This window comes from Rattus norvegicus, chromosome 14 (genome assembly GCF_021556685.1).
Source record: "Rattus norvegicus strain SHRSP/BbbUtx chromosome 14, alternate assembly SHRSP_T2T, whole genome shotgun sequence".
Classification (NCBI taxonomy): domain Eukaryota; kingdom Metazoa; phylum Chordata; class Mammalia; order Rodentia; family Muridae; genus Rattus; species Rattus norvegicus.
Window position 1 is genome coordinate 22,245,898 of NC_141547.1, and position 288,358 is coordinate 22,534,255.

The 288,358-nt window shown below is 39.0% G+C and overlaps 3 protein-coding genes, 1 long non-coding RNA gene and 2 pseudogenes across 14 annotated transcripts; 3 read left to right on the plus strand and 3 right to left on the minus strand.

Annotated features, from left to right (window-relative positions):
- Positions 1-266: 266 nt before the first annotated feature.
- Positions 267-64,046, plus strand: Uba6 (ubiquitin-like modifier activating enzyme 6). 2 transcript variants are annotated; one of them, XM_087582953.1, is made up of 34 exons: positions 299-395; positions 1,929-1,991; positions 5,692-5,786; positions 6,384-6,412; positions 9,786-9,880; positions 10,607-10,718; positions 15,458-15,538; positions 17,001-17,123; positions 17,256-17,379; positions 19,517-19,620; positions 20,847-20,909; positions 21,686-21,762; positions 22,299-22,365; positions 24,933-25,076; positions 26,466-26,533; positions 28,170-28,248; positions 29,175-29,255; positions 31,282-31,359; positions 32,490-32,671; positions 33,926-34,031; positions 36,081-36,170; positions 36,261-36,341; positions 37,135-37,263; positions 38,675-38,726; positions 38,815-38,878; positions 39,786-39,855; positions 41,152-41,223; positions 43,330-43,447; positions 44,915-45,108; positions 46,588-46,715; positions 47,792-47,879; positions 49,005-49,099; positions 60,559-60,661; positions 60,898-64,044. In XM_087582953.1, the coding sequence occupies exons 1-34, from the start codon at positions 325-327 to the stop codon at positions 60,901-60,903; spliced, it is 3,132 nt and encodes a 1,043-aa protein (XP_087439079.1). In that variant the 5' UTR covers positions 299-324; the 3' UTR covers positions 60,904-64,044.
- A 4,638-nt stretch (positions 64,047-68,684) lies between these two features.
- Stap1 (signal transducing adaptor family member 1) lies at positions 68,685-97,448 on the minus strand. 6 transcript variants are annotated; one of them, NM_001025115.1, is made up of 9 exons: positions 97,237-97,386; positions 91,578-91,649; positions 88,452-88,565; positions 85,813-85,869; positions 83,808-83,980; positions 82,010-82,138; positions 76,739-76,808; positions 74,926-75,022; positions 68,685-69,151 (listed from the first exon to the last, which is right to left on the minus strand). In NM_001025115.1, exons 1-9 carry the CDS (start codon positions 97,354-97,356, stop codon positions 69,090-69,092), a joined length of 894 nt encoding a protein of 297 aa, NP_001020286.1. In that variant the 5' UTR covers positions 97,357-97,386; the 3' UTR covers positions 68,685-69,089. The 6 variants fall into 6 exon arrangements, with proteins under 6 accessions (NP_001020286.1, XP_087439083.1, XP_087439080.1 ...); XM_087582954.1 differs by lacking the exon at positions 68,685-69,151 and adding an exon at positions 71,722-72,353 and having other exon boundaries at positions 97,237-97,448; XM_087582955.1 differs by lacking the exon at positions 68,685-69,151 and adding an exon at positions 71,722-72,382 and having other exon boundaries at positions 97,237-97,448.
- A 6,918-nt stretch (positions 97,449-104,366) lies between these two features.
- On the plus strand, positions 104,367-164,246 carry Cenpc (centromere protein C). 4 transcript variants are annotated; one of them, NM_001004098.2, is given in 19 exon segments: positions 104,367-104,540; positions 111,634-111,677; positions 113,584-113,654; positions 123,117-123,187; positions 124,886-124,985; positions 127,646-127,922; positions 128,774-128,983; positions 132,544-133,133; positions 134,770-134,943; positions 139,226-139,493; positions 140,056-140,202; positions 141,408-141,490; positions 148,402-148,458; positions 156,191-156,295; positions 157,381-157,503; positions 158,150-158,245; positions 160,567-160,721; positions 162,726-162,816; positions 163,807-164,246. In NM_001004098.2, coding segments are annotated over 19 exon segments (2,751 nt in total). In that variant the 5' UTR covers positions 104,367-104,522; the 3' UTR covers positions 163,878-164,246.
- LOC148001281 (uncharacterized) lies at positions 148,601-153,725 on the minus strand (annotated as a pseudogene). Its single transcript, XR_015636834.1, has 2 exons — positions 153,713-153,725; positions 148,601-153,562 (listed from the first exon to the last, which is right to left on the minus strand). The product of XR_015636834.1 is annotated as an uncharacterized LOC148001281 (transcript).
- A 52,883-nt stretch (positions 164,247-217,129) lies between the features above and the next one.
- Positions 217,130-229,325, minus strand: LOC148001282 (uncharacterized). The gene is made up of 3 exons (XR_015636968.1): positions 228,878-229,325; positions 226,504-226,567; positions 217,130-217,209 (listed from the first exon to the last, which is right to left on the minus strand). It is a non-coding gene; the product is annotated as an uncharacterized LOC148001282 (long non-coding RNA).
- LOC148001283 (transcription factor Spi-C pseudogene) lies at positions 223,785-224,920 on the plus strand (annotated as a pseudogene).
- Positions 229,326-288,358: the final 59,033 nt, after the last annotated feature.

The window sequence follows — 288,358 nt, forward strand, 5'->3', positions numbered from 1 at the left end:
CTTCTGGATTTGCAAGCAACAGCACCTGGCTGCTTACGAGCCCCCCTGGGGTTTAGCTCTCTTAGCCGGAAGTGACGTGTTTTGCTTCCGCATTTGCCGTCAGCTCTCAGTCGCCTTCTCCTAGGCACTCTCCTCACCTGCAAGGAAGCGCGCACAGTTGCCCCTCCCCAACCGGAAGTCAGGTGTCCCAGGGGCTGACTGGAAACCCTGTCCTGGGCGTACTTCCCCAGCTCCTCCCCTGGTGACGTCGCCGCCCGCCCCTTGACCCTCTCGGCCCCGCCCCCTTCCCTGCCTCCCTGACTTGCTGCAGTCTCTCGGAAGGCGATGGAGCGGTCTGAGCCGTTGGCTGTGCTTTCCTGTGAAGAAGCGTCCTGCTCCTCCTGGGGAGCCTGCGGGTGAGAGGCCTGGCCGGGACAGGCTGGGCGGGAAGAAGCGGAGGAACGCGGACGAAGGCTCCGTTCTTGAGTTCCGGCGGCTCGGAGCGCGCGGAGGCCACGGGGCAGCTCGGAACCACAGGGAGCAAGGGAGCGGGCGAGCGGGCGGGCGAGCAAGCGAGCAAGCGAGAGAGCTGGCGGGCGGTGGGTGTGGCGGCGTGGGCGCTGGCCTCGCCGCTCGCGCTCAGCCGAGGAGACTCGCTCTTCGCGGTTGCCGGTCGGGTCCAGCATCCTTCCCTCAGGTCATCACTTCTGACCGGCCTGTTAGGAGAGGGTTGTGGCCCCCGTTGCTTGGCACTCTTCCTTTAGGCAGCTTCAGCGCCACGGTGCATTTTCCTCCTGCAGCCGTGCTGCTTAGAAAACTGTTTTTGAGAGCACAAGTCAGAATCAGTTGCAGTCTGGACGCCCGAGAATCCCCCTGTTTACTACGGTGATGTTGGGGCGCTGGGCGGAGCCCAAGGTTCCTATGATTATTTCCCGCTGAGGAGCTTGGAGTTTTTCTTTCCCAGCCTGCAAAATTACGGGGTTGGGGTCCTGGTATACTCTCACCAGTGTTTCCGTTCGTTCCCTGTCAGTTGTCTTACAATTAAGAAAGCCCCACTTGTATCCTGCCCAGTGTTTACATACTAAATTCCAAATATAGAAGTGATGGATTTATTATGTTCATTTAACATCCATTAGCTTTACATTGCACACTGAAGCGGATGCTTCAAGGACTGGATGGAAGTATTGTCTGCCCAGGCCAATGCTGCTAAAATCGACTTAAATATTATTGAATACAAATAACCGCCCTTTAGTTGGAGCTGACGTATTATTTCATAGATTTATTATTATTATTATTAATTACTATTTCTGAGGCTGGCTCCAAGTTTGCCAAAGATGGCTTACAACTCCCATCTTCCTCCCTCATCGCCTGAACTTCTGAGATTACAAGTGTGTGCAATCAGGCATGACTGTTTTGGAACATATTCTTGAACCAATCAGTGAGACAGCGTTTTGGAAAGTAAGTGTTGGTCATAGCCATTGAGTGGCTGAGTATAAACCAGTTCTCATTTCTAATCAGAAATTTAATCCACCAAAGTAATTGTGTGTAAAGTAGGACAGCAAGTGAAAGTGTCGTAGAAGCAAGAGGATAGGAGGTGACAAGGCTATAGATAGCTGTAGTGTATGTTGTATGGGTATGCAGATTTTATTACATGGTGCTTAGAGTGCAGTTCATGCCGGGATGCTCTAAGATCTCAACAGCAAGCGCTCTTCAAGGCAGCAATTAGTGAAATTAACTTCAACACCTTCAGAAGGTTATCCGTGGCCATAGTTCCTGGGTGTCTCGAAGGAAGATGATAACTAATAAAACATAACATTTTGTATAGAAGGACCTTTAGTAATTTGTGAATCTGGTCTGGTGCACAGTTGAATTACACGCATTATAGAGTATGAATATTTAAAAGCCATATTTGCTCTGTAATAGTTTGGGTTTATTTTTTTCTCCCCTAGTGCAAGTAAAAATTTACCTACCATGACAACAGAATCTTTGGAAATCGATGATGGATTATACAGGTAAGAACCTGAGAGACCGAAACCCACCTTTTCTAATAGAACAGAATCTCATAGACTTTTTGATGGCTGTACTTGTGCAGAACTTCATATGGATATCCTACAAGTCCTTTTAAATTAAAATTGGGATTTTCGTGGGATTTTTTCTCATGTTATATATAGTATGAAAGTTTTAATATGTGAATAACCCCCAGATTCTTGATAGGACTAAGAAGAATTTTACTCTCCAATATGAAAGTAAATGTCTTTTTTTTTTTTTTTTTCCTTTTTTTTTCGGAGCTGGGGACCAAACCCAGGGCCTTGTGCTTGCTAGGCAAGCGCTCTACCACTGAGCTAAATCCCCAACCCCGAAAGTAAATGTCTTAAGTTTAGATAATAGGTTTTATTACTTTTCTTGGTAGTATAGGGGTTTCTTTAGTTCTTCAGTCAAATTTATTTTATTTTTATTTATTTTTAGTGAATTCTGGAGAAAATCAATACAGATAATGGAGAAATACATGACAGAGTGTAGTATAAGTGAGATATGGCTTGAATAGGGAGAGTCTTCTACATGCTTGTTTAAAGGTCCCTAATTGGTGGTACTTTTAGGGAAAGGTAGAAACTTCAGGAGTTGGGGTCTAGAGAGAGGAAGGGGAGATGATGTAAAGTGGACTTCAGAAGGTTATCCGTGCCCGTAGTTCCTGTGTGTGTCTGCTGCTGGTTATGCGTTACTCTGGTACATTTGCCACCTGTATGAGACCCAGCAACCATAAATGAACTCTGAAACTGTGAGCCAAATACATATTTTTTTAAAAAGTTTTTCTATCCAGTATTTTGTCATAGGAATGACAGAAATAATTAGTTCATTGCTTTATACTGAAAGTGATCCTAAAGAAACAGAATTTCCTTAACTGTGTTTGTGGTTATTTGGTTTGTTTTAAAGTTGGTTAAGACTCTCCTCCTGATGGTGTTTATCTTAGTAACTTTGTTTTTTATTTTGCAGCTCACAGCTAAGAGTTTACCTTAGTCTCAGAATATGCTATGGACGTAGACTTTTGATACTAGTGTGATATCGGAACTGTTAAGACTGTGGAGGACGAGGCATAGTGTTATATATGGTTTGACTATGAAAAGTCCGTACACAGAGTTAAATGCTAGTTTCCCAGCCGGTAGTGCTACTTGGGGAGGTTTCCTCCTCCTACCATAGGTTCCAAGGATAAAACTCAAGTCACCAGGCTTGCGCTGAGCACTTTATCTGCTGAACCATCTCACCAGCCCTACTTTTTAGTTTTTACTTCACTGAATGTAATTACCATTAGTTTTATTCTTTTATTTAACTACATAATTATATAACCACTTGTTATATATAGTAATTATCATAATTTTATAAAACCATACGTTAGTATGCTTATTCTATTGGAAGATTCTTACATTTAGTTTTATGCATGTGAGAAATTCACACTGTGTCATTACTATGACTTAAATAGTTATCTTTGAAATTTCTTAAGATTAAAAACATGTGTTTATCCATACTTTTTATCATTTCTCATTCTCCATGCTTTTCTGTAAGTTCAGATTCTTATGTCGTACTGTTTTCTGCTTTAACTGGTTTATAATTTCTTATACAACTTTATCAGGTTTATATGTTTAAATATAGAATGAAGAAGTCTTTATTTCAATTTTTATTTAGAGAAATTTTGTTGTGAGTGTGGAATTTCAGATCACTGTGTTTTCTTCTGAAAATACCATGATTCTGATTCCCAGGGAGAAAGACAGATGGTAGGTACTCTTAATCTTTCCACCTTACATAATGTTTTACAGCTCTTAAGATTTTATCTCCTTTCTTAGGTGTGTGATACACTATCCTGGAACTCTCCTTATATCTCTTGTTCACATAGTAGTATCTGAGTTTAGTGCTCATAGAAAAAAATGGTCATTGGTCATTCATATTATTTTTTTTCTTCCCTCCTCTCCATATTCTGTTTTAGGAATTCCAGTTTCACATATATGAAAGAATGAAGTACCAAATGAAGTACCATAACTTTCTCGGGCTCTATCTGTTTTCATGTTGGGAAGTTCATTTGCTGAACTTAGGTTGTTGTGGTGAATATGTCGTTAGTTCCATCCAGTCTGTTTTGATCTTAGATTTGTAGTTCTCTGAAGGTTTTTTTGGTTAGGATTCCCTCGCCCTCTTGAGCACATGGATCATATGTATAATTGATGCAGTGTTGTTGTCCTTTAGTTCAGGTGTCTGTATTACTTCCTGAATAGGCACCTGTTGGCTATATCGAGTTCATTATGGGGTGTTTTTACCCACTTTTGTGTACCTCATGACGTTTTTATTGCTATCAGATATTGTAGACTTTTCGTTTTTGGATTCCTAAAATATCACCCCACCCCCACCCCCGGAGCTGAGGACCAAACCCAGGGCCTTGTGCTTGGTAGGCAAGCACTCTACCACTGAGCTAAATCCCCAACCCCATAAAATATTCTTTAGCTTTATTTAAGAGTACAGTTAAATTAATTGAAACGTTGTTCCTTTCCTAGCTTGCATTTAAGGTGAAAACCACAGGAATCTTCAGTTAGTTGGAGCAAAATTTTCTTCATTATATATGTAATACTCTTAATACTGAATCTAGTGTCCTTTATACTGTGAGGTATTTTGTGCTTAACTTTACTTATTTTGTGCTCACTTTAGGATTTTCCTCATATGTTTACTAACCTGTACTCAATTTAAACTGGAGAACCTGCTGCCTATTTCTGGTCCTCTGCTTTAAAAATCCTAACGTTCTCTTATTTCCTTAAATCTTTTTTAATATTTGTTTACTTCTCTCTCTCCTCTCTCTTCTCTCCCACCCCCCCGTGTGTGTGTGTGTGTGTGTGTGTGTGTGTGTGTGTGTGTGTGTGTGTGTGTGTGCGCGCGCGCGAGTGTGTGCGTGCGCGCTCGCTCAGGTCATGGCATGTGTGTGAGGTCAGAGGATAAATTGTTGGTTCTTTTCTACGCTGTGAATCTCAGAGATTGAACTCAGGTTGTCAGACTTGGTGACAGGTGTCTTTACTTGATGAACCATCTTCTGACCAAATTCTAGCTTCTTAGATTTATAGCTCTTTAAATTAGGGAGATTACCAGATTCTAGTTGCATTTCCCTCTCTTGCAACCTAGAAATTCTTTAGATCACATCTAAAATAGGCCTGGAGCATGATGGGATTACGCAATCTTTCAATGTGTAACTTAACAAGATCCAACTAAGTAGATCTTACATCTTCGATGCAAAATAGAACTCAAGAATTGCTTGGCCAGTTCTCTTTAAAAAACAAAACAAAACAAAACAAAAAACCCCAAAAACCTCAATTATCCCCTCAAATCCTGTTTGTTATCAAAATTGAGGCTAGCAAAGTTCCAGGCCTTCAGTGACCCCTGAAGCAATGGATTGAGAGGAACAGGAGGGAATGGAGCGGCTACCGTCTACCTAACATACTTCCCAAAGAGGACAGCTTCTGCTCAACTCTGCTGCGTTAGGATGTCGATTGTGCCAAGTGACATCACTTTTCAAAATGTGCTACTTAGTTAGTTAGCTGGCAGTTCAGTTGGTTAACTTAAATGCTGTACAACTTATCTAAAATAATGCTGGACAGAGTCAAGTCTTGTGGTTGTTGGTTTATGAACTTTAAGGCAAACTTTGATAAAATAATTATTTTCTTTTTCACTGTGCTTTACATATAGTCGACAGAGATATGTTCTCGGTGACACGGCAATGCAGAAGATGGCCAAGTCCTGTGTCTTCTTAAGTGGTATGGGTGGTCTTGGAGTGGAAATTGGTAAGCAGTATTTTTTTTTCTATAATCTGTGATACTTTTGCATAAGATAAAAAGAATATTACTCTTATTATCTTTAAAGGAAATTAGCTTCCAAATATTGGCAAATTCTTTTGACAAAGTATTTTGTAGCAGAGGTCTAGTCTTCCACCAAAAACAAAGCCAGTGCTTCTTTGGTGTCCTTAATAACTTAAATGGTCATTCCTTAGGTTTGTGTTTTGTTTTGTTTTGTTTAGACAGGTCTCACCTTGTGACCCTGGCTGTCTGAGATTCAATGTGTACACCACGCTGGTGTTCAATTCACAGAAATCTGTCTGTCTGCCTCCTTGGGATTAAAGGCATGTGCCACCATGCCTGGCTAAATGATGATTCCTCCTTTATTATGGCTATGTAGTATATTTATTAAAACACGGAAATGCGTAGATATCTTTTAATGTTTTGATTATGCAAAATTGTATCAATTCACTTTTTTTTTCTACCTGTATTTTCTAACTTTCTTAAGCAAGTAAGAAAAGTTATAGTTACTCAGAAGTGTGATGAAACTACATGAATCTGTTTGGTATGAATTTACAAAGCTAAGTTATTCTTTTTCCTTTACAGCAAAGAATCTTGTACTTGCAGGGATTAAGGTGAGTGTGTACCTTCAATATGAAAGGTAGTTTGTTGTGAACTGTTTTGCCTTTTGCAGATCTCAGTGACCATGTACTTTGTCTTATTTTTGATTTTACATAACTGAATCATTAGTGCTGCTGTTCTTTTTTTTAATTTATTGAAAATTTAAACATAAAGAGTCACCTAACACATTCCTTATTACCTATTATCCAGCCGAGGTTACCAACTCAGCACGCATGCATGTTTTATGTATTTGCTTCCCAGTCCTACTGACTGCAACTGCTAAGTTCTTTTCATAAGAGCTTCAGCTGTTTTATCATTCTTAAATATTTTTAGTATATATCTTTAATATAACCATAATTTAGTACCATTTTAATACCTTAAATGTATTAATTTCTTAATATTGTTATATTAGTTTTTTATTACTATAAAATCATTTACTCCAAAATTTAACAGCATCATTTGTTATGTATAGTTTGCATGGGCAAAGATTTTAGCCTGTTCTTTTGTTATGATCTCTCACACGACAGCAAACAGTATTTATAGGAGCTGTAGTCATTTTGAGTGTAGTTTCTCAAATAATTTGTTTGCAAAGCTCACATTTGGTTGTAGCCAGCTTGTTTCTTTGTGGGACTGCAGACCTTAGTTTCTTATTGGCTATGACCCAGAGGTTACTCTCAGTTTCTAGCTGTATGCCTGTCTCCATAGAACTGCTGACAGTTTGACAGCTGGCTTCATCAAGCACTGAACAAGAGAAAGACGATACTAACCCATAATCAAGAGGAGGGGTTACCCAGAAGCCTAACTATCAAGAAGTATGGGGTGTGAGTGCTGCCCTGGAAGATTGCTATCATGAACATAAAATGCTCAGTTGAGAGTTCAACTCTGTTTTCTTGAAAAATCTTTTTTAAAGTTTATTTTGTTCTAATCAGGAGCCAAGGAGAATCTGTGTACTGCATCTTTTCTTTTAATCTGTAGGTTTTCCTTCCCTGATTGTTTTTCACCTTAACAATATTTATTTATTAAAGAAAGTAGTCATTTTGGGACTTGTATAGCGGCACATGTCTAAGTCCAGCTTTTTGACAGCAAGAGTGAGAAAGACCTACAGGGTGAAGTCCTAGTCTATTAGTGTACCTAGTACGTTCCAGGACAGCCAAGGCTACATAGTGAGGCATATCTCCAAGAAAATAGAAAGAATGGGGGAAAATCATTGCATATACTTATGTCTTATATTTTCCTATAAACTGGTAGTCATATCCAGAATCAAATTGATACTTGATTCCTTTAGCAAGACTATTTCACAGGAAGTATACTATGTCCTACCAGGAGATGGTAATATCCTATTTCTCTCTTCTTCATTATTTCAGCCATTAATCATCATTGACTTGATTCACTACTTCTTTAATTATAGTTGTCATTTCCTCCTTATTCATTAATTGTAATAATATTTTAGAAAGAAAATTTTCTGTTCATTGATTACTTGATTTCACTAAAGTATGTACACTGCATGTACAAAAGACAGGATAAATACTGAATTTTTACTACCTTCCAATAGTCACCTTGAACATCCCTCAATTGAGACTAATGAACTTCGATTATGAATATTCCAGGATAAACTTGTACATTTAAATATACTGTGTGATGGCATTATTCATTATCTGTTTTACTTTTAATAGTATTTTAACAAAAAAATTGGTTCATCTTTCCTAGTAGACTCTTTTAAGTTTCTGAGGATTTTTGGCATAACACCTGTAGGCTTTGTCATTTTAAGTCTTGCTGAGGGATAAAGATAAAACATTAGGGGGTTGGGGATTTAGCTCAGTGGTAGAGCGCTTGCCTAGGAAGCGCAAGGCCCTGGGTTCGGTCCCCAGCTCCGGAAAAAAAGAACCAAAGAAAAAAGATAAAACATTAGTCATCAGGAAGCACTGAATTGTATTCAGGTTTAGCACGTTTCTAGTTCCCTTGTAGGAATGGATTACTTCTTTTATTTTTTTATTATATATTTATTTTTTATTATATATATTTTTTATTATATATATATTTTTTATTATATATTTTTATATATTCTTTTGTGGTAAGATTCATGATTTTTAATGACAGTCACTTGTCCTATATTTAACTTATATGACATGGTTTCTGACTACAATTTAAATATTACTAATGAATTATTGAAAGTTATGTCTTTTATCCTTTTCTAAAATCCCTTCCTTTTGACTGATAGCTTTTAAAAAAAATGATATTCAGTAACTCCTCCAGTTAATCATATTCAGTAACTCCTCCAGTTAATCATGCAAACTACTCAAAGTCGGTTTAGATTACTTCAGGTTGGAATCTAAATATCATTTAGTATCATTTTTTAAATTCAGTATTACTACTTTTTATGTTTATTTAATTCAAAATTAAACATAAAGTAAAAATATTTTCAGGTTAGTCTGGTTTCTGTACTCTTTCCCCCTTAGATCATTTACTTTTGTATTTAAATTAAGCAAATATATGCAAACATAAATATTCTATTCAGCTTTATGTGTGTCTCTTCCTGTGTGTCCTAAAGTGCCTTGCTTTTTTACTGAGTAACAGCCTGTCCCTAAGATTACTGCATAGTGATAAATGTTTGTTTCATTTTTTAAGTTACTTGAAGGTACAATTGTGCAGATATATCACATTAGGCAAATTTTCCCATGATGATACACATTTTGTTTCTAGTGCTTTTAATAGAATTATACTTAATAACCTTGGCTGTACGTGCTTTTGAATCTTTCTAAGAATGTCTTTTGGACAGATTCCTAAAAATAAGATTGCTCTGTTCAAGAGCAAATCATTTGTCTTATTGCCAGAGCTTATACCAGATATCTTTCCATGGAGGCTGAGCACCTCATAGTACCATCATAATGCAACATGTCGTCCAATCGTTAGACTTCGTCACTCTAGTGGGTGGGGAAGATGTTGCATATTCAGCATTTCATATTCAAGAGCAATAAAGTATATATTATTCTAGCATATTCCTTATAAATTATTCTTTTTCTATGTGGTGTGATAAAAGTTAGCTTTTTTTCTAGTTTTCCCATTACTTTTATCATCTGGAGTGTGGGATTTTAAAGTTTTTTATATAAGTTTTTCTGAATGCTTTCTTGATGTTGATTTTTATAACAAATTAATGTCATAAGATTTAAAACGTCTCACTGTGTAGTTTCTCCAAGTTATTGGAGTTCTTCAGGAGTTTATAGTCCTGTCTTCTGAATAAAGATGTAACTATATATCCTTTTCAATTCTTATACCACTAAGTTCTCTGTTACTCGTGTATACATAGTATTTCCAGTACACTGTACATAGCATTAGAGGGAGTATGCACTCTGTTATGGAGTTAACAAATATTTTTCTTATTTTTTGAAGGCACTGACAATTCATGATACAAAAAAATGCCAAGCCTGGGATCTAGGGACCAATTTCTTCTTGTGTGAAGATGATGTTGTTAATGAGAGAAACAGGTAAAGCTGTTTTGATCCATTGTCATGAGATTTTTTTTTTAACTGTGATATTTAAAAATGTTTTATGTATAGAGAATACAGTTTAGTCATAACTGTTTGCTTTGTCAAGGTAAATTTACACCACCTTACATAAATAAGTAGTGGCATTTATTCATTTCCTTTGTCAAGCTTGTGATACATGCATCCTGTTACCTAGAAATTAATTTTACATTATTAAATGCAGTTAAAACATTATTTAGCAAAATAATGGGTTTCATCATGACTTTTTTTTTACATATATACCATTATAGTTTGCCTTTACCCCCTTGCCCCACACACGACTTTCTTAGCCGCTTCTCTTTCTCTTCATGTAGATTCTCCTCCCTCCTGCCTTCATGACATATATATGTTCCATTACCTTTTTCTGTCGCCTTCCTTGCCTTTGTCTATATACTCTTACCCTCTGAGAGTCCCTTTCTAGTCTCACGGGTAAAGAAAATCTGCAGTATTACTGTGATTAAGAGACTTTGAAAGCTTAGAGATTAGAAGCAAAAGGGTATATGTGAAGATTAATTATGCTTGCTAAAGAATGTGATAGTTTGTCACAAATTGTATTAATTTAGAAAACACAAATAACTGTTTACCTACAGTTTATTTAGTTTTCATTAAAATTTCGTATTTTGGGTCCTTTATGTTGTATCTAACATTGAGACTGAAAATAGTAAATGACGGGTTATATTTTTCTAGGGCTGAAGCTGTACTTCATCGTGTTGCAGAACTAAATCCTTACGTTCAGGTCTCATCATCCTCTGCCCCTTTTGATGAAACCACAGACCTCTCTTTCTTAGAAAAATACCAGGTTAGTATTTGTATTAACTATTATTGATACATTCCAAGGACATTATATAACTAGTATAACCCAATACATTAAGGAGCCAAAAAAAAAAAAAAAAAATAGAATCTGTTAAGTGCTCCATTTGAGAAAAAGTTCTAAGAACTCGTGAATGTAAGGATATTTAGCAGTAATATGCAGTTGAAACTTAATGATTTTTAACAATATGCATTTATTTTTCCTGTTGTATCCTTTAAAAGTTAATATTGATAAACTGGTTTAATAAGCATCAGAGTTGAAAAATTAAAATGAGTAAATTACAATATAGAACACAGAAATCAGGAAAAGTGAGCAAAAAATTAAAAGAAAATTTAGCTTATATGAAAAGGTTTACTTCATGACATTGGATTTCTAGAAATAGTAAAACTCAATGTCAGGCTGGAGAGATGGCTCTGTGGGTAAATTACTTGCTATACAAGTAAAAGACCTGAGTTCATATCCCCAACACCCATGCTGATCGCCATTGCTTCCTAGATGTCCAACCTAGCTAGTTGATGAGTCTGAGGCTCAGTGAGAGACTCTCAGAAAAGTATAGTGCAGAGTGATAGAGGAAGACACCAGATGTCGCCTCCGACTTACACAAACACATTTAAGAAAGTTTACCCATGCATGCACAGCACATAACAAAATGTTAATGTGAGAAAATTTTGACTAAAAAATTTCCAGCACCTGGCGAACACAAGTCTTTAGATTAAAAAGTGCCGGAGCTAGTACTAAACCTTACATAATTTATACTCTTAATATATTATTTTGTTATGTTTCTCATATACTGACAGAAAACACTAAGGGATAACCCATAAAATTTATCCATCAGAAACACAAATTTTAACATACATAGGAACCCAAGAAAAACAATGTTGATTCCAAAAGTAGAAAAATACTTCTTAGTGTTTGATGCCAAAGAAAACTTAGCAATGATATATCTGGTAAATTAAAGCTGAGGTTATAAAAAACATCTAGTAAAATTTGAAGAAATTCAAGAGTTAAAAAGAAGTAAAAAAATTTCAACGAAAATATCTTTGAAAAAATAGTAGGAACAAAGAGCTAAACAATCAGACAAGTACAATTGACATAAAGTTTCCAACGATAGACTAAGATCAAGTGGGAGAGACTAAACTTAGAAGCAGGCCTTTTGAAATAAAAGAGGACAGAATGAAAAGATCTTTAAGGATCATTGGCACCCCAGTAAACAAACATTTCCCATTTGGGGTACCTAAGAAAAGAAAGAAAACTATTCAAAGAAGCCATACCTGCAAGCCTCTCTAATCTTCGGACCCAAAGGACTTCAAGTGGACATGACCACACAGAATTCTAACCCTGACATATTGTAGTTAGATCGTCAAAAACATTAGGCAGGTGGCAATATAGCTCAGTTTTAGAGTAATTAAATGCCATGTGCAAGGCCCAGAGTTCAGTTCCTGATCTCTTGCCTCCCTAAAAAAAAAAAAATCTGACAATCTGGTAAAAACTGTAAAGCACAAATCTTGTTTACAAGTATATATAGTCTCTCCACTAGACTTAGAGTAGATTGTTCAATAGAAACCTTAATAAGCAAGGCAAGAGGAAATATTATTCAGTTTCGGAAGATAGTAATACAGATAGCTTTATATATACCTGGATATATATAGCCTATCCTTCTGAGATGAAAAGACATTTTCAAGATAAGGCGGAGAAAATGAAATCAATTGCTACCAGACCAGCCTTCCAAGAAGATGTTCAAGGGAGTCCACACCAGAAGAAAAAGATCCATGCCTACCATTGTGAATATGTAAAATATACCCCATTTGTATAGAAGACACAGAAAAGAAAAATGAAGAGTCAAGCCATACAGAAGAACAAGTCACATTTTAAGATGCCCTCATTTAACAGCCAGCAAATTGTTCAACACAAACTTTAACAGGAGGGAATGGGATGGCAATTTTTTCATTCCCATGAAGAAAGGCAGACTCAAACACATGATACTCAAAACAAGTAGGAGAAACAGAAATTCTTACATTATCTATATTCATTTCAAGTGTAAGTGGACTATATTCCCCAGTTAGATGATACAAATTGAATCTAAAACAAGATTGAACAGTGTATCAGAAACCCACATTAATAGTGAGCACACAGACTGAAAGTGAAAAAAAATGGGCAAAAGGTATTCGAGGCCTGGGAAGATAGTTTGTGTAAGTTTGCTTTCTCTGCAAGCATGAGGGCCTGAATTCAAATCCCTAGCACTTAGATAAAAAGCAGGGCATGGCTTTGCCAGCATTGGGGTGGGAATATGACAGGTGGATTCTGAGAGCTAGCCTAGCTATCCCAGCCACCCTAGCAGAAATAGTGAATTTCTCACTCAGGAAGAGATCATAATTCAGGGCAATATAACAATCTTCTTAGAATAGGAAAGAAACCCCCAAAGTCCTTCTCTGGGTGCCAAATGTGTGTGTACACACAAAGAGATTCCATGCAACTATAAACCAAAAGTGAGCAGGAGTGGGTATTCTGACACAAGAGTAGATGTAAAAACAAAAGTGTAAAACAGCATAGTCATTCAATCAAGTCAATAATATCTGACAACAAACAAATCTAAAGGAGTAGGATCCAGAACAGTGTTAAGACTTTCAGGATCATCATTCTACAGATCTTCAGACAAAACAAACAGCAAGCTGGTTATGGTGACATATAGTCCCAGTATTTGAGAGGCTAAGAAAGGATTGCCATAGCTTAAAGACATGCTAGGTTAATCCTGAATACAAGGCCAACCAGCTCAACACAGTAATGATACCCTTTCTCAATTCTCCCCCACATAAAAATGCAACATTGAAGTACTATAGCTTATATACTGAGCGGCATGTATAGAATATACATCCTCAGCACATGAAAATTGTAGAAGTGGGGACTAGGAATATAGCTTAGTCACTAGATTCCTTATATAACATGTGCAAAACTTGAGTTTGATTGCCAGCATCAAATAAATGTGAGACACACCTGAAGTCCTGCCACTCTAAACCTGGAGGCAGGAGGATCAGAAATTTATGTCATTTTCAAGGCTACCCTGTACTGCATGAGACCCTGTCTCAAAGAAATGTGTGTCCTCTCTGACCATTATGAAATAAAATGAAAAATAACAAAATAAACTTCAAAAATCTTATTCACCCAAACTAGAAATCTATTATTAAAAAAAAAAAAAAAAAAGGCATGCTGGCAAGAATCTACCAAAAAGGAAATAAAAAAATAATAATGTGTACAATGTAGTTATCACACTTCTAGATATATAACCAACCTAGATGAAATCCGCTTACCATAAGGTACGTGCTCCTGCTCACTGAGGCACTGTTCAGCTTGACCATATATAATCAAACATAATCCCCTTCTGTCAGTGCGTGCATAAAGAAAACTTGGTTTATGAGTATGTGTGTGTCTGTCCATCTCTGTCTTTACACACAAAAGCATATGTAAGTGTGGGGAAAAGTGTAAAAGTCTGGATTTATCAGTCCATAGTAGTTGCAGACATTGATGTATATAACACAGCTTACTAATATATGAAATTTACATGATGATCTAAAATGTCCCAAGTGTTAGGGTATGGGCATTATATTACTTCTTTTTACTACCACCACTTCTGTCTTCTCCCAACCAGTACATCCAGAGGTCTTAGTAGATGCCTCCTAGAAGTGGGTAGAGGTGACTTTAAAGGGAAACATTGGGCTGAGAACCTGCTGTTTGGCCATTAGTCAGTATCGAGATGGAGATATTACTTCCTGCCTCAAGTTCTTAAAAAGGAGCAGTTGTCAGGACATTCCTGGCATTACCTAGTAAGGGTACAAAACCCACACCTTAAAGTGTTCTGTCTCGTAAATTATTACTCAACTCTGTATATAAGCACCGAGGAGAGCATAGAACTGAGAATCTTTTGGTTTTGATGTTTGATATGCAAATGGCTTTCAAGAAATTATTTGACCTCTATCAGTATAATTATATCAAATCTTGTTTTCATACCTACTTGTATCAAGGTAGTAATAGAAAATTAAGCACTGAAAATTATCGTTATCTTAAATAACATTGCGGTTTTACTAATATTATTATAAAACAAAGGTTTATTTTGTGAATATATTGAATGCATAAATTAGAGTTGTGACCAATATCCTTGAAAATTGTAATTGTCAGTCTTGAAGCTTGTCTGAAAGTTTTATTTTGTTAGCTATATTAATGATTGTAGGACAGTGACAGATAAATTTCTTTTTTTTTTTTTTATTAACTTGAGTATTTCTTATATATATTTCGAGTGTTATTCCCTTTCCCGGTATCTGGGCAAACATCCCCCTCCCCCCTCACCTTATGGGTGTTCCCCTCCCCATCCTCCCCCCATTGCCGCCCTCCCCCCAACAGTCTAGTTCACTGGGGGTGACAGATAAATTTCTAGCCCTCTATTGAGAGACTACAAAAATACTTAGGGTGTTAAGGCTTACTTCTAAGTATTAGTCCTTTAGAGTAAAGGAATTTATTTAAAATGAGCATATGCACTCTATAGTTTTATTTTGGTTTTGCCATTTTGTACTTCTATATATAGTTAATTCTAGACCAGAATTCAATATAGGATAGTAACTTTTGTGAAGGTAACTATGATTCTTTGGTAGAATTTGAATTTATAATGCTTTTTATTGAGAAGGTATATTTTATAAAAATTACTTTGTACTTTCTGATCTTTATTTTATTCTCAACAGTGTGTAGTATTGACTGAAACAAAACTGACATTACAAAAGAAAATCAACAACTTTTGCCATTCTCATTGCCCTCCAATTAAGGTAATAGTATAATTTAATAGTTATAATATTACGTGCAGTTAACTAAAGGAAGAACATTTTTCATATTCCAGCTTATAGCATTTCACTGTGTTACATACAGAGCTCTGTGTACAGTCACACTAAGATCATTTTTAAATAAACTGTTTTTAAAGACCTGTAAATAACCAGGCACAGTGCTGCGCTAAGGAGGCAGAAGCAAGGCCAGCCTGGGCTACACAGCAGGTAGATACCTCTGCATTTCAAGGCCAGCCTGGGCTACACAGCAAGTAGATACCTCTGCATTTCAAGGCCAGCCTGGGCTACACAGCAAGTAGATACCTCTGCATTTCAAGGCCAGCCTGGGCTACACAGCAAGGTCCAAGCTGGGTAGTGAGACCCTGACCAAAAAATGACAACACAGAAAAAATTTACAAATACACACACAGAGAGACACACACCAAAATTAAGAAGACCCGGGAATGAAAATCACAGAACAATCTTTCTAAATTGTAAAGCTGCATGTTGGATTTTACCCTTTTGACAATGTATTCTCCACCACCAGGAACAAAACATCCATACAGTTCAAACTGGAACAGTTAACTTTGTTTCATCTTTCATAACTCCTTCCACTCCCTGCAATTAGTGCTTTCTCATGCTCTGATATTTATTCTTTGTTCGCTTTTGTACATAGTATACTGTCCTACTGGCCCTTTTATTTGCGTATATCCATGTATTATTGGCTAGATTCTTTATATGAGGAAGAGGGTTTGAATTTTCCTTCTGAGAATATATAACCTTTCTTAATGATACACTCTTTAAGTTGATTGTTATGCAAATTATGTGACTATTTTTCTTTAGAGCTAAATAGATTGGTAATGCCTATAGAAAGAGCTTTAAGCACAGAAACATAATTTCTTTACAGAATCTGGGGATGGAGACTGCCATTATTATAAAATTTATTTTTAATAAAGCATTTCTTACTGTGTTAAAGAACCTCATGTACCTTTCTTGGCTTGGTTTGCACTTTGACGTCTGTGGCCTTTTTTCTGTAGACTACTCCCAGCTTAACGTCCTCTTCTAATTTCCACTAACTAATGCTTTTGGTGAGTGTGCACTCATTTCTGTTTCTGTAAAATAAGAACTATTCATTCCTAGGCAATTAAACTAGGATAACTGTTTTGTATGTTTTGAACTTGAAATTTATGACCAAGCCAGAATTTTTGTTATTGAAATAACAAGAGTATGTAATGGTGATACATTAAAGGTATTTTTAATTTCATTGTGTCAGAAACCCACTCACCAAATACCACATTTCTTGATTTCCCAAACTGATTAATAAGTGATTCATTCTTTACATGAATAACATTATATTTCAGGGAATATACTTAATTCTAAATGAAGTTGTCATGAACTGATGTAAGATAACTGAGGTGCTTTTTGTTTTTTTCTATTCATATAAACAAATTTATTTTTGTCTTTTCAGTTTATTAGTACAGATGTACATGGAATTTGGTCCAGGTTGTTTTGTGATTTTGGTGATGAATTTGAAGTTTCAGATACAACAGGAGAAGAACCAAAAGAAATTTTCATTTCAAACATAACGCAAGTATGATTATTTTAATAAAATTTTAGAGTATAGGAATGCTAATGTTTAATATTCATAGATGCTTATTTGTTAAAACTTGTAAAAAAAATAGAATATAAAAATTCGGTGTTAAATAGACTACTCTAATTTTAGGCTAATCCAGGTATTGTCACCTGCCTTGAAAATCATCCCCACAAGCTTGAGACAGGACAGTTCCTAACATTTCGAGAAATTAATGGAATGGCAGGCTTAAATGGATCTGTACAACAGATAACTGGTAAGTTTACATGTTTTACTATATCCTTTTAGTTATTTAGCCTCTTTATAATCATACACTATTCAGTGTTTTGAACACATCACCTCAGATTAACTTGATTCACATCTCTGAGCTTCATATCAGTGTATTCAGGTGAGGACATACTGAACAGTGGTACTGTTGCAAGGAAGAAAGTAAAGTCTAGAAATACACTGAGAACATACAAGTTGAAATTTCAGATCTTTATACAAGCAAGAAGACAGTTAGGAGCAGTTGTAAGTGAGCAAAGATTCCTGCTTGAGCAAAACTTAGTGTAAGAAGTTGTGTAGGTTTGGAGACCATATGTGAAAGTAGTTCAGGTGCGACTGAGCTGGCAGTGAAATAGTAAGTGGGGATGACTGTCAAATCTACGTTGTGTTCACTGAATTGAATATTTAAACAGGCAAGTTTGGAGTCCTCCCCCACACCCTTTGCCTTGCTTTTAGAGGACTAACAGATTATTGCTCAAGGGGATGCTAAAGTCAGCTTTGAGAGAAAACCTAGTTTTAAAGTGGGAAGATGGTCATGAGCAGATATGTCTGGCCCATTTGAGATAATTAATACACATTATTATTAATTTACATAATTTGTATTTTACCTGTAGTTGTATTAAAATATGAGCATAGTGTTACAGAATTTGCGACTTTGTGGCATGATTGTATAGTTGCAGGATAATGATGACTTACTTGTACCTTTTGAGCACTTGAAAATTATAGTCAGTGTGGTTTTCCAGTTAACATGGCCTGCAGTAAGGGTCCTTTTTCTCCACATCCTTATTAGCATCTGTCATTTTTGTTTGGTTTTTATGAGTATGTTTTAATTTGCATTTTCCTGATTGCTAAAGATACTGAACACTTTTTAAAAAATGTATTGCCGGTTTTTTTTTTCTTTAGAATACTGTTAAGTTCATTGAGCTATTTATTCTCAATATTAGCAGTTTTGAAATACAGCTAGCAGATTACTTTGCTCAACTTTATGGGCTGATTGCTCACCCTGCTGACTGTGGTTTTTGGTATGCAAAAGCTTTTTAATATGATGTTTGAATACATCTATCTTAAATAGAGGTTCAGACCTTAATGTTAAAGAATTTGTATTTGTTTGGGGAAAGTTGACTACTTGATAAGTTGGGATTATATTTGTTTGTGTTGGCAACCGTTTAGTATTACAGTGTGATCAGATCAGATGCTTAGAGCTACCTGTATAGTGAGAAGTCTCCTGACAGCAGCAAATGAAGTCCTTTACTTTAAAACCCTCATCTTAGCAAAAAGCATTACTTTTGGGTTAGAGTTGCTTAAATTTAACACTTAGTACTTGATGCTTCCTGCCTTAAGATAGTTTTATTGTATGAAAAAGTTGTTAAATAACCAAAACATGTTTATTCTAAAACAGTGTATGTATATGTATGTCTTATACAACTAATATAGATATGTCTATAAATGCGTTTAAATAGGGTTCAGATTGGGTCCCACTTTAGATTTTCTCTCCTTTCCAAAAATCAAATTAGCTTTGTGTCTGCTTTTTTTCATATAATGTATGACTATTACTATATATTTACTTACATGTTTATAAGTATTGTAATTTATTTGATGATTAGTGGAATTACTATCTAAGTAAATTTTTAATTATTAAGTACATTGACAGTGGAAAGGTTTTACATACCCTTGCTATTCCTCCTCAGTAGTCAGCCACCCATCATGGGTTTATTATGTACCAGTAGAGAGTTTCTTTATGCTGTTTTACACAGAAAAGACCTATAATTATATCCTTTTGCCATTTCATCAAATAAAATGACTTGTCTTTTTGTACTTGAATGTATTTCTCAGGCATGTATTTTATTCCTTTTACCTATTCATGTACCAATAAAATTAGTATTAACATGGTATAGAGGTTTTATAACATTTTAATATTCTATTGTAAGTACCTCTCACTTAACTTTACTCTCTGTTTTCCTCAATTAATTGTAAATCCTAAAGCTCACATTGGAAGAAATACTACCATCAGATTCCCAATCCCCTACAAAGTAAAAAGATGTTTTAGAATCTTTTATGTCTGTGGAGCCCATGTCTTTGTGATGGTATTCTTCAAATGTAAATACCTCTGTGTATTTTTTTTCTTGCAGTGATATCACCATTTTCCTTCAGCATTGGTGATACTACGGAACTGGACCCATATTTACATGGAGGCATAGCTGTGCAGGTTAAGACTCCTAAAATATTCAACTTTGTAAGTATTTTTTTCTGTGTAAAAAGGTTTTTTTATTAAAAAGAAAAGAAAGAATAACCCAACATAATAAAATGCTTAATTCATTAGCATAAAGAATAAATGTTTTTAAATTTATAACTAGTTTGAATAAAATTAAATCAACCAGAGGCAAGCTGGTACTATAAAATAACATACAGACATTGGGCTATAGTTTACACACTTCCTCAGTATGCACAGTCCTCTGTACTACAAAGGTCAGGCAAAAATAAGTTTATACAGTTTAATAACTAGAGCACCTCTTGTATGATTGTGACTGTGCCTCAAAGGAGCTATATCCTCCTAAATAATGAATTTATCATACTTTTTACTACCCAAGAAAAAGGTAAAAAAATTTTCATTTTCTGTAGCAAGAACTATTACACTTTATTATTTGTTAATTCATGTTACTGCAATTTTAATCTGCATTTTAATGATTATGTTTGAAATGTAGTATAATTCACATTGAGTATTAGTAGTGAAAGAAGAAATGCTGATGTATCGAGTGTAGACATTGCTATTATCTTAGAACGAAGGAGTCTTATTTAAATTCATAGGCTGCTTCCCAGTGTGATATGTATAACAAGTCTTTAGTTCTTAGGCTTTTCATATTTAGGCTACAGGGAGTTTTCAAGGTCTCAAGGTTTTAACTTCATTGTTTTTGTGTTTTTCATTAAAAAAAAAAAAACTACTCTTCAAGGCTTTGTTCAAATCAATTAAATGAAATCTGCTTCTGTATACTTTCTCTTTCCCCAGCCCTAAGTTTTAATTAAATAATTTTGTGCATCAACTAAGTTGATGTGTGGTGATATTTGGGGAACTGTTACTTTTCAAATTTTTCTTTTCTTTGCTTTTCTATTCGTAACTTACACTCATGCAGATTTTTAACTTGGAGAATCTATCCAAGACTTACCAGGCATAACTAGTCTCAATTACTAGATTACAGCAAGAAAAAAAAAAGGTAGCTTTTACATTAGGACAAAGTCTGGGATTATGAAGATATTTTCCACTATACCTTTGAAGTTACTGTATAGTACCAGTGGTTATTAGTATAGTAGTGAGGTGTTGCAGAGCATTCTAACCATGACCTTACAGCAGTAACTACAACAGTCCAAGCTCACCCTTTTCAGCCTTGGAGAAAGATCCCTTGCTTCCACCGCCCTAAATGTTTTGCAAAATATGCTGTGAAATAACATTTTTTTTCCTCCTAGGAACCCCTGGAGAGCCAGATAAAACATCCAAAGTGCCTTATTGCAGATTTTAGCAAACCTGAGGTAAATATTTACTTTGCAGGTTTGAAAGGGGCAGCAGAGTGGTGGATAGAATTTGGTAAATGATTCAAAACATATAATGGGTTAGCCATTGTTTCTAAAGGTTCTCTACCCTTATCTCAATATTAAAAGTTTAAATCAAAGGATTTAAAATGAGAATTCATGCCATAAAAATGTCAGAGTAAAATGAAGCCAGACTTTGGTGATTTGGTAGCTTTGATAAGTAAGTAATCTTAGTAATTGATATATAGATAGATAGGGCATCACTGTAAGATTTTTTTCTATGCAGTTCTCTAGGACATGTATGTGCAGGGGAGTTAACATAGCGTCTGAGTGTAGGTCAAAGGTTGGACTCAGGTCGTTAGGGTTTTTTTATACATGTTTTTGGAGTGGTTATGGCTTTGGATTTTGTTTTAGGTGTTTGAGACGGGGTATTTCAAGGCTGACCTTGAAATCAGAGATCACCTGCTTCTGAGTGCCACCTCCTGGGTGCTAGGTGTCACCCCACCCAGCTGTACAAATGTTTTGTTGCTGGTATACAGCTGCTATTTCTTATGAATAACTTAGTAAACTCTAGTTATTTGGAAAATGAAATAAATATCTTTATTGTCTTGAAGTCAAATCATTTAACTTTTCTAATGATATCATCATATTACACTCTTATTTTGAGGATGAAATTAAATAATAGTTGAAAAACATTTAGCCTAGTCCATAGCTCTTAACAAATGTTGGCGTTTTTTTTTTTTTTTTTTTTTTTTTTTTTTTAATGTTTCAAATAGGCACCTTTACAGATTCATGTAGCCATGCTTGCCTTGGACCAGTTTCAGGAAAACTACAGTCGTAAGCCAAATATCAGGTAGTACTTTTTGTGTTCTCTCTCTCTCTCTCTCTCTCTCTCTCTCTCTCTTGAAAACCATGTCTCAAAAATTATAGGTTAAAAAATACAATTAACCTTTAATTACCCTACTAACATTACTAGTTGCATTACCTTTTTATATTACTAGTAAATATGCGAAATTGCATAAACATGACGTTTAGGGTGATTTATTGGTGGAAGTAGAAAGATCCATTTGTAAGAATGGAATCATACTACATGGGAAATTTTCATATTTGAAGACTTTAAAATCTATAGCCTTTAAAATCAGAACCTCTTCTAATTGGTGAACTAGTAATCTGTGATAATGTTTTCTAGCCTAAGTTAGAAATTGCAAGTTTCTTACCTTGTTTGTTTAAATCTAAATCTCATATGTTGTTGTAGATGACCAGATTTTGATGTAATATAAAGGCAGCTAAGACAGTTAACTTTGAAGTTAGACGAAAACACATGATACTTATTTTTAACCTTGGTAGCAATTCAAAAAATTGAAGTTGTACTTTTGTTTTAATTTACAGGTGTCAGCAAGATTCAGATGAACTGTTGAAGCTAACAATATGTATAAGTGAAACCTTGGAAGAGAAGGTAAATATTAATAAAGTTGTGGTTGACTAGGTATCTGTTTATAATATAAATGCTCTACATACTGATATTTTCCTACATTTAGATCTTCCCTATGCTGACTGCTGATTCTGTGACGTTAATGAAGAAGCTCTTTTGCTTTGTTCTGCTTTCGTTTGTGTGTCTACAAAATTAGATGAACTCACCTTACAAGTTGTTGTGAACATTAATTAAATAGTTTTATTCATACAGTACTGATAATACAGTGTGTAGTTTAACAACTATTATTTGCTGCGTTTACTTTAAGTTTTAACATTGTATTATGTATCAAACTGCAAATATGTAGATTTTTAAATTGATAAATATTTTCATTTTTCTTGTGAGAATACCTAGAAATACATTGTAAAGTCATATAATAGATGTAAAATATGATGTTTAGTTTACAAGAAATTGGTGGTTTTTTGAGACAGGCCCTCATTAATAGCCCTCTCTGGTCTAAAACTCAGTATATGAAGACCAGCCCCAAATTCAGAGCGATCTTTCTGTCTTTTGTGTGTGTGTGTGTGTGTGTGTGTGTGTGTGTGTGTGTGATCCAACTGTCTTAACCTTTTGGGGTGCTGAGATTAAAGGTGTACATGAATATGACCAACCTTACGTGTTTTCAAAGCACCTGTACTATTTTGCATTTTTACAAGATCTGTATCAGGTTCAGTTGCAACAACCTCTTCAAAATTCTGTATTTCCTTTCCAATTGTAACCACGTTATTATTTGTAAGTGTATCACATAGATTTGAGCTGCATATCACTAAAATTACAATGAATCTGAGCCTATTTTTTACATGCCTCTATGACATTTGTACTTTTCTTTGAATAAGGTGGCTTTTCAAATCTTAGCTTATTTTTAATTAGTTTTTTTAAATTATTGGGGGTTCTATAGTTATATCTACAGTTTTTTTAAATAAGTCTTATTCAAATACATTCTTTGTAAATTCTCGTTATACTTATTGATTTTTTTTTCTCACAGTTTATGCCTCATTTTTTTCTAAAAGTTTTAGAATTTTGCAATGATTAGTTAGATCACGCCCAGGACTTATACATACTAGGTAGGCACTACCACTAAGCTATATCCACATCTATGACCTTTTTTTCTAAGGACTCGGAGTTCTTCTGTGCTCTTCTAAATGGATTATAGTTTGTCAGGGTTATAGTTTCTTTGAACTCATCAATAAAACTCTGATCCGAACTTTACTTTGTTGGACACTTACCCTTTTGCTTCTATTTGTTTGCTCATTTATGCTCATTTAGATGTGTTTTTGTGTTCTTTTGGTTCAATTTTGTTAGGTCATAGATGTCTAGAAAGTTACTCTTTTTTTCCTAGTTCCTGGTTTATTTTTTATAAGTATCCCTGTTCTCCTGCATTTCAGTGTTGCTCTCACACACCTTATTTTCATCTCTAGTTTTAGTTACTTGGATTTCCTCCTTCCTTCCTTCCTTTTGGTTATTTTGACAGTGCATTAATCTTTTCTCCTTTCACAGAATCTTAGGTTCATTATTTTAGTTTCTACTCAATTTCTGATCTGCATTACTTATAGTACCAGTTTCTGTTCTTTGAGTTCAGTTATTGGGTTGTCTTGCTGTTCATATTTCTTATATTTATGCATTATTATTTGTACACCTGTTGGGACATAACACCTTTTCCTGGCTTTGTATGATGACCTTTGTGGGAATCTTTTTATTGAACTCTTAATCCTCACTGCTGCTCAAGGAGAGGTAACCACAGTAGTGACAATAACAATTTAAAAGCAAACCAGATAGAGACTTTAAAAAAAAATGCCAAATATAAATAAGAATTTCACCTTTAGTACTAATAGACAAGAAATACTTTAGGAAGTAGGGTAAATGAGTAAAGATGTAAAAGTATTGAGCAGTAAGAACTTAAGCAATAGGAGGTGATAGAGAAAGGATAAAAAGCAGGATGGACCAGAAAATGGGGGATGCTGTTAGAGACTGTAACCATGAAGGAGAACACAGCACCAGGCTGGTTGGTGGGTCTTCCATGCCAAGGGCTTGCAGGTGGGGTTGCTTTATTTTCCTCCCTCAAGCCTGTCATTTTGCAATTTACTTGATTTTGGGGTTAAGTAACGGGGTGGTGGCATCCACCTTTAGTCCTAGTACCAGGGAGACAGATGCCTCTGATCTTAAGGCTAGCCTGCTTTACTGCATGCGTTCCAGGATAGCTAAGGATCTCTCCACAAAAAACAAAAGAACAAAAACAACAACAACAACAAAGAGGGTATTGAGTTGTTTGCTCTCTGACACCAGATACTCTAAATGGCAGTCTAGACTACAGTCACAGAAGCAAAATTGAACAGAGACTAGTAAATGAAAAAGCCGCTTAAGGTAACATGCAAGTTGATATTTTTATTATGAGATAAAGATTTTTATTTAGAAGGACATTTAGTAGTTTGTGTTGGGTTTGTTTGTTTTTTTGGAAGTTAGGTTCTAAGGATTTTAATAACTTAGTTCCTGAAGTCACAGGTACTGTGTGTGGATACTGTTAGTATCACTGATGTCTGTGGTTTGTGTTTTAGCCTGAGGTGAATGCTGACATTGTGCACTGGCTTTCATGGACTGCTCAAGGCTTTTTACCCCCACTTGCTGCTGCAGTCGGGGGTGTTGCTAGCCAAGAAGTATTAAAAGCTGTGACCGGGAAGTTTTCTCCTTTGTGTCAATGGGTTAGTTTAATTTTTTCTTTTATGTTTCCATTTTAAGTTAAGTATTCCATAAAATGAATGTGTTATTAATTATCGTGTGGTACAAATATATACCTATTTAGTATTATGTACATTATTATGTATCATATATACATTAAATAGTAACTTAAGTCTGTAATTGAACTTCAGAAACTTAATTCTTTAACTGAAACTAACAGGAATATTTTGTCTGTTGGGATATAAATAATCCAGTTACTTTCTCAGATGTATTTCCTACCATGTAATATTAAAATCACTAATTTTCTGTTCTACAGTTTTTCTCTAGTATTTTGGATTAGTTACCATTTTGGGGCTCTCTGGGCTCTTAAACTTCTTTTGTAGAAATTTTGCCATCACAAATCTTCAGGTTTCATTCCTGATACTGCCTGAAGATATGAGATACAGGGTTGGTGTACATTTGGGAGATGTGTAAGATAAAAGCGTCACAAGAATTAAAAGCTGGGGCTGGGGATTTAGCTCAGTGGTAGAGCGCTTGCCTAGCAAGCGCAAGGCCCTGGGTTCGGTCCCCAGCTCCGGAAAAAAGAAAAAAGAAAAAAAAAAGAGTTAAAAGCATTTGTATCTGTTACAAAAAGGAAAATAAAAGGCAGGAAGTCTACACACACTGCTTAAGTCCTTTCTGTTTGAGTTGATTTTGAATATACACCCATACAATGTCATTTTTCTGCTACGTTATTTAAAATAAGTTACAAGTTGACTGGTGGAAGTTGACTTGGTTATAACTATTAGCATCATATGAAATATAAATTCTGTTACAGTGTTATATTACAATGGTATTATCATCTGATTCTGTTCAGATTTAAAAGCAGTTACTTAAATATGCATAAGACTGGGTTCTTTAATTATTAATAAAATAAAGAAATTCTTTTTAGTACTAAAAATGTTGAAATTGTCTTCCTGAATCTTTTCTTTTATAATTATACATGAGGCAAAAGATGACATAAAGTATCTCCAGTTGGAAGTACAGTATAGATACCTCATGCTCAAGTTAATCATACTGTTCATAAGAGTATGTGAATCATACTGTTCACTAAAATTGAATGGGAAATCCAAAGTTTTTCTGTAGTTTTGAAGAACAGATTTTGAAGTAAAATTTCCTCTAAAAATTAAAAAAGTAAAATAAAATTATCCTTATGATGGATAAGTGATATGAATTGAATTACACACCTTTTAACAGTCCTTTGGTTCACAGTTTTAAGAATATATATTATAACCATTATTTTTCTAATATTTTACATTGAATTGTCATTTTTATCATCTCTTCCCATGATTATTAAATAACTGTAAGAGAAAAGCTCAGGGTTTTTTTAGTGACTTAAGTCTTAACTGTAATGTTTTCAATCTTCTTTTCAGTTGTATCTTGAAGCAGCAGATACCGTGGAATCCCTAGGCAATCTTGGGCATGAAGAGTTTCTCCCACGGTAAAGATGTAATTTGGATTATTTTTTCTTAGTATATCTTTAAGAAGCAGAGAGTGAGCAATTTTGTGTAAGCATTGCTCTCTTAGGTGTCTTTCCTCCAGACATTTTACTTCTTGGCTTGTTTTTTCTTTGCCTAGTGGTTAAATATTACAATAGTACCATGTCTCATTACCACTTTATATGAAGTGATACAAAATTTTGGAATATATGCATGAGAATGATTAGCATTCAAATGCCATAATATTAATAAGATTGCTATACATGTTTTTTTTTTTTTTAATAAATCACTTTCCATTTGAGGCCATAAATCTTTTTCAAAATCATTAACCACGTAACACAGGGTTCTGCCTTCAGTTTAAATGAATTAATAACTCTAAATCCCTTCCATAGATTCCTCTAAGAACTTTTTAAAAATACTATGATCTTTATAGGCTTTTTTTTCCCTCCTTCTCTGTAGTTAAGCTTTCTGAGATTTTTACTTACATGTAAAATATCAAAAAGTACAAAATGTAATAGTAGAGAAATAAATAAATTTGAATAGCATGTAGTTGGGTATAGAGTGATAACATCACATGCTGTCCTTCCTGGGAGGAATCATTCTTCTGTCTGTCCATCGACCCTTTGTAGCTCTTTCTGTATGTATCAAAGAAACATGTAAAAGAAAACTTTGATTGTCACTTAGCAATGTTCCTCGGGCACTAGTAGTAATACTGGAGTAATAATACATCTTTACATGAAAAAGTGAATGTTCTTAATCTAAGAAAATAAAAAACACGTATATGCTGAGGCTTTAAAAATCTGGTAAAACTGCATGAGGTGGGAAAAGGAGTTGAAGACTAACCTGGGCAGCATAAGCCAAACCCTGGCTCAACACTACACAGAGCAACGAAACCCAACTAAGTTAAGAAATAAACTTGAAAAAGGAAGACATAACCTAACCAGAAAATTGCAAAGAAGGAGAAAGAAATTTGTTAGTTACCCTTTGGTAACTCAGCCTACAGAACTTACTACCACAGTGTCCTAAGTTTATATACATAGATATTATATAAAATATAATGTACTTAGAGGAGTCAGCTTCATCCAAAGTTTCAGACATCGACTGATAAGCTTAGAATAGATTCCTGAACTATTACAACCTAAAGTCATCTTCATTTATGTCATTTGGATGTTGGTAGGATCTTTTCTCTTTCAAGGAAGGTAGTTCATCTCATGAATTAAGGAGAACTTTTATTTTAAAAAAATGTTTAATTAAAATATAATTACACCAGTTCTTCCTTCCTTGTTCCCCCTCCAAGCCTTCCCATGTTCCCCAGCTCCCATTCAATTATTGGCCTCTTTTTTATTATTTGTTTTGTATGTGCATAAATATATAAACACAGCATGCTGAGTTTAGTTAGTGTGACATTTGATTGATTCCAGGACTGTATACTTTGTATTAGATAACCGCCAATTCGAGGGCTCATCCCTGGTTAATTGTCCCTCTCAGCAGTCATTAGTCATAATTCTTTGTTTAGGAATAAGAAGGGCTGTAGAAAACTCTGAAGTATATTCTGTCTTGAAGTACAGTTTAAATTGTTACTAACAATAATCAGGTGTATTTGTATGTCTTGCTGTTTCCTTGGTAACTGTTCTTCAGAGGAGATAGATACGATGCCTTCCGTGCCTGCATTGGAAATACATTATGTCAGAAGCTACAGAACTTGAATATCTTCTTAGTAAGTTGTTCAGTAAGGATGGGAATAAGTCATGTACTCAAAATGTTGTTGAATGTCAAGTTAAGTTTTAAAATCAACTTGGTCTAAATGAGTAATCAATAAATCATACAGTCTCCAGAGCTTATAATATTTACTTCCTGGGCCTTTTACATAGACGTTAGCCAATTCAGGATCTGAAGTATTTATTCATTTAAAAATAAAACATGAATGTAACAGCTTCAACATTAAATCCTTTCTAGAAGTACTTTAAAATTTTTTTTAAAAAAAACTTTAAATCACTACACTAAGAAATGAGTAAATGTATTCTCTTTTAAATATCTTAGTATATTTTCAGAGAAATTTTTCATAATAGCATAAATGTTGGCTAGTCTTAAAAATACTACCAAGTTTTAGTAATCATTTTTATAAATATTTTACAGATTAGCAATTCTGAAATTTTTTTCATATAGATAGAACCTCTTATAATTTTCTGTTTTACTTAAAATTCTTAGTAGACTTGCCTTAGACATATTTCTGTCTTTCAGATAGACTGACAAATGTCTAAAAGTAGACTTTTTCATGGTACCTAGTTCTGGACTTGGGTTGTTTTCATATTTTTGTTTTTTTGTTCTGTTACTGTTTTCTTTCCTCTGTAAGAAATGAGTTCTACATTTAGCTTTTGCTAGGAATCTTCAAATGTTTTTTGTTTAAAGAAATTATGAATACCATAGATTCCTTATTTGTTTTATACTGCTTTTTTTCTTTAATTGAGACACTTAAAAGGCATTATGAAACTTGCAAAAAGTAAAATCTACCACAAGTGAAGCACAAATCATTACTTAAAAATTGTAGTTAGTGTTATAGTATTTGAAAAAATTAGAATGAAATTCTTAATTCATTAAAAATTATAGTCTTGTTGTCTGACATTTGTATTCTTTCTTCGATAGGTAGGATGTGGCGCCATAGGCTGTGAAATGTTAAAAAATTTTGCATTACTGGGTGTTGGTACAGGTAGAGAGAAAGGAATGGTAAGTTACAGGTCATTTTAGACTTAAACGTTTATATTTCTCCTGTTGCCCTTTTTGGAACTGTGTTTGACTATACTAGCCTGTTTTACCAGTAGACCATTAAACTGAGAATTAGAAGACTTTAATTTAATTGTCTCTGGTCAGTTTTTAGTCAGAGTCTCTGCTTCTTGGTTCTTTGTAATTTCCTGAAACTGAAATAAGTCCTGTCTGCCTTTTGTACTTACCATCAAGATTAAATCTGCTTTAATTTTTATTATCATAGCTTGCAAACTGACTGCATTATTCCTTTGTTGTACTACTCATTCTTAATTAAATATTAACATGAGAGATGACATTAAAAAGCTGCAGAGTACTCACATAATTTAAATGGTGAGTTTCAAACAGTAAGAATAACATATACTTTGGTATATAGTTAAAATTCTTCAGACTGAGTTAATTGCAAAATCATGTCATATTTAAAATAATTTTTATTAGTGGTATTTTACCTCTAAGATAAAAACTTTCCTTAGTGACTTCATATATTTATCTTGGTCACTAACAGTGATAATGCATAAATAACTAAAAAGTATATGGTAATCCACATTGTGGCTTATTGACATGGTTTTAAAGGGGATTCATCATTATTATAGCTATAGGTAGGTGCACATTTATATTATCCATGCTTGGCATTTCCAAATGTGCTCCACAAACTCCGAGTTTAGTAGCTTAAAAGTTACTTGGATTTTTCTTGTTTTTTTTTTTTTCTCTAAATTGCTTCTTTACTGTGAGTTTGGGGATTACCTGAATGTTTTAACTGTACAGGAAAACAGTGCGTTTAGTAGGTAAAGGTCAGGATGAGCTGAAGTGAAGAAACCTACTGACATCAGATAGCAAAATAAAGCCTGTAATGTGGGCAGGCCTCTGTCATTCTGAACTCAGAGACTTGTAACAAAGCTGTAAGTGTTCATAGATACACCCAAGATGTAAAGAGAAATCCCCAGGTACCTGGAATCAAGGGAAAAATGAAACCTTGAATTAAACACCAGATACATAAGGAAGTCACTCACTAGAAAGTAAGACTCTTAACCACCCATCTCTGCAGAGAGAGAGAGAGACAGAGAAAGAGAGACAGAGAGAGAGAACCTCTAATATAAAATTCCAAAAAAAAAAAAAAAATGTAGACCATACACAAGGAAAATTACTAAAAGAAAATGAATGTGAACACCAGTCAGCACCTGAAACTGGAACCCTTACAGAGCAGTGCCGTACCAAGACAGTCTTTTTAATTCTAGTTTAATAGCACATGCACTTTGAATTATTTTACCTGTTGGTTTTTCCTTTCTCCTTCTAGAATTAGGATCTGTACTTTTTTAAAGGGCAAGCATTTTAGGTCTATAGATAACTGTCTATGACCGCTAGTTGACTGGATAAAAATACTCAACTGCCTAGTAGTTTATAGAGTCAGCCTTGGTTGGAGCTCCTTTCAAGTTGAAACATGACAACATTCTTCTCAAATTACTTCAAATTAAGAATAAATATTGGACTAGTAAGATAGCTGACCAGGTAAAGGCACTTGCCATTAAATCTGATTCACTTTGATCCCCAACACCCACCCATGGGAGGAGACAAAGGACTTTTACGAGTTGTTGTTTGAGTTCCATACTCAAACTGTGGGCACATATTCCTCTACACATACACAATAATTAAGAAATAATAAATAACTTTTAAAAGAATAAATGTTATAAATTTAGAAGAGATAGCTCTGTGAGTAATTAATTTTGTAGGTCTAAAAGATGATAGATATTTTTAATACCCAAATAAAGAATCTTTAAAGAAAGTTTCAAATGAGCTTAAATTATTTGTGTTGTTATGCTCATGTACTAAATATTAGTTGGAATTAATAAATTTAACAATGATAGCATATTACTGGTAACCATTTGGAATTTTTTTAAATGACTATTACTAGTAAAAATGATTTGAGAGTACTGTTTGGTCATAGGGGTAAATGCAAAACAGATTCATTCGTCTTGTTCTCCTCTGATACAAGGTAACAGTTACAGATCCTGACTTGATAGAAAAATCCAACCTAAACAGACAGTTCCTGTTTCGCCCTCATCATATACAGGTTTGTCACTCTTTTCATATCATAAACATGTAATGGTTGCTGGGTAATTCTGTTCTGTGTTAGAGTCTTAAGAGAAAGAATAAAGTATTCTTTGGAAAGAATAAAATCAAGAAAATAATGATCCTTCATGGGAGCTAAAATTGGTTTTTAGATGTTGTTATTTTGAGTGGTGAAACATGAGTAGCACCACAAAAAGATGTTTCCATAAACAGGTTCTCTAATTTGAGGTTTTAACAAAGCACAAATTTTAACCCTATTTACTTTTTTTTTTTGGTATAAAACAGGTAAGGATTAGTATTTAAAATTGCTGTACAGTTTTAGCATCCCCTTTTATTGTAAAAGACTATTTAGTTGTCTCAAACCAAAATATTTAAATCAGGAAAAGAAATAGGCAGTGTACTCAAAGGCAGAGGTAAGTGGATCTCTTGAGTTCCAGGGTAGTCTGGTCTACACAGTAAGTATTAGTCATAGTTACATGGTAAAACTCTGTAGTAAAAAAACAGGTAAGAAAGAAAAAAACATGTGCTTTTAGTTTAAAATTTTCCCTTGTATTATCAACTCATTGTCGATCTTAGGAAATGAAATGTAAGCATGTTATGAACAGGTGACTACAATACCTGTCATAGTTAACCTGATATCCTCTTACATAAATACAAATGACAGGGTAATGGTCTCTGTGAAGTCAAATGTCTTACTAGAAGGATTCACTGTGTATTATCTGTAGATGAACACTAAAGACCTATTTGTTAAATTTCTTGACTTCTAACAGTTTCTGACTTTGTTTTTGTAGTAAGAAATAAAACATGTTAGCCTAATAGTGAGAAAAGACAGAAAGCTGGAAAGACCTTCATGGTATCTGAAGTAACACAAGGTTCAATGACAGATGAATGAAATGACACATGGTGGATAAACCTTTAATTAAAAAAATAAACATAGTTTTTAAGGCTTTGTAAAAATACTTGAAAGTGTCTAAGGGAATTTGCTACACAATGAAGGTTGATTAGAATGTGTTAGTATGTCAGTACTTTGCTGTCACCTCATATATTCGGAATGATTAGAATATGTAAATTCAGTCATACTTCATCTTTTCTGTTTGACATTTATTCCTTCTTTTTTATTTACTTGTTTAGAAACCTAAAAGCTATACTGCTGCTGAAGCAACTCTGAAAATAAATCCTCAATTAAAAATAGATGCACACCTGAACAAAGTCTGTCCAGCCACCGAGAGTACATACAGTGATGAATTTTACAATAAGCAAGACATCGTCATTACAGCACTAGATAATGTGGAAGCCAGGAGATATGTAGACAGGTATGTTCTTGAAATTCAAGTGCATAAAGAACTACTTTTATTTTTGGTTTTCACTTTCACATTTTGAAAATTACCAAATTACCTAATTATTTTTATGTCATTCTAGTAGAGCTACTTAAATTTAAGCATACTGGTGATTTCTCATTATACTTAGAAAAAAATTAATATTGATAAAACAGCCTAAATGGTTTTGTTTTGTTTTTATGAAATACCTACCACCTATCCACTGTTCCAGCTTTAGATGTGGCCAGTGTTCCGTCTCCTTACTACAGCTATATAAGCCTTCTTTAGGGTCTGCAGCAGCCTCTTAGGAAGAACTAAGTTGGTTTTGGGGTTCAGGAAGTTGTATTTCCCTTCCTCCAAAATTCTTGTCCCCAAATGTGTATACTGCCAATTCTCTCCTTGTAAGGTGTTCCCTCATCTTCAAGTTTCAGCCTAAATAACTTTGTTCAAACAGACATTTACTCCTAATTCCGCTTGTCTTAGTACTTTCTCATTGTGGCACTTACTTTTAATGACATACGTGTTTACCTAATGTTTGGTTCTTCACTACATTTTTCATCCAAAGACTATTTATTTTCACTGTCAATCATCTGATATCATTCAATGCGATTTATGAAATCAGTCATTGAATGAATCATTGTGTGACTGCAATGTTAAGATACCAGAGCATATATCAGAGGTTTACCAGTTGAGAAATGAGAGAGAAGCAAATCTTGAGAAGAAAAAACAAACAAGAAAAAAATTATTGCATTTCATTTTGTGTGTATATGCGTTGGAGGAGTAGTGCACAAAAAAAAAAAGTCTTAGGATACTAAAGTGTGTAAAACATGACTAATGATACTATTTAGTTAATACTGCTTGGAATAAAGACCAGTTGAGAAGATGTGGTATAACAGAACTTATAGGCAGAAAGTAATCAAATAATAAATAGAAAATGAAGAAAGAATAATGTAGTTAATAATGGAGGAAATAGAAATTTTAAAAAATGATATTTTAAAGTCCGATTAAGTAGGGAAAAACAGAAATTACTAGGTTGAAAACAAATTTTATATATGTGATAGCGCTAAGAAGAAAAACTTAGTAAAACTGTTAGCATGGGTCATGTTCTGTTGGCTACAACATGCATACAAAATGGTCAGCATGTTGAATATTAAGTAGATAACAGTAAGCTATCCTTTGCTTACTGTTACTGATCACTTTTGTGTTTTGCTTTGTTTTGTTTTTTTCTTTATATATTTTGTCTCCAAATAGCCGCTGTTTAGCAAATCTACGGCCTCTCTTAGATTCTGGAACAATGGGTACCAAAGGACACACCGAAATTATTGTACCTCAATTGACTGAATCTTATAATAGTCACGTAAGTCAGTATATTGAATAAATGTCTGTCTTTTTATATCACAATTTTTGTTTTCAAGGAAGAATTAATTAATTTGACTTAGCTTTAACAATCTTGGTTTTAGCTCTGACCAGTTGATATATATTTGTGCATCTGCATGTTTAAACATGTTGAATGTAGTTTTTAAGTGTGTGTTCAGATAGTAGGAACACTATATATGTGTAGTGGCTAGAGATCAATGTCTGGAGTCTTCCTCTGTTTTACTCTCTGAATTTTTCTGACAGGGTCTCTCACTGAGCCCTGGAAATACAGATTTGACTAAACTGACTGGCTCTCAAGTGCCAAGGATCTCTGTCTCTTTATTGCTGTAATTACATGTCATACCTCCACACCCAGCTTTTACATGGGTGCTTGAGAACACACGTAGGTCCTCAGGCTCACATAACTAACATTATACATCGCCCTTGCCCCTAAATAAAATTTTAAGGAGTTATCAAGAAAAAAGAGTTTTAAGTTTTCTAACTACCATTGAGTTGAAAATAAGCTTATAAAAGCTTAACTTTTTGACTTGAAACTTTTAACTTTTTGACCGAAAATAGAAATGTCACCAGAGACTTGGAATCCTATCAATTTTCTGATCTTTTGGTTTTATTCTGTTAGATATTAGCTGGTATATAAGAAAATGAAGAACACAAGTGTAATGACTGTGTACTCATTTTTTAATCTTTTTATTAATTATTTACTTTATATCCTGATAACAGCTTTCCCTCCCTCTTCTCCCAGTCCCTCCCCTTACCCTACCCCATTCAGTCTTCCTCCCCTCTCCTCAAAAAAGAAGAGCGCCTCCCATAGATATCAACCAGCCTTGGCAAATCAAGTTGCAGTAAGACTACTAGGTCATCTTAAATGTTTGTCCTCATTAAGAATTTATGCCCCTAGCATGCATTATTAGTAGTATTTGTGAAACCTAGTAAAAATATGAACCTGGTAATTTACCCAAAAACTACCCCTAAAAAATCATTCTTCAGTGGTTCAAGGAAGCAGTGTGTATGTATTTTAGAAAGTAAAGTATAAAATTTTTTCTCATAAATGATTTTATAATATTGCTAAAGTTGAAACTATGGGTCTAAAAATTATTTGTAGGTTTTATAATTTAAAATTAAACAGTTCAAGTAAATAATTAAGTATATGATTTTTCTAAGTATTAATGTTTCTTGATTTAAAGGGTATGTTTGGTTTAGTAAAATTTTTAAATTCTTAGTGTACACTGTTTTCCCGTTTTCTTTCGTGAAATTCACTGACTGGTACAAATAATGACAATAATATAAGAGATTAAACTGATGTTTAATTAGAGTATTAAGTAGGGGAATCATATGCATGATGCCAAGGGAAGATTTTCATAGTCAAGGATCCTCTCAGTCTGCTACATTTGCTGAACTTCCTCCTGTTCTTTTATTTCAGACTCTCATAAGACATAGCCAAACAAAAAGTTGCTTTCTCATAAATCAGCAAATTAGAGATCTCTTTCAGTAAAAAGGCATAACTTGAGTCATTTTTGACTGAGTAAACCAGTAAGCTTAGTCTTTAAACAAACCCTCTAATAGACAGGGAGGTCTTCAGTGGTTCTTCCACTAGTAAGACAACTTAATCATCCCCATCCAGTGTATACTGTCTCTAGTAAACTACTAAGAGTCCTATTCCCAAGTGTTTAATCTCATGTAGGATCTTTGGGAACACTGAGAACTTATACATTAAGAATTCCTAATCACTTCTCTAAGTTAGAAGTACTGTTAAGAAAGTTTACATGTCACCCGAATTTGTCTAGAAAAAAATTAATAATGTATTGTGATTGGCCATGTCTGCCACACCACATAAGCACACACTGACAATAATGATGAGATTTGTGTTTCTCATGTCTTTCAACAGGTTAAATGTTCAAGAAATTAAGTTTTGCTTTATTATCCAAGATGAAAGTATTACCATATGAAAGTGTATAACACGCCTTATTTTTAGACCAGTCAGACTCAAAATTTAGCCAAATATTTGGTTTTTATTTTTATTTTTCAATAGCGAGACCCCCCAGAAGAGGAAATACCATTTTGCACTCTCAAGTCCTTTCCGGCAGCTGTCGAACATACTATCCAATGGGCAAGAGACAAGGTAAAAGTTCTTAGTGAATTGGTCTTCTCTGAATTAGACAAGGTAATATTATAACTATTAAACATACCTGAAACTTTTTTCCCTTTACAGTTTGAAAGTTCCTTCTCCCATAAGCCTTCACTGTTTAACAAATTTTGGCAAGCCTATCCTTCTGCAGAAGATGTCTTACAGGTAAAAGAATGCATTTTACTTCAGAGCCAATACCTATGTTAGTATAATCTTATTTTCAAGTTACCTAAAAATAATAAAACTTTCCTGTAGCAGTAGGGAGTGCTTGAAAACTTGATCACAGTGAAACATTCTGTTGGGAATCCTAAATTTAGGTGATAAATAGCCTGTTTTGTTTTGTGTTGTTTTGTTTTAGCTTGAACTGTATATAATTGTCTTTGAGCTTCAGACTAATTAGGCTTTGTGGTTCAACCAAACAAAGGTATAATAATAGAGATAAAATAGCAACAGATAATCAGAGGGTTTGGTAAATTCTTTGGGGAAAAAATTAAGATCAGTTCAAGTGAAAATCAGGGCTGGACAGTAATCTTATTACTCTCATAATAAGGCCAACTTCAAAGACAACTGCTCTACATTTAGTCATATACAGCTAAAAAGGTCAATTTTTTTATTAACTATTACTCCTAGGTCTCTGTACACTAAGGACCTCTTTGATACAATTGCCAGCACCCACATGGCAGCTCACAACTAGCTATGACTCCAGTACCAGGAGATCTGACGCCTCACACAGAGATACATACAATATAGGCAAAACACCAATGTGCTTGAAATAAGAATAGATTGTTTTAAAAAGAAAAAACAGTCTAAAGATCCGGTTACTGTCCTTTCACATTCTTCTCATAATTTTAAGAAAAAAGAGAATAAGTGGTTATGCAGGAAAAAAAAATACTAATGGAGTGTGTTTGTGCCTATAAAATAATGTTTTTTTTTCCCCTTTGTTTTTCTCTTATTTTAGAAGATACAAAATGGACAGAGTTTAGAAGGCTGTTTTCAAGTTATTAAGCTGCTTAGCAGAAGACCTAGAATGTGGTCCCAATGTGTAGAATTAGCAAGACTAAAGTTTGAAAAATACTTCAACCATAAAGTAAGTATACATCTAAGACATTAAAAAAAAGGTCTGGGGTTGGGGATTTAGCTTAGTGGTAGAGCGCTTGAGGCCCTGGGTTCGGTCCCCAGCTCCGAAAAAAAGAAAAGGGAAAAAAAAAAGGTCTGTCCATGGCTCATTTATTTATTACTAACATCCCTGACTTAAAATATTTGTTCTTTTCCTTCAAGCCTTTTAGAAATAAATAGTAAGTTAACTGAGAGTAAAGCCTAAGCATATGACCAATTTCTCTTTAATGGTAACTAGTTAAAACATTTAGTGTGCACGTTCTGGCTTGACTTGTCAGCTGTGCACTGAGCTGGCCCTATGTGCAAAGTTAGGTTAGGGTAGCTTTTGTCTCTAGGTAATATGAACTGCATTAATTCTCTGGTCTAAGTAAGTTTGCTCAGAATAGAAACGAGAGACTGATAATGCAGGTGGGATTTTTGTTCAGAGCCTCTTAGGAGACAGCTATATCATGATCCTGTCAACATGCACTTCTTGGCATCCATTTATTGGGAAAGACACAAGAGGGTGACTGACTCTGCTCAGAGAAGCAGCAGCCTTATATAAGTTTTTGTGAGGGTGGCGTGGGATTGGAGAGATTCTGCTGCCTGATCTTGGACATTTTGTCTGCAGAGCAGGGCCTAGCCTCTCAACCCACAAAGGCTTAGAATCAGTACCTCTTTGTTTCTCTTAACTAAGTTTCTCCTGAACCATCTTCTGTGATGGTGTTTTTGTTTTTGTTTTATGTTGGTATTTTTATTTTTATTGTTAAACTCTTAATGATTTGTTTTGTAGAGGAGTGGAGCATGTTCATGGCCACAGTGCTCCTATGGAGGTCAAAAGACAAGCAGCAGCACTCATTTCCTCCACCAGCGGGTCCTAGGGGTCAATCTCCGGGTTTATGATTGGCAGCACATAGCTTTGCCCCCTGAGCACCAGCGCTGCTTTGCTTGATTTTTATTATTATAGGGAAAAAAAGGAACCATGGAAACATAAGAAAATAGTATACTGTCTGTATTCATCATTTTTACCTTTCACCTCACTTGAAGCAGTATGAGTTTACATGGTTCATATTCCCACCCTCTTCCAAGCACATCTTAAGCATATAATTTTGTTTTTATATTTGTTGTAATGATTGCTCTTAGTACAGAATAGTGTGTAAAGTATTGTAGGAAAGGCGTGAAGTGGTTGTAAAGACTAGAACGATGTGCGAGGACAGCAGGAAGCCAACTGATTCATGACTGACTCCAGGACCCCGCTGTGCGTCTCCTAGGCTTTGCTTGTTTGTTGGGATGCCTAAGCAGTGTGTACCCAGCGGGTTGCTTGGTTCTGTTAAACTTCAGGGGTTTTTCTTCAAATAACAAATAGCAGGGACTTTGTTTTTCATTCTTTATTCTTCTTTTAGGCCCTTCAGCTTCTTCACTGCTTTCCTCTTGACACACGATTGAAAGATGGCAGTGAGTATAACCATTGTAAGAGATTTGTAATATAAAATACTGGATATGACCTATATTTATTGAAAGTAATATTTTATCATTTTACTAGGTTTATTTTGGCAGTCACCAAAAAGGCCTCCTTCTCCAATAAAATTTGATTTAAATGAGCCTTTGTAAGTATATGTGTATATGTTAACTGTAAACTCCTTAGTTATGTAGTGCAGGATCTTCAGTGTTAAGTAACTTAAGTCTCTTAGTGCAAAAGTTAGCAAGTCTTTCTAGTCAGCAGAGCCAGCTGCATCTTCCTACACAAGTGTGCATCCATCTATTTATATGCTAAATAAGTCTATTGTTTATAATATCCACTCCATAAAACACAAAGTCGCCTCTACTCTTGCCTGTAAGAAAATAGAATGAAAATACATGTTCTTACAGTAAATAAAGCTAAGATGGTTTATGTGGAAATGCAGTTAATGTGACCCGCCTACATTCACACAAGTAAGGTTTTAGTGTGTCGCTGGTTTTAGACTCACACTTAGCACGTTTACTCTCATCAGACACTTAGTCTACCTTCATTAATCTGCCTTTCTACAAGTAGCACTTTGCTTAATTTTCTCAGCTCCTGCTTCCTTCAAAATTTCACTTACTATCCAAAATTGCCTTTCTAATATGACATACCCTTTTTTGTTTTTGCTGGTTCAAATCTAATGTATACTCATTCCTCATTCTTACACACACACACACACACACACACACACATTCATTCTTATGAATTAAAATTACTTTTCTCCAAGTATTCTAATAGTTCTGCACATCACAGTATTTCTGGTGAATACTTGAATATAGTGTTTTAACATGTGTTTGTGTATCAAAAGGACATTTGGTATCTCCTTATGTGTTGTTTTAGTCTAGACAAGAATTTCATTGTCTTAACTTTAAAAGGGGTAAAAATTAATTCTGCAAAACAGAATTTAAATGGAGTTCTTAAGTGTTAACATGAAGGCTGTATTTCCTACTGACTTAAATATCTTCTTAAAATTGCCATTCAAACTGCTTCAGTTTTTATTTTTATTTTAAAAGGCACCTCAGTTTTCTTCAGAATGCTGCAAAACTATATGCTACAGTATATTGCATTCCGTTTTCAGAAAAGGTAAGATACTCTCCAGGTTCTAGCAAGTGATTCAAAATCCAAGTTGATTTAGTTGGTGGTATCAAGTTTGTGTTTAGATTATAAGAATCATTCAATCTCTTGGTTATTTGTTTGAGACATAAACTCCCACATGTTTGAACAATGAGGTAGAACTTGCCTTGAGGTCCAGATCTTCTTCAGGTCAGATTATAGACAAGCACCTTCATGCTGAGCTAAAACCTTTCTTTTGGATTAAGAAAAACAAATCTTTTATTTTGTTGTGTTAAAGACCATTCTAATGGCAGAAGTTGTCTACTCATTGCAGTACTGGTAAATAGAAAACTAATTTTTCTTTATGAATTTAAATGTTGAAATAATATTTGTGAAAGCAATCATAAGTAATAAACATATTAATAACCTTTTTACCTTTTTCTCTTATCCTAGTTACTCTGAATTAGAAATCAAATGAGCCAGTTCATAGTAATTTAAAAATACTTCAAAGAGATGGATTCTCTTTACTTAATTTTTCACTTTAAATGTTAACTTTCATACATTTCCAGAAGTCTGAAGGTGTTCTCCTGCTTTGATTTTCATGCCTTAGAGTCCTGCTCATTCTGTGAGACATTGTCTTTTGAGTGACACCTAACAAGTTCCATACAGTTTTGAGAGACAGTACATGTATATAGGTTAGCTTTCTCCTTAAATGCATATTAGAGTTAAATAAATTCTGCCTTCAAGGAAACTGATTAGAGAAATATAAAAAGAAAAAGGTCTTGGTTTTTGTCGTTTTCTTTTTTAGATAGGGTTTTACTAAGTAGATATATAAACCCAACAAGAGTAGCTTCAAATTCATGCATGAGTTGTCCATTTCAGCCTCTTAACTGTTGGGATTCTAAACATATGTCCCAAATCTGGATCTGTATTTAGCATAGATATATGCCTGTTATACCTTAATCTTTCTTGGAAATAAAATATCACATAAAGATCTAGGAAAAACTAATAGTGTTCAGTCTTGTGTTGCAAGTCTTAACTAATCTCAAAAGCAGTGTGCCTCAGTTTTTCATAGGAGCTTCCTAGTAGTAAATGGAGATGTGGGCTCATTTGGGTCAGCTTGAGATATTATAAGAGTTGCTTGCCTCTTGATGTATGAATTTAATTAATTTTTCAAGTATAACATTCAGGAAAGCTAAAACTCTGGCACTGAGGAAATGAAGAGAAAATGGTATCTTTTTTTAAATTAGCAGAAAAACAAGATTTAAATTAGAGATTCAGAATTCTAAGAAATGTGTTGGTAACATAGCTTCTTTTATGAAACAGGACTTATCAGTAGATAGCCTCATGGACATTCTTTCAGAAGTTAAAATTCAGGAATTCAAGCCTTCCAACAAGGTAAGATAGAAGTCCATTCACATAGCTAGTGGTTATTAAGCTGCTGCTTATAACAAATTTCATTTTCACCCTGAAGAACAGTTCCCAGGATGAACAGTTTTTGCCGTTAGTGGTATTTTATTTCAAAGAGTGGAGATGGGCTATAGAAAGAAATGCACCAAAGCCTACATTAGCTGGCCTGCCACTTGGGTTGTTGTTTTATAGGCAAAATTATTCCTTAATTCCAGAAGCCTGTCCTTACAGTGCATTGCGCGGAAGGAAGAATAGCAGGGAATCCTGTTAGGTATTTCAAGAACACAGAAGAGGATGAGACAGATGATGTGGAACTGGATTCTCTGTATACATCAGTGTAGTACTGACAGAAGTTCTCAAGATTTGAAATTAGAAGGAGCTGTGGGAAAGACTACTAGTTTCTTAGGCGAAGTAAGTTAACAGTTTAGGATGAAGGCAGGAAGCTGAAGATAGAATGAGTATAGAGTAATTGAGAGCAGAGTAGAAAAGTCAGTAAAATGATACAGAATTGCAAGCCATCACTGAGGATTCATATAACGTTAGTGTGTGTGCTGTGTTCTACTATAGATTGCCATGACATTCAAGCATATTTAGCTTTGGTACCATTGTGGCACTTGTTTATGCTGCCAAGTAGAAGGAAAATTGATCTAATAATTATGCCCAGAAAATATCTTAAGAAAGTTTCAGAGCCCTTAGTAGGCAGTGAAAATAGGAAGAAGAAAAAAAATAAATTTTATGTGCATAAAGTATTTTTTATAGACTTACTATATGCCATTCTTTTATATACTCTAAAAGTTAACCATGAAATCACCTTCCTCAAGAAAGTGATATCTGTAGGCATCCTACATCTTTATTTTATAGAAGGGGATCTTTGTAGCTAGTTTATTTTTACATAAATTCATGAGTTTTCTGAGTAAAATATTCATGACATGTAAGCTATAAATAATAATACAATAGTAAATTAAGAACAAAGTGGTGTCACATTTGTAAGAAAAGTTTCCAACCCATATTACTCTTTGGCAAAACTAAGCTAAAGCCCAGGAAACACACTCTAGTATGTTTTCTGGCTTGCATGGCTTCTGCTGCTATGACAGTTCAGGGCTAATAGATTTCCCTAGCAGTATAACATTTTAATGTAGACTGTTTTACAACTCCTTATGATAGCTCGCACTAAAGGTTTAAGGCCAACATGCTCTTGTAGTTCTGGATTTGACAACCAGATTATTAGACATGAGAGCAGGCAGAAGTTTCTATTTTATTGATTCGTTAGTACATCATAAATGTTTGTGACGTTTAATATATCAGAACATAATTTGGTAAATTTTTAAAATAAATAGTACTTTAACAGTCATGGAGATGTTCTGTGGTTTGAAAACATCTGCTGATCCTGTGGACTGTTTACCAGGTAATTTAAAGATAAATCAGTTGTGGTTTATGCTTCATTTAATGATGCTGTAGTTGGTATATGAAGAAAGATGTGTTCTTTAGAAAAGAAGTACTCAGTAATAGGCAAGTACTTAAAGGCCATATTATACATTTTGCAAATACTCATTTTTTTCTGCATGAATCAGCTACTCAGCTATGTAATTTAAGTCTAATATAGATTTGTCAAAGTCAAACTAATGAACATCAACTTCATAGAAGTGTGGAATTTTTTTTTTTTTTTCTTTTTTTCGGAGCTGGGGACCGAACCCAGGGCCTTGCGCTTGCTAGGCAAGCGCTCTACCACTGAGCTAAATTCCCAACTCCAGAAGTGTGGAATTTTAAGATAGCTATCACATAAGCTGTTCAGTTTAAAATAAAAAAATTCAAACTCCAATAAGAAAAATAAATTGTTTTAGAAATGGTAGTGGTCTCTTTGTGACCAAGGTGGAGACCCAGGTTCTAACATAAACATGCCAGTGCATGGAAATAGATGGTAGACAAAACATCAAAATAATATGACTGAGCAAGAGAAAAATTAGGCCATAATGATCAGGAGCATTGAGCACATATTTTCTCTTATGATTCAAATAAATAAGTAAATCAGATAAGTAGTAGTCAAACTTGGATGTAACATGTAACAGTAATGAACATGTACACATATATTTAAAGGTTGTTCAAACAGATGAAACTGCAAGGAAACCAGACCATGTTCCTGTCTCCAGTGAAGATGAGAGGAATGCTGTTTTCCAACTAGAGAAGGCTCTTTCCTCTAACAAAGCCACCAAAAGTAAGAGGGACTCTTTAAAATACCACGGACAAGATAGACCTACTGTCCCAAAGAGCCATATTGATAAGTTCATGGGAATAATTTTTACTCATGATAGCTGGCCGTAAAGATTTCTGTCTTTAATTGACTAAATTCATCATTTTTCTCCTCATGTTGTTGCCTTCAAGTTGTAAAATTTAATTTTCCAAATTATATCAGCTATTATATGGTTTTATGCTTTAGATGTTGACCAGATCTAAAATCACAGGCCAATAGCTTGCTTTTGAGGAGCGGAAGTTTCAGGTTAGCTAGGCACGCTGGTCATCAGAGTCAAGGAAGGCACAGTCTTCCTAAGCCATATAGCAAGGCCCTGTCCCATAGTAAAAACCAGGTCATTCCCGATTCATCCTTTAAACAGCACTCTAGAACTAAGAATTACACGAAAGTCTTTTAGATTGTGTGTGTATGGTGGGGGGTAGATGAACAAGTGGGCATACATATGCCATGGCACACACAGAAGTCAGAGGATAAACTTGGGCACTTGAGTGTTGGTCCTACCTGCCATCTAGCTTGAGAAGGAAGCTCTTCGTTAGTTTTCTGTGGCATGTACCGCGCTAGTTGGCCTGCAGGCTTCCAAGGATCCTCCTGTTTCTGCCTCCCATCTCTCCATAGAAGCACTGGAATTGCAGATCTGCTCACTACGTCTGTCTAGCTTTTGTGTGGTAGATTCTGGGCCCTGAAAGTTGGGTGCTCATGCTAGGGAACAGGTTCTTTTACCTACGGAGGCATCTAAATGTCTCAATTGCTGACTAGGAGTACAAACTAACTTTAAAAACAAAGTTATTAAAGCTGAACTTCCCATTCTTTAAAAGCAGAGTTAGTTGTTCACCTGCTTATGTATGCTTACCATCTTTTGTTAGAGAAATCAGCATTGCTCTAAACTCTGTGAATTCATGAGTGAAGCAGTAAAATTTCAGGAAAAAAATTGTATTGTTAATAGTATTTAAAGTGTTACTGGAATTCACTAATCTAGAAGTATTCAGAAAGATTCATAAATGACTTTCTTAGTTGTCAGAGAGAACATGTTTCAGAGTAATATTTATGTGGTTAATTCTGAGTAATACCAAAGAATTACTTTTATACTTCACTTGGAAGCACATAATGTGGCAAATTGCTTTCTTATTTCTGTTTAATATTTTTCATACATTACCTTCTAGTTTAGTGGTATTAAAGTCATTGTTTTCATGTTCTTTTCTAACGTCTTGCTCTTTATATATTTTTCAATTGATTAATAACAGATTTTTATGATGAATATCTTTATTAATTGAGAAATGCTTTCAGCAGGTCTTTCAGCTTGGTAACTTGTATATTTCCTTATTAGAAATCTTGTTCTTTGAAAATTGTATACACATACTTTTTATACATTGCTTTTTACCTCATAAAACCATTACCACTAACTAGAGAACATTGTCTGGTTGCTCTGGTCAGGTGACCTTCAGATGGCAGTGCTTTCATTTGAAAAAGATGATGACAGTAATGGACACATAGATTTCATCACAGCTGCTTCCAACCTTCGAGCCAAGATGTATAACATTGAACCAGCTGACCGTTTTAAAACTAAACGCATAGCTGGTAAAATTATACCTGCTATAGCAACATCTACTGCTGCAGTTTCTGGCTTGGTAAGCTTACTCTTTTAAAAATGCTCTTCTTTCTTCCACATTCTACCAACCTTAGCTTACCATTCATATTTTAGAGACAAAGATAAAAAGTTGGATATTCTAATTTAAACTTTCAAGATGTTTCTGAAGATAGGATTTAGTTGTTCTTACAGTGGTCCCAATGACAGTTCTTTCCCTTCTGGGTTTGGGGCAGTGGAAAGAATGGACCCACCCCAATAGCCAGCTGAGGAACAGGGCCTGGAGCCCAGGGGACACTTCAGGATCCCCTGGAGTTTGAGTTCAGCACGCAGATATCCTGAGGTGCCAGAGTGAGCTATGGAATCTGAAAAGTACATGATTTTGAGCACTCAGAGAGAGGCAACTGGACAGGCTCAGAGAAGAAGATGCACAGAGCTGAGGGCAACAGAGGAGCACCCAAGCATCCTGTCACTTTTCCTTCCAATACTCCACAGGAATCTTGTTAGCCTCCATGCAAAGTAGGTATCTTAATATTGTAAGCACTTGGGAGTCATTACTGTGACCATTTACTATGTTGTACTCTCACTTCTCTAGAGTCAGTCAATTTACATCCTGTATTGATTGGATGTAAATTGCTTTACTTTTGTGCTGTGTGTCTGCTTTGAAAATAGGATGATTATGTGATGAAATAGCTTTGTTACTGTATGTATGTAGAATAGACTTAGCATATGTGAATCTATTCCATTTTAATTTAATTCCAATTAAAATGCCACATTAATGGAGAATTATAGAATGTGTAAACAGTCATTAATTTCTTGCTTTTTTAGATGTTGGTACAGGTTAATTAGTTAATTTCAATAATGCCATGTATGGGCTGGCTCAGAATTTTTCATGAAAGGATCACTTTTTTGCATGCTTTAGAATATATATTTATTTTAAAAAAGCTTTCAAAAAACCACTTACAAAGGTAAAACATAAAAAATGAATTTGGATAATAATTATTTTCTCTAACATTTTCAAATTCAGATGATAAAAATATTTGGGCACAAAATGACATCAAAACAAATTCGTATACTAAATTTTATCTACTAAGAAAATAAAATAATCTATTACAATTTTTATGGTATTTACCCAAGCTGTTTGCTTGTATTAAAACTTCATGTTATGCCAAACACATGTGTATATTTTTGTAACTTTTTTATGGTTTAAATTATATTTAGTATATAACTAAAGTATATTTACTTTAAAAAAAGAAAAACATGAAGTTCTTTTTAAAATATATTGAATGTTCCTTAAAAATATAGTAAATTACTGAAATAAAAATTATGAAAAAATAATAAAAGCATAAAATGTACTGAAAATATAGAGATCAGTTAAATTAGAAATGTATGTTGCGACAGTCATGTGGCTGTTCATACTAGTTTACACAGAAATGCTAGGACCTGGGAAAACAGCAAGACCAATTAAGTTCCTAAGTAGTTTTAGACTTTTCAAATAATCCGATCACTTTCTCTTATCTAGGTTGCCTTGGAGATGATCAAAGTAGCTGGTGGCTATCCCTTTGACGCTTACAAAAACTGTTTCCTTAATTTAGCCATTCCAATAATAGTGTTTACAGAGACATCTGAAGTAAGAAAAACTGAAATCAGGTATGTATGAAAGTCTGTTTTGCTAGTATAACAAGAAAGAAATACAGTATTCTACCCTTAAGTAGGAAACACTGTGTTTCATCTCCATTTCTTCTTCGTTAATCCTTCCTCCTATTTCAGAACCCAGTCAAACTTCATTTGATGAATCCTTTCCAAGTGGACTAGCCAAAGAATGCTCTAGCCTTGGCTTGTCACACCACTTAGCACTATACTTGGTTCCTAACTTGGATAATTTTACAGCTGGTCTTGTCTGATTATAGTCTTGTCTGACTGTGAAACATACAATCTAATTCCACACCTTTATTACAACAGAAAACAATTCCTTGAGTTTTTGTATTTGGCATTTCAGGTTGGCCACAGCCAGAAATGTGAGAAGTATCTTGTCAGAAAGAGCTAATCCATATTATCCTCATACATTACTATAGAACAACAAAATATTGTTATCCATACAGAATAAAGCGAGGTGCTATGTTTCTGACTTTTACATACATTTGCACATATGCCAAGTTGCATATAGGCCAAGATAATTATTGTAGCATGTTTTTGACAGACAATGATTCGAGCAATCTAAATGTTCAGTTATTGATGACTAGAGCATCTGCACCATGAAACCTCTACAGCTACTTAAAGGGATATATGCACGTACATACATAAACATGCACAGACACACACGGAGAAAGAAGCACCATTTACATAGCTATACACCTATATAATATGTAAGACATGAAAACAAAAAGATTATGAATGTAAGGATGGGATCAGAAAGGAATGAAGGAGAGTCATGGCCATTAGTAGAAAACAATGGTATACATGCATGAAACTGTCCTAAACTCATTACTTTGTGTGAACTAAAGAAGTATTTGTAATACAAACATGAAATGAGTCACAAAAAAAGAAATACAAAACACAGATAAAAGTGGTTACCTATATGTATTGACTATTTTAAAAATTGTAAACTTCACTGCCACAACATTAATTTCTAAACAAATAATAAATAATGGACCACAGGAAATTTTTTATTACTACAAATGGAAAGAGATTTTAATGTTTGTGTTCTTGCTATATTTCTACAACAGAAACGGAATATCATTTACAATTTGGGACAGGTGGACTGTACATGGAAAAGAAGATTTCACTCTCTCAGATTTCATAAATGCTGTTAAAGTAGGATATTTTCATTTCATTCATTTAATTAGTACCTTGAAGTCCGTGGTTTCTGTGTAATGTGCCTCCCAATTCTTGGGAACCCTAGTATGTCCTTGAAACTATAATACTAAATCCTTTATCAGGTTTACTCCTGTATGTATGTATGTGGTACAGTTTACAAATAAGACGTTATAAGAGAATAACAAGAGTATTATATTAGAACAGATACTGTAGTGACAGGATTTCTTTCAAGATTGGTAAGCTTATTTTACTGTAGATCTTAACCTGAGCTTCTGATATTTTTTCTTTCCCTCTGACCTTGAGTGCTCTCTTCTTTCCAAGGAGGCACTTTTGGATTTTCTTTGTCATGTCTGAGTTGTCAGTGTCATTGTTGCACTTGTGCCTTCTATTAAGTCAGTGGTTCTCAACCTTCCTAATGTGTCCCTTTAATACATATCCTCATGTTGCAATGACCCCCGACCATAAAATTCTTTTTGTTGCTGCTTCATAGCTGTAATTTTGCTACTGTTATGAATCGTAATGTAAATATCTGTTTCTAATGGTCTTAGGTGACCACTGTGAAACCCAAGGGGCCACGACTCACAGGTTGAGAACTGCTGTAGTTTGAAGCAGCGCTTACTTAAGACACTAGTACTTTATTACGTGAATGAGAATTCAGTTCAGGTAATAAAGACAGCTACTTAAGCAACTAATAGGTTAACTGTGTGAGTGCACTGGACCAACAACGGCTTCACTCTGGTTATGTTAGAAGACAGCTTCAGACTTTGCCACACTACCTAGAACAGCAGACAGTTCAATGTTAGTATGTTTATTCTAAGGGCTGAGCCTGCGGCTCAGTGGAAGAGCACATGGCTGACATCGTCTAGCCCTACCTGCAGCCTCCAATACTGGGGATGCACATAAGCTGTTTAGTTCTGAAGTTTTCCAGTTAATATTTTTAGGCTCTGCTTAACTGAGAAAAGTGAAACCACAGATAGTCACTATAGTTTTTAACCTGTAAAGCTGTTGGAAGGTATAAATAATATTTATATAAGCCTACCCTCTTTTCGGTAGATATAAAACATTTTTACCCATGTACTTTGGATGAGGCTTTGATTGTTTCTTTTGGGTGTTTACTTTTAGGAGAAGTATGGAATTGAGCCAACAATGGTGGTGCAGGGAGTCAAAATGCTTTATGTTCCTGTAATGCCAGGTCATGCAAAAAGGCTAAAGTTAACGTAAGTATTTAACATGTGCATAAGAATGATGGGAATCAAAATTAAGTTCTGTACACACTGGAAAGCAAAGAAGTTACTAGGATTTATATAAAAAGCATTATTCTTGCTTTATGCCATTAGTAAAGACTGAATATAGCAGGAGGAAGGCCAACAGTCCAGCTGGCAACAGAGACTCATAGGATTACACCTTTGTGAATTTGTTACAGCCCAGTCAGTGTGTAACTAAGTAACCCATGCCTTACTTGTGAACATCGAAAACTACATTTGTCACTGAGATATAAAACAAGAGCACAAAATAATTGCTTTTATTTTTTTTTTTTTACTAAAGATGCCTGTTGTGTGTCAGGCTTTATTCTAAGAATTGAGGATACAGTTGTGAACAAAGAGTCTTCCTACTTGAGGAATTAGAGAGAGGAAAACCTATGTACAATGAGGTAGTGGTAGATGCTGTCGAGAAAATAAAGAATGAAGAGAGTAGGAGAACGAGGGCCGCATTGTTATATTTAATAGTCTGCATATCCACTCTGCGCGTTAGATTCTTTACCTGCTGATGTTGCATTTTAGAGGAAGAAAACTAATCAAAGAAAGCCAAAATCTTCAGGGTTGTCTGCAAGGCCCTAGGGGACCTAGTTCTCCATATCATTATACGGGCCTTCTCTATTTCTCTCCTGCCCTCTGCATTGGTATCTGTACTTGTGGAACATGACAGACATTCTCTGGTGAGGGCTTTGCTCTAGTTATTCCTCTGCTTGTAGATTGGAGACTGGGTTCATAGTCACTTTTGGTCTTTGCACTTTCTCAAATGGCCTTTCTGAGCTCTGTGTAGCACTGTGAACTGTCTTCAGCTGCAGTTTTGTATGCCTGCCCCATTTTGCTCTCCCTTTTTAAAAATGCATTTCTTTTTTTTTTTTTTTTGAAAATTTATTTTTTTTTAAAATGCATTTCTTTATTCTTTAAAAGTTCATGATATGTAATGTAGTTTGATCATCATATACTTGGATCATCATTACCCCCTTATTCCCTTCCTCCACCCATTAAACCAGTAGTTCTCAATCTGTGTGTCACAACCTTTTTGGCAAACCTTAATCTCCAAAAATATTTGTTATTATTCATAACAGTAGCAAATTTACATCTATGAAGTTACATGGAAGTAATTTTATGATTGGGGGTCACACAACATGGGGAGGCATATAAAAGGATAACAGCATTAGGAAGGCTGAGAACCACTGCATTAAACTCTTTCATTTATCATGAAAGGATGTTGGGTTTTGTCAAAGGCTGTTTCTCTACATCTATTGAAATGACTGTGATTTCTATCCATGATTCTATTTATGTAATATATTACATTTATTGGTTTTTATATGTTCAGCTATTCCTGGATCTCTAGAATTAAACAAACTTGATCATGATGAATATCTTTTTGGTATGTTTGTGAATGCAGTTTGCTAGTACTTTAATGAGACCTTTTCATCTATGGTCATAATGGAGATTGAATGGTAACTTTCATGTGTATCTGTGTCTGTCTGTGTCTGTCTGTCTGTCTTTATCTGGTTTGGTGATAGGGAAGGACTGGCTTTGCAAAGTGACTTTGGAACCATTCCTTCCTTTTTCTATTTATTGAATAATCTGAAAGGATTGGTATTAGTCTTTAAAAGCCTGGTAGAGTTCTGCAGTTGACCAATCTGGTTCTGGACTTTGTTTTTTGTTCTTGTTTTTGTTTTTTAATTACCATTTCAATCTTGATGTTCATTATAGATCCATTTAAATTCTTTATCTCCTCTTAATTTAACTTTGATAGGTCACATGCATTTAGAAATTCATCCATTTCTTTTGGATGTCCCAACATAGTTTTTATGTCCTTATGATTTTACCTGTTACAATGTGTCACTTCCATCTCCAATTTTATTAATTTGGGTCTTCCTTTCTCTTAGTCATTTTGACTAAGAGTATGTCAACTGTGTTTATCTTTTCAGAAAACCAACTTGTTTTCATGTGCATGTGTGTCTGTACACATGGAGATGTGTGATGTGTGCAGTAGTGTTAGGGTTGCACTATGAGTGTATAATGATCAGTGAATGATGTCAGTTATCTTCCTCAGCTACTTTCCACCTTCATTAGGGAGCAAAGTCTCTCACTTCGCTTAGAGCTCACTTGTGAGCTTGGCTAAGCTGACTGACCAGCAGTTCCCGTAAACCCTATCTCCACCTCCCCATTACTGAAACTACAAAGGCTGCCACGTTTATCTTTGTATGTGGTCTAGGGGCCAAACTCACATCTTTGTGCTTGCACAGCACGCACTGCCTTCCCCAGGCTCTTCTTCCTTTTCTTTGTTTCCTAACACTTCCCATTATATAACAGCTGCAATAGATTTTGCCTGTATTGTTATTTGTCACTATATTCTCCCTCACATACAATACTAGCTTTCACAGTGTGTAAATCTTTACTAATTTTTTTCATTGTTATATCTCAAGCAGTTAGACCTGGCATAAAATAGCCATCAGTAAAAACTTGCGTATTATCTCTGCAGTGGTTTTCTTTAACACGACTCTCAGCTTTTGGTTTTCAGTTGAAGTTAATCATGTAATTATCTTAATCATCTTTACCTTAAAAAATGGTTATATGAGGTAAGCATTAATTTGTCTTATACTTGCTTTTATTACAACTCCTCATTATCATTTAGAGAACTTAGAAGCTGTATTTAGAATTCTTGTGATATCTACCACCTAGATGTAAGTGAAATGTATGGTTATGAATTTTGGTAGTAATCTTAAATTTGCTGCAAAGTAACATGTTTTGAGAGTTGGCCAGTGTGGGATCCCTAATTTAGCAGGTATTTTTTGATTACTTAATTGGCTGGACACTTTGGATCAGTGGATGAGATCAATGGATTAAGAGCATGAACTTGGCTTTATAAAGACTTGTGTTCACAGGCTTGGGTGGTTGTTTATTAATACTATTTTGTTTCCTTCAGTAGCTTTGAAACATAGATTGTCTTCCATGATTGTTCCCATAGCTATTTAGTGTTAAAGTATTAGTACACCTTAAAAAAGGTAATAGCACAGGAGAAATATTTTATAACTTTTAGTTCTTCTTTTTGTTATTATGCAAACATCCCTGATATCAAATAGTGTATTCAGAGAAACTGGTACATTGATTATTAATTCAAACTATAAGTAAAATCATCATTATAATGACACCCCACCATGGACTTTGCTAAATCAACCTTCATTTGTGGTTAGATTTCATTTGAGCATTTCAAGGAGGATTATTGTAGGCAAAAGCAAACAGCTTGTGCAAGGAAAAGAGCTATCGTGTGGGGTTAAATAGGTAACCTATTTCAGAGCCTAGCAGCCAACCTTGCATGGCCGTATCTACTAGAAATGAAGAGTCATGAAGCCATCACAGCTCCTTGACATAGTTCCAGCAAAGCTGAGCCAAATGTGTCATCACTGTCATTCTGTTTCTCACTTTTAGGCTTTGGTCTCTGTGTGTTGCATTCTTGGGGATATTTATGCTATGATTCATTTTATGTCTTCTCCTGAGACAATTATATCTCCATCCTTTTAGGAAAGTCATAAACTTACTATCCCTTCTGCTTTTAGGGAAATAATTTTATCTGGCCCAATTTGGAAGTCTTCCTTATGCCGTGGAGATCATGATACACTCAGATAAGCACAAAGCCAGGAATTTCTTTATGAGGCCTAAGCAAACTCTAACAGTGTAAACTTAGAGATAGTTGACAAACTCCACCTTGCAGTTGATTTGGTAACAGATTTAAGACCTCTTTTTACAATACAACTGGAGCTCTCCAAAATGTGGTTTAACGAGATGGGGATCATAGAGGGTTTGCCCCTGGAGGACTAGAACTCGGTAAGTAAGACAGATTGACTAAAATAACCTTTGCCTTCTATATTCTGTAGATGATGGAAGGATATACATAAAAGGAGTTAGGTTAACTCCTTTTTATTTGCTGTTCATAAAAAGACCAGTTCAGTTATTTTCTGTTTATCTATTTAAAACTGTAAATACTGCCAGCTTAAAAGCTATCATATAATAAATGTGTTTGCTTTGATGTAGACATTCTTTAAATTCTTTGAATTGGAGTTATAGGGCTAATAATGAAACCAAAATATATTCCAATTGTACTTTCTAATTATGACAGAACTTGTAACCCCAGACACAAAATGAAAAAATCACATGTTTGGAGACAAAATGATGTCATCTGTACTTCTTAGATAATCATTAGTCTGTCTTTGTTCTATAAAACCTATATAACTAAAAAAGCAACCTGAATGCTAGTCAGTCAGAGCTACAAGATTCCACTGACCACCACAGCTGATTCACTCTCCCTCATGGACTCCTTATCTATCTCCTCTCAGAGAAGAGAATCCCTGAGGCTCCCCTCCCCCTGCCACAGATCAGTAAGAGAAAGAATAGACTGAGGGCAGTTTGCATTTTAACTTTTAATGAAACCTACTTTTTTCTCTTTAGGAAGAATGCTAGAGGATCCATGATGTTTCTAAACTAGGAAGTGTAGGAAGAATCACTGCAGTACTCTTGGGAGTTTTGTATCTTTTTTTTTTTTTTTAAATTAACTTGAGTATTTCTTATTTACATTTCCAGTGTTATTCCCTTTCCCGGTTGCCAGGCAAACATCCCCCTAATCCCTCCCCCCCCTTCTTTATGGGTGTTCCCCTCCACATCCTCCACCCATTGCCACCCTTCCCCCAACAGTCTAGTTCACTGGGGGTTCAGTCTTAGCAGGACCCAGGGCTTCCCCTTCCACTGGTGCTCTTACTAGGATATTCATTGCTACCTATGAGGTCAGAGTCCAGGATCAGCCCATGTATAGTCTTTAGGTAGTGGCTTAGTCCCTGGAAGCTCTGGTTGCTTGGCATTGTTGTACATATGGGGTCTCGAGCCCCTTCAAGCTCTTCCAGTTCTTTCTCTGATTCTTCCAACGGGGGTCCTATTCTCAGTTGAGTGGTTTGCTGCTGGCATTCGCCTCTATATTTGCTGTATTCTGGCTGTGTCTCTCAGGAGCGATCTACATCCGGCTCCTGTCTGCCTGCACTTCTTTGCTTCCTCCATCTTGTCTAATTGGGTGGCTGTATATGTATGGGCCACATGTGGGGCAGGCTCTGAATGGGTGTTCCTTCTGTGTCTGTTTTGATCTTTGCCTCTCTATTCCCTGCCAAGGGTATTCTTGTTCCCCTTTTAAAGAAGGAGTGAAGCATTCACATTTTGATCATCCGTCTTGAGTTTCATGTGTTCTAGGCATCTAGGGTAATTCAAGCATTTGGGCTAATAGCCACTTATCAATGAGTGCATACCATGTGTGTTTTTCTGTGATTGGGTTACCTCACTCAGGGTGATATTTTCCAGTTCCAACCATTTGCCTACGAATTTCATAAAGTCATTGTTTTTGATAGCTGAGTAATATTCCATTGTGTAGATGTACCACATTTTCTGTATCCATTCCTCTGTTGAAGGGCATCTGGGTTCTTTCCAGCTTCTGGCTATTATAAATAAGGCTGCTATGAACATAGTGAAGCACGTGTCTTTTTTATATGTTGGGGCATCTTTTGGGTATATGCCCAAGAGAGGTATAGCGGGATCCTCAGGCAGTTCAATGTCCAATTTTCTGAGGAACCTCCAGACTGATTTCCAGAATGGTTGTACCAGTCTGCAACCCCACCAACAATGGAGGAGTGTTCCTCTTTCTCCGCATCCTCGCCAGCATTTGCTGTCACCTGAGTTTTTGATCTTAGCCATTCTCACTGGTGTGAGGTGAAATCTCAGGGTTGTTTTGATTTGCATTTCCCTTATGACTAAAGATGTTGAACATTTCTTTAGGTGTTTCTCAGCCATTCGGCATTCCTCAGCTGTGAATTCTTTGTTTAGCTCTGAACCCCATTTTTTAATAGGGTTATTTGTCTCCCTGCGGTCTAACTTCTTGAGTTCTTTGTATATTTTGGATATAAGCCCTCTATCTGTTGTAGGATTGGTAAAGTTCTTTTCCCAATCTCTTGGTTGCCGTTTTGTCCTAACCAGTGTTCTTTGCCTTACAGAAGCTTTGCAGTTTTATGAGACCCCATTTGTCGATTCTTGATCTTAGAGCATAAGCCATTGGTGTTTTGTTCAAGAAATTTTTTTCCAGTGCCATGTGTTCCAGATGCTTCCCTAGTTTTTCTTCTATTAGTTTGAATATATCTGGTTTGATGTGGAGGTCCTTGATCCACTTGAACTTAAGCTTTGTACAGGGTGATAAGCATGGATCGATCTGCATTCTTCTACTTGTTGACCTCCAGTTGAACCAGCACCATTTGCTGAAGATGCTATCTTTTTTCCATTTGATGGTTTTGGCTCCTTTGTCAAAAATCAAGTGCCCATAGGTGTGTGGGTTCATTTCTGGGTCTTCAATTCTGTTCCATTGGTCTATCTGTCTGTCTCTGTACCAATACCATGCAGTTTTTATCACTATTGCTCTGTAATACTGCTTGAGTTCAGGGATAGTGATTCCCCCTGAAGTCCTTTTATTGTTGAGGATAGCCTTAGCTATCCTGGGTTTTTTGTTATTCCAGATGAATTTGCAAATTGTTCTGTCTAACTCTTTGAAGAATTGAATTGGTATTTTGATGGGGATTGCATTGAATCTGTAGATCGCTTTTGGTAGAATGTCCATTTTTACTATATTAATCCTGCCAATCCATGAGCATGGGAGATCTTTCCATCTTCTGAGGTCTTCTTCAATTTCTTTCCTCAGTGTCTTGAAGTTCTTATTGTACATATCTTTTACTTGCTTGGTTAAAGTCACACCGAGGTACTTTATATTATTTGGGTCTATTATGAAGAGTGTCTTTTCCCTAATTTCTTTCTCGGCTTGTTTCTCTTTTGTGTAGAGGAAGGCTACTAATTTATTTGAGTTAATTTTATACCCAGCCACTTTGCTGATGTTGTTTATCAGCTTTAGTAGTTCTCTGGTGGAACTTTTGGGATCACGTAAATATACTATCATATCATCTGCAAATAGTGATATTTTGACTTCTTCTTTTCCGATCTGTATCCCCTTGACCTCCTTTTGTTGTCTGATTACTCTGGCTAGAACTTCAAGAACTATATTGAATAAGTAGGGAGAGAGTGGGCAGCCTTATCTAGTCCCTGATTTTAGTCGGATTGCTTCAAGTTTCTCTCCATTTAGTTTAATGTTAGCAACTGGTTTGCTGTATATGGCTTTTACAACATGTTTAGGTCTGGGCCTTGAATTCCTATTCTTTCCAGGACTTTTATCATGAAGGGGTGTTGAATTTTGTCAAATGCTTTCTCAGCATCTAATGAAATGATCATGTGGTTTTGTTCTTTCAGTTTGTTTATATAATGGATCACGTTGATGGTTTTCTGTATATTAAACCATCCCTGCATGCCTGGGATGAAGCCTACTTGATCATGGTGGATGATTGTTTTGATGTGCTCTTGGATTCGGTTTGCCAGAATTTTATTGAGTATTTTTGCGTCGATATTCATAAGGGAAATTGGTCTGAAGTTCTCTTTCTTTGTTGGGTCTTTGTGTGGCTTAGGTATAAGAGTAATTGTGGCTTCATAGAAGGAATTCGGTAGTGATCCATCTGTTTCAATTTTGTGGAATAGTTTGGATAATATTGGTATGAGGTCTTCTATGAAGGTTTGATAGAATTCTGCACTAAACCCGTCTGGACCTGGGCTCTTTTTGGTTGGGAGACCTTTAATGACTGCTTCTATTTCCGTAGGAATTATGGGGTTGTTTAACTGGTTTATCTGTTCCTGATTTAACTTCGGTACCTGGTATCTGTCTAGGAAATTGTCCATTTCCTGCAGATTTTCAAGTTTTGTTGAATATAGGTTTTTATAGTAAGATCTGATGATTTTTTGAATTCCCTCTGAATCTGTAGTTATGTCTCCCTTTTCATTTCTGATTTTGTTAATTTGGACACACTCTCTGGGTCCTCTCGTTAGTCTGGCTAAGGGTTTATCTATCTTGTTGATTTTCTCAAAGAACCAACTTTTGGTTCTGTTGATTCTTTCTATGGTCCTTTTTGTTTCTACTTGGTTGATTTCAGCTCTGAGTTTGATTATTTCCTGCCTTCTACTCCTCCTGGGTGTATTTGCTTCTTTTTGTTCTAGATCTTTTAGGTGTGCTGTCAAGCTGCTGACATATGCTCTTTCCTGTTTCTTTCTGCAGGCACTCAGCGCTATGAGTTTTCCTCTTAGCACAGCTTTTATTGTATCCCATAAGTTTGGGTATGTTGTACCTTCATTTTCATTAAATTCTAAAAAGTCTTTAATTTCTTTCTTTATTTGTTCCTTGACCAGGTTATCATTGAGTACAGCGTTGTTCAATTTCCACATATATGTGGGCATTCTTCCTTTATTGTTATTGAAGACCAGCTTTAGGCCATGGTGGTCTGATAGCATGCATGGGATTATTTCTATCTTTTTGTACCTGTTGAGGCCCGTTTTTTGACCAATTATATGGTCAATTTTGGAGAAAGTACCATGAGGTGGTGAGAAGAAGGTATATCCTCTTGCTTTAGGATAGAATGTTCTATAAATATCCGTTAAGTCCATTTGGCTCATGACTTCTCTTAGTCTGTCTACGTCTCTGTTTAATTTCTGTTTCCATGATCTGTCCATTGATGAGAGTGGTGTGTTGAAATCTCCCACTATTATTGTGTGAGGTGCAATGTGTGCTTTGAGCTTTAGTAAGATTTCTTTTACGTATGTAGGTGCCCTTGTATTTGGGGCATAGATATTTAGGATTGAGAGTTCATCTTGGTGGATTTTTCCTTTGATGAATATGAAGTGTCCTTCCTTATCTTTTTTGTTGACTTTTAGTTGAAAATTGATTTTATTTGATATTAGAATCAAATATGGCTACCCCAGCTTGCTTCTTCCGACGATTTGCTTGGAAAGTTGTTTTCCAGCCTTTCACTCTGAGGTAGTATCTGTCTTTGTCTCTGAGGTGTGTTTCCTGTAGGCAGCAGAATGCAGGGTCCCCGTTGCGTATCCAGTTTGTTAATCTATGTCTTTTTATTGGGGAGTTGAGGCCATTGATGTTTAGAGATATTAAGGAATAGTGATTATTGCTTCCTGTTATTCATATTTGGATATGAGGTTATGTTTGTGTGCTTCTCTTCTCCTTGTTTTGTTGCCAAGACGGTTAGTTTCTTGCTTCTTCTAGGGTATAGCTTGCCTCCTCATGTTGGCTTTACCCTTTGTTATCCTTTGTAGTGCTGGATTTGTAGAAAGATATTGTGTAAATTTGGTTTTGTCATGGAATATCTTGGTTTCTCCATCTATGTTAATTGAGAGTTTTGCAGGATACAGTAACCTGGGCTGGCATTTGTGTTCTCTTAGGGTCTGTATGACATCTGTCCAGGATCTTCTGGCTTTCATAGTTTCTGGCAAAAAGTCTGGTGTGATTCTGATAGGTCTGCCTTCATATGTTACTTGACCTTTTTCTCTTACTGCTTTTAATATTCTTTCTTTATTTTGTGTGTTTGATGTTTTGACTATTATGTGATGGCAGGAGTTTCTTCTCTTGTCCAATCTATTTGGAGTTCTGTAGGCTTCTTATATGCTTATGGGTATCTCTTTTTTTAGGTTAGGGAAGTTTTCTTCTATGATTTTGTTGAAGATAATTTACTGGTCCTTTGAGCTGGGAGTCTTCACTCTCTTCTATACCTATTATCCTTAGGTTTGATCTTCTCATTGAGTCCTGGATTTCCTGTATGTTTTGGACCAGTAGCTTTTTCCGCTTTACATTATCTTTGACAGTTGAGTCGATGATTTCTATGGAATGTTCTGCTCCTGAGATTCTTCTTCCATCTCTTGTATTCTGTTGGTGAAACTCGTATCTACAGCTCCTTGTCTTTTCTTTTGGTTTTCTATATCCAGGGTTGTTTCCATGTGTTCTTTCTTGATTGCTTCTATTTCCATTTTTAATTCTTTCAACTGTTTGATTGTGTTTTCCTGGAATTCTTTCAGAGATTTTTGTGTCTCCTCTCTATGGGCTTCTACTTGTTTATTTATGTTTTCCTGGAATTCTTTTAGGGATTTTTGCGATTCCTCTCTGTAGGCTTCTACTTGTTTATTAATGTTTTCCTGTGTTTCTCTAAGGGAGTTCTTCACGTCTTTCTTTAAGTCCTCCAGCATCATGATCAAATATGATATTGAAACTAGATCTTGCTTTTCTGGTGTGTTTGGATATTCCGTGTTTGCTTTGGTGGGAGAATTGGGCTCCGATGATGCCATGTAATCTTGGTTTCTGTTGCTTGGGTTTCTGCGCTTGCCTCGCCATCAGATTATCTCTAGTGTTACTTTGTTCTGCTAATTCTGACAGTGGCTAGACTGTCCTATAAGCCTGTGTTTCAGGAGTGCTATAGACCTGCTTTCCTGTTTTCTTTCAGCCAGTTATGGGGACAGAGTGTTCTGCTTTCGGGCGTGTAGTTTTTCCTCTCTACAGGCCTTCAGCTGTTCCTGTGAGCCTGTGTCTTGAGTTCACCAGGCAGGTCACTTGCAGCAGAAAAGTTGGTCTTACCTGTGGTCCCGAGGCTCAAGTTTGCTCGTGGGGTGTTGCTTATGAGCTCTCCGCGGTGTTCGCAACCAGGAAGATCTGCGCCGCCCTTTCCGGGAGCTTCCATGCACCAGGGTTACAGATGGCGTTTCGTGTTTTCCTCTGGAATCAGTAATGTGTGCAGAGTGCAGTCTCTTCTGGTTTCCCAGGCGTGTCTGCCTCTCTGTAGGTTTAGCTCTCCCTCCCATGGGATTTGGGTGCAGAGAACTATTTATCTGGTCGGTCCCTTCAGGTTCCGGCGGTGTCTTAGACGCAGTGGATTTCCTGCTCCTGGGCCCTCCCCTACGGGAACCCAGAGGCCGTATACAGTTTCCTCTTGGGCCAGGGATGTATGCAGGGGTGGGCAGTGTTGGTGGTCTCTTCCGCTCTGCAGTCTCAGGAGTGCCCACCTGACCAGGCGGTAAGGGCTCTCTCCCACGGGGTTTGGGAGCAGAGAGCTGCTGCGGGCAGGGATCCGCAGGTCTGGTACTCCCGCTAAATACCGGAAGTGTCTGGTCCTAGAGGAATTTTGCCTCTGTGTGTCCTTAGTTCACCAGGCAGGTCGCTTGCAGCAGAAAAGTTGGTCTTACCTGTGGTCCCAAGGCTCAAGTTTGTTCGTGGGGTGTTGCTTATGAGCTCTCCGCGGCAGCCGCAACCAGGAAGATCTGCCTTTTGTATCTTTTTGTCATGACCAGAAGACATAACATGTTTTCAATTTGGAACTTTTAGTAAGGAAAGATTAATGTATAATAATAGGCATATTGATATATTTAAAGTATATATGCAAGTCCAGTCGCTGACTAGCACTAAGCAAAAAGTTCTTTCATTTAATCAAATGGTGAAAGTATTTATCTTTGTTTATTCTTAGAATGCACAAACTTGTGAAGCCTTCCACTGAGAAGAAATATGTGGATCTTACTGTGTCGTTTGCCCCAGACGCTGATGGAGATGAAGATTTGCCAGGCCCTCCAGTAAGATACTACTTCAGTCATGACACTGATGAGTAGACATTGACGTGGAAACACTTCAGGACTACTTTATTTTGGAAAGTGTACTTAATTCAGAAGCTAAAATTAATCAGCTCATAATACTGTGGATTTCTTTTTGCCTTAATTTAAGGGAAACATCAGTAGGAAAGAAACTTAACTACAGTGAAGAAATGCAAAACATTTGAAGCATAGTACACATTGTCTGTTGCTTCCTACAGTTATGATCACAGCAACTTTGAACTGGAGTACCATGTTCTAATGCTTGCAAGATTGTTTGTTAAGCCCTGTGGATGAAAGAAGGAACAAGAAATCATTTATCTATGACCAGAAGAAATAAAGGTGAAGAAATTGAAAATAGTAAATTCGTGCTCTCCAAAAAAGCCTAATCCTATTTCAAAGTTTTCTTTTTTATTTGGTATTTGAGACCCATTATTTCAGTATAAATAGTGTGGCACTTTACTGCTTATATGATTAGGCTTTGAACATTTCATAGCCAAGAGGAGGGATGGCAGTGATAGATGAAGAGTAGAGATTTAAAACTGTAGTTACAGTTAGTGTCCTACCTCTGCTAGCAGTGTGGTATATTACTTCCTCCCCTAAGTCAGGATTCTCCCTGATGTGATGAGGTAAGATGACATGTTAACTTGGACTAAATGTTAACAGTATTCTATGCACTCTGAAACTCTCATAGAAAATCCATGAATGTGAGCAGATAAATATGGCTAATTATTTGATTGTTAATACACCTTTATCTATCTGGAAGTCTAAACTAGTCATAGTATATAAGACCAAAATATTTTATAGAGGGAGTATTCTTAGAAATAGATGAAAATTAGAAATTTAATACTAATGAAATTGTCTTTTTTTTTTCCTTTCCTGCAATGTAATGGAGAAAATATATATATAGTATTTTTTTTTTAAGGGAAGCATGTCATTTTATTCTTCATTCCCAAATTGGGAATTGTCAGAAATAGAAAAAATTATATTTTTTTAGGTTTTTCCTTGTTGAGAGAAATATTCTGTTTCCTGATATAAACAGTTTGAACTAATGATATAATTGGGTCCATTAAAATATATAAACAGTACTTGACTATGAAATCAGTGAAAACAGCAAGTGAGTATTTTTTACAAGGGTTATCATGGATTCTAAAACAGGGCTTACAGCCTCTAGAAGTAACTCGCCTGGAGCTCCTACTCTTGTTAGACCATTACTAAATACTTTGATGAATTAAAATTTAGATTACACCAGTATTAACTCCAACAGTATCTCTCTACACTCTGTACTTACTTTCCATTTACAAACAATTTACCATCTCTGTGGTGGTGACCAGCTTTTTGTTTCCTCCTTTTATGAAGTGTCCAGTTGGGAAATGGGGTGAGTTTGTGTAATAAAACGTTCTGTTCATTGAGAGATGGAGAGAAATGGACAGGATCCATTTTAAAGAACTGTCTACCTTAAAAATAAACTATAGTTTTTATCATATCCTACCCTTTCCCATTGTTCATACATTAAATCCATGAACATCAAAGGCTCTGTGACTTAGAACTTAATGAGGGGAAGAAGTCCTTTTTCCAACGTTTTTTTGTTTTCTGTTCTTTGGTAGAACATATTTTCTAGGTGATCATTCAGGAATCCTCAAACATGAAGTAATAGCTTGGCTCTGTTCACTTTTAAGTCTTCACATAGCTTTGGAAGTGAGTAAGAACCATGCTTTGCAGAGTGCTTTAATAAATAAAGTCAACCAGGTTTGGTTTGTTTGTAATTAAAATCACAACCATTTTGTCATTTGATTTTGGTTTTGGTTTTCTGTAGGTAATGATTATTACTGTCCTACTCAGTTTTACTGAACTGAAAAGCCATAATGAAGTTAATGACTTTTTGTTTTTGTTTATTTGTACCTTAAGATGCTTGCTACTGAAATACAGCTATTGAATACTGGGTTAAAAAAAAAAAAGGAAGGAAAGAAGAAAAAAAAGGGGTTATTCCATTCACTTTTCTTTTCTTTTTTTCTTTTTTTTTTTTTTTTTTTATACTAAAAGTAAGTCAAAGAGATTTTAGGTGTCATTCTAGACCATGCTCTGTGGTTCGTCATAGAGAATTTACTTACACCCCTTTTTCTGTGGTTAATGCTGCTACTGTTTCCTTGAGTTTATGTTTTGGGCAGACTGGTATGGGGCATATAAGCCAAAGAAGGAGTGTGTGTTTAGCAAACTCAAAGTCCTAACTTTACTGTAGAGGTGCAAAATAATCGAGAAAAAAGGCAGAAATAGTCACTCCAGGAGAAACTTAGTTTGAGGTTTCTAAAGTCAGTTCTTTATAGGATTTGGAGCAATTGTGTTACGTGTCTTGTCCTTATATACAGTTCCAGAAGTAGAACTTGGAGTCACTATATTACATTTTGTCTTTCATGGCACATTGTTGGGACAGCATCAGTGTACAAAATTATAGCCATAGCTGGGATTGTAACTCTACAGTAGACAAGTACATAAGTCTCTGGGTTTGAGTCCCAACTCAAAAACAAAAATCACCAAGTTTAGATCTTAGGAGTCAGATGAAGTGTCAACAGGTAATTTGTGTTTGCTTTTATGTTGAGTGAGACAGAGAGTGTGCGTGCGTGCGTGCGTGCGTGCATGCGTGCGTGTGTGTGTGTGAAAGAGAGTGAGAGTGAGTGAGTGATATGTTTTGCCTGCATGTACATGCACTACATGTATGCAGTGCTAAAGAAGCCAGAAGAGGGTGTTGGATCCCCTGAGACTGGAGTTACAGACCGTGGTGACCTGCCGTATTAGTCGTTGGGAGCAAACACAGGTTCTCTGGAAGGGCAGCCAGTTATTTTAACCACTGAGCCCTCATTCCAGCCCCCAAAGCGTCCGTGTTGTAGTTGAAAAATGCATGTTGAAAGTATGTAAAATGTGAATATACAGTTTAAGGAATAATTCTAAGGTCATTTTTTAATCTAACCAATATTGAAATCAGTAAAACATTGGTATCCAATTCCTTCCGAATCCCTCTCCAGTCACAAACATTTTAAATACCCTTAATAATTACTGTTGTCTTTTTGTATTAACGGTTGCCTCATTTTTTTCTTTTGGAGTTATCCCTGGTATATATTGCAAATCTAAACAGAACAGTTTAGTTCTGCCTGCTTCTGAACTGTGTGTAAAGAATTGTCTGCATTGTTTTGTGTCTGTCATCCATCATAATTCATCCGTGTTTGTTGTAGCCATACTTTATTTACCATTACTGTAGTAGTTTACTGTTTATTAATGTACCAGTTCATTGACTGTTGTATTAACTGTGAATAATGAAGATGTTTTTAGTTCTGGGATAATTACAGTTCTAAAATAAATGTGTTTTATTCACACATTTCTCTTCAGTTGCAAGTAGTATGTTAAGAATAAAAATCGCATGTTTGTTGATATTCTTTTTTTAATTCTAGTTTTGAAATGAAATTATAACTACATCATTTTCCCCCTTCCCTACTTCTCTTTCCTCCTTCTGACATTTCCCATGTTAACATCTCCCTATGCTAAGCAAGCATTGGATATGTTCATTTTCTCCATACTGTGATCAGTTTGTATGGTTTTTGCTTTTGCATTCTGACAGCGGTAGACAAATTATTGCATGTTATTGACCGTTTCCTCTTTTCTCTTATGACAGGGCATGAGGCATCTTCTCACAAATTTATTGATCATTTCTACTTTCCTTTTTGGAAAGTATCTTGTCAGATCTGTGACACATCTACATTTTGTTTTGGGAATGATTTTCTTCATTTGATACATGGAAGATCTTTATAAGTCATATTCTTCGTTGTCCCCATAGTTGTAAATATCTTCTGTTCGGAAGCTAAAAGTTAGATACTTGGCACGGCCAGTCTTTTGTTTCATAATTAAGACTTCATTCCCAGCCTGGGAAATCTTTGTCTTCTAAGTACATTAGTTTTGCCTTTCAGGCTTAAGTTGTAATTCATAAGGAATTCATTCTGGACATGATGGCTAATGCTATACCAGGAATACTTCGTCTTTTTTTTGTCTTGTTTTTTTTCTAGTACTGCCAAGGTAGCATTAGAAAAAGTGTGTGGCTCTTACTGAACCCTTTGTTTCTTTCCTTTTTTGTCCTAATAATATACTGTCACCATCACTGCGGCTGATTTTTTTTATGATTGCCAAAATTTGTTTCTCACACTTAATTATTTTTTCTGTTAAAATGTCATGATTATTCATCACCCCCTATATTCTATTCTCAGATTTCTTTGTAAACTTGCAAACTGGTCACTCTAGCAGTTCTCATTTTTCTTAAAAAAAAAAAATGTTTTTAAGTCTCATTTGTGTGGTTTGTGTGTTCATGCAGCGTGCATACCTTCCTGTGTTTATGTGCACCATGTATGTGCAGAGGCCAAAAGAGAGCATATATGGGATGGATGCTGTGAATGAGGCCCTCTCTTCCACAAGAACAGCAAGTGCTGGTAACCACTCAGCCATCCCTCCTGCTCAAAGAGTGAGCGTGGTCTGAGAATGGAAAGCCTTCTGAGTCTGTCAACTCTCTGTTTCATCTGTTCTTTCTCTCTATCCAGTTTACTTTTAATTACTTGCCAATATTTTACTTGAAAATGTACAAAAATTATTTAAAAGCAGAATAATATTTTTATTTTTTAAGACTTCTTCCCACACACACATACCTTTTGTTTCTGCCAAGATCCTAGGTACTAGTGACTAAAATCACTGTGATGGAATTTCATTTAGGCCCTCCAATTTCTTAGCCCTTCTAATGGCGTTCAAGATAGAACTTCAGATTGTTTATTCTTTTATTTCTTGTCTACCCTTACCTTTAAAGTTCATCCCTTCAAAGTTCCAAATGTGGTTTGAAGTTACCAGAGTCTTCACTATTTGTCTGGTTCTGAAAATTTCAGTTTTTTTCTTAACCAACATCCAACTAAACTAAAACTCAAAATGAAGAGTATTACAAAAACCATATGCTTTAAAAAGTCCTTAGAAGCCAGGGTCATATGGGATGTAGTACTGAAGCACGTGTCAAATCTTAATATTATTAAATTTTCTATATCCTTAATAAACTATGTGAATTATAAAATTTATATTAAAAATCACCTATTATATTTATTTGCTGTTTTCTCCCAGATGTATTTCTGTTTTATACATCCTGAACCAAAATTAGTAAGTACACTTGTGGTTTGTTTAGGAATGGCCCGCTAGGCTCAGATATTTGAGTATTCATACTATTTAGAAGGATTAGGAGGTGTAGCCTTGTTGGAGAAAGTGTGTCTCTAGGGGTGAACCTTGGCCAGGGTGTGTGTGTGTGTGTGCACTCAGGTGTGTTTGCCTCCAGATCAACATGCAGCTCTCAAGGATTACTCCAGTGCCATGCCTGCCGCCATACTTCCCAGCATGGTGATCATTGACTAGCGTGAAACTATTAGCCCTAATTAAGTACTTCCTTTGATGAAAGTTGACTTGCTCGTGGTGTTTCTTCACAGCATTTAACAGTGACTAGGACTGTAAATCTAGCTTGCCACATTGTCCTGATGAATTGTATCTTATCAGTATGAAATATCTCTTTGTGCCTTGAAGTTTTCTCCTTAGCAATCTCGAGTTTCTTTTTGGTTGGTACTCTCAAGGAATAATTTTTCAGTCTACTTAACTTTTGAGTCTTCACATATTCTAGTTTTTAGACATTTGCCTAGTGTGTACCACACGTGCTTGGATTTGGTAGTCAGGAGGTATTGCTAGAATCTTCCCCAGACAGTTGTTCTTCTAGCATCTATGACGGTTTGTCAAGCTCTAACTTTTCTCTGCCATCTGGGGAGTGTCTCTCTTTACTCTTCTCACCTTCCTTTTTATAGTTGGACATTTCATTCCTCCCAAAATATGTTTACTGATTTTATGCTAAATCTTAATTAAAATGCATCATGCTTTCTGTTTTCTTAAATGATATGCATTGTTTTCTCTTAACTAGTGTTTTTTTTTTTTTATTAAATTCTGCAAGTTCACACAAAATAAAACTAATCCTAATCATTACCTTTGGTAAATTACATATTCCTCAAACAGCAATATTTCCAAAACCAAATCCTCATGTAGAAAATTGCCACTCCTGGCCCCTATATAAGACTTCCATGGTTGGGTCAAAGCACGTTTGCTGCCTTGCTCTCATTCCGTTGCATATTGAATCTGTTGAAAAGTTAACTCTTAGAATCAGTTTGTGAAGAAACCTAGAGATTTTCCATGTGAGAAAATTGTTAACAGCCTTGGGCATTAGCTGTGAGTAAACAAGCTTTTAAAGTGTTTTCAGGTCTAGACTTCCTAAAGCAGGGTCTAGCCATTCTTTCTTGTGTTGACCTGCCAAGTCCATGGACATACTGCACTAAATTTTAGAGTTCTTTATTACACAGGTGTCAACTTTGTTAATTCCAATGTTCATTGCTCATTTCCTTTACATATTTTATCCTGTTATATACTATAGTGTCTGAACAGTCAATACTTGTATTTTTATATACCAAGATAACTTTTTTAGTCTTTTTTAATATCCATTAATACATTGAAAATATTCTGGGCTGGAGAGATGGCTCAGTGGTTCATACCACTGGCTGTTCTTTCTGAGAATCCTGGTTCAATTCCCAGAATCCTCATGGCTCACCCCTGTCTGTAACTCCTGTTCTAGGGTATCTGGCTCCCCCACATAGACATACATGCATGTAAAATGCACATTAAGAATAAAATCTTGTGAAAATATTTCTTCTTCTAATACCTCATGGCTTCCATAGTTGCTGTAGAAACCTCTGCAGGGCTTATTTCCTAGCTAAATGTCTATGACTTTCTAGGAGGAACTTCCTAGCTATGCCTTGGGCTTAGCCTTCTCTGTCCATTGCAGCCAATCCATGTTGTTCACCAGCTCTGCAAGTCTAGCTTTTAAAAGACTTTAAGAGTTTTAGATGTTTTGTTAAAGCTCACCACTCTCTTGTTTTGGAACCTCATTTGGTGCATAAGCTAACGGTGCTGTGTGTTCTTATCAACTTTCTGTTAATAATGCTTACATTATATCCCAGATCTAAGAATTCTCATTAACACTAACTATCCATTTAAAAGACAGACTTATCCGATTCTACATAAGCCTCTGCCACCATCACCACAGAAATTTAACATCATACTAACAAGCCAAAAATGCAGGTCAACCCTCAGAAATTCTATTTCAGCAAATTAAAGGAAAACCTTAGAAGGTAGCTCACTAACTGACTGGAGCTCCATACAAATATAGGGTTTAGAGGGGACAATAGAACAACCAGGCATTTTAAGACTTCCAGCATCAAAACTAGAATGTATATTCTTTTTATTGTCACATAAGTGGCCATCTTCTCCCTTGGTCTCCTATAGTCTTTCTTCTGAGTCCTAATCTCTTATTAGCATCTTTATAAGATACTAATAATATACTGTCCCTCAGACACACCAGAAGAGGGCATCAGGTCCCTTTATAGATGGTTGTGAGCCACAATGTGGTTGCTGGGAATTGAACTCAGGACCTCTGGAAGAGCAAGCAGTGCTCTTAACCACTGAACCATCTCTAGCCCCTCGTTTTGTTCTTAATTCCATGGTTCTTCAACTGTGTGACCACTGAAATCAACTTAGGAATTTATTTTCAAAGAAGGAATAGTATGGGGGTTGGGGATTTAGCTCAGTTTTAGAGCGCTTGGTAGGCCCCAGGTTCGATCCCCAGCTCCGAAAAAAAAGAAAAAAAAATAGTATGACTGAAATTGTGATTCAAGAGATCTAGTTTGGGTGGAGGTTCCATGCTTTTAAAGAAACGAATCACCATAACTAGCATGTATAGTATTAAATTTGAAACAATGAAATGTGTTTTATTGTCCTTTAAAGCTATATAGCTTAGTTTTGAACTAGTAAAAAGACAACATCAAAAAACCTAAAATGAATATGTGGCATATAGCATTTACACCAGATGGGTGTTTCTTAGTTTATTCCATGTCTGTGACCTCCAAACTAGAAAATTTAAATAACCTTTATTTGATTAATTAGTTTTATCAGATACACTGGAAACCTAGTAAGGCTTTAGGAGATTGGAAAGATTGAGGGGAACTAGATACTCTGCAGTGCAAATTGCTTATGTGAAATTGAAGCCAAGAGGGAGCAAACCCTTGGCTGTAGCAGAAACGTTTTTCTACTCAATGCAAAGAAATGTGTGTATCAAGTTCCTCTACAGAGAGCTGGTGGCAAGTAAATTATGTTCATGCTGATAATCAAATTATATGCTTAAATCAGTTTGTTCTTCTGCCCAAATGAGTGGTTTAGAAACTAGGTCAGGGAAATAGAGAATGTCTTCTTTAAAAGTGAAAGTCTTCCTTTTGAAAATAGTAACAAGATACATGAAGGCGGGTGCCCCGTTATCTCATGCCTTGTGTGGACTTTTCTTAAGCTTCTCGCTCCTCTCCTCCATGTTGGGCTCTTCACCTAGAAGTTATGAATAGAAAGTCTTGATTAATTAATGAAGCGATACTTCAGGACCAAGTTTCTCACTGCTTCAATAGAAGTTGGTTCTCTTGTTCCCAAACACTGGCAGTACGTTAGTATTAGATAATTAGGTGTGGAATGTCCAAGCTTCTTTAACATCTTTGTATCTTACACCTACGATGTCATGCATTCCTTATGCTTTAGCTTCATGTTCGATGCACCTTCCAGGCCGTATTTTGAAATGACTTTTTACACTGGCAATTTCTGACATTGAGGAAATCAATTGAGACAGTATCTCTTGACTACTCTATTTCTGTTGCTGCTCTTGCCTTCTGATGTCGGGGGGAGGAAGCTGGACAAACACAGGTTTGTAAGGGTCAAAGAACCCCAGTTTGTTGTTATTGGTACTCCGTATAACACATTGTTGACCCATTCCACATCTCCAGATCCCTGAACAATTAAGTACTGTACAACTTCAATTTCCAGCTCAAGACAAATTAAACTTAAGTGGTCTAGCATTTCTACTGCCTCATCAAGCAAGTCTGTCCCAGAAACAAATCACCAGATTTCACAAAGTTTTCTTCAAATGAAACTTTTCTCAGGAAGTCCTATTTTTCTTCTTTTTGCTTTTGAATGTTACTCTCCAGAAGCTTTTCTGATTTGAAAAGGCTCCGCAGGCCGCTATAATGGACCTGTTCTCCTGATCAGTCAATAACAGTAATAAGGGAATCAGATGCAAGGAATTTCAGTAATATTCTCTTGATCACAAAGCAAACCAAACCAATTCAGTCAAATAGCAATAATAATATGATTGTCTGTTTTTAAAATTATTTACAGTTTTAGTCAGCAAGCCATTTTCAGTTTGTTTTGGTTTTTGGTGTCTTCTGTTGTCTGTTTTCTTTGCTCCTGGTCCTAACATCCCAAAGAAAACCCTTTCAGGGCTGGGGATTTAGCTCAGTGGTAGAGTGCTTACCTAGGAAGCACAAGGCCCTGGGTTCGGTCCCCAGCTCCGAAAAAAAGAACCAAAAAAAAAAAAAAAAAAAGAAAAGAAAAGAAAACCCTTTCAGGCCATAGAAATCAAGACAATGGGTTTAAAGAACTTAAGAGTTAGAATTGCTTTTGCATATTTTTTCCTTAACTTGTTAGAAGAGGCACAGTGCCTAGCTCACTAGACGTCATGACAATACAAGCCCCTTGTTTTACCTAGATAGCCAGGAATAGTGGTCCTTAGGATAGAGAAGTCCAAGAGAGGTAAGAACCGGGGAAGAGAGCCAGCCACCTGATGTTGTATCAGTTGTGACACATTCCGACTCAACAATGAGCTCCGCTCACACAGAGATTCCAGGGGCTGCTTCTCTTGTTTCAGATACAAAATGTTCACACTGAAATTGTCTAAGGATTTGAATATCACTGAAAATTTAAAATGCAGCTAGATGTAAGTAGCAAGAACAGAAGCATATTTTGGAACTGCATTATGTCAGTTAAAGTGGGAGGTCAGGTTCCGGGTATATTTTTCCACATGGGAGGAAGAAGTTATTTATATTTTAGGGTTGTTGGTTTGTTGTTTTGGACACAGAATCTGTCTATGCATACCTGGCTGTCCTAGAACTCTGTGTATAGCCAAGTGGCCTTAAAATCATAGAGATCTTCCTCTCAAGTGCTGGGATTAGAGGTGTGCATCACCACGCCCAGCCCCCAAATTACTTATTTTTAATAGGATTTTTTTTTTTTAGAAAATAAAGGAGCATTGTCTCCACATCATTCTACCCCCTACTTTGATTCCAACTCTTGTGTGCCTCTCCCTAATTCATGACTTTTTTTCTATAGTTACATATTTACACATATGTATATGTGTGTATATACTGATATATAACTTACTGAGTTCTTTGACCTTTGCCAGTATGTACATATGTCCAGAACTGAACACTTGGGATTGGACAGTGCATATGAAAACTTCTCCCTGGAGGACACTGATTCTTCCTCTCGGCAGTCATTGACCACTTTAGCTCTTCATTTCAGGTTATTATTACAGAACTATACAAATAAAGACACGACAATGGCACAAAACCAGTGGAACAAGCCAGAAGACCCAAACAAGAATGTGCATAAGGAAAGCCATCTGACTAATACTTGACAAAATTCAAAGCACAGATAAAAAGACAGCATCTTCAACAAATGGTGCTGGGAAAACTGGGTGTCCACATGTAAAACAATGACATTAGAGATACAACTATCACCCAGAACAAAAATCTACTCATATAGGCGAAGGTCTCAATGTAAATCCCCCAAATGCTGAAACTGCTAGAAGGAAAAATACACAAAGCCCTACAAGATACAGGTGTAATAAAACTTCACTCAGGAAATAAGGCCAACAGTTGGGTTGGTTTTTTGTTTGTTTGTTTTTTTTTGTTTGTTTGGTTTTTTTGTTGTTGTTTTTTTTGAAGTGGAACTTCATGAAAAGAAAGAAAGAAAAAAAGAAAGAAAGAAAGAAAGAAAGATAGATAGATAGATAGATAGATAGATAGATAAAAAGTTTCTGTATGGCAAAAGAACAGTCATGAAGAAGAAGCCCAGACTGGGAAAGAGTCTTTATATACATCAGATGGAGGGTTAAAATACAGAATATATAAAGAATTCTTTTAAAAAGCCAAGAAAACAAATGACCTAATTGAAAAATGGGCTATGGAAAGTTCTCAGGAAAAAAATGGCTAAATAATATCTCAAACAGTGTTGAATATCCTTAGAGAAGAGCAAATCAAAACGTTTTAGATTTTTAATCTTATGCGATTCAGAATGGCTAAGGTCATCAACAACTGGGTAATTGCTGGGGAGGTCATGGGGGAAAGAATTCTTCATTCACTGTTGGAGGTGATTGCACTGTTGCAGACACTCTGGAAATCAGATTTCTCAAAAAGCTAAAACTGCATCTACCATATGACTCAGCTGTCCTTTCCAGAGATACTTGCTCCGCCATGTCATTACTGCTCTGGTCACAAACTCAGTGTCCTTTAGCTGATGAATGACTTCTGACAACGTGGTGCAGTGAAGGCTCTGAGAACTAGGCTGCGGTGTGGACCATTGCCCGGCACCTAGGACGGTATCTTGAGGTGTACAAACCCAAAGCAGCAAAACAAAGGAAACAGACGCAGAGCTTCTTCCCACAGCAGTTGAGCCAGCTGCTTTACCCTAGCAGCAATCATGTCTGCTAAAAAGAAGGAAGTGCTGCAGAGGCTGTAGAAGGATGTAAAGACATTGCAATAATATTCAAAATGCCCAAACTGAAACCCAGAATTACTTGAAACACAGGAAAATTTCAGTACACAAAACGCTAGAGAAATGTGACTGCTCCTCTGGTTCTCCAGAGAAAATCACAGAAGTCAATAGGAAAGCAGCCAAATGTTGGAATTATCAGATGGACTTTAGAACAGCTACGTTTGTTTTTAACTTGGGGGAAAGAGGGGAACTGGGGAATAAATGCAGGATCTCTGTCTGACCTATGTTCCCAGCTCAAGTACAAAGCCCGGGAGTCTAAGATGGACTCAAAGCCATACTGAAACCTAGAAGGTAAAATATGAGAAGTAAATCCACTTAGTAAAAACACACTATACCTCATAAGCAAGCACATTTTTGCATATTAGGAAAATCCAACACTATAACCAAGTGGGATCAATGAATGATTTGATAAACAGAAACTGTGTGTATAAACAGTAAAAATACCATATCAACCAATTAAGGAAGAACTATATGTGATCATATACAGCATATGCAGAAAAATAGTTCACAAAATTAAGCGACTATCCATGATGTCTGGGTAAAATGCCATTCCAAACGACTAGTAATTGTAAGGGAAATTTTTTCACTCTGAATTAAAGCAAAACAAAACCAACACAATAGTATACATAGTAATGAAAGATAGAAGGTTTGTCCCCTAAAGCTGAGAGCAAGGACAGGAGATTTTGGACACTCCACCCAGTATGGTAAGGAAAAAATAGAGTATATGCACACTGGGAAAGGTAAAGCTTTCTAAAGCTAAAGATGTCTACCATACCATGAATGCTACAGAAAAATGTCAAAAGCCAGCTGAGGTGGTATGTGCCTGTAATGTAAACACTTGGGTGGTGGAAAAAAGGTCAGCCTTAACTATCAGGCTGGAGCCCATGTGAGTGACAAAATGAGACTAGGAAAACCATCCAACTGAATCCAATCCTATTTTCTGATTTGCAAAACAATAAATAATAAAAATGTTGATTTAATTGCCGTGGAGGTGGTTTATTTTACAGGGTAGAATAGAGAACCAATAGACTAGTGTTCAGAGAGGAGGAAAGTTATAGTGGATTTTCTACACACCCCAAGTTTTATTTTAAGAAATCTTATGGGATTGGGGGAAATGTCGTTTTAACAAATCATTCTCTCCTAGAACTCTAGTAGGTGTGTTTTCCTGCATACATATCAGGTAGCCCATTATGTTGACTTTATGTTTAGTTAATGTGTCCACGCTTGGGGTTGTAGACTCTGAGAGGTTTTCGGAAGCTAGGCAACCTGCAGAGAAAGTCAGAAATGAAAGGAAAGCAGGCTGTGCGAACTAATAACTCAAAGAGCAGATAGAAACACTAAGTGGAAGTGCTGTGGTTATTTTAATAGTAACTCTGAGCCCAAAACTAGATTCATATGGCCAACGATGAAGGAATGTTTTAGACTCGAGAAAGAATTTTTTGGAACAAAAACCCAGTAAACTTAACTACACATAAAGTCAACATAACTTAAGAATCAGTGAAGCCTGTAATAGAGGTTGCCAAGCAAACTGTGTGACCACAATAGAGACACTTCCTCTGCTGAGTGTAGAGAGGACCCTACACAGACTAAAACCACACTTGATATCTTGATCTCCTTTGGACTGAGCTCTTGAACTTTTTTGTATTATGTAAAACCCAGAGATTAACAGTGATATGTGAGAACTTAGACTTTTAAACCTGCTGCTGTTTAATTAGTGAGGCGTTCCAGATATGCCCTTGGGCAGGTACACAAAGCTGCTTTCCTTTAAAATGCGCAGGGAAAGAAACCCAAAGTAGCTGGAGGTGCTTTCACCTCTTTTCTTCTGCTTAGAGCTTGTCCAGGGCCCACATGTAGACTATTGATAGAACAGAATAAATGATCATGTCTAGTCTGCCTTACTGTGTCCAAAACTAGAATGAGAAAGAAGTCAATTTAATGAGTGTTGAACTGCACTGATGACATGGGTCTTGTTGCGTATGTACCATTGTCTTAACGTTCATGATTTATGAAAAAGGAGCCCACAGGTTCTGAAGCTGACCCAACAACAATCATTTTCAGTAGCTCCTAATCACTTCATCCCTATGACTTCTTTACCTTCATAGTGGAAAAGCACTAGGATCGAGGTCATTACTACCAAGGGGCCAATCCTACTAAGTGGCCGATCCCCACAGCCTTCGCTTATCCTAAGGCATTCTACCCAGTCTCAAGCATCTAATGCTGTTGTGGGCCATCCCTTTACATTTTCTCTTTGCTTCCGTGAGTCCATATTGTTTTGCTGCCCTATTGTCCCTGAACTTGTTTGATGATGTCAAATAGAATGATGGAATGGTGTTAATAATCACAATTCATGCCTCATAGACTATCTACAAGGACATGCCTTTCCCTCTGGCAAAATGGTTGTCAAATGGAGAGACATAAATTTTTAAAATTTAGTTTCTACATTGGCATGTTTGGGGTTTTGTTTTGCTTTGTTTAATGTAGTAGTAAAGTCTAGGACATACCAAAGTTGTCATCAGCTGAATATATAAATGGTCTCAAGTTTCCTCGAGTCTCCTTCACAAAATAATCAATGACGCTGAAAAGATTTGGGAGTGTTACCTGTGTAAAAGAAAGAGATGGCTCAGTGCCTGGCTAAGGATAAACAAGAGATACCCTCCTGCAGTTTAGTGGGGATTGCTACCTATTTTCTGACCACAGAAAGACAGGCCAAGATGACAACATACTTCAGTGACTTGCTAAATAGCTGTATTTTCTTAACCATGTCTGTTTTCTCCTTTTTTAAGGACTATGAGGCCATTCTCTGGTGAGTTGTTGCATTTGCCATCGTCGGTTGAACAATAAATGTTTAGGTACTATGCCTTCCCACAATAAAAATCACTTAATGTAGGCCAAATTCTCCCTTCCTGAAATTGGAACTAAAATATACAAACAAGAAAAAAAAGACAACTCCATAACCAGATGGTTTTCAGTCCATAAGATTTGCTACCCCTTAAACTGTTTATAATAAGAACCTTCTTTAGGTTATAAAATGATAATAAAATGTAAGCATCTTAATACTTCATTGCAACTTAGGGTCTGCTGGTCACTAAAATCTCTCTACCTCATAAGTCAATACTTGTATATAAGTGAAATATGGTTAACCTTGAATATTCCAAACAATTTTGAAGTAAAATAACTCAGTAAAATGCAACCTGGTTCAAAACCAGGGTTAGGAGGAGTTTGAAAGGTAAAAGAACAATCTAGGCTTTCTGTTTTCCCTCTGTGGACAGTAGAGGCTAATGACAAGGAGTCCAGTTCTCCATTACAATGGTACAGTAATCACACTGGTCCTCACTGGAACCACTTCTGCCCATTTGGTCTTATGGACGCTCCTTCAGCAATCGAGTCCATTGCCTCTATTAGAACTTTGCTTACAAATTTCAACTGGAGCCAGGTTTGGTTGGCTTCTTCCAGAGGCAAGAAAATCTTGAGTTTAGGGTGGGCTGAGATGTAGCTGGATCCATAAAAGTGAATCTGAGAAGTTCTGGAGGCATTCTTGACTAAAATGGGCTGTGTGAATCAGTGTTTCTCTAAGATTTACAGGCAAAACAGAAGAAATTCTACCACGCAATCCATTTTTGCTAAATAATGTATCCAGAAAGGCAGAAAACCAGGTGCTAATTTTCAAGAATTATCAGGCCATGTCACCACACTTTCAATGACCAAGACCAGTCTAAATGCCAGTGTACTTCCCACATAATAAGTGTAACAATGATAGAATTGGAAATAGGAAAATTAAGTTACATATATAAACTGTGTACCTGACATTGTGTTGGAGGGTAAGACTGCCTGTCATTAGCTCCAGGGGATAATAACTAAGCTTGAAGAGGAGGTGAAGACAAAAGAAACCTGGCCTTCTGCACACTGCTGTTAAGAGGACATTGCTGAACTTCTGCATGACAGGTATTAAAGGGCAAGGCACTGTTGATTGCCTCCCATCCGATATAGACTCATTTGAATATTTATAAATAGAGGATATTACAAAGACCTTTAATAAAAACACTTCATTCCCTGAAACAATTATCTGAGTAATCATTTGCAGAGTAAAGGGGAGAACCTCTGTTAGAATCAAACTATCGTCTAGACAGTCTCTGCTGCCTGTTCTTGGTGTCTCTTCTCACCTTTCCTACCTAAGTGGCTTATCTCCCTTTTTACCATCTCTGCATCTGCTTCTTGGGATAAGTTCTGTTTTTGCACTTTTCACTGGATTCTCTACAGGTTGATTCAGGAGGCAACAGGAGAAAGGTTATCAGCAACAAAGACATGGCTACGTACTGGTTTTTCCAGCTCGATGGTGTAGTTCTTTCCAGTGCATATCACTTTGAAGTGCTTGATTCTTGGCATTCTGAAATGAAACACATAGTTGACCCACCTTTGAATATACAGTTGTATTGGTGCAAACTAAATTAATAGAAAATGTGCCCTGGGTAGTTAACTTGTCCATCTACAACTATAGTTTAGGGTAGAGCATCCTGTTTTCTTTACTGGGATTATTACATCTCTTTGAAGCAAATGGTAACACATGAGGAGGTGTAGGAAATCTGAGTCACTATGTTAGTAAATGAGAAAAGAATAGACAAAAATTAAAAAGCCAAGTCAGTAACCTATACAGTAGAGCTATAAAGTCCTATAAAAGAGGAGGGGTGTAACTCAGTGGTTCAGCACTTTCGTAATGTATACCACTCCCTAAATTTGGAAACAAAACCAAACAAACAAAAAATAAAAGCATAAATCAAAACCTAAAGGAATACAAAATAAATCTTATGGGGGCACATATAGGTCAAATAATATACCCCTCTTATTAAAGACAAATAAATTATTGAAAGCAAAGCATGTATTTTGCCTCATCACTATTCCCAGCAGACAGCCTTCCATGCCTGTTACTGTGCTAGCTCACATTCTGCCCTCTTTTGCTGCTAACTTTTCTATCTTAAAAGACAGGAAACATGGTAAGTGGATGTGGAAATGTAAATACTGCAGGGGTATCTTTGGGTCTTCCTCTTTAATTTTACAACACACCAAATCGTCACCACCCCAAATAGTAAGATTTTGTTACGAACTGCTTCAGAACAAGAAATCACATTGCATTCAGCTCTGTATTTCAACATTATAAACACAGTATCTCTAAAGCCAATAGAACAATGTTAAGAGCTCATCTCAAGATGCTATCTGTGTCAGCTCAGAATCTCCGATGCTGACATAAGTCAGTGTCCATGGTAGGTAGTTTTGAATAGTAGCGTGTTTGTTTTGAACTCATTCGGTATGGCAATTGTGTTTAACCCAAACTTTTTCTAATGGTGAGTTGACAGCGTGTATGATGGTGTCAATTATCTGAATGTCAAACTGATTCAATATCTGCCTTATGTTCAGGAGCTAAGAGAAATTATTCGTCCGGTTTAACTCTTCTACAGGGCATTTTCACCCCCTGTTTAGAGTCACAACTTCTCCATTTCCAGTTTATATTCTCCAGGGTCAAAGTGTATGACCGTATCCTATTCCAGGGCTCTTCTCATCTCCAACCATGTCTAAATCTTCTCTCAGTTGCATCCCACATAGGAAAGCCAATCTTTAATCTCCATGACCTACTTTCAAAATGGGATAACCTTCGCCAACCTGCTCCCTTCATAAGAAGTATTCTTTAATGAGAAAAAGTCACGAATCAGTTACAGACTGGCAAGGAAAGAATCTTTAGACAGAGGATGTCTTGCATGTGCCTGTTCAAGATGCTTGGCTCTCACCTTACCTTCACCCCAATCAGGAACACATCTTTGAAATCAGACGGTTACTGTTGAAAACTCTTCAGTTTCAATTAGAATTCCTGTATCCTGATAGTAAATGACGGCTACCCTTTGGGAGACTGATAGGACAGTTGACTTAAATTCTGTTTCTATCATATGTGCTCTCTAAAGCTTCTCCCTCACTCTGTGTGTGTGTGTGTGTGTGTGTGTGTGTGTGTGTGTGTGTGTGTGTGTGTGTGTGAATGAGTGTGTGTGTATGTGTTTTCAGTCTACATAAAGACTTAACTCTTAGGGCTACTGTGCGTTAATGCTTGCAAAAGCCATTAGTAAAGTCCTTGACTTATTTAATCACTCACTAAATTATAATTATTTTATCTACATATGTAGATAATATTTATTGGTTTCTGCAAGTTCAATTTGTAAGGCATGGAAAATGCTACACATCTCAGTTATTCCTCTGTGCCTGTCGGAAATGTCTGCAGCACTCAGCCCAAGGCACACGAAGGATATCATATAATGGGGTGATTGTTGGGGGGCAGTCGTCACGTCATCTCATCGGTTCATGGGAAGCTGTGAGATGAACGCAGACAGAGGAGCGTCTGAGTAATGGGGTTCCATTTCCAAGTCAAGCTGGTGCAGAGAAACAGTGGCCCCGGAGTCTCAAAGGCTTTGTCTCTAAACAGACCATACTTTTCTTCCAATTTTTGTTTTCTTTTGGTTTGGAAAGGAAAAAACAAAAAGGATAAAATTTGCTGTTTAAAGTGTTCTGGTTATGATATCAAAAATAGAGTCAAATGAGATGTGGTGGCACACACCTGTGATCCCAGGACTTAAAAGAGGCCCAGCCGGGAGAAGTACATGTGAACCTAGGCTACGACAGAAAGGGAAACTAGTCGAAAAGAAAAGCAAGTGTGGGGGCTGGGGATTTAGCTCAGCGGTAGAGCCCTTACCTAGGAAGCGCAAGGCCCTGGGTTCGGTCCCCAGCTCCGAGAAAAAAAAAAAAAAATCAAGTGTGGCCTTCAATGCTGTTCTAAATATTTGTTCTTAAGTCCTGGCCTGAATTTTTGCAATTGTGGTAAGGATTTTTTCACCTCCTTGGCTACTAATTAAATACCTATAACGCCATCATGGCTTCTGGTCAGAACAAGGTTAAGGGGGGAAAACTGAGGTTTGTAAAAATAGCTTTATGTTTTAAGAGTTCGCCAGCCGCTTCCCTGGGTAAAGACAGAGGATGCTCTGCTCTGAGAGAGGAATCACCTGATAGTTTGGCACCGGCAACTTTTGTTTACTCCTAAGAGCAGCCTTCCTACAGCTGATCTGGAAACATGGGGTTGGGAGGGACTGCTTTCAAGTTTTGCTGTGTAAACCAGTTTGTTCTTTCCAGCTTGTGTTTACCGGAATCACTGACCAACGTGCATGGCTGAGCATTTCTCCTGGAACCTCCCTGAAAGAAAATTAGCTTGTTTTGTGGGAAACACAGGTGCTTCTTAACAGTCCAGATGCCTGCCGAGAACTTTACATTAAATTCAACCAGCAAACAATTCTTATATTCCTTCATGCTGCTATCTCTAAAAATCAATTACATATTAAGTAGTAGATACTGAGCTCTGAGGCCAGGCCCGAATTTGATGCTTTGGATCTTCTATTAAAGAGCTGATGCTTTTCCAAGGGTTCAGGACTGCTCAAACATGGGAGCTGAAAAGGATGACACCAAAGATCATTCCAAAGTGAGTGGAATAAACCCGTGAGGCCTCGACTCCACGGAGAATCATAAGCAATTGAGGGAATCTGGGAGTGGGAGGGATGCTCTTCCCAAGCATTTGGTTGTGCAGTACCAAATGGTCAACCTTGAAAACATATATACAAGCAATGTAGAAGCTTGGCAGGCTATATTTAGCAGGATATAGATGTATATATATTGCATGTGTGTATGCATGACATAAAGGTTAGTGATAAAAAGAGGGCTTGAATCTGAGGGACAGTGGGGATGAGTATATGGAAAGGTTTGGAAGAGGAAAGGGGGTGAGGGAATGTTGTAGCTATATTATGTCAAGAAAGGAGAGAGAGAGAGAGAGAGAGAGCTGTGTTTACTATAAAACATTCACTAGCAGCTATAACCTATGCTCCTTTTGGATTTATTTCAAAGCCACCAATTAAGTTGTTAATCAAGTAAATTGCAGCTTTAAAAATATTTTTATTATATTCTGATAGTTGAAAATCTGTTGGTAATGTTCATCAGCTTGTCATTATAGTGTGTTCTACAAACTAAAAAATATTAGTATATAATAAATAGATAAAATAAGGAACCCGCAAGAAGCTTGACAATTATTTACTGTGAAAAACTATAAAGATATATACAGAGAGAGAGAGAGAGAGAGAGAGAAAAAGAGAGAGAGAGAGAGAGAGAGAGAGAGAGAGAGAGAAGTGGGATCTAACTCACCACCTAACATGCTTGCCAACTGTAACTGTTCATAGCTACTGTATGAAGTGTTTATTTATATTAACTGTTGAACAAATGAAGCCCTGGGGCTATGGCTCATAAGGGCAGTTGAACCATAATACTGTGATTTTAATTTTTTCTTTAAAATATTATTTAATTTTTACTCCATTTATCCACTATCAATACCATCATATTTGATCTATTTAGAATAACATTTATTTATGAAATGTACTGGTAGGTTTACTGGTACAAGAATTATAGTAAATAAATAGAGTATGATCCTCGCAGAATAGTAAATTCAAAATTTTAATGTATATAAAATATAGACATTTATTTAATATTTAAAAGTAGGATGACAGTAAATTGTCAGCCATGACAGTGTTACATAATCCAGAATCTCTATTAAAATGCAGAGTTTTTATAGACTCTGAAAGCGGGAGTGGTCTTAAAAGTCCAGAAACTCTAATTACATATAAAATTATTTTGTTTGTATATTTGTGGACGGGTACACATATACCCATGTGCACTAACCTGTAGACTCCAGAGATCAATCTTGGATGTATCTTCAACCTCTTTTTTTTTTTTTAACGTTAGGATTTCTAACTGACTGCAAGTTGCCAAGTAGGCTAGGATGGCTGGCCAGCAAGCCCTGGGGATCTGCCTGTCCCCACTTTCTCACTGAAGCATTACAAACATGTGTCATTATCTTCCTTCCTTTCTTTCTTTGTTCTCTCTCTCTCTCTCTCTCTCTCTCTCTCTCTCTCTCCCCCCCCTCTCTCCCCCCCCCCCCCCATGAGTTCTGCAGATTTAACTTAGATTCTCACACTTGCAAAGTAAGCACCTCCTGGCTGATCTAGCTCTTCTGCCTTGATACTTGCATTTAAGTATTACTGACTTTATCAAAGGAAAATCATTTTACCATTAAATAAAATAATTAATAAAAAATACAAATTATTATTATTATTATTATTATTATAGACTTTAGGAAGATGCTCTTCAGTGGGTCTATTTGTTGGTAAAATACGCAGAGACGATGACCTCTTTCTGTTTCCTGAACAAGTGAGGTGTTTGCTTCTGGGGATGCACCCTTGCTGCCTGGGATGTGCCCCACCCCCTGCAGTACGGGTATGGTTTGGTTCCCTCACTTCTTTGAGTCTCTGCTTCAATATCCATTAACTGCCTTCATGAACACTGCACTTTAAACAATAGCAGTCACAGGTCTGTTCTCTTTACCCCCCAACACACACACACTAAGGAGAGAGCTTTGCTTAGGTCACACTGCTTCTCATTCTTGTGCTAATATTTGCAGCCCTAAGACAATGCACAGTGGGTACTGACAATACAATAGCCAGGGTAGATTGAACATACTCTATCTCCTGCCGGATAGTGATGGAGTAGTTTTTGCTGTCACTACCAGGCCTCAGGATCATATTTCCCAGAGAAGGGTTCTTTTCCAGCATCTCAGTTGCTTCTTTCCGGGAAACTGCATAAAAACATCTACAAATGTGAGATGAAAAGAAAAAAAAAGATTAAAAAATAAAAAAACCTGATGAAGATAATTACTTGAAAATAATGCTACCTAAATAACTTGAGAGCTACAGCGTTTATCTTTTGAACATAGAGAACATGAAAAGAAATCCACTAGTTCATGTGTAATCATGATAACCATCGAAAACTTAGGGCCACTAACAGCGTAGCTCCCGTTTCAATTCATGACAGGTCTTAGACTGAATTGTTGGTTTCCTTGTAGGACTCCAAAATGTTCTAAGGCTCTCTCTAAGGCTTTATTTGTTTTTGAGATGGCTCTGGACCCCACCATATAGACTATGCTGGCCTTAAACTTAGAGATCTACCTGCCTTGTCTTTCTAGAGCCGGGATTAGGGGCTGGGGATTTAGCTCAGTGGTAGAGCGCTTACCTAGGAAGCGCAAGGCCCTGGGTTCGGTCCCCAGCTCCGAAAAAAAAGAACCAAGAAAAAAAAAAAAAGAAAATTCATAGAGCCGGGATTAAAGCTATAAGTCACCTCAGCCAAGTGGGGCTCTGTTTTAAACAACTGACATTAAGACTGTGTCTGAACTGACTGTTTGGCTTAATTTGTTGTTTGAAGGGCTTTGTTTTGTTATTTGATGTTTTGAGGTTAATAGACATATAGCCCCGATTGTATGGCTCTGTAGACCAAACTGCCCTTGAAATCAGAGACCTGCCTACTTCTGTCTCTGTCTCCTGAGTGTTGGGATTAAAGGCATGCCTGGTTTATAACTTGTGTTAAAATGACACCCATAGTATTTTTACACATAAAATTAAGAATTTAAGCACTTCCTATTTTATAATACATGCTATATTCAGTGAAATTAACTAGTCATGCAAAGTTTTGACAGAATATATTATGCATCCAAAGCGTTATTGGCAAATATCTTTGTGTGTAGGGACAAGAATTAATTTTAACCTCCTCTTTATTTATCTGTAACGGACATATTACTTTCTTGTTGTACTGGAGCGAAATAAAAAGAACCGGTCCGTGTGACTTTTATTCTATGAATTGGTCCTCTGTCCGGTTGGAGTTGGCAGCATTGATGAGCAGGTCCCAGCGGCTTTAACGCAGTGGACTGGGCCTCGGAACTTAATGTCATCATGGAACCAGGACACTAACGACAAGACCACCAAGATCCCCAAAGGAAAAGGCCCATAATGTTTTCCTCATGAAAGAAGACATTTGAGGATGCCGCAGAATCCAGCTGCTGTCTCTTTCCTTTTTATGAACACTTTACATAAGGCTTTCCTCAGAAGGCAACGTTAACACTCACCGATCAACCAACCGAATACAATATTCTAAGAATTTAGAAATAGTTAGTACAAACGATGATAAATAATCCAGTTATAGGGTCTCACGCATCTGGGCCATTTGCGACCTTCTTCATAGCAACTTTAATTTAGGTTTGAGCTCCGGAAGGATATCTATTTAGTCTGTATTTGTGGGTGGAAGGGGATTTCCTCTGTGGTAAGAGTTAGTTCAAATGTGCACGACGTTGATCATGACATAAGAGAGGAAGTGTGGCTGGTGCTCACGATGGATCCCCAAGATACTTACCATCCCTGCTGTAACAAGTCCCAGTGGGTAGTGCTACCTGGTAGTTAGCCATTAGTCTTAACTGAATGAATAAACTTACTCGGGAAGGGGGTTCAGTGCATCCGCATAACCTTGTATTGGCTCCTTCTCTTTCTCCACAGGCATGACTGGCAGTTGGTCTGTCTCAGTCCTTCTTTTCTTTTCTCTCTCTAAGACTTCGTGCAGTCTAATCACTTGTCCAGGTAGAAGTGACACGTGTTGAGGAACTGACAACTGAAATCAGTTAAAACAGTAGGCAAACTAAAACTGCAGCTGAATAGCAATACTGTCTTTAATAGAGAGGAGCCTATGTGTAGTGACTGACTATCTAGCCACTGCCAGAGACAAACGGACAGGACAGTAAATAGAAGATTCCAGTCTAACATGGGCATTACAGTACTGCCCCTATACCAACTAGAACCTGCACAGAGTATTTACTTGCTTGCTTGCTTGGTTTAGTTAGGTTATATGTTTTGTTTTGTAACAAACTGTCTCTCTATGTGGTCCTGGCTGTCCTAGAACTCACTCTGAACACCAAATTGATACCAAATGCACAGAGATCTACCAGGTGCTGGGAATAAAGGTGTGTTAACACCATGCCTGGTCGAGATCATATTTGATCTGGTCTCAGGGCAAAGTGCATACACTTTTTACTATGAGCTAAGTAGCAACTAATCTCTCAATCTTCCTTTTCTTTTTTTGGGGGGGGGGGCGGGCGAGTATTTTTTTGTTTTTTTGTTTGTTTTTTTGGGGGGGGGGATTTAAGATAGGGTCTCTCTGTATGGCCCTGGCTCTTCTGGAACTTGCTCCGTAGACCAGGTATTTGCCACCAACACTCAGCTAATCTCTCATTTCTCATCCTGAACTCAGATACCTCTGCAATGCCTAGGAAGTTTAGGATCTCCAGGAGATTCCTTATTCTCACACTAGTTAACTTGGAAAAGCTCCACACTATTGTGACAACATGGATTTGGTGGGCATAGGATCAACAGGTTTACACTGTGCTCTGTGTCTAGCCACCCACTCACATTTGATTCTTCTCTGCATATTAGTTTTGTTGTTCTCTAGAAATGTGTTTTGAGTTCCATTATCCATGTAAAGTCTGGTTAATTGTATCCACATCTCAAAATTTAGTTGGGAACAACCTATGCTTTCTGGGGAAGTATGGTACAACATTTTTCTAACTGTCATGTTAGCTAGCCATGGGGGCAGCCATATCTTATAATTGGCCACCAGAACAAGAGTACTCATCAGGTGATATATGTGCGTGCATGCGTGTGTGCATGCGTCCAGTCCCATGCTTAGTTACTATTTCATTAATTCCTATTGTTGTGTATTCATTGTTAAGACTCAGAATGAGGCTCTTGGGACTCAGGAATGAGGATTGTAGTCTGTCAAATAAAGCAACAAGGGCAGCCCATGATCCCTGGGCTCCTCTGCTAAAGGCCTAAGAACATTATGGTAGTTGGTTCTCTTGTTACTACTACCTTTTCTAGCAGTGTGGTTTTGATTGAATCACCCAACTATGTCCTAGTAAATTGTTCTCATATCCAAGTCTAGTTCCTCATTATGCCGTTTTGGAGCAGTATCAGAACAGTGGAACATTTTAACAAATCATTTACAGACTGTGAGTTCATGCCATGCCCTAAACATTTACAGAGCAGAAAATCATAGATGAAGGTGATCTCTCTCATCCCTTGCCCACCAGTACTAATTACTTCAGAGTAGTTATCATAAGGTGAAATAGGCTGTGCTTAGTAACAGCACTCATAACCCACCAGATAAAATGAGATAAAAAATATGACTTTTAGAAACAAAAGCATGGATTTCTATCTGCCTTTTCTAGTTTCTACATCCCAGCCACTTTAATGTACATGGTTGCAGCATGTGTTAACAACTAGTTTACAACCAGGTGGAGCAGCAGACTTTAATGAGCTTCTGTGGGCATAGTGACTCACAGCGCTAATCTTATCACCTGGGAGGTGGAGACAGGAGAATCATAAGTTTGCAACCACCATGGGCTATTGACACCTTGTCTCAGCAAAAGAAGCAGATGGCCCCCTTACCTCTGTTACTGTAAGAATGAAGCCCCTCCATTCTTCCCCACTTTCTGTGTTTTCTGTCTGGAGATAAAGCAGAAAGCACGAAATTAATGAATGATCTGTATTAACTTTAAATAACAAGAATTTCACTGGATTAATTTCTGACAATGTAGGTTTGCCATCAAAGGCTAGCAAGATCTCGGGTCAGAGTGGTGGCTCTTTGGCTAAAGCATTTGCCAAGTGAGCATGAAGGCCAGAATTTGGACCTCTAGAACCAAGAAAAATGCCAGATGCACGTGGCAGCTTAACTGTCATCCCTGTGCCTAGAAGGAGCAGATGGAGGATCTCTAGAGCAAGCTGGCTAGCTACATTCATAAAATTGGGAAGCCGTGGGGTCCTTGTGAAAGGTGTTGTCTCTATGTATAGGATGGAGAGTGAGTGAGAAAAATGTCTGCTGTCAATTTCTGGCCCCCTCATACATGAAAAGAGAGAGAGAGAGAGAGAGAGAGAGAGAGAGAGAGAGAGAGAGAGAGAGAGAAGCAAGATTTTCTTCTGTTCAGGAACTTTGTTAAATAGGATCATTTGAAAAATTTAAACTGCATAAAATCAGCTTCATGGAGAAATACTTCAATTTTTTTACTTAGAATTAACATATTTATCATGAAATATTTCAGTCCCGTTTTCTTTTATTGGCAAGCAAAAATATAGGTGACTGGAAGCGGGATTGCTCGGTGAATGAAGCATTTGTCACACAAGTGTCAAGACCTGAATTCAAGCCTCGAGAAGTCGCAGAAAGTTGGGCACACTGAGACATATAATCCTAGTGTGCCTCTGGCAAAATAGGAGGTAGAGAGAGGAGAATCTCTAGAAGCTATTCCCAGCTACCTAGCATTCTCAGAGTCAAACAACAACGTGACCGTAACCCAGAGTGCATCTATCTATGCACTCCACAGGTATTACCTCCTTAATCATATTGAAGAAAGGTTATGTGTGGCCATTGCTTGCTAGGTTTCTTCACTGAGGTCCCAAATGATCCTCACTAGAAATAAAAATGGAACCGTCTTTGCTGATGTTCCACATCACTAAACCAAAGCTAAATGTTATCTTGCCTTCTTAAGAGATCAGTTAAAAAAAATAACAACCACATTTCCCATACAGATCAACTTCAATTTGTTTCCTCTGTGTCCGAAAAAAAGTAGCCCGAAGTAACCTGATCGCAATCATTTTTCTATCATTTGTCTTTCTGTTTTTACCTACAATGGAAGCTTTTGAAATGAGCAATTAACCTTACTACTGGTTTTAAATTTGTTTTAGTTTCCCTTGTCTGTAAAATTAATTTCTTCTTTTCAGCTAATTGAAATATTTTATTGTGTGGAATAAAACACATCTGGTTCTTTAGTAGGCTATAAAACGAATTAAGATCTTTCTATGTTATGGTGTTGTAAGTTTATCCTTTGAAAATCTTCAAGGAGACTTAGCAAGAGATGGCGTTTTTATTATGCTTTTTTTTTGTATCCGTTCAATTAAAAGATACATATCTTTAAGTGTAGATATTGGAAACAAAATAAAAATTCTCATTCTCGTGGAGTTTGAAATATAGCAAGGAAAAATAAATGGCTGGTGTGACAGTACATTTGATTTTGTTGGAAAGAAACAACTAGGAACAGTAAAATGTAGAACAGAGTGAGACAAACTGATAGCATGAATGGGAGGGTCTTAGTCACCGTGAACAAGGCAACTCTTACAATGGACAGCATTTAATCAGAGGCTCGCTGACAGGTTTAGAGGGTTAGTACATGGTCATGATGGCAGGAAGCAAGCAGGCATGGCATGGGACAAGCAGCTGAGAGCTTTACACCCTGATCCACAGGCAGGAGGCACAGATACCAAGAAGGACTTGGGCCCTGGCCCTGACGTGGGCTTTTGAAACTTCCAAGCCCATCCTCAATGATGCACAAGGCCACACCTCCTCATCCTTCTAATCCTTCTCAAACAGTTCCCCAGCTGGGGACCAGGCATTCAAACATAAGAAGCCCACGGGGTCATTCTCATTCAGACCACAACAGCAGGCTAGGAGGAACAGGTTACAATTTTGATGAAGTGTTCCCAGGTGGGCCACAGAGAGTACCTTCCATTTGAGCAAAGACTTATTTCTAATTCAAGAAACAAATGAACGGAGAGGTTGAGTAACTTGCCAGTGATACACAGCTACTGCATACAGTAGCAAATTTTGACCTCTACTCCTCAACATTTGATTGCTACAGCTCTCAAAGTCAGCTGGCAGCTTCCTAGGAACTTCTCCGATATTATCTTTAGCAATCCCAAGCTGTTCTCTGTGTTATGACTGCCATCGTTGGGGAATTTTTTCTTAGCTCACTCTGCTAATTCAAGGACAACCTTGTAAAACACCAGGTGGGAGCCTTGACTTTGTCAGAGGATAGAAGTCTAAGGTTTCATTGTGCTTATAGACTAAACAGTTGCCTGTGTTCTTTCTAAACTGTAACTGAGAGCCCTGAAGCCCTTGGCAAGAAAAAAAAAATAGTAGCAAAGTGTTACGACTGGGCTCCTCTTGTAAGTCTTCTTCATTCCAGCTATGGGGTGTTAAAAGGTAAAATCGATGTACAACCTTTGCTCTCTATGAAATGCAATTTCTCCTTGCTCACCTTTAGGTGTACTTCTTCTTTGGGCAAAACAAGAGTGAATTTTGCACAATTCTTTTCAGTTGAATTTTGGCCAGTAAGGCACACAAGGTCTATTATGTCTAACTTGCCAACATACTGCAAAGATAAAGGAAAATGTTGTTAAATTACTTCCTGGGTAAGATGCATTTGTTCTAACATGAAGGAAGATCATAGTTTTTAAGCTTATTTGCATGGTAACCTGCTTTCCGCAATACAAGAGAGTATGTAAAATGCATTTTGGGGTGCTGTGCTGACTTTAACCCCATAGTAATTTCCAAGACTCCTCTTAAATATTTGGGAATCTTGCAGTTGGTTAACATAGCTATTATTAAAAATTAATTATATTATCATACCACTAAATGAAATATTTTATTAACATAAAATTTATAATATAGTCAAAGTTCAAATTTCATCATTTTCTAATTATAATATATTACTATCTATAGTATCAACATTATTTACATCCTTGCTCTCTGTGGCCTAAATACTGTGCCTCAGTACTGCTGTGCATTTCTTCACACTCCACACTAAATACAGTCACATCAATAGTTATGGCAGGAGTGTTCACCCTCTGGACAACTGGTAAACCACTTACAAACGAAGGTACAATGTAACGGCTTGTTGCTTGTCCCAGATGCAGCCCTTCTTATACTAAACACTCTGGATATGTCCAGATTAGTCTCAATGAGCTGATACACCAATTAAAGAAAAGGACTCCTATCTTCTGTTTTTTTAACTGTAGATTGTAAAGAGCCTTAGAGGTCATCTGTCCAACCAAGCTGTTTGAAACTGCTCTCCATGTTGCCCTCAAGTTGAACATCTGTAATAACACTGAAGTCCCATTGCCGAGGCAGCCCTACTAAGTGTTCTGTGCTTTGAGTCAGTTTTTCTCTAGCTACTTCCTATCCACTGGTCTTGAATTATTTTCTCTAGTATAACACTAGACAAATTCAAGACCTTTCCACATGATGTCCTCTAAGCCTTTTAGATATGTAAAGACAGCATTAAATTGTTCCCCTCTGTAGACCACACAAATAGACCAGTTCTCAGCTGGTCTATCCTGGAGTTTCTTCTGAGACTATCACCCAGAAAACTTTCCCAAGTATCTTTCATCCTCCTTTAACAGAACTGGTAGGTGCACAAAGGTAGAGCCTTTTGTTGTAACCTCTTTGTGGCACTGTGCCTAAAATTTTGGGCTCACAGGCCATACCTGGGTTACACCCCCTTGTACTAGCAATATCGTCTTGTACAATTTCTTTCATGTATACGTCTTATGTATAAAAATGTTTTTAGAGGAAAATGTGAATTTAGTTCTTCACTAACACGAATTACACAGTCAGTTTCCCACATTTGGCACCTTTGGGGAAATCATAAGGGTTAACACATCTAGGCTAAAAGGCTACAAGGATGAAGGCTTGTCCTTGGAAAACTACCTTGGTGATGATGGTATCAACTCTGCCAGGTAAGTATGATCATCTACAATTTCTTAATCCTTAAACTTGGCAGTTTTCATTTATAAATAGGGATTAAGGAGTTGTTGATAGCACCAAGGGAGAATAAGACCACTACCACAATCTCTTAGCCAAATTTGAAGCAAACCTTACTAAAGACTGCCCCGGCCCCTACCCAGATTCCAGTGTTTGATGCAGAGTTACATCAGCCAGGAACTTATAGAGGCAAAACTCACAAGGCCACACACTTTCTGCCTTTGCCCAATCATCCTAGCATACCTTCTACATCCCAGCATACAACCTAACATAGCTTCTGCCTAGGTGAGATCATGCATGTCCTGTGCAGTTGGGGCAACCAAGCTCGTAAACAGAAGTGAAAACGTGTGGCTTCTTTTTCATGAACATCCAGCATTCCAGGAAGTCGTTTGTCCTTAGATAAGTGGGGCTTATGGGTTAGAGGTATTTTGTCTTAGAGATCTCTTAAGCACAGTCATTTAAAATTGACAACAGGACTTCAGAGGTCTAATGGCCCAGAGCCTCCTGAGGTTGGGAGGAGATAGTATGAGCTGAACTGGGGCTTTTCAATGTCATGATTAAGGGACCTCTTTTCACAGACCTGCCATTTCTGGCCGCAACCTATTCTAGGAATTAGCCATCCCACAGTGCCTGGTGGTGCGCATATTTGCGGTCTCAGCACCCAGGAGGATGGTTTAGTGCCCTGTGCAGCTGATCCGTCAATCAAGTGTCATGCTCCCCTTGAGCATGCGCTCTCCCACTCTTTCCTCTCATACCTCATGTGCTCGTATGACATTATTTTTAGCCTAAGAGCTAAGCGTGTGACTTCTCTAAATTCTGCCCACTGCTTTGCGTATTTATAATGACTTGATTAAACGTTCTTCAAATTGCCCAATTCGAGATGTCATTTGTTTTGCTACTGTGCCCCTTTCTATGCAGTGAGTCACAGAAAGAGGTTAGGTAATTATCTCAAGATCCCAGTTACCAATGGCAGGACTAAGCACTGCGAAAACCAGGCAATCTTTCTGGGCTTGCCAGGCTCCCAGTCACCAAGTTGTACTGTCCCTTGAAGTGTTCTAAGCAAAGGTGGTTACTGTGAATCACTTAAGGTTTTGGCCAGGGACTTTGCTTTCTAGACATCACTGAAAAGTTACAGCACACTATTTAAAAAAAAAGCTTACTGTTTAAAGGATTAATTAAATAATCACTTCTTCTTCATCCTCCTCATACCTTAGCTCTTAGAAGTCTATTTGTTTTTGACTGGGAAAATTAAATCGTGGCCTTGTATGTTCCAATGCTATGGGAATCATCTGGTTCCTTTCAGATGACAGTCACATCCCATAACATAGCTGCATTCTACAATTTTGAGAAACGGAAGCTATCATTTTGCATTAAGCAGTTTTAGCGATGTATCTAAGATTTCTACTTTTAAACTAAGTCTTTATTATCTAGGTCAGGAAGAAAAGGACGAAAAGTTAAAAGCATGAGCTTATGCCCTCTGAGTTGTCCAGGGAAGTGATAGTCCCCTCAGATGTACATGTTTGAATGCCTTCACTTGAGGATGATAGAAAAAGTGGATAATGAATTATATGACAAGGCATAAAAAAGGCTGAACTAGGTGACTGTTTCAGGCTCTACTTACGACTGTACTTTTTTTGTCAGTGTAAAAGAACAGTGTGGTTCCTCTCAGCTCCGTCCAATAGTGTTCGTACTCCTGGGGAAAAGAAATCATAGACACCATTTCACAAGGGCATACTCAACTTTTTTTTTTTCTTTTTTTCGGAGCTGGGGACCGAACCCAGGGCCTTGCGGTTGCTAGGCAAGCGCTCTACCACTGAGCTAAATCCCCAACCCCCATACTCAACTTTCTTTTTTTTTTTCTTTTTTTTTTTTTTGAGGAAGGGAGGATTTATTTTTTTTCCTATTTCATACAGTCAGGGATGGAAGAAGTCAGGGCAAGAGTCCAGAGGCAGGAGTAAAGTGGGAACCCTGGAGGCATGCTGCTTACTGACTTGCTCTCCATGTTTGCTTTTCTATATAACCAGGACTATCTGTCCAGGGGTGTCATCACTTACAGTGGGCTGGGCCCTCTCACATCAATCAACTATCAAGAAAATGCTCCACAGACTTGTCCACAGTGCAATCTGATGAAGGCAATCTCTCAACTGAGGCTTACCTTCCCACATGACTCCAGTTGCATCAAATTGACAAAAGAAGCAAACACCATTATTTCCTAGAACCCATGAGCTCCCCAGTCATAGGCTTTTATAGCGCTAGGCATAGGCATGAGTTCCATCTTGTGAAGTAGTCCTCAACCCTAACTAGGAAGCCATTGGTTACCTCCATTACACTCACACCACCATTGCACAACCTGGGCACACATTGCCATACTCAACTTTCTAACCTTCTGTTTTATCTTTTGTAATTGTACATGTAAAGTTATTCTTTATCCTTCACATTTTGCCTAAAAATTATCTATTTTATTTGTGTATGTGTGTACTCCTGGTGTAAAACAAGGAGACCAGAGAGTTGAATCACTGGGAACTGGAGTTAGTGGAGGTTGTGAGCTGCCTGATGGGGGTACTGGGAAGATCTCTTAACCACTGAGCCACTTACATACACACACTACACACACACCACACACACTACCACAACACACCACACACAAATACACACACACATCACACACACACCACACACACACACACCACACACAAATACACACACACATCACACACACACCACACACACCACAAACACATACACACCACACATCACACACACCACACATCACACACACCACACACACTACCACACACACATATATACATATCACACAGACACAAACACATATCACACACATACACACAGAGACACAAACACACACATAATACACAAACATCACACAGATACAAACACCCACCACATAAACACACATCAAATACACACACACACTACACACACAAACATACCTTTTCTTTCTTCCTTCCTTCCTTGCTTGCTTACTTCTTCTTTCTTTCTTCCTTCCTTCCTTCCTTTCTTTCTTTCCTTCTTTCTTTCTTTTCTTGCTTTATTTTTTTTTAATTTAGAGACAATGTCTTATTAGATAGCTGTGGTTGGCCTGACACTTGCTGTGTAGACCATGTTGGTCTTGAACTCACAGAGATCTTCCTGCCTCTGCTTCCCAAGTGCTGGGATTAATGGTGCACACCACCACACCTGGGTATTCTTTGAATTTTCACATAATTTTTTTTAAATCGCCACATATATAATCATTATGACATTCTTAAATGAAGTTCACCCACATTTTAATGACTTTATTTTGCAGTCAATTAGAAAAATTGATATATTTATTTTATATGTATGAGTATTTTTCCTGCATGTATTTTATCAGCAACACTTGTGGGTCTGGTGTCCCTGAAAGCCAGAAGAGAGCACTGAATCTCCTGGAACTGGCATTAATTACAGTTATGAGACACTGTAGAGGTCCTGGGAATTGAACCATGTCCTCTGGCAATGCAGCCACTGGTCTTAACCACTGGGCCATTCATTTCTTTTGCCCTGCAGTTAATACTTGGGTAAGTCCTTTTCAAACTTATTTTAGTATAATGTTTGACTTGTTCTTAACTAGATCACTTCTGGAGCTCTTCTAGTTAATTTAAAACTATTTATTCAACTTTAGAGGAAGGTCCCGTGGTTGACAGAGTCATATCAGAGATCATATAGGACCTGGATATATCTGCTTTCTCTAAAAGATGGAAGGACTTCACGAATACGTAAAGTTAACATACTCAGCAAAGGACATAACTCTTAGATTGTGTTCATGAAACAGCATTTATTATTGACATAGACTAAGGGGATATATAGATTGATGATAAAATAATTTAATAGTTTACATTTAAAGAGCATACTTAATTCACTGAGTAAATGTTTAATTATTGATAGATTCACATTTCCACGAGTTCTTTAGAAATAATATTCTCAATTTAAAAATTTTAAAATAACATAGTCAGACTCCCATTTCATTTGGCTCAAGCTTCATTAATTAGTTTTTTGTTTGTTGTTTGTTTGTTTTGTTTTTTTGTTTTTGAGATGCGGTCTCACGATGTAGCTCTGGCTCTCTAGAACTCAGTACGTAAACCAGGCTTCAGGCCACAGAGAGTGCCAGCTCCAGTAAATTAAGCTTTATTCCCTCAGAGAAAAGTCTGCTGAGTAACTTCTCCAATCGCTGGCTGCCTTTGACAGCAGCCCGTGTAGGTATCTGGACACCTCCCCCCGCCCCCGCCCCAACCTCGTTAGCGGCTTTAAGCACTGACTGCCAATGGCTGCCTGCCTCAGTTTACCTGCCACACGGATGCCAAAGCTGGTCATTGGCATTCAGGTTCTAAAAGATGCGTACATTTAATACGTTTTATAGACTATTAGTACAGAGATATATAAGTTCATATTCTCATAATAGATATCTACGTCCAAAATGTTTTCCCAGAAGAGTTACGTGAGAGTTGTGTTTCGGGACATGGAAGGTAACGCGAAAAGCTTGATAAATGTGAGGGCCATCAGAGAAGTGATACTTTGTTACAATATGTTCATCACACAGGCTAAGAGGACACGTTACACTCTTTAACACAGTAAGCTGTGCACATCACGGATGGAAAGAACGACGGGCTCTTGTCTGAACATTCTTGTATTTAAAGTCTCAGGAAAGTTTGCTTTTTTTTTTAAACCCCAATTTATAAAAACTGCAATGCCTTTTATATTCGATTGTGGTTTAATTATTGAATACACCTTCTTAGTGAACCTAAATTCCTCACACTGCAGTTCAAGTAAAACGCCCCATATCCTTCCCTTGAAAGATACTTTTCATAGATTATTGGCCTGTAATTCAGGGTCCTTCTAGAAGTATATTAAAGTCAGCACATGTTGGTACATTTCCCTGATGGTGGAGCACTGTACTTTCTTTTTAAACGATCTGAAAAAAACCAAAACCAAGAGACAAAAAACAAGAGCCTCTCGACCTGAAATCTCTTTACTAGCATGTTACCCTTAAACCACATTTTCTCTAGTTCAGTCTTCTGAATTCTTTTCAGCAGGGGCTAAGTACTCTGCATAGCTTCCCATTGTTCTTTATCCCATAGCACTCCAGATGACATGGTAATAGCTCTCCCAGATCACCTAGCTCTAAATGCACCCTGGAATTTGCTGCAAGTTGTGCAGAAACGTCACTGATTCTCCTTATGTTTTTTCTCATTGCTTCTATGTTTAAGTCTCTGGGCTCTACGGTGTTCCTGTGAGCACTTTTACTTGTAGACCTCAAACTGACTTTAGGACCTTAGCAAACATCTACAAAAACAAGAAGAAAATAAATCTGAAGTGTGAAAGAAGTCTGCATTTTATGGAATTATGATTTTCATCTTTCAATACTTTGACATTGTCATCTCTGGTTCCTCTTCTGTTTGACACCGAGTGAAAAAAACTTGGTAATAAATTCAAATGTGTAAACAATTTTTTCTCACATACCTACGTTTTTACAATTATTTATATTATCTTGCTGGGGCTGAACTGCCTCTTAGAGAATGCTCTGCCATTTAGCTATAATCCCCAGTCCTCATAAGAAATGATGGGTATATAATTCATTCTGCTTTAAAATACGCTTTTCTGAGCAAAACCAGGAGTTAGTCATAACTCCCACCAAGCTAAACCTCTTTTTGTGTTTGTTGGTGAAACATGTACAATCAATGTTGCTTGAAAAATAACTTGATTCAGTACTGCATTTACTTATCCCAGACATAATGAAGAGTACAGAAGAAATAATAATATATTACGCCGAAGCAAGTAGTATCCTTGGCTCCTTTTTTTTTTTTTTTTTAACAATTAAATAAACTGAGTTCAAGGGCAGATGGAGGAATCTTCCTAAGGTCACGAGTTGTACGTAGAGGAAATATCAAGTGAAGACATGGTTTACTGATATTCTAAAAAATGTGGAAGTATTTTTTTTTTGGCTAAGCTTGACAGCCCATGCCTTCTTTAAACAGTTGAAGGATCTTGGTAACAGACACAGTTACTATAAATACTTTGGGAAGACAATCAGGGAAGAAACAAGTTTAAATTACCAAATAGAAATTTACTTTCAGCTGATGCCACATCTGGTGAAGTCAAAGCATGTAGCTGACCTGTGTAGAATCAACAACAACAGCAACAACAAAAGCAACAACAACAGCAACAACATTCGAGTATAGCTTGCAAATTTATTATTTTTATGTTTGCAAATTTAACAGCAATGGCAAGAATCACAACCCGACCTTCAAAAGGTAAGTGACCTTACTATGTAGGTAGAAAATACGAATGTCCTACTGCAATATTTTCATATTCATAATTTCTCATGAATGTTAATGATGCCTCTGAACCTCACCTTATCATCTTCGTTGAGCGCTCACTGTTATTTCTGAAGACATTTAAAACCTTGCTAACTTCAGCCAATATGAAAATGTCATAAAATTTTACCTACGCCAGTGTCTCCTTTACTTCTTTAGTAACATAATTTCATGTTAATTTCCATAATTTATTTTATGTTGTCCACAATTACAACTTCAAAGGCAAATACATTTTTATAACTGTAGCTTAGGATACTATAATTAAAAATATGTGAAATGCTTCATGAGTTTTCTTAGAGCAAATGTACTTCTGAAAAGAACCTTAATGCATTCGCTATTTATAATAAAACCTTGAATATTCTTTTAAAATCAATATCATGACCAGTATTTTCAGAATGTGTAGTGAGACAATTTTAAATCAATATCAAATATTTACAATTTTATGAAAGTTTACCATTTCTTACAATGTGATCATTATAGGCATCTTTATAACTAGTATTAGGTTGCTTAGTTTTTTATCATTAAATCACCTCAACTCCATGAAGTTTCTCACCACTGAAGCATAGCAGTAAATTGTGAAGAGAACATATAAAATGCTCCTCTTTAAAGAAAATCATTTGTGATGCTTAAAGAATCTTTTGAAGATTCCATTGAATTTTTAAATATTGGCTAAATATTAGAAACCTTATAATACATGCATATGTGTATGACATATATATATGCATACATATATATACATATATATGTATATATGTATATATATAATCTTTAAGCTGTGCATCGATTCGAAGTTAGAATCATTCTTCTAACTCAGGGAAGAGAGTATAACCCAAACAGAAACAGGGAGGCTTCTTTGCATCTTGTTGCCATGAGATAAGCTTTATGTTAAGTAGAAATTTTCAGGGTTATAGTCATCATCTACACACTTACCTGGTAATCAGACCGCTTGACTAATAAAAATCCTTCGAAGTACAGGGGTAGAGCAGTGATCTTTAGTCTTTCCTGGAAGATCCTACGAGGGGCAGGTTTCGGGGGCTTTTTAGCCATCATACCCTTCGCTCTGGCGTCTGGCTTGCTTTCAGTTCTATTCAGCCTCAAACAAAATGAAATCTCCGTAGTGCTGAGAGGAAAGGCGACTGTTCAAAGAGGAAGTCTCAACTTGCTTTTTAACCACCAACTCTTCCACCAACAAGACACACACACACACACACACACACACACACACACACACACACACACACACACCCCTTTAGTTTTTGTGAAGTAAGGAAGATCAGGCACAGACCAACTTTTAAAAGGCCACCTCTGTGTAAACTTCATGTGCTTAGGTTTATGGTAACAAAATAAACAGCAGATTATCATCTAAGGATGAAAGGAGCAGGTGCAGCAAAGTGAGAGACTTTAGGAGCAACACCAAAGACACATTTGCCTCTCCCAGCTCTCGTTTTTGCTTATTACTCTGTCTTTATTTCTAAGAGATGTGACTTAAATAAAATGTAAGCCATTAAAAAATGCTTCGTTGAATATTTTTGTATCGATCCTATTTCTTTGAAAACACGGTCTTGATTTGTAGCCATGGCTAGCCTAAAATTCTACTCTGTAGACCAGGGTGGTCTCAAACTCACAGAGGTCCACTTGCTTCTGCCTCCAAAGTGCTGGGCTTAAAGATTTATGTCATCATACCTAGCTGTGGCCACAGTGTTTTAGAGAGAGAAAGATGGCTTACAGAAAAATACAGAAAAGAATATTTTTGATGTTTTGACATTTACTTTGTGTGTGTGTGTGTGTGTGTGTGTGTGTGTGTGTGTGTGTGTGTACTAATAGGCATGTAGGGTGAAGTGTGCACATGTCACAATGCATGTGTGGAGGTTAGAGGACAATTCATGGTAATCAGTTCTCTCCTATCATGTGAGGGCTCAAGTACTGAACTTGGGAGTATGTCCATTAATCTCCTAGACAGAAATATTTACGCTAATTAAACATCTGCTTAAGTATGTCTTTTTTACTATCTAAAAAAATAAGCAATCAATCAATCAATCAATAAATCCCATTTCATCAAACCATGAAGGTTCTTTTGGTCTGTCGATTTGTAAATAAAATTAATCCTTAATGTATCAAGAGTCACTTATTTCTTCTTCAACCATCTCCCCCAAACCTTATACAGTTCAAAATCTGTCTTAAACATTCTCAGTCAGTTATACCTGCCGGTATTTCCTGCACCATTGTACCCTGGCCCCATTACAGTAGGAATCCTATCACAGAGAGTTTGAACGGACTGACGAGTCCCCGTTATTTTTGTTTCCTCACTCATGAGAAATACAAACTGATTAAAACGCTTCCATCGCTTTCACTGATTTTGAGATTTCTTCTTTCATCTTTTATTCAACACTATTTACCACACTGGCAAGCAGGCCAAGCCCCTTCACCAACAAGCACCTACTGCTCCAGTCCTCCACTTGCTGCTAGATGCCTCAAAGCCCTTGGTCTTTCTTCACATAGCTCCCTACTGTGTACTCCCATGCCCTTCTGTCTGTTATCTACTTGGTTAATTCTTACTCATCCTTCAAGAGCCTGGGGAAATCTTTGTTATCGAGGAAGAATTACTTCATTATCTCCTTATTAGTACTGATGAAGCCAGAAAGCATGAATAGAAATGTCCAGTCCTCATCAAGTACTTCCTAATTTCTGGCCCTTAATATTTACTGGTTTATCATCACATGCATCACAATACGTTTCAATAGAATTAAAAGATGTTTGAATTGAATACAATTGTGTTGCCAGCATGGTGATACATGCCTTTAGTCCAGCTCTTGAAATGTAGAGGCAGGCAGATTTCTGAATTCAGACCAGTCTGGTCTACAAATGTATTCCTGGACAGACAGAGCTGTTGTCTTGAAAAACATATAAATAAATAAATAAATAAATAAATAAATAAATAAAGTAAAATAATATATATAAAATTTCCCATATATAAAATATATAAATATGAAACAATATATATATATGTGTGTGTGTGTGTGTGTGTGTGTGTGTGTGTATGTGGTGTGTATGTGTGCACATGTGTTTACAACACATAACTGGAAAAAAACAGCTTTAATTTTAACCACAAATTGGAATATGTGAATAAATTACAAGTCACACAGTCTCAGTTCCAGTCAGATTTTATTGACTGTGGTAGGATAAAAGTATTTTCAGTAGAGAAAATGAAAATCGTAATAGAATCCCAGGGTGTCTAGGTACTCAGTGTAGAATTTTTTTCCTCTCCCTTTACCCAGTAATTATTGACACAATGAAGTTTTATTAATCAGAATATGATTTCCTGAAGTATTTGCGTCAGAAAAAAAGGGGGAAGAATCACTGTTTAATAATTTAATTTGTGGGCTGGAGAGATGGCTCAGTGGTTAAGAGCACTGACTTCTCTAACAGAGGTCCTGAGTTCAATTCCCAGCAATCATATGGTGGCTCACCCATCTATCATGAGATCTGATGCCCTCTTCTGGTGGGTCTGAAGACAGCTACAGTGTACTTATATATAATAAATAAATCATAAACATTTTAAATTTACTAACAGCATTTTATCAGTATTATTAGTATCAGTATTGTATGAAGAATTACTCTTATTTATTTTTTTTAAAGATTTATTTATTTCATGTATGTGAGTACACTGTCACTGTCTTCAGACACACCAGAAGAGGTCAATCAGATCTCATTACAGATGGTTGTGAACTACCATGTGGTTGCTGGGAATTGAACTCAGGACCTCTGTTAGAGCAGTCAGTGCTCTTAACTGCTGAGCCATCTCTCCAGCCCTGAAGCATTACTCTTAAATGCTAAGAGTTCTTCTTAGTTATATGTTCCTACTATTTTTATAATGCAATTTGTAACTATATATATGCAGCTTGATTGGCCTGGAACTCATTTTGTAAGCCAGGGTGACCTTGAACTAGAGAAGGTCTGCCTGCCTGAGCTGAGATCAAAGGCGTACAACACCACACCCAGCTGAGGTTGTGATTCTTGTCTGACAAGTGGCTGTGGAGTCCTAGATCAGTAAAGATATGTAAATCTGGAAAATGCCCAGGTGGAAATATTCAGGGAAGATTAACTAAGAGGGAAGACGCCCTCTGAAAGTCCCACACACCAAGGACGCAGGTGGAAAGGGGGTGGGGGGTGAGTGTAGGCATTCTTTCTCTCTGCTCCCTGGCTTCTGCAGTATGTGTGTCTGCTGCTATATCCTCTTGGTCATAAGGAACTGACTCTTCTGAAACCATGAGCAAAATAAAACCCTTCCCCTTTAAGTCGTTTCCTCAGGTGTTCGGTCACAAAGCAGAAAAGTCTAACCCAGAGACCAAAAAGGTACAGAACACCAGTTCCCAAATCAGGTCAATCACAAGCTACAGTTAGCTTTAACAGAAACTCGGAATTGGGAATAATAGATACCTTGGGGATAGAGTAATAATTTTATTGTATTAGTCAGATTTTTAGAAAATATATTTTTACCACTACAAACTCAATATATACAAGAGTCAAGTCTTTATTTTTCTTTTAAGATCATTTAGTTGGTGCTGCCAGAGGAAGCAGTTGATTGATGCTTCACAGCCATTTTGCCTGTTCTAGTTTGCTTCTTTACTGTAGAAAAGCAAAGCAAAACAACAACAACAAAACACTCTGCACTTTTCCAATATCTTTCCAAGTAAGATTGGAAAGAATCAGTATGATTGACAAGGCAGAAGAGAAGCAGAATCATTTCTTCCTGCTGCCTTTGGTTTTTCCTACCAAAGAAAAGGCGGGAATGATTCACAAGTGTCTGACTTTTCCATGGCAATGGGATGTGTGGGGTACGGTGTCCGCTCACTAACTTCATGAGTGTTGACAGCTTAGACGGGGGACGGCACTTGTGCTGGTGTGTATCGTATTGGGTGTGAGGTGGTCTGAACTCAGAAGCAGTGAGCAGTCTTGGTGTTGCGTAGGACTCACGGAGGCTTCCGTAAGGTGGCAGTTTTGTAACTACCGTGACTTCCTGATTGCATTTCCTTTATGTTCTTAGAGACCAACATTATTATCAGGTTCCTAATTTTTCAATTGCCTCGTGACTGCTTTAAATCCAAAGCTTCTTTGACCCTGACCCCCCAAACCTGCCCCCAGATCCACTGTTTTATCATTCCTTCCACGAGTCTCTAAGCTGTTAAATGTCAGATGATGCACGGGGTTTTTATCCGAACGATTGGCTACAGATCTTTGATCTTTTAAATTGATCCTAGACTAACGCAGTCCCTCATTGGCTATAGAATTATCGAAATTTTATTCTAACATCAGAAGTGTACCATGATGAGATTTCATTTTGCTCTTCTCAACATATTTTTCAATAAAAGAATTTCCCCCCATTCCAGCTACCGGCCATTTCTGCCCCATAACATTGCTGGTAGTTCTTCTCTGTATTTTCTCTTTTAAACACTCTTATTTTTTAATGTACCGCCTTTGAGATAAAGTTTGGCATTTTATCATTTACGGTTTTCCAGGGTCATTTTGAGTGGACAAATATTTACGGATGATCCAAATTTAGGTCATAGTGTGCCATTTCCCCTGTAACACCATCAGGGAAATCTGGAAGACATTTATGTGTAAGGCAAGTATATATAACCACGCACGCATGATTTTTGCCTTCACAGAATTCGAAATTAAGCTCTGTGAACTCCTGTTGCTTATTATAAGCCCGTCAGGTAAAGTGCTCTAGCAGGTTGGTTTTGATGATGCGCAGGGGTGAAGGTGCCTGTTTTAGGTCTCAGCACGCTTTCCCGGTTATGCCTTTCTGGGCTGTAAACTTGATGGGGGTCTTTAGAAACTAGATGCTTTCAACCTGGTGGAGGTTTGCTCTCCTCTCCTCATTCTCTGGGGACGGTTAGTATTTTGATGACAAAAGGTCACTGGCTGTCCTGTTCAATCATCCTCAGTATTTCGTCTGATGCCACCTTTCTGAAAGTTTCACTTGGACTTTCAAGAGCTTCATACTCTATACTCTCCGGCTGCGGGGAGGGGGAGGGCGGGGCAAGGCAGGAGAGGAGGGCAGAATATTTTCAGCTGTATACAGGTCTTTAGGTTGGGCTACATCACATATATAATACAAAAGGAGACGGAGGAAGTCATCGTGGATGGCATCACCTACCAGAGAATTTACATTCTCCCGATTAGTGCTGTTCTCTGTGTCTTGAGCAGCGGAGAAACTCAAACCCTCACTTTGTTTATTCTCCTGGAGTTCATAGATTACTTAAGCTTGTTGGTTCCAAAGGCATCAAAGAAAAAAAAAACAAAAAACAAAAACAAAAACAAAAACAAAAACAAAAACAAAAAACCCCAAAAAACATGTTTACTCTGAACATTTTGACGTGACTCTCTGGAGTCGATTCACTCTCAACTGCTTCTTCAATGTATGCATGCTGACAATTCAGCATTGTTCGCTTACATTTTAGTTACAGGTCTTGTTCAAAATTCCCACGAAGGGCACTGTTGCAATTAAGGAAAACAGTCTCAAAATTATTTTCAACACAGGAGAAAGCCTCTGTTTAAGCTGCCAGGATCAGCTGACTCCTCTTCGACATGTATCTAATCGTAGCTGTTGTACAATTTATAGATTGCCTGGATTCCGTTGCCTCCCCTTGGAGAATAGGACAAAGTGACTAGGTAACTAAGTTTGCAGCACCTCTGCTGCCCTCTGGCGGATCTGACTGGCAAGCTCGGCAGACATCATGAGCACATTTAGCTTGTATTGAACTCCATCATTCTAAAATAATCTGCAATTAAATATTTTTTTATAGGAATGATTGCTTTGTCTGCATGTATGCAAGGACATCGCGTGCGTGCTTGCTGACAGCCGAGGACGTCAGATCCCCCGGAACTGGAGCTACGAATGGTTGAATTGCTTTGTGGGTGCTGGGAACCGAACTTTGCTCCTTTGAAAGTGCAGCAAGAGCTCTTGACCACAGAGACATCGCTCCAGACCCTACCTACCTACCTACCTACCTACCTACCTACCTACCTACCTACCTACCTACCTACCTGTCTGTCTGTCTGTCTGTCTGTCTGCCTGCCTGCCTATCTATCTATCTATCTATCTATCTATCTATCTATCTATCTATCTATCTATCTATCTATCTATCTATCTATCTATCTACTTTTTGCATTCTGTCTCCTTAGGAAATAGATCAGCTTCAGGCGCGACCATGTGACTCTAGGTGACTTGTGTATGGTGGGTCACCTAGAGTCACGTGGAGAAGACAAAACACATATCCGTGTGTATTTTTGTTTTCCAATTTTCGCATAAGACAGAAGCAGCCACTTTCTCTTAAAAAGATCTATGTTCGTTGTACTGTTATACATATAATTTATGCCAATCATTCTGCTTGCAATGATGCTTCATAAATAATTTCTAAATACTTGAAAAAGATCGAAGACATTATTTTCTGAGATAATGCATAGATGGACTGGTTGTAGCTGACGAATCTGCGTAGAGTTATCTGCTCAAAACGCCAGCAATTTCTACTTCTAATCCTTTTTAGTATTACCTATTAATCCGTAATAAAACTGCTGGGATGTATTATTTATTATACATTTATCTCAAGGAGCACAGGTGGTGCTCAATACCTGCATTTTAGATACAAGTAGCGGTAGACGCAGCAAAGAGGCTGAAGAAAGGAGACGCAGGAGGGAAGGAGCGCCCAGCACTCTCCAAGCCCACCAGCGAGAGGCGTGCCGACAGGCGAGAGGCGTGGCGACGGGAGGGAGGCGGGGCGACGGGAGAGTGGCAGGAGGACGGGCGAGAGGAGGTGCGATGGGCGAGAGGCGGGGCGATGGGTGGGAGGGTGGGACGACAGTAAAAAGGCAAGGCGTAGGGAGGGAGGGCGGGGCGGCCTGAGAAAGGCGGGTTGATAGGTGGATAGCAGGAGACGGGGCGGGGCCAAGGGCGGGAATCTGAAAACGCAAGTAACGGCCGCTGTCAAGTTGGCTGAGCTAGGCTTGTGCGCATGCGTGGCTCATTTGAAAATTTTTTTCCCTCCAGGCTGGTCTCTGCTGTTTGTTCAGGGCTGTCTTAAGTGCAGGTCTGGCGGTTCTTGGGAAGCCTCCGTCCGCAATCTAACGCTAGCTGAGTGATTTTTAACCTCCTGGAACCCTGGCCTGCTTGGGTTTCCCTCTCAGGCCTCCGTTGGGCCTAGTGGGCCGGAACCATGGCCTCGTTCCATCTGGTAAGTGCGGGTCTGGGTCGGGCCTGCGCGATGAGTGAGTCGGTCGTCTCGTGCTCGAGCGATCGGGACGCGGGGCGGGGGCTGCGTCCGGCTTGTGAGAGGTGCGGAGGGGTGGGATGGGGCGGGTGCCTTTTCCCGCTGGCCAGAGTCGGGTGGGGCTTGTCGGGGTGTATTGAGAACTGCACAGGTAACAAATCAGATGTGATTGTTTACCGGTACCTGAAGTGACTGAACTGGTAGTCCCAAGGTTGTACATCCTAATCTCATCCGTGCCTGCTTTTTTTCTCTGAAGAGCTTGTTCCAGTGTCTACATTTCAGCCTTTTCCCGTTCTGCAGTCTTCCAAATAGTCATGACTATTGTACAAGTCAGTCAGCCTTGATGGTCTGGAAAACCTCAAGTATTAATTTCTCCATCAAAACAAAGCTAAACCCTTTATTCGACGTTATTTGTCGAAATACTATTTTATGTGAAGAGTCTAATATTTATGGGACACCTGTTAAGGATAAAGCTTTATATAAGGCAACCATATTTTGAAAGGTGCCAACTTCGAAATGTTTGACCTGGACCATAACTTGCAACTTTTATGTTTCTTGACACACTCGATACTCATTACAAGTTTTCTATGATTACTATGCCTTATTTCTGTCCTAATCTAGCAGTTCTATTTTTCTTTTTAAAAAAATCTTCATTGATGGTTTCCTATTATGTAGTTGTGTGTGTGTGTGTGTGTGTGTGTGTGTATGTTTGAACATGTATGAAAAGACAGTAGAGTGTGTATTCTGCAAAATCATGTATATTATTTACGTTGCACGTGATCAGAGAAAAGAAACATTAAAGCCATAAAGAACGAAGCTTAACAAAGCCCGCTGTACATTATCATATGCCAATTATAACCCTACGACTGTTAGGAGTTTTGTACTTCTGACGTCTGTGCGTTGTCTATTTAGAAGATAAATGGAAGGATGAGCTGGAGAATGTTCTCAGATGTTTTTATATACAAGGGTTTTCAAGATAATTTCCTACCTTAGACATATTTTGTCATATTCAAAGGAACTTTTGTGTTTGCCAGAGTAGGCTTGGAGTTGGGGTGTGGACGATGGAGAGGATGGGAAGTGTTCCAGAACACTTAGTGGATATGTATAGGCGCAAACCAAACCAAAAAACTATTGCACAGTTTTGTTTTGTGTTTTTTTTTTTTGTTTTGTTTTGTTTTTGAGAAGTGCAGTATCATAGCAGAAGAAACTTAAATTGACATCAATTGAAGGATAAATTAAAGTTGACTGTTTGTACTTTCAAATAAATATTTTTTTAAATTAGAACTCAGAGTTAAGGAGCCGTATTTGTCTTGGTGACCACCTGCTTTTAAGTGTGCCTAAGTCACTGACATTCTAGTAGGTGCTCAGTGTTCTGAGCAGGGGACCTATTTTGTCCTAAAAGTTTTCCTGCTTAACAGACTAAGAGGTGCAGGGGTTCATGTTTCAAACCTGTTGCAGGGTGCAGATTTGTGATCCTTCAATTTTGCTGAACATAGAAGTTTTATAAATCGAGGTTTGGAAGCTTGTGTACTTTAACATTCTCAGGATTGGGTTTATTTCTCACATTGATGAATACCAGAAAGAGACCTGAGTGTTTGCTTTAAACGTTTCCATTAAATAAAAAATGCTGGGACTATTGTAAACATGCCACAGCTATGGGGCTGTCATACAGTGCTGTAGAGTTTTATGTGTCCTAGGTTTAATCTTGACACTAAGAGAAAGCTTGTAACGAAGCCAAACTGTTAGGTATTTTTTTTTCCTTTAGTTTGCTCCCTAGATTCCATCTTTTGTTTTTAAACACTTTATGAAGATTATGGACTTTTGCCTTTAAGAATTTTTATTTAAGCTTTTGTCTTATTTATCTGGCATATCTTTTTGTTGTTGTTTGGTTTTGGGACAGTGTCTCGTGTAACCCAGGATGGCCTTCAACAAGAACTCACTATGTAGGCAAGGATGGCTTTGAACTCCTGCATCCACCTTCTAAGTACTGGGGTTATGGGTCTGCAAGATCACCAAGTCCAACTTTTGGTACCACCCCCCCCCCCCTTTTTTTTTGAAACAGAGAGTCTCATGTTTCCCAGACTGGCCTTAAACTCTCCTGTCCATTCTTTGTAAATGTTGGGATTGAAAGTTTACCACCACCTCATGTTTACGGGTTCTGGGGATCTGACTCAGAGATTCTAGAATGCTAGGAAACATTTCTACCATCTAAACTCCATTCCTGGTACAGCTTTTTTGTGTGCTAATGTGGCACACAATTTGGTATAAAAGCTCTGGAAAGAAATTATCTCAAGACAAAATCTTCATCCTGTTTATTTTTTCATTAATTAATTAATTAATTCACTTTACACCCCAGTCTAAGTCCCCTCAGAGAAGGGGAAGTCTCCCCCCCCCCCCCCCCCCAGCACACCTCTCTTTCCCATGGTTGAGTACTAGCCCTCAATTGGATGTCGAGTGGAAGCAGGACTAAGCACATCCTCTCCCACTTAGGCCGGTTGAGCTAGGGGAGTGGATCCAATGGCAGGCAATGGAGTCAAAGAGACAGCCCCTGCTCTAGCTGTTAGGGGACCAACATGAAGATCAAACAGATCTACAAATGTGTAACTAGCCCCCACATGCTCTTTGGTGGGTGGTTCAGTCTCAGTGAGCCCCCATGGGCCCAGGTTAGTTGACTCTGTACTCTGTAGGTCTTCCTGCAGTGTCCCATCCCCCCACCTCCCACTCCCCCTAACACCACCTCTTTCCCTCCTCCGGTCAGTTCTATCCTCTACTCTTATGGAAGAGTCCCGGAGCCCCCAAGCTCTGCCTGATGTTTGACTGTGGCCTCTGCGTCTGTCTCCATCTGTTGCTGGATGAAGCCTCTCAGGAGACAGTTATGCTAGGCTCCTGTTGGCAAGCAGAGCAGAGCATCAGTACAGTGTCAGGGGTTGGGTTCCTCAAATGGGGTGGGTCCTAGGTTGGGGTAGGCTGCTCCCTCAACTTCAGCTCCATCGCTCCATCTTTATCTCTGCACATCTTGTAGGCAGGGCAAATTTCAAAAGGTTTGGTGTGTAGGTTGGGGCCTGCCTGGCTGGCTACAGGAGGTGGCACTTCAGTTTCCATATACCCCACTGCTAGGATCACCCCCATAGACTCCAGCGAGTGTTGTGCCTCCCCCACCCCCAGGTCTCCAGTTAGGGCAGAGATGCCCCCACCAGTTTCTGTTCTCTTTCCCAGCCCTCTGCAGCCTTCCTCTCCCCATACCCAATCCCATCCCTGTTCTCATGCCCTCTCCCACCAAGTTCCCTGCCTCCATCCACCTCTGTATTATTTCCCCTTCTGAGTGAGAGTCATGTATCCTCTCTTGGGCACTCCTTATTACTTAGTTTCTTTGGTCTGTGGATTATAGTATGGTTACCTTGTACTTGGTGGCTACTGTTCATCATGAGTACATACCATGCTTGTCTTTCTGGGTTTAGGTTACCTCATTGTGATATTTTCTAGTTCCACCCATTTGCCTGCACATTTCATTATGTCTTTGTTTTTAACAGCTGAGTAGTATTCCATTGTGTAGATGGGCCACATTTTCTTTATCTATTCTTCGTTGAGGGACATCGAGGGTGTTGTTCTTATGAGTAAAGCTGCTATGAACCTAGTTGAGCAAGTGTCCTTGTGGTACGGTGGGGCATCATTTGGCTACGTGCCCAAGAGTGGCTTATATAGCCGGGTCTTGGAGTAGAACTATTCCCAATTTTCTGAGAAACGAACAAATTGATTTCTAAAGTGGTTGCAATCCCATCAGCAATGGAGGCGTGTTCTTCTTTCTCCTCAGCCAGCAGGTACTATCTCTTGAGTTTTTTATCTTAGCCATTCTGATTGGTGTAAGGTAGAATCTCAGAGTTGTTTTGATTTGTATTTTCTTGATGATTAATGACACTGAACATTTCTTCAAGTGCTTCTCTGCCATTAAGAGGCTTCTCTGTTGAGAATTCTCTGGTCATTTTTAATTGGGTTATTTGGTTGTTGGTGTCTAATTTCCCACATTCTTTATATATTTTGGATAGTAGTCTTCTGTCAGCTCTAGGATTGGGAAGAACTTTTCCCACTCTGTGGATTCTCATTTTGTCCTATAGATGGTGTCTTTAGCTTTGCAGAAGCTTTTCTGTTTCATGAGGTACCATTTTTTATTGTGGTGGTGGGAGTGGGGATGTGCTGTCTTTGTTGGTTTGGAGGTTTTTCACCTTTTATAAGGATTCTGGGAATCCAACTCTGTTGACAGGATAGTGTTTTTCAGAATAGTGCCCTTCAGAATAGTAGTGCTTTTACCCACTGGGCCATTTCCATGGCCCTTCATGTGTCTTAATATCTAATTTGCTTTGTATTTTCTTCCTTTCCTAAGCAATTCAATATGAATAATAGGTGAAACCAAACAGTGTAGGTATCCCTGTCGATTGAAACTGTAGTGACTCAGTGTTGTTGTAAAATTATAAAAAATATAAAAAGTATAGTTGTCTTTTACCTCGCTAGGCCCAGCTCCGCCGTGCCCCAAGATATCTGTGAGATATCTTGGCGGAAACACATCCTAACTCCTCGGCGGCCCAGTGTCTCCTGCCTCCACACACTTTCCTACACTCAAACCATCACATAAAAGAACACACAACACAATATTTGACCCAGTTGATAAGATATAATTGCCCACTTAAACATACAAAGCCCGGTACCATCCATCCCTTAAGAACATTGATAACAACCTGTAAATACACAGAGCAAGATCTTTACGGTCAGCCTCGGTTGTCCTGCCACAGTTTCCTCCTCCTCTTCTGTCTCTTCTCCTTTCTGTTCTAGTCTCCTCCTCTTCCTTCAAACTTCCCTCCCGCCCATCCTTCCTTCTCCTCCAATGACAGGCCTCCTTCTATCCTGTACCTGCCCCTCACCAGTACTTTACAGATTCAATGGAGAGGTGGTTCTGTTGAAGTCACCTGAGTACTGAGTCCTTGACTAGGCAGCTGTCCTTGGGGCAGTGGAATTAGCATCAAAATACAGTAACTTCAGGCAAACCACAACAGTATTACTCTTCCTATTTTTAAGTTTTCTCCATTTTTTTCTTTGGCATTAAGTTTTCTCGTGGGACATTTTGCTGTTTTAGAGATTTAAATGTCTAGTAATATACAGGTGTTGATCATTTTCGAGACTTAGACATCAGGATACTGTTTGCGAGATGTGCAGCTGTAGGTCATCTGTTTTATAAGTATCCTTGTTAGGTCCAAAGGAAACTCCAGTTCTTCAAACTCCAAAGGCAGTCCAGATACCCAGAAATTAGCTCTACTGGATTATAGGAGGATTTCTGGCAGTTAAGTGAAAAGCCAGCATTCCTCAGGAACTTCTGAAGCTGGCTCCCTGCTACCAAAAAGAGTTACTTCCCTTGTGGCAGAAAGGACATATGGCTCTCTGTGGTGCCTGTCAGTGTACCAAGCACATGTTGCCACCCAGGCTCTCTTTTTTTTTTTTTTTATTTTTTATTTTTCTTTTATTGGATTTTTTTAAATTTACATTTCAAATGTTATTCCCTTTCCCAGTTTCCTGGACATAAGCCCCCTATCCCATCCCTCTACCCTTCTTCTACTTCTTTTTTTTTTTAATTTTTTTTTTTTTTTATTAACTTGAGTATTTCTTATATACATTTCGAGTGTTATTCCCTTTCCCGGTATCCGGGCAAACATCCCCCTCCCCCTCCCCTTCCTTATGGGTGTTCCCCTCCCAACCCTCCCCCCATTGCCGCCCTCCCCCCACCAGTCTAGTTCACTGGGGGTTCAGTCTTAGCAGGACCCAGGGCTTCCCCTTCCACTCCACCCAGGCTCTCTTAGCATCACAAGTTCCTGGTACACATTTCAGTGGCCCTTCTTACTTCCATCTCACATGCTTCCCTTCCTAGTTCTAACCCTGCTCTTCTCTCTCTCTCTCTCTCTCTCTCTCTCTCTCTCTCTCTCTCTGCTCCTGATTCTCTCACTGTTTCCTCTGTTCTTGATCCCTGGCTATTCTCACTCACTTGCGTAGAGCCTTGGCCAGGTCCAGTCTGCTGGCCATGTTCAGTCTACTTTTTCCCTCCCCTCTGGACTCTTCCAGAGGTCTCTGGCTGTTCTAAGTCATACCTACAATAAGAACTTTCCCCTTCATGCTACCATGGCGTGCCATCAGTTTACACAATGCTTTAAAAACAGACCTGATCTCACCTATCTACTTCTACTAAGGCAGAGCCTCACTATTTTGAACATCCCAGGCTGATATCAAAGCGGTGTCTCTGCAAGTTCTGGAACTACAGATGAGCATCTCTGTGCCTGGGGATCGCTCCACTGCTGTTTGCTTGTCTTACTCCTGCATTAGCTAAAGGTCTTTGTTCTGCCCCTCTGTGGCTTTTCTTTGGGCAGATGAGTCCCCTCATTGAGGATATTCCGCTCTTTAGGTTGCTGCTGCTTTTGTTCAATTTCATTATTTATCATGCTTGCTCCATTTTCAGTCTTTCAGAAATTATGGGTTTTTTTTTTTGGTATATGGTTTTCTAGTCCATTTTTATTATTGTTTTATGCCTTGCTATTTTATACAGTGTGTGTGTGTGTGTGTGTGTGTGTGTGTGTGTGTATGTATGTGTGTGTGTATGTGTGTGTGTATGTATGTGTGTGTATGTGTGTGTGTATGTATATATGTGTATGTGTGTATGTATGTGTGTGTGTATGTATGTGTATATGTGTGTGTGTGTGTGTATGTATGTGTGTGTGTGTGTGTATGTGCTCATGGGTCATATAGATAACAGGGGACAACAGACAACTTGGTGGAGCCAGTTCTTTTTTTCCACCTGGACTTGGGTTCGGGAATCGAAGCTTGGATTGTGGGGGGCAAGCTCCTTACTAGCTGTCTTGCCTGCCTAGAATTCTTTATGGTATTATATTGGGCAGTTGACAGATACTTGTTAAATGAGTGCATGAAAAATGTGTTCTCTTATTAATTGTGTATTGTACAGGATTACTTTGAAGATGAGTTGTATTTGGTTGTAGTTTAAGAAACTAATAAACTTTTCTTTCAGGATCATCTAAAGAACTACCACAGAAGATTTTGCCGGCCTTCCAGGTAACATGTTTATACTTGAACTTTTGAGGTGACTTATGTTCATCTCTAGAAAATGGATTTGAAGAACAAAAAAAAAGTTGTTATCTTTGATTAATTTCTATGCCCACTGATTGTTTGGTCTTTTAATTATTTTATAAAAGAGAGAAATATTAACACAAATTGTGTAATAATTTAGTGGAAGTAAGAAAAATTACTTACATAGAATCATGAACAAGAAGCACTGAACACTGATATATTAATAGCACAAAATGGTAATATTAGTGAAGTATACTTGTTTCAATAATTTTAGACCATAAAGAACTTGCATTCTTGTTTGACAGATATTTTTTCTGTATACTAGTAAAATTACTTAGTGGGCAAAAATATGACTTAGGATAATAAAGTGACAGTTCATGCTATAAAAGTTTTATATATAATTTAGCTATTTGAAGTGTAGCTAGCCATGTAAGAAATTATGTAAAATTTGTGTTTTTGATATTAATGAAACATTTAAAGGTTTAGAGTAATTTTAAACAAAAGTTTGTCAGGCGTTTTTAGAGGCGTATATCTAAATCATACTGAAATCGAGATGTCCTTCAGGGAAATGGTTAAACTCTGTGATATGTTTATAGCATAGAATATTATTCTGCAATAATTCGTGTAATAACTTGGGTTACTTCCTAGAGAATTATACTGAGTAAAAAGAGTCAGTGCAAAATATTTTATACTATACCATTTCATTTCTATGGATACTTACTTTTTAAATGATAGAAATTTAGAAATGAAAGACATAATTGCTGGACATGGGTTAGGAGTGACAGGATGTGAAAAGGAGTGAAGGCAGTTAGTGAGAAGTAGATATGTTTCTGAAAGGGTGACACAGGGGTCCTGTGGTTACCAAACTATTCAGTATCCTGTCTCTGGTTGATAGTGAGCCTCCAGAGGTCATACACTGGGCAGAATAACACACAAGGAAACCGAAATGATCCATGCAAGATAGTTACTGACTGACTACCATGCTGATTAAATCAGTTAAAAGTTTTACGTCTTTTAATGGCCACACAACAAGCAGACTCTTGCCTCTGAAAAGTCTCTAGGTGACCAAGCTCAGGGGTAGAGTGCTTTAAAGATGAAAACCACAATTGCATCACTGGGGAGACGGAGTCCATATTAGTGAGGGATGTGGAATGCCCTAGTAGCATGTTCTTTATTGCAAAGTATCTTCCAGACACCTCATGAGAATTAATTTTGATTTATATAAATCTTGGACAGCCCCAAGAGTGATGCTAAGGTATGTGGCTCTTGGGGGTTTGGAAGACTGAGCAGTGTCTAGGCAGACAATAAAGTTGGGATGAGGTGGAAATACATTAGTCATTTCTAAACATAAACACATGAGTGGGTACGTATAGAACCAGAAAAACATGAGTAAATATGTATATGGTAATATTAAATCAATATATCATTTAATTTAAGCTATTTCTATTCATTCATAAATTATTGATTAACTAAATTAATACTATTGAATACAGAGTGCACTTGAAAAGTTGCAGAGAAGATATGTTTCTTGGAGATGTTGAGACCGGTGTCTGTAAAGGCTTCATTAAAGACGCATACGTGCCTATAGTTATAGCTCAAATTGCCTATGATTCAGAACCAAGTTACTTTTTTCAAAAGCAGGGATTTTTATTGAAATATAGCAATTGTCTGATCCAATTTTAGATACGGATATTCAGCTTTGAGTAGGTTATTACATAACTTTTTAAATATTGCATACAAATAGGATGGGTTTGATGGGCTCTTAGACTTTCAAGTGTCTTGTGTTCAATTGTAGAGATATTTTTTCTTATTTAAAATTAACATTTTCAAGCAGACAAAAAGTAACAAGCATCTTACAGAAATGATATATTTCCTTTTTCTTTTTTATTAGAGCACCCAACATTCCTACAAAGCAAGGCCAGAACATGCTGGAAATCTTACAAGATTGTTTTGAAGAACAGAGTAAGGTTTCATTTCTTTCTTTCTTTCTTTCTTTCTTTCTTTCTTTCTTTCTTTCTTTCTTTCTTTCTTCCTTTCTTCCTTCCTTCCTTCCTTCCTTCCTTTTTTTTTAAGGATCAAAGGAAATTTTATCATGTAGAAAAACATTATACGGGCATTTCAAGCATGTGAACAAAATTATTAGATAAACAGATAAAACTTCCCTCTGACCTTTAAGTTTGGTTTTGCTTCTGTTTTCTCATTTCACACACACACAGATGTAATTAGAGGTCCTTCTTATTCTAAAATAGATATTTTCTGTAAGCCTTTAATTTTCATTATATCAATTGTTCAATTTGCTTTGAGTTCTGAATGTCATTTCCTAAAATTACAGTGTCATTGTGTGAAGGTGGGAAATGGGAAGGAAAGGCAATCACGTCTAAGTTATGATGATGACTATGAATTTAGCCTTTGTATTAATAAATAATAGGAGTTGAATTAATGGTGGTGTACAAGGAGGACGTATCTCTGTTATGACCCTTTTGTCTAGTACAATTGTTTCATATAAGTTTTTACAACTTGTTAGAGGTAAGTTTTAAATCACAAGACATATATGATCAATCCTAAATGTAATGAGAAAAACATTTTTTTTCTCACTAATTAATTTTAAATTTCTTTTTTGAATCAGATTACCTTTATCTTTTTTTTTCCAGTGAGTAAAGGATAATTTTTATTTTCTTTCTTTTCTTTTTTTTTTTTAATCTTTATTAACTTTATTTACATTTTGATTGTATTCCCCTTCCTGGTTTCGGGGCCAACATCCCCCTAACCCCTCCCCCTCCCCCTATTACCACCCTCCCCCCAGCAATCACATTCACTGGGGGTTCAGTCTTGGCAGGACCAAGGGCTTCCCCTTCCACCGGTGCTCTTGCTAGGCTATTCATTGCTACCTATGAGGTCAGAGTCCAGGGTCAGTCCATGTATAGTCTTTGGGTAGTGGCTTAGTCCCTGGAAGCTCTGGTTGCTTGGCATTATTGTTCATATGGGGTCTCGAGCCCCTTCAAGCTCTTCCAGTTCTTTCTCTGATTCCTTCAACAGGGTTCCTATTCTCAGTTCAGTGGTTTGCTGCTGGCATTCGCCTATGTATTTGCCATATTATGGCTGTGTCTCTCAGGAGCGATCTACATCCGGCTCCTGTTGGTCTGCACTTCTTTGCTTCATCCATCTTGTCTAATTGGGTGGCTGCATATGTATGGGCCACATGTGGGGCAGGCTCTGAATGGGTGTTCCTTCAGTCTCTGTTTTAATGTTTGCCTCTCTATTCCCTGCCAAGGGTATTCTCGTTCCCCTTTTAAAGAAGGAGTGAAGCATTCACATTTTGATCATCCGTCTTGAGTTTCGTTTGTTCTAGGGATCTAGGGTAATTCAAGCATTTGGGCTAATAGCCACTTATCAATGAGTGCACACCATGTGTGTTCTTCTGTGATTGGGTTAGCTCACTCAGGATGATATTTTCCAGTTCCATCCATTTGCCTATGAATTTCATAAAGTCATTGTTTTTGATAGCTGAGTAATATTCCATTGTGTAGATGTACCACATTTTCTGTATCCATTCCTCTGTTGAAGGGCATCTGGGTTCTTTCCAGCTTCTGGCTATTATAAATAAGGCTGCTATGAACATAGTGGAGCACGTGTCTTTTTTATATGTTGGGGCATCTTTTGGGTATATGCCCAAGAGAGGTATAGCTGGGTCCTCAGGTACTTCAATGTCCAATTTTCTGAGCAACCTCCAGACTGATTTCCAGAATGGTTGTACCAGTCTGCAACCCCACCAACAATGGAGGAGTGTTCCTCTTTCTCCGCATCCTCGCCAGCATTTGCTGTCACCTGAGTTTTTGATCTTAGCCATTCTCACTGGTGTGAGGTGAAATCTCAGGGTTGTTTTGATTTGCATTTCCCTTATGACTAAAGATGTTGAACATTTCTTTAGGTATTTCTCAGCCATTCGGCATTCCTCAGCTGTGAATTGTTTGTTTAGCTCTGAACCCCATTTTTTAATAGGGTTATTTGTCTCCCTGTGGTCTAACTTCTTGAGTTCTTTGTATATTTTGGATATAAGCCCTCTATCTGTTGTAGGATTGGTAAAGATCTTTTCCCAATCTGTTGGTTGCCATTTTGTCCTAACCACAGTGTCCTTTGCCTTACAGAAGCTTTGCAGTTTTATGAGATCCCATTTGTCGATTCTTGATCTTAGAGCATAAGCCATTGGTGTTTTCTTCATGAAATTTTCTCCAGTGCCCATGTGTTTGAGATGCTTCCCTAGTTTTTCTTCTATTAGCTTGAGTGTATCTGGTTTGATGTGGATGTCCTTGATCCACTTGGACTGAAGCTTTGTACAGGGTGATAAGCATGAATTGATCTGCATTCTTCTACATGCTGACCTCCAGTTGAACCAGCACCATTTGCTGAAAATGCTGTCTTTGTTCCGTTGAATGGTTTTGGCTCCTTTGTCAAAAATCAAGTGACCATAGGTGTGTGGGTTCATTTCTGGGTCTTCAATTCTATTCCACTGGTCTATCTGTCTGTCTCTATACCAATACCATGCAGTTTTTATCACTATTGCTCTGTAATACTGCTTGGGTTCAGGGATAGTGATTCCCCCAGAAGTCCTTTAATTGTTGAGGATAGTTTTAGCTATCCTGGGTTTTTTGTTATTCCAGATGAATTTGCAAATTGTTCTGTCTAACTCTCTGAAGAATTGGACTGGTATTTTGATGGGGATTGCATTGAATCTGTAGATTGCTTTTGGTAAAATGGCCATTTTTACTATATTAATCCTGCCAATCCATGAGCATGGGAGATCTTTCCATCTTCTGAGGTCTTCAATTTCTTTCTTCAGAGGCTTGAAGGTCTTATCATACAGATCTTTTACTTGCTTGGTTAAAGTCACACTGAGGTATTTTATATTATTTGGGTCTATTATGAAGGGTGTTGTTTCCCTAATTTCTTTCTCGGCTTGTTTCTCTTTTGTGTAGAGGAAGGCTACTGATTTATTTGAGTTAATTTTATACCCAGCCACTCTGCTGCAGTTGTTTATCAACTTTAGTAGTTCTCTGGTGGAACTTTTGGGATCACTTAAATATCATATCATCTGCAAATAGTGATATTTTGACTTCTTCTTTTCCGATCTGTATCCCCTTGATCTCCTTTTGTTGTCTGATTGCTCTGGCTAGAACTTCAAGAACTACATTGAATAAGTAGGGAGAGAGTGGGCAGCCTTGTCTAGTCCCTGGTTTTAGTGGGATTGCTTCAGTTTCTCTCCACTTAGTTTAATGTTACCGACTGGTTTGCTGTATATGGCTTTTACTATGTTTAGGTCTGGGCCTTGAATTCCTATTCTTTCCAGGACTTTTATCATGAAGGGGTGTTGAATTTTGTCAAATGCTTTCTCAGCATCTAATGAAATGATCATGTGGTTTTGTTCTTTCAGTTTGTTTATATAATGGATCACGTTGATAGTGTTCCGTATATTAAACCATCCCTGCATGCCTGGGATGAAGCCTACTTGATCATGGTGGATGATTGTCTTGATGTGCTCTTGGATTCGGTTTGCCAGAATTTTATTGAGTATTTTTGCGTCGATATTCATAAGGGAAATTGGTCTGAAGTTCTCTTTCTTTGTTGGGTCTTTGTGTGGCTTAGGTATAAGAGTAATTGTGGCTTCATAGAAGGAATTCGGTAGCACTCTTTCTGTTTCAATTTTGTGGAATAGTTTGGATAATATTGGTATGAGGTCTTCTATGAAGGTCTGATAGAATTCTGCACTGAACCCGTCTAGACCTGGGCTCTTTTTGGTTGGGAGACCTTTAATGATTGCTTTAATGACTGCTTCTATTTCCTTAGGAGTTATGGGGTTGTTTAAATGGTTTATCTGTTCCTGATTTAACTTCGGTACCTGGTATCTGTCTAGGAAATTGTCCATTTCCTGCAGATTTTCAAGTTTTGTTGAATATAGGATTTTGTAGTAGGATCTGATGATTTTTTAAATTTCCTCTGATTCTGTAGTTATGTCTCCCTTTTCATTTCTGATTTTGTTAATTTGGACACACTCTCTGTGTCCTCTCATTAGTCTGGCTAAGGGTTTATCTATCTTGTTGATTTTCTCAAAGAACCAACTTTTGGTTCTGTTGATTCTTTCTATGGTCCTTTTTGTTTCTGCTTGGTTGATTTCAGCTCCGTTTTTGATTATTTCCTGCCTTGTACTTCTCCTGGGTGTATTTGCTTCTTTTTGTTCTAGAGCTTTTAGGTGTGCTGTCAAGCTGGTGACATAAGCTCTCTCCTGTTTCTTTCTGCAGGCACTCAGAGCTATGAGTTTTCCTCTTAGCACAGCTTTCATTGTGTCCCATAAGTTTGGGTATGTTGTACCTTCATTTTCATTAAATTCTAAAAAGTTTTTAATTTCTTTCTTTATTTCTTCCTTGACCAGGTTATCATTGAGTAGAGCATTGTTCAACTTCCATGTATATGTGGGTGTTCTTTCCTTATTGTTATTGAAGACCAGCTTTAGCTTGTGGTGGTCTGATTAGGACGCATGGTATTATTTCTATCTTTCTGTATCTGTTGAGGCCTGTTTTATGACCAATTATATGGTCAATTTTGGAGAAAGTACCATGAGGTGGTGAGAAGAAGGTATATCCTTTTGTTTTAGGATAGAATGTTCTATAAATATCTGTTAAGTCCATTTGAGTCATGATTTCTCTTAGTCTGTCTATGTCTCTGTTTAATTTCTGTTTCTATGATCTGTCCATTGATGAGAGTGGGGTGTTGAAATCTCCTACTATTATTGTGTGATGTGCAATGTGTGCTTTGAGCTTTAGTAAGGTTTCTTTTTTTTTTTTTTTCTTTTTTTCTTTTCTTTTTTTCGGAGCTGGGGACCGAACTCAGGGCCTTGCGCTTGCGCTCTACCACTGAGCTAGATCCCCAACCCCTAGTAAGGTTTCTTTTATGTATGTAGGTGCCCTTGTAGTTGGAGTATAGATATTTAGGATTGAGAGTTCATCTTGGTGGATTTTTCCTTTGATGAATATGAAGTGTCCTTCCTTATCTTTTTTGATGACTTTTAGTTGAAAATTGATTTTATTTGATATTAGAATCAAATATGGCTACTCCAGCTTGCTTCTTCCGACAATTTGCGTGGAAAGTTGTTTTCCAGCCTTTCACTCTGAGGTAGTGTCTGTCTTTGTCTCTGAGGTGTGTTTCCTGTAGGCAGCAGAATGCAGGGTCCTCATTGCATATCCAGTTTGTTAATCTATGTCTTTTTATTGGAGAGTTGATACCATTGATGTTGAGAGATATTAAGGAATAGTGATTATTACTTCCTGTTTTATTCATATTTGGATGTGAGATTATGTTTGTGTGCTTTTCTTCTCTTTGTTTTGTTGCCAAGACGATTAGTTTCTTGCTTCTTCTAGGGTGTAGCTTGCCTCCTTATTTTGGTCTTTACCATTTATTATCCTTTGTAGTGCTGGATTTGTAGAAAGATATTGCATAAATTTGGTTTTGTCATGGAATATCTTGGTTTCTCCGTCTATGTTAATTGAGAGTTTTGCAGGATACAGTAACCTGGGCTGGCATTTGTGTTCTATTAGGGTCTGTATGACATCTGTCCAGGATCTTCTGACTTTCATAGACTCTGGTGAGAAGTCTGGTGTGATTCTGATAGGTCTGCCTTTATATGTTACTTGACCTTTTCCCCTTACTGCTTTTAATATTCTTTCTTTATTTTGTGCATTTGGTATTTTGACTATTATGTGACGGCAGGAGTTTCCTTCTGGTTCAATCTATTTGGATTTCTGTGGGCTTCTTGTATGCTTATGGGCATCTCTTTCTTTAGGTTAGGGAAGTTTTCTTCTATGATTTTGTTGAAGCTATTTACTGGTCCTTTGAGCTGGGAGTCTTCACTCTCTTCTATACCTATTATCCTTAGGTTTGATCTTCTCATTGAGTCCTGGCTTTCCTGTATGTTTTGGACCAGTAGCTTTTTCTGCTTTACATTATCTTTGTCAGTTGTGTCGATGATTTCTATGGAATCTTCTGCTCCTGAGATTCTCTCTTCTATCTCTTGTATTCTGTTGGTGAAGCTTGTATCTACAGCTCCTTGTCTCTTCTTTTGGTTTTCTATATCCAGGGTTATTTCTATGTGTTCTTTCTTGATTGCTTATATTTCCATTTTTAATTCCTTCAACTGTTTGATTGTGTTTTCCTGTAATTCTTTCAGGGATTTTTGTGATTCCTCTCTATAGGCTTCTACTTGTTTATTTATGTTTTCCTGCATTTCTCTAAGGGAGTCTTTATGTCTTTTTTTTTTTTAAAGATTTATTCATTTATTATATATAAGTACACTGTAGCTGTCTTCAGATACACCAGAAGAGGGCATAGGATCTCTTTACAGATGGTTGTGAGCCACCATGTGGTTGCTGTGAATTGAACTCAGGACCTCTGGAAGAGTAGTCGGGTGCTCTTAACCGCTGAGCCATCTCTCCAGCCCTCTTTATGTCTTTCTTGAAGTCCTCCATCATCATGATCAAATGTGATTTTAAATCTAGATCTTGCTTTTCTGGTGTGTTTGGATACTCAATGTTTGCTTTGGTGGGAGAATTGGGCTTGGATGATGCCATGTAGTCTTGGTTTCTGTTGCTTGGGTTCCTGCGCTTGCCTCTCGCCATCAGGTTGTCTCTGGTGTTACCTTGTTCTGCTATTTCTGACAGACTGTCCTATAGGCCTGTGTGTCAGGAGTGCTGTAGACCTGATTTCTTTCAGCCAGTTATGGGAACAGAGTGTTCTGCTTTTGGGCGTGTAATTTTTCCTGTCCACAGATCTTCAGCTGTTCCTGTGGGCCTGTGTCCTGAGTCCACCAGGCAGGTTGCTTGGAGCAGAAAAGTTGGTCTTACCTGTGGTCCGACGGCTCAAGTTGCTCGTGGGGGCCTGCTTTTGAGCTCTCGGTAAGGGCGGCAACTAGGAGGGCCTACGCCACCTTTTCCCGTGGGCCCCCGTGCACCGGGGTCCCAGATGGCATTAGGTGTTTTCCTCTGGAGTCAGAAATGTGGGCAGAGTGTAGTCTCTTCTGGCTTCCCAGGCGTGTCTGCCCCTCTGAAGGTTTACGGGATTTGGGTGCAGAGAACCGTTGACCAGGTCCCTTCAGGTCCGGGCGGTGTCTGGACTGCAGGGGATCTGCCGTTCAAGTGCCCCTATCTTCCTGTTCCCCGAAGCCGTATACAGTTTCCTTTTGGGCCAGGGATGTGGGCAGGGGTGGGCAGTATTGGTGGTGTCTCCTGCTCTGCAGTCTCAGGAGTGCCCACCTGTCCGGGGGGTGAGCTCTCTCTCCCAAGGGGTTTGGGAGCCGTGAGCTGTGGGCCGGGATCAGCGAGTTTGGGGCTACCTTTATCTTTTGCTTTCACTGATTTCAAGTACATTAAAATTGAAACCATTTATTAGATGTACCCTTTCTGAGAAGTTTTACCAATGTATGTCAGTATTCTTTTGAACACAATTTTTTTCTTTTGACTACTTTATTTTCTTCTTTTTTTTTTGTATTTTTTTATTGGATATTCATATATTTACATTTCAAATGTTATCCTCTTTCCCAGTTCTCCCCTCTCCCATCCATCCCCTGCTTCTGTGAGGGTGCTCCCCCACCCACCCACTCCTGCCTCACCACCCTGCCATTCCCCTACACTGGGGCATCGAGCCTTGGCAAAACCAAAGGCCTCCCCTCCCACTGATGCCTGACAAGGCCATCCTCTGCTATATTTGTGGCTGGAACCATGGGTCTCTCCTTGTGTTCTCTTTTGATGGTGGTTTAGTCCCTGGGAGCTCTGCGGGGTCTTCTTGTTCTTCCTGTGGGGTTGCAAACCCCTCAGCTCGTTAATGGCCTTTCAGATAGGTATAGATGAAAACATGTGTTACCATTTAAATCTATAGAACAACTTCCTTATACCTTTGAGTAATCATTAACAGTCCGTTTTGTACCTTTTGGTATATTGAGGAGCATCCTGACGCAGCCACACGTATATGCCATCTGCAATTCACACTAGGTTCCGATAATCTGGAACTCCATAGAGCCATATTTTTCACAAAAGAAAATATGTCCCTAATGTGAAAATCCAAAAGCATAAGTGCTTTGAAATATAGAAGTTTCCAAATGAATATCTTACCACAAATGCAAAATAATGTCAAACCTCACTTTGTGCACAAAATTGTCTTCAGCTCTTTGGTGTAAGTGCATGTAAAATGCACATAATGCTTGTGTTTAGACCTAAGAAAAATCTTATGCCGCATATGTAACTATTCCAGATTCTGAAAAAAGGGATAAAGTTAGATATTTACATATCCAAGCATTTCTATAATGGAAAAATATAATGGAAGGAAGTATAGAATCCTAGGGATCATTTGAATTTGAGGTCATTAACATTTACATTTGTTTATTATAAAATGATGATGTATTATTACTTCATAGCAAAGTAATTTACGTTTATTTATTATGAAATAGTAAACGATCACAAACAGCACTGTGGGTGCCGAGCGTGATGAGGGAGTCAGAGATGGCAGATGCTGTGCTTTCCTGTCATAGCCTACGTCTCGGGCTGGGACATTGGCTTCCAGTGAAGCGGTGCTCAGAGACGAGGTCTCTGAGGAGTGGACTCATGCTCTGTTAGTTCTGTTTCTTGTTCTCCTGGTAAAATAAAGACTCTTGCTAGGTACAAAACCCGTGGAGCCTTTGTTCTTTTTAAATCACTTAGTCTCCTGTATTTATTTTGCAAATCTGAGTATGAAACCCAGGGCATTGTGGTTAGGCAAACATTCTATCACCAAGCTACGTCCCTAATTCAGTTTCAGGAATTTTGTTAGCACAAAAAGTAAGACAGCAGAAAAACCTCTTCATTATAGATTGAAAAGAACTGAACTTTTTCAGGAATTTGTTTTTCTTTTCTGTTTCCGATGTTTGTAAGAACATTTGAATATTGCATTGATGTCTCTGTTCCTTTGGCGAATTATGTTGTGAAGAGTTAACTGACAGACAGTTCTTCACAGGTCATGTAGAGCAGTGGTTCTCAACCTTCTTCATGCTGTGACCATTAGTACCTCATGGTGTGGTGACCACCTACTGTAAAAATCATCTTACTACTTCATAACTAATTTTGCTACTGATATAAATCATAAGTATCTATTATGAAGAATATCATCTGCTATATGAGCCCAAATGGGATCATGACCCCAGGTTGAGGACCACTGACTTTAATTGTTCAATTAGAATCTTTTATGATAGGGGCTCGGTATGTAGATCAAGCTAGGCTTGAATTCACAGGAATCTACCTAGCTCTTCTACCCGGATGCTGAGGGTCGTTTTGAAAGTTGCACTCTAGTTTGCCCAACTTGGTTTTTCTCTACTTCATACTTTATAAGTCTTGTCAATGATTTTTATTACAGATTCTACAGAGTCATTGTCTTGTTCAACACCTAAAGAGAAAGACATTTATGTTCAGTCAACAGGCAAAGAGGTAAGTCAAACGGGAGAACCGATATAGGTTTGGTACTTAATGAATGATGTTTAAACAGTGCTCTTAGGTACATTGTAGCTGTTTTATTTAAAGAGAATCCTATGCTTCTATTGAATTTTGTAAAATTTGGAGCTATTATAAAATTTTAGTTTGACATTTCTAGTGTTTGAAATTGGGAATTCCAAATTCCAAGTTCTGGAGGGCTGGAGAGATGGCTCAGTGGTTAAGAGCACTGACTGCCCTTCCAGAGGTCCTGAGTTCAATTCCCAGCAACCACATGGTGGCTCACAACCATCTGTTATGGGATCCAATGCCCTCTTCTGGTGTGTCTGAAGACAGCTACAGTGTACTTGTATAAATAAAAATAGATAAATCTTTTTAAAAAAAGCAAATACAAAATTATAGCAATCATTTTCATTTCTTCCAAAATAGTTCTTAGAGGGTTAGGAAAATGGATAGCTTTAAAGTTCCTGATCAGACTACAAGTTTAGGGTTTTCTAAAGACTGATAGGACGGGTTGCTGTCCACAGAAACTATTTTTGATAATTATGTTCCTCAAAAGGACAGGTTGACTTGTTATCTAGATGTGGTGCACTTTTAGTTAGAATGTTTTTTTTTCCAAGCACTGTGTTTGAACCCAGGGCCTTGGGCATGCCAAACACATAGCTGGATCACTGAGCCACACTCCTACTTACAAAGGTTTTGAAGGTAGTGTTCCAAAGCATACTATTTGGAAACATAGTGCTAATTAGGAAGATCATATAATTCTAGATGTGAAGTTTATTAAAAACTGATAAGCAAACTATTCTCCTGGAAGGTGACTCAATGTAGGCATACTGCCAAGGCTGGCAAGCACCATCTTGATTGCTGGGCTGTAACTGTATAGCTAACCTCTTCTTAGAGGCTCTGGGTTCAATCTCAGTACCTTGTTGTTGGCTCCCCGCTGCCAACTTAGGCCCCAGGGAATCTGACCTCCTTGTTTGACCTCCATACTATCTTCATACACAGGCACAGGCACACATGTGAATAAAAGTAAAAATCTTCATTGATATTATTATTATTATTATTGTTATCATTATTGGTTATTTTTTAATTGTTGTGAGTGCAGGTGCCTGAAGAGACCAGAGACGCTGGTTCCTCTTAGAGCTGGATTATAGGTGGTTGTGAGACACGCTATGCATGTTCCTTTATCTCAGGAAAGCCTTTTGATACTAAGTCTGTTTTTATTGTGTTGTTGGTTCCATGGACATCACCTGTCCATCAAGCATATCCAGAAGGAAACAAAGAGAGTGTTAACTACAGGCCATTACGGCAGACTGCCCCAACAGGTTCAGAGAGAAATATTGTGTTGTTTCATATTTTCTTTTACCTTTTTAACTTTACGTTAATGACATCTTTATGTATTTCTATGAACTTGCTTTTTTGTACATGTAACCATGTCTGATGTTATAGATATTACACTATACTGTTATTTATACTGTTACTATACTGTTATATTATACTATATTTAAGTGTTAGAGATAATATACTATATTATACTATTATCCCGTGTTTATTTCCTCTCTGCTCAGTAGTTCTTTGTTGTTCTTTGTTCAGCTATTTTGTTGTTTAGAGTTTCTCCCCAATTTTAAAAGCATGTGTCTAATTAGAATTGACAATATAATAAAAGTATATTAAGTGTATTTCTTCTGTGCTCAGCGCCAAGCATCACATTCAGAATCAGTTCCGATTTCTTCAAGGAGGAAGGAAGCTTCTTTGCAAGTTCCTGCAAAACCAAGTGACCCTGCTGATGAACCAGGTTGGTAGTGTACACATGTCAATTAGAAAGCTTCAGGACAGAGGCGGTGCACACAGTGTATCAGGATACAGGTGATGCACACAGTGTGTCAGGATACAAGATTGGAGTCAGGCTAGGTATGGTTGGTGTGGTTAGGGACTGTGGTTTTTTTTTTTTTTCTCCCTTTTGCCTTTTCTTTCTCTTTGGGATAGGTGCTACTACTTTTTAACATTTTCCTTATCTTTGTTTCACATTAAAAGAGTACTATTCTATTTGAGCTAGACTCAAAGACTCAAAGATGTAAATGAAAAATTTAGTCATTGAGCCACCATTTTGTTGGGGGAATTCTCGGCCCCCTCCATACCTTCCTTGGTGCTCATACATGTGAAAACTATAAGCATGGATGTGACATGATTGTCTTATGGGCCATATCTGTTTCTAACTGATCACTAGACTATGGACTTAAGCATATAAGTATTTAAAGTTTTTACTTATTATTGCTTGTGTGCCTATGGCACTGTGATTATGTACCATGCATGTGGAGGTCTGATGATTACTCTGTGGAGGTGGTTCTCTCCTTTCACAGTCAGGCACCTGGCGTCCAGGGATTGAATTCTGGTTATCAGGCTTGCTTGGTAAGCACTGTTAGTCACTGAGCCAATCTGCCAGTCCTAAAATTATTTTTATTTACTTTTTTTTCTTTTTTCTTTCTTTTTCCGGAGCTGGGGATCGAACCCAGGGCCTTGCGCTTGCTAGGCAAGCGCTCTACCGCTGAGCTAAATCCCCAACCCCCATTTATTTTTTGAGACAGGATCGTACTATGTGGCTCTGGATCTCACTGTGGAGATTAGGTGGGCCTCTAACTCAGTGGTCAGTTTGTCCCTTCTTCCTGAGTACTGGGGTGAAGGGTGTTGGCTATCATGATAGCTGGAATTATATTCTACTCATGTAACTTAAAACTACTTATTTTAACTGTAGAATGTGTGATTCTCAGTTGTAAGTTGTCTAGTTTCCTAGTTTGATTAAGCAGTCTTTTCCCTAGTAGTAAATATATAAAATGTTAATTTTATTATTTTTTGGGGAGCATAGTACATATGAATTTTATACAGTAAAATCCAATACAATCTTGATTTTATCTATAAAGTGATAAATATTTCATGTTTGTTTTGTCAGATACATTCATTAATTAATCTTTCTCTTCTGAATTTATTACTTTTTTGTCTTGAATCTATTCAATTTAATACACACTTTTGAACTTTAACATCATTTGTTTTTTTACTATGTCAATGTAGTGTTAACACTCTAGGTTTATAAGATGTATGATTCAAAGTCAATATTTTCATTCATTTGGTTGACATTCACAAAATTTTTCTTTGAATTTTCAGTTTTATTCAGTTCCCAATAACTGTTAAAAATTCTAACTAGTATGGGTTTCATGTAGTCATTTTTTGAGAATTTTTTTGTCTTTTACTATATATATAATGTACACACATATCTAGTACAATATATATATGTATATATACACGCATATATATACAATATATGGTAATATATATGCAGATATACAGTACTATATATTTTACTATATATTATTTTATCTTTATATATATTTATATACAGATACTAAATGCCCTTTAAGATGCTAAAGTTTGAAGGATATAACCTAGAACATCAGGCAGAATGGAGCCTCCATGTTATAGAGCCCATGCTATTATAGCAAGGGTTGGAGTTTTCCTTTAGGACTGTGTTCTTATTGAGATAATATGGCTTGCTTCCTTCCTTCCTTCCTTCCTTCCTTCCTTCCTTCCTTCCTTCCTTCCTTCCTTCCTTCCTTCCTTTACTGTTGGTTCTGGGTTTCAGACCTCTTAGGTGCCAGGGGCAAATGAGAGGTGAACAGGAAACCCAAGAGACTATGTTGTGAATTGTTCCTTAAATATTCAGTTTTCTAGGCAGTTTCTCTACTTTCCAGTTTCAGAACCTTGTTATTGTTGATGTATGGATGGCTTCCAAGGAATTCAGTTGGATTCGGAGGGAGGAGCAGGAAAATGACATCTCATCACTGAACCAAAAGCCCGTTTTTGTTATATTTAATTTTTTTATATCTTTACATTGTAGAGCAGTGAGTTAACAATATTAATAAAGCAGTGAGTTAATAGGCATTTTACTTTGTTATTTGCAGTCTGAAGGTGATTTTATGTAAGTATGTATGTATATTATGTATATGTATATATGTGTATGTGCATATAGATACATGTATGAACACGTGTACTTACATACATGTGCTATGTATGCCTATATATATATGTATGCTCATCTAACTGTTAGCCTAAATATAGCAGGATCTCATTATTTCTTTTGCTTTTCATTATTTTATCTGTGCATAAGCTTTATATCTCAAGATTTTGGCATAAATTTAGAAGTTCCTGTGTTTGAGGATTTCAGTCTTTCCACAACCACAGTTAGTGTGGACCAAGTCCATGTCTCAGCTCATTAGTTTGGTAAATTGAGGTACTTAGTACTCTTAAAATACTTAGGTATTTTAATCAGAGGGCTTTGAATCTAAACTTAATGAAAAGCTCTTCTCGGCAAACTTCTAATTATGTTATGGTTGGTTTTTTAAAATGCATTTGATTTAAATACTGTTTTTAACTACTGCAAACTAACATATAATTTCGTTTTAGTTCAGGCTAATGAAGTTCATCAGAAAATTCTGTCTACTGATGTGGTCTCCAAAAGTACACCAGACTCAACCAAAACATCAAGTAAAGGAGTAAAAGGTCACCATGGTGCGTCTGATGAATTGTACTTACCTGGTGGCTCCCCTGTGGTTCTTCTGGGTGCAAGAGTGTCCGGGTCACAGAAAGCTATTTCATCTGGTGGCCAAAAAAGAGTGACTTCAAGGCGTTCAGCAGATATGCAGTCTTCAAATACAGACATTTCTTTTAAAACCAGGAAAAGGTAATTTTTATTTAAGTAGTAATAATTATGCTTCTGTTTTATCCCTGTATTAAAAATGTTAACTTAGCCTTTTATGTAGATTTGAAGCAAGGTTCTAAGAGATAACATGAGAAAAAATGATACATGTTGCTTAGGCTTAGTTTTTATTTAGCAGTAAGGAAAGATTAAAGTGTACCTCAGAGAAATTTAGGGGTTAACTGTTTTATAGTATATGCAAAATATTTTCATTTTGGGGCTGATGAAATGATTCAGCACTTGGTGTGCAAGTCTGGCAGCCAGAGTTCAATCTCTGAAAGCCAAATAAGGATGGAAGGAGGAATCTGACTCCCCAAGTTGTCCTCTAGCTTCCGTGTGCATCTTTATATATCATATGTGCAGACACACAGTAAATAAGACAGTTTCTTTTGTGATAATGAGAAGTTTTCTGTAATTTCTTTTGTTTAGTTAACTTGTTTTAGTTATTTTACAAGATAATTTTCACTGACATTTTTATACATGTATATCACACATGTGTACATATATTTATATATACACAAGCATACATGTGTACATGGGCACACACACACATATTATGTATATAAATGCTCATATTCTCTCCACCTCATTATCTTTAACTTCTTGAAAGAAACAGTTTATATTTCTTACATATTATTTGTGATTGCGAGGGTAAGTTATTAGGTCCTTTCCAGGACAGAGTTATAAACCCAGGTCCACTTCTTAGAGCTTTCCTTTTTGCTATTAGGATGCAAAACAAAAATTTGGTTATTTAAGGTACTTTGTTATTAGAAGACCTTTGTAATGAGTGTAATTTATGTAACGTGAGAACTTGGCTTACTGTCTCAACCTTTCAGGCTAAACTTCGAAGATAAAGTTATTTCGAACACAGCAGAAATAGAGAGCAGTGCATCACAAGTAGAGGATAGCATATCCGAGGAACAAGAAGGGACATCATCAGAAACTTCTCAGAAGAGAGACGATCTGAGCTCTGAAATTCAACCACAATCTAAAAAGAGCTTTTCAGAGTTGTATTTAGAAACTGTCAACAGGAAAAGTAAATGCAGGTAAAGTTATGAAACCGTTCTTCTGGACATTTCTTCTGTTTTATTCTGTGTACCACATCTGGGGGTTCCCAGTGTTATTTAATACAGAAATCTTTTTCTTTATTGTTTTATTCAATTATAAAAATTTTATTAGACTTTTTAATAATGTGTTTAGATCATTTGTACCCCTCCCCATTATATGACACCCCAGACTTCTCAGATCCACAGCCCGTCTTTTCCTAGAGTGCAGATTTGTGGCCTTTTTTTTTAACGCCTCAGGTCTCTTTTGTGCTGCCCATATATTGTTTGGATGTGACCTTCCACTGGGGCACGGTTGACTTACTAGGGCTACATTCTTAGAGAAAGTCCACTTCCCCTCTTCCAGCCGCTGTTAGCTGCCAGTAGTTCCTGGGTGAGGGTGGGGTTTGGTGCTTACCTTGGCTGGTGTGAGTTTGCACAGATCTTGTGTATACTGTCACAAGCACTATGAGTTCATGGATGTAGCTGCCCTGTTACGTCTGGAAGATGCTGTTTCTTTGACTCTTGCCTTTTTTTTCCCTTCTCCCCGTTGGTGATTCCTTGATCTCTTGAGAGGAGGGGATGTAATACAGATACCCTTCAGGGCTGTACTCTCCACTCTTGAATTCTCTGTGTACCTGTACCCGTTGTAGGTCTCCTTTGTCTCCTGCAAATACTTGTTTCACTGAGGAGTGTTGAGAGAGTCATTCACATATGGACATAATGAAATCCAATAGGACTCAGTTTAGTAATATGTCTATTTAGAGAATAAGCTAGCATGCTGTCCCCTAGGGCCTATGACCTATGTAGCCGCAGTGCCAGGTATGGGTTTCATCTTGTGGAGTGGGAGTTAATCCAGTCAGGAAGTTGTTGGTTACTTCTGTGCTGTTCATGCCATGATCGGATCAGTGAGCCCATCGTGAGGCGAGTCATTTTATGTTCTAGCAATAGGGACTTACTGTTAATTCTGAAGGATAACCAACCAGCACTGACAATATTCTGTAATTTTGGGAGTCTGTGGACCCTAACTGGCCAACAACTGCTAAAGAAGCAACCCATTCCTGGCACTTGGCTTTTTGTTAGTCTGTGGTGGCTAGTAAGGGTGTTATTGCCCTGTTACAGGGTAACGCTGAATCTCATAGTTTCAGTTTCTTTCTCTCTCCTTCCTCTCATTTGTGTGTGTATATGAGATAACTTTTGTATGTATCAGAAAAATCATACTGAACCATGAGTTCGGAGTTGCAAGAGGACTTATTATTGTACCTGTTTTCCATGCTTTTGTCCACAAGTGAACAAAATACAGAAATGTTACATTTCACTTTCTTGGGGTTGGGGATTTAGCTCAGTGGTAGAGCGCTTGCCTAGCAAGCGCAAGGCCCTGGGTTCGATCCCCAGCTCCGAAAAAAAGAAAAAAAAGAAAAAAAAAACATTTCACTTTCTTAATGGCTGAATAATATTCAGTTGTGATCATGTATCTCATTCAATATGCCGTTATCAGCTGGTAGACACAGGATGTTTCTGTTTTCTAGCCACTGGGAATTTAGGAATTTCACCTCTAGTGGCACAATATGATGTCCCTGGTTGTCCCTCTTAACTATTCTTTCAGTTTCCACACCAACAAAATAGACCCATGGTCCTATCCTGTTATTCCCAGCTGTGATACAGAGACTCCTGGATATGCATGAGCAGGTGTCTCTGTAATAGAGAAGAAGTCCTTTGAGAATATACTCGAGTGGTATGATTGATTCATATGCTAGATCTGTTTTCAGCTATTTGAGGAATCACCATGCTGATTTCTATAGTGAGTCTACTAATTTGCTTTCCCACTAGCAGAGAGTGTCTCCATTTCCCTACAATCCTGCCAATATTTGCTGTCTTTTTTTAAATCTAAGGCATTCTGGTTAGCAAAGGATGAAATCTCAGAGTTTTGATACCTGTTTCTCTGATGGCTAAAGTTGTCCTAAAATAAAATTTAATGTGTTCTATCTGCTTAAACAACTTGATTCAATTAATAATGTGCACATAGGGATTTCTAAGGCCTTGCTACCCCTAAAATTAATGGCAGTTAATGTGGAGTACTACTGCTTGCTTTGTTGGGAGCAATCAAGTGCCTCTTACCCTTCCTAGTGAACAGTTCTGCATTGCACACTGCAGTGTGTAAGCCAAGTCCATGTTTGTTTGGCAGTTACTGCTTTCTCTTAGAGTCTAGAAGAGGCTTCTAGGTTTCTTCAAGTTTAGTTCTGAACTTTTACTTCCTGCCCTTAGTTTTATTACTTTATGTAAGTGGTTCTTAATTAAGACACCTTTCCAGTTTAGAAGGTTTTTTAAATTTTTTTATTTTTTTCTAACTGAGTGCTAATACACACACTAGGAAGTTTTTTTTTATAACATTGAATTATGGTGAATGAAATTTCTCGTTTGTTTGGTCTTTGTCTCACAGCACCCCCCCACACACACACACATCTGAGAGGTGTAAGCATGTTGGTATCCATGTTGTCCCATGCACTGTCTGAGACAAATATGTTTGTGAACTTTATACCATATCTGAGAGAATAATCATGTTTTCAAGTGTTGATTTTGATAATGTCGTGAGTGAGTTCTGCAGTCACACGAGGCAGCTCAGTGATTGCTTGTGCTCTCTAGCATCATGTGTCTCTCCCTAGTCATCCTCCAGCATCCTTGCGTTTCATTAGGACTGACTCCGTCTTGACAAATGTATCATAGTCTTCACGATAATATTGCCAGATTATAAACTGCGATTAGAGATAAAGCTGTCTATTCATGATGAGTACATGCAAGTATGATAATGCTTTTTTAGTGCAATAAATTTAGAACTAGAGTTGCAGGGACAGAGGGCTACAGCCTCATGAAAGTAGATTGTATGGCATTGTCTGTTTCATAATTAATTATCTTTCCCTGTTTTTGTAGCACGGTATTTCTTATGCCTGTGGTATCCCAGTCAATTCTGAACCATTATTATAATATTGAACTATGTGTGAAAATAAGCATGAGTTGAACTTTAAGATCAAATTTTGTGTATTGTAGTTCATTTATATGAATGTATAATTATTGTATTTTATTTGACATCTATGTATTTGGTGATATTATGAATGGAGTTCTGATAAAAATGGAAAAAAAATCAAGAAACCATTCAAGATCAGTTATATTATTGTTCTGTAAAATATTAGGTATGGTGGTTTATTATATTTAATCATGTTATGTTTTAGATATGAAGAAATCAGGTATCTGTTCAAATAACTTAATCAAACATATATAAATATGACATGCATTTTCTAATGTAAGTAAATACATTTGGGGTATAAGTAAAGAGTAGTGAATTTCAAGGTTTTAGTGTGTGTATTTAATGATGGGCATTAAAGAAGATGCCCAGCTTTAGACTTTTATGATCTGCTTTTAGTGTAAAATGGAGGGAAGATGAAGAGAAAATTGAGGAAGCATGTGAGCTGCTTTTTTAAACAGATAGAGATGGTATTTCCTATATAAAATACTTTATTAAACAAAGATGAAGTTTCCGTCTCTTTAAGTGTTGATGCTTGTTGTAGTTCTGTTGTTAGGCACACAGCAGCAGTTCCATCTCCTCCGTATCCTCCGAATGATATGAAATTATTAGAAGATGAATTTATTATTGATGGGCCAGATAGAAGCTTTTCAAGTCAACCTTGGGTGGTGATACCAAGGAAAGGCCACCACATGCCATTTCCTGAAAACATTGCAGTGCCTCAAGGTAAGAAGTCAAGAGAGAAACCTCATCGTCTGTCCGAGAAGACTTTGGTAAGTAACACACAGACTGATAAGACTGGCCCAGTAGAGGAAGCTCAGCTCTCTGTTGAGGAAAAACTGGGAACTACTTTGACAAATGAGTTGGAAAATGATTGTAGATCTACAGAAAATAAAACGCACTCTGAGAATGCGAAAAAACCATCTGCACGGAAAAGGACTGTGAAACAGAAGCAGAGAAGACCATCTAAGCCTAACATAGCTCAAGAGCTCAGTATGGGACAGAATGAAACTGAAAATAGGAATATGTCAAAAATTGGCCAAGACAAGTTACAAATAAATTCAAAAAGAAATATGGAAGACCATGAAGAGGTGAGGAACGAGCCTACCCCCAAGAAACCTGTGCCTGCTCTTGGTAAGTGTCCATCGTAATTCAGAGAGTGAGTACTCCTGCACCATTTACACTTGGTAGGATTTCACCTTAGCCTTAGGAGGTAAGCAACAGAAAGCGCCTCTGAAGATTCACTGGCCTTCTTGGCGTCCTTCTCAGGATCCTCTAGGTAAATCAGGGCAGAAACATACACAGAGAAGTGAAAGACTATAAACAAGTGAATGGTATGTTTCCTCTGCCACTTGATCATTTTTATAGGGCATGTAGATTGACATAATTATGTGTGTGTATAGGATGATCATAGAAGACCAGAAAATAAATCTGTGCCCAATACTGCTGTAGAGCTTTATAGCTTCATAAATATTTTTTGAATAGCGACTGGCTAATGAATATACTGTTCTGATATCTTGCTATACTGATTATGATTTTTTTATTGTTACAAATTGCTACACACTTAGTAGATTAAACAACACATTTAAAATTTTTTAAATCTTTTTTAAATGAATAAATAGCTTTATTTATTTATTTTATGTATATGAGTACATTGTTGCTTCTGGACTAGAAGAGGGCATCAGATCCCATTACAAATGGTTGTGAGCCACCATGTGGTTGCTGGGCATTGAACTCAGGACCTCTGGAAGAGCAGTCAGTGCTTCTAACTGCTGAGCCATCTCTCCAGTCCTTTTAAAAAATATCTTACGTATTTCTTTAGGTCAGAAATACCATGGAACTGAAACAGAGACTGAAAGATGTTTCTGTATCTCTGTTCCTTCTGGTGTGTTTGTGTAAGGTCTGTTCCTTGCTTTTTCTATCCTTTCTATCTACCCATCATACTACACTTGATCTTATCCATGATCAAAACTAGCAATGTCTAGTTTCTAATTTTTTCCTGCTATTATCCCAGTTCCTGTCTGATCACAAGTTTTCAGGATACATGGATTGAGCCAGTAGGGTTAATCTAAAGTATCCTCATTTCAAGGTTTATAATTTAATCATATTCAATGTCTTCTACTGAAATAAGATTTCCAAACAATTAAAGTGAAAGGCAATAATTTCCTGTCTTATTTTTGAGTAGTGGTAAGTACAAAGAAACAATGTTTTGTTTTTCAAAAGACAGTCAACTTAGGGAGATAGACAGCTCAGTGCTTGCCTTCCAAGCAGAATGACCTGAGTTTGATCCCCAAACCCCAAGTTAAAAAGTTATATCTGTTGTGGTTTCATGCATTTGTAATACCAGTGCTAGGGAGGCAAAGATTGGCGGATCCCTGGGGCTCAATGGTCAGTTAGCTTAGCCTAAGCGGGAGTTACAGGCAGCAGCTCTCTCAATAAAATATAAATAAATGCATAAATGAGAAGACATGACATTTAGGGATGTCCTCTGGTTTGCACACATGTGCACCTGTACACATGTGTCTGCATTGCACATGCACACGTATTCCTCTTTTAGTTTACAATAAGCAGTGTGCAATGTTTACATTTAATTGACAGAAAATCACAGATCTTATAGAAAACATGTCCTCTTTTAAAGGAACAGTGGTGAAAAAGCTCATCGGATAAATGTAAGATGGTTTTGTAATTGAGTTTTATTTATTTAAAGTCTTTTGTGAACTTCTGAAAACTTAAATTTTGAATAGTTTTTAATGGTTTTTCCTTATATTAGGAAATAAGAAAGAAAAGGACAGCACCCAAGCTAATAAGGAAAAATCTAGAAAGAAATGTTTTTCTAGAGAGTCCAAGAGGAAATCTGTTCCCAAAGAAGTAACTTTGGCTTCCAGGAGAGGTCGTAGAACTTCTCAGCATCCGTCTGAGTGGTGGTTGGTAAAACCAAGTGAAGGTAAGTATCGTTGTTTAAATTCTCCTTATTGAGGGTCCCTACAGACATTCTCTATGGGGTGATGTGTGACTTATTCTCATTATATAGGGAACTTTTATGGAGAGGAAGTTAAATTGATTCACTATTGTCAACTGAAGTGTAAAGTTCTCCCGTGTTCTGTAGGTAGACATATGCTGTGGACAAACATGTAAAGTCAAAAGTCCTGTGCTCATGGAGATTTACATTCTATGAGAGAAGATAGATAAAATAATTCACATAATGATAGGTGTCTAAAAATCAGATGTAGGGTAAAGTCAAGAGAAAGAGCAGGGTGGATAGGTAGAATCAAGTACTATTTTTGTACAAGGTGCTATGAGTAGATAGGTTTCTAAAAAGAAAGATGAGAAACTGAGAAATTTGGAATTATGAGAAACAGATCTTAAGGATAATGTTTTTTCTGTTGCTGTGACAAAATACTCTGATAAATGCAACTTATGAGAAAAAGGTTTTCCTTTGGCCTACAGTTCTAGAGGGGTGACACATGGCGTGAGGAGGCTGGCTGTTTAGATTGCATCCACACTCAGGATCCAAGGAAGAGTGAATCCATGCTGCTGCTCAGCACCCTTTCTCCACTCTGGATCATCCAGGATCCAAGATGGCAGCCAAGCAATGGTGCCACTCACATGGGTGTGATGGGTCTGCTCACCTTACTTTGACTTAGCACAATTAAGATAGCCTCCCATAGGCATGCCCAGACCCATCTTCTAGCATATTTAGATCTTGTGAAGCTGACAGCACTGACCATTCCAGATGGTCAGGTGAGGAATGCGCAGAGCCACAGAAAAGATTATTTAAGGGAGTCTGTAATGGAGTAAAAAAACAAAACAAAACAAAAGAAAAAACCTAGTACATGTCCTGTAAATACAATTGAAAAAAAAATGTGGAAACAAATTTTTGTTCTTTCTTTTTTTTTTTAATTTATTGGATTTTTTAATTTACCTCTCAAATGTTATTCCCTTTCTCAGTTTCCCATCCTTAAACCCTCCATCATATCCCTCCCCCCTCCCCGTTTTTCGATAAGGGTGTTCCCCCTCCCGAACCACCCACCCCTTCCTGCCTTCCCACCCTGACATTGCCCTACACTGGGTGAGGGTCCAGCCTTGGCAGGACCAAGGACTTCTCTTGCCATGGGTGCCCAACAAGGCCACCCTCTGCTACGTATTCAGCTGGAGCTATGGGTCTGTACTCTTTGGGTAGTGGTTTAGTCCCTGGGAGCTCTGGTTGTTTGGCATTGTTCTTATGGAGTTGGAAGCCCCTTCAGCTCCTGCAATCCTTTCTCTAACTCCTCCAATGGGGACCCTGTTCTCAGTTCAATGGTTTGCTGCTAGCATTCACCTCTGTATTTGTCATGCTCCACATTTTCTGTATCCATTTCTCTGTTGAAGAGTATCTGGGTTCTTTCCAGCTTCTGGCTAATTAAGGCTGCTATGAACATAATGGATCATGTGTCCTTCTTATATGTTTATCAGGCTTAGTAGTTCTCTGGTGGAACTTTTGGGGTCACTTAAATATACTATCATATCATCCACAAATAGTGATATTTTGACTTCTTCCTTTCCAATCTGTATCCCCTTGACCTCCTTTTGTTGTCTGATTGCTCTGTCTAGGACTAATGTATACTCTCTCCAGTTTCCTTTACAAGGCCCTCAGTGCTAGGACTTTTACTCTTAGCACAGCTTTCATTGTGTCCCATAAGTTTGGGTATGTTGTACCTTTATTTTCATGAAATTCTAAAAAGTCTTTAATTTCTTTCTTTATTTCTTCCTCAACCAAGTTATCATTGAGTAGAGTGTTGTTCAACTTCCATGTATATGTGGGCTTTCTGTTGTTTTTGTTGTTACTGAAGACCAGCCTTAGTCCATTGTGATCTGATGGGATGCATCGGACTATTTCTATGTTCCTGTATCTGTTGAGGCCTGTTTTATGACTGATTATATGGTCAATTTTGGAGAAAGTATCATGAGGTGCTGAGAAGAAGGTATATCCTTTTGTTTTAGGATGAAATGGTTTATAAATATCTGTTAAATCCATTTGGTTCATAAGTGCTGTTAGTTTCTCTATGTCTCTGTTTAATTTCTGTTTCCATGATCTGTCCATTGATGAGAGTGGGGTGTTGAAATCTCCTACTATTATTGTGTGAGGTCCAATGTGTGTTTTGAGCTTTAGTAAGGTTTCTTTTACGTATGTAGGTGCCCTTGTATTTGGAGCATAGATATTTAGCATTGAGAGTTCATCTTGGTGGATTTTTCCTTTGATGAATATGGAGTGTCCTTCCTTATCTTTTTTGATAACTTTTGGTTATCAATTTTGGTTAACAATTTTATTCGATATTAGAATGGCTACTCCAGCTTGCTTCTTCTGACCATTTGCTTGGAAAGTTGTTTTCCAGCCTTTCACTCTGATGTAGTGTCTGTCTTTGTCTCTGAGGTCTTTGTCTTTTTATTGGGAAATTGAGTTCATTGATGTTAAGAGATATGGAATAGGGATTGTTGTTTCCTGTTATTTTTGTTGTTAGAGGTGGAATTATGTTTGTGTGACTCTCTTCTTTTGGGCTCGTTGTAAGGAGATTACTTTCTTGCTTTTTGTAGGGTGTAGTTTCCCTTCTTGTGTTTAAGTTTTCATCTATTATCCTTTGTAGGGTTGGATTTGTAGAAAGATATTGTGTAAATTTGGTTTCATCATGGAATGTTTGGTTTCTCCATTTATGTTTATTGAGAGTTTTGCTGGATATAGTAGCCTGGGCTGGCATTTGTGTTCTCTTAGGGTCTGTATGACATCTGTCCAGGATCTTCTAACTTTCATAGTCTCTGGTGAGAAGTCTGGTGTGATTCTGATAGGTCTGCCTTTATATGTTACTTGACCTTTTTCCCTTACTGCTTTTAATATTCTTTCTTTATTTTGTGCGTTTAGTGTTTTGACTGATATGTGACGGGAGGAGTTTCTTTTCTGGTCCAATCTATTTGGAGTTCTGCAGGCTTCTTGTATGTTCATGGGCATCTCTTTCTATAGGTTAGGGAAGTTTTCTTCTATGATTTTGTTGAAGATATTTACTGGTCCTTTAAGTTGGGAGTCTTCACTCTCTTCCATACCTATTATCCGTAAGTTTGATTATCTCATTGTGTCCTGGATTTCCTGGATGTTTTGGATTAGGAGCTTTTTGCATTTTACATTTTCTTTGACAGTTTAGTCAATGTTTTCTATGGTATCTTCTGCCTCTATTCTATCTCTTGTATTCAGTTGGTGATGCTTGTGTCTATGACTCCTGATCTCTTTACTAGGTTTTCTATCTCTAGGGTTGTCTCCCTTTGTGATTTTCTTTATTGTTTCTATTTCAGTTTTTAAATCCTGGATGGTTTTGTTCAATTCTTTCCCGTTTGTTTATGTTTTCCTGTAATTCTTTCAGGAATTTTTGTGTTTACTCTTTAAGGGCTTCTACTTGTTTACCTGTGTTGTCCTGTATTTCTTTAACGGAGTTATTTATGTCCTTCTCTGTCATGATCATGAGATGTGACTTTAAATCCAAATCCTGCTTTTCTTGTGTGTTTGGATATCCAGCATTTGCTTTGGTGGGAGAACTGGGCTCTTATGATGCCAAGTAGTCTTGATTTCTGTTGCTTAGGTTCCTGCACTTGCCTCTCGCCATCAGGTTGTCTCTGGTGTTTGCTTGTTTTGCTGTCTCTGACAGTTGCTTGACCCTCCTGTAAGCCTGTGTGTCAGCACTCCTGTAGACCTGTTTTCTTTCAGCCGGTTCTGGGTATAGATACTGTGGGACAGCTCCAGGCACAGGCAGAAACTGGAAAGGGTCCTGTTCCAGACTGCTAATGGGTTTGTGTGTCCTGAAGTCTCCAGGAGGGTCAGTCAGAGCAGAAGAGTTGATTTTACCTCTGCTCTCGTGTGTGTCAGTGCCCCTGTTGACTAACTTTCAGCTCTGGGCACAGGCAGAAACCGAAAGGGTCCTGTCCCTGAGGGCAGTAGGCAAGTTTCTCTTGGGCCAGGAATGTCAGCAGAAGTGGTGGTCTCCCCCGAGCTCTCAGGATTGTCTGCACTTCTGAGAGTCCAGCTCTTTCCCCCACGGGATTTGGGTAGAGAGAGCTGTGGGACCGGTTCAGCTCTGGGCGCAGACAAATTTAACTTACAAAATTGGTATGTGTATTTATATGTAAATGTAATGACACTGGTATTTCAAATGAGCCAGATCATTTGAACAAACATTGTAATTTCAAATTATCGTTGAATCTTTTAGGTTCTGTTGATGGAAATTCTTCAAAGGAGAATGAATCATCAATTTTATATCCAAATAGAAAAAAACAGACTAAGAGAAATCACGTATCTGAGAATACTGAGAAGAAACCTGTTCCATCGAAAAGAAAGAAGAAAGAGATCAGCTCAAGAGAACTGAAGTCTTTAAATGTAAAGGGTTCTGGAGGAAATGATGATATTTCTACTTCCCAGAGGAAGCCGTTGCAAAACATTGACGCAGATCCAACTCAGAAGAGCCTTCATTGTTCTGGGTAATTTTTCTTCTATTTACAGTATAGCTGTCTTTTCTTTTTCTTACACAGAATTTGTGGTTTGGCTTTGTTATGCATTATTCACTAAGAGCAAGCATAAAGGACTTTGACAAAGTTGTTCTTAAATTTATGCTCTGCAGTTAGTTAGATGACATTTAGATACATTACTACCCTGAACTTGGCTCCTCATTTGGGAACTGGAAGTGATAGGTATTGAGTTGTATAGTATATATCATAGATTAATGCCACTTGGTGTCACATTTCTTATTAGTCTCAGCCCAGGTTTGTATTTTCTCTCTCTCCCTCCCTCTCTGTCTGTCTGTCTGTCTGTCTGTCTGGTTTTTTGTTTGTTTGATTGTTTGTTTTTTAATTTGGAGTCTTTGTAAACTCTAGATACCTTCTTGAATCTGATTCTAAATCTTAAGTTTACAACTGAACATGATGAACTATACTTTCTATAGCCAATTTTATATTGCTTGTATCATCATTTGTATATTGTTTCTAGAAGAGAGAATGTTTGAAAATAAATTTGAAAAGTATAATTTTAAACTTTTTTTCATAGACCTACCAGAGGCTCTGAAGATCAAAACAGTGATATGATATCACAGAATGTTCATTTAAAGACTCGTAGTGAGCAACATAGAAGCAAGACACAAATGGAATCTACTTCAAATTCGGAAGTGTGTAAACATTCAGTGTGGGAAGAAAGGTGTGTATACAGTGCAGTGATAAAGAAATCACTCAGTCACTATTACCCCTTCAGTGTGGGAAGAAAGGTGTGTATACAGTGCAGTGATAATAGAAGCCACTCAGTACACTAGTTACCCTTCAGTGTACCAGGTTACTCCCACATATCATGTGACTCTTGGTGCTGTCTTGCAAACATGCATTACTTTATAGCTGTGTGAGCCAGAAATTTGGGCAAGACTTAGGTAGCTGGGTTAGGGTTGGAGGTGTGTTTCTCTTTTGTATCCCTTTGAAGACTTGACTACAACTGGAGGATCCATTTATGTTTCCCATGGCTGTTGGCTGTAGGTTGCAGTCCTTTGATGTCTTTTGGTAGTCAACCTTCGTTTCCTGTTTTGTGGCAGTTGACTTCCTACAAAGCAAATGGTCTGAGGGAAGAAAGTATCCATAAGGGAAATCAGTGCCTTTTAACAACTTAAGGTCATCACAAGTCCAGACCACATTCAAGAAAAGGGAAATGAGGTTCTATCTTTTGAAAAGAAGATTGCCAAGGAATTTGTGGATTTATTGTTAAGACATCTACTAACACTGAAGAAGTGAGATTAATCCACTTGTATTATCTATGAACTGTTAAAAACTTTAGAAATGGCAGACTAGTAAGTGAGAGCAACTGCTCAGCCATTGAAGGGAAGACGAAGGTTTGTTTCTGTGTGAGGGACTATGATTCTTACGTAGAGGAGAACAGGTTAAGTAGCTTGGGCCCTGGGCCTCCTTATGGACCCTAAACTGACCTTGAATTTTCCATCTTCCTGCCTTCGAATGCTAGGATTGTAGGCATATACTACCAAGCTTAGCTAGAACCTTTTAAATTCATGGATTTGTTATAAGTTTAATCAAGTCCAATAGCAACATTCCTTTACAAATAGAAGAGAAACCAGCAAGCATATCCTAATTTTAAAGAGACAGTCTACAAAAAATGAAATTAAACCTGTAGTAGCTGTCTGTTTGCCCCCCCACCCCTCTCTCTTTATCTCATTTAGATAGATTTGACTCAATTATGGGATCAAATCATAGTCCTTGCTTTATACTGCACAGAAATTCATTCTTGATGATCTACTGCATCACTTTTAATTTCTTAAGAAAGAAACATGGTAGTTTTAACATGATCATGACATTTAGACACACAGAAATGCATATTATAAAGCACAGATTTGTTTTGTTCTTAAGTGGACCTTCCAGGTTCAAGAATCTTGAAATGCCTGGACGCAGTAATTCTGAAGTGGGTGACGAAAAGGACCAGAAGAGTTTGGGTAAGTTATTATTTTCTACTATCTTGGTTTCTAAGGAACTATGAGTATAAAGTATTCTGTGCTTATTTAAATTTTCAGTAGTAGCAAATGTGGATCTACTCCTAACTTCCTACTTCCAACTTTATAGTTGGAAATTTGTTGAAATGGTCTAGATGGGTAAAGGCATCTGCTACCAAGCCTGACGACCTGAGTTGAATTCCCTAGAATCCACATAGTAAATGGAGAGAATTGATCCACAAATTGTCCTCTGCTCTTCACAGACATTCCTTGGCATGTGTGTCTAATAGTTCCTGAAACAGGATGGGTGGATAGATGGACAGATAGATAAATTTGTTAAGCTGATATGGAAGTACTTAAAGCAGTAGTAATTGCATGTTGATTGTTAATGGAGATAGGCGATCAATAAATTGGGTTCATTATATAGTTTTCCTCTATTTTAAATAATTTTGACTTTTCGTGAATCAATACAGTTTTACACGTTTTTTGTTTTTTGGTGCTTGAATATAATGTTATACTATCTTTTTATTACTAATTCACTAATTCTTTTTTTTTTTACATTTTTACATTTATGTATTTCTTTTTAAACTTTAATACTTTCTATATTCTTTGCCTTTTATTTGTTAAAGAAATAGTGAATTTGCCTGAGTAAAATTTTTAATAGTTTTTCCTACATAGTATTTTGTAATGTGTCTTTTTAAAAACATATTTTTAAAGTATTAAATATTTTGGATTTATTTTATGTTAATGAGTGTTTTGCCTGCCTGGATGTCTGCACCACATGTGTTACTGGTGACTTTTGATGTCAGAAACGGGCATTGGATTCCCTGGAATTGGAGTTAACAGATGGGGTCGTGACCTATGATGTGGGTGCTGGCTGGACTGTGTTTGTGTTTGTTCTATTGATAGTAAATTTTGGAAGGCAGATCAAGAGGAGTCACTGATTGCTTGTTATAAGATTGGTGGTTATAAGAAATAAAAGTGTTAGGAAGACATTAAGGATGTTGGTCTAAGCTTCTGAGACAATAGTATTGTTCTTACCTGACAGAGGCTTGTGAGAGGAGGAGCAGATATTTGGGGGAGTGGAGGACACAGAATCGTGGATTTGAAAGTGGTTAGTGTGATAGTACTATGATCATCTGTATTCTTTTGATAGTGGTCTGATGAACATTAGGAGAGGTGATGTTCGCTGCAACAGCGCTTGTGGCTTCCCTCATAGTCTAGAGAATCCTTGTTATACACCTTGGATAAAGCTAGTTTTGTCATTTCTTTTAGATGTTTCAGCTTAATGGAGTGTTCTTTTAAAATTATATGCTTATAGTATTCTTCATTCTTTGGGTTCTGTTATGTTTTCTTGTCTATTCTGGTTCTGTTAGTTTGGGTCCTTTCTTTTGGCTAGTTGGGTCAGGGGTCTGCCAATCTTGTTTTTCCCCTCCGAGACCCAGCTCCTGGATTTGTTAATTCTTTGTTTTGTTTTCTTTGCTTGTATTTCATTAACTCCTGCTCTGATTTCTATTGTTTCTGGCCGTAGACTGGGTTTGGGTTTGGCTTGTTCTTGTTCCTCTAACTTTTTGAGTTGCATCTTTAAGTTATATTTGAAGGCTTTTTTATTTCATAATGTAAGGCATTTCCTTCACAGAACTGCTGTGAATGTGAGCCAGCAGTTTTGCTGTGTTATGGTTTCCTTTTCATTTACTTCCAAGAAATTTTTTTTTTTTATTTCTTCTTTGACCCATCAATCATTCAGTTATGAGGTCTTTGTTCTTCATTAGTTTATTGGAAGTTTGTTTGCTGTTTGTTTTAAGTTTTATTGTTGCATCATGGTCATACAGGCTGTAGAGAGTTATTTCTATCTTTTGGAATCTGTTAAGAGTTTGTGTGTGTGTGTGTGTGTGTGTGTGTGTGTGTGTGTGTGTGTGTATGTGTGTTTGTGTCCCAGGATATCTCTGTTAGAGAAAATTCCACGTAGAATGCATATTCTTTTGTGTTTAGATAGAATAATCTGTAGATACCTGTTAAGCCTGTGATCAGTTAATTCTGATATTTCTGTTTACTTTTTGTTCAAATGACCTGTCCATTACAAAATGTAGGATATTGAAATCATGGATAGATGTTAACTAGTTTCTTTTATTCCAGAAGTTCACATTCTATGAAATTGTGTGCATCAGAGTTTTGTGCACATATATTTAAGATAGAGATGTCTTCTTGATTAATTCTTCCTTTGATTAGAATAACGTGCTCTTCTTTTATTCTTCTGATTATTTTAGTCTGGAGTCTGTTTGGTTATATATGAGGTCACTAACACACTCTGTTGATTCCTGGTTGCATTTGCTTGGAATACCTTTTGCTACCCACTTACTTTCATGGGTGTCTAATTTAAAGATCAGTTGAATTTTGTGTAGAAAACAAAAAATGATGGATTTTATTTCTTTTTTTTTTTTACATATACTTCAGCTTCCATATCAGTTAGATTTTATACTGTTCATTCAACCAACAGCTAGTAGAAATATGTAAAAGAATGTGTTGATTTGGGAAATGTACAGACTCTTAGAGACTTTTACTTTTCTTTTCATCAGTGTAAGAGAAGTATAGAAAAGGCAATAACTATTTTCATACAATTAATATGACATTAAGTATTACATGTCATCTAGAAATAACTTAAGATGCACAAAAAGTCATGTTTAGGTGCTATAAAAATGCGATGCCATTTTCTATAAGGACTTGAGCATCTGCAAATTTTCATGCCTGTTGGGTATTCTGGAGCAAATCCTCTATGCAGGCAGAGAGGAAACTGTGTGTCTCTGTATGTTTCTACTATTTCTGATTCTATGTATAGATCTAACGAATACAAATATTTCCATGTAGAAATAATTTAAGTAAAATTACTTTATATCATTCTATCCGATATATATTATATCATGCCAGAATTAGGATATGCATGCCTATCTTCTAAAAAAATCATCAAATATTATATTATTATTTTTATTTTAAAATATCTTCTATCGTAGAATATAGATACTTTTCATTTAAATGCTAAATTTAAATAATCACGAAAAAAATTGTAAGATTCTGTAACAAATTAATTAACCTTTATATGCTATATTTTCCTTTGCTGTATAATTATATATTAAAATGTTAATTGATTGTAAACATAAGTTATTGCTCTATATTATACAATCAAACTAGATAACCTGTTTTTATGAGATGATGTCATGAAATCAATTTGGCTTATAGTAATCAAGTAACTGTATTTCTAAAATTATTCTTTCCCATTTTGCTGATATCCAAAGGTTTTCATTTTAACATTTATTAGCTAATTCATATGAAAAAAACAAAAATGTTTATGGAGCATGATATTGTGTGTTTTTTTTTTTTTTTTTTTATTAACTTGAGTATTTCTTATATACATTTCGAGTGTTATTCCCTTTCCCGGTTTCCGGGCAAACATCCCCCTCCCCTTCCCCTTCCTTATGGGTGTTCCCCTTCCAACCCTCCCCCCATTGCCGCCCTCCCCCCAACAGTCTAGTTCACTGGGGGTTCAGTCTTAGCAGGACCCAGGGCTTCCCCTTCCACTGGTGCTCTTACTAGGATATTCATTGCTACCTATGAGGTCAGAGTCTAGGGTCAGTCCATGTATAGTCTTTAGGTAGTGGCTTAGTCCCTGGAAGCTCTGGTTGCTTGGCATTGTTGTACATATGGAGTCTCGAGCCCCTTCAAGCTCTTCCATTTCTTTCTCTGATTCCTTCAACGGGGGTCCTATTCTCAGTTCAGTGGTTTGCTGCTGGCATTCGCCTCTGTATTTGCTGTATTCTGGCTGTGTCTCTCAGGAGCAATCTACATCTGACTCCTGTCGGTCTGCACTTCTTTGCTTCATCCATCTTGTCTAATTGGGTGGCTGTATATGCATGGGCCACATGTGGGGCAGGCTCTGAATGGGTGTTCCTTCAGTCTCTGTTTTAATCTTTGCCTCTCTATTCCCTGCCAAGGGTATTCTCGTTCCCCTTTTAAAGAAGGAGTGAAGCATTCACATTTTGATCATCCGTCTTGAGTTTCATGTGTTCTGTGCATCTAGGGTAATTCAAGCATTTGGGCTAATAGCCACTTATCAATGAGTGCACACCATGTGTGTTCTTCTGTGATTGGGTTAGCTCACTCAGGATGATATTTTCCAGTTCCATCCATTTGCCTACGAATTTCATAAAGTCATTGTTTTTGATAGCTGAGTAATATTCCATTGTGTAGATGTACCACATTTTCTGTATCCATTCCTCTGTTGAAGGGCATCTGGGTTCTTTCCAGCTTCTGGCTATTATAAATAAGGCTGCTATGAACATAGTGGAGCACATGTCTTTTTTATATGTTGGGGCATCTTTTGGGTATATACCCAAGAGAGGTATAGCTGGATCCTCAGGCAGTTCAATGTCCAATTTTCTGAGGAACCTCCAGACTGATTTCCAGAATGGTTGTACCAGTCTGCAATCCCACCAACAATGGAGGAGTGTTCCTCTTTCTCCGCATCCTCGCCAGCATCTGCTGTCACCTGAGTTTTTGATCTTAGCCATTCTCACTGGTGTGAGGTGAAATCTCAGGGTTGTTTTGATTTACATTTCCCTTATGACTAAAGATGTTGAACATTTCTTTAGGTGTTTCTCAGCCATTCTGCATTCCTCAGCTGTGAATTGTTTGTTTAGCTCTGAACCCCATTTTTTTTCAATATCTTTTTTTTTTTTTTTATTAACTTGAGTATTTCTTATATACATTTCGAGTGTTATTCCCTTTCCTGGTATCCGGGCAAACATCCCCCTCCCCCCTCCCCAACCTTATGGGTGTTCCCCTCCCAACCCTCCCCCCATTGCCGCCCTCCCCCCACCAGTCTAGTTCACTGGGGGTTCAGTCTTAGCAGGACCCAGGGCTTCCCCTTCCACTGGTGCTCTTACTAGGATATGCATTGCTACCTATGAGGTCAGAGTCCAGGGTCAGTCCATGTATAGTCTTTGGGTAGGGGCTTAGTCCCTGGAAGCTCTGGTTGCTTGGCATTGTTGTACATATGGGGTCTCAAGACCCTTCAAGCTCTTCCATTTCTTTCTCTGATTCCTTCAACGGGGGTCCTATTCTCAGTTCAGTGGTTTGCTGCTGGCATTCGCCTCTGTATTTGCTGTATTCTGGCTGTGTCTCTTAGGAGCGATCTACATCCGGCTCCTGTCGGTCTGCACTTCTTTGCTTCATCCATCTTGTCTAATTGGGTGGCTATATATGTATGGGCCACATGTGGGGCAGACTCTGAATGGGTGTTCCTTCAGTCTCTGTTTTAATCTTTGCCTCTCTATTCCCTGCCAAGGGTATTCTTGTTCCCCTTTTAAAGAAGGAGTGAAGCATTCACATTTTGATCATCCGTCTTGAGTTTCATTTGCTCTAGGCATCTAGGGTAATTCAAGCATTTGGGCTAATAGCCACTTATCAATGAGTGCATACCATGTATGTCTTTCTGTGATTGGGTTAGCTCACTCAGGATGATGTTTTCCAGTTCCAACCATTTGCCTACGAATTTCATAAAGTCGTTGTTTTTGATAGCTTATTTTGATAAGTAATATTCCATTGTGTAGATGTACCACATTTTCTGTATCCATTCCTCTGTTGAAGGGCATCTGGGTTCTTTCCAGCTTCTGGCTATTATAAATAAGGCTGCAATGAACATAGTGGAGCACGTGTCTTTTTTATATGTTGGGGCATCTTTTGGGTATATGCCCAAGAGAGGTATAGCTGGATCCTCAGGTACTTCAATGTCCAATTTTCTGAGGATTCTCCAGACTGATTTCCAGAATGGTTGTACCAGTTTGCAATCCCACCAACAATGGAGGAGTGTTCCTCTTCCTCCACATCCTCGACAGCATCTGTTGTCCCCTGAGTTTTTGATCTTAGCCATTCTCACTGGTGTGAGGTGAAATCTCAGGGTTGTTTTGATTTGCATTTCCCTTATGACTAAAGATGTTGAACATTTCTTTAGGTGTTTCTCAGCCATTCGGCATTCCTCAGCTGTGAATTGTTTGTTTAGCTCTGAACCCCATTTTTTAATAGGGTTATTTGTCTCCGTGCGGTCTAACTTCTTGAGTTCTTTGTATATTTTGGATATAAGGCCTCCATCTGTTGTAGGATTGGTAAAGATCTTTTCCCAATCTGTTGGTTGCCGTTTTGTCCTAACCACAGTGTCCTTTGCCTTACAGAAGCTTTGCAGTTTTATGAGATCCCATTTGTCGATTCTTGATCTTAGAGCATAAGCCATTGGTGTTTTGTTCAGGAAATTTTTTCCAGTGCCCATGTGTTCCAGATGCTTCCCTAGTTTTTCTTCTATTAGTTTGAGTGTGTCTGGTTTGATGTGGAGGTCCTTGATCCACTTGGACTTAAGCTTTGTACAGGGTGATAAGCATGGATCGATCTGCATTCTTCTACATGTTGCCCTCCAGTTGAACCAGCACCATTTGCTGAAAATGCTATCTTTTTTCCATTGGATGGTTTTGGCTCCTTTGTCAAGGATTTTATTTCTTAATCCATTCAGCAAACATGTGTGTTTGCATTGTAGAGTTGAAACCATACTCACTTCAAGTTGCTACTCACCATTATGGCAAGCGTATTTGCTAGGCTCAGTTTCCATTCGTGAGCAATGGGGACTGCTACTTGTTTTGTTAATCTTAATGGTCGTGCTCTTTAAATATGTTTATCATATCAAAGTGTAATGAGATGTTATGCTGTTTTTCCTTAGCTTGTATTGTTTATCAATGAAAAATTAAAGTTTAAATTAGATTTTTGTGTTTAAATCTTAAAGTACTTACTACAGTTGTCCAGATCCCACCTTAAGTCAGTAGAGAATTAGCAGACGTGCTACATTACTTATAATGCTAATTTTTTGTATTTTGCAGATTTGAAAACAAGAAGTTCTAATATGGTACCGAATAGGAATTTACACCACAAATTAGGTAAAATAATTTATTCTTATACTATTTCCATTGAAAAAGTAATATTACTGAATTTCTCCATATCAGTTCATTTAATCAGGGAAAATATATCCAGATTACTATTACATACTTAGTTCTCAGAATTCCATAATGTATCATCATAACCCAGAGTTACTATTCTGTTGTTTATTTGTAAGTCCCTTACTTTCCCTCTGTTCTTTGGTGCCACCCAAGTGAAGAGGCTAGTGGGGGATAACTGCTACATAGGTGATGTTCCCAAGAGCTGCTCTCCCAGGTATCCCTAGCTCGCGCCCATCCAAACAGCTCCAGCAGTAAGTAGCAAATGAGTGAACTGTGCATTAAAATTCCATAGTTTATCAAAACATACTTGTCAGTCATAGACCATGGGATCTTCCAGCTTTGTGTGATGCAGAACCTTTGTGTTCTATAGAAAGCCATTGGTATAAGCAGTCACCCCATCACAGTTGACATAGTGTATTTCAAAGTTCATAATTTTTCTATCTTCATCTATTCATTCGTCCACTATATGTCATGTTCACATGTTTATTCTCCAGGGTGCTAGTGATCACTTCAAGATCTTTCAAATTCTGTGCATGGATTCTAACCACTAAGCTGCATTCCTAAGCTGCAGTCTTTTATTTGAAAGCTTATAAACAGATCAGTGTATTATACTATTAGTCAGCTCAGTAGCCTCTAACCTAGTAGAGGAATTCAGTCTGCACAAGTTAATTCAGATAACAACATGTTTTCTTTGTCCTTTAATAATGAATATTTTAATTTACATCAGTAACTGGCTTTTTTTGTTTTTGCTAGATGAGTTGAATGACCTTTTCTTTTCTCCCTTCTGTCTTTAGCCATTTCAGAAATTTGCTGTGCTTTCCCCTTCAAATCCTTGAGTGCCCTATCATTTTGACATTCACATATCAAGTTCTCTTCCCCCTATAATTATATCAAAACGATGCCCTTTAGGACTAGATGAGTATCTCAGTAGTATAGAGTGCTTACCTGATACTATACCCAAGGTATAGTATCCTCTAAAACAAAACAAATTTTAAAACACAAGAAGGAAAAATAATTCTTACCAAGATATCTAATCTTTTCTATTTTCCCTTCTGATCTTAGCCAAAAGCCTGAGAAATCACTCACAGATACACAGACACAGACACATAGACACACACACACACACACACACACACACACACACACACACACACATACATACATACACACACACTCATTTATATATATACAATTTTTTTTAATATCTTTGTCTTTTCTGGCTCTGTTTCTCTTGACAAATTTTTCTTCCAGTTATGAATAAAATATATTTTCTTCTTTCTTCTTCTCTCTTCAAGACAGAGTTTCTTTGTATAAGAGCCCTGGCTTTCCTGCCTCCTGAGTACTAGGATTAAAGATATGCTCCACCATACCTGGTACTTTCTTGCTTCTTTGAATGCCTTTTGTTTTGATTTTTCTTTTTAAAACTCATTGTGTAGACCAGGCTAGCCTAGAACTCAAGAGCTCTACTTGCCTTTGTTTCCAGAGGGCTGGGATCAAAGACACTACCTGGCTTGTCAGGTGACTTTTTATGTCATTCACTATGGACCTACAGTAGGGATAATTAGCTCTAATTCTGAACCATCTATCTGCTACACACTGCCCATACTTCCCAAGGTTCCTCTCACTGATAGGAACCTATTTCCTTCATTCAGTGAGTCGCTTACCCTACTCCTTTCTGTCCTGGGCTTTCTGTCCTGACCTCAAGATGTTTGCTTTATCAGACAGATGTACAATCTTTGATTAAACTAAAAGACTCAAGGGAAATCCTTCGGATTTCTAATGTCCCACTGCTGCAAAGTTCCATCTTCTCCAAGAACTTGTAGATACTGTGGTCTCCCCCAAAGACAAGCCTGTCCTGTCTTTGAAGTTCAGCAGAACTGAGTTTAGTTTTGTACCTGAACGCCTGAAAACTGCTACCAGACAATAGGCTGGGTAATTATAAGGTTCACCCCCATTCGTCTACCTGTGCTGGGGACTACTAACTTGTGTTTGTTTTATGTCCAAAAGTCACTGTTGCTCAGGGGATGGACTCAACTTCAGTGCCTAACTACATGAATAGAAAAAGCAAATGCAATCACTATGTGTACACAGAAGTATTATTCAGCCACCAAAGAGTGAATTTCTGTGATTTGTAGAAATACATATGGAACCCAAGGATGAAATAAATCCAACAAGGAAAGACAAACACCACATATAGATTTTAAACAGTAATGATCTTAAAGGAGAGAAATAGAAGTTATTCCTGGAACCTGGGGCGGAGGTGGAGGGAGAGTGGGGAGAGGACAGTAATGAGTTCAGTATGCAGCTCTAAGATTAGCTCCCAGTGCTCCACAGCATACTGGGTAACTGCACAGAACTCACCCAAGCTCTTAACTTAGCTAACGGAAGCGAGGTGTGCTGGTACATGCCTTTAACCCCAGCACCCAGCTGTAGTGGCAGCATGTCTTTATGAGTTCAAAGCCAGTCTGGTCTACACAGGGAGTTCCAGGCCAGGTAAGACTGTACAGTGAGACTGTCTCAACAACAGCATAAAGCTAATAGAGAGGATTTTCGAATATTCCTAACAGAGAAGTGATAAATATATAAAGTAATACACATTATGTCAGTTACTCGGGTCTGATCATTACACATTATATATATATATATCGAAATGACACATTGTACCCCCAAAATACATACAACTTGTAGATGGCAATTATAAAACAAACAATATTTCACGTATATTGTACAGTTTTTAGCTGTTTAAGGCAGGAGAGTCCATCTGGCTCATTCCTCCTCCACAGTAGAAAGCAGATGTCTTTACAAACACATTCGCTGGTTAAAACAGACAACTTTTTGCGGTAATATAATGAACACAACTCCTTCACCCAAATCCCTTGAGTAGGATCACACTAATTACACTCTTTGAATCATCGGTTTGAACTCTCACTCAGAGTGTCCTTTGTTAGCATCCTGTAGTGGTCCATGGGTTGTCTCTTTCAGATGAGATCTCTGGTTCACTTGCTTTTCTCCTGTTTTATTCTTCTAACTTCTGACTAGAGGCTCTAGCATTATCTCTAGAGGTACTAAGACCATCATTACCATGACTTATCGCACGTGCACTAAGCTGCGTCTTCTGGGGAAACTCCTTTTCATACCATCTACTCCTACACACGGTCTCTTTTCTGCATTCTGGTTCCCAGCTCCTAAAGCTTTCTCAGCAGTCATGGTCTTGATAGACTCTTCTGCATATTCTCAAGAAGTGTGAGGCACACCTGAACGCGACTGACAGCATCCCTCCAAGCTGCCTGCATTTACATGGCCTCTATTATGACCTTTGTGATGTTTGATAAGGTGTGACTTCTTGTTGAAGGTACTTCCATACTGACTGCACCGACAGCACTCATCTCTTGTGTGAATTGGCTCATGGCTCATTAGATGTGGTTTTCTAGGGAAAGATTCCCCACATTCACCACAAGTATAGGGCCTCTCTCCTGTATGGATTCTCTGATGGACCATAAGCTGTGTCTTCTCCAAAAAAAAAAAAAAAGAAAGCTTTTTCACAACCACTGCATTATGCCTTCTCTCCTGTATGATGCCTCTGATGCTTAATGAGTTGCAAAGGGTTTCTTCCCTGTGTGAATTCTCTGATGTTGAAGGATCTGTGGCTTTCCCACAGGCACTACATTCAAAGGGCTTTTCCCCAGTGTGGGTTCTCCCACCGTCACCGCATGTGTAGGGTTTCTACCGGTATGTGTTCTCTGCTGTGATACAACACTTGACTTCTGGGGGAAGGCCCTCCCACACTCATTGTGTTTGTAAGGTTTCTCCCCAGAGTCCGTCCTCTGATGTGTCAGGAGCTGTGACCGTCCAGGGGATGTTCTCCACACTCCGCACATCTCCGTGGCTTCTCTCCTAAGTGACTGTTTGGATGTCTCATTAGCTGTGACTTCTTGAAAAAGACTTCTTTACAGTGATAACATTGATAGTTCTCTCCTGTATGGGTCATGCAATGTTTAGTAAGTTGTGGCTTTCTGATGAAGGCCTCACCACATTTCCTGCTTCTCTGTGGTTTCTCTCCCATGTGAATTCTTTGATGCCTAATGAGACATGAGTTCCTCCTAAAGGCGTTTTTATATTCACTACATACATACGGTTTCTTCTCTCTATGTGACCTCCAATGAGTAATAAGCTGTGAATTCCAGAAGAAAGCTTTTCTACACTCACTACATTTATAGGGTTTTTCTCCTGTATGTGTTCTTTGGTGAATGATGAGTTTCAATTTCGGAGAGAAAGCTTTCCTGCAGTCACTGCGATGATAAGGTTTATTTATTGTGTGAATCATCTGCCTGTTTTGCTGTGGTTTCCTGCTGTAGGCTTTCCCATGTGCACAGGGCTTCTGTCCAGCATGAATTCTCTGTTGCTGAATGACCAGGGACTTCCCACCGACGTTCATCACAACCATCTGGTTCTACTGAGTGAGTCTTTTGGTGACTAGGAAGCAGGGACTTTTGTGCAAAAGTTTTCCCACATTCATTGCACTGATAGGGCTTCTCTCCTGTATAATTTTTCTGGTGTACAGTAAGCTGTGATTTCTTGTTAAAAATTCTACCACATTCCAAACAGATTTCTGAATGTGTCATTTGATTTGTAATGAGCTGCGACTCATTACTGCTTGCTTTTCTATACTTATTACAATCATGGAATTTTCTTTTATTTATAGAGTCTATCAAATGTTAGATAAAATAATAATTTGTTACTGATTTTACTTTTTATTCTTTTATAGTTACTTTTTGGAATAAAAAATTTAAAGGATTTTTTTTTTTTTCACATGGACCACCTATATGGAACAGAGTTCATGCTTGACTGGCCTATTTCCTCCAAACATTAGCTCCATTGCTTCTCTCCATTCTTTTAAGCTTGTCTTGTTTATCTTGAGGCCATAGTTCAGAACAACTGTCTAGCCAGATTTCTAAAAAGTTTTGACTTAGGATTTCTTCATCCATTATCCTTGACTCTTGCTGGTCTAGCTTGAAAGCCACATCAGGTTTGATGGTTTGATTCCCTTTGATTCAGTCATCTTCTGTTATACTCAAGAAACTCAGTATGTCATGATGTTTTTCTGTCCTGATTCCAGGGAGAAATCTTTGGAACCTAAGAACACATTCTCAGTCTTGAATAGACCTTTTGTTTTGTCTCACAGGAACTGGTTTACTCCTGAGAGACATGGCCTGGCATTTGCCTGCAATCCTTCAGAATGCCCCAGGCCAATCAGAATGCCCAAGATTAATAAAACAAATGGCAGTACATGCTGGCATAGATGTAGAGAAAGGTTCATCCATTGCTGGTGGGAATGCAAAGCTATACAGCCACTATGAAAATCAGGAAGGAGGTTTCTCAAAAAACTATTCCCCCTTTTTTTATTTTTGTTTGTTTTTGTTTTCTTTTTCAATTAATTTATTCACTTTACATCATGATTGCACACTCTCCTATCCCCCTCGCACACAGCCCTTCCACTCATCCCCTCTTTCCTTACCTCTGAGAAGAGGATGTGTCGTGTCCCCCCATCCCCACCCCCACCCCCAGGTACCAACCCACCCACCCCCAGGTACCAACCCACCCTGGCATCCCAAGTCACTGCAAGTCTAGGTACATCCTCTCCCATTGAGGTCAGGCAAGGCAGCCCAGTTAGGGCATCAGAATACGGGATCTACAGGCGGGAACAGAGTCAGGGACAGACCCCCTTCCCCAGCCTCCCTGCTCCAGCCGTTGCAGGACCCACATGAAGTTTGCAAGTATTTTATTGAGAATTTTTGCAGCTATGTTTATAAAGGAATTTGGTCTGTAACTCTTTCTTGTTTGGGTCTTTGTATAATTTTGCTGTCAGAGTAATATTGGCTTTGTAAAACCAATTAGGAAATAACCCTTTAGTTTCTATTCTGTGGAATAATTTGAACAATATTGGTGTTAGTTCTTTCAATTGTGGTAGGATTCTGTACACATCTATCCTTGGGCTGTGTTTCTTTCCCTTTTTGGGGGTAGTGGAGAGGCTTAATTATTGCTTCTATTGTACTTGTTAGATATCTTCTGTTCACATCGTTTAATCTCGATTTTACTTTGGTAGGTGGTATATATCAAAAGCTCAATTTCTTTAAGATTTTCTGGTTTGATTTGTTTTTTCCTGGTCCCATATCTTGATGGGTATTTTTCCTTAGATTGGGAAAAATCTTTTTTATCATTTTATTAAAAATATTTTCAGGCTGGAGAGATGACTCAGTGGTTAAGAGCACTGACTGCTCTTCCAGAGGTCCTGAGTTTAATTCCCAGCAACCACATGGTGGCTCACAACCATCTGTAATGGGATCTGATGCCCTCTTTGGTGTGTCTGGAGACAGCTACAGTGTACTTATATATAATAAATAAATAAGTATTTAAAAAATATTTTCTATGCCTCTGACCTGTGTTTCATCTCTTTCCTCTACATATACTATTCATACGTGTGGTCTTTTTGTAGTGTCCCATGTTTCTTGAGTAGTTTGAGTCTGGGTTTCTTACAGTTTAACACCTTTTATGACTAGCTGTTTGTTCTGTTTTCTTTGTCACTTGAGAGTCTCTCCTCCTGTGTCTCTCATTGATGAGGCTTCTGAGGAGTTTGTTTGATGTCCTAAGCGCTCTATTTTCAGTTTTACTTTTGTCTGAGTTTTCTTTCCTGGTTCTTTTCTTGTTGGTAAATTCTACCTTCATGTCTGGACTTGTTCTTGTGATTTCACTCATCTCTGTGTTTTCCTGATCTTCATTAACACGGTTTTTCATATCCTCTTTAACGCCTTGGAGCGTATTTGTTTATATTTTGCAGTTCTTCGCTGTGCTTCAGCTAAAATGTGTTTCCTGGGGCCGTTACAACAGGGTGCAGGCTCTGGGGAGGCGTCTTGGTTATTAATGTTTGTGTTTGTGCTGGAATCTAGACTTCTGAAGTTAGACTCTTGGAGTGTTTCTTGGCATAGCTCTCTGTTTTGTCTTTGTTGTATGGTGGCTGTTCTTGTCTTTCTTGCTATTGCCTATTCTGGGTCCTAGCCAAGTGTGATTTGGGATCCCTGATTCCCAGCTAAATGTGGTGACTGGTGTCCCTGTAGATGTTCTCTGGGTCTATGAGAAGTCACAAAGGAATGGAGATGGGATAGAAGGAAACTCTGAGAGGTGTGGTGGGGAAGAACTGTCTACACTGGAAGGCTGGGTCCCAAGGGCTTAGGAATGAGCTGGGAGGCGTTGCTCAGGTGGGCAGGCTGCAGCAGGACTAATTTGTCTAGGGAGTCTAGAATGGGGAGCAGGAAGGAAGATAAAGTTTATGCACCTGGTGTATAGCACAAATGACTGGAAGTCCCTGGTTAAGAGTGGTTCTGTAGGTTAGCAGTAGTCATAAACTAAAGGAATCTCATATTATAACATGGATTCTGTTAATATATAGAGTGTAGCCTTGGTCAGATAAGATAATACCACTAATATTCTCACACATGGATATTATCAAGTTTTTATTTCTTGGCCAATGTAGAGGCTTCATTTTTCATGGGCTGTATTTGTACAGACATCTAGAAATGTGGTGATTTTTGTCTCTTAATGGGAACATTATGTTCTAAGAGTTAATATGCATCTTTCTACTATTGAATATTTTGAATCTTTGTTTAACTTTTGACAGTATTGCCCTCCAACTCACCAAATGTTCGTAGATCTAATAGAATACGTTTGAAACCTCTGGAATATTGGCGAGGGGAACGAATAGATTATCAAGAAAGCTCATCAGGTAAGACCTAATTTAGAGTGAAATATCTCATAAATGGAGGAATTATTGCTCTAATTTACCATATGACAGGCCTTATTCTACACATTTATATACATCACCTCATTTAATCACCACCGACTCATCCCCCACACACATCCATTCACAAATAAACACATTAAGAATAGGTTTCAGGGTTGGGGATTTAGCTCAGTGGTAGAGCGCTTGCCTAGCAAGTGCAAGGCCCTGGGTTCGGTCCCCAGCTCCGAAAAAAAGAAAGAAAGAAAAAAAAAAGAATAGGTTTCAAATTCAGATTTGTCTCATTATTATAGAAATGCTGATTTTGTTTCTCTTTTATAACTGGCTATTTGACTTATTTTGTAGACATTGCCCTTTAGATATCTGAAGTTTTTAATTGTCCAATGTGAATCCCTTTTAAGGTGTATTTTATTTCAGTGATATGTGTGGGGGTAGGTGTGAGGATATGCACAGAGGCAGAGTCACTGGAGTCCTCTGGAGCTGGAGTGACAGGTGGTTGTGAAGTGCCCCGCATGGGTGCTGGCACCTGAACGCTGGGCCTTTATAAGAGCAGTACAAAGTCTCTCCTGGTGAATCATTCTTCTAGCCCAAAATGAAACATAGCGGAACATGAGAAAATTAATATCTGATAAAGATGATACCTTCTCATTCTTAGCAACTCTTCTCTTTATAGAGAGATCACAAGGAGCTAAATGTTGAAGTTACTTCTCTATTTAGTGGATGTAGCTATGTTAAAGGACACTTCAGTAAAGGACACTTACTGCCTCCCATTCATTACCAGTTTCTGCAGCTCTCTTTTTTGTTTTCGTTCTTTCTCCACTGAAAAGTTGATTTCAACTGAGTAACAATCCGTTGAGTCTGACTTCATCTGTGCTTGTAGACTTAGGAGTGTTAGAGACTCAATTGAAATTGGTTAAGATTTGTGTCTTTTTAACAGCTGTAGCATGTAGTGACAGTGATATTTCCCTTGGTACTTACTTTGAAATGAAATCTAATATATTTAAATGTTTTGCGTTAAACTTTTGATGTCCCCAGAAATGCTATTTTTGCTTTTTTTTCTTAAATTTTAGGAAGACTTGTGCTTGAAATAGTGTCCCCAGCTTCAGAATCAGTGAAAAGAAAGGCCAAAAGAAATCTGGACAAAGTCAACAAAGAAACTAACAAGAAACGGATCCATCTTGATAACCCTACAAGTATGAACCTGTTTTTCACATAACTTAGATTTCATACCTCCTAAAACTTCAGATATAATATTCTCATCAGGAAATCTCACTTTGGAATGCCATATTCCCATTTTGAACAGAAGACAGTTTTATTTTATTTTATTTCATTTTTTATTTATTTATTTTTTTCCAGAGCTGAGGACCGAACCCAGGGCCTTGCACTTGCTAGGCTAGCGCTCTACCACTGAGCTAAATCCCCAACCCCGACAGTTTTATTTTTATAAAAATAACTATATAGTATAAATATTTCCTCACTTAGTCATATGAGCCTTCCCTTTTCTACGTTCAAAGTATGGTTGCAGTAGACATGTAATGAACTTTTTTAGAACTTTTTTATAATTGCAGCTCTGAGGGAATATGCAAATCATCATTTAGTCTTTTGAAATCACAAGTTGACATATGTCTCACAGAGGTATTGGCTTTACATTGAATCGTATGTCTTAGAATTTGAATTTTTGTTTATTATTATGCTAACTTTATAAACAGAAAGTAGTTGCTAAATTGTCAGTTTTCTTTACAACTTGTTTCTAATTATATTTTGTACTGATTTTCTCTATTTTTATAATGGAGATAATTTTAAGTAAGTACTTTTGTTTCAGTGGCATTTGTTTTACAGAGACTAAGATAAAGGTGAGTCTGGATATTCCTCTGGGAGATCCCTTCCAGGCAACATTGGCAAAGGACCCGGAAACAAGAGAGATTGTCCCCATGGGTAAGCTCAGGAGTGATTGTGAACATCAGAGAAGCTACTGAATGGTTGGGTGTCTCCGTGTGCCCTCTCTTTCCTCCCTCATCTTTCTTTTCCCCTTTGCCTCGTCCTTCTCTCTCTTCCCTCCCCCTCTCTCAGCACTAAAATTTATTCCAGTAACCAGCCCCTGTGAAAATAATTATGGATGCGCATTGATCTCACATTCAGTATCATATGTTTGTATTCTGGATTCTGGAGCTCAAGTGGTGCTACTACCTGTCAGGTGTGTTATCCCCTTTAGCACTGCCTGGGATTCTGTAACTGAGAAGATACACGAGGAGCTTTTAATGAGAAATCACGGAAATTAACTGATATGCCCCAGGATATGCTCCATGCAGAACTGGGGCACACACTGTCTTCTGAACCTCTGGACACCGATAATTATGAACATGACTGTTCATAGCGTCAATCACCCCATCAAACATTAGCTTAAATGTTAAGAGTCTAGAAGCCTCATGCTATATTATCATATAGACAGTAAACATTTAGTGTCTAGGAGGCCATACATAATCCTGAGGTATATAGTAGTGTAGGGACTAGGGTATACGTGGGTGTTTACCAGTCAAGCAGTATTCACATGTAGGAAGTACTTATTTTAATAACTGAAAGGACTGACTGTGGAGAGACAGCATAACCAAGACATTTAGTTGGGGACCTGCTCACAGGTTTACAGGTTAGGCCAGTCTCATCATGGTGGCAAGCACGACAGCAGGGACGGCAGGCATGGTGCTGGAGGAGGAGTGGAGAGCCGACATCCTGATCTGCAGGCAAAGACAGACACTGGCCTTGACATTGGCTTTGAAGCCTTAAAACAGCCCTTTCCCGCCCCAGACACACTTCCTCCGACAAGGCCACACCTCATCTTTCAAACTCTCACTCCCTGGTGACTAAGCAGTCAAATATATGAGCCTGTGGGGGAATTTTTATTCAGACCACAGAAATGATAACTCTTCCTCCAAGTCAAACAGATTGGATAACCTACAAGTCACTAATGGTATTACCACTTGAGTTTCTCTATGAACTCTTAGTTTACATTTACCACCTTTCGATAACCTCTGACCAGAGTTATTCTCCCTTGATATGCTTATTCAAGGCAGGAGAAGGTAAAGTACAGAAAGTATTGTTCAGTGTGAAAACATAACAAGCTCTTCCAGGCTAGGAAAATAGTTTCTCAACATTTCATTGCTCTGTGTGATTCCCAATCCCCAAGACAAGGTTTCTGTGTGTCCCTGTCTGTCTGGGCTCACTCTGTAGAGCAGGCTGGTCTGGAACTCAGCTTTCTGCCTGTGCCTTTTGAGTGCTGACATCAAAGGTGTTTGTTTTAACCTTTATTTGTTTGAATAGTCTGCATTTTCTTATTGCACTGTATACATGACCCTTAACCTTCTCAGCTATCTAGCAATATACCCTGGAAGCTGATGATAATGTGTTAAGAGGCTTGGAAGGTTTATAAGCACAAAGGAAACCTGAAATGAGACAATGATGATTTAGCCAAACCTTGTATTTTGCTTTCTTGTAGTTTTTACTTAATGAAGTAAAAATGTTTCTTTTTAATCATCAAATGACAAAGGCCGACTGTTGTTGTGGTGACACATTTTTATTTGGATCATGTTAGGCTTTGTAGAGACCTAGAGCTTGCTATTGTGTCCCCAATACAACTGTGGCATTAGTGTTAAGGGAAGGGAAATACCAGAGTGCTTAGCTGACACCAGTCACTCTTCCTTTGCCAGGCACAAACTCTTCGATGTTCTCAGAATCGGTTTAATACCTTTTACAAGAAGGAAATTAAGGCGTAGAGACAGAGATTAAATAGTCGAGAATCACAGAGCTTATAGTCCAGGCCGAATGTGACCTTTGGCCTTCTAGCTCCAGAGCCAGTGATCTTACCCTGCCTGTATGTTAATACATAGACTATTAGAACATACAGTGTACAGTAGTAACACATCTGTGTCATTGAGTTCTCTATTGCAGTAGGGGTTCCTGTGTGTTAATACATAGACTATTAGAACATACAGTGTGCAGTAGTAACACGTCTGTGTCATTGAGTTCTCTCTTGCAGTAGGGGTTCCTGTGTGTTAATACATAGACTATTAGAACAGACAGTGTGCAGTAGTAACACGTCTGTGTCATTGAGTTCTCTATTGCAGTAGGGGTTCCTGTGTGTAGCCCGGGTGGACTTGCAATTTGCAGTTCTTTTACCTCAGTTTCCTAAGTGCTAAGTTATAGGCCGTTAAACATGTCTAGTTTGTGATTGTTTTGTTTGCGTATTATTATTTTTCCCCTAGATCTTATAAGACCACGAGATACATACCACTTTTTTGTTGAGCAACATGGTTTGAAAGTTTATAAAACATTGAATACAACATTTTTTTCTACTGGAAAATTGGTTTTAGGACCCCATGAAGAAAAAGGAAAACAGCATGTTGGTCAAGATATATTAGTGAGTATATATCTCCACTTATTTCTGTTTTTCTGAAGTACAACTGATTCTTTTTCTCTGATGATATGCTAAAAATCTACTTACTTGGTAGGGAAGTCCCATAATTACACTGCACAAAGAAATCTTCCATTTATTTTATCTGTTGGGAGTTAACCAGTCATTTACAAATCATTTACAAATACCCCTGTTGGGGCAGGTAGCGAGGGACTTGTGCTGCTGCCTCTGGGTAATTACAGAGGATTAATCAACTACTGCTACATATATGCACACAGACACAGACACACACACACACGCGCGCGCGCGCGCGCGCACGCACGTAACAACAAAGGAAAAAGTGGACATGGATCTGAAAGAGCAAGGAGGGGTAATGAATGGGGGTTGAAGTGAGGGAAGTTAAGGGAGAAATGATACAAATATAATCTCAGAAAAAAGAAAGGAAGACATTTTAAACAATGTTTCTTACGGCTTTAAAAATGTACAGAGTATTCTTTTCTGTTGGATCCTTATTGTGTTTTAGAACTTTGCTTCCACCTGTCTACCTGTAACTTAGTTGAACAATAGTACTGTAGATTCAGTGTTTCCAGAAATGAATGTGTATTCTCTGTTGGGAGCCTGAAATGTGTTTGCTGAAGGCTTACTTCCTTCAGGGGGGGAAGTGAGAGCAGAAGGGAGAGAGGACGGGAGAGAAGAGGAAGGGGAGAGGCAGAAAGGGAGAGGACATTGTGGTGTAAGTCACTTGAAGGGCACTAAATGTCTCTCATGATGGCTCCATACTAATTGAGAATTAAGATTTGAAAGTAGGAACTTTGCTGAGAAGCTAGTGGTAGCCACACCCCACAGTTTGCAGGCTTGATACCTAGATTTATTGTTTAAAAAAAAGATTAATAGAATGCCTACATATGAGTAATTGTGAAGTTTGCCACTCCCCAAATTTGAAGCTCACACAGCTGAAGGACTCTGGTTTTGGTGGGGAACGGGGGCGGCATTGAGACAGGGTTTCTTGTGTAGCCCCAGCTGTCCTGGAACTCACTCTAGACCACACTGGCCTGGAACTCGGAGGTTCACCTGCCTCCAGAGTGCTGGGGTTAGAGGTCTGCGCCATCACAGCCTGGCCCTACTTCTTTCTTAATCTTGATGTTTAAACATGTGAGATGGCTTGTTTGTTTTGTTTTGTTTTGTCATTCCTCCCTACTCACAAAAGGGATTTGGCTTCTTATCTTTGGTTCATCATTCTAGTTGAGAACTATTTTGCCAGAAAACATGTAATCTTTGAAGAAGCAAGTATAACATTTTTCTTTTTAAGAAAAGTTTACTGCTAAAGTAAGTGGTTCTGACTTTTCATAACATCGAATGAACAAAATTAGAATAAAATTTAATTAGGGTATTATTATTATTATTATCATTATTATTATTATTATTTTTGCCCTAACAAAGAACCACATACTAGTGGCTTAAAGTAGTGGCCTCTACCTTGCTGTGGCCACACAGGTGGCAGGCTCGGCTGGGTCGTTTGAATGACGGCTCAGGGATGAAGATGCCGACAGCCTGCTCTCTTCTAAGAATGAGTCTGTTTACTGATTTTGTTGTGAGAAGTTACTTTCCATGTGAGGTAGAGCTGCTGTGCTCAGTGTTCTGTGGACGTTGGCAGCTCTGAGGACCAGCGATGTTCCCTGGCTTTATGGCGACTTGGCTTCACCACCGGCAACAGTGCAAAACCATGTTGGTTAAAATTGCTCTTTTTGCCTCATTTCTCCACTCCGAGTGTGTGTGTGTGTGTGTGTGTTGGGTGAGTGGAGTTTCTCTATAAGGTTTGTGTGATTAGGTTGGGTTTTAGGTAAAATTAAGGATTACTCCCTGTTCCAAGATCCTTTTGTCACATAAGATGTATTTCCAAGTTCTGCAAATTAAAATGCAAACATCTGTGAAGAGTTATTTTCATTTAAGAATTTCTGTAGCATAGTCATGGTTCAATTTGAAATGAGATTTTTATTTTTAATTTTACAGGTTTTTTATGTTAACTTTGGTGACCTTCTATGTACATTACATGAAACACCTTATATGCTAACGACCGGGGATTCATTCTATGTTCCTTCAGGTAAGAACACTTAGCATCTTTTAGATTCATATTGTGTCGTGTCAGAATCCTGGTAGTGTATAGTTCCTTTCATGTAAAAGCTACAGTGGACAAAATAAACTACCATGTTACTATGCCAAAGCAGTTTAGAACATAGTTTCCTTTCATTAAGTAAGTATATCAGTTTTTGATGTGTGAAATTCAGGCAACTTTATTGCTAAATAATAAAAGTATTGAGTAGAAGCTGTGCTGTATTTCAAGCCATAAGGGAAGTTAATTCTGCAGTGGTATTTCCTATGATATTATATAGCCCTTTACTTTTGACTACTACAATATAGGTTATTTTAATTTATTTGCTTGTTTATTCTTTCATTCAGTAAGTATCATTAATAGTGTCCTGTGGTACCAAGAATTGCTTTTTAAGTTTAAAATAAATGGAAAAGAGAGAGAAAAATTCCACCTTAAGTACACATTGGGATGAATATTTTAGCTATATTTATATACTTTTGTCTTGAGGTGCTGGGAATTGAACTGAGACCCTTTTCTTATTGCTGGGCAAGTGCTCATTGAGTGCACCCCAGCCCCACACTCTTTTGTTTGAATGGATATCAGCTTCTATGTAGATCTATGTAGAGGAAGTCACAGTGATGTCTTACATAAGCAAGCCTGTCGTATGTGTACTATATCGGACACTCTGTTAAAATTACTAATTAAAAACAGCCTTTGGCTTTAAAAAAAAACCACACACATTTTTAATTTAACTCTGCCTTTGTAATACAATGATGGGAAATTTATGTTTTTCCAGATTCTCACTGAATCAGGAGGTGGTGATTAACTTTCGCGTCTTTGGATTCATGAGTTACTTTAGGTTAGATAACTGATTCATGTTACATACTTGTATGTGTTAAGTGGTGAAGAAATACTCAGGAAGAAATGATTCTCGAGGAAACAAATATATCTTTTTGTTACTTTACTTAAAATAATTGTATTTTCTTGTTTCTTTTCTTTTAGGTAATCATTACAACATTAAAAACCTCTTGAATGTGGAAAGTTGTCTTCTTTTTACTCAAATAAAAAGGTGAAATAAAAGTGTATGTATATAAAATAGATTGTTTATATGTAAATTTTTGTAACTGATTATTTTAAAGTAAAATTTTTGTTTAGTTTTGCATTAGTTAATCATTTTATACTCCTTGTTAAACATTTCATAGTCTTGTATATGTCTTTTGGTTTTTCCTCGAGTGTAAATACTGTGCTTACTGTTGACCATTTTGTTGGTGTTGCTTTGATAATATTGAAAAAAAAAGAACAACAAAAGAAACTAAAATCACTGTTCCCACAATATAATATCCATCTGCTATCAAAGAGCTGATTGATGTGTCCATTCATTTGCTGTAGTTGGTTCCAAATATCAATTGTAAATCGTTGATCATTAAATAATCGAATAGAAAGCTGTGGTAAGTGTGCTGAATTAATTTTCATGGCTGCTGTAACGAAATGATTTAAACCACTGGGATTTGTTTTATGTATTTCTTGTCTGGGTGTTTTGAGGGTTGAAGTGTGACTTTAAGGTGTCCTCAGAGCAATGCTGACTTACTTCTGTAGAAGGGAATCATTCTGTTTTTTTTTTTTTCCTACTTTCTTATATGCTTCCTATCTTTGGCTTTCCTTGTACCTTGAAGACTACAAGATTTGCCTCTTTATCAAATGTCTTTTCTATTGCTGTGATAAGATTACCATGATCAATGCAAATTTTGTAAGGAAGTATATATTTGAGGCTTATAGTTTCAGGGGATTAGTCCATAATTATGTTACAGGGAGATCTTACATGTAGATCTGAGAGACCAAATATTTTGGGTTCAGACTCTGTCTTAGAAAAGCTGACTTAAGTTTAAATTCAAGTAAACTAACAGGCTGGTACCTAACTCCAGTTTCCTGGCTAACCCCAACAAGACCTGCGTCTCCAGGTTATTACCCCCAAAATCTGCACCTCTGGGTTACAAGCCTGCCCCTGTCTAATAACCACCAATTAAGAGGAAATCAGAAGTTAAGTTTAGGGTTTGGCTCCAAGCACCAGCCAATTATGCTAAAGGCCACAGTAGCCTCCTACACTCCCCCCTCCCGACTCCTACCTCCTTAGATGTTTGCCAGGCTAGAAACTCATCTTTTGATTGCCACTTTCTATAAAACCTTTTCCTGGTGAGTGTTTGGGGCTTTTCTCCATAGGCACCGTCCTGTGGGTCACCGGCGAGTTAAGCCCCAAATTTGAGCTTGTGAATAAAGAGCCTATATTGGATTCAGCTCCTTGGTGGGTTTTTTGGGGTTCAGGAACGTTTCAGCCCAACAGATCTATAAGCACAAGGCAGAGAGAGCTAACTGGGAATGCCACTTGCTTTTGAAAGCTCTGGGCCAGCTCCTAGTAACACACCTCCTCCAACAAGGCCACACCCTCTAACCCTTCCCAAACACTTTCACCTGTCATCAGCCATTCAAACTATACTTCTGCAGTTAGCCTGAGGCCCAGTAAATACTTACTGATTGCATGGGGCAGTGATAATGGCCCAGCATCTGTTTATGGTAATATGAAACCCATCTTACCATGAGTAGGTCAAGAGCTCTCTGGGTCCAGTTTATTCCTTTAATGAGGTCTGATTGAATCAGGCTACTTGCTTAAAACTTTGTCTTTTTCCTGTTGCAATTCTGAGGGATCCTTTGTTTATGTGTCAGTCTTGTGGAAGTGGGAGATGTGTGGAGCAGACTCTGTTATCTCCTGATTGTCCCAGCCTGAGAAACAATGCTCTGAAAGTAAGGACCTCTTGCTGAGGACACTACACCCTTCACAAGACTTGGAGGAGTGAAGATAGAACAGATGATGCCCGAGGATTAGCTTTCTGTCATACTACCAGGAGGAGCTATGCAAGTTGCCAAGGGAGAAAGGTAATCAGTAGTTCTATCTAGCCGTAAAGCCTGCAAATCATCACCAGCATGGCGTGATACTTCAATGGTGGCACTTGTATCCTGAGGATACCCAGCAGCTGGCTAGCTAATAGGACTTAGGGCCTGCTCAATAGGAAGGATTCATGCTTTAATTGGTAAACATAGTGCATTATCCATGTTCGGTGAGGTCAAGGACTCCAGAGGAGAAACTATACTTGCTACTCTTTGTAGACTAGGATAATGTCTGTACTGTAAATACTTATACTCACAGATAAGTGTAGCTCCCATCCATCATCAAAGAAATTTCTTTGGTAGCCAATGAAGACTATTACAGAAATTCCCAAACCCCCTCAAAATGCAACTGTGTGTTGCTTGTCTCAAATTGATAGTTCTTCAACACAACTACTACATCAGGGAACACTGAGGGACACAGTGAGGAAATACTGTAGGAACCAGAGGACCATGATGTCTGCTTCAAGATAGGGCCTTGTATGTATGATAGGAAACTGCAGCCATGAAATCTTGACAACATGCTTGCTTCTATAGGCATGTGCCACATACCTGCTTTTGTGTGGTGCTAGGGAATTGTGTTGGATTGTTTTACGTCAACTTGACAAAAAAATCACCAGAGGGGAGGGAACCTCAAGAAAATGCTTCCACAGTATCAGGCTGTAGGCAAGCCTGTAGGGCATCAATTAGTGATTGATGGGGAGGCCTCAGCCTGGTGTGGGTGGTATCATCCCTGACTGGTGGCTAAGCAAACAAGGAAGAACTGGTCAGTAAGCAGCAACCCTCCATGGTCTCTGCAATTCCTGCCTCCAGGTTCCAAAAACCTCACTGCTTTTGATGATGAACTACTACTACCTGGAACTGTGATTGAATAAAGCCTCTCCTCAGGTTGCTTTTGGTCATGATGATTCATTACAGCAATTGAAACCCTAATGAGACAGGCTGGTACCAGCATAGTGGGTTATATTTGTGACAGACAGGACCATGTTTTGGGGAGGATTATAGAAGGACTTTGGAACTTTGGGGCACTGAGTGTTGCGAGCTCAGTAGGATTTTCTGTAGGAGGTGGGAAGATGAGAACATTGAGTACAGTGTAGAAGGTAGAGGCCTGGCTTGGGACGTTTCAGATAAAAGTTTAAAGACTATCAGGGCCATTTGCTATTTTGAATTAAAATTCTGTCAGCTGAGGCTGAAGAGTGCCATGGGTAACAAAAGACCAGCACTGCTGAAGTGAAGTCTGAGTTAGTAGGGCAGTTGAGACTGGCAAGCTGGAGCCGAGAAATCAGTTGTGATTAAGAGGAGATTAGCATCACTGAAGTGAAGTTTGGCAAGTTTCCTCGGGTCAGCACACAACTGTACCAGTGGCCAAGGTTGTACCTTTTACTGGCGGCTGAACTTGGTAGTGTAAAAGTCACCCAGGCAGTACTGGTTTTGAAGGGGTCCTGGAGAGTAGCCTAGCTGAGACTTGGTGTGGCAGGGATAGAGTCTGAGAGGCTATTTGGGAAAGTGCAGCTCAGTTGCAGCATTTTGGAGATGCCAGTACTATGGATGGACCACCAAGAACAATGGCAGCAGTGGAGTGGAGTCAACTGGAACCTAGACAGCAGCTGTGTGTGCTGCAGAGGGGAGAGCTGGAGGAGTTACCCATGGACCCACATTCCTTTGAGGAGGCCAGAAGATTATGAGGGAATCCCTGAGAATTGGACACCTGAGTTAATTACATTATTGGGAGTTTGTATCTGTGCCCCGGTTCTACCCTTTTGAACAAAGTATCTAACTTAATTTTGAATTTTACAAGGGCCCACAGCTGAAAGATTTCAGACTCTTAGAATATTTTGAAATTTTTTAAAAGGGGACTGGCTATTTAAAAAACTGAATTTTAAATGTGTTTGTAACAACTGTGGAACTTTTTTTTTTTTTCTTTTTTTCGGAGCTGGGGACCGAACCCAGGGCCTTGCGTTTGCTAGGCAAGCGCTCTACCACTGAGCTAAATCCTCAACCCCAACTGTGGAACTTTTAAAGTTATGTTTTTAATGTTAGATCTTTGGGATGAATGGTAAAGGAAGAATTGTGGCTTTACTGTGACGTGTTTGTGTGTCAGGTTGACAAATGCTGGATAGCTGTTGTCAACTTGACATAAGCAAAAGCCACTAGAGAGAAGGGAGCCTCGATTAAGAAAACGCCTTCATAAGATGGGCTGTAAGGAAGCCTATAGGGCATTTTCTTAATTAGTGATTATAGGGGAGGGCAGAGCTCATTGTGGGTGTGGCCATCTCTGGGCTGGTAGTCCTGAGTTCTGCAAGAAAGCAGGTTGATCAAGCCAATAGGCAGTACTCCTCTATGGCCTGGCATTACCTCCTACCTGCAGCTTCCCACCCTGTTTGAGTTTCTGCCCTCACAGCTTTTGATGATGAACTGCGATATGGAATTGTGAGCAAAATAAATCCTTTCCTTCCCAACTTGCTTTTGGTCATTGGTGTTTCATCACAGCAACATCACCCTAACTGTGACGGGACTGAACTCACATTCATGCTTCCTAGTTCAGCATTGTAGTAATTGAGGTACATCCCAGCTGATACTTGTTTAAAAAGAAGTTGTCTTTTCCAGTCCTTAAAGTCATTCCTAATAGTTTATAGTAACGCCTACTGTTGACCTTTGTTGTCTGGGCAGATTTTGTCTGCTGGGCCTGGGATCTGAGGACCAGAAAGAGTGGGGTGAGCTAATCTAATGCTGGAGACAGCCCTACTTCAGTTTCAGTGTACTTTTATGCACAACTGTAACAAAGAAAGCAATGGTCCAAGGAAGGTTGTTTGATTTCAGAAAACCGTGTAAATGTCAGTAAGCGCAGAGTAAATATTAACAGGACAGCCCTTTCCCAGGACAGACCAACTTTAACACAATAGCCTGGCATATACTATGGCTTATATCTCGGAAAGCACGGAAGCAAAGCAGAAGGAAGGCCTTATCTAGATTCAGGGTACATGACTCAGCCTATCCTCTCACCAGATTGGGTCTATAGCTACGATCTGACATCCAACAAGAATAAACATACCCTGTAAATTAAGTGTGAATGCTTAACACAGGAGGCACGAAATCACGGCTAAGAACAATCCAGGCAACAAAATGGATCTGAAGTAAAAGGGCCTCTGTCACAGTTCTGCAAGGCGCTGTTTACCGTGTGTCTTTTCTTTTGACCATGTTCTGATACCTTACCATCTTTACAAAAATAAATAAAACTAGTGGGATTATTAGAGCATAGCAAGGTAATATTTTACAAAAGATCCAATTCTCAGTTTTGAAACCTTCCCCTTTTTGGTTCAATTTAGAAGCAATGACACGACAGGCAATATGCCCTCTCATTGTTAAGGAGAGGGCACCTGATGCTCTGGGTTAGCCACCATGTTTGATGTGCGTGCTCACAAGCTTATCTGCTCTGTGACTAACTTAATTGGACTTTGTAAGGGATACTAAAATTGGAACTTCATGAAGTGTTTAATACAACATTTTAAAGTTTGTCTTCTATAAGCTTTTTGTTAAGGACTGTTTAGAAAATATCCGTCCATCTAGCTGATCATTGTAGAAGAATAAGGGACAAATAGTGTGTCTGAGTCTGGAGAGATCATTAATTTCCCTGTGAGGTAGATGGTCGAGGATTATGCCAGTTGAGATTATCTAGATCCCCAATCTCACTTAATTTAGGAAAAATAAAAAGGTGGAAGTGTTCCACCAACTGAAACTAGAAGTTTTGGAGAAAGATTGAATACTTGAGGCTGTGCATAGCTGATAGTTTATATCTCTGCAAATACTTTTCTGAGCTGTGAAAAGCTAGGGTGTGATCCGGGAAGACAGCTTAGACTAGATAAAGAAGAAAAGATTTTTCTATGTGACAAGCACACATACATAAACTCATACATCACTTGTTTTGAGATAGTGCCTTATGTAACCAAGGCTGGTCTTGAACTCTTAATCGTTCTTCAGCCTCTGGGAATTTTAGGCACATGCCACCATATCCAGTACAAGAACATCTTCAGTGTTTTGAAAACTGCAAAGTCCCCATATCTAAAATTCATATTGCGGCTAAGTATGTTATCTTTGCTGTGCAAGAAATGAATTTTGTTTTTATATATGTAAAGGTTGGGATACATTGCTTGACTGTGTGTTCAATTGTTAATTGCTAAACCAGCAGAGAGCTGAGTATTAGCCAGGTCCTGCCTGGTATTGTTCCCATGGCCCATCATCGGCCTCATGTTTTGTAAACATTCATCCTTCCTTACTTGTTGATTTGCTGTAATAAGATCGAATGGACAATAGCTAGACAGGAAGTAGGGGGAAGAACTTCCGGGCAGAGACAGGATCTCTGGCAAAAGAATTGAGAGACAGATTTGCCAGCAGGACACAGAGGTGGTTGGAAATGAACAGGAACAAAGAGAGGTAAAGAACTAGCCTCATGGTGGGAGGTAGGCTGGAATAATCGGGTCAGTTTAGATTGAGATAGCTGGAGTCTGGCCTGCTAAAGTCCTAGGCTATAATAAATGTAAATAAGTCTCCGTGCCATTATTTAACTGACTGGTGGGTCCAGAAAGTCTGCTGATGTGTATATGTGTATTTATGTATATACATATTTACTGGCTAGTTTTGTGTATCAACTTGACACAAGCTGGAGTTACCACAGAAAAGGAGCCTCAGTTGTGGAAATGCCTTCATGAGACCCAGCTGTAAGGCATTTTCTCAACTAGTGGTCAAGGTGGGAGGACCCCAGCCCATTATGGGTGGTGCCGTCTTTTTTTTTTTTTTTTCTTTTCTTTTTTTATTAACTTGAGTATTTCTTATATACATTTCGAGTGTTATTCCCTTTCCCGGTTTCCGGGCAAACATCCCCCTCCCCCTCCCCTTCCTTATGGGTGTTCCCCTCCCCACCCTCCCCCCATTGCCGCCCTCCCCCCATAGTCTAGTTCACTGGGGGTTCAGTCTTGGGCTGGTGGATCTTTAAGAAAGCAAACTGAGCAAGCCGGGGGAAGGAAGCCAGTAAGAAACATCCCTCCATGGCCACTGCATCAGCTTCTGCTTCCTGACCTGCTTGAGTTCCAGTCCTGACTTCCTTTGGCGGTGAACAGCAACATGGAAGTGAGCTGAATAAACCCTTCCCTCCCCAACTTGCTGATGGTCATGATGCAGTAATAAAAACTCTGACTAAGACAACATATATGTATACACACACACACACACACACACACACACACACACACACACTCACACACACACACATTGTATTCACCCATAGGATATGTATGTGGTGCCTATCACTGATATTTACAATTATAAATACTTTTAAAGATTTATGTATTTATTTTATGTATATGAGTATGATGTAGCTGTCTTTTTTTTTTTTTTTCCTTTTTCTTTTTTTCGGAGCTGGGGACCGAACCCAGGGCCTTGCGCTTGCTAGGCAAGTGCTCTACCATTGAGCTAAATCCCCAACCCGATGTAGCTGTCTTGAGACACCAGAAGGGGGCATTGGATTCTGTTACAGATGGTTGTGAGCCACCATGTGGTTGCTGGGAATTGAACTCAGGACCTCTGGAAGAGCAGTCAGTGCTCTTAACCTCTGAGCCAACTCTCCAGCCCCAATTATAAAAGTTTTGGTTGTGGCAGTTAAAAAGAAACATACAATGAGAAGGACAGTGAACAGATAGTATTTAGAGAGCTGGCGAACTTGGCTCAATAAAGGATAGTATGTGCGACTGGGATGTGCATCTGGTAAAAGTACTGGCCTAGCTGCACAATCCTTAGCACCACATAAAACCAAACTTGGTTGCACACAATTGTGATTCCAGCACTCCAGAGTTGGAGGCAAGAGAATCAGAAGTTTAAGGTCATCCTTGGCTACATAGTGAGTTTTAGGTCATCTCTCTCTCTCTCTCTCTCTCTCTCTCTCTCTCTCTCTCTCTCTCTCCCTCTCTCTGTCTCTCTCTCTTTCTCCCTACCTACCTATCATCCATCCATCCATCTATCTATCTATCTATCTATCTATCTATCTATCTATCTATCCATCCATCCGTCTATCCTGCCCTAAAGAACAGATTCAAATCCTTAAAGTGACTATCCATGTGTCCTGACGTAAGACCCCTGATCTCTGCCCCTGCTTACTCCAATTAAGCCACAATGGCTTGTTTTCATGTCCTACTGCTCAACTTCCAGCATCTCTCCTTAGTGGCCACCTGTATAGTCTCTTCACTGTAAGAGGGCAGGTTAGCTTGAGGAGTGACCCTAGTTAGTTTGTTTGTTTGTTTGTTTTTTTTTAACCTCTTATAGTAGCCAGAAATACAAAAGTCTACCAAGAATTCTGGATCCTAAGGTAACTATTTGGAGCAACTGAGACTTTGTTCATATTCTTCCAAGAACAAGGTGTCCATGCAATACTTGAACCCCATGATCCCAAAGATTGCCAGGGCATAAAATCCAGAGCCCAAAACTTTTACTTCTCCAGCTTCAGTGCAGTGTCACGCACATACTTCAAGACTGCTGTGGGCAAGCTGTGAAGTGCTGGTGTTCTTACTGCCTATCTGCCTTGCTTTTGTTCTCACTTGGCTGTTCTGCTTCATCAAAATCAAGTGTTAGAGATGGGCCTTTCCATTCTCCTTTTTGTCTGCTCAGTGGGGACGTTTTACTTGAGGCTTTCCTTGACTAATCTTTTAAATTGGCACACTTCCTAAGCACACTGAAGAATGCTTTCCCTTCATTCCCACAACACTGAGCAGATTTTAATTTCTAACTTATTTGTATTGCTGTGGTCTGTTTTCTATTTTTTAAAGATGCTTCCCAAATAAGACAACTTTTAAGTTTTTGTTACTATTTTAAGATTTATTTCTATTCTGTGTTACAATACCGCAAGCAAAAGCAACTTGGAGAGACAAGGGTTTATTTTACTTCTCTCTTCCAGGTAACACTCTAACCACTGAGGGTAGTCAAAGTAGGAACTCAAGCATGGCAGTAACCTGGAGAGACGAGAACTGAAGCAGGAGCTGTTGAGTTGCTTTTTGGCCTGCCACCTCTTGCCTTGCTCCATTTTCTTATAGCACCTAGGAGTACTGGCCCCTGGTAGCACCATCCACTGTGGCCTGGAACACCCTCCCCCTAATCAATCAGTTGTTAAAAAAAAAAAAAAAAAGCACTGAAGACTTGCCTACAAACAAGCCAATCACATGGCATCATTTTCTCAATTGAGAGTCCTTCCTGGATGTCTATAGCTTGTGTGAAGTTGACATAAAACTAGCCAGGCCAACGATGGAGGCAATGGCATAAGATATGCTTTTAATGTACGTTCATTGAATTGAGTACTGGGTCTCTCTTCGCTGTGGTTTGAATTCACATCTCTATTCTAAAGCTGGATTAGAGCTTAATCTCTAGTCATGGGAGGTAAGACCCAATTGTAGATATTTTGGTTAAGAGGGTCTTACTTCCTAAGCAGATGGATGTTGTTATAAAAGAGTTTGATGCTGTGGTCAAGAGATGCTTGCTGACAGGAACCTAGTGTGTCGGGTCCTGAGGAAGTCCAGCGAGCAACTGACCAATGCAGATGTGGATGCTTGGAGCCAACCATCAGGTGGAGCTCAGGGAACCTGGTAGGGGAGCTGGCAGAAGGACTGGAGAGAGGAGGGAGATTGCAACCCCATTGGAAGAACAACATATGTTGGCCTGGTAACCCAATTCTCTTAGAGTCTAGACCACCAGCCAAGGAGTGTACCTGGAGGGACCCATGACTCCAGATACATATGTAGCGGAGGATGGACCTTGATCGGGGAGGCTTGATACTCCAGCATAGGTGGATGCTGGAGTGGTGGGGCAGGAGAGTGTGGGTGGGTGGGTGAGCACTCATACAGGCAAAGGGTGGGGGGAGGGCGGATGTGAGGAGGGCTGGTGATATCATGGGATGGGGGGTTGGTGGAGGGGCAACTAGGAACTGGAATATCAAATGTAAATGAATGGAATGATTAATAAAAGAAAAAGAGTTTGAGGTATGCATACAATCTCTCATTCTCACCATGTGGTGGTTTGAATATGCTTGGACCAGGGAGTGGCACTATTAGGAGGTATGCCCTTGTTGGGATAGGTGTGGCCTTGTTGGGAGGAAGTGTGTCACTGTGGGGGTGGGCTTTGAGACCCTCCTAGCCACTTGGGAGCCAGTCTTCTTGCAGCCTTCAGATCAAGATGTAGAACTCTCAGCTCCTCCAGCACCATGTCTGCCTGCACACCACCATAGTCTCCACCACAATGATAATGGATTAAACCTCTGAACCTATAAGCCAGTGCCAATTAAATGTTTTCTGTTATATGAGTTGCCTTAGCCATGGTGTCTCTTCATAGCAATGGAAACTCTTAAGTCATGGACACTTGCCCTCTTATGACACAACAAATAGGCTCTCACCATATGTGGGCCACTGATTTGGCTTAACGAGCCTAATTATTGTGTGTTTGTTATGGATTACTTGGCCTGTGGTATTTTATGCAGAAACAGAAGAACTAAGAGACTCCTATAATCTCATTTCCTAGATTTCTCTCTGTGTCTCCTCATTTTTGGCCTGTGCTCCAACATTGCTCTATGTTCTTTTCTGTCCTCCAATTCTGAACTTTGGTTTCCAAACCTTGTCTAATTGATGATACCTGAGTATTGATTATGTTTTATCTAGACGTCGTGTCTACCTTGCTGAAGACACGATCACTTCTTGTTGCATCATCAATCTTTATTCCTCTCTGTCTCTGTCATTCCTCCCAACCCTAGTCTCACACTCAGGCTACTCTTGGCAGCTTGTCTCGATACATCTGCCATGGAATCTGTTAAACAAGTTGTCACTCAGCACAAACGCTAGCATATTGAATGATCCTATTTACATCGCAAGTGTTCTTGGCCCAACTGGATTAAGGCCATTACCATACATATTTTTGGAAGAGTGAGAGGCAAAGATAGCGGGAGGATAAATGAACAATTGGCAGAGTGATTATGTGGTAAACCCAGGAAACTCCACAGTCAGCATGTTTCTCCTTCAAAGACCCAACAGGGATGCTTTTCAGATCACTTAACCCATTGCTTTAAATTATGGAGCTGAGCAATTAGATGCTGGACTACAGATACCTAGTTCTAGGTCACCATCACTGCGGCCGATAGAAGGCAACAGAAGGGACAGCCTGCCAGATTTGAGCTTAGATGGCAAATCGTTGAGTATTTCTCAGGCTAGTTCCAAGTGTAGGCCTTCATGTGGAAAAAGCTCGTTTGCTTTTACACGACAAAAAGTGAAGCTCAGTGAGAGAGCACATGGAGCACAGAACAATTGTCTCAGCCGAGGCCAAGCTAGGCCACCTAGCTTCAAAGCTAACAAATGCCACGGGTGTAGATATGAATCCCCTGAACACCAGAAGACTCTCGTGCCTAAGGCTGGCTCAAGGTAATGGCCTATAGAATTCTATGTAACTTAAGTTTTGTCATTGGTTCTTATGTATTTGACACAATGCACGATTAACCATCAGTTACTAATGCATTTGGTTGGGGCAGAATAGGAAGTCTAATCTAGTGAATTCATTTATACTGCCATGTCTGAGAAAAGCCAGGCATTGGTTAAGGATGGATGTGTTTGCAGTCTACTGTTGACGCAGAGGTTTCATAGAAAAATGATAGACTTGTTTTAACCAAGTTCCATTCTTTTGAAGGGTTAAGTTAATTCTGGTGATCCTTTATGGAACCATACAAAAACATAGGGACATTTTTGTTTTCAATGTCCTATGCAAGTTATAATTTAAGGCTGCGATAGAAATTAAATGGCACAGGAGTTAAAGAATTGGGATTTTCTTGACATCAGCACTCATTTCGAAAGCCGGGGCACAGGACTGCCAATGAGCTTCCATTCAAGCTCTCTCCTTGTTAGCAGTTTGAAGTGAGGGAAATAAAGGGAGTGGCTAATTGGACAAATACAAGGAAAATTAATAAAAGAACAAGAACCGCAGTAGTGTGTTATCTTCAAGTTAAGTGAGCTAATTATGCTGACTGAATTCTCCAAGGGTGTCACTGTTTTTGTGAAAAGGGAACAGTACACTGGCTTATAATAGAATTCCGAAGAACTACACAGGTTTCAGCCTTGTAAACATGCAGCTATTTCACACAACTTATAAACAAATGTATAGGAAACATCCTTTTTTTCTTTTTTAGAAGGTTACAGAGACATAACATTTGGGTATCAGGCATTTGAAAACAAAATGCACTCATCTATTAAGTATTAGTTTTGCATACACATGTAAATATTGTAAACGAACATAGCTAGACAACATCTACCTCCCAGCTTTTATAGAAAGAGCTGTGTAACACACTGCAGTGTGAGAATTAAACCACAAGATGGCAAAGCAAGGTCTCCAAGGATTAGCTTTTCCTTGCTCGCCCGCTTACTTGCTTTTCTTTTGCCTAAAGTAGAAGTGCAATTAACCCGGCCATTCATTCCTTGCAAGGGTTAATTAGCTAGACATAAAATACCATTCCCAAAATTATTTTAGCTGTTTAATAATTTGCAATGTACTCGTGTCCAAGGAGAGCCATGATTGAGAATTTACCTTGGCAAAAATAAATCTACTTAAAAAAAAGTGGTTTAAGGACAAGAATTTAACAGTCAATGCCTATTGCAGAGGTCGTTTAGGCTGAGATGACTGGAAATCACAGGAAGATGCACATCTTATGTTTTTGCTCCTAAAGTTAATATAGGAAGACCGGCTTTGGGAAATGAAGCCTCTTTTGTTGAGAGAGTTTGGAAAATGTTGATTCAGGGGCAACTTAGGTGTAATTATCCACTTCAAACTATGGCCGAGGCAGGTCATGTTAATGTATGAAGGAGGGCAGGAAGGGGAGCGATGACCGAAGATTGGGCTGGTTATACATGAACCAGAGACTCGCCGATGCACCGCTGTGGTCTCCTATGCATCCTTTTACTGTCCTCTGATTTGAGGGGACAACACCTCTTACCACCTTTGGATTCTTGTGGAACTCAAACCTCAAAATAGCTAGGTAAGAGCTGGGTAATAATAGACTACCTGGTTAGTATGACGAACCACAAAAATCACGTGTGCTGGGATAATCAAGTCCCGAGTCCTTACAACCCCTGAGTGCATGCTAAAAGACAGCAGAGCTTTAATCCTATTGTGCTTCAACAGACCCTGCAAATTAAATAGTTAACAACAGAGCTTTAATCTCTTTTTACCCCCCCCCCGAAAACATGTTCTAAGTATAGCCATGTGATACGGTATAATATATAATCATGAATAATGTACCCAGGGGGTTGCCAGCTGCATGGCCAACTTGCAGAAGGAGCCACCGCAGTGTGCGAGCATGTGATGGTCAGACGAGAGAGAAAGAAGTGGAACAGCCTGAGCGTTATGAAGAGAGAGAAAACTGGAGACTCCAGGGTGGAGAGGGGTAGCCTCTTGTGAGTGGCCAGCCATGGTACATGGGGCCATGGTGAGGTCCCAGCCCGAGCTGCCACTGAGTCTTTGTGTCTGAGTCTTTGGCTATGCAAAGTGGAAGTGGTTGGCGTTGATTACTGTGGATCACCACTAGAAAACATAAGGATGTCCCGGGTTGGGGCAGCTGGCAGGGACCATGTAGATGTCCAGCGGTTATACCTATCTGGCCCTGCCCCTCACCGGATATGGCACTCTGGAGAGCTGGCTCTATCTACTGCTGGCAGCACTCAGGAGAATGGGCCCTGTCTGTGCCTTGCCCAAGCAGCACCGTGGAGCTAACTATGACGGCTGGGATGTGCTTGAGCTGACCTCAAAGGTGTGAGTAGGGAAGAGCTGACCCCACCACTCATCTGCTGTGGCGTGGTTCAAGAGCAGAGGTGATCACCCCTCTCTGCCCGTGGCACTTGGGAAAGTTGCCCACAGGGTCCTGAGAGTTGATGGCTGGCCCTGATGGTGCAGATAAGGGAGATCTGGTGGGCTGACCAAATCGTCTTCCATCCAGGCCCAGATCGAAGGCTCTGATGGCCCACCCCAAAATCTCTATCATCTGGGAATGATTGGGAAGGGTGAAAGGGTCAGTCCGGCTGATCCGAAGCTGCAGGATCTCCATGACACAGGGAAAGAACAGGAAGATAATACTAGGAGGAGTCCCAGTGAGGATCCAATATAGATGGTGTCACAGAAGTCAGAGATCTTGAACCAAACCAATGACTCACTGTAATGAGCAGAGGGGTAAACTGTGGGACACACCGTAACATACTACAGCTTCCATGGTCAGATGTTTTCTATTCTGTCTCTGTTTCTATCTCTCTGTCTCTGTCTCTCCTTTCCCCACTTCCTCTTTTTTTTTTCTTTGCTTCTGTTGTTTTTTAATTCGTGGGTAGGAGGATGCTGCATGGTCAAAAAGATATGAGGGGACAGGGAAATGAGCAAGACCAGAAAGCATGATGTGAATCTCACAAAGAATTAAAGTTTTCTAAAAACTAAGATTTTGTTTGTTTGTTTTTTTTGTTATTTTAATTTTTGTTGCTGGAAACCAAATGTGAAATATCTGCTTTTATGAAGGAAGTGCCATGAGCTGATATGACCAGTAGGTGGCACTCCAATCTTGTTTATTAAATGATTCAATTTGTGACTAATTGTTTAACTTTATGGGCGTGTGGGAAGGACTTACATCATACCTAACTTATGGGATCTTTGGCAATTATGCCTCAGTTAGCCTAAGAAACCCCAGTGAAAATGGATAAAAATAATTTAAGGATTAGAGCTGAAGTGCTGGAGGGAAGATTTGGGTATTTGTTTTTCCGTTGGGAATACCTTGAGTATTTAAGCTCTTTACAAATTACCAAATTATTCAGTGCAGGGAATCTCGGTCCTTCATTTTAGAGCTCATAGGGAGGTCTCCAATTATTCAAAAATATCACAACAATCCTTTGAAGTTATTTAATTCTAAGGACAAATGTAGATTTCAATCATTTTAGGAAAGAAAAGAGGCACCTTGCTAATTTCTGAGGAACTGAGCCAGGTGTAGTGGCTCATACGTATAATCTCAGCACTCAGGAGTTAAGGCAGGAGAACCCAGAGTGTAATGCCTATACTCCAGGAAACCTCCACCTTACAAAGAGAGGAAGGAGGGAGGGAGACAGCAGCAGCAACTGAGAATCATTCCTTTCCCATCTGAAATACCTCCCTTCACTGGGCACCACACATGTGCTCCACAATATTTAGCCAGCACTGGCCACTGGCCACTCAGAAGGACAGAGCATCGTTCAACAGTGCCACGTGTCCCCAGTCACCTTTTCTTTTCCAAACAACCCAGCAGATAGAAACACAAGAGAGGGCAGAGGAATTTAAATGACAGAAAAGGAAAAAAACCAATAAGCTCCTTTTGAGTTTCCACGCAATTAAGAACAAAAACATTAAGGAAAAGAAAACATTTTTACACTTTTTAATTCTCCCGTGTATTACACGCTGACTGCAGTTTTCCTCCCTCCCCTCCCCAGCCTCCCCCACGGCCCTCGTGTGTGCCCTTTATCTATACAAACGCATGAGCGAAAGAGATGTTGAAATGTAGCAGAAAACCGACAACTCAGCTGAGTCTTGAGTATTTATCTCGTTCATTCAATCATTCACTCAACAAACACTGGGTCAGCTCTCATTGAGGACTAGCCACATGAGATACAACTGAAATAAAACAACTGTGAGCTTTGTGATAGGAGCGACAGACGTTAAAAAACACACTAATGGTTGTAATCTGGAACATAATCAAGCAGACATCAACATGATTTTTCTAGACTGTATTCAGTAACAATTTTGTCTGTCACCGTAATATGTCCTGTGGGAAAGGCTGTACTATCTTATGTAGTGAATGTAAAACACAAAAGGATATTGACTGCATTGAAATAAACAATATATTAGCTGAAAAATCCCTCTAGGATGGTTAACTTAATATTGATGCCAAGTGGAGAAGATCTAGAGTGATATAGGAGAAACCTATGGGCACACCTGTGAGAGGGATTCTAGATGGGGTTAGTTGAGTTAGGGAGATACCCTCTGACCGTAGGTCACACCATTTCATGGTCTGTCATCCCGGCCAGTGAGCTGAGCACCAGCAGTCTCCTCTCTTTGGTTCCTGACTGTGCACAGTGTCTAGAAGCTTCACGATGCTGCTGCCACAGCGTCCTTGCCATGGACCCTCAAACTGTGAGCCCAAATAACCTTTCTCCCTTACTGTGTTTCTCGGGTAATTTTTTCACAGCAACAAGAAGAGTTATTAATATACTTTCCCCATCCACATCATCCTGGACTCCCTTCCTCTCCTTGCTTTCTATCCCACCTTAATTGGGTAGCTCACCAGGAACACAGAAAACCCGCTGGTTTGGCAGTGAAGGGTTACAACTGACTTGCGTTGTGGAGGAGACTTGCAGTGCTTAGGAACATTTCTCAATAAGGGAGTAGCTGTTCTCTACTTTTCTAATCACACCTTCAGGTTTATCACATTTCTGGCTGCAGGATGGTCTTTCCAAGACATTAAACAGGATTTCTACCTATTGCATAGGCAGGAGATCCTAAGTCCTGTCTGGGAAAGAGGGACACTTCTGTACTTCAAAAGGGCATCGTCAGCCGCCTACAAAGGTGTTTGTGAAAGGGGTTACTGAATGTCAGAGGCTGTCATCATGTAGGTCTTCTTAGGTCTTTTTTGATAGTTTTAAGTAAATGAAGGATGTTCAGAGAATGCCTCTCCCTGCATCGCTCTTCCTCAGCTTGAAGCATTCAGGACATGGAGGCGGTATACTTTGTCATTGTCTCACTCATTGACCAAATAGGGACTAAGACACATTTCCTCACTGTTTTCTTCTCTTCTGTGTCAGATCTGCTTGTCTCTGGCTTCCCACACTCTAGCAGGGGTGCCAGGGGCAACACATGATCTACCTATCTAACTGGAACACGAGATTTCTAAAATTCATCTCCAATGCAAATCCTCACAGCTAAGCCTGTGGGCTTTCTGTGTTCTGCACTGAGTACATCACTCATTTAAGGGATAGAAAGTAGAAAAGTGAAGGGGGTCGGGGAAGGAGGGAGGAGGGAGGAAGAAAGGAGGAAAGAAGAAGGAAGGAAGGAAAGAAGGAAGAAAGCTGGTTATATTGATTACTTTTCTTGTCCCTGTGACAAAACACCTTCTTGACAGGAACTATGAACGTCCTAAAATCCAAACTGATTATTGAGTGTAGCGAAGTGTGTCCCCGCCAGCGGGGACCCAGTTATTCAGGGTCCTGAAGAGGCTTTCTACCTGTGGGCCAAAATGGGGGTGAAGAGAAGAAGGAGACCAAGCAAAAGTTCTGTTGTCAAGGTCTCGTTTATTGGGATGAACGTTACAGCTTTTAAGGCTTTCAGGTAGGGGGAGTGACCTTTGTGAAATATGAAGGAGGGGGAGATGAGGGTATAGGCAGTGATAGCTGGAGGCAAAGAGGTCAGGCGATGAGGTCAGGTGGTGGAGACACCAGGTGGAGACTGAGGAGATAACTGGTATCTGCTCGAGCTGAGGCATCCCTTGAATGTTATCTTCCTGTGCCGTAAATTCATGGGAGAGGCTTTGTCCAACAATCTTAAGACTTATGGCAGTCATCTTAGGGGTGAGTCTCTGTGGCCAAACAGCCCAGAGTCACTTTGAACCATGCAGTCAAAAAGCAGCTAGGCCCAAATCCAATATGGCTCCGTGCAGAAGTGGAAGTAAGGGAGGACGTCTTTTCCTTCCATAGGCTGCCATCCTGCAACAAAAGGCAGGCAAAATCATACAAACCTGCTGTAAGCTTTGTATGACCTGGGAGTCTTTAGAAGGAAATGAACACCCAAAGAGTAGCAACGCGTAGACCTGTTTCCAGCGTGCCTGGTGACGCGTGGAGAGTCACGGGTGACACAACAAAGAACAAGCAATGCTTGCTTAACTAGAGTTCTCTCTTGGTCCCTTGATGGTGGGAAAGAAAGCTATTTCTTCACCTGGGCATGTCAAAATGGCCTCTTAAAGGACAGATTTATGTCCCACTCCAAGGGAGTCAGAAATTCCCTCCTGCACACACAATTTCTCAGATTCCTTTATTAAAATAGTCAGTATGGCACGTTATTATATTTTGGGATGCCATGTTCAGAGCACTGTCAGGGATATTTACATCATTAAATAGGATGCCTAAGGAATAACATAAAGTAAAAACTTCATAAAATGTAAGAAAATTGGATTATAGCTGCATTTATTTATAAGAATGCGAAGAGCATGTTTTCTTTTTTCATTTTTAATTTAATTTTAAAAAATCTTGGCCATTCTAGTTAGAGTAAGATGAAATTCAAGTTTGTGGTTAAATATCTTCACAATTAAAAAAATAAGTTTTTCAGCCACTTGTAATTTACCTTTTGAGAATTCTCTGTTTAGACCCATGCTGCCCTTTTGGACTGGGTTATATGTTTTCTTGATCATTACCTTTTGTGGTTCTTTGTATGTTCTAGATACTAACCCTCGGTTAGCTTCATAGATGGTAAAGGTCTTTTCCCCTATTCTGTAGGCTGCTTCTTCTCTTCAGTGATGGTGTCTTGCTACACAGAAGAGGCGAGTGTGTGTGTGTGTGTGTGTGTGTGTGTGTGTGTGTGTGTAAGTGGACATGAAATCCTACCAGTAGCTGAGCCCATGGCCATTTGAAAGCTGTTGGGAGAGGGAGAGTCGGTAGCCTTTAATGGCATGACTCCATGTAGGGTGACCACACTTCAGCGTTGGTCCCACTCACAGGAGCAACACAAGCTGGACCTGATGGGTGGAAGAGAGAAAACTGGAAGTCAGTCCTGTGGGTAAGGAAGGGGTGTGGGGGGAGTTAAGAGAGGGAGGTAAGTACGCTAAAATGTGTAGTATAAAATTCTTAAAGAATTAATAAAAATATCTAAAACCGGAAATACATGTCATCAACCTTCGCAGCAGACATTAATTATGTTGCAATTCTTCACTTTCAGTTCCAAGAGGCTTCGGCTAGCTACAGAAGAGCTCGACTCCTTTCTCCTGTCCCCTTAATTTCCCCCATCTCCTTTCCTGCCTCAACATAGTTGCTAAAAACCTAGGATCTTGAAAAATTACTTGTCCTCCAAAACTTACGACTTAGTAACTCATGTCGATGTATCTGCCTCTAATGTAGTTTGACTAGCTTGCTGCACTTTTGTTTTCTCAGATATGAATAACTTCAGTGAGGGCTTGCGGGTCTTTTCCCACAGAGCTGCAGAAATGACGGTGCTTGAGTTTTTAGTGAGCTGGAATGCTCTGTGACAGACATTCCCCTTTCCAGGGATACCGTGCCCATTAGCTTGTCCTCTCTGACTTTGGAGGTTGAGAGCTCCAACTTAACCATGTAAAGCTGTGATCACAACACACTCATGTGTGCTCCAGTATTGTTGCATAGTTCAAAAGAGAGAATGTCTGTTGCAGAGGTGCTTTGCAGCGTGTAAAGTGCTGGTTAAATGTGGGTGCCGCTATTCTACTCTGGAAGAACACTTAGCTCATTGCTTAGTAGTGGTGAGGCAAACAGTGTCACTAAATAAGACAATATAATGGTCTTAAGAGGCTCTAATTCAGTTTCTCTCTTTATTCAAGCACACAATTGCATTCTAACACTTCACAGACAGCCTGAAATGGGTCCTGTGGAGGCTGATAAGGAAAATTAGAACAAGGAGCTATTTGAGCCCTCATTTTAATAACCAAGTCAAGGAGCAGGCACTTTAATACTGGAAAGAAGGAACACTTTCTCTTAGTCCTCAGCAGGATAATGACTCCATTACTAACCGTGCCTCCCATAATAAAGGATTCAGCTTAGCAAGGAGAAAGATGCCAGCCCTACCATGGGTAAAAGCAGATAGTATATATGGAGAACAGTCATTTTCACAGACAAAAAAAACAAAAAAAAAAAAACAAAAAAAACCAACCCTGGAATCTTTGGCTATAAATGGGCCTCCATTTTACAAATACCTGCTGGGTATCTATGCCTTTTGATTCAATTTGCTTTGTTTGAATGGATACTTGCTGGCTTTCTTCATTATAAGTGTGTGTGTACATGTGCACTTGTGATTGACTTTTAGTGTGAGAGAATAGAAAGGTTGTACCTTTGTAGGAACACCAGAGAAGCCCAATTCTTGGGTTCATGTAAGAGAGTGCACGTGTGTCAAAGCAGGGTCATTTTTTCCTTTCTGTTAATACTGAGTCTCAGTGAGCAATGGTCTGAAAAGCTTGAAATAAAAAATTAAGTGCTTCGAAATGGACTGTTGAGAGCATCATTAATGCCTTCCCTCCAGGGCCTGGAACAGATCAGACATTCAGAACACTTATGGCAAAGTGAGCAAACAAATGAGTGACAGCTTCATTCTACAGCGACAAGAAAAAAAATGCTATATCACTTAAGCCCAGACTGTACTACATTTAGAAGTTTTGCACAGGAAGTGTGTTCTGTTCTTATCTCCAGTGTCCCTAGTGATGACATTTCTTTCTCCCCATTAGCTTCAAATCTTTAGCTAATACAGAGCTCTTAGGTCAATGAGTCAGTAATAGAAAATGCTTGGGGAGGAACAATCTACCATCTTCCATGCTGAGGTTCTCTGTACCAGGGTCTGAATGTGTCTCCTACTAAGAAAGGTTATGCGTTGAAACCTAGTGATGGAGGAGAGAGAGTTTGGAAGTAGGGTCTCTGGGGAGACCAAGGGTTGAACCCTTATCAACGACCTTGGTGTACTAATGAAAGAGGACAGAGAACTGCCTTGTCGCCTTCACGTGAGCAAACAGCCAGGTGTGATCTAGATTTACCAGACACCAAATCTACCTGTGGGCTCGCCCTTCAGGTCTCCGGAACTGCAGAGTGTAAGTTTCTATGCTTCCTCATTGCCAACAATTTGTAAAAGTGCCCGCATGACTGAGGCATTCTTTAATATGTGTAGCCTGTGTATACAGGTGCTTCTGAGGTTATACAGTTACCCGTCAATACCTGGATATACAACCAGGTTTTTGTTTGGATCTTGGTTAGCGCCTTACCTGGCTTTACGACTGGAACACGTTATTTAACTTTTGTGGACCTCCTTGTAAAATCTGGCTAAGATCAGCTCTTTCTTTTATAAGATTATTGGGGAAACATGGAATAGATGTATAGAAAGAACATCTATTCTTTGACTCAATACAGAGTAGTTTCTAAAGTGATGCTAACAGGTAGTTGACCTGGAATGGCATCTGTAAGTGCCCGTTATTCTCCGTCTCTTCCCTCAGAGTCTAGCACAGCATCCTTGGCTGACAAGGACAGATTTGCATCAAAAGGGAAAGCTGTGCCACAGGAAGCAGTACAGCTTATAAACCTTGAATTCCGGAAATGATCAACCTGGGACTCTTCTATAGATGGGGTTTGCGCAACATAAAGCTTACTTCTTGGACTATATTGAAGATTCTGATTTATGTTGGTAAACCTACCAGACTTTTACATTTCTTTCATGACATATTTAAAAAAGAATACTTCTCATGTTTACTAAAACTGACTCCAGGTAACTCTAAAAGAAGAGACGTAGAAAGGAAAAATTTAAACAGGCTTATGCTCTCCCAACCTCGAAACACTGAAGCATATTTTCTGAAATGCTGTTTGGATCTGCATATGTTAATGACACATAACTAAAGCGTACATATTGTTTGTGACATTTTCATTAAACGCATGGTTATAAATGTCATAGTTAGTTCTCACCAATCTATGTAAATAAATGACAGTGTTTTATTTGTCCAATTTAATTCTTAGTGTGTGCTTACTTGTGCTCTCCCCAGAACATCCTGAGTAGGGAAGTATTATGACCACAGCCAGTTTAGAATGAAGAATTAAGGGGACAGAAAGGCGGAAAGATTTGGTATAGTTCTGTTGGTTTGCAGGAGCAGAGCCTGAGTTTGAATATACTGTTTCCCTACTGAATTTTCTTTCCTTCTTCCAAATGATCGTGCATTTTATTATTTCTATGAATAGCTCAGGTGCTCAAGTGTTCCCAGTATTTTCTAGATACTTGGTAACATGGCTTCTCCCCTCACACTCTGCTTGGCAGGGCCTAGCACAACACCATTTTGTCATGAACTGTTCTGGAACAAATTTGGGCTTCTGCTGTGTCTCCCTCATATCAGGCTGCTAAGAGGCTACCACTACTCTTCCTTATATTTCTCTTTCTTGGCTTCTTCTCTTAATCTCTCACAGTAGAAACCAGGCTACCTCTTGAGGCAAAATTTATTCAATTTCAGAAACAAATACAAGGAGAGCCAAGACAGGGTCTCCCTGGCTCCATTCAGGCTGCTATGTAACCTGGGATCCTTGGCCGTTCCTCATGCTCTGTAGAAGTTTCTGGCTTGCCTAACATACAGCCTGTCTCCTTTGAACAGGTGTTAGTTTTCAATTCATCTGATTTATACACTCATCTCACTTTAAGCTTGGTTTCTAAATCTCATTAAAAAAAAATCTTAAGTGGCCTTTCTCACAGTATGACTGAAGAAAAGGCAGCTGATTCATGTAGGGGATACTTTTCTCCCAACCACAGCATTGGGGAAGTTACATGGGAAAGTCACAAGAGCAGAAAGTACGGTGAATGTCTCTTATTACATAGATATAGTGGTTCTCCACAAAAGTAGTTTAAAACCCTAAATATAATGTGAACATGCATCACGTTCATGTAAGTTTATCCTAAGAATGCTAAAGTTGATTTCTATTATGGAATAAATCTGTCAAATTATCATGAATCAACTCACATAATGCTCTTTCTAAGTTGGAACTCTACATTGATAAGCCTGTGTCCAGTTGAGGGCCAAGACTGGGAAGCCCAATGGCAAGAAGCAGGAGACGTTGAGTCCAGCATCTCTTGGGCACTATTGGAGCTGGAGATGAACTGAGATCTCAGGGTGATGTTGTGGGAACCCAAGATCACTTTGATGGAGGAAACTGAAGTTGGTGGTGGTCTGGAGGCTCTCAATTCTGTACCGGTTTCTTGGGCTGAAAGCCATACAGAAAATAAAGTCTGGATAGGAAATGAATTGGAGAAAAAGTTGAATGGGAAGCCCACAGTCGTCTTTGCTCAGATGAGGATTCTGCCTAAACCAAGTCAAAAAAATCACACAAAAACGAAGCAAAAGCACCTCAGAAGTCACACTGACTGAGATGCACAATGACACCCTTGAGAACTTGATCTTCCTAAGGGAAGTTATGGGTATCAATGGGTATAAGGGTCCATGGGTTACTGGCCAGCAACTGACTCACCAACGTTCATTTAGACAGAGGGCATCTGAACAACATCGAGCACAAGGTCCCAAGTGTTTCTGTGTACCAGAAGCTCACCTGAAGAAAAGTTAATTTTGATTTTCCAGAGTTTCCATTGTAAACAGAAATGACTAAATAAAATGTCATCTAATAGAGAAGGAGAAGACCAGAGAAGAAGTAGGAGGAAGGAAGAAAGGAAGGAAAACCTATAATACAAATAGTATTTTTATGATCACCTCAATAGACATCCAGAAGGTATTTGATAAAAGTCCAACATTTGGGGCTAGAAAGAAGGCTTAGTGGTTAAGCTCTCTTGCTGTTCTTTCAGAGGGTTCAAGTTCCAATCGCAGAATGTTAGTCCAAAGAACTAACTAGTCAAGCAGAAAGTCCACTGACCCAAATCATAACAGACAAATTAATTAAAGCAATGGTTTTTATTTATGTACATGTGCTTCCTGCTCCTATGACAGGGAGGTCAGCATTGGACATGAGCAAGATAAGGGTTTTTATAGCTCAGGGGTATGGGGGTCTCATATGGGGGTTTGGCAGGTAAATAGGCAGGGTTGTAAAAGTGGCATAAGGTAGTTATGACAAGGTAATAAAAAAAAACCTTTTAAAACAAAGATAGGGGGCTGGAGAGATGGCTCAGCGGTTAAGAGCACTGGCTGCTCTTCTAGAGGTCCTGAGTTCAAATCCCAGCAACCACATGGTGGTTCACAACCATCTGTAATGGGATCTGATGCCCTCTTCTGGTGTGTCTGAAGACAATGACAATGTACTCACATACATAAAATAAATAAATCTTTAAAAAACAAACAAACAAACAAACAAAAAAAACAAAGATAGATTTGCAAGATGGTCATAAAGACTTCTTGAAATAAAAACATGGTTTCAGTTTCCTGGAACAGGCAGTACAGATATACTTGAAGTTAAGGTTACAGGCCAGGCATAGCTCAATCCTTGAGAAGCAGAGATTTAATCATAAACAGGGATGAATCTTGTTGTCTTTACTATAAAATGGGTTTCAACCTAAGAAGGAGGGTGGTTCATCAAGAATCCATCCAGGTTACGTCTGTAAATCCAGCTCTAGGGAATACAATGCCTTCTCCTGTCTTCTGCCAGCACCCTCAAACATGTGACACACACACACACACACACACACACACACACACACACACTCATGTAGGCACATACATAAAGAAAAGCAAGCCATTAAAAAAATCCACCATTTTCCTAGTAAAATACACAGTGAACTCTACTAAAGTTTTCTACTTAAAGGTGGCTAAAGAAACTGTACATCGAGCGTCAAGTACAATAGCAAATGCTTTCCTTCTAAGACCAGAGACAAGTTTCACTGCCCTCACCACTTTTTTTTCAACACAGTAGAGTCCTAGTCAAGGCAATAAAGTGGGGGTGGAGAGAGGAAGCACTGTAAATGGCAAACGAACAAAACTATCCCAAGATCCAATGTAGAATGTAAAAAAAGACAGCAAAATAATTGTTTGCTGAAGATGAAAGATAAAATTATATGACCATATACTAGCAATGAACAATTGGAAACTGAAATAAATATTATTTATAATAATACATTAAAATATAAGATATATTAGAAAGATAAGGAAATATAGGAAGCTTATGAACAAATGTATTACAAAATATAAAATACATGTATACCAAAGCATAAAACTAAGAAAATTCAAATAAATGGAATGCTAGGCATTTTTAATGGGTTGGAATACAATATTAAAATTATAGTCTACTGAAATGGATTTACAAACATCAGCAAATTTTAATGCAATATTTCTAGTTTGATTTGAACATTCCTGTAGAAGAGCTAATCTGGTTTTAAAGAGAGCAACAAGAGTGAAAGATGACGTCTTAGTTAGGGTCTGATTGCTGTGAACAGATACCATGACCAATGCAAGTTTTATAAAGGACAACATTTAATTGGGACTGGCTTACAGGTTCAGAGGTTCAGTCCATTATCATCAAGGCAGGAGCATGGCAACATCCAGGCAGGCATGGTGCAGGAGGAGCTGAGTTCTACATCTTCACCGGAAGGAAGCCAGGAATAGACTCAGCACGCCCAGGCAGCTAGGAGGAGGTTCTCCAAGCCCACCCCCACAGGGACACACTTCCTCCAACAAGCCATACATTCTAATAGTTCCACTCCCAGGGTAAAGCATATGCAAACCATCACAGATGAATATCCCAGTTTCCCATTTTTTTATGTAGCTACGGTGGTCAAGGAAGCACAGTATAAAAAGGGAGACAAAATGGTGTGACAACAGAAAACTCAGAAAGCAAACCTGTGTGTGTTGGGGAGCTACTTTTGATGGATGCATGTAGATAACTCAGTAGAATTGTTACTGGGCCAACTAAATTCCCATGTATATGAGAGCTGAACTTCAAACCCAACCTTAAGAAATATAGAAAAGTGCACCTAGCAAAGATCACAAAGCTAAACTTAAGACATAGTTCTAGAAAACCTTTAGGAAATACCTGAAGATAATTTTTGTGATCTGGGTTAGAAAAATAATTTCTAGACATAACACAAAAGGTAAGGTGAGCTATGTTGGTCTTCCTGAACTTAAGAACCTCTTTTGAAAAGCACTACTAGCAAAATGAAAAGAAAATTTACAGAGTGGAAGAAATGTTTGCAAATAATATATTAAGGACCTTTGAACAAGAATATATTACAGGTGCTGGGGAGACAGGTAGGTGGGTACAGGACTCACATGATGGAAGGAGAGAACCAATTCCCAGAGACTGTTCTCTAATCTCCAGTCTTGCACAGTGGCACAAGTACACGCCCTCCTCCAACAAATAAATGTAGTACAAAAAAACCAAGGAAAAATATATATGACAATAAGTGGGTGTGTTCACATATTTCTATAATCCTAGAGTTCACGGGACTGGGCGAAAGGATCAAGGGCAGTGTGGAGGACAAAGAGAGACACTGTCTTAAAGAAAATGAATATATAATAAAGTAAGTAAGAAGAAATTTAAAAATCTCAAGTAGAAAATAGGCAGAGACTAATCTGACCTCAGTCAGGAAAAGTCACAGTGGCAAATACCTTTAATCCCAGCACTCAGGATGCAGAGGCAAACGAATCTTTGAGTTTGAGGCCAGCCTTGTCTACAGAGTGAGTTCTGGGACAGCCAGGGCTACACAGAGAAACCCTGTCTGGAGGTAACCAGCAAATAAACAACAAACAACCCCAACTGACAAACAGAAACAACCAAGCAAAAGAAAACCTACTCCAAATGAACTTTAAGAAAGCCAATTGTTGACTATATCTAGGAAGTGAAAAAAAAAGCCTGTGGAATTCAATAATTGAATTTCTATAGTTGTCGAAGTAACAGTTTTAGTCATCGGATAGTTTTCTAGTTCTGGTTCCATTGTTATCTGTCTCCACGGTTTTGGATGCGGATAGGTGCTCTAGTACTCTTAAAACGATAGTTAAAGTTTGGAGGGATGGCTCCCTGTTGAAAGCGTTTGCTACTTTTGCAGAGCACCCAGGTTTGATCCCTAGCATTTACATGGCTTATGGCTGTTTATTACTCCAGTTCCAGAGACTCCAATGCCCTGTCCAAGTCTCTGAGGGCATCAAGTATGCCTGGGGAGCACAGACATACATGCAGAAAAACGCTCATACACATGAGAAGAGAATGCTTCCAAAATTATTATTTTTAAACACTCCAATATCACTGGGAACCCAAAAAGTCTCAATAAATGAGTTCACTGCAGGAGAATGTGACCAACACAGATACCCGAACACTGGGTGTACATAGGAAGCCTCAGCCTGATTATTTGAATGACATTGGAGAATATTACAAACGTGGACTTCAGAGTTGAGGCTAATAAATACATCTCTTAAGATGGGATGGAGCCTGACGGGTGATCTCAGCCTCAGAATTTGTAGCAAGTGCCTCTCATAATAGATTTGGCTGTTTTTTGTTTTTTTTTTCAAGATCCTACACACAAAATTTAAAAAGTACCAGTATTTTAAGTGAGTATATCCTCAAAGATATGGATGACAAAAAAAAATAAGCAAATGGATATATTTGTCATGAATAGTCATTGTCAAAATTAATTAAATCAAAACTGTTATATAGCACTACACTCTTCCGAGAACGATTAAGTTGAAAATGCCGTTGAGTGTGGGTGAGTATGAGAAGTGACTCAGAATTGTTGAGTTCAGACTGGAACACACATTGCTTGTGAGACTAAGAAATGGCACAGCCAGTTTGTCAACAGCTGCCCAGTTTCCTCAAGGCTTAAACATAAATATGTGTAACTCAATTATTTTACTACTAGGTATTTAACCAAGAGGAAGGAAAAATAGGAGAGATGGCTCAGGGGTCAAAAGTGCTTGTTGTTCTTGCAGAAGACTTGCACTGTGTTCACACACACACACACACACACACACACACACACACACATACACACACACATACACACACACATACACATACACACACATACTTATACACACACAGACACACGCATCCACACACACACACATACACACATACACATACACATACACACACACACACTTAAAAATCAACAAAAATATTTAAAGAGTAGTAAGGAAAAAGCATGTACACAAAATGGCTTTCACACATGAATGTTGTATCTGGTTTATTTGTAATATCCCTAAATTAGCACCAACATAGATGCTATAGATGTCTGGATAAATAAACTGTGTGCACCCTTACATGTCAACCATGTCCCTCAGCAATACAGAGGGACAAACAACTGGACAGATGCCACATCACAAATAGTTCTCAAACGGGATGTGTAATTGAATAGAAATGACACTGCTGAAAAGGAAAAGGACAGCAGATAGACGTTTGTCTGGGGATTTGGGGCAGGGGAGGTAGGAATGGAGAATCACGAAGACACAGTAGACTGTAGGGGACCTGATACATTCAAGATATTGAATGTAGTAGAGGTTTCCCACGCATACCCCAAGCGTACTACATTGTACACTTAGGCTTTCCTTATTCAGTATGATCCAAAACATGTTCAAAAGGCTCTGGTTTTTATCATCAAAATATCCAAAAACATGCTTTAAAAAATGTAGTGAGCCATATTGGATTTGGGCCTGGCCGCTTTGTAACTGGATGGTCACAGTTAAAGTCATGGGATTGTTGGACAGAGGCCTCTCCCATGTATTTACGGCACAGGAAGAAAAGACCAAGTAGTAACGCCTGGTGTCTCCACTGCATGACCTCTGCTGAGCCCGGCTGATGCATGTGGAACCGACACACCTGGACCACGCCTGGGTGGTGGTCAATTTACTTCTGCCTTTTACTTCCTCAGCCTTTATCCTGGAGATTTAGGCTGGTCTTCTCGGATTTCTCCCTAATTAATTCAGGTCTGGTAGTCGGTCTTTTGTTACCGAAGTCTGGAGCCAGGTAGTCACGAGCCAGGGTTTCCCACTGTGCTTCCCAGATATTACCTGGAGAACTTGGGTATATAAGTGGTGAATAAAGCTACAGGAGTCTCTCACTCTCTCTCTGACTCTCTTCCACTCTCCCCCCACCCCCTCTCCCTCTCCCTCTCTTCCTCTCCTGGCTTGACACGATAACCTGTGTGTGTGTGTGTGTGTGTGTGTGTGTGTGTGTGTGTGTGTGTGTGTGTGTTTCTTTCATCCTGCAGGCTTTCGCCCAATTCTCGGTACCGTGTCGGTGCTGGAGCCGACAAAAAAATTCTGTTTCCACCACCAAAATATGTACCGACTTTGTCATCCATTCTATTGTCCTTGTGAATAAAATGCTCCCCTCCAACTTTTGTCCTTGCTTTCCGCTGACTGTGGTCTGGATTTCTGAGTAATCCTTTTCCAGGCTCTGTCTTGCCTGGTGTTCTCCGAGTTTGCTGGCCATATGGATAGGTAACTGACATTAATTTTGGACAACTCTTAGTCATTGTTACTTCAAATATTTTTTTTCCTGGTCTGTTTTCTTTTTCTTCTAAAATTCTAATTGAGCACATTGTGCCCTTGAAATTGTCCCACAGAATGACAGGTTGTGCATGTCTGTCGTACCCGCTCTGGAGAGACTGAGGCAGGAAGACTATGAGGGATCCCCTCCAACAGGAACTCCTGGGATTTCCCTCTTTAGAATAATTTTTTATATTTTTTGGCTTGATGGTGAAGTTTGGCAAGTTTGTATTGACTTCTTTCAAGCTCAATGATTCTTTGGCTGTGTCCATTGTTCTAGTGAGCTTACAAAGACATTTTCACTTGTTTCCTGTGGCTTATTTTTGTCATTTTTAGTATTATCTGTGTTTCCGTATCCCTGCTTACACTGCTCATCTGTTTTTACCTATTGCTTCCTTTATACATGAGAGCCCCAAATGTGTCATCCTGTTATGAAAAACCCCCTGATTGAGAATCACAGACATAATCTGTATCACCATACCTGATTCTGTCTCTCAGACCTTCAGCATGCCTTATGGTTTTTTTTCTTCAGACAATTGAACATATTTATTGACCAGCAGGAGCTAAGTCATTTAGCGTGATATCCCCTATTAGTTCAAAATGTGAGCTTTTTTTACTGTCTGCTGTTTCTGTAGGTGTCACTAACTCCAAGTTATCCAGATCGCCTTGATTTTCTCTCTCTTATTGTTCGTTAGTTTTTAAACTCTCCTCCTTCAGTATAGTGTCTTCACCTTGCAGTCCTTTCAGTTGTAATGCAGCCCTGTTGGTGTATCAGTGAGGAACGGACCAGAGAAAGATTCTGTAATCACATGATTGAGTAAGTGTGGGCTCTCTTTATTACTAAATCCATTTTTAAGTTTTACATATTACATAGTGCGGTCGTACCGTGTCCTGCTTCGAAGTGCCCAGAGCAGCAGCATGCCGCTCAGGGGAAGCAGAACAAAGTCTGTAATGGGTGGGCCTCAGTCCGTGTTTTTCCAGGTTGGGAAACAGTGGAGTCTGGGATGATGCTGTGGTTCCCAGTCCCCTGGGTACTCAGACAACGCTGGCCTGCTGCTGGGAGTTGGGAACTCAGTTCCCTGTCCAAGCTTCCCCTCCGGTATCTATACTCTAGGCAGGAAGGGGAAGTCAGAGTCCGGAGGGGCCAAACCAGGTCTGATTTGGAGCGAATGCTAAGACTACAGAGGGGATGGAGAAGAAGCCTTTTTCAGGAGTTTACTCGAGGCTCATTAAGATGAAGGCTTTAAAGAAGCGAAGACGGGTTGGGGATTTAGCTCAGTGGTAGAGCGCTTGCTAGGTTCGGTCCTGGGTTCTGAAAAGAAAATTATACGAATTCTAGGTTTAGAAATATAAAATTAAAAGAGTTAGCCCCCAAAGCCACAAACTCAGGGCTAAGCCCTGCCGCCAGGAATAGCAGGCCATAAAGATAAAGAAAAGGAATGCAAAAACCAGCTCAGGCTATCGAGGATTGACCCATAAACCATCCACAGACATCCCCCCAGCTTACTCAGGGCCATACTTTAACCAGATGTCCTCCAGACCCTGATAAGCCCCTACTTGTGCTTTTCAGCCATTGTGTCCTGCAGAGAGCACTCCAAGAAACCGGGCAGCCCAAGCCTAACCAGAGGTGTTTCAAATACAAATGCTCCATCAATTTTGACAAACTTTTAAAAATAATGAGGACCTAAAGACCCTACCCTTCTCCTGATTTACTAGCTCTGTTCCAAGAACCAGGGGGCCATAAAACCTTCTGGCGTCCTCTTATCTCCTGGAGCCATAAAACAATCCTGTAACTTGCGGTGCATTCCCCTTTGACATCCCCCATCCCCTGGTGCTCACAGCCTCTGCCATTAAATACTCTTTTTCCCAGCCTCTCGGGGCCGACACCTCTGTCTCCTGCGCGGGATACGTGTCGGCCCAGAGATCTCTGTAATAGGTCTCTGTAATAAACCTCGCCTTTGCTTATTACATCCAAAATGGTCTCTCTGTGTCTGGGGTCCGCGATTTCCCAAGACTTGAGTAAGGGTCTCTCTGCGTGGGATCTTTCAGGTTCGACCCTGGGTTCGGTCCCCAGCTCCGGAAAAAAAAAAAAAAAAAAAGAAGCGAAGATCCTCACTTGTTCATATCGCTTTATTCGGTGGTGGATGTGGATGCGTACACCTTGCTCAGGGTGAATAGGGATTAAATACCTTCTGTGAAAGGAATGATCAGGAAGGAAAGCTCATTGGCTGACTGCTCAGGGCGGAGAATTCCAGGGTTTTATACTATGTGACTGTCATGGTCCTATCTGTGGGGGCGTCATGATTACGTGCCCCAGAGCAGGTAGAGGTAGGCAGGGAATGGCTCCACTCCTGCCATTCGAAATTCTGAGATTCCCAGGGTCAGAGTTCATTAAACCTTACTGGTTCTTCTGTCTGGTGGCATAGTACTTGCCTCATAACATAGTTAAGATGTATTTTTACATCTTAAGTAAGACGAGGATGCTAAGAGGATTGGAATCAGTTGATACATTCTATCTGTTGGTGGGATAAGGCTGTGGTGTGGTCTTTCTTCCCCCAGTGAAGCAGGCCTCTGTAATGAAGAATGCTCCAGGCATGTTTTAATGATGACTTCTTTTTTTTTTTTTTTTGCCCCCGCAGAGACCATAAAAAGATCTTTCTTGGCTTTTATTATGAGGCCATAGTAGAAGGTCTGGATTTAAAAGGCATAGGCATGTGGGGGTTGGCATTTCCTAAACCTGCAGCTCTCAGAGGTTCTCACATCTCTGCACTTAGATTCTAGCAGTTCATCAGATTTGTCAACCAACCAATTTATATCTCCAGAACTGTCTGCACCCAGGCGGCAGGAGGCAAGGGCAGAGGGCAGGGAGGCAGGGGGGCAGGAGGTAGGGAGGCAGGGGACAGGGAGGCAGGGGGCAGAGGGCAGGAGGTAGGTTGGTTATTGTTGACCAGGCTGGCCTTGAACTCACAGAGATCTACCTGCTTTTGACTCTTGGGTTCTGGGATTAAAGGTGTGTACCATAACCACCAGGTTCACCAGCATGCAATTCTTTTTTTTTTTTTTTTTTATTAAGTTGAGTATTTCTTATATACATTTCGAGTGTTATTCCCTTTCCCGGTATCCGGGAAAACATCCCCCTCCCCCCTCCCCTTCCTTATGGGTGTTCCCCTCCCAACCCTCTCCCCATTGCTGCCCTCCCCCCACCAGTCTAGTTCACTGGGGGTTCAGTCTTAGCAGGACCCAGGGCTTCCCCTTCCACTGGTGCTCTTACTAGGATATGCATTGCTACCTATGAGGTCAGAGTCCAGGGTCAGTCCATGTATAGTCTTTGGGTAGTGGCTTAGTCCCTGGAAGCTCTGGTTGCTTGGCATTGTTGTACATATGGGGTCTCGAGCCCCTTCAAGCTCTTCCAGTTCTTTCTCTGATTCCTTCAACGGGGGTCCTATTCTCAGTTCAGTGGTTTGCTGCTGGCATTCGCTCTGTATTTGCTGTATTCTGGCTGTGTCTCTCAGGAGCGATCTACATCCGGCTCCTGTCGGTCTGCACTTCTTCAGCATGCAATTCTTAACTGTAAGTCTAGGTGCGTCTATTCATCCAGTGTTGGAGTAATCTACCTTCACATCCCCCTCACACATTGTATCAAGTGTCCGTGTAGGTCTACTGTACTTTCAATTGTTAGTTGCTGTGCTGGTAGAGCCAAGCGCTGGCAGAATATTTGCTATTGCCATTTCAATGGCCCATGACCTGCTTTCTCTATATAAATGCTTGTCATGCTTCTCTGAGGTTATCATGCTTAAAAGCAAGCAGCTACTATGAAGGTCACACAGCCCTTAATGTCAAAAGGGAACACAGCGAGAAGGAACAGGTGTTGTCCTGTTGCTGATTGGTTCAAACAGGTGTTGTCCTGCCGCTGATTGGTTCAGACCGAATGGATGACGAGTGTGGCTTTTTGTAGAATTAAAAGCTGGAGGCGAGGCTGAGGCAGAATGGAGGGGAGGAAGAGACACAAACAGGATTGAAGAGAACAGGACAGAGTAGAGAGGTAGGGTGGGGGTGGGGTGGGGTGGGGGACGCAATGGACAGAAGTCTGGTTAGACAGCTTTGAACTATACAGATGTCTCTGTGTCTTTATCATTATTAAACCTCAAGCAGGACCCCAAGAGCCCGGCAACAGTCCAGATTTTGAGATGCTTGCTTTTCTCACGGCTTCTGTTCTCTGATGGATGGGAGACAACTCACTAGATTTCATTTCCCTCACCTCCTTCTTTTTCCAAGAAGCAAAGCAGCAGCCTCTTGCAAACCCATGAGTTGGAACTGAAACAGAAACATTTATTTTTTTCCCCCCAATTTCAGACATTTTCTATGAACTCTGAAGTCAATGAGCCAAACTGTGTTGCCGGATATTAGAAACAGCCCTTTACTGAGCACAACCCATTGCCTGATTTTTTAACACGTGAGCCCACGTGAACACAGGAAGATAGGTGACTCATTCAGATGATACAGAGGAGAGCGATGTGTTAGCCCTCAAAGGATGGGGCAGAATATACATGGAGCAATTGGACAAAGGAAAAGGAGGCACCAAAGTAGGAACTAAAGAGAGTTAAACCTGATGAAGATGAAAGGGAAAACCAAGGGCAATGTGGGTCACTAGAACAGTAGATGCAAATGAAATAAAGGTGAATGAAAACATCTGATATATTATTCCTTTTTAAAAAAAACATTTGCTTGTATGCAGTTAGCACCTATTGTGATAGGCTGCTTAGTTGTTCTGCAGCAGGGGGAGAGCACTGGTTAGTCTCCCACACTCTTTACAGCTTCCTTACCCCAGTACGATTAAGACTTTATTTCCTAACACCTTCTTTTTCTATTGAGTCATAAAATGAAAATAATGTTCCATCTATTTCAATTATGATCGGTTTTTAACATCTTAATTGACGAGGTTATAAAACAAAAGGGAACTCCTGAATTTTCATGTGTTTTGAGACTTTCTTCTGTGAGAAATACTTTAAGCTAATTAATGAGACTAATAGCAGAATCCTGCAACTTGCAAGATGTTCAGTTAACCACAGTTGCCCTCTGGGAACTCTCCCTGGCTTTCAGTGATCTGCTGAAAGTTTGGAGAACCTGAAGCAAGGCTCCAAGCCTTAGACAGGAGAGGACTGTCTAATAATTAGAGCAGTCCAGGAGCTGCTTACCTTCAATTGTGTTTTTACTTTAGATATGTTTTTTTGTCTGACCTTGGGCAAACGGCATAATCTTTTGGGACTTCTTTATCTTTTACGTGTTGAGAATACTTGCTTGATTTTGGCCCTTTTAAAGGTCCTTGAACAAAAGCTGTTCTATAAGTGTTTTGTATTATCAGGAAATGCCAGATTTACAAGTTATTATTAACTGTGGTGGGCATGTGAATTCATGTGCTCCCTCCTCCAAGATTAAAAGAACCCACCAACAGAGTTCAACTGCTGGGTTGCCATGGGCACAAGTTTCTTTCCATGCTATGTTGTAGAGCAGTTAATACTCTAGTTATTTATGGGCAGAAGTAAAAGTTGTCTTTTCACTATTTTTCTCAGGTCAACATTATTTATTCATTGGCTGCAGGCCTTGCTAAATTCCACTGGGTGGCTTTTACCGGTGTCACAGCCATCAGCATCTGACATTGGTTTATAATGGTTTGGAAATAATCTGACAAAACTGTGGAATCTCACATAGTAAATAAATTATCATTATTACAATGAAAAAGCCAAAACGCTAGGCAAATCCCACTAAAAGAGCAAAGAAAAACAATCGGTTTCCAGTAGGTAGCTTATAACAAATACACAATGCTCCCTTGGCCAGAACCAGGCACCCATTCATTCTGACCTCTACAAAGTTTAGTCAGATTGGTAAATATTTGTACTGGTAGAGAAAGCAACCCTCTTGGTGCCATCTCATTTATATTCTACAAAAGTACTGTGCTGCTTTTATGACATTATTTGTTCATGTGGTAAAAGGAAAAAAAAACCCAGATGTTATTAAGAGTACTGCTGCAAAATTCTTTGAGGCATATGCTTCCAAAGAAGGCAAGCTATTTGTTCCTGAACTCTCGCCTTTTCCCTTTCTTCTGCTACTGTTTGCTCATTTCTGTAGAACTGCAGACATGGTGAATGGAAGGGAAGATAAGTGCTGACACACAGTCGGCAGAGTCTGGTCTCCGTGAGAAGTGATGTTTCTCTCACGGGAGCTGCATCCGAGCTGACTGAGGAGTGGCTCTGTGTGATCAGACACTCCAAGGGAGGTTTGCTATACATCTCGGATTTTCATAGTTGTAGAAACACAAAAAGTTCTGGAAGATCCACATCTGAACTAACTTATTCGAGTGACTACTTTTCTGACTCATGCTTTGTCACCTTGACACCAGGTAGAGTCATTTGAGAAGAGTAAACGGTCCAACAAATTGGCCTGTGAACCATTTTATTGATTAATCGCTAATGTGGGTCAGTCTAGCTAACTGGGGGTGGTGGCTCCCCAGAATAGGTAGTCCTGGGTTGTATAAGAGAGTAAGCTTTGCAAGCCATGGGTAGGTAGCATCTGTAAGCAGAGTTTCTCCACAGTCTCTGCTTGAGTTCCTGGTTCTGCCTTGACTTCCTCTCCCGACTTCCTTGGGATGATAAACTCTGATGTTGGGAGTGTGAGTGAGATTAAACCCTGTCCTCTTCAAGTTGCTTCTGGTCCTGGTGTTAGCAAAGCAGTAGATAACCCAAGGGGAGTGGTAACTACGATTGTCTACTACAAGTGGCTTGCAGTCATACATATCAACAAATCAAAGACTATTAAAATATAGCCCATCACTTCAACAGATTTCTATTGTGGTGGAAGAGATAGACAGCCAAGGAACATAATGGATATTTTGTTTTTTTTTGGGGGGGGGGCGGGGAGTTAACCTACTTGGAGGTAAAATTGAGGAATTGACATTCCTCTGGTTCATAGTTTTACTAAAAAGCTGTCCTGTTATTTAATGGAGGATTCCTGGGAGCAATTCAAACATAATCAGAACTAGTACTTCGCTTTGTCTATTTGCTACTGCTTCAGAGTTTTTCGAGAATGGAAACAACATCCTTTCGTGTGTCTAACAAAATTTCTGGGACCAATTTCAGGAAGTAGTAAATAGTGCTACTATTAAAAAAAAAGGAAATAGAAAAATTCAAAGGGAAGCTTAAGAAGTGTGTATCATAGGTTTTGAATTGTCACATAGATTGTAGCAGATGTGCAGCTTGGTCTTCATGTGGGTCCTAGACAACTGGATCAGAGGCTATCCCAAAAGCTGTTGCCTGTGTGTGGGATATGTTCTTGTAGCTGGGCTGCCTTGTCTGGCTTCAATGGAGAGGATGTGCCTAGACTTACAGAGACTTGATGTGCCAGGATAGAGGGATACCCAGGAGGCCCCATACACCTAGAAGAGAAGGGGATGGGAGATAGGGGATGGGGGATGAAGAAAGGATTGTGGGATGGGGTGACTGAGAGGGTGTAGTGAGTGGGATGTAAAGTGAATAAATAAAAAACAAACAAACAACAACAACAACCAAAACCAAACGAAAACCTATGGTTTGTTAATCAAAAGAATAGAAAAATATTGAGATTAGCAGTACTTTGGAAGATGTGTAGTGATTGAAATAGGGGTTGTGGGCACAAATTTAGATAAGGAACACACTTAAATGACCTCCAGTTTTGTTAATGCCTGCCCCTTCTAAATAGAGAATAGAAACTTGCAAACGGAACACTTGAGGAATTGATGTCCTCCTAAGGGGAAAGTTCTCTATGCTCCTACACCAAGCTACGCCAGTTCTACTCTTTGCCTTTTATACATATTAACTGAACACACAAATTGGAGGTTGGTCATAATGCCATATGCCATTTTTATCACGTGGGGGTCTTGGGTCATGTCTACTTTATCTGCCTATTAAAGAATTAAAAGATGTGGAAATTGCAATCTTAACACACGGCCATGTTTTATCAAAGGTGAAGGGATGTACAACAGTCAACCCAGCAAAGAGACTGACTCCAGGGGAGCAGAGCTGCGGCCAGATCCATTCTTCCTTGAGGGTCTGAGTGCTCATGGGGTGAGTCCCTTTTCTACTTCCCAGAGTGCTTGGTTTGGGCTATCACAGGAGATTGGGGAATTTAGACAAACGCAGAACATCTGATTGGTTTCAGCCAAAAGAGCTTGTCTTTGGGAGATAAAAAAATTCCATTGGAAAAACCTATCCCTAGAAAATTTGTTCATTAAGTTTTCGTTTTAGGGGAGAAGATCCCAGAAGTCTGCCATATTATTGTAACTTGGATTGAACCGAATGAATTTCCTTTTAGCCATTTCTGTGCCCATGAGGAGGTTATTTGTTTCCTCACCATGGGTCTAATAAATAAAACTGAGAAACTGAACTAACATCATTTTGTTGTTTTTGGAATTAGCTACCTAAGTTGTTTTTCTGGATTTACTTATTATTATTATTTTTTTTTCTGCAAGTCTTTCCAAGTTTATAGTCTATACCAACCTTTATTGACTTTTTATTGATATTATCTATACCTATATGTATATATTGTTCGTTAAAATTCAGTTATATAAAACTGCATTAATTATAATACTTTATAGTTTTTTCTTTTTTTTTTTTTTTTTCGGATCTGGGGACCGAACCCAGGACTTTGCACTTGCAAGGCAAGCGCTCTACCACTGAGCCAAATCCCCAACCCCCAATCATAATACTTTATGTCATGTCTTGGAACTTGTTTATTTTATTTATTTATGAACTAACCCAAAATTTAAAGCACTACCAATAACTATCCTTATCTCATGTATTTCTTTCTCCCTCCCTCATCTTTTTTTCAATTTTCAAAGCAACTACTACATTGATTTTTCTGGTTATTATATTCTTGCTTTAAAGTATGCACAGTTTAGGCTTATATATATAACTGTATGTCCATATATCTTTATGCCTAGACATTTATATGCATTATTTCACTATATTTGCATACCTATGCATTGCATTTTCTTTTGTTTATTTTCAAAACTTAAAAAAATATATTATCAAGGATCTGTCTCCCTGAAACTGGTTCCGGTGTGGCATCTGCACGGTACGTACTCACGAGGCTTCTGAAACCTCCACCGTCTGTCATCTCTGTTCCCTTTGACCTCGAGGGCCTATATCAGTGATCCACGAGGGCAGTCATAGATGATGCCCAAAACAGGAACATGTGGGAGATTTGTGAGAACTCCCTCAAACAAAAGAGGGTAGCAGCAACTTCCCTGAGCACCCAGATCTGAGGACTTGTCTGTCTCCCTTCCTTTGCTATACATTCAGTATGCACCTTTGCATAGGTCCGAAAATGGTTTGTGGAACATATGATTTCATCATAGGGGCGACTCCCCAACATTAGCCGAAGATTGCCCTACTGGACCTTGATCAGGTACAGGCAATGACCTTTTAGCCTCTGACGAAAACTTGGCCATGTTGTAGCCGTTTAAGTGTCACTAGAATGTTTCTTAATCTGCGGTAAGGCTGGTGCTCATTGCCCCCGAACCTGCACAGAAGAGCCTTGGGGAATGTTAACCATAGTTAGCAACACTTCCTCTCTTTCCTATCATAGGGAACATTTCATCTTATAAGATACCCCCTTGATGAGAAAAATGCAAGCCCTATCAAATTCCCCTATTAAAAGACTCACTCGAAAGTCACATGGTCTCCCAATCCCATCTACTCCACCTTCCCCTTCCTCTTCCCCTTCATGCTGTGGTCAGGAAAACTGAGCTCTTGAGGAGGAAAAGCCTCAGCCAAGGACAGAGAGGGTGCCTGTGGGTCCTTCACTGACTTCCCCATATTTCTAAGTGTTGCTGTAAAAATATAAAAAATAAAAAAAGTACAGTTGTCTTTTACCTCGCTAGATCTGACCCTGCGGTGCCCCAAGATATCTGCTGGATATCTTGCCAGAAGCACACATTCCAATTCTGTGGTGGCCCAGACCAGCCGCCCCACACTCCATTATACTTAAATCTACACATGAAAGAACACACAACACCTTTGGCCTAATTGATAAGATATAATTGCCCACCTAAACATACAAAGCCCAATACACATCCATCCCTTAAAAACATTCGTAACAACCTGTAAAGGAACAGCTTGGGATCTTAACATCACCTGCCATTTTGTCCTGCTTCTCTCTCCCTCTCTCCTCTCTCTTCCTCCTTTCTGTTCCAGTCTCCTCCCCATCCTTCAAACTTCTCTCCCGCCCATCCTTCCTTCTCCTCCAATGACAGGCCTCCTTCTATCCTATACCTGTCCCTCACCTGTATTTTACAAATTCAGTGGGGGGAGGTTCTGGTGAAGTCACCTGAGTCTTGAGCTCAAGACTAGGCAGTCGTTCTCTCGGGGCAGTGGAATTAGCATCAAAATACAGATAACTCCAGGGCAAACCACAACATGTAAGTGCTTGTTTTACCTTAAGGAACAAGAGAATTCCTTCATCTTGACAGGGGAGGAGAGATGCTTGCAGAACTTTCTGGACCAATTCCAGTATTTTTGTCTCAGGTAACAGAAAACTTCTATGATGGTAATGGTATGTGTCGGTTGTAGTAGCCATGAACTACGAGTCCCCTTATTAAGCACTGAACTGGGTATGCCTGTGAAGGTGCTTTCAAAAGAGATTAATATTTGAGTTGGTCAATTGAGTAAGCAGACAGTTCTCCAGGTGGCTGGACATTCTTCGGTCTACTGGGGGACTGAAAAGAATAAAAGGTGGGAGAAGGAGTGAACTCTGCTTGGTGGCTGGAGTGAGAACTCTGATTTTCTGCCATTGGTGCTTCTGGGACTTGATCCTGATTAGATTCTGTAAAATCATTTCTTCAGTTCCCAGGTCTATATGCCTCATATTTCTTTGGATCTACTGCTTGCAACTGATAGATTGTAGGACTTAACTTCTATAATGGTGTGACTCAAAACTTTATATGCCTTATTAGCATTCTCTCTCTGTCTCTGTCTCTCTTTTTCTCTTCCCTTCTCCCTTCAACCCTTTTCTCTTATCTCTTTCTGTTTGTTGTTTCTCTAGCAAACTCTAATACTCTGTCTTCTGCATACATTTTCTTTACCTAGGTGGCCAGAGCTCACTCCAAGGAAGCAGCGTATGAAATGCCTGGTGATGATCACTGTCTCTGACACTTGGGAGTGAACTTTCCAGGCTGCTATCCATGAACATGTAGCTCTATAAGACAGTGCCAACTTGTCTCAAAGAATTTGCACAAATTTATGCTTACAATACCATATACAAGAGATAAATTTTGTTTTCTAATGTAACTAAGATATTTCTCCTTGAAGGCCTTGTGTATGCATGTGTGTGTGTATGTGTGTGTATGTGTGTGTGTGTGTGTGTGTGTGTGTGTGTGAGTGTGTGTGAGTGTGTATATGTGTGTGTGTGAGTGTGTATGTGTGTATGCAGGGATAGATAGAATCTATGACTTTAATCTATTGGTTGGATATTTACCCCAAAGTCTTACTGTGACTCTGCCTATTACCAGCTATAGTTTTGTACTGAGTTCTGGAAGTAGAGAATAAGAAAACTCAAGGATGAAGAGACCATTTAGAAGGTTGTCTCAGAATGCGTCACAGCATAAATTAGTACACTAGACAATGTTGACATTAGTCCCAAATAACTTCATTCTTGAAGGTGATGGTCCCTGGGGACTATAAAAAGCTACACATCCATCACTTACCACAGGATTAATACAGGACCGTAAGACTTTCTCTTAGTACTTACCTCAAGTGACAAATAGTTAATTAGACACATAAAACATTTTCTAACACAGGCAGTTTAGAAACTTGAAGTTTTGCTGCTGACAGAAGAGTCTCAGAAGGTGCAGGAGTCTGAACACTGAATAAACCTAGATCCTCTGTAATGCCTCAACAATGCCAAGTCTGCTCTGAGGCCAGTTAATCAAAACAAACTTACAATTAAGTCCTCAGAGAAGCACTAATTGCGATGCCTATAGGAAGAAAATGTGCTGACAGCAGAATCTTGCACCTTGGAAGTGAGAGTGGTCCCATCATCCATTGGCCAGGGTGACTGCATTGCCGCCCTTTTGCCTTGTTACAGCAGAATTGCTGGTCATCAAGAAGACTGTTGTTTCATTTTTCTTGGGGAGTTATGAGCAGACATCAACTCATCCAGACAAGGCAATGATTATCGTTCCATCCAAGTCTAGTTGGGTGAAGCCAATGATCTCATCGGGGATACAGGAAGTATTGGTGAACACGTAACTGTGTCAGAAGCAGGGCCAAAAATGCCAGCTCAGGAATTCTGCATCATTGGAGGTCCAGGGAACCTCCATGCAGCTTACCCAGAGTGGTCTTCTCGGGAACTCTTTACTGCTTATATAACTTTGGGGTTGTGAGTCCTGTCATTTTCTAAGGCTCTTGAGTGGTGGAGGTTGAGTAAGTCTCCTGAGGCTTGTTAGCTTTCATAGTTCCCTGAGATTTATGATCCTGTTTTTTCTCTCCAGAAGTGAACATTTCATTACAGAGGAAATAGATAGACACCATTAGGGCATCAGATAGAGGTTTCTATTTGCCTTTTACATGCAGGAATCCTGTACTGTCCTTCAGGATGGGCTATATTAGTTTCAGTTAAGTATGGCCTTCTAGAATCTTCCAGTAGTTGCATACATGTTGTCTTACTTTTTTATTGCTGTGATAAAACATCATGAACAAGGCAAATTATAAAAGGGAACATTTAACTTGGTTTATGGTCTCAGAAAATTAAAGTCTATGGTGGAGGAGCAAAGGAACTGGTTGAAACACCCTTAAGGGATCGAAGGAAAAGTGGTGGACATGTTCTCATCCCCTCTTACCTCTATGAAGAGCTTCCTTATTGATTGCTCTTGTCTTCACTGCCATTGGTTACAGAAGATCGAGTGGAAGTGTGGAGTTCAGGGAGGAAATGGAGACAAGTGCCCAAAAGATCTAAGTATCTAAATAACTTAGAACTCAAGTCTCCACTAACCCACAGACCACTGTGGATGTATGAAAAAACCAACACATTGTCTGACACTAGTGTATTGAGATCATTTTACACTAAGACACTCATGTGACAGAAAGGTACTGGTGATTTTCAAAGTATTAGATAGCGTCTGTGTTAATGCTGTACAGCTGTGGGAAAAATGTCTACTCCATTGCTGATTGATAGCTGTTTGATGACAATTGGTTGGAGCAGTTGGCAGAAGGAGAGGGAAGCCCCAGAAGCATGAGTTACATCCTCTAGGAAGCAATATCTACACAATCGGATAAAGAATTTTTTTTTCTAAGCCTGGATGTGCTTGCATGCCCCTTTAATCCCAGCCCTTGGGAGGCAGAGGCAGAAAGATTTCTGTGAGTTTTAGGACAGCCAGGGAGACACAGGAAAACATTGTCTGGAAAAAAAGGAAAGAAGGAAAGAGAAACATTTTTTTTCTGGTTACTGGAGAGATGGATCAGCAGTCAAAAGCAACTGTTACTCTTGCAGACCTGGGTTTGGTAACCAGCACCCACGTGCTGCATCAGAGCTGTCCATGAATTGTAGGGGTCAGATGCTCTCTTCTGAGCTTGTGGACACCAGGCACACGTGTGATGCACCTACACACATGCAGCAAAACCCTTGAACACATAAAAAAAGATAAATCTAATTTTTTTTTTGTAAATGAAAGGAATACTGAGGACCTTCACATCTGCAGACAAGAAATGAACTATCCCAATATCTTTGCATGGAGAGAACACCTTCCCAATAAGCAGAGAATTTAGCAGAAGAGTGCACATAAAAGCTGGTATTTAGGGGCTGGAGAGATGGCCTAGTGGTTAAGAGCACTGATTGCTCTTCCAGAGGTCCTGAGTTCAATTCCCAGCAACCACATGGTGGCTCACGACCATCTGTAATGGGATCTGATGTCCTCTTCTGGTGGTACTTCTCAGGGTAGCGTGAGCTAATGAAAGAATGGTCATTTTGGTGAGGTAAAGGTTTTTTAAAATTTTTTCTTATTTTTGAGAAAGATGAAATTACTTAGAAAAATAATCTAAATCCTGTCAAGTCTTTACTAGATGCCAGCTTTTTTTTTTTTAAAGATTTATTTATTTTATATCAGTACACTGTAGCTGTCTTCAGACACACCAGAAGAGGACATCAGATCCCATTACAGATGGTCGAGAGCCACCATGTGGTTGCTGGGAATTGAACTCAGGACCTCTGGAAGAACAATCAGTGCTCTTAATTGCTGAACCATCTTTCTAGCCCCTAGATGCCAGCTTTTTTTTTTTTATTTTTTATTAACTTGAGTATTTCTTATATACATTTCGAGTGTTATTCCCTTTCCCGGTTTCCGGGCAAACATCCCCCTCCCCCCTCCCCTTCCTTATGGGTGTTCCCCTCCCAACCCTCCCCCCATTGCAGCCCTCCCCCCATAGACTAGTTCACTGGTAGATGCCAGCTTTTATGTGCATTCTTCTGCTAAATTCTCTGCTTATTGGGAAGGTGTTCTCTCCATGCAAAGACTGAGGCTCGGGATAGTTCATTTCTTGTCTGCGGATGTGAAGGTCCTCAGTAATTGCTCTGGCACAGCAACCTGGGCCGTTTAGCATCATGCTCTTAGGGCTTCACCACTAGATCGATCCTAGAGCCCACCCGATCAGCAGATGTGAGAAGACACTCTTCACTGATGGGGCAGGCTTCAATACCGGGAATGAGAGCAAGTGCACACCCTCCCTTCCCCCTCTAAAATACACACGACATTAGATTTTCATTTGCTTGAAGCATTGAGTTTTTAAGATTCTTTTCTTTGCTTTTATCTCAGGGGAATGTTAATCTGTACAGATTTATTATTAATTCCATGGGAACATGCTTAGCGGCTCATTTAAAATAAAAGAGCTGTTGCTTGTAAAAGAATGCCGGCCTGTTCTAGACACTTTAGGGACTTTGATCACTCTAGGATGAGATATTACCTTGAGAGTCATTGAAGGAGAAGAGAAAGTACAGAAAAAAGTAACTCCTCTTCCTCCCACCCATCTGTCTTTTCTTGGATACACGCCGTATTTGTGTTAACAGAATCTGTTCTCCCACCTCAACGACCTATGCTGTCTCTCAATAACCCTTTTCTTCCAAGACTGTCCATTTCGGACTTAAAACAACGCTTCCAGGAGAAAGTCATCCTCTCTTTAGAGCATTCTCTCATTTTTCTCCCTCTTTTCTTCCTTTCTTCCCTCCCTCCCTACCTCCCCTCCACTCCTCCCTCTCTCCCTCCCCCTCCCTCCCCCTCCCTCCCCTTCCTTCTCTCTCTCCCTCTCCTCTCTCTTCCTCCCTCTCCTTCCCTCTCTCTCTCTCTCTCTCTTACATCTTTTTTCATCTCCAGAATCCAGTAGCTTAAATGCTTTATCTGGTCCTTAGGATATTTTTTTATGTGTGGCTATAGCACAGAACAATTTTGTTGCTTATTCTGGCCAATTAAGGACTTTAAGACAAAAATTTAAGAGTGCCGACTTCTGTATACATCCATCCATTCATTCATTTATATGGTAAGAATTCATTATGTTCATAGTGTTTCAGAGATGGAATGGTCCTGGGAACATGACTTCTATCTACTACAAAACGTAGACCCCAGTGCCACAAGAATTTACACACATAAGCAAATACATACATTAGTGCACATATTGATAATTTTGTAAAACGATTGTAAATTTTTTTCATCAGTTAAAATTAGTAGTGTACAAGCATAAAATAATTTCTTCTCAATCCATTGCCTTTATGTATTGCAAACTATCCCTGAAATATGGTGAGTTAGCTTTCTAATTCTTATGAAGTAGAAGCCAGACCTTGGATTTTGCATTTTAATCTTTTCCTGGTCTAGGAATATATAGTCCAAGTCTTTCTTGGTACCTCACAGTCATAGGACCATGGGGTAGATAACCTTCAATTCATCATATGCAAATATCTAGGACCTAGGCATCTCAGTATAATATTCACTTAGGATATTTCAATTTATGATTGGTATGCCACTGTCTCTCAGTTGAGCAGATTTATTTCTCAGTTATTTCTGTCCCATTCTTCAGAGATTTTTCAGGGGGATTTCATGACTAATTCCTATGAGAATGAACAAATTCCAGTTCATGACAGTTTAGGTATTTACTTCTTTTCTAAATCATTATTTGTTTCCCTCTCTCATGGGGTCCTGGGTGTTGGCAAAAAGTCTGGGGAGGTGTGCATGGTCTCTCCTTTTCATGCCCATTTCTGAATCTAATCTGTTGATCTATCGATAGTGTATGGATAGGAAAATGCTTGGGATTGGAGGGAGTTATAGAAAGTGGGTCAAGGCATGTTTACTCCATAAGCCTCCAAATGCTTGCTGTCTTTGTCCTTTCCTCCCAATCTTGGTGACCTTGTGCTGCTAAGACCCTCCCCCCGCCACCTCCAACCTGCAAATCATAGCAACATCTCAGCGCCAGCCAACTTTTATTTATTTATTTATTTATTTATTTATTTATTTATTTATTTATTTATTTTTATTAACTTGAGTATTCCTTATTTACATTTCGAGTGCTATTCCCTTTCCCGGTTTCTGGGCAAACATCCCCCTAATCCCCCTCCCCTTCTGTATGAGTGTTCCCCTCCCCACCCTCCCCCCATTGCCGCCCTCCCCCCAACAATCACGTTCACTGGGGGTTCAGTCTTAGCAGGACCAAGGGCTTCCCCTTCCACTGGTGCTCTTACTAGGCTATTCATTGCTACCTATGAGGTCAGAGTCCAGGGTCAGTCCATGTATAGTCTTTAGGTAGTGGCTTAGTCCCTGGAAACTCTAGTTGCTTGGCATTGTTTTTCATAAGGGGTCACGAGCCCCTTCAAGCTCTTCCAGCTCTTTCTCCGATTCCTTCAACGGGGATCCTGTTCTCAGTTCAGTGGTTTGCTGCTGGCATTCGCCTCTGTATTTGCTGTATTCTGGCTGTGTCTCTCAGGAGAGATCTACATCCGGCTCCTGTCTGCCTGCACTTCTTTGCTTCATCCATCTTGTCTAATTGGGTCAGTCAACTTTTATAATGTTCACTCTGCACATGGGAAGTGTGTGTGTGTGTGTGTGTGTGTGTGTGTGTGTGTGTGTGTGTGTGTGTAAGAGCTGATGGACATGTTAGTTAGGACCTCAGGAATGGCTCTCCTATCATATGTTTTCTCTTATCCATTTCTCTGTTTAGTTCAGACCAAGCCAGGAGATATGCTACTCAAGGCCCAAGAAGGAGGGCAGCCTTCCCTTTCCACGTGTTATTCACTCTGAGAATGATTCTTTTAACCCATGCACTCTTGGCTTGGAGTAGGGCTAGAGATATCTCTGTGGCTTCCAGGTTGCAAACAAATGGCTATATGGGATTGAAGATGGGTGAGACCTGGTTCTGCTGGACTGAGAATGTACTTTGTACCTACTCTGCTTTGCATCAGCTTTAGGTGATGTCTCGCTTGTCTTTAATATTGACACAGTGCCACATATTGAGTGAGTTATAATGAAAGTTGGTTTGTTTTGGGTAAGTGCTCTGGCCTAAGATCAACAAGCTGAATTTGGGGATTGTCTTTTGTTTGCCAGAATCTTGAGGAGGTCTAGGAGAAGCAAAACACAAGATCTAGCCAAACTGATTGTAAGTCAGATTCACCTTTGAGATAACACATTAACCCATGGATTGTCTGAATGGCTTCCATTAAGCCCAGCAGAATTCTAATAATATCTGGTCCCACAAGTTAACATGATATCATGGGGGTTAAAATTAAGTATGGGTCTTAGAAGGAACAAAGTATATGCAAATACATACAGTTGCAAATATCAGAAATCAAAAAAAGTGCTTTACCATATGCAAAAAATATGCTCATACCATATTTCAGTAAGCGCTACGAAAGAAAACTTAGAATAATATGAGACTTCTTAACAAAATGATTGGGTTGAAAAGTCCTATTATTTGTTTAAGAACTTAATTTTTAAGAAAATACTTGAAGGAGGGGCAGGTGTTTGGGTTAGACATGGTCAAATGAACTCCAGGCATAGACAACGATAAAGCGAGAACAAGGATCCTGGCTCTGTAAAAATGTTATCAGGACTATAGAAATGCAGGGGAAAGTATCCCATGGATGTTCTTCCAAGCAAAGCAAACATTTGACTGGTAAAATTATACAAACCCTTCATTTATTGTGCCTGGAAATCATATCAAACATGCACTCTAGAGCATACAGATCTTGGAAAGAACAGTCTATAATATCTGCATCATAAACAGAAGTTATCTTTCCTTCTGTTTCACAGCTCCGTGACCCAGCAGCTTTTGCTGAGACATTCAGTTGTGGATAGGTGCAACCATGTAGGAGGGGCTGGTTGCTGGAAATGATCCCTTCCAGTCATCTCCTGCCCAGCCTTGTGTTGTAGAAGTTCTACTGCTGGCAAGTGTAGTGGGGTTCCCCCTGCTTTTTACAACCCCCACTCTTAGAGACGGGGTTCCATACATGGCAGCAGAGAAGACTAAAGTCTGACTCAAACTACTCAGACTTGTTTGTAGTGCAGAAGTCCTACCCCAGGAGAGGTACTAGGAAGCCCAAGGGTTTCTCTACCATGCTGTGTCCACTTACGGTGCTAGATGGTGTCACTCTTGGAAGAGCAGTTCTGCCTTAAGTTTGAGGCAGCTGCACAAGGATTATTCTTGGCAGAGAGGCAGGCCAGGGGAACAAATTGTTCCACAGCTTTGTGTGACAGAAGGGATTTTCTTTTCAGAACAGAGAGTGAACTCTATGTCTACCTCTGGTGGAGAACAATTAGGAGAAGATCAATAATTTCATATCATAAGTAACGGCAGCTTAGAAGTTCACAGGGGAAAAAAATCAGAAAAAGAAGCAGCTAAGCAGAGCCTTTCTGAGATCATGTGAAATCTGGGGATTGAGAATGCTGTGTGCATAGCTGGCTGCTGCCACTTGGGAACATTAAGAGTAGGACATGATGCAGATTTGGCGACATTATCCCAGGACTATAAACACATGAACACAGAAGAGAGACTGCATTGACATATAGGCTTAATGAAATACTTTTTTTTTATCAAATACTTCAAATTGACATTATATTTTACAAATACACTGGGGAATCACACAGTGCCTCCGTACCTGATGTAATTCTGGATCTCAAGTCTGCATACAACTTTGCAAATGGATCTGCATTGGCAGAACCTTTCCTTTCACTTTCATTGTTTATTGTGACACTTGTATTATCTTCAAAATAAGAAACACTCATCTTTTCTTTGGTATGATTTTTATTGTTGAATTATCACTCTTTGTTTGAAAGGCTATTTTAGATTTGATTGTTTTGACTGTGGTCATGAACATTATGTGATCTACACCAGCAGCATGACGTCTGAGTGGTCTTTGCTTTAATGTACTGATTGTCTAGAAAAAGTCCAAACGGTGACTAAATAATAGATAACTTAGGACTTATCATGGGAGAGGGGCCAGAAAGACCATAAAAGCCAGAGATGGTAGAGGATACAATGAAATATTGTGTCCTGGACACAGCAGGACCGCTGCATATACAAAACCACAGCCATTGCAACAGCATGGACAAAATTTGTACGAACACAAACCAGACTAAATCCTAGCATGGAGATGAGAGTTGGGCACACAATTCAACCCTTACCAATGGAGTTATTTCAACTGTTTGCTTTTGGGAGAGGGAGAAATGTTTTTCTCTTAAAAGTGTAGCCCCTGATATATTGACCACTCTCCAGTGGAAGACCACATATCCAAGAATATTTGAAAAGCATGAATGGATACTGAAGGACTTTTTTTAAAGGAAGGATACAGTGTTGGGTGGGTAAGGAAGGAGAAAGGATCTGGAAAGATTGGGGGTGGTAAGTATGGTAAAAATATGTTGTATGAAACTACCATAGAACTAATTAAAAATTATAACATGCCACGTAGGCAATAAGAAAGCTACATGCATTCCTGTGACTTTTTGCCAACTTAGGTTAGCTATAGCATGCAGATACTTATCAAATGCCCATCTAAATGTTGTTATCAAGGTAGTTTTTAGATGGTATTTATATTAGTATCAGGAAAGATTGAGTGAGACAGATTGTCCCTCTATATTGTGGCTGTTCAATTAATTAAAAGCAACAACAGAAAATAAAACCAACACAAAACAAAATGAAAATTAACACACTAGGAGGGAATTATGTCTCCAGATTGCCTTCAGAATCAAGAGATAAGAACAGCTCTTCCCTGGGTCTCAGCCTTCTGGTCTACCCTGTAGACTCTGCATGTGGTTACTCACAAAGATGTCTAACTTTATTCCTTAAACCTCTCTACTAATATGTATCCTATTAGTTTTGTGTGTGTGTGTGTGTGTGTGTGTGTGTGTGTGTGTGTTTAAAAAATTCTATGACTAAGCCTGTAGCTTCTCAGAAACTATTAAAGAAAAACGTCTCAAAATGATTAGTCCCTGAATAAAGAAAGGGAAGCAAATTAAAAACTAGGTCTCGGAGACCTCACCGCCTGATCAGGTGGGCACTCCTGAGGCTGCAGAGCGGAGGAGACCACCAACACTGCCCACCCCTGCCCACATCCCTGGCCCAAGAGGCAACTGTATAAGGCCTCTGGGTTCCCGTAGGGGAGGGCCCAGGGGCGGCAGGACCCCTGCGCCTGAGACACCGCCGGAACCTGAAGGAAACAGACCGGATAAACAGTTCTCTGCACCCAAATCCCGTGGGAGGGAGAGCTAAACCTTCAGAGAGGCGGACACGCCTGGGAAACCAGAAGAGACTGCACTCTGTGCACATCCAGACGCCAGAGGAAAACACCAAACGTCATCTGGAACCCTGGTGCACGGAGGCTCCCGGAAAGAGCGGCGCAGATCTTCCCGGTTGCTGCCGCCGCGGAGAGGACTTAGGCAGTACCCCACGAGCAAACTTGAGCCTTGGAACCACAGGTAGGACCAACTTTTCCCCTGCAAGAAACCTGCCTGGTGAACTCAAGACACAGGCCCACAGGAACAGCTGAAGACCTGTAGAGAGGAAAAACTACACGCCCGAAAGCAGAACACTCTGTCCCCATAACTGGCTGAAAGAAAACAGGAAAACAGGTCTACAGCACTCCTGACACACAGGCTTATAGGACAGTCTAGCCACGGTCAGAAATAGCAGAACAAAGTAACACTAGAGATAATCTGATGGCGAGAGGCAAGCGCAGGAACCCAAGCAACAGAAACCAAGACTACATGGCATCATCGGAGCCCAATTCTCCCACCAAAGCAAACACGGAATATCCAAACACACCAGAAAAGCAAGATCTAGTTTCAAAATCATATTTGATCATGATGCTGGAGGACTTCAAGAAAGACATAAAGAACTCCCTTAGAGAACAAGTAGAAGCCTACAGAGAGGAATCGAAAAAATCCCTGAAAGAATTCCAGGAAAACACAATCAAACAGTTGAAGGAATTAAAAATGGAAAAAGAAGCAATCAAGAAAGAACACATGGAAACAACCCTGGACATAGAAAATCAAAAGAAAAGACAAGGAGCTGTAGATACAAGTTTCACCAACAGAATTCAAGAGATGGAAGAGAGAATCTCGGGAGCAGAAGATTCCATAGAAATCATTGACTCAACTGTCAAAGATAATGTAAAGCAGAAAAAGCTACTGGTCCAAAACATACAGGAAATCCAGGACTCAATGAGAAGATCAAACCTAAGGATAATAGGTATAGAAGAGAGTGAAGATTCCCAGCTCAAAGGACCAGTAAATATCTTCAACAAAATTATAGAAGAAAACTTCCCTAACCTAAAAAAAGAGATACCCATAGGCATACAAGAAGCCTACAGAACTCCAAATAGATTGGACCAGAAAAGAAACACCTCCCGTCACATAATTGTCAAAACACCAAACGCACAAAATAAAGAAAGAATATTAAAAGCAGTAAGGGAAAAAGGTCAAGTAACATATAAAGGCAGACCTATCAGAATCACACCAGACTTTTCACCAGAAACTATGAAGGCCAGAAGATCCTGGACAGATGTCATACAGACCCTAAGAGAACACAAATGCCAGCCCAGGTTACTGTATCCTGCAAAACTCTCAATTAACATAGATGGAGAAACCAAGATATTCCATGACAAAACCAAATTTACACAATATCTTTCTACAAATCCAGCACTACAAAGGATAATAAAGGGTAAAGCCCAACATAAGGAGGCAAGCTATACCCTAGAAGAAGCAAGAAACTAATCGTCTTGGCAACAAAACAAAGAGAATGAAAGCACACAAACATAACCTCACATCCAAATATGAATATAAAGGGAAGCAATAATCACTATTCCTTAATATCTCTCAACATCAATGGCCTCAACTCCCCAATAAAAAGACATAGATTAACAAACTGGATACGCAATGAGGACCCTGCATTCTGCTGCCTACAGGAAACACACCTCAGAGATAAAGACAGACATTACCTCAGAGTGAAAGGCTGGAAAACAACTTTCCAAGCAAATGGTCAGAAGAAGCAAGCTGGAGTAGCCATTCTAATATCAAATAAAATCAATTTTCAACTAAAAGTCATCAAAAAAGATAAGGAAGGACACTTCATATTCATCAAAGGAAAAATCCACCAAGATGAACTCTCAATCCTCATCTTCGATTGGTTTATATACAAGTGTGCAATTTCTAGGCTTGAAAGTAAAATGATGCTATCTGGTGCTGGATAGAGGAGCCTTATTTTTTATTATGGCAGCTTGCTATTTTTGTAACATGGTGATTTGGTTGAACACAATAAAGTACAGTAGTAACTGATCTCCCCCTCTTCCTGGATGAGTGAGGAGATGATTAAATGTTGATGTCAGCATCCATGAGCATATTCAGATGAGCTTCTGCTTCTGTTGAAAAGGATGCTGTGTTTGATTGTGGTCCGAAGCTTTGAAGCACTACTTGGCATCTCCTTCCTTGGAGGTCTCACTGTCTAAACATAACAGATTTGATAGCTTGTTGGTAAGGTGAGGTCCAGCTTGTCTCCACTAGGTCATCTTCATGTGAATCCGGTGGTTATACGGTTTTGTTCTAGGGATATTTCATTTTTTTAATAACGGTTTTAGCTGACATTCATGGAGAGAATGAATCCTTAGAAGTGTGCCACTAGTGAAAGGAAATCCTGTCTAGAGTATGTTTCTTTACAAAGCTGTGTCACACCATCCTTTGGGCCCTCTGCTGGAAAAGTAGAATCAAGTCTCAAATAATGCCTTTTAAATTGTATCCTCTAGTATTATAGATGTAGGACAGTACTGTATCATACCTCTGTGGATGTAAAATAGCTTGTACCTGCTTTATGATACATAGTAGTGACCGTGCTTTATCAGAGCTGTTTTTAATGATGTTGCTCAGAATGTTTTCTTTCCAGATGATGATTGAGAAGCTAATTTAAAAAAAAATGATGCCAGGTACCACAAGAGTAACAGAACTGTGCTGTTTTCTCGGGTTTTGTTTTTTTACTTTTTTTTTTTTTAATGGAGTGTGCTGGATGTCTCTACAGTTTTGTTCAGATGACTGCAGAACCTGGAAAAGCTGTTGCTGCTGTTGATGCATAACACACTGCTATTATTGGTCTTTTTATATAAATATAAATATATATATACAGATATATAATTTGAATTTTTTGAAACTTTACCTGTGCTGTCAACTTTCGAAAAAAGTATCCCCGTTTACTGTGTTGAGTTGGCACTGTACAGAAATTAACAGCCATATTGGTCTAGAAATGTTGAACTTAAGTTTTTTCCATTTGTACAGGGGTAACACACTGTATTAAATATGTAAGGTCTTATATACGTGGGTTTGATTACAAAAACTAATAAAGTATTCTCTAAATTAAAAAAAAAACTAGGTCTCACAGAGAATATTTAATCAGAACTTTTGCTATTGTCAATTATATATATATATATATATATAATAGAGACTAAAAATATACCAAGCATACCACTGATTGTACACTGTAGGAGAAACTTACTTCACAGAACCATATCAGCCCTCAGATATCATAAACATCTAAGCAAACAACTCTGTGGAAACAGTCACTATAATCACTGATACGAAATCTAAAAATTAGCATTTTAATTGAGTATTGTTGTTCTTACCTGTAACATTAACACATGAAAGACTGAGTCAGGAAGATTTCCATGAGTTTAAGACAAATTGGTGTTCGTTCCAGGTTAGCCTGGACAAATAAACAAGAAACAAATAGGGTAAAATGAAAACCCAATAACAAAAACTAAATAAAATTTCAACTTTTAAATGAAAATATAAAACATGTAAGTGAAGAAATGGGATCCATTCACAAGCAAACAAGCAAGTTATATAAGTTGTCTTTGAAGAAATCTATTTGGTGAGGTTATCAGACAAAGATGCCCAAATGACTCTTATGAATATTTTAGAGGAGGAGGGACTAGAGAAGGACAGGATGACAATGTTTATCAAGTGCAAGGAGCTAGAAAGAAGTAAAACATGATAAAAAAGAAATATGGCATTTCTGGATTTTAAAAGTATAAGAATTGTAATGAAATTTACTAGAAGAGTTTAGCAGTAGATTTGAGCTGGCAGGAATAAGTATCTTTAAATTTGAAGATAAGTCAGCAAAGATGATACAAATTAGAATTGAAAAAAAGAGGAAGAATCAAAAACAGACAAACAGAAACTTAGAGACATCCACAGTGAGGATACTACAAGGGAAGAGAAATAGGATACAATAAAACTCCAAATTTGATTAAAAACATCCACAGACAACCCCGAAACTCAGAAAACATCAAGCAATAGAAGTGAAAAGTGCCTCATTCTCAGACACAGCCAAAAATGCCAAGTTCAAAGATAGATTAGGTGATCATTAACGATCGCATAGTCACATTTTTCATCTCTTTTTTCCCCTTCATTGGCTTAACACACTGCAATATTAATCATGAATATTCTCACATTTTATATGAGAATAAACTATATTAGAGAATGGCGGTGTGAAAGGGTGGTGGGAAGAAACCTGTGAGCAGCACTAGATGGCACCTCAGCCACAGGAAAAGGACAGAGGGCAAGAAAGGATGGAAAGGTTAATATTTCAAATGCTAGAACCATATGTATATCTTTTCTCTTCCCATCTTAGCTTTTTGGAAGCATACAAGAGTGTAAAAACAGCAGCACTAAGCTCTGTTAGGGTTGGTAGCTGTAAGACAAAACTGATCGGCATAATAGCAGAGACAGAGTGGGATAGGGGACAGAAGGCTGCAGGAGCCTTGATTTTGTGGCATGTAGAATTGATCGGTGCAAGCTGTTAACCTGGTTACCAGTGATGATTAGCTTCCTCATGGTATTTTCACATGAACATATATATATATATATATATATATATATATATATATATATATATATGTATGTGTGTGTGTATGTGTGTAGTTCTCTTCTCACATTTAATAAGGAACTGGTATACAAAATACATAGACATAGTTTCAAACAACATGGTTAGAATGAAAACCAATGGTGATTGAACACAGGAATTCACTAAGCATTTCTCCCATAGGTAAAGAACAATAAGCAAATTTCTGGTTTTTCATAATTAATAACAGGATTTTAAAATTAAATTAAGTTATTTTTTTTATCAAAATAGAATAACATTCCTTCCCCTTCCCAGTTCCCTCCAGCCTTTCCCATTTACTGTTCTTCAAACTCCTCCCATGCCCCCTGTTAATAGTCTTTAAATTTCTTTATTATATTTTTAACAGAATTTTTCCAATATCTGTAATGTTTTTATTTTTGAAACTTAGTTTTCACTTTATCCTTGGAGAATACTAATGCCAAATACAGTAAAAAGTCTCCCAAAACAATTAAAAATGAGCAAGATTTTCATATATGTACACATATGTAAATGTGTCATTTCTAGATACATTTGCATGCTATGTATACATTACATATATTTGACAATACAGAAGCACAGCATCCATTTCTCTCATTCTCTGACAGAACTGAGAACGTATTTTATCTAAATTAATAGTCATCATATATGGCATGAATCATAGAAGAGACAGGCAAATTTCCTAAATGAAAATAATCCAAAATTTTAAGTGTAGTCTGGTACAAACGCATGTGTCAAAGGTTGGACATGTGACTCAGCAGTAAAATGCTTATATAACATGTGTGCGGTCCTCAGCTCTTGGAAGGGAAGGAGCGGGAGAAACAGACAGATCTGTAACTATACAAGTTTTAAAATTAATTAGCTTTTGTTGAGTGTATATACATCCATAGACTCAGACACACACTTAGATACAATCATTCACAGCCTCAAACATACATTCATACACAGGTTCTCACACATATGTACACACACACACAGAGTCAGCCACACTAACACAATCAGACACACTAGCCTACACACTCATTCACACACACACATCAGACACATTGATACACAAACATAGACACTCAGACACACTACGAGACTCACTCACACGCACTCACATACCACTGCCTACTTGTTTTTCCTCTCTGGAGATTGCTAGTCTTCCTAGAGAAGGGCATGACACGTGTGTTTTCATTATGAATTCATGAGTTCTCATTGGGTTATTTTTTTTTTACATGATCTTCTGGATCCCACCCCTGTGACATGGGTTCATTTAGAAGTGAACAAGTCAGAGCCCAGCAATCATCATGAAGTCATGGACATAGGTAAGTAAATAAAAGCTCTGTGAGAGCGAGACATCTTGCAGATTACTTCCTATGCCCAGACAAATTTCTAGACCACTTATCTGTTTCAATATATGTTTCCTAAACATGGCTATCATTTTATTTGAGCCTAGTTGTCAGTACTGGATACAGTTCTGCTATTGTTTTAGTTAAGTATTGAACACCTATTATTTGCCAATCATTACAACAATTATTTAATTTCCATTTTCTTTCCTTGAGGTGCTGAGGATAGAATTCAGGCTCTCAGGCAGGGGAAGTGACACAGTGGTCAAGCCACATGCTGCCCAGCCTGGAAGTCTGACCTGGGAGCTGCATAGAAAAAGAAGAGAGCCCACTGTTGCTAATTGTCCTCTGTTATAACACAGACAGACAGACAGCCACGTGTGCGTGCATGTACACACACACACACACACACACAGAGAAACACACACACAGAGACACACAGACACACACATACACACACACACAGAGAAACACACACACAGAGACACACAGACACAGACACACACACACACACACACACACACAAGTGAAATCTCCATTTCACTGTCAGACAGTTTAGTTGGTATAGGCATTCAGAAGTCTATGAGGAATCTCTTAGCATATTTGCCCAGAGAAAGCAAGTGTTTAGATATAGAAAGAGAAAACAAACAAACCAACAAATTGAATATTAGATTAATGCCGTCGATGGTATGCTTTCTATTGCGAGCCATTACCAATCGTTTTCCAGAATTAATAAGAGTTAATGGTTGCTGACTTACAAACATGTGGTGACTGTGAAAAGGATACCAACCAATGAAGTAAGACCTGAGGAATGAGCTGGATGAAGCATCACATTTTGTTAGTAGTTAGCTCTATTTTGACTACCAGTATAAACACTAACATACACAGACTGCCTTGAATAAAGCAGGCTGCACCGGAGTCATTTTCCTGAGATTGTGTGGCTGTGTCAGCTGCACATTTTGATTTCAGAGTTTACTTTGGAGTTAGAAGCTATTTCAGATTCTTCTTCCATCAGATCGAGAGAGGTCAGAAGTTGCCACATCAATTTTATTGCTAATCTTTAGAGATCAACTTTTTAGCCATATCTGCAGGGGCAGAATTGAGTCAATTTCCTTATGGGTTCTTCTGAGTTTCCTTAGAAATGACCCTGCAATAAGACAGGGGTATTTCCTTTGTTTTTCCTATGGCTGGAGTTTAGTTAGTAACTTCCCAGTCCTAGCACTTTCCCTATCAAATTGCTTTTCTTTCCCTGTGGGACTTGCCTGCTTCCCTGTGCCACCTGTTTATAGGATATATGAGTTGCAGAAATTGTTCTGTTGAGAGAGATCAAAACACATCTCTTCAAACTAAGAAGGATCATCGAATCAAAGGCAAGGGAGAAGAAGCAGAAGCTTGAACATTCTATGTCCTTTTATTTGCCTAAGCAAAGGACATACATTAACAAAACCAAAAGGCATTTGACAACCAGCACCACACACACATAAAAAAAGGAGAACAGTAAAGCTTAACGCAAATGCTGAACACAACCTTAGACCCTCATGGGCTCTGGCATGATGACAGAGGGCCTTTTACTAAATGGCTGCATTAACTAAACTTTATTTCACACATGTTTGTCTTTTCCCAAGTCGCTGCCTGCAATCTAAGTCTTTTCCCTTTCTCTTGTCATATTTGTAAACACTTAGCATTCTTGTCTGAAAAAAAAAATAACCATATAAGTCAGGGTTCTAAGTCACCTCTTTGAGAATCAGCCTTTCTCTGGGAGTGTCTCATATGATACCCCCACAGAATAATAAGCTTTTTTTCTCTTGTTAATCTGTCTTTAATATCATGGATCTTTTAAAACTGTAAAACATCTGGATTATTATTTTTTCCTGTGTATATTCAAAATCAAGAAAGCCAAAACATTAAACTTGTCTGTTTTTATTTAGTTTTGATTTTTAGAAGGATAATTCTTCCAAAAATTGAAGCATGGTTTAAATGTATTTCCTAAATAGAAAAACATTTTAGTAATAGTAAGAAGATCATTTTTCTGTAGGCATATTTGTAATGAAAATTGGGAGACTGGTCATTTTTGAAAATTGTGGAAAACATATCACCCTTCATTAATATATCCAAAGCAATCGGTGTCTTTGAGTTTATGAATGGCTCGGTGATTGTTCTCATATTTTGCTTTTCAAGTAAATTAGTCACTCCTGCTCCCTGAACGAAGTTGTAAGACCCTCATCCTTGAAGTACTATCTATATACTCGGAGGAAAAAAGATTATCTCCAAAGAAAAAAGAAGGATCTGGGCAAACAGTTCTCAAGTTCATCCTACTTAATTTTTACTGGATTTTGCCATCTCTGTGTATATCTATGTATTTATGTATGTATGTATGTATGTATGTATGTATGTATGTATGTATGTATCTATCTATCTATCTATCTATCTATCTATCTATCTATCTATCTATCTATCTATCTATCGCCAATGTATATACCTGTGCTGGCAATATTAACTAATGAAAAAAGAGGCCATAAACTTGAAGGAGAGTGGAGAGAAGCATATGGGAAGGGAGAAATATAATTATATCATAATCTTAAAAACAAAATGAAAAACATACAGGGTTTTCATTTTCTTAGCATCTTCATTTCTTTAAAAAGGCTCCTATGTGATCTCTAAATACATTTTTTGACTCATTAAGATTCTTCTTTCTTTCTCTCTCTCTCTCCCCTCTCTTTTTTTCTTCCTTCCTTCCTTTCTTCCTTTCTTTCTTTCTTTCTTTCTTTCTTTCTTTCTTTCTTTCTTTCTTTCTTTCTTTCTTTCTTTCTTTCTTTCATCGATTTGGCCAGTGTTTCTCTGGTAACAGAACACTGGTTGTTTGGAACTCACTTTGTAGATCAGACTTGCTTCAAGCTCAGAGATTCTCCTACCTCTGCCTCCTCCCGAGGGCTGCAATTCAGGACGTTCACCACCACTTCCTGGCAGCTAATATGAATCTTTTAAAATAAGAATTTCACTCTCAAATCTAAGGATTAAAGAAAAAGAAAACCTCTTACCTTATAAAGTCCCAAGCACTGTTAATAAGCTAATGTTTATTGCATTGGCTTATGACATAATTTGCTAAGTTTAAGCATTAGATACTTAAAGCATTCCATTTTTATGACATGTGGTTTGTGTTTAAATTATTTACTTGCAAAGTGAGAAATGGGAGTAAAATATCTAAAGTAATTGTGGCCTATCTTACGGTGTGAGTGATTAGCTTGCTCGTAGCTTTAACGAATAGATGTGCAGGGCAATTTTACCTTTATTGATTTGATGATCTGTTCCTTGAATTAGAACTTGGTCATCCTTATGCTTGGTCTCTTATCTACACGAGGTAACGTCCGTATTCATAATCACAAAAGGAGGAGAACGGAAATGTACTGTGCTTAGCCTGCGCCCCACAAGCTCACCCAAAACCTTTTCTAGTTAGAGCACAGCCCTACAATCTCCTTGTATAATTAAACTAAATACCATGTTCCTACTGGAGAGAATTTAGTGCTGAGGTCTCAGCTTTCTAATTTATGAGCCAGTTGCCTGTGAAATACGCATAGACATTTGAAATTAGTAATAATGAATGGAACATATACATATTTAAAAAAATACATGGATCATTTCCTGTCATTTCTGGTGGGTAAAGGAGAGACACAGCTTCCTACAGCTGCCATTGTCATTCCAAATTTCTCTTTTATTGCCCATCAAACATGTATAGATTTAATGACCTGGAGAGAGATCAGTGAAATTCTTCACAGTGCACATGTTTATTAATGGGCCTCCTGTTCACTGTGATGTGGTAGTGTTAGGATTATGTCAGTGGTATGGCAGGCAGCAATTAAGAGTTGCTTTAGTTCCGAAAGAAAGGAAATTAGCCACTGATCAGTGACAGAGACAGCTCAACATCCTGGTAAGTGCATGCAGAAAGGAGAAAGAAACAAGAAACAAGAAAAGAAACAAGAAAGAAAGAAACAAGAGCCACAAAAAAAAAAAATGTCAGAGAAGGATTCAGTCTCCGTCTTGCACTGTCAGACTCTGCGTTGGACAGAACTTGTTATTGAACCCAGAGCCTTGCACAAGCCAGTACGCACGTGCTTACTAGCCGCTGTTTCCTCAACCCAAGACTCTTCAATTCATGAATAATGACTTGCGTTGAACTGTTTCCACAGACTTTCGTCCAGCAAGACAGCCTGGGCCAAGCATTTGAAGACGCCTTCGAAGTACTGACACAACATTCCACTGGAGAAATGCAGTACCCCCCAGAACATAGAAATTATATGGCTATCATTAACCCTTATCCTCACATCAGAGGCAATTCTAACTACTGTGGAATGTTACCACCCACAGAGGAACCCCTCTATGACTGGAGAGGTGTAACAAATGGTTCTGCGGACCTGTATTTAGAAGGAAGCTTCCATCAATCCCTACAGAACGTAGCTGAAAGCCAGCTGGTACAAGCCCCTTTCTTCCAGGAAAAGGGAGGAAGAGGCAGGAGGAAGCTTCGGCTATTTGAATACCTTTTCGAATCCCTGTGCAATTCGGAGATGGTGTCTTGTATCCAGTGGGTCGACAAAGCCAAAGGCATCTTTCAGTTTATATCAAAAAACAAAGAAAAACTCGCTGAACTCTGGGGGAAAAGAAAAGGCAACCGGAAACCCATGACTTACCAGAAGATGGCCAGAGCCCTGAGGAATTATGCCAGAACTGGGGAGATCACAAAAATCCGGAGAAAGCTGACCTACCAGTTCAGCGAAGCTGTTCTCCAAAGACTTGCTCCGTCTCACTTCCTGGGGAAAGACCTCTTCTACTCACAGTATAAGCAGCCTGATCAGGGCTATCTCAATTTAAACCACTGGAATGCAAATTACTACGCTCACGCCAGTTACCAGAGCTGACATTAGCTTCTTCTTGCCTTGCCAGTGTCAAGAGAGCCCATGCTTTAGGATTTCCAAAGCAAATTGCTTCTCGGTTTTGGGATTCCACACCAGCAAGACAAAAACGCAGAAAGAGAATATATAAACAGGCCATGTTTGGACTTCGCTTGTCCTGACAACTTTTAAGGGCCGACATACTGGTGTTGAAGGGAATGTAGATGTTTCAGAAGCATGCTTCCTGCAGATCACCATTTCTAGTCAACGGGCTCAGTGTCCGTGAATTGGGTATCCAAGAACATCCTGAAGCCAGAATGTCTTCTCAGAAAAATGGGGACACACAGTGGCACTTGGTATTTTTAAATAAACGATTGAATTTGAAGCAACTGAAAAAAAAAAAAAAACCCAAACAACAACAACAACAAAAAAAACCCCCAAAAAACCCCAACCCCCCCAAAAAACAACAACAACAACAACAACAACAACAAAACAACAACAACAACAACAAAAAAAAAACAAAAAAAAAAAACCAAAACCAAGAAGAAGGGAGGGTGTTTGATGAATTATCTGTTGTGGAGATGACAAGGAAGGACAGCAGTCCTTTCTCCTTGGAGAAGACTTATGAGCTGCCTGACTGGGAGGTGATCAACGTCGGCAGTGAGTGGTTCCGGTGTCCGGAGGCTCTCTTCCAACCTTCCTTTCTGGGCATGGAGTCCTGTGGCATCCATGAGACCACCTTCCCTCCATCATGAAGTGTGATATGGACATCCGCAAGGACCTGTACGCCAACACTGTGCTGTCTGGTGGTACCACCATGTATCCAGGCATTGCTGACAGGATGCAGAAGGAGATCACAGCCCTAGCACCCAACACAATGAAGATTAAGATCATCGCTCCCCTTGAGCGCAAGTACTCAGTCTGGATTGGCGTTTCCATCCCGGCCTCACTGTCCACCTTCCAGTAGATGTGGATCAGCGAGCAGGAGTATGACGAGTCAGGCCCCTCCATCGTCCACCGCATGTGCTTCTAGATGGACTGAGCAGGCGCCAGGCATCCGCTGCATGAGCTGATTCTGAAGTATCGATTTGCCCTGGCAAATGTACACACCCCGTGCTAGCCTCGTGAAACTGGAATAAGCCTTTGAAAAGAGATTTGTCCTTGAAGCTTGTATCTGCTATCAGCACTGGATCATAGAACTTGTTGCTGATTTTTTGACCTTGTATTCAAGTTAACTGTTCCCTTGGTATATGTTTAATACCCTGTGCATATCTTGATTTAGTCTATAGTTCATGGGGACCAGTCACCTGGTGCCTGGGGAGAACATGCTGTGGAAAAGAAGTCCCCAACCTAGTGGATCTCTGTGAGCACCATGTAGTGATCTGTGCAGGGTATTAACTGACAGCAGACTTCCAGGATTTCCTGAGTCTGGCAAGGGTTCCTGAACCAGTTACCACTTCTTTCTTGCCAGTCTTTTTTTTTTTTTTTTTTTTTTTGGTTCTTTTTTTCGGAGCTGGGGACCGAACCCAGGGCCTTGCGCTTCCTAGGTAAGCGCTCTACCACTGAGCTAAATCCCCAGCCCCACTGAGCTAAATCCCCAGCCTCCTTTCTTGCCAGTCTTACAGGGTGGGAAAGTCCGAGTTTTAGGACCCAGTTTCCGTTCTGTTTTTTTCCCTCCTGACCCCCATGGGTTGTTACTTGCCTTGAGTTGGGAACGTTTGCATCAACACCTGTAAATGTATTCATCCTTTTAATTTATGTAAGGTTTTTTGTACTCCGTTCTTTAAGAAATGACAATTTTTGGTTTTCTGCTGTTCAGTGAGAACATTAGACCCTAGCAACACATCATTGTACAAAGAAAAATAAAAGTGCTGCAGTAACTGAAAAAAAAATATGATACCTACCGAGGTAGAGGTCAGAAGGAGCAACCATGATGGTATCTCAGACTTGAACTTGTAGCCTTTGGAACTGGGAAAAAATAAGGTGTTTTAAGTCACTATTAAGGCAATCTCAGGAAAGCAATTCAAGCATACAACAGGGAAATTGTTGATTTTATTTTGCAAACAAAATATGTTCAAAAGTGATGTCACTGATCCAGGTTTACACAACTAGGGAGTATTTTTCAGAATAATAAAAACAAAAACAAAAACAAAGTCTTATATTCACTAAAAAAACTTGACAATTAGTACATATGCCTCAGGATAATTAAAAATAACTCTGAAAATTTATGAGTGGTAAACCAGATATGTAAGTGGCCAATAAGGCAATCTGTGAAATTTAAAGCTCCACGTAAAAGTAAAGACTCGAACATCAAATTCGGAATCTGACCTCATACATGGAGAAACACAACAGATCTTGATCTGAGGAGGTAGCCAAGGATGCCTGTGGGACCAATAACACCTCAGATCAGAGGTGGTCAAGAAGACTAGGGTGTCTTTGTAGGTAGACTCGACTGGTTTTTAGTTGAGACTGTAGAGAGATCCAGGACAGATTCTTGGAGAGGTTTAGCCCCAAGTCAGGGTTGCCAAAGCACATGAAGTCAGTCTCTAAAGGCTGTGTGGGGTTATTGTCCGTCAGGACTGGATTTGTTCTTTTTTTCCTTTGTTACAGAGCACGTGTATCAATTTCTTGCTGCTGCGATAAAATGCCCAACAAAAACAACTTAAGAAGAAAGTGTTTGTCTTGTCTTATAGTCTGAGGGTATCCTCCATTACGGTGGGGAGGCCATGGGGGTGGGAACTTGGGATGGCTGTTCAGATTGGGGCCGTGGCCAGGAAACAGAATGAAGAGTATGTATTCTGCTTGCTTTCTCCTTTCTATTCATCTAAGACCATAGCCTGTCTAGGGAGAGTCTTCCTGTCTCCACTCACCCTGACTAAAAACACTTTCACAGATGTGCCTGCAGTAGGCTTGTATTCTAGGAGATTCTAGGTCCTTTCAAGCTGACAGGATTAACGATCATACCGCAAGTAATTGTTTGTAGTATAAATTTCAAGTGTAAACGAAGTGTTAAATTCACTGGGGAAAACTTTTTGATGCTGACTTTAACCTACTTGCCTTTAACTTGAAGAGGAATTTAATCATGATCTTTAAATTCTCACTGGGATGCCGATCAAGGGAAGTCTTTAAATGAAAATATTTGGAATTTCTACTGTTGGTGCTTTATTAATATAGTTTTTATTCTAACAGCATTATGTGGTCTTATTGCAGTGTTTATGAAATACTACGCTCGACAGCATCTGAGAAATAGAATTGATTGGGAGTGGAAAGGACCTGAGTTTCAGCCGTGTTTATTGAATGGCTTTTGACTTGTCTTAATCTGACCCAAATCAGAGTCTTCTAGGGGCAAAGTCCAATTTCTCGGGAAGTCGTTTTAGGAAGAACTGAGTTGATACTGGGGAATGTTCTTGGAGAGGTGGGAATGGTACCATCCTGACAGAGGAGAGAGTTTCCCTTCCGAATGATCTTTATTTGATTATATGATTGTTAAATCCAATGAATGGAGGAAGCTATGAAATGCTCCAGTGGAAACCCACCCCCCCCCATAACTCTTGGTTTTCAGGATGAAGGATTTTCTACAAAGACATACCTGACCCATTGACTTTATTCCTAGGAAGGCAAGTTTCAACCTGAGACTACAACTATCATTTCTGGTGAGTTGTTTACGACCTTAGTTATATCGTCCAAGTGGCCTTCATTTGATATTAGAAGTGATATTTTGATTTTATTCCTACAGTTTCTTTGGAATATTGACAAGCTCATTTAGTTTGACAAACCTATGCAGGGAAGAAGCCTTTAAATTTTCAGAGCCCTCAGATATCCCAACGGGTACCCAGAATCAAGGCCCCGTGCCACAACTTTCTATTACAGATATCAGGTGAATATTGTCCTGATCAATGGCTTCGTTTGGTGAAGATAGAGGGCACAGTGTGAAGTCCTGGCGATCTTAACAACTTAGCCCCTGTGGATAGATTTCTAGAAGCTGTCCTGTATAATCAGCAACCTATTCTTTGCCAGGAGGCAGTGTCTGGTTCTAGAGCAGTATAAGGTGAGGTGCTCTGAGCGTCTCATCCCTCCCATGGAGTCAGGATAAAAGCCCGTTATGGAGTAACGGCAATGACACATTTGTGCAGCAGGTCTCAGACAGTAAACACTGCCAGGGCATCTGAACATCACTTCTCAGGGCAAGCTAAGACCTGGGAGAGATGTTTTCCCCCAGAAAAGTTTATTACAATGTACAACAGATTCCAAGGTGTTCTCAGGTAAGTAATAGCTTACCTTTGGTCAGCTTTCTGAATGCCACCTTCAGCAAGAGGCCTTTCTCGGGGTCTTTGTTTTCCATTCCTACAGTTTCTTCTGTTCTGTTTCTGTTCCAAAGCCTGATATTTGTCATCTACCATCTTGGTCTGCTTCTTGGTCTGCTTCAAGATCTTGTTCTCATTACCTTTCTGACGTCTTCCACTCCTCCCCCAGGGTCTGGTCCTTGACACAGGGACTACTTTTATTTACAGGGGGAAAACCACAACTAGCTTATGGTACAACTGGGTAGCGTGAATCCAGAGTGCACACTGTTACTCATGATGCTATTCTGTTGCTAATAATGCAATGGTAGGAATAAACAAGTAAACAGATGCCCAGCGGCTTTGTGTTTCCCCCATCAGGATGCTATTCAATTCATATCACATATCAAATTCTCCAAGTCCCTCTTTCCCTCCCTTCTTCTTCCCTTAGCAGTCTATTTTTCTTGGCCTTTGTTTTAGTTAATTTGGGCTGCAAAGATTTCGCACGTGCACGCGCACGCACTCGCGCACGCACACCCAGTGTGACAGCTTCCGGGGAAACAGAACGTGGGATGTTTGACTGCGCTTACCCAATGCTACCACTAGAGGGCGCCAAGAGACACCACTCCAGGAGTAGGAAAGCACAGTCTTGAGACATAGGAACGCCGGAGCTGCTTCGAGGGTCCCCAGGTCTGCCCTGAGGCTGGGGTAATGGGTTTCTCAGACTCTTGGACATCCAGGTACTTCTGGGAGTCTCGGAAGAGCAGAGAACGGAGTCGGGGGCCCAAGGGCTGGGGACAGCATCTAATCTGATGCCAGGACCAGGAGAGCTTGGTGATTTTCCTTAGCTTGATGGAAGTAGGTTTGGTGATGGTTGTGGCTGGGAGTACAGAAAGGTCTTCTATGGGAGATTCGGCTGCGGCTCTGTAGGCAAAGGCCTTCTTCATGGCTCCCACAGCGGATCTTGGTGAAAAGGGACAGTCCATGGTTCTAAACAGTTTATTGTCATGGTGGAAAATGGATTCGTAAAACTTCTCAGGGTGCGGCAGAGATTAAATATCTTTTGCATGGGGGAATGTCTGGGAAGGGAAGCTTATTGGTTAAGCCCTCCGGGTCTCTAGAGACCCGGTTAGTACGGAGAACTCTGTTTTGGGACTATGTGACCACAGGCCATGTCTCTTATGTGAGAAGAATGGCATGTGTTCCAAGTTAGGAGTCTGGCAGGGAGGGAGCTGGGAGTCATCTAAGCATCAGGTGTGTGCCCTCCGAGTCTCTGGATCTCGACCTGCTCTATGTGACCAAACTTCCTGGCATGGTTTACATCCCACAATTTCAAATAGTTTTGATGACTTGTAAGCCCCGGGTCAAGGCAGATTGGATGCTTGATAATTTTCTGTCTTGCTTGCATGTTAGAAGGAGTGGTGCAGTGAAGGTTTTCTTTCGGTCTTTAGAAGAGCACTAATCCCTCTCACGCAGTCTTCTCCCTGTGAATCACTACTTAGACCTCCACCCCCTAACACCATCACTTTCGGTGAGATCAGCATATGAAATTTGAAGGAACACAGTCATTACAGCCTCAACAGACACCTAAGTGCATTCTTAGTTTGGCTGTTGGATGTTTTAACAGTCGAGTCTGGTTAGACTTGAGTTTTCAACGCCAAGTATGCCAATTATAAAAATTTAATCCGAAGGACTATTATTTAGGAGAAAGAGAATATGCTATAATCTTTGGCTGCAAAGCCCAAAGAGAATGGAATGATTCTGAAGTCTCTCGACCTCTTTCTAGCACTTCAAATTTCATATAATTAAACAAAAACAGAGAAGTCACCTACTTTCTAATCCCATCACCAAGTTGCCTTCCTTTCAGCACAATAAGCCATAGTAAGAGTGATCTTTAAAGTAGTGTCTTCAGGATTTAGGGTATTTTTAAAAATGGTGTCCTCTGTTTTGATTTGTTAATGCCTCAGTTAAAACAGTTATTCCTTTTGGAGGCCAAAACTGCTGCAACTACAGTGGGTTTTTGTTATTAAGAGCTAACCTGGACTAAAGTTGGTATACTTTTATACCTATCAGTTCTATCCAACTTATATATCTTGGGGACATTCGTTTGTCTACCCAGTCTACTTCTCCTATGGAGAATTGGAGCAAAAGTAAGCCCAGCCTCAAAGAAAAGCTTGCTCTCAGTGTTTTCGTTGAATAACGAAGTTCTTGAGGCAAAGTTCTTGCCATTTTTGCTTGAATTTCTATTGCAGCCACAGCACATTGCTTCTTTGGGAACTTCAAAGGACGTATTATGTTGTGATTATGTCCTTTGAAGGAAAATAGTATTCAGGGTGGGGACCATTTTTGAATCAGCCAACTGATAAGGTCAACATAGAGTGGGAAGAGGAGATAAACAGAGAACAGAGAGATAGATACAGGCTAGCATTTATGGAACTTGACACATGCTTTCAAAGACCAGCGGAGGGCTAGTTCACTGGATCTCACTGGTCCTGTGAAATGTGGTCCCAGTCCCACCGTCATAGATGTGTATTTGCCCTGTGACCCTGAGTCCCACTGTTCCTATATACATTCTTACTTTGTCTCCTTGAAGATTACTTGCATATTATTATTATTATTATTATTATTATTATTATTATTATTATTTACCAGTCCTGTTTTTAGGTTCCAAATGTGATTCAAATGTTATTTGCAATGTGTGATGCTGAGGTTTTCTTCGGTGCTCTGTCTCAGCAGCAGTCTGCCGAGCTCTGAACAGCCAGTGGATTAACATTTAGAATACCCAGGCTGATATGCTGGCCCAGCTATCTGCTATACAAATATAATCAAATCTATTAATGCCTTCGTAGATCACATTTATTTTTTCTTTATGGAAAGCAGTTCTCAGCAACTGTACAAGGGAACAAAGAAGTGTCGTCTGCTGGGTATAGATGAGGGCGTTTTCCCTTCAATTGCCTCACAAACCACCGGCAGCTTTTTTTTTTTTTAAATTTTTGTTTAGCAATAAACTCTTGAGCTGAAACTGGGGCCGAATATAATTTTCTTCAGGGTGAGATAAGAATGTGTAGGGAAATTAGTTGTTTGGGAAGGAAGAGGTATAAAAAGAAAGTTTTTTTTCCAGTAAAGTTTCTATCTGGAATATTAGGAGATGACAAGCTCTACTAATTGCCATTGAGGTTGTTTTTTTCTTTTTTTAATCTAAGATAACCCTATATCTGATTTTAAAAACTTAGCCAAATAACGAGAGGAATTTTTCTTATTTGAATTTTTCTACGCGGAGTTGCATTTTTTATTTTATAAGGTTGTTTTAGGTCCGAGTTTTACTGAAAGGTACATTAAAATAAAGTAGAAAAAAAGTAAATATTCAGACAGAAAAGGAATCTATGTGTTCAGTGTTCAGAGATAATTCTCCACGTTGGCTTTCCATGTCATGGCAATATGGGTCCACGAGGGGGCAGTGAAAGCCAAGCAAAGGAGAAGGTGTTTTTAGAAGAAAGTCTCCTCAACCACGGAAGTTTCTCAGATTCAACACTGGTGTTTCGAAAGGCTTTATTTCAAAGATGGCTAAGGAGTGGTGTTCACGGTTTCATGGAAGAGGGCAGCAACATAAAGAATGTCACCTCCGTGGAAAAAAAGTGTTTGGAGAGGTTTCACAGCAGTCAAGCTTTCTGTTGCTTCTGTAATCTGAGTGTTTGCTCTCTCTGGTCTTGAGCGGTGTAGGTTTGAATGGTGCAGTGAAGCCTTGCTCTGCTCCTCCAGAAGCTTCTTGTAGTGGTAGACGCAACTCCTCCCAACTCCTTGCTTCAGCACATCTTACTTTCCTTCTCAAACACAGTTGTCACAATGCATATCATTTTATCATGGTTATCACTATGAAAATATACTGGTCATGTTATCTTGCTTATACCTTTTTGTTTTATTAGTTTGCAAGCCTTTTTACAACAAGAATCTTTTCTCAAACATTTAAAACTTTAAACATACACGTTTAATACAAAAGTTAGCTAACAGCTTACTGCAGTCACAGCTACTTAAAGAATTGGAGGGGAGGGGAAGATTGCTTCAGCTCTAGGTTTTGATGCAGGGGGCATATATGTAATGTGCACAACCTAATTTTTTTGTATACAGAATAAAAATCCTCAGTATTTGGACATTGCTCAACTAGACCACTGTAGGCAGCTTAAAATTGTTTGTGGAGCTTATATATGGATCAACGTATTAGTATATTTTTCTTCTTCTTATTTCCAAAGTACAGGATTTTTGTGACTGTGCCCTTCTCGCTGTTGGAGAATTTAACGTGCAGAAACCCTTAAAAGCTATATTTTCTCCCATACGGTTAATCAGAAGGACTGTGTTTTTAATTCTGCTTGGTTACGTTTTTAGCTTCAGGTCGAATTCAGAGGTGTCTTTGGAGGTAAACCACAAGAACAAATAGATTGCTGTCACTTTACTGTGTCTAATTTTCCCACACAAAAATCGAGACTGATGTCAGAGCTTCCCAAATTGATGGGTGTTAGTCTGCAAGCATTGGATTCCGGCCCTCAATTCTCAAGTTGTCAGACTATTTCACAGACCTGCTGCAGAATGCGTGACCATTGAGTCTTACTCAGACCTGGATCACTGTGGTATTCTCTTCCCGAAAGCTTTCAGCGCTTTTTCTTTAAGATGGGCGTTTGAGGTTTTCCTTGCTTTGTATATTTGGAAATCCCATAGAACGGGCAAGAACCCACTTTGGAAATCACAGCACTCTCAGCTTTTCCATCCACCTCTTTTTATGGTAGGTGGTACAATACGGTGTCTTTGAACGCACAGTCCCAGTGGGAACCCTATTATCTGCTAAATATTTCTGGAAATGTTTATACAGAACATGGTGCACAGCAGGCTGCCCCCAGCCCTATCCTGACAGCTAAGCTTTGAAATGGCAAATGCATAGACCTCCTAAGTTCCCCCACTTGGCCCCTGCTGTTGACATTTTCAAAGTTAACATATAAAATGATTCCATTGAAATAATATTTTTGAAGATTATACCACCCAAACTTTATCAAGGTGTGCAATTAGCCCTAAGACGACACCTGACGTAGAAAGCCAGTAGGGATTTTTAAGACAAAAAGTGATGGATTATGTACAAAGGCATCCTGTCATAATAGAGTATATTGTTCAGACCCCCTCATTTGGATGAGACTATTTTTCTAATGTCATTTTTAGACATTTAGTGCTGATACCTTAGAATAATGCACCTAACACTTCTGCATTCTTTCATAGAACTTTAGAGGAAAGAAATCAAGGTTTACAAGAGATCCTTTAAATATTCCAGAGATGGTGTATGTGGATATTTTGAGGGCATTTCCTCCACAGGTATACTGAACTTCTTTAAGCACGATAACCGAGATGGGCACAGACGGAGTCTGCTGATGTCAGATACTGTCTTGACCCCATGAGGGCAGCAAAGGAGATGCCCACTGATATATAGCTGCAGGGTGGACAGTCAAGTGCGATCGACACTGATTAAAATCACCCCCTTTTTAAAGAGGCAGTGACAGGTTTGGAGAAGATTGATAAGTATTAAAGAAAATCTGATTCTGAGGTAGAATTTATATTTGGAGTGGCAGCATAATGCATGGATACGCACCTGTGGACAGCATCCTCTGACGCTCGCCCCAGGGAATGAACAAATGTTTCGGAGAGCTGACCAGGCAAACCTACATGTCTCTAGTGATCGCTGTAGAGCTTTTCTCTCAGGGTTTTAAGGATAAAACAGTTTTAAGAGTAGGTTTAGGGTGACAAAACTTGAGAGGAAAGTGCAGAGATTTTTTTTTCACATCCTGTTTGCGCACGTAAATAACCTTTATATTATAAATGCCTTCCACAGAATGTGGTGCACGGTTTTTACAGTGAATGCATCTAGTTAGACATACCGATATCCCCTAACCACATTTATATTGAATTTATATTAGCGGTCAGTGCACTCTTTGGGGTTGAGATGAGTTTGCCTTAATATAGGCTGTTATTGCTCGGCTAAACAGTCATCTCGACTTGGTCAGTTCACCCCTGTCCCCACCCCTTTTGCTGCCTTCATAGTTTTGCCTTTTCCAGCATACTAGGCATTTGAAATTTTACAGTATATCGCCATTTTAAATGGGCTCCCTTCACTTAGCAATCTATAGTTAACCAGATCCCCCAGAGTTCCGAGGGACTAAACCACCATCACAATAGAACACAGGGATGGACCTATGGCTCCATCCACAAGTGTAGCAGGGGATGGCCTTGTCAGGCATCAATAGGGGGAGAGGCCCTTGGTCCTGTCAAGCCTTGATGGCCCAGTGTAGGGGAATCCCAGGGCAGGGAGGTAGGAGGGAGTGGGTAGGTGGGTGAGCACCCCCATAGAAGCAGGGTGAGTGGTGGGATAGCAGGCTTCTGGAAGAGAAACGGGGAAATGGGATAATATTTAAAATGTAATTTAAAATGCAATTAAAAAAGAAAGGATTCTTCTTTGTCTTTGCTAAAGCTTATTCATCAACAGGACACTTCTATTGTCTTTAAGTTTTGGTAACCGCGATAAAAGATGGTTGGTCACCCATGGGAAGCTTCTTGGATGGACAAAATGTCTCAGTCCCTTTGGATAAACAGGAAGGTGTGTTATTACTGGTAAGAATATTCGTTAGTTTCATATTTGATGGTAACTTCGATCATGTTCGAGAACAGAGGCACAGTCCTCATGTTATTGAGAATGCACTTTCTGACAGTTTCAATTCAAGACAGTGTTTATCATGCTTATCACAGTCCAAGTTTTCAACACACACACACACACACACACACACACACACACACACACACTTATATACATAGTACTTCTTATAGGCAAGGTACAGTAGCGACCTAAACAATGCTCTCCGTGAGTGTGTTGGCTAGTTTTTGTCAGCTTGACTCAAGCTACCGTTGTTTGGGAAGGGAGAACCGCAACTGAAAAATATGTCCCCATCACATCTGTCTGTAGTCAAGTCTGTGTGTCATTTCTTTGATTACTGGTTGAAGTGGGAGGGCCCAGCCTACTGAGGGTGGTGTCATCTCCAGTCACATGGGCCTGGGCTGTATGCAAAAGCACTGGAATAAGTAGTGCTCCTGCATGGTCTCTTCCTCAGTCCCTGCCTCTGTCTCCCTGCCTGAACTTCTACCTGGCTTCAGTGGTGACCTGTGATCAGGACGTGCAGGCAAATAACATTCCTCCTCAATCTGCCTATATACTCATGATGATTCTCACAGCAAAAGAAGCTGAGACAGGGAGGGCTTATTCTCATGGTTAGAGATAGACAATGAAAAGTAAGAGAAGTGGTAGCAAATATTAGGGGGAACAAGGGAGACAAATGGGGTGTTGGGAATGAAGGTGACACTCACAGCAGTCATCTTGGGTATGGTGGTGGGGACTTGAGTGGGTGCCGGAGCAGCTGGGTGATTGCTTTCCTCTGGAGAATGGTCTGTCCCGGTAGACAGGATGTCGCAGTCTGAATAGCTCCAGACACCCTTCAGGTAGACTGCCCAGCAACATCCAAGCCTTGATCCCAGACCTTGCTCCACTGTCAGTCACCCCTTTCCCTAAGGAGAAGTCATGCAGTTCCTGTTACAGCTCACATACTGGTGCCACACTAACCACACGGGTCTAGTTTTGGTCTTGCTTGTGACTCGCACCAGAGGGACTGCTGCTGTGCTGAAGCATTTCTTGAATAGCAGTGCTCAAGCAAGATGGGATAGTGTTGGGAACCTGAGAAAAGAGAAAACACAGGAAACCAGGATTGTTCTGGCTGTGTCCTTGGCATGTTGTGATTGTGGGGAGCCAGGCAGGTGACGGGAAGTCTGGGACCTGAGTTTTCTAAGTATAATTCCAGAGCTGGCATCTTGTAATAGAACTTATCAAACCTTTACGTTTTTTTTCCCTTCATTCCACTCCCAGAGAGTTTATAGGAAGATATTTTGGTTGAAATTTGCTTTCTATAAATAGTTCAAGTAGATACTCCCTATATAGATAATTTTAAGTTAATTTTTGCTAGTATATATTAATTGTAAGGTGTTTCATTATGGTATTGTTACACACACATAATACACACTTGATCATATTTACCTTCTTTCTTTTTCTTAACGACTTCCCCCCAATACCCTTTCCATCTCTAATAGTCACCCTTTTTAACTTTTATGTCTTTCCCACTTCAAATTCCACATTTAAGAGGACCTATTCTTTTTGTTGTTGTTGTTGTTTTTATTTTATTTTATTTTATTGGATATTTCTTTATTTACATTTCAAATGTTATTATTCCCTTTCCAGTTTTCCTGTCCATAAGCCCTCTATCCCCTCCTTCTCCCCCTTTTCTATAAGAGTGTTCCCCTCCCCATCCACTTCCCTTAGTGCCCCCCAATCCCTACCCTGGGGAGTCCAACCTTGGCAGGACGAAAGGCTTCTCCTTCCATTGGTGCCCAGCAAGTCCATCCTCTGCTACATATGCAGCTGGAGCCATGGGTTAATCCATGTGTACTCTTTGGACAGTGGTTCAGTCCCTGGGAGCCCTGGTTGGTTGGCATTGTTGTTCTTATGGGGTTGCAAGCCCCTTCAGCTCCTTCAATCCTATTTCCAATTCCTCCAACAGGGGTCCCGTTCTCAGTTCAATGGTTTGCTGCTAGCATTCGCCTCTGTATTTGACATGTTCTGGCTATGTAAGAGGTCCTATTCTTTTAATGCATACAAGGTTTGTCTGTGTGAGCCTGGTTTGGTTTCCTTAGCCTGCTGACCTCCAGTTCTAGTGAATCACTTTAAACATTGGGAAGGTTTACTACTCCCCGAGGTGGCCTGCCTATGGGATGTCGATGATTCTTCCCTTGGGAGATACCTTTAAAAAGAGTTCTAACTAGATAGGACCTCACTTTGGATCATGCACGGGTCTCTAGCTCACTCTGTAGCACGTGACAGCCCCAATCTTATGGTCTTTCTGCCTCAGCCTCCAGAATTCCAGGATTACAGGCATGGGCTATTGTTCCTGAAAATGATACATTGATTCATTGATTCATTCTTGAAATGTACATTGGTACTCGTTTGAAGTTGTCCATCCTAGAGAGTATAAAGCACAGACCCCACCAGATATGTCTAATTTCTTTTCTAAGTTAGGTTTTTATCTGTGATAACATGGGAGTTAGTGAGGAGAAGAAAGTTTAATATCATAGACCATAAAAGAAACAATGTATACATGTGTCATCTTCAAAATATTCATTAACTGGCACATTAGTCAATATTATTACATTGTACCAGGACAAGAGTTCTTCAGAGAGATGGAGACAGTGCACACATATGAACTGGACGAAGACATATAGATGAGAAGACATCTATTATGGAAACTGGAACCATAGTGATAGAGTCTGAAACATCTAATAATATCTGTAAGTTGGGGACACTCAAGGCTGGTGATACAATTCGGCGTGAGTCTGAAACCCCGAAGAAAAGTAGGGATGATGATGGGCCTTACAACCAATACAGAAATATTTTAAACAATAATTTTTCTACTATTTTTAGTATAGATAATCAACTCTTTTTATAATAGAGATTTCAAGCTTAAGGATCTTTGAAACTTCAATGAATACAGCTCATGCTGTATTTGGCTTGTTTGGGAAAATTAAGATGTATTCTCTATCAAATTTTTATGAGTTTAAAAAATTCAGCATAATTTCATCTGATATTGTATTAATAATTTATATCCATGGCAGTTAGCATTTTAAAGCTACCAAGGAATTGATACTTAAAGAATAATTAAATCATTTAGCCTAAGATACACGATGCATGCTGTCATGATATTAATAATTCTTAAATTAATTATTGTCCTCACCTACGAAACAGTAAAACTCTGGGAATGCTGGGATATCAGATTGGGTCTGCTTTTTGTGGGAATTCCCATAGCTTTCGTTTTTCCAATTGTGTAACAGGAGCGGTTGAAGTAGCCTATTTTCTGAGACTCCTTTTAGATATGGCATGCTAAAAGATGAGAGTTTTACAGTGGCTAAATTTTTCACGGTAGGAAATAATACAAACCAAAATACCATTGTCTTGAAACCCATCTCACGGGCAAACACCAATCGCTGATACTATTCATGGTACTTGTAGACAGGAGCCTAGTATAACTGTCCTCTGAGAGGCTCTCCCCAGTACCTGACTGAAACAGATGAGGTACCCACAGCCACATTAGATGGTGGTCAGGGATACTTATGGAAGAGTTGGGGGAAGGACTGAAGGCCCTGAAGAGGAAAGGAACACCACAGGAAGACCAACAGCATTAACTAACCTGGACCCCTGGGAACTTACAGAGACTGAGCCACCAACCAAAGAACACACACAGGCTGAAACGAGGCCCCTGCACATGTGTAGCAGATGTGTGGCTCAGTCTCCATGACTGTCTTGTCTGGCCTCTGCGGGAGAGGATGTGCCTAATCTGGCAGAGACTTGATGAGAGCACCCCCTCAGTGGAGGAGGGGGGGGATAGGGGAACCAAGAAGGTAGCAGCGTTTGGGATGCAAACAAATAATAAATTAATCAATTAAAAGAAAAAGAAAAGAAAATGCACAAGAAGCACATGCAGATGCATTTTCACTTAAAGAAATACCACAAACCCACAAAGTTAGAAATGATAATATATATGTAGAGAACTTGTAAGGTAAAAATAAAGCAAGCAAGCAAACAAACAAACAAACAACAGAAGCCCTGATGAACCTCCAAAGGTTCCATTGAGTTCATTTTTGGCTACATAATGAAGTCTAAACCAACCTAGGATATACATCAAGACCTGACTCCAAAATAAGCACCAAACCGTAAACAAGGATCTAGATGATTGATAAGTAGATGAACAGGTGACAGATGCAATTTTATATGCATGCATTTAACTGTGTGCGAGAATGCAATGATGCTAATCTGGCATTTAGAATAAGCGTTGGAGGTCAGCATTTAAATGATACAGTCAATTTTGTTTTCCAGAGAAGTGAGAGGAGACGGGAGGTTACGCAGCCCACAGAAGCTCACCCTGCCAAGGATAGACAGATCTAGAATCTCACTGATCGTATGTGTAAGGAGAGACCAGGCTAGGCAGTGCAGATGGGCCCTCTCATGCCTCACTGTGCGTTCACAAGCTTGACTTCCTCATGCCCATAGCTAGTGAGGATTGGCTAGAGTCCTGCTCTGTGACGCCTTTACTCTAGTACTGAGACCGACACCGAAGCTACTGTTAGTGCTGACAGAAGACAAGCCTGAGGTCGTAAAGAAAGCTTCTGCTACTCTCTGTAATCCACTGGCCCACACCTAGTCATGTATGGCACTGAATCCTATCACAAGAAATTTATTTTACCATGAAGCTAAAATTGAAGAGGACACCCATATGATTAGTAGATAACTTTAATGATGAACACCCCAGTGGCTCTAGTTTAATAATCTATAACTACACCACTTCCTTGGTTCCTTATCTTTAAAATAATGTATTTGATGTTAAATCTGATAAAAGTGAGTTAAAAAGAAAAGGAAGCATACTGATCAACTAAGTAGTTCTTTTTTTTTGGGAAGGAATCTCTTTTGCTTCTTGAACATCATCTTTGTCTCTGAAATGGATTCTGATGAGACGTGTTCTCAATTTCAGTTTTCTTTTCTCTCCACATCCAGCTGCATTTATGTGTGTGCATTTGTATATATGCACATGTATATGTCTATGTATGGATTCCTTTGTGATCTATAAATACTAACATGTGTAAGAGTACATAATATACAGTCAATTTATAATGATCCACCGACTTGAATATACAGAACCATGTCAAAACTAAGATTGTCAAAAGTTATATTGATATATATATATCCATATATATAATATATATAAAATGTGTGAATATGTACATACAAATATATGTATATTATTGTTGTTGCTATTCATTTTGGCCCCCATTCCCAAAGATTATGAAATATATTTTTTTCTCTTTGTGTTTATCTGTATGCTATATGCCTGTATACATACATGTGTGTGGATGCACATGTCTCTGAAGTGCATGTGGAGATCAGAGATCAAGACTGATATAACTGTGTGCAAGAATGCAATAATGCTAATCTGGTATTTAGAATAAGCGTTGGAGGTCAGTGTTATTTCTGCCATTATTTCTCAACTCTGCTGCTGTAGTGCAAAATTAGCAATAAATAATACATACATAAATGAATATTGTTATGATCACTAAAACTTTATAGACACTAAAATTTGAACTTCTTGTAATTTTCATGTATCATAAAGTATTATTTGTTCTCTGATTTTCCAACAATTTGAAACATTTAAAAAACTATTTCATATTACTGGTAGTTATGGTATGCTCTGATTGATGTCTCGCTTGAAGCATTTCCATACTGCTAGAACTGGAAACGATTCTCCGCTCCTCTGACTTCCTATTCCATCTCTTTTGACCTTCTCTTGAATGATTTGCTCCCTTAACTGTGTAGCCTCTCACATTAAATAAGGAATCTGGTTGAGCAGGGTGGTTTACCCTATAATCCCAGCACACAAGAGGTTAAGACTTAGGGATTACCTTGAATTTGAGTCTACAAAGTGAGTTTTTAGACAGAGATACAGAGTGAAACCCCACCGCAAAAAAGGTCACCGGAAGGTGCTTTGCACATTTTGAAGTTACCTGTTTTTGCTTCAAGTGAACGTTATGAAAACTATGATTTACTAAAAGTGGAAGTCAAAGCATTAGTAGTAGAGAAGCAATGCAAGGCAAAGCAGACCCCCAATGATTAGTCTGAAGTCTGGAAGAAGAAAGGAGAATTTGATCACTGAACAGCTCAACCAAACCCTTACTCTGTCACTTTGATGATGATAGCGGTGGTGCCAACTATTTAGAAGTTTCATTCCAGGAGGTTCTCCACGTTGTAAACTCAGAAAGGAGGCAAGAATGTGGTGCCTGCAATTCAAATATATCTCAGACCAATTACCTTAAGGTATTAGTTTGCCCAAATCTTGTTATAAAATGAGTAGTTTTTCTAAGTGTAAAATGAGAATTTTCTTTGTTGGAACTGCAGGGTATTAGAGTCAAGACTATTGGATCCATTACTAAAAAGGCAAGTGATGTTTTCAGAGAATATTATAACACTAACAGTAAGCTATGAGTGAATGGGATAAGGTTCTGTCTGGCTTGTCTATACAAAAGTATTCTGGATGTTGATGACTGGCAATTAGTTCTGGTAAATACAGTCAAGCAGGAAAATTTCACATTCTTTGCAGAGATGTTTCTTAAGCAATTCATATATGTAATTAATTGGTTAACAGGGTCACTCATGTGTCCTAGGTTATTTAGCAATATGTAGAAAACAGCGAAAAGATCTGAATGCTAAAATGATGTCACAACATTCAGACGTTGGACCTTGAACTTGGCAGACTTTCAGTTCATAGTTACTCTACACTATTTGCACAGCGTCATTGAGATTAGAGCAGCAGAGGGTTCTAAGCAAGCTGGGGGCAGGTGTACTTGGAGTCTGAGAAGTGATGGCCGAGAATAAGTCGATGAAGAGAAATCACACAGTAAGACTCCATCCAGCTGAATGAGTGTCTTGAGTGTTCAAGATACAGCTTCTTATCATTAAATACATCAGCAGCATGAACATCAAGATAGCAGCTCACGGCCCTAATGGTTTTAGAAGAGCAGAGTGGTGGATCACTTCAGATGTAAGGGAGCTAAGCTTTACTGATACCCTAGAAAAATAAAACCAACAGCAATTCTTTCATTCACATTTTATTCTTATAAGATTCCCAAGATGAGTAAATTATAGCGCTATTGTTTTATATTCTAGAAAACAGCGAGTTATCTGGGGAACAAAGAAAACATGGTTTTCCTGTTTTTAATAGAGAAACTTGACAAACTTTTTGAATAGATACATGCATGTTACTTTTCTATTTCCACCTCCTTCTCCAATTTACTGTATCTTGGGTCTCTCAGGAATTCTTGCAGACTCCGTTGCCTTCAGTCTGCCCTAAGCTCCAGTGCGGCTCTCATCTCTTATGGTCTGGCTCCCAGAGGGCAGCAAGGAAGACAGCAATCTGATTCCATTCCAGATGAATGTGCTTATGACAGAGAGGCCTTCAACCTTCTAGGGAGAGTCTGCATCACTATGGAGGACACTAGGCAGTGAGAACAGATTCCCAGGTATTCATTTGCATATCTTATTTATTAACTTTTAGGCAACAGAACAAGGTAGACTACATGAAACCAGGCTTGTTCAGTATGACACTAGGTGGAAGAAGGCCTACATGGACTGATTAATCTCAGCTGGGAATCTGTGCTCAGAGTGAGTCATTAACACTACTTGTATCTACTTTTTTCTTATTGATCATTCCATTCGTTTACATCCAAATGATATCCTACTTCCCAGTTACCCCTCCACCAAGCCCCCATCCCATGATATCCCACTTCCCAGTTATCCCTCCGACCACCACCCACCCAACATCTGCCCTCCTCCTCCCCTTTGTATAAGGGTTCTCTCTCACCCACCCACACTCTCCTGCCCCACAGTTCCAACATCCCCCTACTCTGGGGCATTAAACCTCCCTGGGACCAAGGGCCTTCCCTCCACTTGCTGTCAGGCAAGGCCATCCTCTGCTACATAAGTATTTGGAACCATAGATCCTTGCAGGTGCACTCCTTGCAGATACTTGTATCTACTGATGATGTCTTTCTGTCTTACCTTCCAAACTAGTAAGTTTTCTATAAGCACGTAATTATTTTCCAGACAGTCTGTGTCCCAACAAACTACAAAAGAGGATGAAAACAATGACAGGTATGTGTATGCATGTGCCATTGTTAAGCCAAGGACTCCTTTCATAAAGATGGGTCTTTGTTAAAGAAGTTAGAATTAAAACAAAATAGTATTTTCATTAATTCTTGGAGAATTAATGAAACGTGTTTGATAATATGTACTTGGATCCTCCATCTTCTTCTAGACTTATTCCCTCTTTCATACTTACCCACCTTGTGTTTTCTTTCTCTTTTTTAAACTTTTTATAAATAGAAGATTATTTATTCTTATTTATATGTACGAGCATATGCTTGTAGGAGTTTATACATGTCACATGTGTTTATGAACCAAAGGCTGTTTGAACTAGAGTCACGGATGGTTATGAACCACAGGAGGTTGGTGCTGGGGTCTGAGCTTCAGACCTCTGGAAGAACAGGAAGTCCTTTTGACTAAGGAGCCATCACCTCTTTAGCTCTTTTTAAACCTATCAAGCCAAATATATGTTGTCCCTATACTCTTGCATTTGGGGATTAAAGAAAATCGACTCTCCCACCAATGACTCTCTAGGAATGGGACTTTTGTGAATACAGTTTGTTCTCTATGCTGGAGTTCTGACTGCTTTGTGGTTTTGAATATAGATACTGTCACTTCATATGAACAGCTGCTCTGCTATGATGGAGAACACTCTTTCCTTGAAAGCATCTACTGTTACTAGCTCTTGAAATGTTTCTGACTCCTCATTCTTGAAGATCTCTGAGCCTTGGAATGCATGGGTATGATATAGACATCCCACTTAGGGCTAAGCCATCTAGAGTCTCTTATTCTCTGTACGTTAACCAGTTGTAGCTCTTTCTGTCGATTGCCCCCTACTGCAAAAAGAGGCTTCTTTGACAAGGGTTGAATGATGCAGTGATCTATGGATATGTCAATAAGTCATTGGAAACTATTTTAATACTTAATGTCTTTATGAGAAACATAGTCCTCCCCTAGAGCCACTGGGGTGTTTAGTCACAGGTTCTTGGCCCAGTTAACAATGTCAGGTGTGAGTTCCATTTTCATGGAACTGGCCTTAAATCTAATTAGAGAGTGGTGGTTACATTCACGACACTATCGTACCAATGAGAGTACTGGTCATTATTTCAGGCTAGTCATTATTGTGGCTTGATGGTAACACACACCTGGGGAAGATTTAAGATCACTTTTCCCCAGAGGAAGTCAGTTTTGCAAAACGAGTCAAATCTGAATGTAGACTTTTGACTGTCGGATGTAAATTTCTGGATGAATCTCATGAATTTAATACAAGTTTTCTTCATTGGTGAGAAGAAGAGGGATTTGAGAAGGAGAAGAGAAGAAAGTGGGGGAGAGAGAGAGAGAGAGAGAGAGAGAGAGAGAGAGAGAGAGAGAGAGAGAGAGAGAGAGAGCATGTGAATTGGACAGGATTGGAAAGTTTCTAATGGGAGGAAGTCTAGCATGAGTAAGAACACAAGATTGACGCTGAGTCTGGAGAACAGGAGTGAGCCCTCATGTTTGTAACGCTTCTCCCATCCATCTTCTTTCTCTCACTTTTCTCTCATTGTCTTCTATTTTGATCTTTCTTTCACTTCTTGTATATCCGTCCACATGCCTACTCTCCTTAGTTGGAGTTTTGTACCCTAATTATAGGTCAATAAAAATCCAGGTTAGTATGATTTTCTGTAGTGGAAATCCCAGTTGGTGGTTGTTTTTTTGAATATTTAAGGGTTAAGTCCTTATTCAGAAGGAAATGGACAATTCTTAGTTTTTTTTTTATGTCTTATCTATTTCTTCTGTCCAGGGCATCACAAAAATGTAATCTCTAATAGAAATTCTCCTCAGTAGGCACTTTAGTGAGAAACATAACTGGAAGAGGGTCTGCAATGCCAAGGTAAGGCTTGAAAAAGAACTTGAACTAATTACATACATAATTCTTATTCTTTTCTTTCATTTATCAAATTTTGAATTTTATTGTGAATCATCACTAGTGAGTAGGCAATTCAAACAACATAATCATATCATTTTGACTAATAATTAAAAGATAAAATATGATTGGAAGGATTTCTCTTAAAATAACACAATTTCAACTAATTAGTGTTGATGCTTGTGGTTGAATTTATATGTTAGAGTGAGAACAGTTTTATAATTTTGCTAATTTTCTCTCATTTCTAAAATTTAACCACAGAGTAACTTGCTATCATGCACAATTAAGGAGAAATGAAGTGAATGATTCTTACTCTTTAAATTTCTTCCTACTAGTCTAGCATTAACTTTAGTGCTTAGATAATGATTGCATTTTTATATTTATCTCCCATGGTTCTGGGATAACTTTTCACAACAGTGATAGGTAGCACATAAAGAGTTCTCTGTATGTGCCTGGCATGGCAATACGCTGTTCAAAACCATCCCGTGAGACAGGCACTGTTTATCCATTTTGCTCGTAGAGAAGTTGAAAAAGGTCAAGTCCCTTGCCTATGATCATTCAACTAGTAGGTACTGAAGCTTATTTTGGAAGCTCAGATCCTACCCACATCCAAAACCAATCCCCTCATCCCTGAGTCTAAGGATAAAGACAACTCAGCATTTACAACTAGTCTCATCTGCCATTCAGAAAACAAGTTCTATTCTTGTGTCTGTCTCAGTGGCCATGTCTTGTGCAAATTTTTAAAGATTTTGATAAGTTTCTTTGGATATGAGTGAAATTGGTAAAAGGACTGAAAATCCACTGTTCTTTAAACTGATATTTTCCCTTGCACCATGATGAAGAAAGAGGGGACAGCTCTCCTGGTACTTTATTTGCTTTCTCTACTGCTATTCTGAGGGGAATGAGATGAGTTTCTGACCTCTTTTCCTTGCCTTCTACTTAAATAGTATCCTCTGGCAGCCACATAGAGATTAGTCTGTATGAGGGAAATAAAAGCTATTTCATCTTTGAAAAACTTTCTGGAATAGACCATTTCTTCTTCTCTGGAGACTTTTTTTTGACAAACTAAACACAGACACATGTGCGTGCGCACACACATTCACACGCAGAGCAAATATTCATTTCAGAAAAATTAGAAACCTCTAGAGAACTCGAAGGCCAGAATGGATTTTCTCTTCTGTCTGAATGTGGAAAGCAAAGTAGGTCATTTCTGTGCCCTTATCACCCTGATGGTTTTCTTCTGTGGAAGTTATTGACTGGTTGTGGGCAAAGCACAGAATCCCAATAAAAGACTTTAGTCTTTAGCTTAGTCCCTTTTATTCTGCTATCTCTGATTGCCATGGTCTGAGTAATTTATTAACAGTAGAAGTTTATTTGTCTCATGGCAATGTAGTGTATGAAGTCCAAGCTCAAGGAATGGCATTTGGTGAGGGCCTTCCTGCTGTGTCATTACAGGTAAGAACAAACACATCACGTGATGAAAGAAGGCATGAGAGTACGATGAAGGCTAGTCTCACTTCAAACTAAACTCAAAAATGACATAAATTCACTATGGGGGGAAGAACTTTGATTATATAACAACCCTCCTTTATTTGTTTATGTATGCATGTTCTGGGTCTGTGTGTGTGCACGTGGAGGCCAGAGGGTCCATGTTGGACTTTTCCTCATCACCTCATGCTTGTTATTGAAGCCCTCCTTTTAAGCTATTCAATTTGAGGTAAATTGTATTAGCATTGATGGGAAAGTGATACTTTTCCATGGAGTAAACCAATGGTTATGAGATAGGCCTGAAGACACTGACTTTGGAACCAATCCAAGGGGCAAGCCGCCTCCAGAAAATCCAATGTTTGGATCATCTTAATGTCGCTGCAACTTACAATATAACTGGGAAAAATTTAGGATTATTATAGCTATGTTCTCATATTGGGCTCTGAGATGAAAATGTTGGGGTCTGTAAACCATCTGGAGGCTGGTTTGCATAATTATGCCATAGTCAAATACCGAAAGATAACTGAACAGGGATAGGGGGCAGGAAGAACGAATAAAACGTAAGTTTTTGGAGGGGTAACCAGGAAGTCGGACATCATTTGAGATGTAAATGAATGAAATGATTAATAAAAATGTAAGTTTTTATCTAGAAAGAGTAATTAAAATTAAACCCAATGGCATACCTAACAATAAGCAAAACCTTAGATGATCATCTATATCCTAGGTACTGTTTGAGAGTCCTGAGTATAATATAAATACATAAGTGTGGAGGTTAAAAATTTGTGTTCTCATCATTACCTAAGATGGCCTTAATAACAGCCCTAATTATTAGCAACTCTGTATATTTCTGTAAGAGCCACTGATCTTTATGGAGATCTTCTAGAGGAACTGGGATCACAGATGTCCTATTTATTCATCAGTTTGAGAGAATATAGATGACTGGATGCGTATATATGCATGTGTGCTTGTGTGTACTTGCACATGTGTACATGTATGTGCCTATGCATGTGCATGTGCATGTGGGTGGGTATGGTATGTGTGTGGTGCATGTATGTTAAGTGAGTACCAACATGAGCAGGAAGTGGGGTCTCTTCTATCACTTTCTGCTTTATTGCCTTAAAATAAGGTTTCTTACTAAACAAAAGATTGTTGTTTAATTTAGGGTAACTGGCCAGTGAGCTCCCAGGATCCACCTGACTCCTCTGCACATTAATGCTTGGGTTAAGACATATGTGGTCATGTCTGATTGTTTACACCGATGCTAGGGATGCAAACTCACATCTTACGCTTTTGGAGAACATGCCCTTACCCATGGAGTCATCCCCCCAGATCCCACTTAAGACTATTTTATGAATAATTTTATACTGGAAGTCCATGAAAACAGTGTGTATTAAATGAAGTTTCTATGTATTAAATGAAGATTCTATATAGTTATGGCAATGAGACCTTGAAACATGCACTCCCCACCCCTGAATTCTAATGTTGTTCTTAAAATTTGAATAGATCTAATAATCTTGTAAAACTCAAAATGAAATTTTATTTATGCTGTCTTGGTTTGTGCTGTTACAGCAGACACTGCGTACTGGGCAGTGTATTTGCTTGCAGTTCTGAAGGTCTCGAAGTCTAACACCAAGGTAGTATTGATGATCTGATGAGGTTCAAGTCTCTTTTTCTGTGTGCACCTTAAACTCTACATGGCCTTGCATGACAGACGAATATAAGAGAGTAAACACTTCTCTGTCCACTCCTCCCAGTCCTCCCTGCTTCCCTCTTCCCCAGATTCAACCCTCTCCATTTCCTTTCAGCAAAGAGCAGGTCAACCAGGGATATTCACCAAACATGAAGCCTTAAATATTTAAAACAGTAAACAACCAAATAAATAAAGAAATCTGAAAAAGAAGAGAACAGCAAAAAGGAAGATGTGGAGGAGGAGGGTGAGGAAGGAGAAGAACTAGGAAGGACGAGGTGTGTCTGTTTAAAGTTTTCTAACAGAGCAGGCAAGATGACTCAATGGTAAGGTGCCATTGACCATCAGTCAAGCCTCATACCTGGAATCCCTGGAACCCAGAGGTGGAAGGAGAGAAGCAGTTCCTGAAAGTTATTCTCTGAGCTCCGCAAGTGCCACAGCCTGTGTGTCCAAACACATACACACAAAAATGAATTAAAATAAAATAAAATTGCAACCCTGGAGCTGGGGTATACACAGCAGTAGAATCCTTTGCTTACTGGTAAAGAAGGCAAAGAAGGTAAAGTTTTAGTCTTTGTACCACAGAAATGAATGAAAAAAATAAAAGCAAAAAAAAAAAAAAAAAACCAAAAAAACCAAAAAAACCAAAAAAAAAGAAAAACAAAAAAACCCCCAAAAACCAAAACCCAGAAACAAACCAGCAAAAGCTACAATGTTAAAAGCTTGCTGACAAAAAGCAAAACAAACAAACAAAGCAATTAAATAAAATTACAGCAAACCCTCTCCTGCAAGCCCCTATTGGCTTCATTCAATTCATGAGTGTGGATCTCCCATGAGTTAATATAACTGCTAGTGGGCCCAGTTGCCAATACTACTCCATTGGAATGAAGTTTCCATGTAGTTACTGGAAGGGGTAAAACTGCAAAGCATAGAACACTCCTTTTATGTGACAAGCATGGTTAAGTTTTCTTTTTTTTCTTGGATATTTTACATATTTACATTTCAAATGTTATCCACTTTCCTGCTTTACCCCTCTTCCATCCCCCCTCCCTCTGCTTCTATGAGGATGCTCCCACTCCTACCTTACCAGCCCTGGCATTTTCCTATACTGGGGAATTGAGCCTTCACAGGACTAAGGGTTGATGCCAGACAAGGCCACTATATATGCTACATGTGCTGCTGGAACCATTAGTATGGCTCCCTCCATGTGTACTCTTTGGTTGGTGGTTTAGTCCCTGGGAGCTCTGGTTAGAGAATGGTTAAGTATTTTGATCGGCGATACTGCCTGTAGCTTGGGTTACTGTAATACTATCTCTCTTATAACTCCAGTAGTCCTAACAACCTTTGAAGATCTTAAGCCATGCTGTGCTTAATCTTTTTTCCTTGCACAATATACCACTAATATCTGAGACTTTTAAAGACACCTACAACAACTTAGTTATCCTCAAGACACTATTTCCGGATGGTTCTGGATGATAAAGAAATAAGCATTTTAAGAATACTATATGACCCAGTCACAGAAAAACACACATGGTATGCACTCATTGATAAGTGGCTATTAGCCCAAATGCTTGAATTACCCTAGATGCCTAGAACAAATGAAACTCAAGACGGATGATCAAAATGTGAATGCTTTACTCCTTCTTTAAAAGGGGAACAAGAATACCCTTGGCAGGGAAGAGAGAGGCAAAGATTAAAACAGACACAGAAGGAACACCCATTCAGAGCCTGCCCCACATGTGGCCCATACATATATAGCCACCCAATTAGACAAGATGGATGAAGCAAAGAAGTGCAGGCCGACAGGAGCCGGATGTAAATCTCTCCCGAGAGACACAGCCAGAATACAGCAAACACAGAGGCGTATGCCAGCAGCAAACCACTGAATTGAGAATAGGACCCCCGTTGGAGGAATCAGAGAAAGAACTGGAAGAGCTTGAAGGGGCTCGAGTCCCCATATGTACAACAATGCCAGCAACCAGAGCTTCCAGGGACTAAGCCACTACCTAAAGACTCTACATGGACTGACCCTGGACTCTGACCCCATAGGTAGCAATGAATATCCTAGTAAGAGCACCAGTGGAAGGGGAAGCCCTGGGTCCTGCTAAGACTGAACCCCCAGTGAACTAGATTGTTGGGGGGAGGGCGGCAAGGGGGGGAGGATGGGGAGGGGAACACCCATAAAGAAGGGGGGGAGGGGCTAGGGGGATGTTTTCCTGGAAACCGGGAAAGGGAATAACACTCGAAATGTAAATAAGAAATACTCAAGTTAATTAAAAAAAAAGAATCTATAATAAAATATCAGGCCACTGGGGGAAAAAAAAGAATACTATATTACCTTAAAAATTTGCTTATACTGGCTTTTGGTAGACAACACCCTTTTCTTCTTTCTGGCCTATATTTAGTCCCAGTTGGCCCTGCATGGACAGACTTGCTAATTTCTTTTGTCTATCTGGAGAGTTCAAGCCTGTACATTATGAGTGATGATAGCTTTCCTCTCTTCCTGTTTCATATCCCCGTTCCCATTAGTGGGGCATAGACTCGGCTCTGAAGTACAATTCTGTTTCATACGTCTTGGGACTGATTTTTTTTTTTTTTTGCATGGGAAGTAAAATGAATGAGAAAAATATGGTTTCAATATTCAAATTTTGCTTTTAAGACAACTTCCAGTAATGAACTCATTTTTATTGAGACATATCAATATAACTTTGTTTCTCCTCTGTGCTAAGCATTTCAGCTTGACATCTATTGTTACTTTTAATGCTCTCATTAACCCAACATGTTTGAATGAGTCAGAGGGTTAAATTATTTCTGCATTGGAAAGTGAAGATACCGTCTAGAAAATTGCTGCCCTAACATATTTTGGGCAGGTTGAAGGAGGTCACGCAGTTTGCAGAGGTGGCTGTGGTCATTTGGAAGAAGCTTAAATGATGCCAGACATCAGCACAGGCAGGGACGGAATATTAAAACTGTAGCTAGAAATTTCAGAGGTGAAGAAAGCGAACACAGGCTTGTCAGTTTGATTTTGGGGAGCATTAACATGGATTCTCTTTTAGAGACTCTGTGGTTCATCAACTGGAAAGCTGTTGGGAGAGTCTCCTCCCCTGGGTTCTTGCTCTCCAGTTACGATTATTCTTTCTTGTTCCCTCTCTGTATTTTTTAAATTGTGTATGTTGGTATTTTAAACTAAGAAAGGATTCTTCTCTCATCCAGTACATCCCCAGACACAGTTTCCCCTTCCTCTACTCCTCCTAGATCCCTTTCCCTCTTTCCTAGATCCACCTCCCATTCTCTTTCAGAGAAGAGCTGACCTCCAAGAGACAGCAGCCCTACATGACAAAATAAGATACAGTAATACAAGTCAAGAGCCCTCACAACAAGGCTTCTCAAGGCAAACTCAATATGAGGAAAAGACTCCCAAGAGCAGGCAAAAGACTTAGAGATACACCAGATTCCACTTCTAGGAGTCCCACAAAAACATCAAACCGAGAGCCATAACGTATAGGAAAAGGACCTGATGCAGACCCTTGTTGACCTTGTGCTTGGTTCCTTAAATCATTCTCGTGCAGCCAAACTTAACCTGTTTTGGAATAACAAGGATCAACAGAAATATTACATTTCCCGAGAGATGGCTCACTCGGGACCACTGTCTGCTCTTCCAGAGGTCCTGAGCTCAATTCCCAGCAAGCACATGGTGGCTCTCAGCCATCTATAATGGGATCTGGTGCCCTCTTCTGGCCTGCAGGCAGACATGCAGGCGGAACTCGGTAGACATAATGAATAATTTTTTTTAAGGAGAAATATTACATTTCCTAGTCTCTATTACAGCTATTGGGACCATATGCTTAGATTTGGCCAAGAAATTGCAAACACAGTGGGCTCTTAAAAGGCTCTGGAAAGCATGTTTTCTCACTCTGCCCAGCATTATGGATTGTCGAATGATTAAATGATTCCTAGATTGATTCCTAGAGTACAAATTGCCAGGGTCTGGGTAAGAAACGAAGATGGACTACTTTGAGGAAGGAGGCTAAGCTCACATGTTGAAGACTGTCTTCTAGTTGTTGGGATCTGTGGAAGTGATCAGATAACGAGAGCCCCTGACCTCACCAGTGAAGTAATCCATTGATGGATTCATGACTGATGGCTTTATCAGGAGGTGATAGAAAATACAGGGGCCTGGTTGAGGAGAGTAGGTCCCTGGGGGCGTGCCTTTATATCTTATCCCTGCCCTTGCCTGCATTTCTCTCTGCTTCTCAAAATCTGTAAGACGGACATCTTTTCTCTCCATGAGGTCCTGATAACCTTGTTCCCAAAGCAATGGAGCCAGCCATCCATGTCAACTCTGCAATCACAAGTCACCCAAGTCTTTCCAAACTATACTAACTTGCTTCTATCAGTTGGTTGGTCCCAGTGAAGACTTAATATCTAACACGGACATCATACTGTAGGATGGTGGTATTGATAACTGGGACAGTGACTCCCTAATGGCAGCTTAGAGCCTCAGTGTCAGTCTGAAGTATCCACCTCTACATTCGGAGAAGCAGAGTTTGAGTCTGTTAAAATCACTGCTCTTTAGGGTTTTCTGTATGTCTAGGTAAACACATCTTTGGTTGATCTATGTAGAATATCATACTAGGAGCAGCACAGCTTTCCCAGGAGTCCCCTGAGCTTCTGATTCATATTTCCATGTTGTTCTTTGTTGTTCGAAAGAATCTTTTCCAGCCTACTTCCATTGTGCTTGGGATTATACACTGGATCCAAGAAGATCCCTGTAATTATCCTGGGTAGCGCCTTTTCACCCTTCTCCTTTCCTCCTCTTCTCTCTTCACAATATCCGATTAGCCCCTAAGTCCTTCTATTTTTCTACATATTTACCAAATGTATCTCCCAACTTTCCATCCATCTCACACAGTCCAGATTATTCAGTTTCTCACCACCCACAGCCTATTCTATTTAAGAAGTAATTATTTTTGATTTTATCACACAACTAATATAAAGCATACATGTACATTAGTTATGAGTATATTAGTAACCAAACACATGTGTGCATTAGTTATATTATATCCCGTGTGTATTAGTAATATAACTGACACATACATGCAGAAGTTATTTGCTTCTCTCTTACACACTGTATATTCAATGCTATATGATGTACTCACGATGTTATCATGAGGATTCATTAAAGATCAAACTGGATCACATACATGTCCTGCTTGACCTAGCAGGTACTCTGTAAGCAACAAACCCAGGCTCTTGGTGCACAGGGCTGGTCAGTTTCTTGCATCTTGCCATTTTCATCACAGTTGCTCTACATGTTAGCGTAGCTCATACCTGGTAACAGCACATGAATGGATGCTTTTGCCACCGTGTCTTTGCTCACACCATTCCTTTGCCTGGATCTTTCTTCTCTTCCCCTCTTTCCCCCTCAGAGCTCATTTTTCTTTTGTGTAATGCTCCTTGTTACCTTTGCCCTTCTCTCGTCTGTGGACTCTCTTTGGTATGTCATCACCAGACATCTGAACTGGCAGTTCTCCCATTCTGGATCAGTTTTCAATGGGAAGGAATTGAGGGATGAGAGATGGAATATTTAATAATAAAAAATAACTTACAATACAAATTTCTTGTTTACTTTCAATTGTAACTTGCTTAAGTACTTGGAATGTTATCTGATAAATCTACATAGAAGATTAATTTATGTATTTCCTGCTTTTGCCTAGGTCTCTTTCTGTTCTTATTAATGAAAATATCGATAAAAAAATAAAGGCAGGAGTGGGTGTGTGTAGGAGAACCCTCACATAGGCAGGGGGAGAAGGATGGGATGGGGGTTTTCAGAGGGGAAACTGGGAAATGGGACAACATTTGGAATGTAAATAAATAAAATAACCAATAAAAAATGAATTGACCAGTTTTTCACTGTCCAAGAGACTCACAAAACATTATACATTATTGCTATTGCACTTGCTTCGCCCTGGAAGTGGAAGCTAAGTCCCTATTGCTGAAGACAGCGTGCTCTTCCAAAAGGTCTTCCCATAGATCGCTGAGTTGGAATTGACCTGAAAGGTCCTCCATGAGGAATAGTTTTCATCGTACCACAAGGCACCATGTAAGCTTCTAAAGGAAGGAAGGAAGCAGTCAAGAATCCTACACAGCCGTGGTGCTTATGAACCACAATAACCAGAATGGTACACTCTCAGTGTGCAGTTGTGGTATGCGTCCTTGGTAGTAACCAGTAACGCTCACTGTACTTTAGCTTCCCAGGGTGAGTGAAGCCATGAATCTTGGAGGAGAAACCACAACTGCCTCTTTACTAAACCAGCACAATCCCTAACTATATTCTAAATATTTGTCTTAATACACACAGATAAGCGTAGTCCTCATATGTCAGCAAGAAAACTTGTCTTTCCAATAGACAGAAAACCATTATAAAAAAACCACAACCAATAAAAAGTCAGATTAATGGAGCCCAGTCCTAATGGACACACCAATAAAACAACTTCTGTATCTAATGTTCAGAGATCATTGCGGAAAAGGTGGCAGAAAAGCTAGCATCACAGACTTTGTTGAGAGAGCGTGTCTACTAGGAATGTCAGGAAACTACAATCATAAAGTCTCATCAAAATGGCTGCCTAAGCATGCTCTTAACAAGCCAACAACAATAACAACAATGCCAGTGTGGACAAGGAAAAACCCAGGAGGCCTCAAAAACTGCAGGGAATGCTGAAAACGGGAGAGGCAGTGTTCATTTCCCAGGGAAGAATGCACCAACTGATTATTTAATATCAAAAATCAGCCCTGAAAATATGCATGCAAGTGACATTATACAGACTGAACAGGTTATATATATATATATATATATATATATATATATATATATATATATATATATATGTACTTAGGAATATTTATGTACATAATGCATGTATATACATGTAACAGCAATTAGTGAAAAAAGAGGCAGTGAATTTGAAAGAGAGCAAGAGGGTATCTGGGAGGGTTCAGAGGAAGAAAATGGAAGAAAGACATGATGTAATTATCTTATAATTTCAAAAATAGAAAAAATGAAAAATGAGTTGATCTGTTTAAAAATTTTAATTAAAATATAATTGCATCACCTCCTTTCCTCTAATTTCTTCAACCCCTCTCACACCATCCCCTCCCTAGCACCTTTTGTATGCCTCTTCCATCACTTTATGGTTTCTCTTAAGTGATTATTTTTCACACACACACACACACACACACACACACACACACACACACACACACACGCACAAATAAACTCCCCTATGTCCATTTGGCTAAGTACACTGTATTAGATAACTAACTAGGGGGCTTATTTATATAAGAGACCACTTCTTCTCTCAGTAGTCATGTTGTGTGTAGTTCTTTATTTAGAGGTCAGATGCCATGACACATCCTCTTCTGCCACAGCAGGTCCATTATTATTATTATTATTTATTATTATTATTATTATTATTGTTCTGGCTTTGTCTAAGTAGCCATATCATTGAGGCATTTAGGTGTATCCTCCTTGTCACCACCTAGGAGAAACAATCTCACAGTAGACCTCTTGGTTTTGGTTCTTACAATCTCTTTCCCCCTCTTTTCCATGATGTTTCCGGAGCCCCAGATGCAGGAGCTATACTGTAGATGAATCTTTTGGGGCAGGGTACCCCATGATCAGTTGACCTCAGCATTATAACCAGTTGTGGCTTTATGTAATGGGAACTGACCAGTTTTAGACGTCACTAAAATCTTCCATATGCAGAGACTTCTCCTTGGTGCTGAGAGGGTGGTGTGTGTGTGTGTGTGTGTGTGTGTGTGTGTGTGTGTGTGTATGCATGTATGTATGTATGCATGCATGTATGTATGTATGTATGTAAAGAGGAGTATACCTCAGCCCAGGAACCAGTCCTAAAAAAAGATGTCATTTCCATGTTCACCTCCTCTCTTTAGGGTGGGGGCAATTTGGGAACAAATCATATTCTTTTTTTTTTTTTTTTTTTTTTGGTTCTTTTTTTCGGAGCTGGGGACCGAACCCAGGGCCTTGCGCTTCCTAGGTAAGCGCTCTACCACTGAGCTAAATCCCCAGCCCTCAACAAATCATATTCTTGCTTCCCAGGTATTAATTGAGTTAGCTAAGTGTCCTTCTAAATCAGTACAATCTTGTTGATCTCCCTGAAGAGGAAGAAAATGCATTCTTTACAAAGGTTCAGCAATTCCACAGAGTATCAGGAAGGCCTTTCAAAGGGCAACAGGGGTCAGAAATGTCACCAGATGTCATTTGATTCTTCTATGATGTCATTGCAGAGAAACCTTACCAGATAAACGATGAGGTGGGTTACTCTGCCACTGCCAGCACCTTCATGGGTCACCTTACATTCGCCATTTCTGTACAGTTCTACCCACCCAGCTCAGGAATTCAGTGCGTGCTTTTGTCCCTGTGTACTGACACGGTTTTATGCACTGTGATGCTGGATCTGCTTTTATAACACAACCTTATATAACAAAATCTTTAAAATGAATTTATTGCTGTTCTGCTAAGAATTGTTATTTTGAAAATATGAACGTTGAAAATAATGGATCCGGAACCTGTCAGCCTGTCGATAATATTCTGGACGTGTTTTTGCCTCATTATTTTAGGTGGCTCTTGCTGTATCCACTGTGAGTTGCAGAGTTCTTTGCTCTTATGAAAGTGCTATTCCTGCCCACAGGTCTCCAAGCTTCTGTGTTGGGTCTGCTCCCTCTCTGGCCCTTCTCTTCTCGCACAGCTGGAACTGCAGCAGATGGGGTTCCTGAATGTGGAGAAAGAGAGAGAGAGAGAGAGAGAGAGAGAGAGAGAGAGAGAGAGAGAGAGAGAGAGAGAGAGAGAGAGAGAGAGAGAGAGAGAGAGAGAGGAAATTAACACAGGTAATGAGCAGCACTCTTACCGGATGGTGGAATTTTAGTTCACTTGGGGCAATTCCAAAGGTTTAAATTCACAATAAGATAAATCAAAGCCTAGTTTTGGAAAAAAAAATCAATGGATATTGCTGCAGATTAAAATTCAACAAGAGCCAGCCCTGAGCCGAACAGTGCTTAACAGCGTGAGGTAGAGGGGTAGCTTGGGCATTGACCTCTGTTCCCGGTTTGTTGTCTAGGAAAAGCTTTTAGATGTTGGAACCATTTCACATTTTAATTGGCTCATATGGGCATTTAAGAAGTGCATTTGGTTAGGAGGAGGCCATTTACTTTTTGAAAACTGATGACTTCTATTTATCTAGATCTATGCAAGAAGCAGCATGCTGGGGTCATGCTGCCTTCAACTTAAATGCCATAAATAAACTGGGTGAAGCTGTATTCCCAGAGTGGAACCTAGTGTTGTAAGGGTTCTTGCATGCTTCCCCTATGTCCTTCCCTCCCTCCTTATCTTTCCCTTCCCTTCTTTCCTTTTTCCCCTTCCCCCTTCTTCCTTCCTTCCTCCCTCCCTTCCTTCCTTCCTCCCTTCCTCCCTTCCTTCCTTATTTCCTTCCTTCCTTCTTCCCTCCGTCCCTCCCTCCCTTCCTTCTTCCTTTTCTTTCCCCCTTTTTCATCATTCCCACACCACCCACATTCTCCTTCCCTCTATATCTAATTCTCTTTCCTGCCCTTGGGAAAGTACCTGATGCTCAACTCACAGTCAGATAAATCAAAACCCAGTTTTAGAAAAACATTCATAAAAGACGCCGCCCTGAGCTTGTCACAGCTTGAGTTAGAGGGGTAGCTTAGGCACTGACCTCTCTTCCTAGTTTATTGTCTAGGAAGAGCTTTCAGAGGTCAAGGATTTTCCCAAGTATTTATAGAGCAGAAATGTCTGCTACTATCATTACGGCTAGGCACAGAGCAGGGAGCAAAGCAGACAACTATCCCTGCACCCTGTGTTCTGATTCTGAGATCAACTTTAACCAGGATAAACATAAAATATACAGTATGTTAGATAGTGAAAGCCATCATAGAGGAACTAACCAGAATGGGATGAACCAGGAATTATAGGGATGGCTATAAATCTCAGAGTGGTCAGGAAACTCTCAGCTACAAGATAGCAGTTTGATCATATTGGAAATGAAGAGGGTAGTTAATGGTTTCTGTGGGAGAAGTGTTTTAGTATGAACTACCAGCAAAGTCAATAGCCCTGAGGTAGGGATGAGGAACAGTAGCAGGAGGACCAGTATGGAGAAAGGGAGAGTGAAGTGACATACAGTAAGAGAAACGATGGGGACTCTGACATCTCTATGAGGATTTTATTTTATACTTGGTATGGAATGAGAAGTCAAATGAAGATTTTTGAATGGGGGAGAATGAATTGAAATGTTAACATGATCAGTGGTTCTTTTAAAGATTAGCATATGTCAAACCAGCATCCTAGTTGGAGGTTCTAACATTCCAAGCAAGATGCAACAGAGGCAGGGATCATGGGTTGTCAGTAGAGAACGTGAAAATTAGTAGGATCCTGTACATATTTTGAAAGTAGAGCTAACAAGATTTGCTAATGAATAAGGTATATGGTATCAAGAAAATGAGACTTTCAGGATGAAACTAAAATTTTTGGCCTTGTTTTGATTGGGTTGGAGATGATCATGAGCTGAGTTGGTTTTGATAGAAATGACAAACGGTTAGTTCTAGGAGTATTAACTTTGCGATAACCAATAGAGTTGGCCAAGTAGAGATTCCAAATAGGCAATGATGTGTCAGACTGGGACTTGAAGTGAGTGCCAGAGGGAGACATAAGAAACAAGATGGTTTTTAAATTAAATTTATTTTTTTTTAACAAAACAAAGTATAATAAGATAAAATAAAAAGCATCACACTGAAATAGTAAAAGCAAATTGAAAGAAGGTAAAAAGCCCAAGAGAAGGCTCAAGAATCAGAGATCTACTCAAACTTAGGATTCCCATAAAAATACTAAACTGAAACCTATAATATATGTGCAGAGGACATGATACAGATCTGTGTTGGCCTTGTGCTTCCTGCTTCCGTCTCTGAGCTTTGCTCAGTTGATGGAGAGGCCTTATTCTAGTATCCTCTTTCCTCCATGATTCTCACATTCTGTCCCCCTTTTCTTCTGAGGGGGTCCCCTGATCCCTGAGGGAAGGGATTTGATGATGACATCCTATTTAGAGCTGTGTGTGCCAAGGTCTCTCTCTTTGCATAATGTCTGGCTGTGTTTCTCTCTATTTGTTCCCAACTCTGAAGGAAGACGCTTCTCTGAAGATGGCTGAATAAGGCACTGCTCTATGGGTATAATGGAATACCATCGGGAGTCATCTTATTGTTGCTTTTCTTCTTCTTGACCAGTAGATTTTGATCTTACCCCAGAAATCTGACTGTCTGGTTTCTAGTTTTAGATTCACCAGCAGTGCCAGGTACTGATTTCCTCCCTCATAAAGTGGGGCTTTTGTCAAATCATACATTGGTTTGTTACTTCCACAAGTTTTGGGTCACCATTTCTCTAGAATATTTTTGAAGGCAGGATAGATCGTACATCAAAGGTTTTGTGACTGGGTTTGGCTTTACATTTCTTTTTTTTTTTGTACTTTTCAGAGCACTTCTCACAGCAAAGACACTAGAAGTTGGGGGTGAGGGTTTGATGGAGACACCAGCATGACCTCTTCATGTTCAAAGAGTTGTGCTGGTGGTGTTGTCAACAATGTGGCCTTGATGTTTGCTGAGAGCAGCCTATTATCTTGGCTACTGTCTGGGTTCTTTAGGGATTTCCATGGTAGAGCTTTGACCAACAACTCCATTGGATCGAGTCTAGTCCTAACACTGGAAGCTTCATTTGGTGGCAAGAGATGGCCAGTTGAAACTCTATCTCTCTCATTATTTAAAGATTTCTTCAGATTTGCCTTTATATATTTTAGGACGTTTCCACTGCACAAGATTTTCATATTATCTCTTAAACGTCCCTTAATTCTAGCTGTCTCTCTCCTCATTCCATCCCTCAACCCCATCTCCCCTCCCTTTCCCTATCTGATCCTCTCTTTCATGTCCACTCTCCCTCCCATCCCTAATCCACCTTCAAAATCTATTTTATTTCTCTCTCCTAGGGAGATTCATGTGTCATCTCCCACCTTACAAGTCACGCTTTCCTTGAAAGCCAACCTCTAAGCAACTACATATTGTATCTTAGTTATTATTTATTTAGCATCTGATATCCACACACAAGTAATACATACCATATTTATCTTTCTAGGTCTGAGTTACCTCACTCAAGATGACTTTCTAGTTCTTGTAAATTTCTATTTGCTTGTAAATTTCAATATGTTATTTTTTTAAAAGAACAGCTGAGTAAAACTCCACTTTGTAAATGTACCAAATTTTCTTTATCTATTAGTCTGTTAGGGACATCTGGGTTGTTTCCAGTTTCTGGCTATATGAATAGAACAGTAATGAACATGGTTCATCAGGTGTCCTTAGGGTACCATGAATTGTTTTTTGGTCATATGTCTCAGAGTGGTATAGACGGATCTTGAGGTAGATTGTCTGCAACTTCTTGGGCAACTGTCATACTGATTTCCATAGTGACTGTACAAGTTTGCACTCCCCACAAGCCATGGAGGAGTATTTCCCTTGCTCCACATTCTCACCAGCAAGAGTTGTCACTTACAATATTGATCTTAACTAGTCTGACATGTATAAGAATGCACTTCAAAGTAGTTTTCAATTTGTGTTTCCTTGATGGCTAAGGAAGTTGAGTATTTCTTTAAATGGATATCAGTCATTTGAATTTCCTTTATTGAAAATTCTGTTTAGAGAAAGTACCCTATTTTAAAATTGGGATATTTGATATTTTGTTGTCAAGTTTTTTGAGTTCTTTATATATTTTGGACATTAGCCCTCTATTAGTTGTAGAGTTAAAAAAGAAACTTTTACCTTTCTGGAGACTGCCACTTTGTCTGAATGTCCCTGTCTTTTGCCTTATAGAAACTTTCCAGTTTCACAAGGTCCCAATTATTAATTGTTCTTAGTTCCTGTACTATTGATGTTCTGTTCAGAAAGTATTATCCTGTGCCCATGTGTTCAAGAGTATTCCCCACTTTCTCTTCTGTCAGGTTTAGTGTATCAACTTTTATGTTGAGGTCTTTGATCCACTTGGACTTGAGCTTCACGAAGCGTGATAGATATGGATCTATTTATATTCTTCTACATGCAGACATCTAGTTAGACCAACACCATTTGTTGAAGATACTTTCTTCCCCGCCCCAAGTGTGTATTTATGGCTTCTTTATAAAAAAAACTGTGTTCATATGTACATAGATTTATGTTGGAGTTTTTAATTAGATTCAATTGATCAACATGATGTCTTTATGCCAATACCATACTGCTTTTATTATTATTACTTGTAGTACAGCTTGAACTTAGGAACAGAGAGGCCTCTGGCAGTTCTTTTATTGCTCAGAATTGATTTAGTTATCCTTTTGCATTTATTTATTTTCCATATGAAGCTGAGAGTTGTCTTTTCTAGGGTATTGTGTTGGAATTTTGATGGGTATTGTATTGAATCTAGAGATTGATTTTGTAGGATGGCTATTTCCACTCTGAAAACAAGGTGGTTTTAATAGTCACAAAACTGAATGGAATCATAAGACAGAAGAGTGGCAATGAACTTTTTTCAGCTTCTCCCAATTGGCATTTTGAAGAGATGAGAAAGTAGCCACAAAAATGAAAAGGGAGCATCAGGAGTCGTGAAGGGAGAGGGCATGTGATATTAGAAACAAAGTGAAGAAGGTGGCTTATAATAGAAGGAGGGGCCAATAGGACGAGTACTGCCAATGGTCCAAGGACAGAGGGGTCTGAGACCTGCCCACCTGGAGGGCTTTGTTGGTTCAACAAGAGCAGTATCAATGGCTTAATGGAGGAGATACTCAGCTGGAGAAAAGAGGCAAAGGGTGGGAAAGATTGAAAATGGTGAATATAGAGAGCACCTTCCCTCATTTCCATCCCCCCTCTGTAACCAGTAAGAACAAAAGCTCCAAAGTAGAAAAAGCAAGCGAGTTTGACCTTCCTTTGTTTTCCCTAGACTTTTCCAATGTGGTATTAAAATAAAAAGGAATTTTAGAGCTACAGTTCTAAATGTCAAAAGAAAGGGAGGTAAGCCAGGCATCTGCCTTTAGTCCTAGCACTTATCTTGTCTCCCTCCCTCCTTCAGAGCTTCTTTTCTCCTTCTAAGTTCCACCCTTCCTTTCTTCTTGCCCTGTCTCCCTCCTTTCCTTCCTTCCTACCTCTTCCCTTCCTCCCATTCTTAGTCATATAGATGGCTGAGAAACTACCTGATTGACTCCTCAGTTATGTTTCCGGCCAAATATAAACTGTTGTCCAACTTCTTAATTCATCCATTTCTTATTTTCTCGGGCAAATTTATTTTGAAAATGTTTTAGTGGTAGAGACTAGCCTCTGAATTTGAAGGTTTGCTTTTCTGCCCACTCTGAGTGTGTGTGTGTGTGTGTGTGTGTGTGTGTGTGTGTGTGTGTGCATAATTTAAGCACTGTAGGCATTCAGTAAGTGCTGATTGAGTCAGAGATCACACAACTGAATTTTTCTGAAGTACCTGATCCTGAGAATCCCTTAGGGAGACTAAATTGTTAGTGGACTAAAGCTTAGATACACTGGCTATGCAGCAAATATAAGCTCACATTAATGTTTTCCTCAGTGTGGCACACACATATTCTTTTATTACAGTTATTACCAGTAAGTAGGATTGTTAAAACTATCCCCCTGAAGTTATTACAATCTTCAAATATAGCAGAGTTACGTTCCAACTAAATTGATAGTTTGAATCCCTCACTTGGACCTGGCTCTGTAGAATGACCACAACGTTTAGTGAACTCTGAACAAGAGGGTAAAAACCACTATGCATGTTTGTGCCTTGCAACACAGGGCAAGAATTGAGACTTTATATTTCTTATTTCTGTTGCTGTTCTAGAGGAATACTGGATTCCTTTGTGGATCTCATGTGAGGGTTCATTTTATCTTTCAAACTTCCTTTACATTAGTTTATATTTTAGTAACCTCAAGAGAAATTGTGACAGTTGTTAAATGTCCACATTTAAAAAAAAACCCATAAATTTAAGATGGACTATTTTCTAGTCTGTACTTTTCTCCTGTTTCAATTATGAATTGTTAATACAGGTCCTTCTTACTGAGTTTTGCTCTCAATGTCCCACATTATCTATGAGTATAGATTGTCTATCCTGCCCTGCACAGAGGCTACACTATCTGGATACGACTGCTTTCTACAGGTAAGTTAAAGAACAAATAAACATGGTGTATCTTCTTTGTTCATTTTGTTTTGTTTTTATTATTATTAGAAGTGATGTATATTATCTCTGTTCACAGCCTGTTGGCCAGGACTGGCCATACAATGATTCCATCCTTTTCTAACTCTAAGGGGTGCAAAGTGGAATCATGTCTAGAAGGTGAGGACAGGCACATGTGAGCAGCTCTTAAGCCACCGACTTCTCCATGCTCCCACTATGGAGGTTTATTTTTATAATTATGTCCCTGCTTTGATGAAAACCACTCCTTGCCTCTTTCACTATTCACATCTTTCATTTCAATTCAATTAACATTGATCTTATTGCAATTCCCAGAATGTGCTGTGCTGTAGCTCACAATTTTGTTTTTACATGTGATGTTCCTTGATTTGTAATACCTCTCTGAACTCTTTATTATGATTCAGTACATTTTTTTCCTTTAGATGGGATGCTTTCCTAGAGTGGATTGTTTAGCTGTTTCCTTGATTCCATAATGCCATGCCACTAAATCACTATATCTATGTGATATAGTGCTGAGCACTGTATTGACTTGTTTTTTTCCCCCTACTACACTGTCAAGATGCACCCAGGGATCAGAGACCAGACTTTTCTTAGCTGTGGATGCAGAGTATGGAACATTTGGCAAACAATGTGCTCAATAAATGTTTGTTAAATAAATTTGTTGAATAAATGTTAAATAGATTTGCCTTGTTTAGTCAAAATGAGTTCAACAAATTAAAAAGATTGACTAATAAACTAGTAGTGATGACTGTATCTTTTACATGTTTGATGCATGTGCATGTATGAATATGTGATGCTCATGCATGTGTGTGAGTGTGTGTGCATGCACACATGCGCACGCCATAATACACATGTGGAGGTCAGAGGATATAGGTTGCATCCATAGGCTCATAGGGAGTGGCACTATTGGGAGGTGTGGCATTGTTAGAATAGGTGTGGCCTTGTTGGAGTGTTTCATTCTCTCCCTGCTGCCTGCTGATTCAGACATAGAATTGAATTGTAGATACGTGCAATGGCGCCCAACTTTTACATGGGTTTTGGGGATTCAAACTTGGTTCTTCACGTTTGTGTGTCAAGCTATCTCTCCAAGTCAGAACTGCTTTTTGGATGTTTATATTCAGACAGCTAATCATTCATTCTCTCTTTTTTTTTTTTATTAACTTGAGTATTTCTTTTTTTTTTTCCTTTTTTTTTTTTTTACCTGCGATTTCTGTTGGCAATAAAAAATGTAAACATAATGTTCTTGAGGTTTTTCACCTAGATTTTTTTTTTTTTATTAACTTGAGTATTTCTTATATACATTTCGAGTGTTATTCCCTTTCCCGGTTTCGGGCAAACATCCCCCTCCCCCCTCCCCTTCCTTATGGGTGTTCCCCTCCCAACCCTCCCCCCATTGCCGCCTTCCCCCCATAGACTAGTTCACTGGGGGTTCAGTCTTAGCAGGACCCAGGGCTTCCCCTTCCACTGGTGCTCTTACTAGGATATTCATTGCTACCTATGGGGTCAGAGTCCAGGGTCAGTCCATGTATAGTCTTTAGGTAGTGGCTTAGTCCCTGGAAGCTCTGGTTGCTTGGCATTGTTGTACTTTTGGGGTCTCGAGCCCCTTCAAGCTCTTCCAGTTCTTTCTCTGATTCCTTCAATAGGGGACCTATTCTCAGTTCAGTGGTTTGCTGCTGGCATTCGCCTCTATATTTGCTGTATTCTGGCTGTGTCTCTCAGGAGCGATCTACATCCGGCTCCTGTCGGTCTGCACTTCTTTGCTTCATCCATCTTGTCTAATTGGGTGGCTGTATATGTATGGGCCACATGTGGGGCAGGCTCTGAATGAGTGTTCCTTCAGTCTCTGTTTTAATCTTTGCCTCTCCCTTCCCGGCCAAGGGTATTCTTTTTCCTCATTTAAAGAAGGAGTGAAGCATTCACATTTTGATCATCCGTCTTGAGTTTCGTTTGTTCTAGGGATCTAGGGTAATTCAAGCATTTGGGCTAATAGCCACTTATCAATGAGTGCATACCATGTATGTCTTTCTGTGATTGGGTTAGCTCACTCAGGATGATATTTTCCAGTTCCAACCATTTGCCTACGAATTTCATAAACTCGTTGTTTTTGATAGCTGAGTAATATTCCATTGTGTAGATGTACCACATTTTCTGTATCCATTCCTCTGTTGAAGGGCATCTGGGTTCTTTCCATTTTCTGGCTATTATAAATAAGGCTGCGATGAACATAGTGGAGCACGTGTCTCTTTTATATGTTGAGGCATCTTTTGGGTATATGCCCAAGAGAGGTATAGCTGGATCATCAGGCAGTTCAATGTCCAATTTTCTGAGGAACCTCAAGACTGATTTCCAGAATGGTTTTACCAGTCTGCAATCCCACCAACAATGGAGGAGTGTTCCTCTTTCTCCACATCCTCGCCAGCATCTGCTGTCACCTGAGTTTTTGATCTTAGCCAATCGCACTGGTGTGAGGTGAAATCTCAGGGTTGTTTTGATTTGCATTTCCCTTATGACTAAAGATGTTGAACATTTCTTTAGGTGTTTCTCAGCCATTCGGCATTCCTCAGCTGTGAATTCTTTGTTTAGCTCTGAACCCCATTTTTTAATAGGGTTATTTGTTTCCCTGCGGTCTAACTTCTTGAGTTCTTTGTATATTTTGGATATAAGGCCTCTATCTGTTGTAGGATTGGTAAAGATCTTTTCCCAATCTGTTGGTTGCCGTTTTGTCCTAACCACAGTGTCCTTTGCCTTACAGAAGCTTTGCAGTTTTATGAGATCCCATTTGTCGATTCTTGATCTTAGAGCATGAGCCATTGGTGTTTTGTTCAGGAAATTTTTTCCAGTGCCCATGTGTTCCAGATGCTTCCCTAGTTTTTCTTCTATTAGTTTGAGTGTGTCTGGTTTGATGTGGAGGTCCTTGATCCACTTGGACTTAAGCTTTGTACAGGGTGATAAGCATGGATCGATCTGCATTCTTCTACATGTTGCCCTCCAGTTGAACCAGCACCATTTGCTGAAAATGCTATCTTTTTTCCATTTGATGGTTTTGGCTCCTTTGTCAAAAATCAAGTGACCATAGGTGTGTGGGTTCATTTCTGGGTCTTCAATTCTATTCCATTGGTCTATCTGTCTGTCTCTGTACCAATACCATGCAGTTTTTATCACTATTGCTCTGTAATACTGCTTGAGTTCAGGGATAGTGATTCCCCCTGAAGTTCTTTTATTGTTGAGGATAGCTTTAGCTATCCTGGGTTTTTTGTTATTCCAGATGAATTTGCAAATTGTTCTGTCTAACTCTTTGAAGAATTGGATTGGTATTTTGATGGGGATTGCATTGAATCTGTAGATTGCTTTTGGTAAAATGGCCATTTTTACTATATTAATCCTGCCAATCCATGAGCATGGGAGATCTTTCCATCTTCTGAGGTCTTCTTCAATTTCTTTCCTCAGTGTCTTGAAGTTCTTATTGTACAGATCTTTTACTTGCTTGGTTAAAGTCACACCGAGGTACTTTATATTATTTGGGTCTATTATGAAGGGTGTCGTTTCCCTAATTTCTTTCTCGGCTTGTTTCTCTTTTGTATAGAGGAAGGCAACTGATTTATTTGAGTTAATTTTATACCCAGCCACTTTGCTGAAGTTGTTTATCAGCTTTAGTAGTTCTCTGGTGGAACTTTTGGGATCACTTAAATATACTATCATGTCATCTGCAAATAGTGATGCTTTGACCTCTTCTTTTCCGATCTGTATCCCTTTGATCTCCTTTTGTTGTCTGATTGCTCTGGCTAGAACTTCAAGAACTATATTGAATAAGTAGGGAGAGAGTGGGCAGCCTTGTCTAGTCCCTGATTTTAGTGGGATTGCTTCAAGTTTCTCTCCATTTAGTTTAATGTTAGCAACTGGTTTGCTGTATATGGCTTTTACTATGTTTAGGTATGGGCCTTGAATTCCTATTCTTTCCAGGACTTTTATCATGAAGGGGTGTTGAATTTTGTCAAATGCTTTCTCAGCATCTAATGAAATGATCATGTGGTTTTGTTCTTTCAGTTTGTTTATATAATGGATCACGTTGATGGTTTTCCGTATATTAAACCATCCCTGCATGCCTGGGATGAAGCCTACTTGATCATGGTGGATGATTGTTTTGATGTGCTCTTGAATTCGGTTTGCCAGAATTTTATTGAGTATTTTTGCGTCGATATTCATAAGGGAAATTGGTCTGAAGTTCTCTTTCTTTGTTGTGTCTTTGTGTGGTTTAGGTATAAGAGTAATTGTGGCTTCGTAGAAGGAATTCGGTAGGGCTCCATCTGTTTCAATTTTGTGGAATAGTTTGGATAATATTGGTATGAGGTCTTCTATGAAGGTTTGATAGAATTCTGCACTAAACCCGTCTGGACCTGGGCTCTTTTTGGTTGGGAGACCTTTAATGACTGCTTCTATTTCCTTAGGAGTTATGGGGTTGTTTAACTGGTTTATCTGTTCCTGATTTAACCTCGATACCTGGTATCTGTCTAGGAAATTGTCCATTTCCTGCAGATTTTCAAATTTTGTTGAATATAGGTTTTTATAGTAAGATCTGATGATTTTTTGAATTTCCTCTGAATCTGTTGTTATGTCTCCCTTTTCATTTCTGATTTTGTTAATTTGGACACACTCTCTGTGTCCTCTCGTTAGTCTGGCTAAGGGTTTATCTGTCTTGTTGATTTTCTCAAAGAACCAACTTTTGGTTCTGTTGATTCTTTCTATGGTCCTTTTTGTTTCTACTTGGTTGATTTCAGCTCTGAGTTTGGTTATTTCCTGCCTTCTACTCCTCCTGGGTGTATTTGCTTCTTTTTGTTCTAGAGCTTTTAGGTGTGCTGTCAAGCTGCTGACATATGCTCTTTCCTGTTTCTTTCTGCAGGCACTCAGCGCTGAGTTTTCCTCTTAGCACAGCTTTCATTGTGTCCCATAAGTTTGGGTATGTTGTACCTTCATTTTCATTAAATTCTAAAAAGTTTTTAATTTCTTTCTTTATTTCTTCCTTGACCAGGTTATCATTGAGTAGAGCATTGTTCAATTTCCAAGTATATGTGGACATTCTTCCTTGATTGTTATTGAAGACCAGTTTTAGGCCGTGGTGGTCCGATAGCACGCATGGGATTATTTCTATCTTTCTGTACCTGTTGAGGCCCGTTTTTTGACCAATTATATGGTCAATTTTGGAGAAAGTACCATGAGGAGCTGAGAAGAAGGTATATCCTTTTGCTTTAGGATAGAATGTTCTATAAATATCCGTGAAGTCCATTTGGCTCATGACTTCTCTTAGTCTGTCTACACCTCTGTTTAATTTCTGTTCCATGATCTGTCCAATGATGAGAGTGGGGTGTTGAAATCTCCCACTATTATTGTGTGAGGTCCAATGTGTCTTTTGAGCTTTAGTAAGGTTTCTTTTACATATGTAGGTGCCCTTGTATTTGGGGCATAGATATTTAGGATTGAGAGTTCATCTTGGTGGATTTTTCCTTTGATGAATATGTAGTGTCCTTCCTTATCTTTTTTGATGACTTTTAGTTGAAAATTGATTTTATTTGATATTAGAATGGCTACTCCAGCTTGCTTCTTCTGACCATTTGCTTGGAAAGTTGTTTTCCAGCCTTTCACTCTGAGGTAGTGTCTGTCTTTGTCTCTGAGGTGTGTTTCCTGTAGGCAGCAGAATGCAGGGTCCTCGTTGCGTATCCAGTTTGTTAATCTATGTCTTTTTATTGGGGAGTTGATGCCATTGATGTTGAGAGATATTAAGGAATAGTGGTTATTGCTTCCCGTTATATTCATATTTGGATGTGAGGTTATGTTTGTGTGCTTTCATTCTCTTTGTTTTGTTGCTAAGACGATTAGTTTCTTGCTTCTTCTAGGGTATAGCTTGCCTCCTTATGTTGGGCTTTACTATTTATTATCCTTTGTAGTGCTGGATTTGTAGAAAGATATTGTGTAAATTTGGTTTTGTCATGGAATATCTTGGTTTCTCCATCAATGTTAATTGAGAGTTTTGCTGGATACAGTAACCTGGGCTGGCATTTGTGTTCTCTCAGGGTCTGTATAACATCAGTCCAGGATCTTCTGGCCTTCATAGTTTCTGGCGAGAAGTCTGGTGTGATTCTAATAGGTCTCCCTTTATATGTTACTTGACCTTTTTCCCTTACTGCTTTTAATATTATTTCTTTATTTTGTGCGTTTGGTGTTTTGACAATTATGTGACGGGAGGTGTTTCTTTTCTGGTCCAATCTATTTGGAGTTCTGTAGGCTTCTTGTATGTCTATGGGTATCTCTTTTTTTAGGTTAGGGAAGTTTTCTTCTATGATTTTGTTGAAGATATTTACTGGTCCTTTGAGCTGGGAGTCTTCACTCTCTTCTATACCTATTATCCTTAGGTTTGATCTTCTCATTGAGTCCTGGATTTCCTGTATGTTTTGGACCAGTAGCTTTTTCCGCTTTACATTATCTTTGACAGTTGAGTCAATGATTTCTATGGAATCTTCTGCTCCTGAGATTCTCTCTTCCATCTCTTGTATTCTGTTGGTGAAGCTTGTATCTACAGCTCCTTGTCTCTTCTTTTGGTTTTCTATATCCAGGGTTGTTTCCATGTGTTCTTTCTTGATTGCTTCTATTTCCATTTTTAATTCCTTCAACTGTTTGATTGTGTTTTCCTGGAATTCTTTCAGGGATTTTTGCGATTCCTCTCTGTAGGCTTTTACTTGTTTATTAATGTTTTCCTGTGCTTCCCTAAGTGTGTTCATGTCTTTCTTGAAGTCCTCCAGCATCATGATCAAATATGATTTTGAAACTAGATCTTGCTTTTCTGGTGTGTTTGGATATTCCATGTTTGTTTTGGTGGGAGAATTGGGCTCCGATGATGGCATGTAGTCTTGGTTTCTGTTGCTTGGGTTCCTGCGCTTGCCTCTCGCCATCAGATTATCTCTAGTGTTACTTTGTTCTGCTATTTCTGACAGTGACTAGACTGTCCTATAAGCCTGTGTGTCAGGAGTGCTGTAGACCTGTTTTCCTCTCTTTCAGTCAGTTATGGGGACAGAGTGTTCTGCTTTCGGGCGTGTAGTTTTTCCTCTCTACAGGTCTTCAGCTGTTCCTGTGGGCCTGTGTCTTGAGTTCACCAGGCAGCTTTCTTGCAGCAGAAAATTTGGTCTTACCTGTGGTCCCGAGGCTCAGGTTCGCTCGTGGGGTGCTGCCCAGGGGCTCTCTGCAGCGGCATCAACCAGGAAGACCTGTGCCGCCCCTTCCGGGAGCTTCAGTGCACCAGGGTTCCAGATGGTCTTTGGCTTTTTCCTCTGGCGTCCGAGATGTGTGTGCAGGGAGCAGTCTCTTCTGGTTTCCCAGGCCTGTCTGCCTCTCTGAAGGTTTAGCTCTCCCTCCCACGGGATTTGGGTGCAGAGAACTGTTTATCCGGTCTGTTTCCTTCAGGGTCCGGTGGTGTCTCTGGCAGGTGTCCTGCTGCTCCTGGGCCCTCCCCCACGGGAGCCCAGAGGCCTTATACAGTTTCCTCTTGGGCCAGGGATGTGGGCAGGGGTGAGCAGTGTTGGTGGTCTCTTCTGCTCTGCAGCCTCAGGAGTGCCCACCTGACCAGGCGGTTGGGTCTCTCTCTCCCATTCATTCTCTTTTAAAAGACATTTTAAGATCTATTGTGGAAGCAACCAGAGCTTCCAGGGACTAAGCCACTACCTAAAGACTATACATGAACTGACCCTGGACTTTGACCTCATAGGTAGCAATGAATATCCTAGTAAGAGCACCAGTGGAAGGGGAAGCCCTGGGTCCTGCTAAGACTGAACCCCCAGTGAACTAAACTGTTGGGGGGAGGGCGGAAATGGGGGGAGGGTTGGGAGGGGAACACCCATAAGGAAGGGGAGGGGGGAGGGGGATGTTTGCCCGGAAACCAAAGAATTATTATTAAGTATTAAATAAATTTAAAAAAAAAGAAAAAAAAAAGAAAAGATCTATTGTGGAAAAAGTTAATAGTTTTAAAAGAGATATAACATCAATATGAAGGTTCCTGTTTCTATTGTTGTGTAATTCTTTTTTTTTAAATCAGTTCACAGTTTTGAACCTTACATCTGTGTTTTATATTATAGTTGTGAGTATGTTACCCAAACCCATCATGATATTTGAGACTATGACATACCATCATCTGCCATTTTTCCTTACGTACTTGGGAACAGTTTATTTTAGTAATTATTTTGACTTCAAATGAGATTTTCCTATTTTCCTCCTTTTATGTGTTGAACTTTGTCCACTCAAATATTGAGGTTTTGATCCCCTATGTTTGTGAATACAACCATATTTGAAAATTGAATTTTTAAAGTAAGGTGAGTGTGATTTTTTGAAAGAAAATGATCCCTATAGACTCACAGGAGTGGCATTATTAGGTGATATGGCCTTGCTGAAGTAGGTGTGGTTTTATTAGAGGAAGTGTATCATATCACTAGGGGTGGGCTCTGAGGTGTCAGATGATCAAGCCAGGCTAGTGTCTTACTCACTTCCTGCTGCCTGCCCGTCCAAATGTAGAACATTCAGCTCCTTTTCCAGTACCATGTCTGCCTCCCTATTTCCCACCATGATGGTAATGGACTAAACCTCTAAAAGAGGCAAGCCAGCTCCAATTAAATGTTTTTCTCAGTAAGAGTTGCCATGGTCATGGTGTCTCTTCACAGTGGTTGAAACCCTAAGACAAGGAGGGCATCTTGTGGAATAGGTGTCCTTACCTGAAGAGTAGGTAATACTCACTCCCAGGAAGGAGAGTGTGTGGTGAAAGAAGCACACATTGGGAAGATGAAGCTGTGAGCCGAAGTAGTCTAGGAGGGACAGCTTTATACAACGTTAGCAAAAACACAAGGGGGAATTTTACACAGCACCTTAGAGATTAGTACAACACTGCTAGCTCTTTAATTTTATAGTTCTAACTGCCAGTACTTGCAAAAAAAAAAATAAATTTCTTGCTTTAAGCCATCCATTTTGCTGTACTTTGTACAGCAGCCTTGGGTACTCTATATATCATCTTTCCAACCCCCCTCCCCATAATACATAGAATAAATTTTAGTATTCAAGTCCAGCCAGCATGCGTAAAGATATTTAAAAAAATCCTACTTAGAAGGGTTGAATATTTTACTTTCAAAGTGGCTATTGTAAATAAGATGGGAACATGTTAGCAGAGAGAAGATCCTAGAAATCTTGACCATTATGCTCAGAAAACACCCTCAGGTATGAAACTGTTGCATTTTCCAAGATTGTCCAGGAAAAAAACATGATGAAAAGAATGCAGAAACCTCCTACGGAATTTGCAGAATCAGAGACCTTGTGGATAACCAAAGTATCTACCGGGAGAACTAAGTGGTTGAAGTGGTGCACATTGGACAATTGGCACTCAAGTCTTGTTTATACTTTTATGTGAGTTCTTGTGCTGTACAGTCTGAAAAGTTAAAAGTACGTTTTCAAGAATCCATTGTTCCTGTCTTGAGATTGGCATAAATTCAGGAAAGATTTTGTAGTAAAAGAATGATCATATTCTTGGTGCTATTTCAGAGAAGTCACAGGGACAGTGTCAGGAGGAAGCCTGCCATGGTGTCAAGAAAGAATTGTGGAAGTTGTGGCAACTTCTCATTTTTAAAAGATATCTTTGGTGGTTTAGTCCCTGGGAGCTTTTGGGGGGGGGAATCTGGTTGGTTGATATTGTTGTTCTTCCTAAGGGGTTGCAAAATGTCCAAGTGTCACCAACACCTGTTCTCTATATTAAACTCCAGTATTTACCTGTTTCTTAGAATAATCTTTGGTGACTGTGGGTTTCCTGGTTCACTGGCCAATAGGATCCACGAGGGCAGTGAGTAGGAGCAGAGACAGCAATCAGGGGATTTGGAAGCCCTGTGAATGCATATGATAAATGGCCACAATGGGACCAACTGTCAACAAGTAGATCAACTTTGCATACGAGGGTTTGAGACTTATAAAGTTTTAGTAGCCTGAGGGCAGGGACATCCAGGATGGGCAAGGGTTATTGGTTGAGGACTTAGGGTAATGGGAATGCCTCATTAGCTCAGGGAAGTATTTCAGGAATCTCAGGTGCTAACTGAACAAGTTTTATCAAGAGAAAGGAAATTGATCCTATAATCAAACTAAGGTCACCATGACATTCCTCAGGTAGGGGGTTTTGAATTCCTCAGAGAAGGTCAGAGAAGGAGAAGACAAACTAATGTAGGGAGTCTCCCAAATTTCTTTGAGCCCAGAGGTTATCTGAACATGGTAGACTTTGACCTTAAGATTTATTTATTTTATGTAGATGAGTACACTGTAGCTATCTTCAGACACACCAGAAGAAGGCATCAGATCTCATTACAGATAGTTGTGAGCCACCATGTGGTTGCTGGGATTTGAACTCTGGAAGAGCAGTCAGTGCTCTTAACCACTGCGCCATCTCTCCAGCCTCCTCCTAAATATTCTTACAACAAGGATATAACTTTCCCTGTGATGTTGGGCCTGTAAGGAAGTTATTAAGGCTAAAGGAAGTTGTAAATATGGGCTCATGATTCATTGTGTTCAGAATTCTTATGAGAAGAGCATGGTTTCTCTATTCTTCCATCAACGAAAGATGAAGAAGGACTTCTGTGGGGACCCAGTGAGAAGGCACCCACGTACTAGCCAGGAAGAGAGCCTTCACCAGACGCTGACCATGTTGGAACCCCAGTCTTTGAACATCTAGCATCCAGACTGTGAGAAAATGAATTCTAATGTCTAAGGTACTTAGTTAGATTATGGTATTTATTTCTTAGGGCAATCTCAGCTATGAGAGAGTGACAACTGAACATTTTAACAGACTATTGGGCAGTACTTTTTTCCTTCTTTTTTTTTTTTTTGGTACAAATTTACATGTAGCTACTCTGTTTCAGGAAAACAGCCTTGAGCAAGCTTCCCTATGTTTTCTGTGATAGATATTGTACTCAGGATGCCAGATGTCAAATTAAGTTATGTTGACAGATAAACTGTGGAAGAAGAACAGAGAGATTTCAGATGGTGGGAAGAGTTCAACCTTATCCCCCAGGTCTCTCCTTGGTCATCTTCTCAATGGGCTCAGAAAAGTTTCCTTCTTGAAGAAATTGAGAAATACAATAGTACAAGGCATTGATTCTCTTAATTTGTACAATAGCAGGTATATTAGTTTGCTGTAGACACCATAGCAAAATTCCAAACCACTTGGCTTAATAGAAATATATTTCTTCCCAGTTCTCTCAGGTCTTGTTGATCAGAAGACTGCTGTGTGTCATTTTTTTTGAATCTTTTTTTTTTTTTATTAACTTGAGTATTTCTTATATACATTTCGAGTGTTATTCCCTTTCCCGGTTTCCAGGAAAACATCCCCCTCCCCCCTCCCCTTCTATATGGGTGTTCCCCTCCCCATCCTCCCCCTCTTGCCGCCCTCCCCCCAACAGTCTAGTTCACTGGGGGTTCAGTCTTAGCAGGACCCAGGGCTTCCCCTTCCACTGGTGCTCTTACTAGGATATTCATTGCTACCTATGAGGTCAGAGTACAGGGTCAGTCCATGTAGAGTCTTTAGGTAGTGGCTTAGTCCCTGGAAGCTCTGGTTGCTTGGCATTGTTGTACATATGGGGTCTCGAGCCCCTTCAAGCTCTTCCAGTTCTTTCTCTGATTCCTTCAATGGGGGTCCTATTCTCAAATCAGTGGTTTGCTGCTGGCATACGCCTTTGTGTTTGCTGTATTCTGGCTGTGTCTCTCAGGAGAGATCTACATCCGGATCCTGTCGGCCTGCACTTCTTTGCTTCATCCATCTTGTCTAATTGGATGGCTGTATATGCATGGGCCACATGTGGGGCAGGCTCTGAATGGGTGTTCCTTCAGACTCTGTTTTAATCTTTGCCTCTCTATTCCCTGCCAAGGGTATTCTTGTTCCCCTTTTAAAGAAGGAGTGAAGCATTCACATTTTGATCATCCGTCTTGAGTTTCATTTGTTCTAGGCATCTAGGGTAATTCGAGCATTTGGGCTAATATCCACTTATCAATGAGTGCATACCATGTGTGTTTTTCTGTGATTGGGTAACCTCACTCAGGATGATATTTTCCAGTTCCGACCATTTGCCTATGAATTTCATAAAGTCATTGTTTTTGATAGCTGAGTAATATTCCATTGTGTAGATGTACCACATTTTCTGTATCCATTCCTCTGTTGAAGGGCATCTGGGTTCTTTCCAGCTTCTGGCTATTATAAATAAGGCTGTGATGAACATAGTGGAGCACGTGTCTTTTTTATATGTTGGGGCTCTTTTGGGTATATGCCCAATAGAGGTATAGCTGGACCCTCAGGTAGTTCAATGTCCAATTTTCTGAGGAACCTCCAGACTGATTTCCAGAATGGTTGTACCAGTCTGCAATCCCACCAACAATGGAGGAGTGTTCCTCTTTCTCCGCATCCTCGCCAGCATTTGCTGTCACCTGAGTTTTTGATCTTAGCCATTCTCACTGGTGTGAGGTGAAATCTCAGGGTTGTTTTGATTTGCATTTCCCTTATGACTAAAGATGTTGAACATTTCTTTAGGTGTTTCTCAGCCATTTGGCATTCCTCAGCTGTGAATTGTTTGTTTAGCTCTGAACCCCATTTTTTAATAGGGTTATTTGTCTCCCTGCGGTCTAACTTCTTGAGTTCTTTGTATATTTTGGATATAAGGCCTCTATCTGTTGTAGGATTGGTAAAGATCTTTTCCCAATCTGTTGGTTGCCGTTTTGTCCTAACCACAGTGTCCTTTGCCTTACAGAAGCTTTGCAGTTTTATGAGATCCCATTTGTCGATTCTTGATCTTAGAGCATAAGCCATTGGTGTTTTGTTCAGGAAATTTTTTCCAGTGCCCATGTGTTCCAGATGCTTCCCTAGTTTTTCTTCTATTAGTTTGAGTGTATCAGGTTTGATGTGGAGGTCCTTGATCCACTTGGACTTAAGCTTTGTACAGGGTGATAAGCATGGATCGATCTGCATTCTTCTACATGTTGACCTCCAGTTAACCAGCACCATTTGCTGAAAATGCTATCTTTTTTCCATTTGATGGTTTTGGCTCCTTTGTCAAAAATCAAATGACCATAGGTGTGTGGGTTCATTTCTGGGTCTTCAATTTTATTCCATTGGTCTATCTGTCTGTCTCTGTACCAATACCATGCAGTTTTTATCACTATTGCTCTGTAATACTGCTTGAGTTCAGAGATAGTGATTCCCCCTGAAGTCCTTTTATTGTTGAGGATAGTTTTAGCTATCCTGGGTTTTTTTGTTATTCCAGATGAATTTGCAAATTGTTCTGTCTAACTCTTTGAAGAATTGGATTGGTATTTTGATGGGGATTGCATTGAATCTGTAGATCGCTTTTGGTAAAATGGCCATTTTTACTATATTAATCCTGCCAATCCATGAGCATGGGAGATCTTTACATCTTCTGAGGTCTTCTTCAATTTCTTTCCTCAGAGTCTTGAAGTTCTTGTTATACAAATCTTTTACTTGCTTGGTTAAAGTCACACTGAGGTACTTTATATTATTTGGCTCTATTATGAAGGGTGTCGTTTTCCTAATTTCTTTCTCGGCTTGTTTCTCTTTTGTGTAGAGGAAGGCAACTGATTTATTTGAGTTAATTTTATACCCAGCCACTTTGCTGAAGTTGTTTATCAGCTTTAGTAGGTCTCTGGTGGAACTTTTGGGATCACTTAAATATACTATCATATCATCTGCAAATAGTGATATTTTGACTTCTTCTTTTCCGATCTGTATCCCCTTGACCTCCTTTTGTTGTCTGATTGCTCTGGCTAGAACTTCAAGAACTATATTGAATAAGTAGGGAGAGAGTGGGAAGCCTTATCTAGTCCCTGATTTTAGTGGGATTGCTTCAAGTTTCTCTCCATTTAGTTTAATGTTAGCAACTGGTTTGCTGTATATGGCTTTTACTATGTTCAGGTATGGGCCTTGAATTCCTATTCTTTCCAGGACTTTTATCATGAAGGGGTGTTGAATTTTGTCAAATGCTTTCTCAGCATCTAATGAAATGATCATTTGGTTTTGTTCTTTCAGTTTGTTTTGGATCACGTTGATGGTTTTCCATATATTAAACCATCCCTGCATGCCTGGGATGAAGCCTACTTGATCATGGTGGATGATTGTTTTGATGTGCTCTTGGATTCGGTTTGCCAGAATTTTATTGAGTATTTTTGCGTCGATATTCATAAGGGAAATTTGTCTGAAGTTCTCTTTCTTTGTTGGGTCTTTGTGTGGTTTAGGTATAAGAGTAATTGTGGCTTCGTAGAAGGAATTCGGTAGTGCTCCATCTGTTTCAATTTTGTGGAATAGTTTGGATAATATTGGTACGAGGTCTTCTATGAAGCTCTGATAGAATTCTGCACTAAACCCATCTGAACCTGGGCTCTTTTTGGTTGGGAGACCTTTAATGACTGCTTCTATTTCCTTAGGAGTTATGGGGTTGTTCAACTGGTTTATCTGTTCCTGATTTAACTTCGGTACCTGGTATCTGTCTAGGAAATTGTCCATTTCCTGCAGATTTTCAAGTTTTGTTGAATATAGGCTTTTATAGTAAGATCTGATGATTTTTTGAATTTCCTCTGAATCTGTAGTTATGTCTCCCTTTTCACTTCTGATTTTGTTAATTTGGACACACTCTCTGTGTCCTCTCGTTAGTCTGGCTAAGGGTTTATCTATCTTGTTGATTTTCTCAAAGAACCAACTTTTGGTTCTGTTGATTCTTTCTATGGTCCTTTTTGTTTCTACTTGGTTGATTTCAGCTCTGAGTTTGATTATTTCCTGCCTTCTACTCCTCCTGGGTGTATTTGCTTCTTTTTGTTCTAGAGATCTTAGATGTGCTGTCAAGCTGCTGACATATGCTCTTTCCTGTTCCTTTCTGTAGGCACTCAGCGCTATGAGTTTTCCTCTTAGCACAGCTTTCATTGTGTCCCATAAGTTTGGGTATGTTGTACCTTCATTTTCATTAAATTCTAAAAAGTCTTTAATTTCTTTTTTTATTTCTTCCTTGACCAGGTTATCATTGAGTAGAGCATTGTTCAATTTCCACGTACATGTGGGCATTCTTCCCTTATTGATATTGAAGACCAGTTTTAGGCCGTGGTGGTCCGATAGCACGCATGGGATTATTTCTATCTTTCTGTACCTGTCGAGGCCCGTTTTTTGACCAATTATATGGTCAATTTTGGAGAAAGTACCATGAGGAGCTGAGAAGAAGGTATATCCTTTTGCTTTAGGATAGAATGTTCTGTAAATATCTGTTAAGTCCATTTGGCTCATGACTTCTCTTAGTTTGTCTACGTCTCTGTTTCATTTCTGTTTCCATGATCTGTCCATTGATGAGAGTGGGGTGTTGAAGTCTCCTACTATTATTGTGTGAGGTGCAATGTGTGTTTTGAGCTTTAGTAAGGTTTCTTTTACGTATGTTGGTGCCCTTGTATTTGGGGCATAGATATTTAGGATTGAGAGTTCATCTTGGTGGATTTTTCCTTTGATGAATATGAAGTGTCTTTCCTCATCTGTTTTGATGAATTTTATTTGGAAATTGATTTTATTTGATATTAGAATGGCTACTCCAGCTTGCTTCTTCTGACCATTTGCTTGGAAAGTTGTTTTCCAGCCTTTCACTCTGAGGTAGTGTCTGTCTTTGTCTCTGAGGTTTGTTTCCTGTAGGCAGCAGAATGCAGGGTCCTCGTTGCGTATCCAGTTTGTTAATCTATGTCTTTTTATTGGAGAGTTGAGGCCATTGATGTTGAGAGATATTAAGGAATAGTGATTATTGCTTCCTGTTATATTCATATTTGGATGTGAGGTTATGTTTGTGTGCTTTTCTTCTCTTTGTTTTGTTGCCAAGACGATTAGTTTCTTGTTTCTTCTAGGGTATTGCTTGCCTCCTTATGTTGGGCTTTACCATTTATTATACTTTGTAGTGCTGGATTTGTAGAAAGATATTGTGTAAATTTGTTTTTATCATAGAATATCTTGGTTTCTCCATCTATGTTAATTGAGAGTTTTGCAGGATACAGTAACCTGAGCTGGCATTTGTGTTCTCCTATGTTCTGTATGACATCTGTCCAGGATCTTGTGGCCTTAATATTTTCTGGCGAAAAGTCTGGTGTAAATTCTGACAGGTCTGCCTTTATATGTTACTTGACCTTTTTCCCTTACTGCTTTTAATATTCTTTCTTTATTTTGTGCGTTTGGTGTTTAGACTATTATGTGACGGGAGGTGTTTCTTTTCTTGCCCAATCTATTTGGAGTTCTGTAGGCTTCTTGTATGCCTATGGGTATCTCTTTTTTTAGGTTGGGTAAGTTTTCTTCTATGATTTTGTTGAAGATATTTACTGGTCCTTTGAGCTGGGAGTCTTCACTCTCTTCTATACCTATTATCCTTAGGTTTGATCTTCTCATTGAGTCCTGGATTTCCTGTATGTTTTGGACCAGTAGCTTTTTCCGCTTTACATTATCTTTGACAGTTGAGTCAATGATTTCTATGGAATCTTCTGCTCCTGAGATTCTCTCTTCCATCTCTTGTATTCTGTTGGTGAAGCTTGTATCTACAGCTCCTTGTCTCTTCTTTTGGTTTTCTATATCCAGGGTTGTTTCCATGTGTTCTTTCTTGATTGCTTCTATTTCCATTTTTAATTCCTTCAACTGTTTGATTGTGTTTTCCTGGAATTCTTTCAGGGATTTTTGTGACTCCTCTCTATGGGCTTCTACTTGTTTAATTATGATTTCCTGGAATTCTTTCAGGGATTTTTGCGATTCCTCTCTGTAGGCTTCTACTTGTTCTCTAAGGGAGTTCTTCACGTCTTTCTTGAAGTCCTCCAGCATCATGATCAAATATCATTTTGAAACTAGATCTTGCTTTTCTGGTGTGTTTGGATATTCCGTGTTTGCTTTGGTGGGAGAATTGGGCTCCGATGATGCCAGGTAGTTTTGGTTTCTGTTGCTTGGGTCCCTGCGCTTGCCTCTCGCCATCAGATTATCTCTAGTGTTACTTTGTTCTGCTATTTCTGACAGTGGCTAGACTGTCCTATAAGCCTGTGTGTCAGGAGTGCTGTAGACCTGTTTTCCTGTTTTCTTTCAGCCAGTTATGGGGACAGAGTGTTCTGCTTTCGGGCGTGTAGTTTTTCCTCTCTACAGGTCTTCAGCTGTTCCTGTGGGCCTGTGTCTGGTGTTCACCAGGCAGGTCTCTTGCAGCAGAAAGGTTGGTCTTACCTGTGGTCCCGAGGCTTAAGTTTGCTAGTGGGGTGCTGCCTACGACCTCTCCGTGGCGGCAGCAACCAGGAAGATCTGTGCTGCTCTTTCCGGGAGCTTCCGTGCACCAGGGTTCCTGATGGCTTTTGGTGTTTTCCTCTGGCGTCTGAGATGTGTGCAGAGTGCAGTCTCTTCTGGTTTCCCAGGCGTGTCTGCCTCTCTGTAGGTTTAGCTCTCCCTCCCACGGGATTTGGGTGCAGAGAATTGTTTATCCGGTCTGTTCCTTCAGGTTCCGGTGGTGCCTCAGGCACAGGGGTCCTGCCGCTCCTGGGCCCTCCCCCATGGGAACCCAGAGGCCGTATACAGTTTCCTCTTGGGCCAGGGATGTGGGCAGTGGTGGGCAGTGTTGGTGGTCTCTTCTGCTCTGCAGCCTCAGGAGTGCCCACTTGACCGGGCGGTGAGGTCTCTCTCCCACTGTGTTTGGGAGCAGAGAGCTGCGGGCCGTCATTTTTTTCTGTGTATGTGCATACTCAACATCTCTATAGACATCCAGTTTTCTCTTTCTTAAGTCAGATAGTATTAGATAACACCCTTAAAGTTCTTATTTATGCCTTCTCCTCTTTTCAAGGAGTTGATCTCCAAACAGAGCTCCATTTTGATGTATTGCTGGTTATAATGGGCCTCAAAAAAGATTTTTTTAAGAAACACAATTCAGCCTGTCACCATAGAAATCCACTCTAGATATAGGACAAAGATGAAATATGACCCCTGTTTTTGTTTTAGACCGTTGATTTCAATAAATGCCCTATGGTGTGTGATTGTCAATAGTTAATTGCTAGAGTCTTAGGCTTTCTTCAAACTTAGTGTGAGAAAAAATAAGGATAATAATCCAAATGATTTGACTGCTGAGATCTTTGTATGGACTACCAATTATGGTATTTGTGTTAGATCTAATGAGCAGATCATTAGGGGTCTATTTGATCCTTATAACTAAAACATAACTTTCAGGAAGAGGCCATGGCTTAGGGAGGGAATGGGCCCATCAGGAGCTTAAGGAGAGGATGAAAGAGTGGGAAGGTATAGAGGTATACTCGTATATGAGGCTCTCAAAAATAAATTAACGAGAAAACTTTAGAGAAAATTAACTTTTGATGCTATATGAAACCCCAGATAAGAGAGAATTCGCTTACCTATTGCCTCTTGCCTTAAGAGATGTCAGGATTCTTTTGAAGGAGTATTTCTTTTTTTTTTCTATTTGATCTTTTTTCTTTTATTGGATACTTTTATTTACATTTCAAACAAACCCCCTATCCCATCCCCTCCCCTTCTTCTATTAGGGTGTTCCCCTCCCCATCCATCCCTTCTTTCTGTCCCCCCTGACAGTCACCTACACTGGGGATCCAACATTGGCAGGACCAAGGGCTTCGAAGGAGTACTTCTAAATTTAGTGAATATGTCATTTCTAGGTAACTTGACATTTGCCAAGATACCTGAACACTAGACAACAGAATTTAGTTTTTCACTAGTTTTTTTCTTTCATTTTTTGTTTTTGAGAACTATTGATCAGTACTCAAAATAATGATGATTCCCTGAAGTCTAGAAAGCCATAGTACTCAGGTCAAGAGTAGGCTGTATTGATGTTCATGTGCTTAATGGATTAAAGGATGTTTGAGTATTACTGAAACCTCTTTGTCTTATCAAAAAAACAAAAGCAAAACCAGAATGACAACAAAAAACAAACCCCAAACTAAACAACCAATCAACCAACCAGCCAAATAAACAAACAAATAAACAAACAAAATAACCAAGAAAACCAAGAAACAATTAGTTGTGCCACCAAAGATAGAATAGATACATGTTGGTTTTAGAAAATTATAGTGTTTTTTTTTTAAACTTAATCCAACGGGTAATTCTAATGGATATGTTTATTGAAGGCCAACATAGTCCCTGTCTCTTTGTATGTATCCACAATTGCTATAATTCTGGTGAGTAATTTCTCATTTCCCTACATTTGGGAATATCAAGAAGTAAGCAAGTTTGTGTTTAACTAGGAAAGGAGTATGCCTTATTCTGTGGCATATTCATAGTTTTCAGCATGAATTACTTCATAGTGTGTGTATCTTGTTACTCTAGTAACTAGCCTATAGGTTCACTATAGTGGTGACATTGAGTTGCTAGAATCTGATGAGAAGAGGTAGTATGTATCCTAGGCTAGTATTCTTTGATCAATTGAATCCAATTGACTCAAACCAGTAGCTTTATAAATAATGATGGACTAAAGAATTTAGAAACAAGATTATAAATACAAATTGCATGATTTTATTAGATTCTGCCACATTAGTATAAACATTTTAAGAAACTTATTCTTAATCTCAAGAGTCATAGATGGTAAATCATGAAGAGCAGCCCAGTCAGTGTGCACATTGCATTTGGATCAGCCATGCGTTTATACGAAGCTTGTTGGGGAGGACTGGGTAAACATTCCACTCTGTCTCTTAGTGAGAGGTTTTGGAAATGTATTCCAACTGAGGGCAAAAGACAAGTATGTATACCTTGTAATTCCTAACATTTGCCTGTAGGGTGTTGTCTATATGTACCCCCCTCCCCCCAAGATGCACACCTGCACACTTTCACACATCCCACAATATTTGATAGACTTTTTCTTTTTAACTAAAGAAGGGTTTATTTTGGCCCACAGTTCAAGGGTACCCCCACCAAGGCAGCAGGAACTTGAGGTAGCACATTGTGCTCACTGTTAGGAAGCAAAGAACAGCGAACACTTGTGGTGCTCAGCTGGATTTGTCCTTGTTATTCAGTCCAGAACCAATGTGTGTGGGATGGTCCTGCCTAGAGACAAGGCAAGTTTCTTTAGAAGATTTCATATTCTAGGAATCCAAGGAGTGTACGTTGGAGAGGGAAATATAATGGGAATCATGATGGCTATAAAACCTAGCATTTATTGAGTACTTAACATATACTCGGAGCTGTGGCAAGCACTTCAGAATCATTAGTTCATAATGACAGCACAATGATGTAGAATACTGAGTTGTGACTCTTATGGGTTAAGAGATACAGAAGTAATACAGTTGGTGTAAGGATTCATGTCCAAAGCCCAAGATCCAGAATTTACATCCTAACCATACCATTGTGCTGATTTGCAGTCAGAGCACAAGGCTCCATTTTTACCTCTAACAGTTAGCAAGCTATCATGTAGCCTTTCCTAAACCTCCCATCTGTGGAACATGGATTCTAAAACCCTTGGGTTGGGAATCTAGCAAGCTATAGAGACCTAAATCAATTTGCGAACAGTAAAAGACAAACGACAATGAGCTTATCAGACTTATTTTCTTAATGATACATGATGGGTGATGCTATTTGAAGCTACTAAAAACTCTGGAAGAGGAAAGAGAGGGAGCCTAACTTGGAACAAATTGTCAGCAGCAAGGCCTTTCATCTGCATGACAGTTTTGGCTCTGGCTGTCCTTGAATGTTTATAAAAAGCAGCAATTGGGCTTTCCTACACTCTCCCGTTCCCCTTTCCTCTCTGGGCAATGATTCAGCTGATATTTTTCCATCCAACTCAGAATTAGCATTGACTTGAGCCAGGTTTTTGGTGGCACCAAATGACTGCCCCTTTTGTATATTCTCCTGAGAGGCACCATAGCCCAGTGGCATCTTACCTGTTCTGTCCACCCTCTATTGTTCTGCTCATCCATGTGGCTTGTGGTCCTCTTTTGTTTTCTCCTTTAATATTATGGGTTGCTGTGTTTCCTTCCAGATGAAGGCCTTTTAAAATAATTTGGGTTTTGAATAAACCTGCCCTTATAACCCTTATTTTAATTTCCATAATGGTTAAAATAATTTTTTTTTAAAAAAACAATGCTTTTGGGCTCTCGTTCATAGAATGCTTTTAAATTACTTTGAATCTATGACAAGAAGAGAATTGTAGACACTTCTGCTGGAGTGTATTAAATGTTGACAAATTCTGGCATGCGTTTCTTTTCTGTGGGGGCATGGAATTCATGTTTCTGGAATGACCAATGTATCAAATTCATGGCTTTTGAAGTTGTGCAGGAGAAAGGCACAGTTCATAGGTTTGTGGAAAACCAGAAGCATTAGAAGCTTCAATTGTCTAACATGACAATCTGTACGATGCCAAAATCCAATTATGAAAGGCTTCTGGCACAGCTCTTTTGGGGTCATATTACTTGTTTGGGTATGAAGCACCAGTCATGAGATTTTTCATGGTTAGGAAAGAGAAAACAGGCAGAGATTTGCATGTTCTCTCCGTCTGTGATTCTGACATGTATGGCCTCAACCCATTGCTTCAGTGGAAATGTAGTTTTCTTTTCCTTTTGTTAAAAATATTTTTTATGTTAAATTATTTGTGTTCGGGTGAGTGTATGACTACAGACGCCCACAGAATCCAGGAAAGCTCATTGGGTACCCTTTAGCTGGAGTTACAGTTTTAAGCACCCATGATGTGGGTTCTAGAAGTTGAACTGGTCCTCTGAAGACATCTCAAATGTTCCTAAACGCCAACCTCAGAACTGTAGTTTTCATGGGTTCTCTCAATAAAAACTGATTGAAGTAAAATTTTGACAGATATCAACCTTTTTTTCCTCATTTCTTCTAGCATGGAACTGAACTGAGTAGATACACAGGGTAAGAGGGTGTGTTTTATGTGATCTATGTGGTTTATGTAAAATTTGAAAAACACTAATCCTGTTCAGTGGAAAAGGTCTTTTGTTTCAGTAAGGAGCCATGGGATTTGATGAGTGTTGATCCCATACTATAGATTTCAAGTGGTCATTGCTTGAACTTTTAACATTCCAAGTAGAAAACACATTGGATCTATACTGGTCGGGAGGCAAAATGGCATCTGGATTGTGCTATATGATAAATAAAGGAGAACTTGCTAGTTCCCATGAAGTAGCTCAAGACAACAGCCTGGTTCAAGATGCAGGATGCTGAGTTAAATGTAATCAGATGAGGTGGAAGGACTGGAGATGGAAGATTCTAGAATGGAAGGATGTTTGACAGAGGCTAGATCAAAGTCAAGTCATGGACAAAACTGGAGATGCAGCGTCAGAGTGAAAGTACTAGAACATTGTTTATCTGTCCAATATTTGGGCCTCCCTCCTTCCTTCTCCTTCTTTGCTGGAGGCTAAACCTAGGGCTTGCCCCAAGTTAAACACATGCTCCACCAGTGAGTAAAAACCCTCACCTTTATGAAACACAGTTCAAATGCTTGTGTCCTCCATGTCTAGACTGCTGCAAGGCTACCTATCTCAGTGAACCTCAGAGATACATCTAACACTAAAGCCTTGAGTCCCCGGATCTTTGGAAAACAAATGCCAAGTTCTCTATTAGAAGCTCAGATGCCCTCCCTCGTTTTGAAATGGAGGGGAGATATGGTAAAAGTAAATTGACCTGGAAAGACTTTTTATTTTTACTATGGAATAAATGATTCTCTCCTATAGTTTATTTTTTTTTGAGATTGAAATTTATTTTGTTAGTAAGACATATATTTAGTATCTAGAAATCTCTATACTAATATATCATCAAACAATCAAAATAACATAAAAATACAATTCTATACATATCAAAATGGAAATTTCACTTAGAAAAATAAACATGAAGCAAAAGATAACCATAAGACCACACTGCAGTGAGAATTAAAGATATTAGAGTATTTGAAAATACAAAAAACACTCTTTAAGCTTTCACCTTTTCTTTCCCCTCATGACTACTGGAATAGCTAAAAGAAAAAAAAAGGTTCAGTTGCGTTCTTGAGGTAGCCTTGGCTTACCTGTTGTTGCTTGGTGCTGCCAGTATAACGTCCTTCTCCTATAGTTTATTATGAGTTCTTTTTATACTTTTAGGAGGTTGTGGTGGTGAGATCTGAAGTTCTTCTCGTCTTTATTCCCATTCATTTGACATATATGGTGCCTGTGTTGGGGGAATGGTAGTAGCAGGTGACACCAGTCTTTTCATCCTCAAACATTTCAACCTCTGGTGAAATGCAGCTAGAAAAGAGTCATTTTAGCTTATAGTTTCACAGTACTTATATTTCTGTATTTTTTCCCACTACTGTTAAAGTTTTTTCTACCTAAGAGTAAAATTTAACCCATGAAGACAGGGGTTGGATTTTGTTCTAGTTTTCTTTTGTCCATTAAACCATTTCTTGTGTTCCACTCCATTTTCATGCTGGCTTGTCACTTAATTGCAGCTAAATGGTTAATTAGTTTTAGAATTGACTTGCCAATGGACAATCTTTGCCTTCAGTGACTACATTTAAGGAAAAGGAGGCAATGGAACATTTTCACAGAGGGAGTGCCAGCAAAGAGCCATGTGGTCAGAGGAAAGGGGACTGTGTAGAAGGGAGTGAGGATTGAGGTGCCGGACATTGAACTTTGTACATCACTTGCCTTTTTCTTGTCAAATGTCTTTATGTTTTCTTTTTAATAAATGACACCACCTGGCTAAGCTAGATATGTTTCCTGGCGAGACTGTCAGTTCTTTTCAGCTGCTTTGCCTTTACTCATTTCGGAGGGTCAGCGTTTCAATGCAACCTCATTAAACACAAGGGCAGACTAATCACGTTTGGTTCTTGGACATAGCTTGTCTTTTCCAACAGAGCCTATGTAAAATTGCTACTGTAATCATCTTAGGATTTTTTTTTTACGTATGCAAACATTTATATTTTATTTTTGTCTAGATTTCAATGATTACTGTATATTATTAGATAAATAGCTCAATAGATTGAGTCCTTTGATAGAAATGAAACTATTGTGAAACTCCATTAGTTTTCATTTCCTTTAGTTTCTCTTAGAAATATTTTATAGTTCTTAGAAAAATATTTGTACATGAGAAAGTTTTATTTAAACTATATATATATACACATACATATATACATCCATCCATCATACATATATACATCTACATACTCCTCCCCTCCCTCCCCTCTCCTCTCTCCCCTCCCCTCCCTTCTCTTCCCCTCCCCTCCCCTTTGTTATTACTCTTACTCCACTAGATCACACATACA

Excerpts from the sequence above, each read along its gene's own strand:
- Uba6 (XM_087582953.1), top strand. The coding sequence starts at position 325 with ATGGAGCGGTCTGAGCCGTTGGCTGTGCTTTCCTGTGAAGAAGCGTCC. Across the intron at positions 26,534-28,169 it reads CATGAAGAGTTTCTCCCACG|AGGAGATAGATACGATGCCT; the intron begins GTAAAGATGTAA and ends ACTGTTCTTCAG. Across the intron at positions 29,256-31,281 it reads CAGGTAGAGAGAAAGGAATG|GTAACAGTTACAGATCCTGA; the intron begins GTAAGTTACAGG and ends CTCTGATACAAG.
- Stap1 (XM_087582954.1), bottom strand. The coding sequence starts at position 97,356 with ATGATGGCTAAAAAGCCCCCGAAACCTGCCCCTCGTAGGATCTTCCAG. Across the intron at positions 85,870-88,451 it reads AAGAAGAAGTACACCTAAAG|ACAGAAAACACAGAAAGTGG; the intron begins GTGAGCAAGGAG and ends CTTTATCTCCAG. Across the intron at positions 76,809-82,009 it reads ACTATCCGGCAGGAGATAGA|AATGCCAAGAATCAAGCACT; the intron begins GTATGTTCAATC and ends GTTTCATTTCAG.
- Cenpc (XM_087582960.1), top strand. The coding sequence starts at position 127,879 with ATGCAGTCTTCAAATACAGACATTTCTTTTAAAACCAGGAAAAG. Across the intron at positions 140,203-141,407 it reads CATTCAGTGTGGGAAGAAAG|TGGACCTTCCAGGTTCAAGA; the intron begins GTGTGTATACAG and ends TTTGTTCTTAAG. Across the intron at positions 162,817-163,806 it reads TTCATTCTATGTTCCTTCAG|GTAATCATTACAACATTAAA; the intron begins GTAAGAACACTT and ends CTTTTCTTTTAG.